General features: G+C 41.6%; 5 protein-coding genes across 9 annotated transcripts; 2 read left to right on the plus strand and 3 right to left on the minus strand.

The window, feature by feature from the left end:
- Positions 1-284: 284 nt before the first annotated feature.
- On the minus strand, positions 285-36,244 carry LOC149302975 (3'-5' RNA helicase YTHDC2-like). Its single transcript, XM_089481728.1, has 30 exons — positions 36,232-36,244; positions 28,340-28,462; positions 28,162-28,252; positions 26,729-26,925; positions 26,261-26,460; positions 25,880-26,046; positions 25,431-25,533; positions 23,876-24,032; positions 23,213-23,320; positions 22,604-22,752; positions 21,929-22,064; positions 15,994-16,120; positions 15,006-15,071; positions 14,561-14,739; positions 14,222-14,318; positions 12,925-13,012; positions 12,763-12,843; positions 12,063-12,145; positions 11,432-11,537; positions 10,905-11,024; positions 9,566-9,838; positions 8,442-8,568; positions 8,129-8,334; positions 7,388-7,583; positions 5,539-5,648; positions 3,153-3,445; positions 2,678-2,849; positions 1,858-2,061; positions 821-1,003; positions 285-365 (listed from the first exon to the last, which is right to left on the minus strand). Exons 2-30 carry the CDS (start codon positions 28,374-28,376, stop codon positions 285-287), a joined length of 4,137 nt encoding a protein of 1,378 aa, XP_089337854.1. The 5' UTR covers positions 28,377-28,462; positions 36,232-36,244.
- Positions 36,245-58,046: 21,802 nt separating this feature from the next.
- LOC149302976 (colorectal mutant cancer protein-like) lies at positions 58,047-191,287 on the plus strand. The gene is made up of 19 exons (XM_089481729.1): positions 58,047-58,180; positions 76,492-76,730; positions 77,317-77,525; positions 148,453-148,566; positions 150,756-150,898; positions 154,586-154,710; positions 159,906-160,069; positions 160,756-160,962; positions 169,145-169,291; positions 169,942-170,031; positions 170,568-170,716; positions 172,678-172,818; positions 175,287-175,387; positions 175,881-176,064; positions 180,383-180,617; positions 182,749-182,955; positions 183,880-183,971; positions 190,442-190,564; positions 191,107-191,287. Exons 1-19 carry the CDS (start codon positions 58,047-58,049, stop codon positions 191,285-191,287), a joined length of 2,985 nt encoding a protein of 994 aa, XP_089337855.1.
- Positions 191,288-200,652: 9,365 nt separating this feature from the next.
- On the minus strand, positions 200,653-206,586 carry LOC149302977 (m7GpppN-mRNA hydrolase-like). Of its 2 annotated transcripts, XM_089481888.1 has the most exons (11): positions 206,534-206,586; positions 205,533-205,684; positions 204,774-204,901; positions 204,062-204,160; positions 203,550-203,702; positions 202,945-203,057; positions 202,735-202,842; positions 202,177-202,312; positions 201,625-201,729; positions 201,026-201,077; positions 200,653-200,804 (listed from the first exon to the last, which is right to left on the minus strand). In XM_089481888.1, exons 1-11 carry the CDS (start codon positions 206,584-206,586, stop codon positions 200,653-200,655), a joined length of 1,251 nt encoding a protein of 416 aa, XP_089338014.1. The 2 variants fall into 2 exon arrangements, with proteins under 2 accessions (XP_089338014.1, XP_089338015.1); XM_089481889.1 differs by lacking the exon at positions 201,625-201,729.
- Positions 206,587-212,824: 6,238 nt separating this feature from the next.
- Positions 212,825-226,188, plus strand: LOC149302978 (receptor expression-enhancing protein 5-like). The gene is made up of 5 exons (XM_089481863.1): positions 212,825-212,942; positions 217,155-217,248; positions 223,462-223,600; positions 225,392-225,560; positions 226,139-226,188. The coding sequence occupies exons 1-5, from the start codon at positions 212,825-212,827 to the stop codon at positions 226,186-226,188; spliced, it is 570 nt and encodes a 189-aa protein (XP_089337989.1).
- Positions 226,189-231,242: 5,054 nt separating this feature from the next.
- On the minus strand, positions 231,243-247,942 carry LOC149302979 (adenomatous polyposis coli homolog). 4 transcript variants are annotated; one of them, XM_089481685.1, is made up of 15 exons: positions 247,808-247,942; positions 247,002-247,086; positions 246,127-246,331; positions 245,800-245,908; positions 245,365-245,478; positions 245,011-245,094; positions 243,679-243,786; positions 242,640-242,738; positions 241,759-241,834; positions 241,534-241,629; positions 241,031-241,170; positions 240,684-240,761; positions 239,406-239,522; positions 238,109-238,323; positions 231,243-237,747 (listed from the first exon to the last, which is right to left on the minus strand). In XM_089481685.1, exons 1-15 carry the CDS (start codon positions 247,940-247,942, stop codon positions 231,243-231,245), a joined length of 8,166 nt encoding a protein of 2,721 aa, XP_089337811.1. The 4 variants fall into 4 exon arrangements, with proteins under 4 accessions (XP_089337811.1, XP_089337808.1, XP_089337812.1 ...); XM_089481682.1 differs by having other exon boundaries at positions 241,759-242,137; XM_089481686.1 differs by lacking the exon at positions 245,011-245,094.
- Between the last annotated feature and the right edge of the window lie 40,416 nt (positions 247,943-288,358).

A 288,358-nucleotide genomic window follows, 5' to 3' on the forward strand; every position in this document is an offset into this window, starting at 1 on the left:
TAGGAATACAGATAAAAAAAAAAAAACAATGGAAGACTAGATTGGTCAAAGGGCTAGTTTACTGTCAAGTTTTACATTTTCATGTTTGTGAAACTTTTTAATTATTAAAAAATGTGTGATAAGATGAATGACGCTTCTTAACTAACTTCATTAACATAGCATGGTGCATTTTGATTCTCTTTGTGTCTTGATTAAGACACATACTTTTTACAAGATCTTCTCAACCAGATAAATTTACTTACAAGGTAAATGAAGTCATATGTAGTGCTAATCTTCAAGCTTTGTCAATAAGTGATACTTTTGTCTGCCAAAGGAACTCTGTCCCAAAGTAGAAGCAACTGTTCTCCGACCTGAGGTTCCAACTCCTAAAAAAAATTAAAAAAAAATTAACATACACAACAAAGCATCTAGTCCTAAAACATTAGACAGTACAAAATAGAGCAAAATGCCCAAAAAAGTCCTGCACAAAAACGGATGCAAAAAACTTACAAATAATTAATAAATTCTGAAACCTTTCTAACCATGATACTATTGTTTCTGTACTCAAAAAAAAAAAAGATGTGACCTGAATCAGAATAGATTATAAAAATAAGATAATGGAGGTTGCACAGTCGTTTTCCATCTTCATCCATGGTAGATTATGGTCATCTAAATTCTACCCTATAGTAACATCTATGCATAAATAAAATGATTTCCAATAAGTTACGCTGCAAATAGAACTGCTTTGCTATCGCAGTTTACTTGTGTGGCACTCTGTATCGTCAAGCCTCTATCTGCTAAAGACTGACTCACTGCATAATGTAGTAGTTGAGATGAGTACCTGGCCATCACGGCTAATCTGTACTTTTTTATTGTCGTTCCATGGGTTGAGCAAGTGATGTGCATACTGAAATGGAAGACTGTCTTTTCTTATCCACTCCACTCGAAACACTCCCCCGAGGCTGGTCGAGCCCCACTCTTGGCTTTTCTCACGGCCAATCTCAGAATACATTCTTGCAAAGCCCTGTAACAGAATTAGCTTCTATATTAGCATTATTGCAGGCATAACAATCATACAGTTACAAAGAAAAGTAAACTTAAACTATTATTTTTGGAAACTAGCAAAATATCACAAACACGTATTAGTAGACTATACTCTGTTTCAGTGCTCTGTACCAATACCACCAGCTAGGCACGTAATATGAATTAATAATAACTATGTCACTGTCCATTAATAACATTAATTATATACTATATGGACAAAAGTATTGGGACACCTGACCATTACACCAACAGGACTTTTATGACATCACATTTTAGACATACATAGACATTAATATGTAGTTAGTCCTTGCAGCTATAACTACTTCCATAGGATATTGCAGTTTTTCTGCCCATTTTGTGCCCATTCATCAAGTAGAACATTTGTGAGGTCAGGCACTGATGTTGGATGAGAAGGCCCCTCTCAAAATCTCTTTTCCAGTTCATCCCATAGGTGTTCAATGGGGTTGAGGTCTCTACAGACCCAGCAAGTCCCTGCCTCATCACAGAGAACAGAAGCATTTAAAACCCCCGTAAAATGTAACAGCACTCAATTAAGAGTGCTGTCACAGTCGATCTGACAGCTAATGGCCTCAAATTGTGGCTCCAACTTTTAAAGGGGAGGCTAAGCTGTAATTTTGACAGCCTGATCTACCTTTCTCTGGCAAGGATTTAACGGATTTAACTGTTAAAGGAACAGTTATATTACAGATTATCTGCTTCTCCTCCATACAGTGACCCATGGCCTACGGGGAGGTTCTGAGGTGCTAAAGTGTGCAGCGTTCTCCTTTCTCCTAATGTTTCACATTACTTTGAAGGGGGTTAAAAAGATTTCACCTGAAAGTGACCTGATCCTTGAACGGAAAACACCAGATATACTATATTGCTCTCCCAAAAGGCTCGGTTCAGCTTGCGCTCGTTACTTGGGGTTGTGGACCATATTCCTTTCTGTTGGGATATCTCGAGGTTTCGCAAGTTGCTGCTCTTCATTATAAAATAACGCACTGACATACTCGGACGTGGCGATGGAGATTTGGAGCTCTGTAAAAAGAAAAGCATTGAGGGAATGAACATCAGTCTCCAGGCAAATACTATAGTGTAGGTTTTCAGTATCTCCCGAAAGGAGGGTAGGAGCTCCATGAAGATGATGAGGAACTCTGGTTAATTACAATTACAATTTTACTTGAGCTTTATCAGTACAAAAGATGAAGAGTTTAATAGGACTGCATACATGCAAGATCAGGATCATCTTCTTCTATACCTATATGTCTTATGTGTAGTATGGTCAATTCTAATGGTATTGTTAGTTGTCCACTCTCCCTATTGTAATAGCTCACAATAATAACAAATGACAGATATTTTTACAGCCATTTCAATATATGCGTCCACGGGTTAAACTAAGGAATGGAAGTCGTGCTTTTTCTAACAGGCTGGTATATGCAGAGCCAAATGTCTCATGAATCCTTGCAGAGAAGACAAGTTTATAAAAATACATTTCTCGTAATGCTTTAAATTCTTGTCATAATCATCAAAACATAATGGTACGAGTGTACAGATAAAGGCACTCATCAGGCAAAAATAGGTATTAATTGTGCATGCGCCAAGTGTACACATGTTCACTTGTAACAGGGAAACATCTTCATTGTATTGAAGGTACCTTAGTAGACGGGGGAGATGGACTCTCGCAGAGGCTGAGATGCGCACTGTTTTCTGATGATTTCACAGGGGACTTGTCTGTTTTGTCATCTGAGTGCTTTGCATGTAAAATCCCTCTGTCTTTGCTTTTTGCCTGCTGATGGAAAGCTGAGGATGGAGTTTTTATTGCTGTTCTGCAATGAAAAGAATCACTTTATTCTGATGAAGTGTATCGGTCTCATTCCCAGACAATTACAATGGACAATGTTATATGTCTATTTGCTCAATCCCAATTGATTGGATGGCAGCAATCACATCAGATGTATCCATGTTTAACAAAGAAGAACGGATTACAAATGATCCAAGCCTGGAAATACATACATTAAATAACCATTGGGCTTCAGTACTATATTTTGGCAATGCACACAAGCTCAGTCGACATAAGTGAGTAGGGGAACAAAGTCACAGTATATGGAATGACAAACATGGACCAGTACCTTTCTGAGCCAAAAGGCTCTTCTGACACCTCTGTTTCTGCAGAAGTCTTCCGGCTATTGTTTGTCCTCCACGAGGAGGCTAGAGGAAGCTCCTCAGAAGACATTGGCCTTGGTCTCTGGCCGATTCCAGAAGGTTGCTGTAACCCTGCAGATTGCTCCTCTGTACTCAGCACAGCTATGATGGCCCTGATGGTAGCCTCATCTACTTGAGACCATGTTTTAGTTGGAGCACGCATTCGTCTCAAAAATAAACTGTGCCATTTCTGTCTAAGCTGAAGTAAAAGTCCAGCTGCCTAAAAATGAACAGGGGGAAAAAATGATGTTGTTGAGTATTTGATAAGCATCATTCTTAAAGGGGATCTCCTGCCATTTTTATTAATAGTATCAGACCAAGATATGTTTACAAAAATATTTTTTTAAAGAGCTCTAGATGTTGCATAATATAATGTCAACTGCATTTGAGAAACTTGTTATGTATTCTAGATGTGTTATCAGTGCCCAAAACACAAAATGGCTCATTGTTACTCATCAAGCCAGACAGGTTTATTCACAAAAGGGAGAGTTGTCAGGAGACCTTGCAGGAGAGTTGTGGTTTTAACTCATTTGATTCATTATTAAGGATCAACAGTTGCTGGTTACTCCAGCGTTAAGAGCTGTGCTGTCGCAGCATAATTTATAGTTTAATGTTTAACCCCTTAAGGACCGGGCTCATTTTTCGTTTTGTACCCTGTGGGACCGAGGCTGTTTTGACACTTTTGTGGTGCTTGTGTTCAGCTGTAATTTTCTCCTCACCCATTTAGTGTACCCACATAAGTTATATATTGTTTTTTTTCAGGACAAGATGGGCTTTCTTCAGATACCATTATTTTGATCGTATCATCTTATTTACTATAAAAAAAAAATAAAAAAAACATGGTGAAAAATTGAAAAAAAAACATTTTATGACTTATTTGAAAAATCTTTTACTCACCTAAAAAAGCAAGTAAAAAAACTAGCTAAATAGATTCTACTACTTGTCCTGAGTTTAGAAATACCCAATGTTTTTATGTTTTTTTGCTGTTTTTTGTCAGTTATAGGGCAATAAGTACAAGCAGCGTTTTATGATTTCCAAATCTTTTTTAACAAATCTGGTCAGTCTGCCTCCATCTCCTCTTTGGAATATCTTTGAAGCCGGTTAACTCAATTTAACCCATTCAAACCATATATTTTTGAAAACTAGACACCCCAGGGTATTCCAAATGCTGTTATTTTAACCCTTTCCATGCACCAATTATAGAACCACACTTTGTCAAACTTTGTAATAGTAATTTTTTTTATTATTAGATATACAGGTTCTGGTATATGTCACTGTCAAACAACACCCCAATGTGTGTTCAGGAACATCTCCTGAGTGCAGTGATACCCGACATGCATGGGTTTGTCGGGTTGTTTGAGATTTAAAATGCCACATTTGGGAAGTGCGCTTTTTTTCTCCATTTTGGTCAGTCTGTACTTATGCCCTATCTTTGAGCTCGGCCACTCCAATTTACCCCATCAGCCATTTTTTTTATATATTAGACACCCCTTGGGTATTTGAAGTGCTTTTATTTTAACTCTTTGTTGAGATTTTTGAGAAATTTTAGCACTTGCTCAAAATAATAAACTTTATTTTTTTATTTTATTTTATTTTTTTAATACTTTTTTTATATTTTTTTTACACATTTTGCTGGTACTGGATGGTTCATCAAGTGACATCCCTGCATAATTATTTTTAACTGTTTTTTTTAATTTTTTTTTTTTTACTAATCACATAGTGATTAGAAAGCTGGGTTCCATTGACTTGCTTGGTTGAATGCAGTACCTGTATTCAACCTGCAAGTGGAGCCAGAGTTCTCTAGAGGGTCTGGAGACCGTCTAGCGAACTTTTTCAACTTTATTATTTTTTTTCCCGGGCCGCCGCCATCTTGCCATCCGCAAGTCACAGCCCACCCTGGGGTAAGTATTTGGTGTCGCTGGATGCCTCCTGATCGAGGCATTCCAGCAACACCATTGAAGTTTAGGAGGTGATCATTGATCGCCTCCTAAATGCTTTTAAAACGGGCGTCCGCCCCGTGGAGGGGCCAGACATGGCCCATCATGCCGCTCTCGGTGTTGCTGAATGCCTCGACATCGAGGCATTACAGCAACACCGTTTAAGCTTAGTGTCAGGCACGTCATAGGTCGTTAAGTGACCGTTTTGCATGACGTGCCTGACCCGGCAATGGACGTTGCGCAGCTGTAGGATCAACCATGTTCCCCCACGCTGAGTGATGTCAGCAACATGAGGACCTCCACATGGACATAGTAACACAGTTTCTCTGGTACCCTCATAACATAAATTATAAGTGGCCAGTTAAAGCACAGTTACCTCTGGGTCCAGCTTGAAGTTTAGCCACTCATCTAACTTGAGTGTTGCCATCGTGGTTGCAGTCTTGTCCTCGGTTTCACTATCGCTACTGTCATTGGGGGCACTATCCACTGCTGTTCAGAAAGCAACATAGTTCATGAGTATTTAAAACAGGCAAACAGTACTATCATAAATCTATAGACTCTCGAGAAATACAACATTTTATTTTTGTTTACATTGAGAAAATTGAGCATTCACAGCTGCATTCTCTGTTTCCCAGACAGAGGCTCCATTCAAGTGTATTTAATAGACGCATCACATGGACACCTCGACACGCTTCTGCCGGGAGAAGGTAGGAGGAAGCAGCTGACTGACCGCTAAGCTGATCAGCTCCCTAATAACACTACAGAAACTCACGCTTACCAATCACTTATATCATATGTACAGTATGTTTTGTTAACATATCCCCGTACCGTGTATTTTGTTCCTATAACATGTGACTTGCCTGCCCATCCTGTTGATTGGTTTCTGTTCTAACTAAAAGTGCTACCCAACACTACTAGTGCCGGGTTGCCAAAGTGCCAGCCATGGCAAGTGGCAGCCCGAAGATGTAATAGGCCATTTTTACAAAGTAACAAGCAAGTAAAAAGTGAAATATGAAATCATAATGCTTGGAAGTGGGAGCGTCTGTGACAGTTTACTCTGCAACTGCCACCCAAATTCGCTGGATGGATAATATATGTTACTTTGTTATGCCCAAAGAGCACAGCAAATAGATTATCCATACACAGCACGTAAATCACATCACAGACCTGCGTCTAAGGCAGCAATCAATAAAACCCCCAGAACTAGAATTCATTTTGTGTAGTGTCATTCTAGTATAATTGATAGGCAGTTCCTTGTAAGCATCATTTCTCATATTCTTAACAGCCTTTCTTATTATTGATATCAAATGCAATAAAATAGGGAAATCGCGTCCCTGTCTGCAAAAATACCCAGACATGTGGGTAACAATACAGATGAGCTGTTAAATATATGCTATTAACCATAAGTCAGATCTTATTATCTATATGGTAATTGAAAATTGTATTATAAAAATTCCATGGCAACTCAATATAGGGAACGCAGAGATAGAAAAGGCTCACAGAAGCCTGCCTCAGCCATTGATGGATGAGGATGCATAGCTGCACACGGCATGGCTGCCCCCATAGATGAGAACACCATGTAATCACAGTACTGGATCAATGGCTTGTAACTACCACAGGGCTACAAAAAAAGGAGCCATTGGGTATTGTCTATAGGACTGTACTCGGTAAACAGCCGCAGTCTACAGATCTATTTGTATTTACTTACAGTATCTTTAAATGTTCTTGTTTGATGAGCCATTTGTATATTTGTGCTGATCAAACCATTTATACACATTCTTTAGCAGAAACATATAGCTATACTCTAGAAATAATAATCCAACAGACTGAATGTTATGTATGTTTAGAATATATTTCTTTTTTTGGTATAATATGGGTTAATTTATACCAGCTGTTTCATCCAGTTTAAACATGTACCTTCTAGTCAAATAGAAGGTTATCTGTGAATCTGCCATCTTTCTATATTGCCTTGGTATTATGTGAATTCACACTTGCACTAGAGGCATGATTTTCATCATTTCTACAAATATGCCTTTGGGATTTAAATTTGAATTTGTGGACTACGGGCCTCGATTTGCTTAATAAAAAAGTTACACATATTAGTAACACATTTCTGTCTTCCACGGCTTTCTTTTGACTAGGACTTTCCGTGTTGCATGAATATATTAACCCATAATACCTAGGTTGATCTAGCGGATTAGTGAAAATAACTTTGGATCTTTCACCTCGGAAGGCAGTCGGCTCGTGCAAGGCACTGCTTGGCAGTCGTGCAGGTCCCGCGAATATGACTGCTGTGACAGAAGAAACCACCGAGCAGCACCTGATATTGGCAATTCGGTGAGCGCGGCTCATCTCGTCATATATCAGCCAATCCGTGGGCAGCGCCTGAACAGCTGCAGCCTGGCCATTGGCAGGGGGAATCTGTAGGAGAATAAATACATTATGAATGGCATAATAAAAAAAATAACAAAAATAGAATAATATGGCAAAATAACAAAAATAGTCTAAAAAAAAAAAATCTAATTATCTGTTGTTGGTACATTCGGTTAAGATCCACATGGAAAATCAATTACATATTATTTAAGTTACAAAATACTAATATATGAGCTTTGCTGTCTCCATACATTATACACATGCAGGCAATGGTAACTGATCACCGAATAGGTCCCCAACAAGTTTAGGGAACAGTGCATATTGCACTTTCCCTTATTTACAGTTTCTCAATCAACTAAGTGATTCATATTTTAAAGAGTTTATGGAACCACAGATATAAATTAGTGTTTTACTTTTTTCAACTTTTATTTGTGAATAAAGAAATTGGCCTTGTATAAGGCCAGAACCGCCTTGGATTATGTTGGTGTGCAGAAGACACGGCAGATATCCGATGCGTGCCGAAGCTCTCAGTGTTGAGGGCTCTATGGAAGGAATGAGAATAGATGTATTTCGCTATCTAAGGTCAGATTTACCTTCTTGTACTGCGGCTGGCTTAAAACAGAAGTAGGGTGGAACCGGACACGCTTCTCTTTCGGCCCAGTCAGCACTATATTTTCCCTATCCACATGTATCAGGTTGGGATACATGCCAGCCACCAAGGCGGCTTTAACCACTGCCCAGTTTTCTGAGTTAGTGTTCACATCACGGATATCTCCACCACCACGAGCTCTAACAAAACCTAGAAAAAGAAGATGTGAATTCACGTAAAGGACTTTGCAGAACCGAGTGTGATCCTGCAGTAATTATAAATATATATATATCTTATATACACACGCCGATGTCTACCTGAAGCCCTGAGTTGGCCAAGCAGCTGCGCTCTCATTCCAATGATAGTTTCCATTGTAGCCTGAGAAAGGAAATTCTTCTCGCAAAATGCTCTTTCCCATCCATCACTCCGAGCCTTCTGCCAAGCCTGCAGAAGACAAGAACTTTTAAAAAAAATCTAAAAAACATCACAGACTTCTCTACTTCTCAAAAACCTCAAGTTTTAACCCAAATTATATGAATAGGTCAAACAGGCTCATCAAAAATACCACATTAAAATAAACAGAGAGAACCTCTATATTTGCAGTTATTCTGTGCTAAATGACCAACTATTTTACAACTGCTCTAGAAGGATTGAAGGAATGAACGCACAAGTGAATGCTTATAGACATCAAAAGACCCTTTTTTTTGCTTTGTAGTAGAGGGTGAAAAATGTATAATTAGGAGAAAAATATATGAGTTAGATAAACGTTCATATGAATATTTGCAGTTGGGGTATTTACAGACTGAACATGACACAAATGCTTCTATTTTGACAATGAACATTCAGTTCTTTGATATTGTGCTAGCAGCCATCCATTATATGTAGTATCACACACAGTAACTATAAAAGGTATATATAGTGTAAAAGCTTGGCACCCTGTAACATGATAGAAAGCCTAAATTGCGTGTGCACTACCATCATTATATATTAACATTTATTAGTATCATATTAAACTAACAAAAACGTTAAACCCAAAATGTTTAAACCTAAAGCAACCATTATTCTATGAAGAAGATGAGTAGGTGTGTGACTTTAAATATTTCCACTGATTGTAACAGCGCTACAGAACCTATTGGCGCTATATAAGTATATGTAATAATATTCGCCTTTTATGTATAAAACATCTATGGCTTTAGGTTTTAATGCTCACTAGTGACAACTACATGAACTACATGAAGGGGAGGGAGGTGTCACAAAGGGGTTACAAAGCACTTTAATGCTTGTGCTTCGTCTCCTGTGATGTCTATGCAGCACAGTGTGTTTTGGGACATGATGTTACCGGGACACTTACAATAATTTGTCCCCTGGGACTGCATCGTCCTAATTCTCCCCAGTTTCCCCATTAAGGGTGTGTAAGAACGTAACACCGTGGAGTCATTACCTGGAATGCCCTGAGAAGAGCCATATGATCACTGAACGTCCCGGCAGTGAAGCGCTTTCTGCAGAGCATGGCTGCACGCTTCTCTGACGCCTGAGTAGGTAGGACAAAAGGATCGCGATGTGCCAGCGTACATGCTATGGTGAGAATTGGATCCAGGCATTTCAAAACTACGGCACATAGGACCATCTTGCCAAGGTGGGGTTCAACCGGCAAATCAGCCAAATGATAACCGAGCTCAGTCAAATCCTCCCAAGTGTCCATGGCATCTATAGTCTAAATAATCAAAGCATGAGAAAATTAATTAAAATAACAGTGCTATGACATTACAGTGCATACAATGCTATTATGAGTATTACATGGATGTACAGGTTTAGAACGATAGTCAGATGTTTAGAACATTTACAATGAAATTAAGATAAGAATGTTAGAGCAGGGGAAGTAAGAACACCTTGTTAGAAATGTAATAATAGATATTTTTGTTAATTTTACACCTGGGTCAGTTTTTCCAGACACTAAACTCTGTGTCTATACAAAATCCTATAGGAGTTAGACAGACAGAATAAACTCTAGTGCTATTTTTATGTTAAATGCATACCGAAGTCCATTCTGCATGTAGCCTAAGGTAAGCAGGTATTTTTTTGTTACTTAGTTAAAAATAGACTTCTGTCTAATTTAAATCCCCCCACAGCCACCTCTGCTGGAAGAAGAAAGAATTCATGTGCACATTTCCTGCACATGCTCCGTAGAACTCCCATTCAATGAGGGCTAGGCTGAGCTCCCAATGACATAAATGGGAGTGCTACTGAAGTATGCTTCCTGCTTGGACTTCCTAGTTTCAGTGGAGGCAGCTGGGAGGAGTTAAAGGGGAGGGGCCTCATTTCCTATTGTTAACTAAAAAAAGCATGTACCAATTACCATGCACCAAAATACATTGGAATCCACGGAAGAAGGATTCCAGTATGTTTTGAATAATGTTACAAAAAATAGGACTAGACTGTTCCTTTAAAAAATATCAACAGTATTACATTTTTACATGCAAAGCGAAAAAAGACAAAATAAATCCTAAAACGATAACACTGCACTTGTACAGCTGAGTCTATCACATTAACAAAAAACAGAGACAATTTAAAGTTTTAATGGATTTATATAGCCAAATTATTACGCACCGACTATATTGTTCCCGATTAAAAGGTCATGTTTATTAACCAATTAATTAATAAATCTGACTTTTAGATTTTAGAACTCTAAATACAATGGTTGCAATGGTTTTAGCCCTTTATATAATAAACACCTTTTAAAATACAACCAGAGCAGCTTGAACTAATTTTTATTTGCTCACCTTCAACATCTGAACAGCATTTCGTACAATTAAGGCTGGTGGCGGTTCTGGGGCCTTCATCAGAAAATCCGCAATGGGACAGTTAATTGGTGCCAGCAGTTTTGTGTGTAAGCAAAGCTCCTGTGAATAGTAAAAGCAAGCATTTTCATTCATCAAACATTATAAAGAGATTTCCCACTCAATTCCCACTATATAATAAACAACAGTATTGTACTTTTTCCTAACTCATCACATTAAAGGAGAAAGTAATAAAGTTTAAGCTCCAGAAAAGATAATGGTGTAGAAATGAAACAAGTAAAACAAAAAAACAAATACTTCGAAGGCAGAAAAGAACCGTTCAGTCAATCTAATCTGTCCATTTTTAAAGATTCATCCCTTAATCAGTCCTTGGTCTTGTCTTGGATTCAGGATAGCTTACGGCTATCCCATGCATATTTAAATTCCCAGCATTAATAAATTACATTTTAATGTGTCAATTATGGTTCAGTAAGAGAGTCAACATCGGTGTAGAAGATGCTAATACTTACATGAAGAGGCATCCGCAGCAACTCAGGGGTCTGGAACTCTAACATATTCTGGAAGCGAAGCCTGCTGAACAAGCGGTAACAGACTCCGGGTCTGCAGCGTCCTGCCCTGAGAACCGCAAAACAGAAGAATCACTAGATGCATCGGAATTACAGACGGCAATTAAAAAGTTTAGACATTAAAAGATGTTCCTTTAAAGAACATGCGTGTCCATCTTGCAAACAAAAATTTTTTCTTGCACATTTACCAATATATGAGTTTTTCATTCTTTGATCGTTTTTAAAAGCTGCTTTTTAGGATGTGGCACAAAACAATTTTCCCCTTAACCACAAAATGTTGTAAGCAGGAGACTGCAAGAAACAATTCAATTCTTTTCATCTGCATTAAAACACACAGGTAGTGCTGCAGAAGAGTTTATTATTGATGGCACACCAGTAGATTCTGGGAAATCACAAACTAAAAATAACATTAATATTAACATTGACATGAATGTATATAAGACATACTGTTATAAGGGTGTGGAAAGGGCCACCTTGTGATTTTGCAATCTATTAGGGGTTGAGGGGATGAGACAGAAGATGTGCTCTTTATATGTTTTTTGGCATGAAAACCACGTGGGTGATCTAAAATTACCTTCCTTTCCTTTGAATAGCGCTGGCTTTTGATATCCACACCATTTTAAGCATGGAAACATGATTTAAGGCATCAAAGGATTTCTAAAGCATAAATAAAAAACGCATTAATGATCATTTAATCATCCTTTACAATAAAAATTGTAATAAATGCAAACTGCATTCACGATGGACTTCCAACATATTGCGTCATTTTAATGCAGAAACTGGTGCTTGAAGTAGTATGCATGCTTTGTGAAAGATCACGGGAAGAATGCTTATCACATCTACAGAGCACAAGAACAAGCTAAAAAATGCTTGGCTGTGTCAGTCCCAATTCTGTGCCCTTTCTTTCTATAAGCAGTAAACAGGACAGGCCCCCATTGAGTCGAATAAGGTTCCTACGGCATCATCCAACTAGTCATCAACAGCTTGAGTTTTCAGAGTTAGCGATGAATGAACCTCATCTATGGTTAGTGGAGGACCATCAGAGCTATAAGACATCTATGGCCAAAGAGCTGGATTTTGCCATACATATATATATATATATATATATATCTTGCGTAATCAAAGTTAGCGATGAATGAACCTCATCTATGGTTAGTGAAGGACCATCAGAGCTATAAGACATCTATGGCCAAAGAGCTGGATGTTGCCAAACACTTCTATGAAATATGTGGCCGCTTTCAATAAACACAGACATTTACAGAAACAAGTCTCACCTCCTTCACTTTTCCAGAGTCGATTACAAAGACGACATCGTTGATAGTGATACTCGTCTCTGCAATGTTTGTTGAGAGAATCTGCAAAAATAAACGTGGATTATTGATGCAAAATTTCCATTTACAATCTGAAATTTGGACTTCACCACATAATATACTAACTATTTTCCGTATGCCTGCTGGAGGCGTCTTTAAAACTTTCTTCTGGTCTGAAGTCTGCATGTTTGAATGCAATGTAAAGACTTGATATCTGATGGGAAAACATAGAAAAACACGATTAAACTACATATTAAATGCTGGGGGGGATGAATAATGCATTAAAGAACAATTCTCTGTACACCGTTTAACCAAATTATAGTTTCAAAAGTGTTACTTGTTCTCCTTTACATTTAATAAGCCACCATCCAGTAGCAATAATATTACTGTGAAATTATTTAGGGTGATTTTACATCACATATTGCAGATTCATAAAATATTTTTGGATCTTTCTTTGAACACAAAAATGATTATCGGATAACATTGGTATATTTAAAACTCATGTTCCACTTATTATGCCTAATAGGGTTTTTGCCCAATGCATATAGTATCGCATTGCAGTACATCTATATAGCGGCAGAAGATTCTGTAGCGCTGTTACAATCAGTGGAATAATTTTCACGGCCCTGCTCTCGTGAGCTTACAATCTAGTCGGAACTAGGATGATTATGCAGCATTAAAAGGGTCCGACCACATACCAGCAGAAAAAAAAATACTAGAGCACTTCAAACTCTTTGATAATGTATTGTCTAAATGGGACCACATCCTTAAGAGTTGTGAATTTGCTCATAAAATTGTTTTGGTAGATTTAATTGTTTTTACTTTTTACTTAAATAGTAGATGTAATTAAAACATTTTATGGTGGTTTAATTGCAAGAGTATTAGTAATAAAAATGACTTAAGCACTTAAAGGGACACTCCAGCCATCATATGCACTTTAAGGTATATGATAGCTTTATGGTCCCTTTACATTTTTGTGGTGTCCCTTTTATCTGCAGAATCCCCCATACGCTCATGTGTTCGTCTGTACATGGTATAATCACCAGTGGGCTCCAGAGCTGGCAATCAGTGGCAGGTACTCCCTCTTTTTGGAATCAATGGTAATGATTTCCACTCATGCACAGAGTTTGCCGAGCCAGCGCTAGAGGGGGACTATGCAGAATACACCATGCATTAGTAATAGGGACACTATGGAAATTTAAAGGGACCACACAGTTATCCTATGCATTAATGTCTATATGATGGCTGGAAAAAAAATGTTAGCAATTCCAAAAAGTATAAAAACAATTAAATAAAAATTCATTGTCTGCATCTATATGTAGGACTGCAGCACTGAAAAGAAAAGGTTTCAATTCCTTTGTTTGTTCTTAAAAATTTACAAAATAAACAATGTGTACATGAATGTTAAATGTACTATTACTACCTGTGAGTATTATCAGCAAATCTCTTGTCATCAAACAAGATACGATCCCTCAGTCCAACAATTTCATCATACCCCGGAAGAAATATCAATATAGCCCCTAAAGAAAGTAAAAGAAAAAAATGTAACACATGAGACTTACAAACAGGTAATCTAAACACAAAAGCACCTAATCTTCATATGCTAAGAGACTGGCAGGAAAGAAAATGGGCCAACAGGTTCTTATCTGCTCTCCAGTTCTATGTTTCCATGAAATAAGAAGACCCACTGCTGAAAACAGATTTATTATAAGAGTATTCTTATTCTGCCGTGCATGAAAGCAGAGGAAGGAGAACTGTATACCTGAATCACTGCTCTGGCAGATGTTGAAAAGAATATGCATTACTAGATCAAGATCCACTTTTTCATCATCAAAGCTATGGTGGTAAGCCTTTAAGAGCTCTCTGTCCTCCGCACTGAGGTTATTGCTGTCAGTCTGCACCAAAGAGCTTTCATCCAGATTTCCAATATCCAGGGAAGCGCTGAAACACCAAGAGAGAGCCCGTGCACATGAGCAACATACAGAACACCCAAAGGGTTCATACGTGTTACTTAGAACACAAGTTGGCTAGTTATGACGGACTGTTATTGTACTAGAGCTGCCAGGGCTACAATATCTACTACCACCACAGATAACTGTGCATAGTTATTTAAACACATGAGTAACATTATTAAGTGCCCTGGATCATGCATAAGGAACCCCTATAAGTGGAAATTAATGCTGGAACAGATTGACCAACGCAACTACCTGTAAGACTCCAACAGATCAACAACTTCATTCTGTCCAAAGCGTTTAGCCCAATCTAAAGCCGTCCTGTAAAGCAGAAGGGATAAGCAAAATGTGTATTTCTAAAACATGCTTTGACAGCGATATCCACAGCTCAATCCATCTGCAATAATACTACATGTCTTCGCCACTGAAACCAATTCCGTGTTTCTGTTTGCTGACCTATATATAGAACTTTGCAGCAGATTTTCCTTAAATATTTAATAGTACAAATTTAAGGAAACAGTGCACAATTACACAATGTTCATATGACCTGAAAAAATATCTATACTTTTGTGGCAAATATATTTTTAAATCACAAAATGTTATCAGTTTGTTAACCCTTTTAGGCAAGGGGCAATGTGAATGATGTATACTAGAACTTAAAAGTACAAACAAGCTCAGTAAAGCAATAGAAAACCTTCTGGTTTCTTTTTTTTTTTATTAATCTACAGTATAAATTACCCTCCTCCTGAAGAAGCTCAGTGAGAAGTAGTGTAGAATCTGTAGGATTTATAAAAGTTTGGCTACAGTTTTTTGTAGAAACATTTGGCTTATGGTTATTACTAAGCCCAATGTATTATTAAATAGCAACCATGAACTGTGACTTTTAAGGCAATCTACACAGATAATTAAAACAAAGCTGCTAAAATGTACAATGTGTTCCCTTGGTTTAACATGTCACCCCCAATTTAAAATACAATTAATGCCTGGATAAGTAAGAAAGTGATTTTTAAATTATAGTAATAAAAGCATCCTGTTATTTTTGTTATTTTACATTAAACGACGCACGATCAATAAAGCATATCCACCGAGCACATCATAATAAAATAGGCACCACATAGGAACCAACAAATTCATTATTGTGTGTATTTGTTTTCTTTTAAAGTAACATTAAAAGGCAAAGTGAAATATGTTATTTAATTACTGATGCAACACAAAAATTCAGGAATAAAGCAGTGAAGATTACCATCCATTGGAGGACTTGCTGAGGACATTGGCCCCCATGCTAATCAGCTGTTCTACCTGACTTAAAAATCCTCTACCCGCCGCCACCATTAAAGGTGATGCACTTGTTTCACTGTGTCTGTAGTCAACTGAAATAAATGACACATTAATGAAAGATTAGTGTTATGTGTGGGAAAAAAAGGAAAATAATGATTATATATATATATATATATATATATATATACACACACACACACACACACACACACACACCTTACCCCCTAGGGTTGCCCAGGAATAACCCTTCTTTACCATGACCCTTAGCACTTACTACTCTACTCACCATTATAATAGCTTTAATCATGTTGACATTAACAATATGGGGTGGTTCTTGTAATGATTCTTCACCCATTCATGCTTACACCTACTTCTACTTGCTGTAATTGTTCTGTACAAATTAACTTGCTGACTCAACATTTGATTTTCAAGGAAACAAAGACCATTTCAGTGTTTAATGCAAGACGCATTTGTGCATTTACTAAAACACTGCACCATCTTTATAGTATTTTCTCTGTATGCATGCAAAATCTTATACCAGTGTTTAACGTAGTTATATAGATTTAAATAACCATCTTGCAGCTATTGGTCAGTGTCATTCATTTCAGCGGCAGCTGGTGGCAAAACCTGCTATCTAATTACACCCCCCTCCTCATTCCTCCACACTCCTGCTTCTATGAATGCTGCAACCAGTCATCCTCCAACAAAGAGATAAATATTATGAAGAGAATGAATAATCACAATACAGCATACAAACTAGTAATATTTGTTTTCAGTGGTACACAGAAAAGATGGACTCCTATTCATTTTAAAGGAAGAGTTATTTCAGGTGTTACACCCGTCCCCATCACCGACCTGGGCACCGTGGCATGTTTCTCAGACCAGATGTCAATAGCACAGATAGGCTGACCCATGTCAATGGCTGTACCCAGTTGCAAGGAAATGCAGTCCCAGTTCCAATGCATGGTCTGGCTGCTTCCTAACAAAAAGGGTTCATTCACTGAACACGTGACTTAGGATCCAGCAGCCAAGTAAGGTCTATAAAGGGGGACACGTCCACTCTAGCACACATGTTATCATATAGCATTATTTCATCAATAGGCCCCAAAATCTCCTATGATTTAGATTCAGGGAATACATCCCATTTAAACAATTTTATTTTATTGGGTCAGCATAGAAGCTGGTGAAGAGTAACATAAAACTTTTTCAGCGGAAGAAGAAACTTCTGTTGTCCTGAAAGAGTACATGGCATTACATATCTGTCTCTATGGGACAATAAAAAGGCATCATGTACTAAAGACCATCTTCTCTAGGAACAATAAGGAAATATCCAATGCCCTTAACCCCTTAAGGACCGGGCTCGTTTTTTCTTTTTGTACCCTGTGGGACCGAGGCTGTTTTAATACTTTTGTGTTTTAATACTTGTGTTCAGCTGTAATTTTCTCCTCACCCATTTAGTGTACCCACATAAGTTATATATTGTTTTTTTCAGGACAAGATGGGCTTTCTTCAGATACCATTATTTTGATCGTATCATCTTATTTACTATAGAAAAAAATAAAAAAAAACATGGTGAAAAATTGAAAAAACACACATTTTATGACTTTTATTTGAAAAATCTTTTACTCACCTAAAAAAGCAAGTAAAAAAACTAGCTAAATAGATTCTACTACTTGTCCTGAGTTTAGAAATACTCAATGTTTTTATGTTTTTTTGCTGTTTTTTGTAAGTTATTGGGCAATAAGTACAAGCAGCGTTTTATGATTTCCAAACCTTTTTTAACAAATTTGGTCAGTCTGCCTCCATCTCCTCTTTGGAACATCTTTGAAGCCGGTTAACTCAATTTAACCCTGTCAAACTATATATTAGGGCTGAAACAACTAATCGATAAAATCGATAATAATCGATAATGAAAATCGTTGTCAACGATTTTCATTATCGATTAATCGAATCGATTTTTAGCGATTATAAAAATTATAATCCGACCTCAAACAGAGATCGGATTATAACACTAGAATCCTGATCCCCCGCAACGCTGCAGGGGACCTGGATTCCCCTCACTGTCGGCCGGTCTCTCACTTCCGTCTCTCTCCCCCTCCCATACACCCCTCTGACTCCTCCCCCCTCCCATACACCGCTCTGCCTCTCTACCCGGCTCCGTTACTGACAGGAACTTTCACTGCAGCCTCAGCGTAAGTGAAGGGCAGTAACGGAGGCTGGCTGTGCGCATCGTGCAGACCCCCACCGGCTGACAGAGAATCATCCTCTCTGTCAGCCGGTGGGGGTCAGCCTCCGTTACTCACCTTCACTTACGCTGAGGCTTCTATGAAGCTGCAGTGAAAGTCCCTGTCAGTAACGGAGCCGGGTAGAGAGGCAGAGCGGTGTATGGGAGGGGGGAGGAGTCAGAGGGGTGTATGGGAGCCACCCTCCTATACACCACTCTGGCTCCTCCCCCTCCCATACGGCACTCTGCCTCTCTACTCGGCTCCCTGGTGTCTTGTGAACCTCCGTTGCTGACCGGAGGCAGAGTGGAGTATGGGAGGGGGGAGGAGGCAGAGTGGAGTATGGGAGGGGGGAGGAGGCAGAGTGGAGTATGGGAGGGGGAGGAGGCAAAGTGATGTATGGGAGGGGAAGGAGGCAGATGGTGTATGGGAGGGGGAGGAGCCAGAGTCGAGTATGGGAGGGGGGGGGAAGAGGCAGAGTGGAGTTTGGGAGGGGGGAGGAGGCAAAGTGATGTATGGGAGGGGAAGGAGGCAGATGGTGTATGGGAGGGGGAGGAGCCAGAGTCGAGTATGGGAGGGGGAGGAAGCAAAGTGGTATATGGGAGGGGGAGGAGCCAGAGTGGTGTATGGGAGGGGGGAGGAGGCAGAGTGGTATATGGGAGGGGGAGGAGGCAAAGCGATGTATGGGAGGGGGAGGAGCCAGAGTGGTGTATGGGAGGGGGAGGAGCCAGAGTGGTGTATGGGTGAGTTATAGTGGTGTATGGGGGGTATTATGAATTTCAGGGCATATAGGGGGTATAAGGCATATCGATATTAGGCATATCAGGGGGGCATAAAACATATCTGGGGTAAAAGGTATATCAGGGGGCTCAGTGGCATATAGGGGGTATAAGGCATATCGATATTAGGCATATCAGGGGGGCATAAAACATATCTGGGGGTAAAAGGTATATCAGGGGGCTCAGTTGCATATCACTGGCATATAAGAGGTATAAGGCATATATGGGGGCAGAGTGGCAAGCTGGGGGTCAGATGTGCATAACCGGGGGCAATTTGGTAAATAAATAAAAAAATTTAAACAAGGCTTTTTTCTCATAGTTTTTATTAAATATGAAAAATAGTTAACATATGAATTAATATTTACTAATAACTTTGTATTAAAACTTAGTTTGAGAAACACTGTGTTTGGGTTCTTGTAGCTTTTATTATTATGTCAGTAAAATAAGAAGGTGAATAGAGAGAGGCCATTGCGATAAAGAGATGAAAGTGAAAATTGTATGTTTTTTATTACATTATTTTAAATTGAAAAAAAATTGAATTTTTTTATCCGATTAATCGATTAATCGACAAAATAATCGGCCAACTAATCGATTATTAAAATAATCGTTAGTTGCAGCCCTACTATATATTTTTGAAAACTAGACACCCCAGGGTATTTCAAATGCTGTTATTTTAACCCTTTTCATGTAACAGTTATACAACCACACTTTGTCAAACTTTGTAATAGTAATTTTTTTTTATTTTTTTTTCACACAAATTGTACTTTAGTTATAGATATACAGGTCCTGGTATATGTCACTGTCAAACAACCCCCCAATGTGTGTTCAGGAACATCTCCCGAGTACAGCGATACCCCACATGCATGGGTTTGCCAGATTGTTTGGCTGGTAAAGGGCTACTTTTGAGGCAACACAGACTTTTAGCATCTGGTCATTCTGCCTCCATCTCCTCTTTGGAATATCTTTGAATCTGGTTAACTCAATTTAACCCCGTCAAACTATATATTTTTGAAAACTAGACACCCCAGGGTATTCCAAATGCTGTTATTTTAACCCTTTCCATGCACCAATTATACAACTACACTTTGTCAAACTTTGTAATAGTAATTTTTTTTATTTTTTTTTTCACACAAATTGTACTTTAGTTATAGATATACAGGTTCTGGTATATGGCACTGTCAAACAACACCCCAATGTGTGTTCGGGAACATCTCCTGAGTGCTATGATACCCGACATGCATGGGTTTGTCGTGTTGTTTGAGATTTAAAATGCCACATTTGGGAAGTGCGCTTTTTTTCTCCATTTTGGTCAGTCTGTACCTATGCCCTATCTTTGAGCTCGGCCACTCCAATTTACCCCATCAGCCATTTTTTATATATTAGACACCCCTTGGGTATTTGAAGTGCTTTTATTTTAACTCTTTGTTGAGATTTTTGAGAAATTTTTGCACTTGCTCAAAATAATAAACTTTATTTTTTTTATTTTATTTTTTTAATACTTTTTTTAATATTTTTTTTACACATTTTGCTGGTACTGGATGGTTCAACTAGTGACATCACTGCATAATTATTTTTAAATGTTAGCACATTTTTTTTATTAATTTTTTTTCCTTTTTTTTTTTTAATTATTATTTTTTCAATATTTTACTAATCACATTGTGATTAGAAAGCTGGGCTCCATTGACTTGCATGGTTGAATGCAGTACCTGTATTCAACCTGCAAGTGGAGCCAGAGATCTCTAGAGGGTCTGGAGACCATCTAGCGAACTCTTTCATCTTTATTGGTTTTTTTCCCCAGGCCGCCGCCATCTTGCTGATGGCGAAGATCACCGGCAGCTGCGGCTGTGACCGCTCTCCGGAGCGGTCACAGCCCATCCAGAGGTAAGTGTTTGGTGTCGCTGGATGCCTCCTGATCGAGGCATTCCAGCGACACCGCTTTTAAAACGGGCGTCCGCTGCCATACAATGTATGGTGGCTGTTGACGCCCCGGGGAGGGGCAAGACATGGCCCCCGATGCTGATCTCGGCCTTTCTGAATGCCTCGACATCGAGGCATTACAGTAACGCCGTTTAAGCGCCGTTTAAGCGTATTTTATTTTTTGACGGTTCAGGACCGTCAAGGGTCATTAAGTGACCGTTTTTCCGTGACGGTCCTGAACCGGCAAAGGTCGTTAAGGGGTTAAACGTTGGCAAGTCAAAATAAAATCAATTATCTCAGACCTCAACTAATGTATTGTGAACAGGTCTGGGGGGCTAGTAAAATGGTAAATTTGCAGGATAGAAATTTTCAGGAAAGACTGAGAGATCATAATATGTGTATCTCGAGAAAGAATAGAGAGGGGATATGTGATAGAAACATTGAAATACTTAAGTCCAGGAGGAAAGTTTATTTCAAAGATGGAGAAACGTCAGAACAAGAGGTCATAATCTAAAACTAGAGGGTCAAAGATTTAGATGTCATGTAAGGAAGTTTTACTTGTCTGGGGTAAGGCACTGATTAAGGTCTAAATCTTTACATCAGGAAAATCGGACAGACTAGTTTGGCAGAATAGTTCTATTCATCAATATTCTTTCATGTTTTTTTTATTTTGCTCTAGCCATTAAAGCCTAGCATAAAACCAAATATTTGCGTCTGTTAATGCTGTAAAAAAAGTCATTTTGTTTTATGTATATAATAATAATAAATTGTTCCTGTTTCCTCCAACTAATTAAGTGAGATACATGCCTCCTCTCCCCTAACTTAATATATATTTGTTCTGGGGGCTCAAAGATTGGAACTGATAAATAAACTGCTGCAGTAATGATCACAAAGTGACAGACGTAGTCATTTGTTTTTCTCAAAATATTCCTGCAATACAAATAAACGTAAAATAACCAAAGCTAAAAGTCAGAAAACTTACCACTGACATTTTCAGTCAATATAAGATGAAAGAGCTGAGCAAAAGCATCTATATCTTGGCACAGCCAGATGTCAGACAGACATGCATCCATTTCTTTTATCAGCCAGGGCTCCAGGCAATTCACATCCTTTTCAGCCTTCGTGTAAGGAATAATTTAAAAAAATGTAGGGTGTAAGACACACAGAATTATTATAGAACCGTAGTACTAAACAGACAAAGGGAAACTATGCCATTGCATCAAATGCTATTGGCATGGATGGTATATACACATTTTTTTCACCGTGAAACTACTTCCTAAAAATCGCCTGTCCTCTATAGCATCACTCGCTACAGTTCCAAACCGGCTTTGAAATTTGTTTCCGAGGCCGAGCAGCTGCACACAACCTGAAGATCACTATGCGCAATGCCATCGCAAATCATGGGCATTCGGGCTCATATACTGCTATTTACTAAGAGCTAGATGTGTTATAGCCAACATGGAAACTGTGTGATTCATAACATACTCTGCAGCAATGGTCAGTTTCCTTGTTATTTTGTTGCTGTAACTTCTGGCTTTACCTATCCATATTGTTATGTTGGCTACACATCCATATTTATAATCAAACGAGAACGATTACAGAGTCACAGGTTGAAATTAAGTATAGAAGTACATTTAAGTGTATATAAAGACCATACCAGCTGACTGAATACAGTGTCTCCCCCATCATCCAGTAAGTCATTCTCCTGAGCAAAGTCAGGAGTACTTCTTTGCCTGTGAATTTCTGACTTTGCGCTATTCTCCTTCGCAGCGTACCACTCCGTCAGCGTCGTCTTCTGCTTCTCCTCTGATAATTAGATAAACAAAAAGGTCAAACACATTTAGAATCTTAGAACAATACCTGGAATGAAACACAGAGCGGATTTCAAAGTGGTTGGAACAAAACATACTGCAGTCTGTCATAAGGATAAAATCCAAGTCATGCGTAGGAATACTGAAAAATAGTTCTACAGACAGATTTCTTATTCATCCCTCAGCTCCTTTTACCAAACAAAACCACATTGAGCCTTGGGGTCTTGATCAACCCTCTCGAAAAAAATGTTTTGCACTGTTTTAAAGTGCAAATAAAAGGGATCAATATCTGCAGATAACTTAACTCAGCACTTAACTCAGCAAGAAGCGGCAACAATTTTACGAATGTACTGTCTGGAATAGCCCAAAGTGTGAATGCTCACGTACCCTTCATTTCTTCCTAAACATGAAGTCATTTCCAGGGATCAGTAAAAGAAACTGCAGATTGAACTTACCGCACTGCTGTTCTTTCTTGTATTTGCCCATTTCCTTATTGGTGTAACCAGTAGAGCGTAAAATATCTTCTAAAAACATTTCTTTTACTTCAAAGGGTCTTCCTTGAACTGGAATCGTAATCAAAAACAATAGTTATCAAAAATGGTATTGGAATCTTTCACTTGTAGAAATGTGAGATGTGTTTTTGTCCTAACTTTTATTACAGTTTGTAACACCATCAAATGATTAAATCTAAAAAACTGTAGACTACTAAATACCATAATTATCTACAACAATCTATTGCTCCAAACAGCCTCGCCATACATGAAAGCAGTAAGTAGCAGAAGAAAAAACCCAAATGGTTTACAGTTTGGTCTCACTTTGAAATCAACTGGAGCACCAAATAAGCATGTGTGTATGTATGGGGTCTTATTAAATCCCCTCCTCGTGCTGGAGTTGAGCACATGCGCGCTGCTAAGCAGGAGATGCATTCAGCCAAAGGCATCAACCTGCAAGGCAAAGCTGCTGGGGAGTGGGGAATGATCCAAGATAGGATTCCGATGAACCCCTCTATGCATACGGACTAAAAAGTAAGTAACACTCAGCCATCGTATGCATTAAAGTGATTATACACGTAAGGTCAATAATACTGGCCACTTATTAAAATTACAAAATGCACTTACTGTATATAACAGGACATCCTCCAAAGTACCTGAGGAACAAGTTAACATCTAATGCGGCACTGGAAAGAATCAGGTTTATAGAAGGCTGCTTCTGCATCACATCTCTCAGTTTGGTCAGTAGGAAGTCACTAAACCGATCTCTCTCGTGAACTTCATCCTGTTATTTATAAAACATATAAACTCATCCACGTGCAATAGTCACACAGCTCACTACGGCTGGCCCTTCATATTGTAAAGCGAAGTCAGTGAGACAAAACTGCAACTCTCCTGCCACCTCCCTCTTTAGTAAATGAACTTAATAGAAAGCTAATTGTGGCCACTATGAATTTAATGAGGAACAACAAAGCTTAAAAAGTTTTTCAGACAACTTACAAGAGCGCTTTACAGTCTATGTTCTACTTCAACATCACCAATGATGGAGTGCCGATTTATAATTGGGAGCTCGCTGCATTGTTCAATGGCCCAGTGTAGACGCAGGCAGGAATAATTTGTCTATTTTCTAGAAGGTCTGGTAAAACTGAATTTAATAGAACTCCCTGGCAGGTCCCGAGAGACAGAATTAATTGGTGTGTCACCATGCATGGCAGATTTGTTCTTTGCTTCCTGACACTCCCCATAGCAAATTTCAAACAGATTGCTGCTATTTGCGTATACGATATAAAAATGAGAGCAATAAACAACACTGATAAGGAGTCAGCCATGTGACATGAGAAAGTGACATTTTAATTATTAGATAGATGGCAATAGATTAAACTGTGGCAGGAAAAATCACCATACCATGAACCACAAATAAATAAAATTCCAAAGGTGCCCTTTCCTTTCACTTAGAATACATGCTCCGAGCTATGCTGGCTCACCATTCAATCCCACTTTACATATCATTTGTTACAACATGCCCTCTGGGTAAACTATTTAGGCAATCTATGCATTTAGGAAGAGCTGCACTAAGTGCTTGATGACCCTATGGGTACATGGGGAGAGAAGTCTTCATGACCATTAGGACAGAATAGTACAAGCTGCATTTTTCAAACCACCAAGAAAGATTTCACCGACACAGACAGTGCGAGCACAATTACACCAACAGTGTCTGAATGTCTGAATAGAAGTTTGGGGATTCCCTTTATGGGACAGTGGGAATATTAGAACAAAGAAATACAGACTGTGCCGGAGCTTTATGGGCTCTGTAACGACCTGGTCACTGAGAGGAGAATGATGGATTTAAATATAAATATATACTTGTTGACATATGCATATTATTACTTGGCACTTTGTAGTAGCCTGTCTTCCACAAGTGCTATACATTCATTTATGGCTAATGCTACATCTGAAGGACCAGTTACTTTTCTGCACATGTTTTACACGCACTAGTGTAACTAGTGACAGAAAAAAATGCATATGCAAACATTACTGTTGCTGTGGCAGACCTGAAAGCACAGAATGAATAATCAAATTTCTAAGTTTAAAAAAAAAAAAAAATTTACCAGCAACTAATTTTTATCACAAGACATGAGAAAACGATTGTGAGAAACAAAAATGACTACACATTCATACATACCACAATAACATGAGTCACAGTTGATAGTGTGCTGTCACCAGCCATCAAAGTGCGAAGGAGGACCCCATTAGTGCAAAAGGTAAGGAGCGTCTTGGGAGAAACACTAGTAAACAAAAGCAAGAAATACACAGGATTTAATGCAAGATCGTAAATTGTTTTTTTTTCCCCCAGTAGGGAAAGCATGATTCAGATCAGAAAGGGGAGAAGAAATCTAGTTAAGATCCCCTTTAATGATCTTGGTTAAAAGTAAGTCATGTAGCGGATAGCTGGGGACATTATAAATGTAACTTTGGCTTCTTAAGAGGAATACAAAGTTATTTTCAAACCTATAAAAGCAAACCCTTATAAAAAGTTTATCCACAAATGAGTATTTTGATCATTTTAAATGTGCAACTGACAAAAATAATAATGCCATATATATTATAATAGAACATAAATGTTGAAAATACCGGCTCTCCAGTCGGATCTGGTAGCCAATAGTCTGACCAATCTTCTCTCCTCTTTCAGCAGCTACCCTTTCAGCTACTGCAATAGCAGCCAATCGTCTCGGCTGGGTGCAGAATATGCGGCATGGGATGCAATTTTTGTAGCAATCATCAAGAAGGAACTGTGGTATCTATGGAGAAGAGAGACACGTGTATGGGTTACAATGGTCAGACACTAAATACAAAACTAATCCAATTAGCTACTAAAATAAAGACAGACATTTTCCTTTTTAAGTAAAGGTTGCAGTTCATTCCATTTATAAAGCTTCTCTCTGGATCAAAACATTAACAATCTGCAGCCAGATGTTACTAAAGAGCTCTGGCAGTAACAGTCAGAAAGTGTACCTGTGTGGTCTTTCCTGATCCCGTTTCTCCTACAATCAAAACCACTTTATTTTCCTTGATGATCCTGACAATCTCCTCCTGCTTTTCAAAAACTGGCAGAGAATTTCGGAAGGAATCAAACTCCGACTCTCCACGTTTTACAGGAACCTGTGGAATGCCGTTGTTCAGGCGCCCGCTGGCTTTGCTCATTTCACGGTTTTCTTTGGATAAGACAAGATAAAGATATTAGATTTTGTATGAAGGCTTTCCATATTAAAGTAAATTATTGACATGACTAAGTACGATATATAGTGGAGTCCTGGGTGAGTAAATATCTGTTAATCCAAAGCGGTGGGTGTGATACATATTTTGCAAAAAGATTATATGTACCCGTCACCGAATCATTCTAATTACAGATTTAAAGATATGATATAATTTTTCTCTATTGCCCATAAATCCCCAAACAATATATTTGCTAGTGGGACTCACCAGCTTCTACAGCAGACACATCGCCGCGTTCTGTCTTAGGAAGCAGCTCTGTCCTTTCCTTGTTAGTGACGGGAAACCTCTGCATGAGGGTCCTTACAGCAAGCTTTGTGCTGTGTGTAAGACTACATGACATCATCACCCTTGCCCCTTCAGAGCCATCCTTTTTCTTTAATGTCAAATACCTATTTGTACCTTTTCTGGAGAGAATCAAAAAAATACAACAGTATCAACACTGGCCTAGTTCAACTGACTGCATGTTCTATTTTGAGAAATGACATAAGATTACATCCATACATAAAAGCTACACTTGGTCAGGCTCCCCCGCAGGAAAGCATAGGGTGTCGGATTCCCAATGGCAGCAGCGTGGCTGGTCTCCATGAGGTGAGAGGGGGAGGAAGGGTATAGTGTCAGAGTCAGTGTGTTTGTGTGTATACAGTCGTGTGAAAAGAAAGTACACCCTCTTTGAATTCTATAGTTTTGCATATCAGGACATAATAACAATCATCTGTTCCTTAGTGAGTCTAAAGATTAGGTAACTACAACCTCAGATGAACAACAACATGTGACATACTACACCGTGTCATAATTTACGCAACAAAAATAAAGCCAAAATGGAGAAACCATGTGTGAAAAACTAAGCACACCCTTACTGCTTCTAAAGGAATTAAGATGCTAAGTAGCAGACAGGTGCTGCTTATCAAATGTCTGATTAACTGATCATCAGCAAAGTTTTAGCAGTTTACTGGTCTTGAACATTCAGGTGTGTGTTAACATAATGCCAAGGAGGAAGGACATCGGCAGTGATCTTAGAGAAGCAATTGTTGCCGCCCATAAATCTTGGTAGGGTTATAATGTATAAGGGTTATACGTGTAACCGTTTCATTGTTTAAGTTTAAAAGTACTTTAGGAAAGTTAAGGTGTGTGGTAGAAGTAGGTAGACGCACAACTGGCATTATCTAATCATTTTTTCCCCCAGACCCTCACCTCCCCATTACATAGGATTTCAAGCCACCAACATATAACTTTAAAAAAGTTAATGGGGAGAAATAATCACAGTGATCCAGAAAAAAACAAATGCATATTGTTTAGCTTACTCTGTGAAGACAATTTCATATATTTATTTATTGTGAAAACTTTAAGATTTAGGAAAAGAGACGGACCCACGATGAGGTTCCCTGTGTACCACTACCAGACCAACAAGTGTAGGCAACAATTTGGGCCACTGTTGCATTATGTAAGTGAAATATATAATAACCAATGTGCTCTTATTACAGGGCATTTGTATGTAATGTCTATATAATATAAAGGAAATACTGGAGCTTCACAAGTACAGAATAGTAACTAAGCACAACTCAAACTGACATCTTATGATGATCTGTACATAAAATAAGTTCTACCTGACTGATATAGAGAACGTAAGATTTGTATCTTACCCTTTACTTTTTGATATGAATCCAAGTGACTGGGCTAGGCGGTGAATAAATGCTCTCTCAGTGCTGGTCAACGACGAAGGAAACTCCATTTCTTCAATAAGAAAATAAAATATACACCAGTTTAAAGCAATGCCAGATATTCATCGCTGTCCACTTCCAGAAAGGGCCCGGAACGTACCTTTTTGATCACTATAGCGAAACCTCTCCAGTGCCATATTCACAGCTATTTTCACTTCTTCATCTATACGGATGTCTTTAAATCCCTTGGCACGGGCAGACTTTGATGGGCCTGACGCAGCAGTGGGACGCCCGGACATGATTTTAGGCTGGGACATCTTAGCTAAAAAGAAAAATAAATCATTTTAACGAATTGATTGAAGAAGTGTTTATACAGTAAATTTATAAAACAGTAAAAAAAGACATTTAGGAATCTTTCCGTGTGTAATTTATTTTAATTTTCTCTACTTTAACCCTTCAAGTACTTGAGGGGGGGCACAGCATTGCTTTTCAAGCTGGATTGAATTTGCTATATTATTTTTAAAGCAGACAAACCTTTTTTGTCTCACTATATGCAGAATATATGGCAAGTGTAGATTTAAAAGTGCAGTCACACAGCATGTGGGATTTATCATTGCTTTCCGTGGGTCTATACCATCCATTAACATACCTGGGAGCTCTCAGGGTTTGACCTGGAGTCTCACGGCGAACAGGCAAATTCTCAGGATCAGATAATCTGGAGCGGACTCCTTCCTATTCTACACTGCCGTGATCATATAGAAGGCTCCCAATTGGTGCTTTTGCTATCCATATGTCATGGTTGATATCCCTGCTTGAATGCAATTAAGTGTATCTTATATTTTATTTATATAGAGCCCACAATTTACTTACAATGAAAAAGTCAGGGTTTCCATTAAAAAGAATTCTATATAAGAGCCACTTTATGAACATGGTTGTCTTCATTAAAGGGTTAATATTTCAAGAGTTTCGGCAGCAGCTCATTAAATATGATATGCCCATTTAATTTAAATATGCTGGTCAGCAACATGTGGAATGTATACATGTGCTGCAATAATGGCCAATGTTCAAGCAATGATCTACTGAAAAGACTTCTATGCGTTTATATGAAATCATTGGTGATTAAAGTTGTTCAATATTTTTTTTTTAAATAAGTAAATAAAAATAGTAAATAAGGGCGCATCGGGCTCGAAGAAGCTGTTAATAGTGCAATAGAGAAGGAAAGTGTTGGGGAGGAAATAGTGAGAACTGTAGGGAAATGAAAGTGAAACTTTAAATGCACAATTGGCAAAATCAAAGAACTGAATGCGAAAAGGTCAAACAATAAAGGAAATGTAGTCAATATTTTGGCCATTATCAGTATTCACTAAAATCACCTAAGATCAACTAGTGATCTCAGTTAAAAAAAGGCCCATCAAGACCTGATTTCCAAGCAACTACGGAGCGCCCACATATAGTTATACTATAAACAATTACGCTCATACCTGCCAGCTATCCCTATTTAAGGGGAATGCCTGTTGTTTTAGATTATTGTCTACATTTTGCACATTATTGTCTACATTTTGCACATTATTATATGATTTCTTTATCCTATAGCCCAAGCTGATATATACATAATATCTGATTTTCACACTACAGTAAGCTTCGTAGGGGCCTTGATTATTCACAGGCATCCATCTATATTATCTATCTTTATATATATATATATATATATATATATATATATATATATATATATATATACTTCCTAAAGTAAGTAATGTTTAAAGAGGTGCACGTAAGGGTTACTGTATATTGTCTGAATGTAAGGGACAGCGGTACTCAGCTGTCAAGCACAAGTGTCGCAGTAAACAGCGAACCGAATAAGTGTCTTCCCGGCACAGGAATATTTACTTGCGCTACCCAAGCCAACTCAATATAATACGTGCGTTACGGAGCTTCAAGGATATTGTCTCATTCGCCTGCATTCATACATTAATGCTTACAATTACCACGTCTTTGTATTTCTCTCACCGCTAGTCCCTGCGCTCTGTGTTGCCTTCTGTCCTCAGCCGCTCTCCGTACTCCAGGCCCAGAGCCGGTGCTCCCCGGTCCAACCAGAGGGCGGGGTTAGGTTTGGTCACATGACAGAGGTCAACTAGCGAAGAGAAAGCTAAGGAGTTCTAAACACGCGAGAATGAATGCGCTTTCCGCTTCTCTCATGCTGTGTAAGTTGATAATGGGGGGGGGGATAAAATTAATGTTATTTGACGTTCGTCAGAGTCGGTCATAATTGAGAAAGTGGTGTTTATGTTTAGTGAGCTGTGAGGGGCTGGGTCTAAAATGTTACATTAGTATTATTGGTGTTCCTAACTTTCCAAATGGAATGTGAATCAGGGAGACCAGTGTTTCGGTTGGGGTTAGCTCACAGAGTCACATGTTTAGTTGTATGCATTAACATAAGCACACTGTATATTATCTCAAAGTATATTTGTTTCTGTCCATTTAAAAAAAAAAAGTTAGCCTTTCACTTATCCCATCTTCCTCCTAATTATTTTTGCCCTACCTCTGTTTCTGCCCCTTCATAGTGAGTTGCTGTATCCCCCACTTAGTGTCCCCATCCTCTCCGTAGAGACCATGTGTTATTTTCATAAGGCCTGACATGCTGATGATACACGTGCACATGTAACACGTAACACATGCACATCTAACACCAGTGTGCCTCTCGCAGGTTGTGTTAAATATTCTCGTTCCGAGATAGTGCCGTACTTTGTAACAGGATAGTATTGCCTGTGATAAGGGACGTGTCCTTCCAATCCAGGACTGCTCTTGGCAATCTTGGACACATGTTCAACCTCAACTCTTGAGGGTCTTAAAATGACAGCCCTCTAATATAGGGTGATTAGCTTCCCTTTTGTTAAAGAATCGCATGGTCATACATAAATGTCATATAATGCTGACCCGCATATATGTTTCCCTGTAATCCCAGGTCGTGCCTGAGAATTCAGCCTGATCACATGTCACAAGCGATGGATCAAGAGCCGGTACCATACGAAGACCCTGGTGCTGTGCCATATGGCAACTTTCCAAATTATTATAGCTTTAATCCACCAGAAAACCGCATTAGCCTCTTAACCCCAGGACTGCTTCGAAGGTTTCTCCATGCATCCAGCGAAGCCAAGAACCAGAAAGACCATAGTCATCCCATAGTGGCTTTTGACGTTGGCTGCAACTCAGGCCAACTAAGTTTAGCATTATATGATCATCTAACGCAGTCATCCAAGCCGTCTGATGGTCCGCCTGATGTTCACTTCTTATGCTGTGATATTGATGCAGACCTTATCAGCAAAGCTCAAGCTTCCAATCCCTTCCCCAACTCCATCACATACACGACTTTAGACATTATGGATTCTTCAATGGTAGAAGGCCCAATACACCGCTTCCTTGATGGTTTGGGTCAATCGACTTTCAATATAGGATTTTGCATGTCGGTGACCATGTGGATCCATTTAAATCATGGTGACGAGGGTCTGGTGGAGTTTCTTAGACGGCTTACAACCCTTTGTGACTACCTTTTGATTGAACCTCAGCCGTGGAAATGTTATCGGTCAGCTGCCCGCCGTATGCGCAAGCTTGGAAGACAGGACTTCGACCACTTTCATACTCTTTCTATCCGGGGGAACATGGCAAAGAAAATAACTTGTATACTCACCAGGGAGGGAAATGCTGAACTTGTTCACCGTTTTGGGAAAACTGTATGGGACAGAAGCCTCCTACTTTTTAAAATAAATAGAGCCACATAAGTATTAACATAGTATAATATTTAGGATTATTTTTTTGTTTGCATATTTTAATAAACATTATGGTTCTGAAAACATTTCAGCATTTATTCATATGGTTTAGATGTATATATTTGCAAGTACAAACTGCAATTTAAAACAAGATTAATAATTGCATCAAATGTATGGGCAATTGCAACAAAAGGTAACTATCATTTCTTTTTAAGTATATGTATATATACAAATTTGAATTTAAGTACTGGATTTCAGAATTGGAGATAATTGACTAAGGCAGAATATGTTTTAGTTACACATTTATAAATATTTTTGCTGATATGTACATATTACTTTGACAGAACACTGATACATCAATCATCTGATATGAAATGGTGGAAAGGGGACAGTTCCTCCTAAGGAGATACACTAGGGAGATGTGGAAATGAATCAATTAATTACAGAGGGGTTATCTTATAAGAATCTTACATTTATGGGGAAAAATGGCTCCCGTGGCAGCCCAGAGCTACCGGTTGTTATACAATATGTATGTGCAACACCGCTAAGCTCTTAAAGTGTGAAAGCTTCACATGGAGGTTCTGGATTTTAACCCCTCCAATCCCCTTTAGATGTACCGGGACCTCAAAAAAACGCCCACAAAGAAACCCCTATGGACGTCCCGGTACGTCCAGCCCTTCGTGCAGCGTCAGGGACACATCCCTGCCGCTGCACGGGAGACCAGGCTGTCGTTTGACAGCCTAGACTCCCCCTGGCAGCAGAAGCCGGCATCGCCGGCTTTCTGCTGCCCGATCTCTTGTAACAGCTTCCGGCATGAAAGCCGGAAAGCTGTTACGGTTGAAAGTGCCCGATCGGGCATTCCCTTCCGGGTTACGTCACTGCTGAGGCACAGACGAGGCACAGAGACGCTGCGATCTCTACGCAGGTCTGTGAGGACCTGCATAGAGATCGCAGGGGGATCGCGGGGAGGGTAGTGAGAAACCATCTCTCTCACTCCCCCTCCCGTCCTGAAAGAGAAAAGCAGAAAAAAAAAAAGTGAATTCATTTAAAAAATAATATTAAATAAATCATTAAAATAATAATATACATAATACAAAAAAAATTATAATGTGAGCTGTGATGTCATTGTGACATCACTGGCATGTTCAGGAGGTCCCTAGGAGGACCTCTAACCATTTCTGTGTAAAAATAATATATAAAAAATAAAAAAAAATGTAAAAAAATTAAAATTCAAAAAAAATATATAAAAAAAGATAATAAAAAAATTATTAAAAAACCTTACTTCCCATTGCCCTAGCATAACCTCTAGCCAGTATAACCCTTCTGCCCCCGTTCACAACCCCCAAACCCGTTAGGCATAAAAATTATACAAAATTCTACACCTTATAGTATGCTCCATGGTGCTGGGAAAGTCTGGAAAATCTATATAAATTAGGTATTTCTGAAATCAGGACACCTGAATTGATAAACTTGGAGGGGATTTTCCATCACTTTACCTAATTTTGTGAGGATTCAGAGGGAAAATGTAAAAAAAAATTAGTTTAATTTTCTAATCTTTGCTAGTTTTTACTAAATTACTCATTCTAAATTTTCAGCTAATCATCCAACTATGGTATCAAACGAAAGCTCTATCTCTTCTTGAAAAAACAATATATAGTTTATATGGGTACACTATTCACAGGAAAAGAGAATCATCGCTAAACCGACATACCCCAAAAATGGCAAAATTGCTCTGGGCTTTGAGGTACCAAAAACCCCTGGGATTGAAGAGGTTAAAGCCATCTGGCCATAGTCTTGTATCCAGAATAAATGGTACACTAAAGCTCGCATATGCATTTTAAAGGGGCTGTTTAGTCTCCCATACAGCCCCACAACAAAGTACGAATATTAAAGTATTTTTTTCTTTTAATGGGAGGAAATGGCTGCATCGAGAGGTAATGCACTGCAGGGTCTTGTAGGGTTGGGGGCAGGTAAAAACAAAGTTTTATTTGTGTGTGTGTGTGCGCACCTTCCCAGACTTACCACTAGATGGGGATATTATTTCTGATACAACTCCGAAAAACACTAAACATGGAAAATTTATATCTTTTATTTTGTTATGGATAGATCCCATTTGGATGCAAGGAGCTATAATGTTTGTTACACTTGCAATAGTAATTACCATATTGGCTCGGATATAGGCCGCCCCCGTGTATAGGCCGCACCCTAAAAGTTTGGTGCTTTTTTAACCCCTTCGTGACAAAGGCTGATTTTACTTTTTGTACCCTTCGTGACAATGGCCGTTTTAACATTTCTGCGCTGCTCGTGTCTAGCTGTAATTTTCTTCTTTCCCGTTTACTGAACCCACACACATTAGATATTGTTTTTTTCAGGACAAGAAGGGCTTTCTACCATCAGCCTTTGTCAAACTTTATGGTAGTAATTTTTTTGCATTTGTTTTTTCACACACATTTTATTTTAGGTATAAATAAACAGGTTCTGGTATATGTCACTATCAAAAAACACCCCAATATGTGTTTAGCAACATCTCCTGAGTACAGCGATACCTCACATGAATGATTTTGCCTGGCTGTTTGGGGGCAAAAGGGCCACATTTGGGGCATGCACATTTTTCAATGTTGAACTTTGGCATTTGGGGATCCACTGCCCATGCCCTATTTGGTACATCTTTGAGCCGGGCCATTTCAGTGTGCCCAATAAAGCTATATATTTTTGAAAACTAGACACCCCAGGGTATTTTAAATGCTGGTATTTTAACTCTTTCCATGCACCATATCTACCACCAGTCTTTGTCAAACTTTGTGATAGTCATTTTTTTGCATTTGTTTTGTCACACACATTTTACTTCAGGTATGAATTAAAAAGTTCTCGTATATGTCACTATCACAAAACACCCCAATATGTGTTCAGCAACATCTCCTGAGCGCAGTGATACCCCACATGAATGATTTTGCCTGGCTGTTCGGGGGCAAAAGGGCCACATTTGGGGCATGCACATTTTTCAATGCTGAACTTTGGCATTTGGGGATCCACTGCCCATCCCCTATTTGGTACATCTTTGAGCCGGGCCATTTCAGTGTGCCCAACAAAACCATATATTTTTGAAAACTAGACACCCCAGGGTATTTTAAATGCTGGTATTTTAACTCTTTGCATGCACACATTTTACCACCAGCATTTTTTCCAAGTTTGCAGTAGTATTTTTGTGTGTGTATTTTTCCCCCACACACCTATGTTATGTATGAATTTACAGCTCCTGGTATATGCCGCTGTCACACGACACCCCAATATGTGTTCAGCAACATCTCCTGAGTACAGTGATATCCCACATGCATAGGTTTGTCATTTTTTGGGGGAACTAAAAGGCCACATTTGGTACGTGTGCATTTTTCTAATTGGAAATTAGATGTGTGGCCATCCTTCCCCCCGTGTTAATTGGGACATTGTTGAACCTGGCCAATTCAATTTACCCCATCAAATCATACATTTTTTAAAAGTAGACACCCCATGGGCATTTAATATGCCAGTATTTTAACTCTTTCCATGCGAGAATTGTTTTAAGCTAATATGCTAATTTTAGGACTTGCTCACAAAAATATATTTTTTACATATATATTTTTTTTTTTGCCTTTTTTTAATTTTTTTAACATTTTTTTTCAACTTGAAGGTTCCCCTGATAGTGACATCAGTGGGAACTTATTTTTACATTTTACTGGTTTTTTACTATTTTTTTTCTAATTATTATTAATTTTATTTTATTTTTAATTTATTTTTTCCAATCACACTGTGATTAGAAAGCTGAGCTCCATTGACTTGCATGGTTGAATGCAGTACCTATATTCAACCTGCAAGTGGAGCCAGAGTTCTCTAGAGGGTCTGGCGTTAATGGCGTTGCTGAATGCCTCGAGGTCGAGGCATTACAGCAACGCCGTTTCGGTGCAGAAAGCGAAAATAGATCGCTTTCTGCACCCGTTTAATGACGTGCCGGTCCTGGCACGTCATTTGATGTTATCGACTTGAATTTCCGTGACGTGCCCGGACCGGCAATTGTCATCAAGGGGTTAAAGAAAAAAAAAATTTAATAGACATGCTGCCACTCTGTCCCCCCCCGAGATATGCTGCCACTCTCCCCCACCCGAGATATGCTGCCACTCTGTCCCCCCCGAGATATGCTGCCACTCTGTCCCCCCGAGATATGCTGCCACTGCCCCCCCCGAGATATGCTGCCACTGTCCCCCCCGAGATATGCTGCCACTGTCCTCCCCCCCCAAGATATGCTGCCACTGTCCTCCTCCTCCTCCCCCCGAGATATGCTGCCACTGTCCTCCTCCTCCTCCTCCTCCCCCCGAGATATGCTGCCACTATCCTCCTCCTCCCCCCGAGATATGCTGCCACTATCCTCCCCCCCCCCGAGATATGCTGCCACTCTGCCCCCCCCCCCTCGACTTACCAGAGCAGACTCCCGGGTGTCTTGCGGGGCCGGCGGGGGACATCTACGCAATACGCGTATACAACTTCCGGTGCCGGGACTCAGCAGATGTGCCGGCACCGGAAGTTGTATACGCGTATTGCGTAGATGTCCCCCGCCGGCCCCGCAAGACACCCGGGAGTCTGCTCTGGTAAGTCTTGGGGGCAGAGGTAAAACGCATCGTGCGGACGTTCACCACTGCCGGTAAACGTCTGCACGATGCGCTTAGACAATCTCCCGTGCCGGCATCCCCCTCCCCCCGTGGGAAGTGCTGGCAGGGGAGGCTGTCTGAGCGTATCAGAGAGTAGGATATGGGTCCCCTGCACCGCTGCGGGGGATCTGCATCCTAACCCTGCTGCCTGATCGGCGCCCGGGACATGCAGTCAGGCGCTAGACCCCGAATATAGGCCGCACCCCCAGTTTAAAGACTTAAAGTGGGGGGGGGGGAGTGTGGCCTATATTCGAGCCAATACGGTACTTTGTTGAGGGCAAGCAGACATCTGACATCTTCCTACTCCTGCTTTGATCTTATGGCTGAGATTTATGATCTGAACTTGTGAGAAAAGCCTCCTTCTGAGTGGTATGGAGAGCGCTATAGACAATATAAACATAGCCTTTAAAATGCTCTGTTCTCTGTAAAATTAAGGTTAAAAAACATATTAGATTAGATTACATATTGGAAAATGAACAGGCTTTCTCATTAAGACAAGCCAGTGTACCTGTTTTGGATGCTTTCCAATAAAGCCTTTCTTCAATTGTTGAACTGCTCCAAATTATATAAATATATGAATATAAATGTATGTGCACGGAGAGAGAAATAAGACACACGACACACTCTGGGTCAGGTCCAAAATCACTCTGCTTTATTTTGTTTATATTATAGATTATATAGTGTCCGGAAAGAGAGACGTCAGATTACGTAAAGTTTATTAATTGGTTAATCCTGAAACTATGCGGAAATAGGCAGAAAACCGTTAGAAGCAAATGTTAGATACTTTCCTGCAACTAGATATAGCCGGATGGCGCTTGTGGTTAGTAAAACATAGATAATTGAATACACTGCTACTTGCGTCTCCCACGTATCTGCGTGAGGTGTAAACCTTTATTGGTCGAGGCCAGCTTATATTCATTAAAGCAATAAGCGTTTCTTGCTGATATATAGTGCATCCATAACAGTCCCCCCTTGAATATATAATGGCCAACTGTCCCTAATCCTGACAGATCCTACCGGACATGATCCCGCATCCTCTTCACCTGCAGTGGCGACAAATTATCCCTACTGGATAAAATCCCGGTTTCAGGTCTTGGACATGTCCCTCGGATCTATATGTCCCTACACGGGGCGGGGATTACCGTCAGGGGGAACTATGGAACTGAATGGTGTTTCATAAGAAGGTGCAAGGCTTGGCATTGTATCATCGTACATGAGCATTAATGGGGTAGTCTCGCCTACTGCAAGCATCTTATCGCATAGGCGTCAAAGGCAAAGGACTATACATACTAGCATAAAAGCAACAATAATCACAATAATCAGTAAAATTATTCCCAGCTGGACCAGGGCTTGTTTCCATCCTTTGAGCCATCCACACCATTCGGCCCATGGATGATCGATTCCGGACTTGCACTTTAAATCGTCTCCTAGAGAATTTAACTTTTTAATAGCCACGGTCACTTTTCCGTCGGGGCCTGTATTATCTGTATTATACAACAAGTTTCTCCAATTATTTGACAGACTCCGCCTTTTTCTGCCAGAATCATATCTGTGCCATACGATTCTGAAAAGTCATCTGGGTTGCAGCCTCCAATTGATCCGAAAGTCTTTGGAGCGCATCTCGGGTGTAGTTGACAAATCTCTGCTGATTATAATAGATATAGTTAATCCAGTCAACATTTTTATTCACAGTAATAATTGGCCAAATAGATTCGAAACCAGCAGCAACTTGGTCTCGGGCTTTGTATTCATCTGGGACCCCCCTAGGGACTCCTATCGCATCTATATATACATGGGGGTCGAAACTTCCTTCGGGGGTCTTCGATGTACTGTGTCTTTTACGAGATAATGTGGACTGGACTTCAATAGTTTCTGGCTTTTCCGACATTATAAGTAGTGGCATTATAGCTTTGACCAGCGCACATTCGCCAGTCCAACTACCTTCTAACCTGGTGCGCAGTTTCATGTCCTCACATAGCCAATAGATATCTCCCAGGGAATACACTTGATTTTGTGTGAGGGAACCGGTCAGATTACTGTACTCGGCACAACTACCATCTGAGAAATTACCAAAAAATTTACCAGTTCCTTTTGTGTTTGAAATACAAATGTAAGTGCCAGAATATATAGTAATTCCTCCGTTGAGCTTGGGAGCCTCGATTAATAGAGGATATTCTCTTTTCCATTTCTCACATTCGGTGAATTTGTTACTGGTATTGGTATAAAGACTCAATAGACATAACAGTGACTGATAGGGCAACTGTAGGGGTACTGTACCCAGATGTGGACGGGCTCTACCACACACATAGCAATTGGACTTATTGTGCTTAATAGCAGAATATTGCATCAAATTCGAGCCATAGATCATTATATCCGGTTTCTATGGCCACGGTATCATCATAAGTGGGGTTTGCAATGGCTACCATACGTCTGATGGATGGACCAGCATTGGGAGCTAGGGGATTTGGTGGAGCCACGGGGTTTGAGGGATTACTTTAAAACTTTTTCCATTCTGAATTATTATACATATCTTTGAGATAGAAGGGGGCCTTGCCGCTGGTAGCTCCACCAGGTATGTAAATCCCGAAAATATATTTTCGAGCATCGGTTGGCCGTGGATTTTCTATTGTGAGGGTGTATCGTTGATTGCTACCTGTTCCGGTGGACAGAAGGGTCATCCGCGTGAGCAAAGATTTACCATACTGATCTTTGAGGGCTAGGGCTTCCGGGGGCTTATATCCCCATTCTGTACCTGAGTTGGTTATGACAGAACCCCAATACTCGCAGTTATCTCCCCATTGCCCTCCGACATAGCATATATACCCAATACATTCGCTATAGCCTCCTTGTTCAACATTACAGTATCCGGGGTCAAAATTATAGATCTTGATCCCTTCCTGTGTTTCTCTGCCCGTAAATATTTTGGAGTAGGTTCTAGAAACACAATCTATAATATGATAGTGTTGAAACGAAAATGTGGCTACTGATGTGCTACTGGAGTTGTACCAAAAAGTGGGAGGACCTGCCTGTCGTGCGTTTCTTGTAATGGCTACCCGACCCCCCTGGTGACTGGTAGCTTGAGCCGTAGAACCTGTGTGTAGAACCTGTGTCCTCACGTATACAGCAAAATGATTAATAGCAGCAATGGGATGCCCACCCTCTTGCAAAGGATATGCATTTTAGGAGTCAATTGCTGGAGGATTGTATCCTTTGACTCTCTTGCAGTGCGATGCGTGTATCCACGTGGGCTTCTCTTCAACTTTTACTGAGATAGAAATTGTTAGTAGCACTTGATAAGGGCCCTCGAATTGCGGTTCCAGAGTGGATCGGACGTGTTTCTTCACAACCACCCACTCCCCAGGCAATAGGGAATGGGTACTTTCGAGGGTATATATATATGAGCATATATATTAGATCACTGAGTAGTCAAAGCAATAACATATTTTGTAATTGTTTCATAATTTATTTGCAACTGCTGTGGGAAGTACTGTCCTAGCCTGGGACTACTTCCAAAAAATATTTCATGTGGAGTGAGCTTATGTGACGCTTTTGGCGTGTGTCTGATAGGAAAAAGCACGATGGGTAGGCATTGTACCCAATTTAGACCAGTTTCTTGAGTCATTTTTAACATTTTTGACTTGAGTGTACCGTTCAGTCTTTCCACTTTCCCACTACTTTGGGGTCGGTAGGGGGTGTGGAAGGCGAGATGTGAACCTATAATTTTCCACACTTCTTGGGTGATGTTTGCAGTGAATGCAGGTCCTTGGTCGCTTTCTATGACCTCAGGGACTCCAAAACAGCAAATAAGTTCTTGAATAAGTTTCTTTGCGGTAGTGGGTGTAGTTTGATTCGTACTGGATAGGCTTCTGGCCATCCGGAAAACACATCTACCACTATCAGTACATATTGAAATGTCTGACACATTGGCATTTGAATATGGTCAATCGGAATCCGCTGGAAAGGGTATTGAGCATTCAATAAACATTTAGACGGTGTAGGTTCTGTTCTTCCGGTATTACACTGAGCACAAATTAAACATGATTCGGTGGTTCGTGCTACTATTGGAGTGATTCCCGATACGATCCAGATTTTGTCGATAATTTCTTTCATAATGGTTTTAGACTGATGTGTAGGTCCGTGAGCTAACAATGCAACTAAAGGATATAATGTCCGGGGTAAACAAAGATATTGGCCTTTGGCCCAGGCTCCCCGCTCATCTTTAGCTGCTCCTTCTTGTATCCATTGGTTTTGTTCCTTGGTTGAAGCTTGTTGTTGTAATTGAATTAGAATATCCCAGTCTAATTCCATTGGTGCTTCCTTGGTCACCGTCATTTGAGGGACCGTTGAGTCTTCATTGAGGGCTGCTTGCTTGGCTGCACTGTCTGCTAAGGCGTTTCCTTTTGCTTCTATAGTGTCAGCCCGTGAATATGCCTTAATTTTGATTACTGCAACTTGTTTCGGGAGTAGGGCCGCAGTCATCAAAGCTTCAACTGCTTTCCCGTTCTTGATCGGGGTTCCTGCTGCAGTGATATAATCTCTTGCCTTTCAGACGACTCCAAAATCATGTACAACTCCGAAAGCGTACCTGGAATCCGTATAGATATTTGCGGTAGAATCTTTAGCCATAATGCAGGCCTCGGTGAGGGCAGCTAGTTCAGCCTCCTGGGCCGACTGATCCGGTCGTAAAGCTTTTGCACAGAGTACTGTGGTTTCAGTTGTAACCGCCATTCCCGTATGGAAGCGACCCTTGTCATCGGCATATTTGGAGCCGTCCACAAATAGGGTCCATTCTGGGTTCGAGAGTGGGGTATCCTGTATGCTCGGAGGCGAACCGACTTCCGCTTGCATCATGGTCAGACAATCATGTGGGTCGTCTTCGGGTGGTACATCTGGAAAATCGACATTTGATGACTGTGTATGCCACAGTAGCTGTTCCTGAAAATTCTCTTCTGTGGCTAGATCAATAAAATCCGTAGACGGAATATCAGTATACTCCTCCCTTGGAAGCGGAAGGAGGGCAGCCGGATTGAGAATATTGCAACGTTGAATAGAGACATTGTCAGGTAGGAGGAGACTTTCTTGGAGTGGGAGATGACGTTGAGCAGTGAGGTGTCTGGGTTGAGTCTGTTGCAAAATAGCTGAAATATCATATGGAACTAGAATCGTCAGAGAGTGTCCAAAAACAATATCTGAAGTGACGTCTAAGAGACAGCTGGCAGCATGAATAGCCCTTACACAGGAGGGTGCCGCACGAGCAACTGGATCTGAACGTTTGGAGTAAAATCCGAGGGGACGATGTCGACCACCGTGCATCTGGGTGAGAACACCTGTGGCATGGCCTTGTCGTTCCATTACAGGAGGCGTGGGTTATAGGCGGAACGGAAGAGAATAGTTCGGAATTCCCAAAGTCGGAGATGAGGCAATCATTTGTTGTAGAGCGTAGAAAAAGTCTAGGGCTTCTTGTGTGAGATAGAAAATTGCTGGGAGTTCTCGAGGAATACAGTTATATAGAGGCTGCATCAGAACAGAAGCGTCAGGAATCCAGGGACGACAGTATGAAATAAGACCCAGAAAAGTCTGTAATTGATATAGAGTTTCTGGTGGGGCCAACTCTAGGAGTCTTCTTTCGTGCCATCGTAAGATGTTTGCGGCCTTTGGTAATATAATGTCCCAGAAAAACAACTTTTTGAAGACATAACTGTAGCTTCGATTTGGAGACCTTACAGCCAGCCGAAGCTAGAAAATAGAGCAGATCCAAGGTAGTTTCTTGACACGTGGATGGGTCTGGAGTACAGAGAAGCAGGTTATCCACGTATTGCAGGAGTTCAACTCCCGGGTGAGCGTCCTGCCAGGAGGAGAGCATAGAAGACATAGCTTTGCTGAAACTGGATGGGCTGTTTTGGGCTTCTTGAGGCATCACAGTCCAGATATACTGTCGACCAGTGTGGGTGAATGCAAAAAGATATTGATACAAAGGATGCAGTGGAATGGAGAAAAAAGCATTAGCAAGATCAATTACAGTAAACCAGGAAGCCGCAGGCGGAATACTGGACAGAAGAGTATATGGATTCGGCACAATAGGGGTATCCAGAATCGTGGCTTCGTTAACAGCACGTAAATCTTGTACCATCCTGTACACTGGAGGTTGGCCTTTGATCTGCTTCTTTTTGACTGGATACAGCGGAGTATTGCAAGGAGAAGTAGTAGGTATTATTGCACCGGATTCTAGGAGTGCAACTACTTGAATAGATATTGCATCTAGTTGGGCCACTGATAAAGGATATTGGGCCTTATATGGAAGAATGTTAGAATTCTTAAACACAACTTGTACTGGTGGGACGTTGAGTCGTCCAATGTCCATAGGCCCAGAGGCCCACAAAGTAGCTGGAGATTGTCAAGCAATCTGTTCAAAGAGTCAGGGGGATCCTCTTGAGGTGGGTCATATATTACTGCCATAAGCATACAGGTTTCCTCAGGGGCAAGGGCAGTGTTGAGAGTGACAGTTCCATTGTCAGTAAAGGAGATGTTGGCTTGGATTTTGCTGAGGAAATCCGCTCCTAGAAGATTGAATGGGCAGGTGGCACTGACCACAAATTGAGCTAGAGGAGATGAAGGCAGATGTATCGAAGAGCTAGTGACGGGCAATGGGCGGGTAAGTGGATTGTGAACTACCCCTTCTAACCCGCTACATGGGAGTTGTATATCAGATAGCCAAGATGGGTGTGCATCCGTCTCACAAAGTACGCTACGGGCGGCGCCAGTGTCAACAAGAAATGTGCAAGGTTTTCCGGCTACATCGAGAGTGATCTTAGGGGAAGGGCCGGAAGGAGGGGCGGAGACGACCATGCAAATAGAGCCCCCCTCCTCTATTTGCTTGCCTATTTCCTATTGTGGAGGAGGAAGTGTAGGAGTGTTCTGGTTCTGGTTCTGGGCCTGGTGTTGGGTCGGAGGCATGGCAGCACTAGTAGATATATTTTCCCTTCCCGTTTCGTCACCATTCCCCATCACCATAATTGGAACCATATGTTTGGGTGCCACAATTTGGGTAGGTAATACAAATGTACCATCCGGATTAATTACTGGGTACAATGACACTGTGGGAATAGGCATAGGAGGCAACGGAGCCGGAGGTAGGCCAGAACTTTGGGCGTTGTTTGCTAACAAAGATGGCGCTGACGCCTGTACCGGATATAGCATAGAAGGCGGGGCAAGCAATTGGTGGGGATTTTCCACTAAAGACAGTTGGTGAAGTGCGTCACAAGATGGCGCTGGTGTCTGTGCCAGACACGACATGGTAGCCAGAGTAGACAGGGGGCTGGGGGCCTCACAGTACAGACAAGAGCAACGGCTCCCTGACGTCATTGCATTATAGGCTGTGCAGTTCCACCCCTTGTCCGACAACTCGGCGCCATTATAGGGCGGTGGCGTATGAGACACTGGAATTTTACACAGATATCTTGAGTGCTTTTCACCATACGTTTCTTCGCCATCTAACGATTTAAATTCTTTGCTACAATCTAGCCAGATTTTAACAGTATCTTTCAATCCGTCGTCATTTTATTTTTCCTGCCTTTTCATTTAGGAGGTTTTGCCAGGTGCAAATCGATAAGGTTCCTCCTTTGGGTATTTTGTATCGTTTTTCCAACTTAGATAACTGCTTAATGTACCTTTTCCCTCGTCTGTCGGCAACTAATTGGGAGGGCGTACAAGACCCACTTGGAACGCTGTTATCGTTCCCCATTCCGCAACGATATCGTAACCTTGTCCTTGTCCGCAACCGTCCGAAACCTTCTGATATGAGGCACACACACACACTGTAGTAATATAATATACTGGGGACAGGCGACTGGGCTGTCCAAATTAGTGTTAGTCTTACGGCACCATCTGGGGATCAGAGCAACTGGGTTGATCCGGTGTAGACTTGCAACACTTTACCGATTCCTTCCCACTACAGTGTACTGGGGACAGGCGACTGGGCTGTCCAAATTAGTGTTAGTCTTACGGCACCGTCTGGGGATCAGAGCAACTGGGTTGATCCGGTGTAGACTTGCAACACTTTACCGATTCCTTCCCACTACAGTGTGCTTGCCAGAAAAGGGAGGCACCACAGTTCAACAAGTGACTACGACAGTATATTTACATGGGGTTCTTTTATTGCCTCTCGTGGGTGCCTCAACCACCTGAGTTCCCTCCTCCGAATACACACGTGAGTAACGAGAGACACACAAGGTAGATAAGAAACGATCTTACCTTGTAACTGGGCTGCAGTCCCAGTCTACTCTTGAAGTAGAAGGTGTGATGACAGACATGATCGTTTTTGATAATAGCTTTTCCATTACATTAAAGGCTTCAAATTGTAAACTCAATATGAATCTTCAATAAAGACAAAGTGAACCTGATCTGTTGTGCTAATTTGAAAATATTATATGTGGCAGCCATCAGTTTCACAGACATTGACTACACGCTACAACACCCCAGTTCAGTGGGGACACATGATGATGGTTCCTGGGAACTCACCAGGAGGAAATTATGCTTCTCCAAGTCACATCTTTGTTTCTCCAGGCAAGGGAGAGGTGTTTAACCATGCCTACTGCCTGTCTATTTTTCCACCCGCTCAATACTCTTCGAGGTTAGCCCTACCACTATGCACAGCTAGTCCAGGTCCATGCAAAACTAGCCCTACATACCCAGCTTGGTGAACCACTCAAAAGATGGAGATCTGTGGGTAACCTGCCCAGGGACGATCCCAGTTATGTCTTAGAGGTGGAGAAAAAATTGTCATGGTGGGAAAAAAAATAATCTGGCAATTTTAAAATGCTTTCCTTTGTTGCGAAGTTTAATTTGATCCAAAATTTGAGATTCACAGAGTAACAGGAGAGTTTGTGAGACTATACATTATAAGGGGCCCAACCTAGTGAGCTTCTGCTGCAAGAAGAGCTTGGTTGGCCCTTAATCAGGGCCGGCCCAAGGCAAAATGCCGCCTGGGGCGAATTTTAAAATGCCCCCCCCCCCTTATCTACCCTTCCTCTCCCTCCGTACCTAACGCCCGCCTTGTATTTACCTTCCAGTCCTGCAGCGAGTCTCCCTGTTCGGTCTCGGTGCCGGCTTGTAATGCTGAGCACCGGAAATCTTCCGGCACTCAGCATTACAAGCCGGCACCGAGACCGAACAGGAAGACTCGCCGCAGAGGAGAGAGAGAGGGGCGCCGAGCGGGTACTGACAGCTTGGTAAGCGAAAACCACTCGGCGCCCCTTTCTCTCTCTTTCGCTTTAAAAAAAAAAAAAAAAAAAAGGGCTTGGGGCGGTTGCCCCACTCGGCTCCATTGTCGGGCCGGCCCTGCCCTTAATAATGTATAGTTAATCAGGAAGATTGCTTTAAAGTCTCAAATTTCTAATTATGTATTGTACACAGCCAGCTCAGCCGGTGTTATCCCTTCCCAATAAACAGTACTGGGAAGGCGTGTAAACCACAACTCTCCTGCCACCTTTACCATTAGTGAACAGACCTTCCTCATTTACTCATTACTGGATTACAAAAGTAAATACCATCAATATAAAAATTAAATATTGTCATGAAACCATAATGCATGTTACCCCAGGACTCAACTCATTCAAAAAGAATGTCCCTGTACACAAATCTACAAGGAGTGTATATAAAAGCAGATGCACAGTCATGAGCATATGAACAAGAGGCAAAGGCAATCCACAGGATTATGTCAGAACCACTAGCACTGAAATGCATGAAATGTATTATTAGATGAGCGTCAGTCTTTATTTAATGTAAAACATTTGGGTTTCCATTATTCATGTGAATATGTGCGAATAAGTATTTTCTGTGCTACACGTTTTATAGCCTGACTATGCCAAATGGCCATGTCATATGTGGTTTTGCAGCAGATGTTGGCAAAAATCAGATGTCCTGTATTTTCCAATGCAGATGCTTTAACCACAAAAAAAACATCTGTTAGTAAATTTGGGTAATGGCAATCAAATATCAAAACTTGAATTAGCTAGACAAACTAGATTCTCAAATGATCTGTTCTGAAATACATCGCAGTGATTCACTTAAAGTGCACCAGTGGTGAAAATGTCAGGGCTACACTTTGAAGAGCAGGTAGTTTTACATCGTGTCTACCCAATTACTAGCAAATGAATCAATCGAAGAGTAAGTGTATACCTGTAGGCCAGAAGCAATAAGTGTTAACTACTATTCTGCTGAGTTAGTGGCGTGCACACATCATTTGTTAAAGCAACTTTCTTTGTTTTGCAATTGCTTTCATTATCTAGGCAAAAATTGGTAAATAAAAGGTGTAGTATACCATCTCAAAAATATAACCACCTGCTCTTTGTGTGGTACACAGATAGATGCTTTTTCTGTGGCCTCTCCTTCTCTTCTTCTCCTGGTTTCAGCTTCCCATTTGGGGAAGTATGAGCGAAAATCTAAGGACTCCAAGGTCAATAAATAAAGGATCAATAAATTGTATAGATGAGCAATCAAACCTTTAGGCCAGTGATGGTTCTATAGTAATCATGCCATAACGGGCACTCCGGTCTGCAGTGGTCAGTAGCTTTCAAAACAGAGGAAGGAACAGCGGTGAACCAGCGACAGGGTCATGGGCGGCCAAGGCTGATTGATCCATGTGTAGGCATAGACCAGTCAGGGTGCCCATGCTGACCCCTGTCCACTGTCAAAAGCTCCTACAATAGGCACGTGAGCATAAGAACTGGACCACAAAGAAATGAAAGAAGGTGACCTGGTCTAATGAATCACATTTTCTTTTACATCACGTGGATGGTCGTGTGTGTGTCTCTTGCCTGGAGAACACATGGCACTAGGATGCATCCATGGAAGCCATATCTTGAAGCTTACAGGACTCAAAGGATCTGCTGCTAACGTCTTTCTGCCACATACCACACCACACCTTCAGAGGTCTAGTGGAGTCCATGCCTCGACAGGTCAGGGCTGTTTTGGTGGCAAAAGGGGGACCTACATAATATTAGGCAGGTGGTCATACTTACACACATTCTAACGTACACACACAGTAGCATACTTACACACATATAGATTATAAGCTTGTTTGTGCAGGGCCCTCCTCACATGTTGTTTCTGTAAGTCAAATTGTTATGTTATATACTACTTGTTATGTCCTGTCTACCCATTGTACAGCACTACAGAATAAGATGGCGCTATCTAAAACAATAAATAATAATATACTAACACGCACATACAGAAACATACTTACACAGGCTAACATCTTTATAAACACATACTGACATACATACATATAGTAACATACCCACAAACACAGTATAATACTCACACACCCACAGTAACATACTTATACACACTTACTAACATATATAAAAATACAATAATATATTTACACAGACTAATATTTATACATACTAATATAAATATAAACTAACAATACTTATTTACGCTTACACGCACAAAGCAGTATTCCCGGGTGGGGGAGGGGATTTGGTGGAGCTGGTATTGGGGCCCCTGGGAGCCTCTATTACACCAGTGTCTTTACTGGTGAGGGCTGCTTCAATTACAGTGCAACCCTGTGGCCAAGCAAAGGGGCCCAGCCTGTGTGTATGTGTGTGTGTGTACATTTGTGTGTGATATGTATGCATGAAAGTGTAAGTCTATGCTTCTGTGTGCACTAGACCAGAGGTAGGCACCAACATGCAGCATTTGACATTTGGGGTCTGCAACTTGGCTTCATGCAGAAAATTGGGCGCTCAGACCCAAAAACATTCACCATCTCTGCTTTAGGTAATTCCATTACAAGTGAAGTAAGTGGCCCAACTGCCAAAGCCTTGAAAGAAGGAGCTTGACCAAGACTACATAACTGCATAAAACTAAAAGTATCAGCTGAAGTGAGATAGTTAATTGCTGTTATACATTCACACCCGGCAAGCATTCTGAGCACCTTGAAAATACAGACACAGTTAGCAAAAAAAACAAAGCAAACTTTGGGGCAGTTTATGACTTCCTTATTATTTTAATAATTAATCTAAATAAGTGACTATATATATATATATATATATATATATATATATATATATATATACCTAATGTATATCTAAAACAATACACATATGGTTCTCAAGTGGCATCTGGCCAAGGGGTAAAAAAAGAAGTAATTTTACAACATGTAATTAATCAAATTGACACCTGGGGGAACAGACTGATGTGGTGAGAATACTCCGGCTGACAAGTAAGGACAACTACCAGAACATTCCACCGAACCCACAGATCAACAAAGTGTCATTTCAACGCTACGTGCAACGTGTGTGTGGCCTCCACCGACCACCGTGATCACCAAATCAACAAAATACATAGAATGTAAATCTGATCAGGATGCAGTGACTTCATTTTAAACATTTAATATGGTCATTGACATCATAACTAGACATATTTAACCTATTAAGTACCAAATGAGTAAATCACAAATCACTCATATAAGGTGTTTGTTTCAGGACACTTTTCATGGGCTGTAAGCAGTGGTAGAGATGATTTCTTTCTTGTTGTTTCTGTGGGTTTTTGTTTGTGTATTTGTTGGTTTTTGGGGTTTTTTGTTCTGTTTGTTAGGCAAAGTGAATCTAAACCCAGCAGGTTTGCTGTGAAATAATTGCCTCAGCAGAAGGTTGTGTTTATTGCTATTGTTTCAAACATTGCATGGTGCTTACTCAACGTACAAGCTTGGAAACAGTTAGACAGATGTTCCCCAAGAAAAAGTAGATAGAATGGCTATGTCAAAAAACAGTTTCTCTCATTTATCTCAGTCTCCCAGCTATTGTGTTACTGAGCAGAGCATCCAGATCATGAGTAATAACGCTCTAAAAAGACTTTGGCACAGAATATGAGGAACACAAGTCCAACTGCGACAAAGCTCGGATTACAAAAGGAGGTTGGCTTCATTTTCTGAGTTTAGGACAAATTTGGGCTGATTTTAGAAATACTATTTAGAAGAAAAATATCCCCTGGAAGAAAAAGAGGTTTTTGTCACAATTATTCATTTGTTATTTGATCTGGTACTTTAGACGCAGATGAACTCTACAACTTCAAGGATGGACAGATGGTGTTGTTACTTTTAAAGCAGATCTGTCACCCAAAAGATATTAACGTTCTGTTTAAAAGGGCAGCAAGTATGCATCAAACATTAACTTACGTATAATAAAACTTAACATTTTAATATAATAACACAGTTTCTTCCTTTTTTTTAATAGTTTTCTTTCTGGATAATTTGAGCTGCATCAGTTAAGGCTCCAGTGTTTCTGCGAAAAAAAAGGTTATTGTTGTTAAATTGAAAAAAGTTATTCTTTGAAGGCCTTCCAAACATGTCTATAGTACAGTACTTTTAAATGTATGAAAAGAAATCCAAACAAGATATGATCTTATTGGCATCTTAAAAAAAAAGGTTAGCTCTCATAGGGAATGTCATACTTAAAACAGGACACTTGGAATGTATGTTGAATTTTAGAATAATTATGTACTTCAGTTGTTTTATTATTATTAACAGTTTTTAATAGGTGACTCCAATGGATTACACAGTGGGTTAGGTTATACAGAAAATACCAAATACATGTAAATGGAAGTAGAAGTTGTGGTGGGCCCTCATCATTAGACCTCACAATCTAAAGGGAGGTGGGTTTGATACTCAATGTATATATCTTAGGCAAAGAAGCTTTATCTCCTTTCATTTACACTTTATTGATCCATTATGCCATTTATATACTTATCGGTTCCTTGGTGGGCTCCCCATGATTGCTTCTTAAGGGATGGTGGAGCCAGTTGTTCTATAGAGCATAGAGTTAGAACCCGTTCTTAAATTCTGGAAAAGGGTAAGGGAGTAGGTGAGAAGGAGTGGGGCCAAACACCACCCACCCTTACCTGAATATCACAGCTAATTACCTACATGTAGGTGATCAGCTGTGATTTCTGTACCCTCCAGGGCAAATCTGAAGAGTTCCCAGCGGGCCGCGGCAGGGCCGGATTGACTTAGGGGCTAATGGAGCTGCAGCTCCAGGCCCCTAACTTAAAATAGGCCCAGTCAGGACCGGACTGACTTGGCCTATGCGGCCGTCCTTAATGCAGGGCAAAAGGGGCACCTGCCCCTTAAGCCCGCAGCAACTGCGACCGGGCCCGCAACTCTAGCAGCGGGCCCGCTACTTACCTGGCAGACGCGCATGAGCAGCGTCTCATCTACCGCCAGGGGGACGCAGGAATCCAACGGAACCATGTGACGTACGTCACGTACGTCACATGACCCTGCTGCGCGTCTGCTTCCCCTGTGCAGATCTGCGGAAGTCTGCGGGCGGCGCGTACATTAGTTCAGGTAAGGGGGTGAGGGAGGCTGTATGGAGTATGTGAGATTGAATGAAAGAATGAATTAATGAGTATATGTGAAGGAGTGAGTGAATGAATGTTTGTGAATGAGTATATGTAAATGAGTATCTGAATGAGGGAATTAATGAGTATCAATGTATGAATGAATATCTGAATGAGTGAATGATTATCTGTGAATTAGTGAATAAATATTTGTGAAAGAGTGAATGAATATGTGTGTGTGATAGCATGGATGTGTAAGGGGGGGCAAAGATGCAACAGGCAGGCTGTTTTGGTGGCAAAGTTGCCACAGGCAAGCTGTTTTGGGGGCAAAGATGCCACAGGCAGGCTGAGTGAAACCGTCCGTGGAAACCCTCCGGATGCGGGTGTCAGTGTGGCAAAGCCTGTCCAGGTGTTTGTGATTGGGTTTCCGTGTGGCAGAGCCTGTCCTGTTGTCTGTGTGTTTGGGTGTCGGTGTGACAGAGCCTGTCCTGGTGTGTGTGTGTGTGTGGGTGTCAGTGTAGCAGAGCCTGTCCTGGTGTGTGTTTGTGTATAGGTGTTGGTGTGACAGAGCCTGTCCTGGTGTGTGTGTTTGGGTGTCGGTGTGCCTGTCCAGAGCCTGTCCTGGTGTGTGTGTCTGGGTGTCAGTGTGGCAGAGCATGTCCTGATGTGTGTGTCTGGGTGTCAGTGTGGCAGAGCCTGTCCTAGTGTGTGTGTTCGGGTGTCAGTGTGGCAGAGCCTGTCCTGGGGCGTGTTTTTGAACACAGAAAAGAACCCCAGCACTCCAATCAGCTTCCAATCCTTAGGTTACTTTATTCAAAGAAAGCAAAACAAAAAAGCAACGTTTCGGCCAAACGTTGCTATTTTTGTTATGCTTTCTGTTTTTGTTTTGCCCTTTTTTCCTGCTAGCTCCCAGCAGTCTTTTTTTAACTGTCCTGGTGTGTGTGTGTGTGTGTGTGTGTGTTTGGATGTCGGTGTGGCAGAGCCTGTCCTGGTGTGTGTGTGTTTTGATGTCGGTGTGGCAGAGCCTGTCCTGGTGTGTCTTTGGATGTCGGTGTGGCAGAGCCTGTCCTGGTGTGTGTGTGTTTTGATGTCGGTGTGGCAGAGCCTGTCCTGGTGTGTGTTTGGGTGTCGGTGTGGCAGAGCCTGTCCTGGTGTGTGTGTTTGGGTGTCGGTGTGGAAAAGCCTGTCCTGGTGTGTGTGTTTGCTTATCTGTTTCCTTAATTTACAGTAGGAACTATTTCATTTTTACTTATCCAGAGATAAAATGCCCTCCTGAATTTGTAGTGACTTCAGGGGAGAAAACATTTAAGGCCCTGAAATCATTTAGTGGAAAAGATAATGTATTGTGTGATTTACTCTATAATATTTTTTTAAAGGATTAGTTGTACTAAATTGTGGCTTCAGGCTTCCCATGTTGAATGACCAAGTATTATGTATATGTATGTACATATATGTTTTTTCATAAAAATGGGCTGCTCAGTCTGAAATGCCCGGGCCTATTTTTTGTCCCAGTCCGGGCCTGGTTCCCAGGCATGAACGTCTGTAGGCTGGGGTTCTTACAGAATACATAATTGTGAAAAATAAATAAGAAGGCAGGGCACACAGGAAAAATGATCAAGAGAGCCCCCATGTAGGAATCGTTGTAAATTTGATAGACATTATATTTATTGAATTGTACAGATTTTTTCATATTATTTTTCCTTCTTCTCTTTTTCTCAATGTGTTTCTTGGCACCACTTTTATATTATTATAACATATCTAGTTACAGTTTTGGGTCTCAATGGTGGTATTTGTCTGTTCCCTTCAACTTCAGTGCTCCTACTTATATATTTTCTTAAAATCACACAGACAGGGCTATGACAGGGATTCATTAAATACCCTTGTTTTATTTTTAGTGTTCCATCTACAGAATTAAATTTATTCAGAGACCAAGGTGTTGAAAAATTCAAATACTTGTCTAATATTGTTTTGGTGTGTTCTATGGACCGCATTGGTGGATCTGAGTTTAATGTACATATTGAATATAAAAAAAAATGAATGGCAAATTATGAATTTGACTACATTAAACTGTTTGAATTCATATATGCAGTTATTAATTCAAATAGAAAAGCTGTTGTCTAAGATCAGCACTCCAGTATACTAAAGCTTTAAAACTATATCAAGTGTACCTTTTGCAATTTATCACTGTAATGCTCTTTCTGATGCTTTCTGTGTGTGATTCTTATTATAAAAATAATTTAAAAACATCAGTTATTTTCTTATTGTTTTTGAAGTGCCAGAATAAATGCCATAGGCAATGCTTTGATGTTGGCATTCCAGGCTAGTATATAGGCTCCTATACCCTCAGCATATGCAGGGTGCCATCTGAATTGACTCTTTTGCCAAGTCAGTATCAAGAGATATTACAGCTCCAGGTTTCATGGAAATGCTAGAAACTTAAAATAATGGCTAGAAAACAACAATACTATAGCAACAGGCAGGGAAATAGGAAGCAATTATTCCCTGGGCTGCCATGATTAAAAAATTTTGGGGGCTACCTGAATTCTTTTTTTATTGTGCTTTAATTGCAGTTCCACGTGTAGCCACTGGGGGCTTAATAAAGCAATTACCCGGTATATCATGACCAGGTCCCTTCAAAAGCATCAATATCAATCAATATCAATATTCATTTTGATCTTCAGTGATTTAATTAAAAAAATTGGTAAGATCAGAAATAGCCTTTGAATTAGCAAAACATTTTACACTCTCGAAATCCCCCACTGATATAATGGTGTGGGGGTCATCTATACTGCCTGCACTAAAACTGCCACAATGATAATTCACCATATTCATTATTAACATTTTTTAATGAATTAAAACTCGCAACTATTTCATTGAGCTCTGAGCTGGGTATCAAAAGCCTCCATTGTACAGTGGGAAGCAGTTTTACGGAAAATGAATTGTGGTTGGTTTTCACTAGACCTAATCTGTGAGAACATTTGTCTAAAATGTTTATAGAAAGGTGTACTAAATGACTCACACGGTGAATTATTGATGGGGAATGTATGGGAAGAAATACGGAATACTCTGGCAAAACACTTCAAAATATTAATCACAAAAGGACGTCAGAAAATTCAATACATTTTACAAATCAGCTCTATCTAATGTGGAATGTCTGGACAAATACTGTAATGGAAGAACCATGAAACAGGTGGACAACGGTATATATTGAATATTTATGAATTTATTGTCCAGCAGAGGACAATTAAGGATCCAATGCGAAAAATAACTGATGAAAAAACTATTGGTAATTGTTGCCAGTTGGTATATAAGAAATTTATATGTATAAAGATGGAGGCAAAACACACAGGTACTCCTTGCTTCTGTGTCTTTATTGAAACATATTAACTGCTTCTCTTCCTGTTCAGGAGGAAGGAGGAGAAAACAACATAAACTTTATTTATACTTATCTTAACCATACAATGTATCACATAGGCTATAGCACTGTGAGAGCACTTTCAGACTATATCTCAACAGTAATAAATAGGAAGATAAAATAAGTAGTGAATGTAGGCAACTTATCTATCTCATGCTTTTATACAAACTCCAATACCTATCATCCAAGCTAAGGTTATTGGTGCTGGAGGATCATGGGAGTTGTGATTTCTCAATAGTCTCAAAGGAGCAGGTTACAACACTTGGAATTACCGCAAACATGAATTGCCTTTAGATAAACATTTCATTGACTTGGACAAGGCTATCTTCATCCTAAAGAAGGGTGAATATGTCAGCCATTTTTTCCCATACATGTGCTGGTCAGCAACACGTGAACTGTATCCTAATGGCCTATTCCACTATTCAATGGATGTCTTGTTCATATAGCACACTTGATATGTACCCTTTGTCCTTGCGTTATATTTAAATCCCCTTGAGATTCATGGCCTTGTCTTTTCTTTTTTTGGAAAGCAAAGGAAACCTACAGGTTTTGTTATCACACTAAAAAAGTGAGAAGCGCTGTAATTTAACAGATTGAAGCCACTTCGCGGTGTGATTTTGAAGGTGATTGGTTATATCTGAGACAATTTAAGGTTGTTATTAAGGCTTAATCTTTTACGGTAACAAGAGTTGGCAGGAGGGATAAAGAAGAATGTAGGGGAGGGAAAAAAAACCCCAGAATGATTCTACAAAAACAGAATGATTCTTCTTTTTGATATAAAAAAGCAAACTGTAAAACTGACCAATCGGTGAAGAGTTTTTGGAGAAAGGTCACTAAGTCAATGAACGCAACATATGGTGAAAGCATACCTCCAAGAGAGCGTAGTTATAATTGCGTGCTTATACACGTTTCCCATTCAGTGCCTTTCCCAAGGTTAGTAGCCTAGGGGAAAGATAATTGCCCATTATTTTACCAAGCAGTTCCTGCCCCTTCTATAACCTGTATACTTCAAACTCTGTGTAATATATTTGTATCGGTGCCAAGTTATTTTGGCAGCCTCCTTCATGCATTAGCTCTTCTTTCATTAAGGAGTTAGTTACATTCACCTGGAATACACCACACTCAAAAACAGAAGCAGACCAAGGTTTTTACTGAAGGTAAACTTGGACCCTGATACAGCACTTGCACAAACAAGCCTGTGACTTCAAGACTTTTACTAGTTTCATGTGGATTTGTACTTAAAATTGTATTCGCAAAAAAAAAACAACCTGGTGTCTTTTAACCAACCTGACCTATGGAATGCTATAAGTGCTACCCAGGGCCCGCTACTCGGAGCTGTTCCTCATCTGAAGGAGCGGCTTAGTGAATGTTGGGGCACAGCTACCTGTGTGCCCTTCATAACATTAAATGGGCTGGCAGTGTGGCTCAGCAGCAGGGGTACGCTCAAGTGCTGTGGCGCCCAACAGGGTCACATAATGTGCTTTACATGACCCCGCAGTACTGCAGCAGCAGAGCGGCAGCTCACACTGAGAGTACAAGCTGCACTGAAGACAGGGCTCCAAGTGTGGTGATGGAAGGTCGGGGAGATCTGTGTGAGCTGCATGGATGATGTCAGAGTGAGAGTGTGCGCATGTTCAGGTGTACGGCGCTACCGTGAGAATGTGTTAGTGTATGGTGTTGGAGTCAGTGGGTTACTGTATAGTTTTATGTGAGAGAGTGATGTAGCATGTGTGTGTAACTGTATGGTGTTAGAGTGTGTGTCTTAGTGAATAGTGTTAGTGTGTGTGTCAGCATGAGTGTGTGGTGGTTGGCACAATTGTTTTTTTTTCCATATCAGGTAAGGCATCACTATTGGTCACACAACTCTCCTGTTACCCTCTGATCCTGTTAACAAATCACATGACATGAGGGACTTCTCATGAATTCTCATGACACCTGCATACCATCCAACTGTCCTCTTTTAGCAGGACAGTCCTAATTTTCAAGCTCTGAAATGCTGGGGGATGTGCATTGGACCAGCCACCAATAAAGCTAAGCTTTCTATTAGTTATGTAAACTTAAAAAGTTGTGTAATAAATATATTTAAACTCACTTGGGTACCAGGGGTCCCGAGAAATTTTGAGGCCATTGTTCATGCCCTCCCTCAGTTACATACACATTAGCACACACATACTTACACCCACACTATAACACACACCAAAATGCATCCTGTAAACTAGCGTGAGCAATGGTGGGCCTGTACATCCGTGTCAAGCCGCACTCACAAGCTATGAGCCACGGAAGCAGAGCTACCACTAATACAGACCGTACCATCAGGGCCGTCACTGGGGCCGATCACTGGATTGGAGACGCAGGGCTTTTTTTGAATTAGAATGTGTGCTTAGAGCAGAGGTGTTTTTTTAGGTGAATTTGCGACCTGTGTAGAGTAAAGCATTGCAAAGAAGAATGTTTTTTATACCATTTGGTTCATACTGATGTTGTTTCCATGCACATTATTATGACTTTTATGGCACAGTCATACACTCATACCCGGCAATCCGAACGCATGGAATGTATGATGCGGCAGAACGGATGCTGCGGTGGAACGGATGCTGCGGTGGAACGGATGCTGCGGTGGAGCAGATGTTGCGGTGGAACGGATGATGTGGTGGAGGGGATGATGCGGTGGAGGGGATGTTGCGGTGGAGGGGATGTTGCGGTGGAGGGGATGATGCGGTGGAGGGGATGTTGCGGTGGAGGGGATGATGCGGTGGAGGGGATGCTGCGGTGGAGCAGATGTTGCGGTGGAGGGGATGATGCGGTGGAGGGGATGTTGCGGTGGAGCACATGCTTCGGTGGAACGGATGTTGCGGTGGAGCGGATGTTGCGGTGGAATGAATGCTGTGGTGGAGCGCATGCTGCGGTGGAATGGATGTTGCGGTGGAGCGCATGCTGCGGTGGGACGGATGCTGTTGTATATACGGGACGTTAAATGTTTTATCATATGTGTGTTTTGTTGACATTTGCGTAACTATTTTATGGACAGCGCACGTGTCTATGAAACCATTATTATGTCCCTGTATTTATACAAAGTTTGCAAAAAGCTTTGTCCCCGTAACAACACTGGACACGAGCTGAGGGGCAGTGGGGCATTCGTGATGTGTACAGAGCTCGTCCCTCTCCAGGGGAGGAGTGCTGGGAGTCGGAGACTTGCAGAGGGGAGGAGTGCTAGGGGAGGAGTGCTGGGAGTCAGAGTTTGCACGGGGAGGAGTGCTGGGAGTTGGAGACTTGCACAGGGGAGGAGTGCTAGGGGAGGAGTGCTGGGAGTTGGAGACTTGCACAGGGGAGGAGTGCTAGGGGAGGAGTGCTGGGAGTTAGAGTTTGCACGGGGAGGAGTGCTGGGAGTCGGAGACTTGCACAGGGGAGGAGTGCTGGGAGTCAGAGACTTGTACAGGGGAGGAGTGCTAGGGGAGGAGTGCTGGGAGTCAGGGTTTGCACGGGGGAGGAGTGCTGGGAGTCGTAGACTTGCACAGGGGAGGAGTGCTGGGAGTGAGTGCCTCGCAGAGGGAGGGGCAGCCCGAGAAAGAGGAGTGCTGCTGGGCGGGGGTCGGTGGTCGTGTCCGCCGCTGGCTTCGGGCTGCTCCTGCTCCCCACAGTGGGCAGTCTCTGGCAGCCCAGCCGTTCACCATGGCGGCTGCCGTGGAAGTGAACGGGAGCACTAGTTGCAGCGGGAGCAGCGACACCTCGAGCACCGGGGAGGAGGAGAGGATGAGGCGCCTTTTTCAGACCTGTGACGGGGACGGGGACGGTTATATCAGCAGGTAAGCGGCGGAGCCCCTGGGTGCGGGGATGGGCTGCAGAACTTCCCAAGTCCCGGATAAATAGTTTGCTGCGGGGGGTGAAGCGGGCCAGCCCTGGGGGTCCACCCTCCTTACAGCCCCCTTCACGCCACCTCCAGTGACCGGCTGCGGAGTAGGGGCCGAGGGCGTGCGGTGAGCGCCGTGTGTCACCCGCTGCTTGGTCACCCCACAGAGTGGCATCCAGTCTGCCCCAGCGGCTCCACTCCCCTGCAGTTACTCGAGATATGTGTGATGAGAGTTGGGCGCCTGTGACAGCTTGGAAGCCGCTTCCCCATTCAGTGTCCCCGGTGGCAAGTCCCCAAAAGGGGCCTATAACGCATTGTGGCAGGGCATAACCCCTCTGTTACTGCTGTTATCCCCCAGTAGAGATGGGGTAACAGCGAGGACACCATCGCCAAGAGGAAACCCTACGTGCACTCCTGCGGAGAAAGCACGTTACGTTTATTTATATAGCGCCAGCAGATTCCGTAGCGCTGTTACATTAAGGGTCAGCAAAAAAAAAAAAAGATAAACCAAAAAATGACAATAAAATACCATATATTGCATTTTATAAAGTGTTCCGTCTGTGCACAAAGAGTATTATTTTTGGTTTGTTGATAGGTTGCGGTCTATGTGCCGCACAGTCATCGCACTCCTACGGCTGGAATTTGGAGGGTTTTGCCTGAAAGTTTATTTATTCTGATTTGTTTATTTATAAGTTTCCATACATAGCCGGAAGCATAAAAAAGTCCGTTATTGAAAGTCTGTTTCATTTGTATGGCGGCTTTGGGACTCTGAACATGCATGTTCACTTAAAAAACAAAACAAAAAAAACAACCTGAAAGTCACCTTTCATCGGTTGCGTCAAGCTGTGAATTTATATTTTTAGTATTCTGTTTAATGAAAGATTCTGCGTGATCTAAAACCAAACTTTGTATTCGACAAATTCCATTGAATCTCTTCACTTTGGTCTGCTATGTCTTAATCTATTTCTCAGTGAGTTCCTTCCGATGTAATTAATACATGCTATATATTGTATATGTACAGTTGTATGTAAACCTTTTGGAAATGCCTGGATTTCTGCACCATGTAAACTGTGTAGGGTGGAAAAAAACATGTGAACCTGTAGGCTAATGACTTCTTCAAAGGCTGATTGGAGTCAGGAGTTGGCTAACATGGAGTCCAGTCAACGAGATGAGATTGGAGAGACATTGGTCAGAGCCACGGACAAAAGAGATCTCTAAAGACATAAGTTACAAAATTGTTGGGACTGTTCAGCACCGTTGCTACTCTCTTTAGGGTGACCTGCAAGAGCATGGCACAAAATGCTCTGTTAAGAAGTATCCTAGAGTGTCAGCTAAAGACATCACTGGTGACTAGTCAACCATACGTACACTAACGAACAAGAATGATGTTCATGGGAGGACACCATGGAGGAAGCCCATTGCTGGATGTTCTACAACCCTACTGGCATTATATTCTGTGGACAGATGAAACCTAACTTGAGTTGTTAGGCCCACACAACACTATGCGTGTGGAGGAGGCACAGTCTGACCGTTGTGCGGTTTTGATCCATAACTATAGGAAAGGGTTCACATACTTTTTCCCCACAACTATAATTTGCAAGGTAAACATTTAGATTTAAATTATGAGAATGATAAAAAAAAAACAACTTTTCTTGATGTTGGTCTTAGGGTACCACCAGTACTTGGAGCGTGATAGTTGGATCCATCACTCGAGAGAGAGAATTCATGATTTATAGCTTTCCAGTGTGCACCATACGCTGGATAAGGTCTGGTGCAGTAGAGCATTGTTCCTTTAGAAATATCATTGTTTCATTTTGTTTGTGACTGCCACAATCTAGGCTTTTGTCCCACATGGTGAAATAGTTTGGCTAAAGATACATTACATTTGGTACTTGCCACCAGAAGGGGTTTTGTAGCGTCACACGTGTGTGAAGTCCCTTGATGTCTTCTATTTACATCATTATATATTTTCTTGGCGTGTTTATAGGGTGTTCAGTTAATACGGCCTGTCACCTATTCCGCAGAAAACACCTGTAACTGTGTTGTGGAATAATAATGACCTTGGGTTATTTGTTTTGCCTTGCTGACCACGTCAGATGACTATTCCTCTCACCTTTACATCCCACATTTATAATCATAAGATGTTAAGATGCCAAAATAGGAAATATATATTTATTTAGCATCTTCACGTTAGAATTGGCAGCCTAGCACCCTATACCAGGGAAAACGCCACACAACTATTTAACTGCTTAAAACAGGAAAAACACACTGTAGACATTTCGAAGGAATTGTAGTGTCAAATATTTGACACCTTTTTATATTCGCCAAGATAAAGATGTGTAAAATATTTTATCTGAAAAAATCTGCATTACTGCTCTTTTAAATCATATTAGGGATTATGAAGGTGGTAAGGGGGGCAGAGCCGCTTTGACGTGAAGATTTAAGGAGGACAGTAGAAACATGACTGCATCAATAAGAAAAAATGTTCACTTGGGGGAATAGTGAAACACAGTAACTTTTCTTCTTTTTTTCAGTTAAATGCAAATTATTAGGTGTAGAAAAATACTAGTCTTTACTTTTTGTTACTTTTTTTCCAGCCTATTGAAGATTTACATCATAACATCCCTTAACAATTCAGACCATTGTGTTGTTTTTTTTTCTTTTATAAAGAATATGGAAAAGCAATCGAGCTTTGATTATATGTTGTCTTACCACACACAGTTTGCTTTTCTTTGTCTGAATTTTTATGTAGATAAGGAAGCTGTCAAGCATTTGTGCGTCTTGAAATTGCATGTCTTTTTTTTGTAATCGCTTGATAGATTTATATAGCATTCAAAATGTGAAGTAATAACTGGACTAGCCAAAGGTCTGCTTTGCTACATTTTTGCAAACCACTTGAGTTGTATGATCATCGTCCAAAGCTCTGTTTTATGTTATCCAGTACTAGGAATGTCCATCTGATGTAATGTCTTTGGCCTTCGCGAGCTGATAAGTGGATTCATCTCATGGAGTTTTCTTGATATATTTATGCTTTTGTATGCTGCAGACTTTTTTTTTTTTTGTTGAAGACACTTTACTGAAAAATATATATCCAAATATTCCAAAGCTTATGTTACTTAACAGTATGTGTATGCTTTAAACTGGGGCTATTCACTTTCACTTACCAGGTTTCCTTAGTATTATGAGGATCTTATTCTACAAGAGCTGAACTACTCTTGAAAGCTCGCTATGTTAAAGGGACAGTCTCTGCCACAAACAGCCTTACCAAACATGAATGCTGCTCCGTGCAGCCAACTGTTAAGGAAAGTCCTCTAGTTGATTTCAGTGCGCAGGAATCTTCTTTGACCCCCCTAGAAATTTTTCTCCAGTGTACTACAGCTATCCAAGAGTAAGTTAAAGGCTTTAGCATAAAAGTATTTTTCTGTTACACTCCCTCTGTGTATTTCTCTTGTATTTACAACAGGAAAATGTCCTATTATCTAATCCAGAACTGTTCATTCTTTTTTTACAATGTGTGAAGGTGTTGGTCTGAGGTGCGCGTTCAAAAGACCAATCCTTGCTGGCAGCATTGGGAGCCAGGTGTCCGTTCTCCATGGGTGTTGCTTACCTGGCTCAGGTATAAAATCTCTCCCAGTGGCCTCAGTAGGTTGCTCATTGATGTTGCTTGTTCCTGATCCGTTGATCTGACCTCCTCATATCTATCTTGGGCTGGTAACCGGTTATCCTTTAACGTTGGCATTGTAAGGCTACTACAGATTATCTGATTTGCTCTCAGCCTGTTTCTGATTTTTTTTGCTGTTTGATGTCTTGCTTGTTCCTAGCTACCCCGTTTGGTTATTGATTCAGTTTATCAGTCGTCTGATCCCCTGATTTGACCCACCCTGTTCCTGACTACTGATGTTCTCTTGTGGACTAGTCCCCTGGTTATAGTCCATTGTCGTTGGCTTCACCGTGCTCACGTCTTCCATTAACCAACACACCTTGAAAATTCCAATTGCTTTCAGACTGTTTCCAGTTACGTGTCTCAATGTTTTTTGAATTATATACTAAATTTGCCTACTGATGACCATGTACAGACTCTTTTCCCGTCCCTGCTTATGGTTGTTGTCTGTAGATGGTGTTGCAGGTTTTCATTGGCTGAAGCTGCCTCAATTGCAAATCTTTATTTTCCAGTTACAAAGTAACAGACTCCTTTGAGAACTTTTTGAGAAACGTGTATTCCGCACCGGTTGAATCTGTTTCTTTCACGTATTAGATAAATCCCGGCTGTAGTATGTGTTTCCTGCACAAATATCGCTAGTTACTGTAACAGCTGTGCAGTTGACTATTGGAATATTGAGTCACTGGCAAGGTGCCTTACTTCTGAACACATGCACGGTTCTTCAGTCTCTTCAAGTGAAGCTCTCATTGGTGACACATTAAATAAATAAGCTTAGAGCATGTAAAACGAGTTTCTATTTCAATCCATAATCATCCAGTGTCCTCTAGACGTTGTTTAAAGATGTCCATTTACAAGAGCATGAAGTTAGTGTTTTCCCTCCCTGATATTTATACATCTGTGGTGCCAGATTACGTGGTATGTATTTAGCATTTGGCACCGGTGATAGCAATCATCACAGGACGAACATTATTTGGTACCAGAAAAAAAAATAGCCAGCAAGATCTTGTGAAAGAATTAAGAAGTTTGTATGTCCTAAAAAAATTATGAAAAACTCCTCCTCCTCATACGTGATGTACACACATTCAAACATACATTCCAGGAAAATCACCGAGAAAACATCATTCGTTTTACTTTATGGCCTCTCAAACTTAGTGCCTTCAATGTTTGTTAAAGGTGCTGCTCGATTAACATCTCTAGTATGCGACGCAAGCAACATTTAGTGGGCCTGTCATTTTTGAATTTCTCTGAAGGTTTAGTATAGAAACACAAAGTTTTTAAGGTTCTATGGCAACAATCTATTAGTGTCTGTTTTTTAAGGCAAACTAGGCTGCCAGCGCTTTGAAAAAGGGGTCATAACTGCATTTTATTTTTCACACTATGCTTTGCTATGCAAAATGGTAAGTCGTTGCGGACAGGTGAGGCTGCAAGACGGTGTTGTGTTTGCATTTTTCACAGCCTAAAACAATGACCTTTTCAGTTCCAAAATTAAAGCTTCCATATTGGTGCAAATGTATATTTTCCAAAAGCTTGCTTGATATTCCTTAATAATTTCAAATTAAAAACATTAAAATTATATTAAAACCAGGAACAAGTGCCCATCACTTTTAAACTAGCTTGTGCATATTCAGTATTCCCCTGCGGAATAGAAACGAAGATACCTGATGGGAAAAAGCATCTGGGTCAAGTTTAATAGAATCATTTTTTGATCTGTGAAGTCTTAATCTGCTATTTAGCAGAAATGAATGCCCAAGGATATTCCATTTTTTTTGTTATGCACCAAGATTTCCCTGTGTACATTTTGATTAAATTCCTTTTGGAATGTGTGCCACATCAAAGAGTGCTTTCTAACTTCATTAAAATGCAGTTAGAGCTCTGTATCAAAAGGAATTCAAGAATGCTTATGATATGGATAAAACTAAGACTAGATGTGCCTATTGGTTTTATATTTGTTTCTTGCGCAATACCACCAATTCGTGACATCACCAATTACACTAGTTTCCTCCTCCTCCTCTGCCTTCTTCGGCGGAAGGTAATGTACCCAAGAATGCTTTCTCGCATGCCTTTGAAGTTAGTGGGAGTTTCACACTCATATTTTTATCGCAATTATAGTATATTGGGATATTTCAGACATTTCCTTTTAAATGAAAAGTTCTGTGATTTAGATCAATGCTTCTTAATAAACAATATTTCCTTTATCATACCACTTGTATTTCTGAACTTTCACAAAATGTCAACATTTTAGCAGAGGTAAAAGCCCACTATTTAAGTTCTAACCTCCATCTAGGGTGCACTAAAGGTTCTGTCTTCACCAATAAGTAAAACAAGGTTCAGCCTATGTTTTTGAGCTATACATTTCCATACAAATGCTATGTGACCTGTCCTTTACACATGACAGCTCTACTCTAAAACCAGACTGCTATTCATAATTCATGTTTTATCGAAGTAAATCTTTTCATGCTATTCAGTGCTCCTTTTCCCCAAAAGCAGTGTAACACCGCTGTGTTTTGTGCCTGCCCTTGTGTTCTTTTCAACCTGTTTGATGAAGTGTGATAGAAAAGGCTTTCATGTGCTACCCTCATGGCGCTCTGTTTGTTTGGGTTTGGATGGATTTTCGAGAGTTAAGGCTGGTTACTATTGCATGTATATAGGTGTGCAGTCAAGGGTACAATCAAGCAAGAAAGACAAAAAAATTATCTTTGTAACGTGGATTTCTGTTCTTTTGGAATGTTATTTTATTTTGTTACGCCCAGATTTTATTTTTTTCATTTATAGTTTTTCTTATATTTTAGCCATTTACTCTTTTGAATGCCAGAAGAAAGACCTCACCTTTTAAGTGCCCAATAAATCAATGGCTATACATTACTGCATAATGTTATTGAATATTTTATACATCTGAATAATCTTTTAGAATTTTAAAGAAACACAATGTGATTCGTTAATCCTTCGACGATACTGAAATTATAAAAAAAAAAAAAAATCTTGCTTGTAGATGTTGTCAAAGATCGTACATACTAGTGAGCCACAAACATAGGCTCGTTGGGTGGAGCAGAGCTTCTTTAAAATAACAGGATGTGCTGCTGCAGTAGAAGTGAAGCCAGGCCTAGCAGTTGGAAATCTTTAATCCTTGTCCCATATCGTGGAATTGTTAGAAAATTGGGGTCTTCATGGGTCGGCCCCAGGGAGTTATTTTGACAGCACTACACACGTTCTACAGGACAGGGTTTAACCATCGGTATGTGCAAACGGGGAAAAGAAAAAAAGTCGGAGCGCTAAGCTAGTCTCAGGCTCAAATAATACAAAAGTGTAAAATGAGGCCTACCAAACTGGTGTGAGCATGGTGCAAATACAGTGTATCAGCTGTACAATGTATACAGCGTATACAAAAAACAAAGGTTTTGGTAGCAGTATAAACTGCTTTGTGTGCCCACTATGTAGGAGGTGAGAGTAGGTTCTCACCAGTGTTCCCTCTAAGCTGTGCCCTTGTGCGCGCGCACATAGCTTTCAGAGAGAGCGCACACGAACAAAAATTGTGCGCACAAGCAGTAGCGTACCGAAGGGGGGGGGGGGGCGGTCCGCTACCGGTTGTGTGCACAGCACCCCTCCAGAGACGGACAGTAATGTCCACCGCTAGAGGAGCAAGCTCGGTTGGGGAGATCAAGGATCTCCCTCCAACCGGCTTAAAATCAATCAAGGGACCTCCGATCCTGCTCCCTTGCGATGCGGGCGGCAACTGATGCTGTGCGTCGGGATTTGATGTCACATCCCCGCGCACAGCACTGAAGCCACGCCCACCGTCTTTACTGCACCGGAAGGAGAGGACACAGAAGAGGAAGAACGAAGAGGAGGAAAAGTGACAGAGAAAACACTCTGTGAGAGTGAATTAGTAAGTGTGTGAGAGTGATGGGTGTTATGTTGTAGTTTAAACTGAATGTTTGTGAATGAGTGTGTGTGTGATAGCATGGATGTGTAAGTGTGTGTGGGAATAGCATGGCATAGGGAGGCTGTAATCATATTCCTATCATGCTCAGATTCCAGCATGTACTGGCTGCCTGGGCATGATAGGAGTGAGATTGCTGGTAGCAATTATATATTTTTTTTGTTAAATTTTGGTGTGTTAACCACACCTTTATTAAAAGTAAGTAACACACCAAAATTGGACAGAAAAATTCGATATATATATATATATATAATATATATATATATATATATATATATATTGTTATCGAATTTTTCTGTCCAATTTTGGTGCGTTAACCATACCTTTATTAAAAGTAAGTAACACACCAAAATTGGACAGAAAAATTCGATAACAATATATATATATATATATATATATATATATATATATATATATATATATATATATATATATATATATGATTAACAGCAATCCCACTCCTATCATGCCCAAGCAACCAGTACATGCTAGAACCTGGGCATGATGGGAGTGTGATTGCTGTTAATCATATATATATATATATATATATATATATATATGTGTGTATATATATATTGTTATTGATTTTTTTGTCTAATTTTGGTTTTACTTTTAATAAGTGTTTTTTTATTTTTGTTTTTAAAGGTGTGTGGGGGGGGTCATTTTCAGTTTCAGTCAAATGAATGCAAAATTTTCAGGTCCAGAATTTTCATTTCGGTGCATCCCTATATAGATATATATAGTGTATATATAATATATAATACATATATATATATATATGTGTGTATATATAGATACTAGGCCAGACACTAAAGTGGTAGGCCTACACCACATCAATGTCTGCCTCAGTATATAGTGATTGGGGTTATGTTGTACCACCGTCAATGTCTGCCTTAGTAAATAATGATAACAGTTATGCTGTACCCCTGTCATTGTTTGCCTAACGATAGAAGCTATGCAGTTTTAAAGTGTGTGTGTGGGGGTCCCACGTACAGGATCCGCCCCAGGTGCCAAATACTCTAGGTACGCCCCTGCGCACAACAGTTTTTCCCAATTTTTTTTTTATCCTTTATGCGGCCTGGAGCCTCCGCTCGTGATCCGCTCATAATTTACTTATGCAGTGAGAATTTCACCTTTAAAAAAACATTACAGTAAGTAATACTGTTGTGTAACTAATACTACATTATCACACAAAAATGTAGTATTATTAACCATGAGCGAGCTGTTCCAAAAATATAGAATAACAATTTAAATTTAACGTTTGCCGAAGCATATTGTGCGCACAAAATTTTGGCTCTGGGAAATTTTCTGCACACATCACCTAAGAAAAATTAGAGGGAACATTGGTTCTCACCCTATTGAGAGTGTGCCTTGATGTGGCGGGTGAGCTTAATTATGCTTTGGCCAATTCATTTAACCAAAACCTCTCATTTATATTATGTTAAATATTTGTTGCCAACTTTATTAGGGTGAGAAGCGCAGACAGTTTGTTTTTTGTTTAACCATCAGTATACCTGGGAATGATGGCCCCCAGAGCTTTTCCTTTCCTCCTCCTTTTAGGGGATGGGAGGGTGATGGTGAGGAACATATCCATTCATTCTGATAAAACCCAAATGTACAGATTATATTGTTTGCCAAGTTTTTTTTTCTTTAATTCTACTTTCTTTAATAATTATTGTTTACCTTCACGGCTCTGAAGGTTCCCATGTGTCAGGTGAGATTAAACTTACCTGCTTGTTTCCTATAACTCTGGTACTGGGACATGCCTTATCGGATAACATGTGTAAGGCTTCCCTGTAGGTAAACCACATTGAGTTGGCACCAGTCTCTAACTCAGGAGTTCTCATACTGCCTTACTAAGTGTCTTTGGTGGCCTTCACAACTAGGACTGGATACAGGGACAGCCTGGCTCTGGGAGCAATTGCCCCATGCTCTTCCAAAATTCTTCAAACAAGGCCGACTTGGACCGGCCCACTTGCCGAGGTAAGAGCATAATGGGATCACGTAACATGACCTTACAAAACACCGTGGTAAAAGCATGGTCGCTTGTACAAGCAGCCATAAGAAAGAGCTCCAGGCAAGGTATGTGCGTGATTGATAAAGTGATGGAGTATGTTTTACTGTGTGTATGTGATGGGCCCGGGTGGAGTATTCTGCTACCCTGGTTGTATGTTTTGGTGTGTAAAACACGGGTAGCTAGTGAGAGCTGCATTTAATTTACAGCTTCATAGCGGCTATTTAGCTTTGTTTTATTATTTTAGAGATCAGTGAGAAAGCGTTTTTCACTGTTCTCTCACAAGAGGAGATGATGTCCTAATTGATGATTGATCCATTAGTGGTAGTTATCTATAATTTGCAGTACATGTTGTGCTGGTGGGTGACATTTGGGCTTGCAACTCCATCATAAATCACGCCTTAAGTGCAAAGAGACAGAAATTTACACAACAGGGATAGACAAAGTGTCTGTCCAAGGACACCAGTGTCCATGGCAAGGTTTGTAAAGGTCCATAGTAGAACATCAGTAAATTGTCCACCATGAACAATGTTGGTGCCTACCCGTACAACCTACTAAACCTGTAGGACGTTCGTGCAGATTCAACAACAACAAAAGTTTTATTTTTTTTTATTGGTGATATTGCAAACTCGCCAGTATTGCTAATGGTCAGCATTGTGGGAGTGACTGCATTTTATGCATCTCCTTCTTAGTGTTTTTTGGTTGTACAGCAACCTTTTCATGACATTAATGATTGTAGCTAGCCTGGAACCTCTGTGATCCGTGTCTTCCCTGTTATGGCTGTGTATTCAAGCATTTGCACTTGAGCATACACTTTACAACCCACATCAAGCCATGTCTTTCTAAGCGGATTTACTGTTGATGAACCTTGTATTTTTTTATTTATTACTACAAGTAAATGCTGTCTGTTTTTTCATGTACTAAATTGTACCATCATACACACTGCAGTTATACACAGGATTTGGTATATGCCCTTCCATTAAGTTAACTGCACGTGGCCTCTCATGGAACCTTTACCTTGAGTTTGTTCTTCCACCAATCCTAGCAACTTTAAAATGTCAGGACCATGGGTCTCAACCTCCACCAATGCTGGATCTGTCCTGTACAATCCCAAGTTGTAATGTCCACGAACAAATGTGTTAATGTCAAGCCCAATTCAAAGAGCTCAACGCCACACCTGTGCAATCAGGATGTATCACTGATAACAGCTTGCATCATGATGCCTGTATTTTGCTTAGTTGTTCTCCTCCTCCAATGCTTGCAATTCTACTTTTCCCAGGGGTTTGGACCTACCGTACTTTCTCCTGTTCCTCTTGGTGTCTTCAACCAGATTATTGACCTTTTGCCTTTTTTCATCAGCCCCAAACTTTTGCTGTCAGTCCTGACCCTTGGACTGTGCTTGCCCTTGCATGTGGACTGTGTTTGCACTCGCATGTGGATTGCTTTAGATTTGCCCCTGTACGGTCATCTGCTACCCAAGAGGTTGTTTCCAATGTTGACTGGCTGTGCATGGAATAATGTAGATTGAATGAAGACTTTCCCATAAAAAAGAATACACAGAGCTCCCGGCATCAACTGTTACTAAAGAGGTGAAATGTACTTAGGCTGGAATTGGAATTCAGCTTTAAAGAGGCTTGTGGCAAGGCACTAAGTAAGATGACCTAGTTTGTCATGGTAGATTATGTTTAATGGGGAACTATATTTTATCTTTTCTCCCCAGAACCTCTTTGCAGGTACAGGGCATCTGGGATAGGAGATAATATAAATGCGACAAATCCACACCATTTCTAATAACTTTTTTGGCACTGACCTCATCCATAGTTATATTTAGCTTGTATGTACAGGGAACTAAGCGGCTTACTCTAGAGCAGTATTAGCACATCTGCTGTTTTTGGTTAAAGGGAGAACTGTTTTAGCTTTTAGCGCTACTAAATTTGCTTCTTAAAACTTCCTGTAACCGCTACTATTTGTTTTGTAATCCGTGTAATTGTTTTGGAAATATTTAGTCCAAATACACATGTTTATTTTACATAAGGAAAGCTGAGCAATGTGGCAAAGATAGCATATTTTGTAAACTTCTCCTCATTTTGTCACCCAAACCTCACATAAATGCCCAATAACGGCACGGTAGTTCACAGTATAGGGGATATACCGTATTTTTCGCTCCATAAGACGCAGTTTTTTTCCTCCCAAAGTAGGATGAAAAATCAGCCGCGTCTTATGGAGCGAAGATGCACGCACGCAGGGAGGGAGGGAGGGGGGGGGGCAACGATATACCGTATTTATCGGCGTATAACACGCACTTTTTTAACTAAAATCCGGAGCTTAAACCCTACCTGCGTGTTATACGCCGATAAATCCGGGGTCGCAACTGAGGCAGGCGGCGGCGGCCGCCAGCAGAGGAGTCCTGGATTTCTGCCAGTCAGGGGGGCCCAAGGGGTGCCGAGCGGTTGCTGAAGACAACCGCTCGGCAACTCTCGGGCCCCCCTGCCTGACAGATATACAGGAATCCTTTGCTGGCGGCGGCCGCCACCGCCGCCTGCCTCAGCGCTTCAACTCCTGTGTTGGAAGCGTTTGTCTCGGGTGCCGGCGCTTTACGCTGGGCGCCGGCATATGACGTCAGACGCCGGCGCTCAGCAGTGAAGCGCCGGCACCCGAGACAAACGCCTCACGCTTCCAACACAGGAGTTTAAGGTAAGTGACCGGGGCGGGGGGGGGATCCTGAGAAGGGGGGGGTTAGGGAGTTAGAGGGGAGATCCTGAGAAGGGGGGGTTAGGGAGTTAGAGGGGAGATCCTGAGAAGGGGGGGTTAGGGAGGGAGGTCTTACTGTGTGTGTCTTACTGTGTGTGTGTGTCTCACTGTGTCTGTGTGTGTCTTACTGTGTCTGTCTTACTGTGTGTGTCTTACTGTGTTCATAGCTTATTCAGTTATTGTAATAAATATTTTAGCCCATTTTTTAGCTCAAAATATTTTTTCCTTTTTTTTCTCCTCTAAAATCTAGGTGCGTCTTATCAGCAGGTGCGTCTTATAGAGCGAAAAATACGGTAACTTTAATGTGTGAGAATAATGATACACACAGATTGACCACAGCTGGAAAAGAACAGCGTATCCAATTCAATTCTTTAGGCACGCAGTAGTGTATTAGATCTCTATACCCTTCAGGTTAAGCTGCTATTATATGCAAACCATTAGAGACTCATTGAGGAGCTCCTCTTACATTTAGAACAGTAATACGGGTCATAAATTGCGCTTTTTTAAGAATAAAAGAACAGCCTCTTTTTACCTTGTATCCCTCTTTAAGGAACGCGCTTAATTTTAGCCTGATCTAGACGTATGTATTTGTGTGGTTGGATATTGTATTGGTTCTTTTAAAAATGTATATATGTTTTTAGTTAACAAGTTGAACTTGGTGGATGAACTTGTGTTGAACCAGTCCTCGGTTCTTTGCTACGACATGTTACGTTCTCTCAAAACTAATAAATAGTTGGCTAATTAAAAAAATAATGTAGGAGAGCTGTGTTTTTAAAGCCTATGTAATATAATTATTTGTGAAAAAGACCTGTCTGTACTAGTTTTGAGATGTAGGACCCTCATTGAAAAGCAGCTAGGCAACTTATTTTCATTTAAAAAAAAAAAAATTATTTTTTTTTTAAATGAAAGGAAGGACATAATGTAGATTGCATGTTTAGCTAAAATCAAAGCCAAATGTTTAACTGGTAAAAAGCTAAACACGGACTATTCTCTTGGATGACCATTATCTTGGGGGCATTGCTAATAAACATTCTCCATATGGCATGTTGAGTGCATCTGTAGATGTTTATCCTGGAATAGTGCTTCATATGACGTATAAGTAAAATTCTCTATCGATTTGTAGCTCGCTTTTACTCCACTGGAGACTGCAAAGTGGGTTACATTTGTGATACATGTACCCGGCTGCAGTAAGCATAGTATGTCATAGATGTCCTATACTTAAGCGCCTGCTCATTGGGTATATGTTAAAGAATATTTAAGGATACTCCTGCCATCACATGTATGTATGTATGCATGTGTGGTCCCTTAGTTTCAGCAGTGTCCCTCTTGCATAAGCTTTTGACCCTTTCCCACCCTCCAGCTATTTTCTGTTCAGCTATACAGATCTTGTGGCATGTGCTCCCATCAGCTCCCCGATACGTGCAGAAAGCTCTTATTGAGCTCAATATGAACATTTTCCTATGTAAAGCGCGGTCGTATAGAAGATATTGCGCTGCACCATGCTCCACGGTTCTGCCAGAGTAAAGTGCGTGCAGAGCATGGTTCAGTGCCATATCTTCTATACTATTGCACTTTACATCAACAGACCACATTAAACCTGCAAACGCCAGCATCTTCTATCCATGTGGAATCTACCTCATTGGGACCTCAGACAAAGCGCTATTTGCACATAAATCCAGTGTGCCATTTCTTTCTGTAAGTACTATTTGTATTCCTCTGCTTCTGTTTGCTGTCATACTGCACCATTGGAATCTCCTAGGTTTGATTTTTAGACAATTTGGAAGTGAAGAACCTGTTTTTACTGAGATGAGTCTGTCCTATCAACATTTCTCCAGTGCAATCTAATACTATATACATCCAGCTGGCCTCTATTTACTATACTATAAGGTGTTGTTTTTTTTGTGTGTCTTATTCTGTTTGCATAAACTACCCACTGCGTTTACTATTGGATCTTGAATTGGGCATTGGAGAGGGTCATTGTGGGTTGTATCTGTGCCATTATTGGTATTAATCGGTATTAATATTGGTCGGTGATTGTTTTCACTTATACACTATTGTTTCTGGTTGGAGCTTCTCCTTTTATAGTATAATTTTTTTTTTTATTTTTTTTTTTTTCTCAAGGTACTGTAATATGCATTCTTTATTGGCGAGGCTGTCTTGGACACTAAACTGGTTATTTAAGCAAATAACTCACAGGTATCTAACAAATTATCTTCCATTTAAATAGTGACCTATTGTGGATTTCAGTGGCTGTAGGTGAAAGTATAACAGTTTGTAACCTTCGATATGATTGAAACATAATAATTTGATTCATTTTTCAAAGTAGCTCATAACAGGCAGCTTTAAATCACTACAATTCTGCACGTGTCAACTGTAAGGCTGTTTCGATGCCGGTACAAGAGTGTAAACGTGATTATATAGGTAATTATGCAGTAAGGGCTATGCGGAGAAACATAACATGACTTTCGTGCTCTTGTGGATCAGGTGACTATGCTCCATGGTCATTGCTTCGGTGACGTCCGCACATCTCTTTACCAGCCGTGGAGCTGAAGGCCTCTAACGGTCCTGTCCAACGCAGGACTAACAATTCATTAGCTCCCAGTCTTTTCAGTGAAAATAAATGCAATCTTAACTGGGGGCTTGAGAGAGGCCATCTGTCAGGTGTTATGCACCAGGCGGGCATCCTAGTAACTATCTGCCATATTTCTTTGGTTAATAGCAAGTTTGTTATAATGTAACATTTACTACAACAGTAATTCTTGCTTTTTTTAATATGTGTCTAGAAGAATGTGATAGATACAAATGTTTCATATGTCTGGAATATTTAAGTCTAAATGTATATATAAGGCTCCCCCCCCATCTTAAACCTGTAATATTATTATGTATGTGTTCAATTCTGATTTAAGAGCATGTTGATGTCTGAAGTAATACAATAATCCATACGTTAGGAATGTACACAGAGTATGGGAAGTATTGAGCTTTGTGTGCAGTTGTTTTGAATGTTTTTGTTCACATCAAGATGCACAGTTACATAGGCTTTCTGAACTTAAGAGGCCACGGCGTGAAATTTAATGATTTTAATGATGGACCACTGAGGTCCCTAAAGCTTTGTGACTTCATATCACTTTTTTCTATGATGTCCCTAAAAAAGTATCAACTTTAACTAAAGACTCCATCCTAGCTAATATTGCTATATCCTTTTTCCCTGCTTGGATCACAACAGTAAAGAATAGTTGGTCATGAGCTATGAATAATAATAATTAATTGCAAATAGTTTGTCCCGGATTGTGGGGACCTTAAGCTAATATATACAGCAATTCACTATTAGATAGTGTCATATAACCCTAAACCCCTCCTGGCAGATGAGAGCACACGAAGATGATCAGTGGGGCTGCCTGGTCGTTAATCTGACACCCGTATGTGTGAACGCTCCGGATTTGAAACTGATTTATTTTTTTTATCTCAAGGTTAATTGGCAAATTCCCGGGGTCACACAATTAGGAGTGCTCAGTCTTCCCTCTTCTATTCCGATTTAACAATAGCAGTGCATCCTATTGGTATATCACATCATGTCATATCCAAAAGTTGTGCAACATTTGTAAAAACTGTTTCAAGGCAGTCTTTAACCAGATGTATATTAAATTATAGTAATATTTCATACCAAGTTGATAGCCTGCTCAACTGTACGTACCATCCATTTTTATACTTAAATGGGGAAATTGTTAGTTAGCCACTATAGGGGTTTCAGACTAATCTCCATTATTCATATTTGTTACCGTTTTGTGAGCGTTTGTATTTTATTAAATTAAAGAAACCCATTACGTGTGCTGGGCGTCACTGGAGGAGAGGTATGATGCCTCGTACTGGCAAACGGTGTTCTGAAATGGTGGGACAGTGCTGTATGGACATATATTTTCTTTACAATGTTTGAATAATTTGTTTGGGATGTGGTAGAGAACATATACTTTATAGATTACAACCATTGCAGTCTATTTCCATTTTTTTCTCGGATGGCCCACCTGCTCTCATAGGTATTAAACATGTTGTAATGTTCAATGGTTCCAAGGATTTTAGTGGTTGGGCTTCCCGGTGGGGCTGCATTATCTAAGTACCTTCATTCAGGTAATCGGCGCGGAAGTGTTAACACAGGTTCCCAGTGCTGTAGAACCCTAATCAGTGGGCTCTGCTTAGTCTGCCAGATGTATTTGAAGTGGCCGTTAAAGATAAAAGCTGTAGTTGGTTGTCACACACTTGCTAAAATTACTACTTACAAGAGTTTCACAAATAGCTTCCTGGGTTAAAGGCTGCATGAGAGAATTAATTATCTGTTTTCTGACTTTCCTCTTATCTTCTCTGTAGTACCCACAACTTACTCATGCTTCCACATTACAAGCAAGTCAAGCCTTCTTCTCCATCAGAGCTTCCCCAATGTGGACTAACCTTCCAGAAAATGTTTAATATCCCATAAATGAATCGCCGCTGCAATTATTCCTAATGTTTAGTTTTATTTCTATATCACTTTTTCTATTTGCTGTAAATATGAAATCTTGTAACTCCATTACATTAATCGTAAAAGCTCTTCTGGATGTACTCGAAAGCCAGAGAGATCTAAGTGCGTTCTTTCTGGTCAAATAATGAGTCATAATTATTAAGTGTATATGATAAAATATATATAATAAATTATGCTTTACTCCCCCTATTTGGGTATGTGTTCACAGGGCCTCTATCTTGTTTGATTCTGTGTGAATATTTAAAGCCACTTGGAAGTTTTTCTGTTTTTAATGGAGAAAGAAGTCTGATCTTCTAACTCTAGAAACTAAATAGTGCATGCTCTACTTTGCATGCATGAAAATACTTTGGAACTCATGAAGAATTGACTCCAACATATACAACAAGAATAGAAATGCAATCTTGGGGATAAGACTACAATTTGTTGCATGTTTGATTAAATTTTATAGAAACAAATTTTGACATCAGATACAAACCATTTGTCCATTTTTCCTGATGTCTTTGTCGGGTCTTAATCAGTCCCTGGTCTTGTCTTTGATTCAGGATAGCTTTATGCTTGTTCCATGCATGTTTAAATTCCATCTATGTTTTAGCCTCTATAATTTCTGTTAAGAGGCTGTTCCACTTATCCACCACCCTCTCGTTACTTTAAGACTTGCTTACGTCATATGTTTAGACATGTATTCCAATGAACCACTGAATAAAAATGGTTTTCTGTCTTGTATATACGAACATATGCTTATTGGGTACCTGCTGGGTGAGGTTTTTGTATTAAATGTCAAGGTATAAGGCATTTGGTCCTAAATTGCTAGTTGGGGAAGGAAGAATTATTTGCTTTTTGAAACTCCTTCATTTGGTTTTATGTCCACATGGAGCTAGATGGTTTATCTGATGAGGTGGGGACCGTGTGATAACTGGCGAGTCTGAGAATTTAATCACATTCAGGATTATTCTAATTTCAAAGCAATCAAAATGTTTTCCAGCTTCTGTTACCTTCTTTCCAAGGACAAGTAAATCCATACAGGGTCTGTTCTTGGATCATGTGCTCCGGTAAATGTGCAAGTCTTTAGCTGATGGGGAAGACCAAATATAATTATCCTGACTAGGACGCACATTCGGGTTCTCCTTCTAGGTGCCGGCTCTGTTGGGTAATTACAAAGAAAAAGACATTCTATGTGTGTAACTGATCTAAATGTATAAACTGTTCTATACATCTGTCAACAGAATTATTGTAGCGGAACTTATGTTTGGGTTGTATGCTAAAGAACATTTGTATATTTATGTAATTCCTGTCCTATGATTCCAGACATGATTAATGGCATTTAATTACAGACTTCTAAAGGATAAGTGTGCATTAGAGGGTCAGTAACAATGGTTCATTTAATCTCTTTCTAGGAATGATTTATTGATGGTTTGTCGCCAGCTGAACATGGAGGAGTCTGTGGCTGAGATTATGCATCAGCTCGGATCAGATGAGAGCGGCAAGATCTCCTTCCAAGACTTCACTAGGTGTCGAATGCAGCTTGTGCGTGAAATTCGAAAAGAGGAAGTGGAGTTGTGCGCCGATTCGTGCAAAAACAAAAAGTTTGCAGACCGAATCCTGTCCTGGCCGGCTGGAAGTGAAAACAGCCTAGGTGGGTGTTAACGTGTGTTAGTAACGTCCTCGTGTTCTGAGCAAGGTTTGGCAAACAGGGCTATACTCTAAAGGAGAGGTGGTCTGTGTGCTCCTGGGCTCCTGTTAGGTGGAGACCATATCAGACCATAGACTTTGTTTACGACTCTTAATTATTGGCATTCAATACACTCCAGCTATCAGATCACCTTATACCCAGTGTTGTATTTAATTTTAGTGCCGCCCTAGTCTTGGCCAAGGGCAGTGTCCCCAGCCGCCTCCACTTCCATGGTTGCCTCCACCTCCTAAAACAGGGGCGTCCAACCTGCGGCCCTCCAGCTGCTGCAGGACTACATCTCCCATACTCCTCAGCCAGCCCCTTAGCTGAATGAGCATTATGGGAGATGTAGTCCTGCAGCAGCTGGAGGGCCGCAGGTTGGACACCCCTGTCCTAAAACCTTCCAACATTAAAAAGTGTACCCTATAAAAATGTTATAGATTGCGTAATGCATATATATTTTACATAAATACATACATTAATCCACTGGTATCATGGGGCGATTCCCTGTGGTTATGGAAGCAAATAGTTTCTTTTGTTTTTGACACAGGTGCCTTATCTACAGCTAGAGAGAGTTGGGAGTATGACTCGGGAGCACGAGACCTCCAGAGCCCTGAGCCACCCAATCATTCAATCATGCAGAAATTTCTGGAATTCGGAGGCAAATCTAGCAGTCAAGCAGCACTTCAAAGGCTCCTTTCTCAAACCTCTTGTCTTACCAACAATGTCGGGGGAAGCTACCTAGAACTGGCAAATACAGTAAGTTTGGTTTTAATTTCCTTTGGGTCTTTCCCCTTTGCATCTGAAGCCTGCGTTCTGATGTCAGTGGGCGTTCCTGCTGACATCACGGAACACACTCCCATATAAGGGTGAAATGGGCTGGGAGTGGGGCAAGTCAGGACCCTGCAAGTCTTCTGGGTCTTCTCCTGGAGTCTTCAGGTTTTGCCTATACGGTTCCTGGGTATACTGAGATATGCTCTGGTATTACTTCCAAAACCAAATTATTTTCATGGTGGTTTAATGCATTCCCAGTTATTCCAGCTCTTATTACCCTATGTGCATAACAACCAAGTCTGGTCCTTCATCTGAGCACAGAGTGCATCAATATGTGCCTCATTGTTAACTTTGATGTGGCTCCTTGATTTAGAATGAATGATGATTCTCATTTTAGTAATACCCGGAAGCTTTCCATCTGTGCCCCGGTACTGGGAATCTAACACACATTGTAGGGTTTTTCCAATGTAATGGATTTTCGTTACAAAAAACCTCTGTTTAAATCACTAGGGATTTCAGCCTCAACGTGGCAGAAGTATAATTCTGAAAAAAAAAAACTGTTGGTAATTGGCACTTGTGAGATTGGGGGAAAAAAAATCTATGTATCGACCGTTATTATTTTGTGCTGGCTATTAAAATCTGAATATTTTTGTATAATCAAAAACAATGCTTGGTCTGTTTGTTTCGCCTAGTCATGACCAAAGTGCCCCGTGCGTGAAACACGAATGCTTTTTGTTGACCTCTTTAATAATTTGTTGCATCTAACAATAAATTAAGAGAAATTAAGATTTAGCATTGTCATTGTGTAAGTAGAAAACTTGTAGTTTAAGGATGTTTATTAAGGAAATAAACAAAAGTGTGTTTTAAGCTCTTTGACCAGGGCCCTCATTAGCTTTTGTTTCTGTAAGTCCAAATTAGAGTGTGATACACTACCTGTTATCGGCTGTTCTCCCATTGTACAGCGCTGCAGAATATGATGGCGCTATATAAATCACTAAATAATAACAACACCTGGATGGTTTAGCTTCCTCTTTCATGTGTCATCACTTCACTTTCAGTGTGTTCCTGTTATGTCAGCTGTTTTATTTCTGTGTATCTCGGACTGCTTTGAACTTGTGATTCTCTTTGAAATGCGCCCTGTTGGCAAATTTAATGAATGAATCGAGCACCGATTGGTTAATAACATCACTTTTTTTAGACAGTGTTTAATATTCAGAGTCCATCTGGCACTTGAAGTGTTAAAGCTGTGATTTGGTGACCTGTGTGATTTATTATATGTGTAAGGAATGTAAAAACATTTTGAAGGTGAACTCCTGCTATTTTTTTTATTGCTAGTATTGCATTAATAATAGTTTTCAAAAATATGTGGAATTGTTTTTGTTTTTTTTAATAATTGTTTTTGTTACGCAAGATTTTCAGACAGGTGCGTATAAGCTATGTGTATGTGTTCTAGCTCTGTTATTGTAGCCTACACCCCGATTCCTTACTACACCATGAAACGCAAGTCTGCGGAGGAATAGACTTCATTAGCATTGCCATAAAGAATCCGCTCAGTGTGGAGTCGGCAGGAAAATCACCCAAAATATCTCATGAATATCAACAATATCAGCCTCTAAATCCGCACATAAAGGAAGTTTATTAGAACAAAATTAGATAAAACTGGGTTTTCTTGAATTTTAAATTACATTACTCCATACAATACTGTATTCAACCCTCAAATTTTTTTATTTTTTTTTCTGTGGGCCCACAGTGGGGTTTGGTCAGCTTTCTTGCTAATACATATGACATGTTCCAGAAAATGAACAGTGGATAGTATGATAATTAAAATAAAGCTTTCGTGGTTCAGATGTGTCAGCAAGCTGGGTCTGAGTAATAAACCATAGTCCTCCGGCATAGTGAGATTTGTGGGAGTCTTGGCAGTATAATGGTTTTGGGTCACCAACTGTGCCATGCTGGATGAAGGGATGAGCTGACCCTGCATAATGCCTACAAGAAGCATCAATCATTAAACAAGGCATTATATGAGGCCGGTGAGTGGAAACTCCAATGAGTAAACCCCCTGTAGGTAAGTGTTGTTGTGTTACATCTAAAGCTCTGACCCTCTAGTTTTAGATTGACCTCTTATTCTAACATTTCTCTGAAATAAACTTCCCTTCTGTGCATTGTAAAACCCCATTAAGTATTTAACCCTTTCTGTCAGAACCTCCCCTCTCTCTTCTTTCCTCCAAGCTACACATATTAAGATCCCTTAGTCTTTCCTGATCATTTCTATCCTGCAAACCACTTACCATTTGTGTAGTCCTACTCTGAACTTTCTCCAATGTGTCGATATCCTTCTCCAGAACTGTGCACCATACTCTAGATGAGATCTGGCCAGAGATCTGTAACGTGGCAGAACCCTCATCCTGCTACTAATGCCTCTCGCTATACATCCCAGCACCCTGCTTCCTTGTTTTTATTGCCTGCTTGCCTTTAAATCCTCAGAAATATTTTCCCCCTAAATCCTTCTTTTCTGTTGTCGCTGACAGAACAGAGTCTGCCTAACAATTACTTCAAACTGTCTATGCCGATCGTAAGCTCTTCTTTTCATACATTGGCACCATAACCTGTCCTGCATGCCAGGTGCCAGCGGCAGAAAGGGGTGCCAGAGGCTTCAAATCAGAGCCTAGCCAGCAGGGTAGAAAACACTGCAACAGTCTGAATATGGATTCCTGGTGTGCATGCGCAAGGATCATGACATCAGGAGTAAAGTTGACATAGATATTCCCCCCCCCCCCAGGACACATCTAATCGACTACAATCTATTACGTGCTTCCCTGCAGTAGTATCTGGGACATTTTAAGTGATTGATTTCCTTCTGTGAGTTTATACGTCTCACCAGAGCCGGCCTTAGGTGTTCTGGCGCCCTGTGCGGACTACTCCTCTGGCGCCCCCCCATCCCAAAAAAAAGAAAGGAATAAAAACTTGTAACAAAACCCCAATCACCATATACTACGCCAAACATTGATGTGGTCTAGGCCTACCACTTAATTGTCTGGCTTAGTAGTAGGGATGCACCGAAACGAATTCTGGACTGAAACCGAAAATGCAGCATTTACCTGGCCAAAACCGAATATGACCCCCCCCAACACCATAAAAAAATCTAACACTTTTATTTAAAGTAAGTAACACACCAAAATAGGAGAAAACTATTAAATAATATATATATATATATATATATATATATATATATATATATATATATATATATATATATATATATAGTCCAAAAATAGTTACCGGCACTCCAGGGACTTTCCAGATAACCACACAAACAACTTCGGTTTTCAAGTCTATATATATCATATATATATGATTAACAGCAATCACATTCCTATCATGCCCAGGCATACCCAGATTCCAGGATTTACTCGCAGACTTGGCATGATAGGAGTATGATTGCCCTATCTACCCCTTCTCACTCTCTTCTGCCATATCTACCCCTTCTCACTCCCTTCTCCCTATCTACCCCCTCCTAACTATCTACCCTTTCCCTCTTTGAAGTTCACTTACCTTTCAGGAGTCCTCCGGTGGGGGTGCAAGGCCTCTGCCTCCCAGCTCTGCCACTGTATGGAACAGTATAGAGTGATGGGAGTTATGATGTACTTTTAGGGCATAATTAGATCATGAAAAAGACATTGGAAATGGTACAGCATAACACCCGTCACTCTCACACACTTACCAATCCACACATATACTAATCCACACGCATACCAATCCACACGCATACCAATCCACACGCATACCAATCCACACGCATACCAATCCACATGCATACCAATCCACACGCATACCAATCCACACATATATACCAATCCACACTTACCAATCCACACATATATACCAATCCACACACATACCAATCCAGACGTATACCAATCCAGACGTATACCAATCCACACGTATACCAATCCACACGTATACCAATCCACACATGTATACCAATCCACACATGTATACCAATCCACACATGTATACCAATCCACACATATATACACTAATCCACACATATATACACTAATCCACACATATATACACTAATCCACACACATACCAATCCACACACATACCAATCCACTCTCACTGAATGCTTTCCTACCTTTCCTCTTTTCTCCTTACAGCTCCTTTTCCTCCTCTTCGTTCTTCTTCTTCAGTTCTTCTGTCTTCTTCCGGGTCCGAGGGCACGGACAGCGGTGGGCGCGGCTTCAGTGTTGTGCGCCGGGATCTGACAACAAACCCCGGCGCACAGCAGCTGTTGCCGCGCGGATCACAAGGGAGCGGTATCGGAGGTCTTTAACAGACCTCCGGCTCCCTTGAGTGATGTTAAGCCGGGTTCAAGGGAGATCCTTGAACCGGCTTAAAATCACTCAAGGGAGCCGGAGGTCTGCTAAAGACCTCCGATACCGCTCCCTTGCGAGCCTGCTCCTCCAGCGGCGGACATTACTGTCCGTCTCTGGAGGGGTGCCGGGTGCCCCCCTGATGAGCGGCACCGGGTGCCGCTCGCCCCCCCCGCCGCTAGGTACGCTGCTGGCGGCAGCGGTACGCTACGGTGGCGGCGGCGCCCCCTGGAGTGTGGCGCCCTGTGCGGTCGCACAGGTCGCACACCCCAAAGGCCGGCCCTGCGTCTCACGTATTGCAGGTACCGCTATAGGCAGTCAGATATATAAATATATAAATATAGATATTAGGAAACCCTAATCAGAAAACATCTACTAAAAAAGCCATTAGGGCCCGTTTAATGGTGGCAATTGTGCCAGATGCCCCTCTCTTAGAAGTCAGTAAGAGGTCACTGCAGCTAGAGAGACAGTGACCTACCATGTCAGTGCAAAGACATCTTGGAGGTCAAAGGGTTAAAACCGTGGGCTTTTGTATGTGCCTATAACACTTAAACACGCAATACCTTGAAAAGGCTTTGTCGCCCTTCTAGTCGGTTTTCTCACCACCTGTTTGTTATTAAAGCGTTGAAGAAATTACAGCTTTAATTAGCCGAACGTGCTGTCCTGCCTCGTTATTGTTAGCAAGAAATAACTTGAGCCGCTTCATTTTTTTTATTCATTTTTTTATGGCTGGTAACGCTCTCTTTGGATCTGGAAATCATAAAAATCTCTCCTTTAATTACCAGGCTGATTAATATTGCATCGGGTGGCACAGAGCACCTTGTGTGCTCACTTCCAGTTTGGGGATTGCTGCTGAGGGTAAAATTTATATCCTACTGCAATGCAGCTGATTTTGGATCCTTGCCTAGTAGTAATACTAATAAGACATATAAAGTATTATCCAATATCCAATTTCCTTTTTTGCAGAAGCATGAAGCCATGAATGGCCCGGGGGTAAAAAAAAAAGCTTTTTAAACATTCGTGTCATGTGAAAATATTCTATCAAACCCTTACAACTTCTGCGTAATTCGCACATATGCACTCTGAAAAATCTATAAAACATTGGCGACATTGGAAGGTGATTTTTGTTCCTTCTAAAAAGTTTAAAGTAGAGTGCAGCCAAAAGAATTAAAATTCAATAAAAATAATAATATAGGAAATGGTTGAAATCTTGTGTTCTTCTAAAGCAACGCTGTATTCCGAAAGGACTCCAAATGGACTCTTACGCGGTACGCTATGATATTTCTCTTTAGCCCACCGAACATGTGCCTTTGCCTCTTGTTTGAAGCCTTTATACTACAAATTGTCGCTATTTTTTTCATTGTATATTTACTTAAGTACTACCTTTTGGATATGATTTTATAGTTGAATCAGCTGCAGTTCTCGGTTGTGAAGCATCAAATTATTTTGTCACTTTATAATTGCCATTGTTTTTGAAAGTTTAGATTTTTTGGAATTCTGGCGCAGGTACACTTTGGGGATAATATGGGGTTAATTCATTAATCACAGGATTTGACCCTTCAGGCTGCTAAATAGCCTAGAATTCCAGGTTATGGAGGAGGAAGGGGCAGGTGGATCTCCAGGGCTGCAGTGCAGACTCCTCAGTTGTCTGATTTTTCATGCTAGTTTTGGGAGCTTGAAGCAGCCCATCACTGGAAGGAAGCACTTTCAGCGCATGGGGGTCTCGTTAGACCTGCAAGCCAGCGCTGGAGCAGGTTGTGGGCGAGTGTAACAAGCGTGTGCAATGGCAGCTTGGCAAGTAGGAGATGTGTTCAGCCAAGAGCACCCCTGGCAAGCCAAGGAGCTAGGGGGCAGAAAAAATATGCAAACTGATGGGGGAGTGGGTTCTGCTGACTCCCTCCATACATCAAAGAGAGGAGAATTTAAAGGGGACGCAGTTGCCAATTGTGCAATTTTAATTTAGTGAAAGTTGAATGGACACTTTAAATGCATACGATAGCTGAAAGGTCCCCTTAAGTTTTCATAATGCTTTCCCCTGCAGAATCCCCCCTCTGCCCTATGCATTTTCCCCTTTGCCCTCCCCAGCTATTTTTCATGGACAGACCCCAGTGACTTATTTCTGGTTAAAATACTCATACTTTAGTATACATTTTTTTTAAGTGGGGCTGCTGGGCAGTTAGCTGTCCCTTTAAATACTAGATACTTGTTTATATTTACCCACTCATGTACCTATTGTACCTCTATAAGTTATGTGTGTGTATATATATATATATAATATAGGTATACACGCAGAAATATTTATATGGGTGTATGTAATTATTGTTTCCTAGGTAAGCAATTACCCTTTACATACCCTTTTAGCCATCAGTTTTAATAAGTGAAACTGGTTTCCTGGCTACTTAGTGGGATTTCCAGGAATTGCAGAGCTGTCCTTATCATGCATGTTCTAGATTAATTGCCCTAATGCAAGGGTACAGAGCTTAGTACGCGATGCTCGCCAAGTAGTTTGATACTTTAATTAAACGGTGTGTTTCCATGCCTCGTAAGGGAAAAGACTTTGATGGGGTCCTGCAAGGATAAGACTTGTGTGCCCCTGACCTAATTAATTTTTGCCGTTCAGCTATTAACCCATTATTAAGAGGAATATCACCACAATGAGTAAACGTTGGTTCCCAAGTGCAGGATAATTGTTGTGTTTGTCATGAGGTTTAAGAAACGGCAAATATGTATGAAAGTGGGGGTCTGCATCTTATGTATACAACATTACCGCTGTCTTATTGTTTGAAAAAAGAAAATTTATGCTTACCTTTTTGTTGCAAATTTATAAAACCCATTTAAAAAGTTACTAACTTGCAACATTATACATGATTATGATGAGGTTCTATAAATGAGCCCCATTGCTAAACAAAGGCTGAGGGATCCATTGTGAACACTAGGCACGGGCCTAGGGGCTACTCTAAGGAAAATTGGTCAGTTGGGAAGATGAAACATCTCCTTTGCAACTGGACCATTGTTCGGCAGGACCTTGGGGGGGGCTAGATCACCAATATGTTCCCCAGTTTTGTGCCTGGGCCTAGTCGGGATGCGACAACGGAGATTTTACATCCCAGTGCAAATGGATTTTGTTTTACTGACACTTTTTATATAACATAAAGCCACGTTCGGCATGTTATTTGCCTTTCCAATGTCCATCTCAAAACCCTTTTTAATATATAAACACAATATGTTATCTTAAGGTCACCATAGGTGGATTGGAACATTAAGAAGAGCCATACCAAGAGAGCTTCCCCTGAAAGAGGACCTTTATGGACTAATTTGTGTTATTTTTGTTTAAACTTATTCGGGGCCAGCTCACTCTTTAGTAGTAGTAGTAGTAGTAGAAATTTTGTTGGGAACAGTCCTAGGAGTGAATCTCATTAACCTCAAGTGATGTTCCTCGCTTGCTTGTATGGTATTCCTTTTCTGCTGTCATTCCTCTACTGGCCATTAGGGGAAGTTCTCAGTTAGATTAGAATGTGCGAAAAGTAATTCGAGTGCTTTAACATTTGTTCCCCTGGCTATCAGAGGACATGTAGCTGAGCTAAGTCCCTAAAGACACCCTTACTGTATTAAGGCACCGTCTGCTGTCAGGTATTACTGGGGTAGTAAAATATCAGGCATAAATTATTTTTACACACTAAGGTATTTTGTTAATGAAGAATTGTATTTAGGAATTTCTAAGCTGAAGCAGCTCATTCAAGAATATTTGATTTAAAATACAGTGTTCCTTTTATTTTCTTCCAGATGTATTAATGAAAATTGTGTGTGTGGATTCTATTTACATGTGTAACAAAATATAAGTGTCTATCATGCATAACCTTTTTATTAAAATTCAAAGCTGAAGGCTGTCCTTCCAGACACACAGGCACACACACGTGGCATCTTGTACACAAATAATTCCTTAACCTAGTAGATCATTTCTATGTGAGACCGCGTGGCGATGGCATCACAACCTGTATGCAAACATTTCATCAGTGTATAGTAGTTAATTTGATATGATGTCACAGACTGTCAGGAACCTTGAAATCCTAGTAGTCTGATATATCTGCAGTTGTATATTTAGCATGCTGCAGAATAATTCCAGGAGTGTAAAAAATGCCAGTTACAGTATAGACCCCCTGTGCTGCCAGACTAACCGGTACCCATCAATAAAAAAACCCCTTCTTAATCTGAAAATGACATTATGATGCAAAGTATACCCGTTATTAATGTTTAGACATTTTGGTATATTAATTATGAATATGCCACTGACCCCCCAGAGATTATAATATACTGAAAGCTGTATAGTAAGCACGGTTCTCTGTCAGGTTAAATGGGTTTGGCACACTGTAAAAGCACATCTGTGTTATGGGACAATTCATTATGTTTCTAATACATCATAGTGGTATTACTATGAGGAATCTATATGTTACCCTTCCATACACTCTGAGGGGGCTTCATAGATAATCGACCCGTAAGCGGCTTACATCACTTGCTTACACGGTAAAGCTATCTGTGACAATCATTGCTATTTAACGTGGTTACGAGGCTGTGTTATATTGTTTATTTTTATATTGCCGTAAGTAAGGTGATCAGAGTTTTAAGTCAAACGCGGGATGTAATGTAGATGCTTCTGTGTCGCGCTCTACATACATACTATACATATCTTAAGTTTCCTATTAATAATATGCAATATAACCTGACTCAATTAAGTAATGGAATTATTACAAAGGCCTTGCGTATAGTTGATAGATGTTTTAGAATAGAAGCAATTTAAAGGAAATTTCCGTGTTACTTTTGAAGTATTATTTACCCTCAGGCTTACATGAATGCTGCATGTCACGTATAGCCCCACCAATGTAGAAATCATATTAAAGTACCAGGAAAATAAATAAAAAGCACTTGCCATTGCACTCCCTCGGCTGTGCACCTTTCTTAAAGCCGCAAATCGCAGGCAGTAAAGTGCTCTGTTTGGGATCAGTGGGTGCGTTTTCTGTGCATGTCCACAGGGCTACTTGTTGGACACACAGGGAATCTCGCGCATGTCAGCACGGCTAGCGGGAAAGTGTGCGCTCTGAACAGCCAAATTTCCCGCAAGCCAATGAGCTTCTGATAAAATCTGGTTGAGATTGAATTTCTCACTCACGCCGTCATTATTGTTGCAATCGTTTTGTGTGTATTCTGTCAAACGCAGCTTTGTGACCTACTAAATTATTATTTCGTTTGTAATCCCTTTTTTAAAGGTTTTAATGCTTTTTTAGCAGTGGTTTTAATTGGACAGTCATTCCACGGTAAGTCTCAAAGTAAACGAGAACTGGCTGGAATGATACATTGTTTTGGGTGAATCTGTTTTATTTTACCAAATAAGCCTTGGACTAACACATCCATTTACAGAAAAAGACACGGTTTGTAACATGCTTGCCGTAAACACTTGTTTTTAAGTAAATGCATGAGCTGTGGCATTTTAGTGCTCGCATAACACCGGCCCATGGGTGCTTTATCATCAGATCTCATCCATGAATACAGTCAGCCCTTTATAAATACTTAAACCCGGCGACCGCAGAACAACTGTCCATGAGAATTCCAGAGGAAAAGAACGTGTAAATTGCTTTATTAAAAGAATGGTCAAGGTTTATTTTTTTTTCTAATTTGGGTCTTATTTTTATGTATAAAACAATTTACGGTAGTTGGTGATTTTTATACCATTTTTCTATACAATACATTATAAAATACAGTAGTCGTGCAAGTCGCCGCATGTGAAGCCTCTCATCAGTAACCTCACTGCATCTCTTTAATATTTTGCATTTTTATTGGGGCGATTAGTACCATACCGGCGAACTTCTTCTAAATGAGCTGCCCCTGACGCTCTTGACAAATGAACCCTTCGATAGCTGGCCATGCGGATTCTTTATGGTAACTTGTCAATTGTGTTACCCAAATGGCTCTAATAACCTTGACTTGTCATTATTTAAAGTTACACCTTAATATATGATCACAGCAGTCCGTGGGTCCTTCGCTCTGAGATTGGGGCAAACCCTGAGCTCCCAGGTGTGGTTATTACTCTATACTGAAAATACTTTAGAACTGCGGCACAGTCTAGGCTGGTATAGAATAGTCGTATAGCTTTTATTTGGCACGGACTAATCAGCCGCAGTTACTTTGGTACGCGGATAATATCTAATGCATTAAAACTGTGATCACTGCGTGTGTACTTTATTACCGACGTGGAATATGTCACACTGAATCAGGAATGGTTACTGCATATGTGCAAATGAACAGTATTCAATGGATGTTGCTGCCATCTTTGTGTATACCGCCCGCTTTGCATTATTTATTATTATTATTGATTTATATAGTGCCGTCATATTCCCGAGCACTTAGAATAGAAGCATGGCGACTGAGCTTTATATACAGAAGACAGGCACATTACCCTTTCAGCCGGTTATCGCATTAGCCGTGTTTCACTGTAACATGTAATGTTCAATGTTCTGTTAGCATTATTAGTTCCGATTGCACAGATTAGTTACTTTTCCTAGCTGCACATGTGTTTGCGTGAGAAAGTGTACTGTGTTTTTGGTTCTAACTTGATGGAATTTAATCTAATATAATCCCGCTGCCACGTGTATTGATTTTGCTCATGTTGTCTAGATTCTTGGCTTCTCGCTTTTCTTACGTTAATGTTGGGATTGAAGCCCAGATTTTTTATTTTTTTTTTAACTGGAGTCCAACATGATAAAATCATATAGAATGGTGAAACTGACCTGCGGGAAATCTGTCTGTGCAATTAGCAATTTCCCACATATACCGTAAAATCTCGGGTATAATACATACCTGTGTATAACATGCAACCATGACTCCAGCTTCACATGCGGCTTTACATACACACACCTTTACATATACCCTGTGGAAGGGTAGGTGGCCAATACATATGGAAGGGGAACCCCATGGTAATTTAAAGGGATCTCTCAGCTTCTGTATGCATTAAAATGCAGATGTTTTTTTAAAGTGCAACTAACCTTTAAAAATAAAAATCTTGCCAACTGAATTGATCTGGTTGCCAACAGTCTATCTACAGCAGAACTATTTATGATATGGCCTCAAGCGGCCAATCGGTGGTCTGTATCAGACTGCAACTTGGTGTTCTGGTGCAGCTTACCTTACAGGCAAGTAGTACGGTATTTTTTTTGTTTGTTTGTTTTTTTACATTTTATGTGGTGTGTGTTAAAGAACTTACAACAGACTAGTTTAATGTTCATTCTTTTTGGTGAGGCTGTCTAGGACATTAAACTGACCCTTTCATTCAGCTTGCGCATTCCTTGCTAAATGAAATGCTCCTCTTTTTGACCCTCTAAGTTTTAAAATAAATAAAGCATGCATTCAATAATTGGTTTTAAATGGAAAAGGTGTAAGCTGTTACAGGGCATTTACGTAGATGCGTTAAAAGGAATTTTGGGACTTCCCCGCTTACGTTTTTACCTGTTAGATGAATGATTATATCATTGCTAAACACAAAACAGTAACACTGCGTTGTGTCACATCCATCCGAAGCTGTAAATTTGTTTTTCTCAAGGTTTTGCGCAGTTTATACTGACACACTTGCCATTTAGTGACCGTGGGGACCTACTCAACAACGAGCTCCGGCTCTGCAGGAGGTAGACTGTACTTCATCAGACCCGTGGCTTTCTTACGCTACTACTTTTCTTATGAATCAAATACCGCTGGGTTAATCTATCTCCCCTGACATCCTCAAAATCTGTTGTGAATTCAGATTACGTTTGTGGTGAAGTCATTTTACCTTATCATCGCCCCTATTGTATTTTATATATATACCTTAGGTGTAGGCGTTACGGGAATAGTCTGCACTATGTACAGTTATCTAGATTTCAGATTTATTTTGTTTATATGACCTGGTAAGAGAATTCCCTGGTACTGTTATATAGTTTGCTGCCAAGAAAGTTATAAATGACATTGTTTGGTTTAATGTTTGCAAGTACCTCTAGAATTCTGGATACTTTATTACCCTTCCGGTAAAAGTAAGAGGGTGTTAGTGGTTGCAATAGTGGTCCGATACTTCACTGATCATGGGCTTGGAATTAACAGAGATATTAAAAATATTATCCAAGTTATTATCAAATTGAGAGAATTGCTGTGATGAAACCATTTCTAAACAAGCTCAGATGACTCTGTAGATGAAACAGGTGAACTTCTCGGTACAGGACTTAAAGGTAAGGTCTGAGATGAAGGAGATAAAGGAGACGTAAGCCTCTGTTTGTTTTCTTTATGACTTGCATTAAGGTGACTGCAAGTGGCCAAAGCTATTTTCTATACCAATTTGTTACTGTGCCTAGATGGATCCAGCAGAGGACTGGATCACAAGAACATCCAGGGGTCGCACTGTACTGGTTTACTAAAGACTCTCTAAAAGACTCTGCTGACTTTGGGACTTCACCTACTGTATTGTGGGACCGGACAAGACATATATGGATGTTATTTAACTATTTACCCACACCCCCTTTTAACAGAGATTTAACATTTTTGAATAGGGATAACTTACCTCATTATTAGAATCTTCATTTCTTGTTCTATATGGTTTACACATATGGAGGGATAGGCGGTGGTCTATCAAGTGTCTTCCTCTAATTTGTGGTTAAGGTTGGCTTTCAACATACGTACCTGGGTATATCCCCCCGCTATAAAACAGAGGGCACACATTTAGCAAAGAAAATGAAACATATGTGTCATGCTAATTGTACTTCAGTCATCCTTGTTTAAAAAAGGTATTTAAGGTGACAGATTAGTAGTCACTTAAAAACGTACTCTTGTTAGATTTATTACAGGGTTTGGGCTTTTATCATTATATTTCTCATATTATTTTGCCTTGTTAATAATTTTCCAGGAACACAAACCGTAGTCACCGATATGGTGTTGCTACATAAGCTGGAAAGGGTTTGTGCTGCTGTATGTGATTAAGCCTTTAGAGGAAAGAATGAAATCGGTTTATGTGCTTAAAATGCTGCAGAGCTCAAATAAAGTTTTGTCTAAGTGGGACAAAACCTTTAATTATAAAAGGAGTAGAAATGAGGAACTGTATTTTGATAAAGCTTTAAATAGACATTGACTTTTGGTAAACACATCTGTTATTTAATATCACATACTAGTGGGATGTGTTGGGAGGTATAGCTACGGAAGGGCTGTGTGGGTTCTGCATGCATCAACGTCATTCGGAACACTGATGGGTCTATTCACTATAGGGAGAGTTGTGGTTTTTAACACCTTCACGTCATCATACATTGCATACACAGTGAGCTTGGCTGGCCTGTAAAATGTATAGTTAATTGAGGAAGATTGCTTTGAAGTCTCCTCAGCCATTGAGTTACGCATTATGCAGGGCCAGCTCAACCCTTCTAGTTGGGGCAACTCGCCAGCGTTGGCACTTTTCTAATGAATAGTCCTGCCGTCTCTCTCTTCGGTTTATATACCTGAGAATCTGTGTTCTGATTGTGTAGAGCTTTGGTAGATATGTTGATCCATATCACACCCGACGTCAACCAGAAAAAGAAATTGGGCATAACCTATTAAACCCTTAACTTGTGGCTTCTGGGAAATACTCTAGTCAAGAGCATAAAGTCGGTGGGTAAAATATGCTTTAATCCATTGTGTTCTGCTTTCATGAAAAAGCAAGCAGTTTCTAATTTTTAAGCTCTTTTTTAACTTGAAATTGTGACAGGCACTCTATAAACCTTCCCGTCAAGAAGAGCCATATGATTCATATCAAATTTTATAGAATGACAAAATGTATTCATCAAATTGGATATTTGCTTAGAAGTAATATATATTCATAAGAAACTACTTAATTCTAGAGATAACATTCCATAGAACTGAGCAAGAAAGTGGTGTTTTATTTTTTTTTTTAAAACTGTTTTTTATTAAAACCGTGGAAAAAGGCACCTGGTTCAGGCAATGGTAATAACGCAAGGGAACCGCTGACTCCGTAGCATCGTAACTATATAATATCCTGCAAATAGAGTTCACCTAATGGGCTGGTATGAAAACATTTGTTTCCTTCATTTTGCTATTCTATTTTTCCTGCCTTTTCCCCCGGGAGGTCTTTGTACATTGTGACACATTGCTATCCAAAAGCAATGAAACATTTTATTCCTGCATGATTACTTGTGAGATTGAAATGCATTACGGAGTCACCAGGGTGTCATTTAGTACGTGTCACCTAGCATAAAAATGTAAGTAATTCCCGGCCCAGTGGGCTACACAGACCAGCTCCAAAGCTCAAATTAAGTCACATATTCAATATAACGGGTAATAGTTTGCATGTTGTTATGGCCGTTCGCCATTAATAAACTGTGCTACCTGCTTTAATATTCTTTGCATAGAATATAGAATGAAAGTCTCACACAGTATTCAGTAAACTGAAAATAAAGAGCAGCCGTAACCGTTTTGTTTTATGAAGTGGCGTAAACGGGCATAGTTAATACGGGGGGGATTTCTTAAAAATTATTTAATGGATTTGATGTTGAATTATGAGGACAAACCTCAGGGAGCCTGTCCTTGCTGGTTGTCTGTATAATGTATACATTATACCATCGTAAGCACCTTAATGCATATGATATGCATGTGATCTAAATGCTGGTACCGAACAGTATCTCACTCAAACGGGGCACTATACATCTTCTCAAAGATTGGAATGGGAAAGAGTATTCTAACACATTACTCAGCTTCCGACAAGAAGGAGTTTACTGGTGGGACCCTCAGACCTTCACCCAAGTCATACCCTCAAAGACCGAGCTAAGGTTGTTGGAAACCCTTTATGGGATGCGTAGCTCTCAAGGCCCGAAGGTAAAACCACTCTGTGGATAGAAAAAGAATATAGAGGGAGGATTTTATCGGTTATCTAGGTGGCTATGTAATGGCCTTGTGAAAAAAGGGCTTGGGTTTGCTTCCTCTATGCAGTGCTGCCTCAAGCCAGTCCATACAGAAGATGAACTTGAGCCGAGTCAGTACAATATGAAGAATTGGTGGGCTGGGCTGGATGCTAAGCGCTGATATGGTGAATAAGAGCGCTTTCTCCCTGGCAGCATACATCCAGGTGCTCGATGCGGGAACGATTCCAAAGAGGGTCCACTCTGCTGATAATTGGAATTGGAGACCTAACAGCCTGGAGATATATAGCTGGACTTCCCTTCAAAAAACCCCAAGACACGGGTAAGACCCGAGGCCATGAAACAGTTTGGGATTTGAGACGCTCTCTCCCCAACCCATGGCTGCATATAATTTTGGAGTTACACATTATTATTATCTTTTATTTATATAGCGCCAACAATTTACGCAGTGCTTAATACAATACACATATTCAAGGGGTATGACAAGACGAGAATTGTAGGGGAAAAGGCAGTTAGTATGGGATGAGTGGAGAGAGTGATGGTGGGTAGTGTAGGAGGGGGTTGCAAAGAAGAGAGGTTTTGTCTAATAGTTTCGATCTTTGTAGCAAGATCTTGGGCAGTGAGAGAGGTTTGTGGTGTGGGTATGCAGGGACAGAGAAGGGAGTTGAAGGTAGAAAAAAAGGCGTTGCGGGTTGGAAGAAGGGGAGCATATGAGAGTAGAGAAGTAGAGCTGTTTGGCAGGAGAGTCGTAGGTGCGAAGCATGAATTTGTAGTGAGTAAAGTCTTTGCTGCATTTGGATTTTCTGAAGTAGCGTTTTGTTTAATGTAGAACCTTTGGAAACATCTCACTATATGACTAGAGGCTAGATGTTTGGAATTTAAACCAGTAGTTTCAACAAGTTTATCCAACTCTATGTTAGGGAGATCCTTCTTCCAGGAGGGTAAGCCCTGTCTCAGAGAGTCCCAATTTAAAATGGGTCTAATTAGGCCATAGATAGATGTTTATTTTTAAACTTCTAGAAAATGCATGTTAAGTACTCATAAAGTACTTAAAATACATTCTTTCTTGGGAGGCTGTTAACTATTCCTTTTTAATTTAATAAAATAACATTTCAGATCAGTAATTTAATTATGCAGTATGCAGGGTTAGATGATCATGTCGCAGGAGAAGCTCTCTGGAGTTCATAATGCACAATGATATGTGGGACTTGAAGTGTTCCCAGGATAGTGAATTAACCACAGCCTGGAGGCGGATCATTGTATGTCTCTGAGTCTGTCTGTCCACCATGACACATTGGCAATCGTTTTAATGATCCATTTTTTATAGTCACCTAATCATTTTTAAAGCTTTTAAAAGCTGCGATTGATCAGTGTCCTTGGGAATCACACTCAAATAGCTTTACCCTTTTATGTAAGTGGGGGAAGCTGCTTGAACTCTGTGCAATTTAATCTAAGCACTGTGTGAACCATTTACCGTAAATTTTGTCAAAGCACCCTGATCTGGCAAAGTGTTTAGTTAATGGTGGCGGTTTCCTTCTAGGATTCAAGTGGATTTGTCTGTGTGGATAGGGAACTAAAAATGACAGATACAGATCGCTTTCTTTAATGTAATTTGTTGGCCTTGTGTCTGCATGCATCGTGGAAATGGGGTGTCCATAGTGAGGAGATACGAAACTCCATCAATCCCCCCCCCATCCTTTAGGTCACTTGGAAATTGGGGTGCATATAATACAACAGAAATGACATGATGTATGTAAAAGCTTCCTAAACTCTACGAGATAAGGAGCATGGTTTGTTTTTCTGTCCCAGTTTTCACTCCTTCTGCTTCATGTTAAGTTTATACTAAGCGTTCCGTGGCTGTTAGAGAATAATAGGTGATGCGATTTCTAAACGGCACTTGTTGCTTTCCGTAATTTACTCGATAGAGTTCTCTTTGTGTTTTTTGATGTGCCTCGTATACCTTTTCCCTTTGTTTACGTGAATATCCGTCACGACTTTACGACCATGTGCCTGGAGCTGCACATTTTAACTACACCAGATGAGTTCCCATATAGCGGTGATCCATCACTTAGAACATAAACACTGAATGTTTACTTCATGGAGGACTATCAAAGTATATCAGCCCACTAAATAAAATTGTGAACAGATTTGAGTCATTAAGTCATTCTGCCGCGTAGATAAACTTTGCACAGGTCTGTTTGAAGATTTACAGCAGCCTTAATGAACATTCCCTGCTGGTCCAGTTATTTCCTCTTCACAATTTTAATTCTATTCAAAATCTAGGTGGTCTTTCAGTAGTGTTTTTGGTTTGTTTTTTTGTAAATAGGTTTTGACAAGTATACTTGAAAGTGTACAAGGCTAAAATAAAATAGGTGAGGAAGAGGCACATAGTAGAAATAAATAATAATAAAAGAAAAAAACATACGAATGTAAACCTCAGCAAGCTGGTTAAGTAGGATGTAATGTGCAGCGAAAATGGGGAAAAAAGGAGAATCATATGAATTATTGTTTTCTCATCATCAGGGATTCAGTGCATTGCACTGCATGTGGTTGCATTAGCTGGCTACTGTGGCCCCTGAAGTCCTGAGGAGCCCAAAATGTGTGTGCTCCTTATTAATGTTTCAGTTTGTCTTTGAAGGTGACCTCCAGCCAGTAGACTAAGTGGACTATTAGTTCAGTCATTTGTTGGAGAAGATTACTTTTTCTGTGGAGGAATTTCTTAATTGCCATTACAAGATTTTTTTCCCTTTGGAATTTATGTAATTTTAAAATAAATGCAATGTTCCTTCTTCAAATGTTAAATGCGGTCTTCTTCCATAAATCACTGATTTGAGTTTGCAGGAAAGGCGGAGAGCTTGCTGAAAAAATCACAAATCCTTTTCGAGCCCATCTGTAGTATATACACCAAGTCACTGCTACACACTGGACAGATTGTGTAAATCTGAAAATAAACTATTATCGTGAATATAAATATAAAACATGTGAAAGGTCAGGCTGTGCGAGATTGGAAGAGGACTGGGCTGCAAGCCTTAAAGTAAAAGAGAGCTGGCAGAATCTGTGCTTCATTAATCAGTGCTATTTTACAGGTCTAATATCTGCTGGAATAATTGTCATTAACGTATGATGAGACATATAGGTATATGTTTCCCATTAAATGTATTGGCCTTGAAGAACTCTATTTTCTCAGTGGTCCTTCCTATCATTCTATCCTTAGATTTTGTTTGTGGCTGTTTCTTTGGTGTAAATACAACCGGTGGCTGGACCATGGCTCTCGGTAGGAGACGTTCATCATTTTTTATCTGCAGAGGTGAGGGACGGGTTTGCGCAGGTGCTGTGGCTGTCGACGCAGATAACATTTCCAGAGGTACACACAGCAGATGAAAATGATAGAACTCAGTAACCTGGCCCTAACCTCTCTGCAAACCTAAACATTGAAATGGTTCAGTAAACAGGGCATTCCACATTTCATAGGATGCATAAATAACACTTTCTGCATGGAATGGGAACGCCAACACGTTAATGGATTTAAGGATACACACTTGTGTGTTTTCTTCTTCTTGGCTATAGAAGTACCAGTATAACAATAAACATACATACACAAAATCGGGGGACTCCCGCATTTAGTAAGTATGAAGTAGAAAATGGCCAGTGTAGTGCGATGTTTAGCTGTTCCACTATTTGCAACAAATGCCTAGATTGCTGCTCAGCATTGTTAGTGCTATTTTAAAATCAAGCTCGTCTTCTGTTCCCAGTGAACTTGCCATGCACTTAGATAACGGCTCCCTTCTTTGAACAGTTTATGTATGGATGTTATTGCATCTCAGTTTCTGCCCCCTGGCCATTGTGTGGAAAAGATGGCAAGTAAATGTTGTTCTTTTGATGGATTGTCCTGCTGCACTGTCCATACATCATGCCGCCGTGACTCTTCCTCTATGTAGGGCACTGCGTTTTCTGACTCAGGAACACTTCCATATGTTAGTGCCTACGTTAGTCATAAATATCTCATTTTGATTCACTAACTTCAGAGGGAAGATATTTCTACCCAGACAGAGAGCTTTCCTTTCTATATTTTAAGAGACACAAAGTGATCACTACAACTAACAACTGCAGAACTTTGCCAACACTTGATTAGATGGGGCACAGCTGTTGCAATGACGTTTTTAGCGGCTTGTTACTGTCCTCCTCCTAAAAGTGTGCCTGGTTTATTACCAAGAAATATATGAAAGTCGAGGCAGCGGCCTCCTCTGAATAATTAAAAGATCTTCCATAGTGCTGCAAAACTAATTAAATTTTGTACTTAAAGGAACAGTTGTGCTGGTTTTTTTGTATTGTGAAAGTCCTTACTATTATATTGGCCAACGTCCTTTCTGTAATCTGGCATGTTAGTCCCTTTTCTTGCAGGCTGAGTATCTGTGCCCGTAAACAGAGTTCAGTCTCAGCTGGGTGACTGATGGCAGTGACTGGTGACGTGTATTGGGGTAAATGAGCAGATTTCCATGTTATCTTTTTATAGCGTGAACGACTTCCGCAGCTCTTCTTACAGTACATACATTGAAAGGATATGGCAAAAGTAAAAGTGGCAAGACAAATGCAAGCTCACAATCTAGTGTTTTATCCCCTTGCTGCAGGGTTCCGGATTGATCCATCTATCACAGTGGAACCACATCCCGATGAACGCAGTAATAAGTGACAAGGCGCAGAGCCATGCAGGCTTTGTAGACATGGGGCATGGGGTGACATAAAGATGATGAGTGAGATGACCTTTTTATTTATTTCTAAATCTAATCATATATCACCAATTTATCCTGCTGGCCATACAGGGTTCTAGGAAACTGTTTTACCCGTTAATTTCCCCATGAGTAATTGTTCGGGTAACCCAGTCACATAGTTCACTGAGTGTTTCATCTTACTGAATGGGATCTGACAAACCGGAATTTTGCCCTGATTGATTATTAAAATAAAAACTGATGTACAAAGAGTTGAGAACGCACATACATTCATTATGATTTAAAACTTTGTAAGCAGGATGTTCTGCATGTCAATGGGCCACTTCATTAGGGGCAGATTGTCCTATTGGGACCTAAAACCCTGTGTCCACTTTTCCTCCACCGATGCCCCTCCTTTTTAAGATTTCAGAATGTTTGTCAAACGGGTATTCTTCTTACGTGCGCTCGTAGAACGCTATTAGGTGTGTAATATTCCAAGGAATATGATGCTGCACTCATGGTATGTAATAAAAAGATACTTTCTAAGAATAGAATATTATATTTGTTTTCAATTCCCAGTTGAGAAAAGACAACGAGTTGAAAAATGTTGTATTGCCATCGCAGCACGCTGATTGAAATATATATGGCTCTTTACTGCGCCATCTGATCCCCTCTTGGGTTCCGTGAGTCACAGTCTACTAGATGTCATCCCCTTTGTGTCCCACAAGGGCAAGTGGGCGATTAGGTGGAGGAGCCCAGGCATGCAAGCATTCATCCCATCCCTGACAAATCAAGGTTTGGGAAGGGTAGCGTGATTGGCTGAGACTGATGGGAGCTAAGGTCAATAGCGCATGTGTGTCTGTATATATATATATATATATATATATATATATATATATATAAATATCCCATCTCTCTGCCCTGTCTATCTCTGCTGCATTCAAGCATTTATTTATTTATTTATGCTTTCCAGCACTAATCTATGAGAAATATTATGTATGTATACATACGTATGTATATTTATGTATGTATAACTATATATAATGCAGTTCGATAGTGGTGCTGTCCGGTATAAAAGAGTTCTCTAGCCTTTATCGTTAAGTACTGAAAATGAAGTAGGACACTAGCAGTAGCCATTTGTGGCACCGAGGCTGATTTGTGATGATTTAAGAATATGTCCTCAGAGAGTGTTGGTGGCTGTGAAGCTTGTGTTATAACATCGATTCTGATAAACTTCTAATATTAGGTGTCTTGGACTGTGAAGGAACAGCGCATATTATGTATACAGTGTGGTGACAATAGTTTGCCATTTGCTCAGTGCTGCCCCTAGAGGCCATGTATGGAGGTACAAGAAGATGATCATTCCCTGTCTGCTTGCACTGTGACTTGCCCTTGACAGGCATGCATTTCTACACCAGGGAGGAACGTAGAAAAACCAAAATCTAATCAATCCTCGCCGCTCTATTGCTGTGTAGCTCTGTGATTTCAGTGGATATGTGCTGGCAGAGTACTCGAGTCACTGATACGCCAAGCCGAGTGCTGTTTGAGATTGTATACAATACTCATTTACTATGTTACTTGCTACGTCTGTCGCGTTGGACTTTGGAATAGACATTGGTGTGTCCGTAAATCATACTTTACTAATATCCCCACTCGGAAGGTTTTTTGAGCAGCGTTCCTACAGTTTTACTGTAAAATGGCATTGATTAAGGTTAAAGGGCCACTCCAGCCATCCTATACACTTTAACGCATATGGTGGCTGCTCGGGCCCTTTATATTTGAGTGTTGTCTGTTTTGTAAATGGGGGGCTTTTCCATGCGCATGATATACTCACCTCCAGACTCGCTCAGCGAACGCAGCAAGCCGGGGTGTCTGTCTGGACCCCGTATGTGTGGAAAGTGCTGCCACTGAAATAAATTTCAGGTCACTGGCAAGCAATGCCAGACCATGGAAGAGGAGGAGGGCAGCAGCACTGAAACATCTCGGTGAGGCAGGTACTTGGTTGGTGTTGCATTACAGAACTCGTTACTGGTTTTTAGGAGCCGGGACATCCAATGGTTTGCAAAAGTTGCTTCAGTGTTTCCTCTCAATTTTTAACAAAAGTAAATGGAACCTTTTTGCATTTGGTATCGCACTGACTGGTTTTTAGTGGGGAGAGCTTTGAGTGTTACACCAGTCACTTCCTGTCATGCAGAGGCCTCAGTGCTCATCAAATGTTTGCAAACTCTGCAGCATTAGATCAGTAAGCAGACGAGTTAATGTGCAACCAGATTGTTGGGGCCACACAGTTATTTATACTAGTACAGCATGTCGTAGGTGAACAGGGCCGCCGTCTGGGGTATGGTCTCTGGAGAAGTCCTGTGGCCCCAAACAGTGTGGGGGGGTTAAAATTTAAGGAACTTTGGTGGGGGGGTACCATGATGGGCCAGTGGCTATAGGGTGGTGGCCCCTACGTGCAAGAAATATTTTGCTCTAGCTGGAGTGGTCCGCCATTGTAACCATTTGGTCCCCAAAGTTGGTGAATCTCTTTGCGGCTACTGAAATAGTAACAGGGCCGAGGAACCTGGGTCCGCCGGTCTAGAAACTTCCCCGGCATATGTATACATTATATGTATATCACAGCTCTGAATGAAAAGCTTTTACTGGAGCGCCATACTTAAGACGGTCATTGCTTAGTTAGGAAAGCATCTCCTGTCTGAATGATGCGATGGCAGCAGTTTTGGAACTGCAGCTACCATTATCCTCAGCCAGGGCACTTCTGCTTTGGATAGGAGCCTCTGACATCCCTGCTGCATGATGGGTATAGCCCTGTGAGCATCCTTACTTTTACACCACAACTCTCATCATGCTCAGCTGAGGATGTTGGGAGTTGCAGTTCATCGGTGACACTTCCCTGTATAATGTATGGCTGTATAACTCAACAGGTTGTGTGGATCGTCTGCTCACGCGTGGGGGCGGCCCCCCTGCCTTTACTACCCCACTCATGACCGGTCTGAAGCGAGATGCTTCCATGGCCAAGTGATGCATCCCCCTTCTCCCCCACTGGTGTGCGTGTCACGGCTCCGTACCGCCCTCTCTGCACAGACAGCTGTTTCTGATCACAGCCCCGTGGAAGTTGGAGGTGAAGCGCCGCGTCTATGCCCGAGGTGTGCGCCGGAGCTCCGGGCTGAGCCTTTAGGGGGAGGTGTCCTCAGCGCGAGCACCGGAGAGGCCGGGACACGGCTGCAGCCCCGGGCTTTGCGTGGTTTTCTCGGGACCGTAGAGCATCGTGCAGCCCCGTGCCTGCCAAGATCTCCCGTGACACACTTGGGAAAGTTGTGGCTGCAGATGGCCGGCGTGGGAGATGTGTGCAGAGCGGCAACGGGTACCGAGGCTTACCGGGAGTCGTGATATATGCGGGCAGGCTGGAGAACCGCGCGGAGAGCCTGCAGGCTGCGATCATGAACGCCGGGGTCGGGATCAAGTACGGGGAGGAATCCAGCGTGGAGCTCGGCGAGGTGAGCGCCTCTTACCCTGTCCCAGCCCGTCACCTCGCATTAAGTATAAGGCACGGGTGCCAGCATGCGTCCCATCCACATGCCGCCGTGCGATGAGTTAGAGGCTCGGCTGCCCGGTGTAGGTGTTCTGTCCGCACATGTCAGTGAGTGCCGGGAGAGGGTAGGACGGCCGCTGATCTCTGGCCCTCGGCGGCTTAACCAACACTATCTTAGGAAGGCTTCTGAGACTTGTATTAGATTGCAAGCTCGTGGGTCCACAGATCCGGTGCATAGTGCTGTCACTGGTATGCTCCCTGTATGATTACAGCCCCGGGCCATGTGCTGTCTATAAGTTGTTGATGGGGGCACTTAGTGCATTTACACCGCAGTTTAAGGCGAAGATTGACACCGCACCTATCTGCCCCACGATCTCCTTGTCCGTGTCACTCGATCCGCCAGTGGAGTGGATTCCTTCTCAGTGGTAACTTCATGGGGGAAGGGCAGAGGAAGCAAAAACCCCGGGGAACTTCTTTCTTCTTTTCTCTGCCCTCTTGAAACCCAACTACAACCACTATATACCGTGTGTGTGTGTGTGTGTGTGTATATATATATATATATATATATATATATATATGTATATTATACCCCACTGATGTCAGGACTCTTAGAAGCAATCCTAGCCTGTTAGGGGGGATTATTCGCTAAACGGGACGCGATTAAATATCAACAAACTCCATTTCAGCTGTTAATGCTTTGCCGATGAACAAAGACAGCCGGGCCCCTTTACAAAGAATGCTACATTGTAAATGCACAAGCTGTAAAATGCTGCGCTGCGGTATGTCATGGCGCTATATGAAACAATAATAATAATAACGCCCTGTGTGAGTGCGCATGGAAGCGCGTGCTGTACCTTTATGCCGAAAGGATTTCAACAGGTTCACACCGCGGTGTTAATAACACTATCATGGCGTGTTGTCTCCGTGTTACCCCAGCCCTTAATACATACGTCCCATAGAGCAGCATCTGTATGGTCCTCTGCCACATCCACGTTGACCCCGAAACACATTACAGCTTTAACCCTTTGATCGCCTCTCTTTATGTTTGATCGTCCCTTTCTTACACTGAATGTAAATGTTTCCGATGGAAAGGCTGCTGAGCACTTCGGTGTGAGGGGTGCTTGTGGCCCCCGGCGTGATCTGCTCTGTGTTGGGATTGTTTTTAAACGTCGGGCTGTAAGATAATGTCTGTGGCTCACCCAAGGAGTGTTGTGGGACTGTTGTGTAACCTTGAAGGTAGTCCACATTGACTTGGTGATAAGCTAAAAGGCATGCGCTCCGAGGTGAGCTGCGGCTCAGCATTGATTAGCCCATCTTCTGCGTTTGAGCCTGGCCAGTAGATAAGGACACAGTAGCCACATCGATATGAAATGTGGACACGGTGCGATATCGATTTTGGCTCATGGGGAATAGTTGCACGCTAAGGTCACGGATCACGGTGACATCCCTCGGTAACATGCGTGTTTAGTGAATGTCCCGAACGCACAGAGGTTGAGATGTTTTGTGAATGTGACCCCCGTTTACCCCACAGCTGCTGCGAGCAATCCGGCACTCGCTGGACGGGGACCCTGTGCTAATAAACAATGGCTTGGTTGCAGAGCTGGAAACATGATCGCGTATGTGGCGGCCGGCTGCCTTTTATTATATCCATATCGTGGTTTAAGGAAGTGCGCAGATAATCCCTGCATCGCACACGTTTGGCTAGTAAAGCTGCCTCAGCTGGCATGCCCTTGGTCTAGCGGACCAGCTTCCGGCCCCCAACATACTCTTTATTCCAGGCTGGAGTCTTTTTTCAGTACATAAAATTGTAGTTATACTTAAAAAAATAAATAAATAAAAATAGGGGCTTTTTGCACTAGTCTGCTGACTGGCTGAGGATGATGAGAGCTGTATACACACGTTGGTTGTGTGTGAGTAAACTACACCTCGGCAGCTTCTCCATCCTCAGCTCTTTTTGTTTTTAGACAGGAACCTCTGTATTTATTTACTAAAGAAAAGCCCCGGCCGGACTGCCCGCTATTGCTTCGTGAAGCTAGTGTAGGGCAAGAGTGCCACTCAAGATGCTCAGCCATCCATGGGCAGGGGAAGGAGGGCTCTCTTGCCCTCTTTTCCTGGGGTACTCTAGGGCAATCTGATCTATGATTCACAGACAGGGATCTGATGACTTTCATTACACTGGCTGGGTGTGATGGGAGTTAACTACAGTTCTACTAACAGATGTTTCAGGTGTGTTTTATTACCCCAATAATATATTTATAAAAAAGAATAGGGGGATTAGATGGGTCTGTTGCATTTTTGTGTTGCCAAAATTTGTTCAGAATCTGCAAAAAAATCAATAAAAAAAAAATAAATATACCACATAAATTTTTAGCCCTCTGTGCAACCTTACAGCGCCTAATGTGATGTTCACCGAAAGAGCGTCCGAGGGGAGCTGTCACGGCTTTTTTATTATCGTTATTTTTAATTTTATGTTTATCGCATATAAATATTAAAACTCCACATAGCTGGTGCTTTTTGTCAGTTGGAGTAATTAGATTAGCGATATTTGGTTCAAAAGATTTCCCTCGGGGAAACTGGGATTTGAGTCTGTGTGTCACAACTTGCCTGTCTAATCAATTCCGGCCCCCAAATCTTAGAGGCTGAGAAATAAATGATGATCCGTAACGTGCACTCCCATCACACCTATCCCAGTGTGCCACCCCTTCTCATTGGGTTGGGATGACAGAGTTATGTGTGACAAACAGAAGCCATCATGTTTGGTGAGGTGCCGTACTTTGATGTTGCTCTGCGATTTATACGGCCCCACACCAAAGGCTTTGGATCACTCCCATAAATCTGTGTCATTTTTGCGGGGCTAATTAATTCCATGCGCTGCTGTATCGTACCGATCCCCGATTACCTGCTTGTGTATTTTGAAGTATTCTTGAATTGGCCGCGTTTCCTGTCACAGGAAGCGAGCGCTGATTAAAATCACGCAGCATTATTTTCAAGAGCGAATCTCCTCTTTCCCCGATAAATAAGAATCGCAGCATTTCCTGTTTCTTGTTGAGTTCTCTCGACGTAAAGCCATGCGCGGTTTTCTGTAAATCACCCTACACCCGGCGTGTGTCATTATATTATACTGCATAGGGATGTGTGTTTCATGCATTTAAACCTCGCCCTGTCATATGGATATATATATAATAGCTCTTCACCTATACATTCGCTATCATGATGTATAGGCATACATTGACATATTGTCATTTTCTTTGCAGAGCATTGAGTATAAAGAAGCCACGCTGAGGGGCGCTAAATGGTCCCAAACCTTCTCTCTCATGCGCAGGACAGCATAGGCACTTGCTGAGGGCCTGGGCATGTAATATATCCAATATTTTAATGGTGGCTTGCGCGTTATCGTGTGTGTAAGGGGTCCGGCTGTGTGCCCCTCGTATTGGAAGCACTGGCTCCAGCCCAGTCTCACTGCGGCATAAATTGCCCCCTATATAAATCTATAGGAGGCTCCTGGAGTTTCACATGGCAGACTCAAATTCACCTGTGCTAAAGCAGCAGTATCACTTTCTTTGGACTCGTCAGCGGTGCTTGAGGCCCGGTCTAGGTTCTTACCTGTTTGTATAATCCGCCCCTTTCTCATAGCTGATGTGGAATTACAGTAATGAACTAAAACATAACCAGGAGGCGGGATAGTGTATAAACCATACATCTAAGCAAACCCCAGATGCGGGTATGTCCCGGCTGGCCCCTGCTTTGACGTTGGTGCTGTCTGCTGGAGTCCATTTGGCTCCCTGCTTGTTTTCATTGAAGTTTTTGGGAGAGGTTAGATCGGGAATGTGCCTGCACCACCCATACGCACGCAGGGTGGTCCCGGCTAATGTTGCCACTGGGCAAGGGAAGGATTTTATTTTACAGCTCCTACGTCCAAAGTCACACGAGGAGTGCAGTCCTGTTGTTCCAAGGCATCTTGGCCAGTATTGAAATTTATCCTTTGCCTCGTTTCTGTATTCAACAGCCTGTCAGCCAAAATAGAGAGGCTAGAGAGGAAAGCTGTGGCCGAAATAGAGAGGCTAGAGCCGAGAGGAAAGCTGTGTAGTGGGAGTGGGAGTCCATCCAGAGCTGGCAGGCTGCACCTGCTTTAATTCTGGTCTCCGTGAAAGATGTGGAATTCTGGCTGTCGCTGATGTTTCTGCCGTTTTATTTGTTTCAAATAATTCAGAATTTCTTTAACTCTATGAGCGCTGGAAAGCCCTGTTTCCCTGAGAGTTTCCTTTTTTTGTTGGTTTTGTTTTTTTTTTTCCCCCAGCGAAAGGATGAATAATGGTGCAGAAACCTGCCGAGGCACGCATAACAATCAGATGCTCGCGGTCTGGCCGAGTGTTTGCGGCGGTCTGTTATTTACAAACACTGGAGAGATCTGACATCATGCGACCCGCAGGAAACATACATTAACCCATATGAAGCATATGAAGCTGTGTTCAGCCGCGTGATACTATTTGACAGAAGGGGGTTCAAACTCTCCTCTTCTACTTCTGTAACCAGGCTTTCCATGTATTCTTTTAGCCCGGAGACTGGTTGCTGTGATCTCTCTGGCTGTGGGGGGGGGCATAGGAGCAGGCGGGTTATTGGGGGGCTGTATAGCGGGTTATCAGGGGTTGTATAGCGTGTGCTTCTGCTTAGGGCAGCTCTATCACCGTCCTACCGGATACTGTGGCTGATATTTATTTTGGAATTCCTTCTTGGAACTGAAGTAAGCAGCTGATTTAACCATACATTGTACAGGGCCAGCAGAGCTCTAATGGCTGGCTCGCCATGTATAAAGAAGTCAAGGAGCTGAAACACAAGCCCATTTATATAGGGGGACACATAAATGGCCTCCTGCTACCCACGCTGCAACTTATGCATCCAACAATGACTTTTGATTATGTAAGAGGAAAATGTGGCTATATATATATATATATATATATTTGGCAATCTCTCGGGGATGGCTCCTTATCCACCTGCCAGTGGAGTTCTGATTGTGATCTGCATTTAAAATTCTCTTCAGCGGCGCGGCGGAATATTTCTGCATAAAGAATTCTTCACGGCGAGATCGATTGCATCAGAATTAGATGAAACGTGGATAAGTTCCGTGGCTCAGACCGTGAGAACGTTGTCACTGCCTGAAATCTACGGCTACAATGGGATTTATTCGTTCCACCGGTCAACCTGGTGCTTATGCTGCAAATGTCCTTTAACACGTTAAATCCCAGTCTTCATTGTGTTTCCTCTTAAGAGGTGTAGCCCAGCAGTTAAGATGGGTTCGTTTCGACTAATATATTCCGTAACCGCTATGACCGCTGTTATGTAAAAATGTCTCCACGGCCGCCAGTGTTCAGGATGGAGCATTGTTCTTCCTCGTTTGTGACTAGAGGCCAAGACAAAAGCAGGGGCCGACGGCACAGAAATCTTTGGACGGGCAGTCGTATAAAACATGGCAGTGCTGGAGTTCTCCGCTTGAGAAGGACAATGTTCTGTACCCGTCGGAGAATTCAATTGTACTCGTAGTCTGGGATTTTATTTTTCTCACCCAGAGCGGCGATTGATTTTTGATGGTAGGATAGAGTTGTAGAAAGTTGGGGCCCCACCACCCAGCATCGACCAATGACCTCCACATTAGGTAGAATTGCTGCCATACTTTCCATTTTCTTGTGAATTCTCTTTTTTTTTTTTCACTTTTCAGTCAAGCTGTAGCGATCATAAAAGGAATTGTTCTTTGGGTTTGCATTTTTGTGGGATGAGGTCATTTAAAGAGAACATTCGTTTTTTTGGTTTTTTTTTTAGTTTTGTTTTTATCTTCAAGTTGTACAAATGAACCCCATGTTGTTGCATGATACCAGAACACTTGTATGAGTTCCTAGGTGTTGATAGGGCTCCCGTGTAAATGTCATGTTAGGGTTTCTCCGGTGTTTGTGAACCCGCATTCTTGATGTGAAGGATCATTGGTAATTATGTCACAGTGGTTATTTTTTTTGTGTTTTAATTTACATTTCAAATTACACAGGGTCCACAAAGCCAACACGCGCTGTGCCGTGGGCAAGATGTTGGAATGTAGCCACAAGCCATTGAACTCCTGAGATGTCAGAGAACTGGTCACATCATATAAATAACAGTCATATTGGCTAACAGCCTACATATAGAATAAAGAAAACATCAAGAGGAAATTATAGCCCCAAAATGCAGTCATTAACTGTAGAAAGCACGCAGTGTCCCGACCACTCACCCCTTTGATGTGAACCTTTGCAGTCTGTGGAGTTTATTCACTAACCTTGGAGCTTCAGGGTAAATACACACTTAAATATAGCCGTTCATGCAAGGTAGTTTTGAACTTCTTTAAATGAGCTCTTTATGTATGAACTTGGACTTTTTGTCTTTTTCCCTGCTGTCGTATGCCTCTAATCATAGGTTATAGCGTAACCAGCTTTGATTTCTATATACACTGGTAGCATGTTCTTTTCACATGATCCTCCCTTAATTAAATGGTAAGGGTTACTTAATAATTTAAAATAACATTTTATTAGTTTTGATAGTAGAAATTATATAAATAGCCTTTTGCAGGTTTTTAATATTTATTGCTATTATAAATGAAACGTCTATATCTCTGTACGTCTAAAGCTTTTGTCATTTTGGTAATTGATTGGACTTTCGCCATATAGGACGCCCAGCATCACCAAGAGTAGATAACAAAGGCGCTGTCGCATACTGTAGTCTGTGGGGAGAATTAGGCACTGCCTGTTCCCGTTGTGTACCGATGGGGGAAAACTGCTCAAAGATGGTATGTACGGGTGAGAGGGGGTGCTGCCACATAGCGTTTGCGTGTTGGGGAAGTAGCTGCCGCGTAGTGTTGTGTGACAGGACGGAGAGGCTGCCGCGTAGTGTTGTGTGACAGGGCGGAGGGGCTGCCGCGTAGCGTTGTGTGACAGGGCGGAGGGGCTGCCGCGTAGTGTTGTGTGACAGGGCGGAGGAGCTGCCGCGTAGTGTTGTGTGACAGGGCGGAGGGGCTGCCGCGTAGTGTTGTGTGACAGGGCGGAGGGGCTGCCGCGTAGTGTTGTGTGACAGGGCGGAGGAGCTGCCGCGTAGTGTTGTGTGACAGGGCGGAGGGGCTGCCGCGTAGTGTTGTGTGACAGGGCGGAGGGGCTGCCGCGTAGTGTTGTGTGACAGGGCGGAGGAGCTGCCGCGTAGTGTTGTGTGACAGGGCGGAGGGGCTGCCGCGTAGTGTTGTGTGACAGGGCGGAGGGGCTGCCGTGTAGTGTTGTGTGACAGGGCGGAGGGGCTCCCGCGTTGTGATGTGTGACAGGGCGGAGGGGCTCCCGCGTTGTGATGTGTGACCGGGCGGAGGGGCTCCCGCGTTGTGATGTGTGACCGGGCGGAGGGGCTCCCGCGTTGTGATGTGTGACCGGGCGGAGGGGCTCCCGCGTTGTGATGTGTGACCGGGCGGAGGGGCTCCCGCGTTGTGATGTGTGACCGGGCGGAGGGGCTCCCGCGTTGTGATGTGTGACAGGGCGGAGAGGCAGCCGCGTAGTGTTGTGTGACAGGGCGGTGAGGCAGCCGCGTAGTGTTGCGTGCAGGTGTTGCCGCGTAGTGGTGTATGCAGCAGGGTGGAGGGGTTGCCAGGTGTTGGTGTGCATCTTGTACAGTAGTATCATAGAGAGGGCTTATGATTTTTCCTTTTAATGGTATATTGTTTCGACGCCTCTTCTGGGATAATAATTAACTGTTTTCCGTTTCGTTTGGTCTTGTGTTTTAGGGTTTGTACAAATTAGAATTTGTAGGTGAGTTGAAATACCTGTCAGCTGCACTATGGAATTGGAGTTGGTCAATCCCATCCGAACCTGCATAGTTGCATGGTGAGATGATTATCAATAGACTAATGTGCTATTTGCTGCCAGCTGAAATCTCCCGCTCATGTTGTAGTTCTATGTGTAGGAATCACATTTTCTTGTTTTCAAAATACAGAACTCGTCTTTAATCTGCACAAGATCATTATCTGCTTTGGCAAAATTGAAATGCATGGTTACCATGGTCCCTGATTCACTAGACTGCTTCCAGTGGGAAGATCCTTTTTTTCCACAAAAATGTTAATTTACCATGTGTAAGAATGTTTGTTTTTATCTTACAGAAACGGTTGCCTGCGAAATTAGATTTGATATGTTTTAAAAGACAGATTTCAGAATAACTAAATTCAGATATTTGAACGTTAGGGACATTTTATCTGGCGATGGCTGAAATCACTCCTTGAAATGACCATTTGAATTCTTGGGTGGCGTCTTCCAAAAACTCTGTATGAGATAAACAAAAATAATGTTCTGATTGTACTTTCTTTAACACAAGTCAACGCTACCCTCATTTACTGTGGTTTACCTCTTGAGGTTGTTTGTTGGAAACCTTTGGATCTCTCTCACCACGTGGTGGATATATGTTCTACCTGGTTCTCTCGCCTTTCACCTATACACTTATTGTATGTCACGGGTGTTGTAGGGTCCACAAGTCCTTATCTAATGTGTACTTAATTCTCCTCACTGTATGAAACCAGTTCTGATGGAAGACTTTCATACCTGTCTGCCACCTTCTCACTGAGGAAATACTCTTAGCTTCTGACCCTCTAATTTTAGACATCTTAAGATTTCTCCTGACTTGAAATGTGTAACCCATGGCCACATTTGATTTTCTATTGGAATACTTTCAGTAAGCTGACAATTCTGGATAACATTCACAATTATAAACCATTTCTAAAGAATAATAATATTAAGATTTAATGTGATATTAAACATTTTGCTATGGGGAGTCTTAGTATCATCGTGTTGGCATGGATTTCTTAGGGTACATCTAAGTCATCGTATCATCAGGAGGAACAGCAGATGTAAACGTTGGAATGAATTTTGTGTGAGAGCTTTTGTATGGCGGTGTGGTTTGGCTTCTATCTACACAAGGTTATCATTTTAACAGCATGTGGCCTTTATCTGGAAGTTTATAGGGTTACAGAAAGCAGATATCAAAGCGATGCCTGCAGAGGATTAAGAAATTCCCCAACTTTCTTGTTGTGTCACCATTTGGCAACAGACCTTCATGTAAGAGCTGAGCCCTGCCTTGACGAATTAGCAAATCCACTGTCCCGGGTTCTAAAAGACAAGAAGGACCACACCTGTGGGACATGTTCAAGCTCATATCTTAATTACTTTAATACGATTAGATCTTTTTTTCATTTTTTCCTCTCGTCGATTTGTTAATTGTGGAGGTGGCATGGGAACAGCAGCGTAGTATTTAAGGGTTTGCAATAAGCATGGATGTAATGTTTCGTTATCTATGTGTGAATCGATGTATGCGATTATGTTTTATCATTACGAGCGATAGTAAGGAAAATCACTCGCTGCATGGTATAGCAGGTTAAGAAAGTAGGTTTCCAAGAAAGCTTATATTGTTTTGTTTTCTGTTTTATGCATTTTTTAGAAGTCGGTACAGTATGAGCTATGCATGGAGACAGTAATCTCGGACTAGTGTCATTTATTGAATTGGTCCAGGTCTGGGCTAATTCATTAGGTGAAGGAACATCTTCATTTCCAAATAGTTCATTTAACGTGCCAGGTGACCTAAATATAGGTAACGAGAGCAACTGTCCCAATAGTCTGTGATTTGCTGGATAAGGCGCTTGATAAACATCTCTGCTAGCGCTGACATTGATGCCTCCCAAATAATTTTCAAACTATACTCTTAAGGAGTCTTAGCCCAAAAGGCTCACAAAATCCCTGGTTAAAACGTCAAGGGTCCCTTAGTCAAGCTAATACCACCCTAAACCATTTCTAAAGGTGGGTAAGAATTAATTTCACAGGGATTGTGTATAAAGTACTGTCCTAAACACACATTGTAAAGGGGGACATTAGTCTGCTATGGTGCTTCTTCCTTCTTCCACCTTCATCACTTTGCACCTTAATTGAACTTTTTTATTATAATAAAAATAGCTATTTTATTCCCTCCATTAAGAGTCATCCAATGCAAATAATTAACAAATACGGTACTCCAGTGTGCTAAAGTTTATAATAAACACAATACAAATAATTCTACTGAGTTGGGTTGGCTACTTTAGCAGAGATTTGATTGATGGTTTAACCCCATGTTAACCCCATGGCCAAAGTCACAATGGCTTCTTGCATGTAGCTTTTATCTACGGGACCTGATGACAGTCGTGGGATAGACCTAAATCCAGGCATTTGGCCGGGCGGCCCAGGGCCGGATTGACATAGGGGCTGCTCCAGGCCCCTACCTTAAAATGGGCCCAATCAGGACCGGACTGACTGGGCCTATGCGGCCTCTAGGGCCGCATTAACGCAGGGCATAAGGGGCACCTGCCCCTTATGCCCGCAGCAACTGCGACCGGGTCCGCCACTCTAGGAAGCCGGACAGCACCCACCAGGGCCGGCCTTAGGGGTGCGCGACCGCATAGGGCTTAAATTAAAACATCGGGGGTTTTTTTAATTTATTTTTTACTTTATTTAACATACTCCATGTTAAATAGTTTTTTTTTTTTTTTACTTTATTTAACATGGAGGATGTTAAATAAAGTAAAAAAAAAAAAAAACAACAAAACCCCCCCCGATGTTTTAATTTAAACCCTGTGCGGCCGCGCACCCCTAAGGCCGGCCCTGGTGGGTGCTGCCCGGCCACCTAGAGTGGCGTACCCGGTCGCAGTTGCTGCTTACTCCGGCAACAAGGTTAGTAGGGTGAGGAAAGGGGGTGCAGTGAGAAGGGGCAGAGGGGAGAGAGGGGTAAGATAGTGAGAAAGGGGGAGAGGGGATAGATAGTGAGGGGGGGGACATAGTGATAGGGGGAACATAGAAGGGGAGGGGTAGAATGAATGAATAAATGTGTGGATGAATTGTGTGAATGCGTATGAGAATAAATGAATTTATGTATGGATGAATTGCTTGAATGATTTGTGAGACTGCATTAATGAATATGTGTTAATGATTTGTGTGAATGAGTGAGTAAGTGTTTGTGTCTATCATGAATGTTTAAGTGATTTGGGGAAATGCAAAGATGGTACATAAAGGGTGGGCTTTAACAATAAATAAATAAAATAAATAAATAAAAATGCCCGGGCCTATTTTTTGTCCCAGTTCGGGCCTGCCTAAATCTATCCTGAATCAAACACAAGAACTGATTAGGATCTGAGCCTCTACGTCGGGGAAAATGGGCAGACTAGGTGGCCGAATGGTTCTTATCTGCCAGCGAATTCTATTTCTATGTTATTGATGATTAAACTAGTTTCCTGTTGTATTCAGTGCCGTGGCATCTGCCAGCTACAAGTAACCTTTCCAGAAATGGGGTCCCAGGCTCGATGGTTTTCTTTTATATGTTTTTTCATTTTCTCGTGTTGCTTTATGTTTGAATTTACCGTGTATTCTGTTTACCGATAAGTTAAAGTGACCTTGAACTGAACTGTTCTTGTGTTATCCGTTGGATCTGTGTACCGGCCCAGGATGTTAGGAATTGTAATACAGCGTCTGTATGTTATAAAGAATTAGTTCAGGGCTTCTCTGGCCGGTAGGAGTGAGGGATCACTCGTCCTTTCAATGGACTCTTTGTGTTTTCTTTTGTGTAAAGAAAGTGTAGTTGAAGCACAAGCCATGCGACCGGAGCATGGTCGATGATTAACCCCTTGTTGACAATTGCCGGTCCGGGCACGTCACGGAAAAACAAGTCGTTTACGACAAATGACGTGCCAGGACCGTCATTTGTTAAAACGGGTGAAAAAAATCGATCCATGATCGATTTTTAAACCCAAACGGCGTTGCTGTAATGCCTCGACCTTGAGGCATTCAGCAACGCCACGATCGGCACTAGGGGCCATGTCTGGCCCCTCCCCGGGGCGTCAACATCCGCCATACATTGTATGGCGGCAGACGCCCGTTTTAAATTCGTTTAGGAGGCGATCAACGATCACCTCCTAAACTTAAATGATGTCGCTGGAATGCCTCGATCAGGAGGCATCCAGCGACACCAAACACTTACCTCAGGATGGACACAAGATGGCGGCGGCCCGGGAAAAAAAACAATAAAGAAGAAAAAGTTCGCTAGATGGTCTCCAGACCCTCTAGAGAACTCTGGCTCCACTTGCAGGTTGAATACAGGTACTGCATTCAACCATGCAAGTCAATGGAGCCCAGCTTTCTAATCACACTGTGTAAAAAAAAAAAAAAAACTTAAAAAATAAAATAAAATTAATAATAATTAGAAAAAAATAGCAAAAAAACCAGTAAAATTTAAAAATATTTTCCCACTGATGTCACTATCAAGGGAACCTTCAAGTTGAAAAAAAAATTTAAAAAAAAATTAAAGGGAAAAAAAAAATAAAATATATATTTTTGTGAGCAAGTCCTAAAATTAGCCCATTAGCTTAAAACAATTCTCGCATGGAAAGAGTTAAGATACTGGCATATTAAATGCCCATGGGGTGTCTAATTTTAAAAAATGTATGATTTGATGGGGTAAATTGAATTGGCCGGGTTCAACAATGTCCCAATTAACACGGGGGGAAGGATGGCCACACATCTAATTTCCAATTAGAAAAATGCACACGTACCAAATGTGGCCTTTTAGTTCCCCCCAAAAATGACAAACCCATGCATGTGGGATATCGCTGTACTCAGGAGATGTTGCTGAACACATATTGGGGTGTCGTGTGACAGCGGCATATACCAGGAGCTGTAAATTCATACATAACATAGGTGTGTGGGGGAAAAATACACACAAAAGAATACTACTGCAAACTTTGAAAAAATGCTGGTGGTAAAATGTGTGCATGCAAAGAGTTAAAATACCAGCATTTAAAATACCCTGGGGTGTCTAGTTTTCAAAAATATATGGTTTTGTTGGGCACACTGAAATGGCCCGGCTCAAAGATGTACCAAATAGGGCATGGGCAGTGGATCCCCAAATGCCAAAGTTCAACATTGAAAATGTGCATGCCCCAAATGTGGCCCTTTTGCCCCCAAACAGCCAGGCAAAATCATTCATGTGAGGTATCGCTGTACTCAGGAGATGTTGCTAAACACATATTGGGGTGTTTTATGATAGTGACATATACCAGAACCTGTTTATTCATACCTGAAGTAAAATGTGTGTGAAAAAACAAATGCAAAAAAAATTACTACCATAAAGTTTGACAAAGGCTGAACTTAGTGCTTGGAAAGGGTTAAAATACTAGCATTTGGAATACCCTTGGCTGTCTAGTTTTCAAAAATATATGACTTGATGGGGTAAATTGCATTGGCCGGGTTCAAAGATACCCGAAATGGCACATGGGGGGAAGAATTACCAGATTTGGAAAAAATGGCTTTGAAATAGCAAAACGCTACCTGTACTTATTGCCCCATAATGTGTAGAAAAAAGCAAAAAAACATAAAAACATTGGGTATTTCTAAACTCAGGACAAATAGTAGAATCTATTTAGCAGGTTTTTTCATTACCTTTTATAGATGAGTAAAAGATTTTTCAACTAAAAAATGTAATAGTAAATAATATGATACAATCAAAACAATGTCATCTAAAGAAAGCCCTTCTTGTCCTGAAAAAAAACAATATCTAATGTGTGTGGGTTCAGTAAACAGGAAAGAAGAAAATTACAGCTAAACACGAGCAGCGCAGAAATGTTTAAACGGCTATTGTCACGAAGGGTACAAAAAGTAAAATCAGCCTTTGTCACGAAGGGGTTAAACAAGCAATGTCTCGCGTGCAGCATGTGTCGCATTATAACGGGTCGCAGTCACTTGTTTACAGGGGTTTCCAACAGTGGGCTGTCCAGCTGGTGAGCAACTACAACTCCCTTGATGCTCGTGGCCTTTTCCATACTCCTGTGGCTCATGATGCCCTGGGGTGTTGGCTTTGCCGTACGACTGACTTTATGAAACATGGAATTGGACTTAGTCCTTGTTCATTTCAGATTCATGTTGTATGTTTATCCCATGCCTGTTTAACCCCTTAAGGACAATGGGCGGTCCCAAAACCCATTGAAAACAATGCAATTTGAGTCCATACATGTACAGGCTTTGTCATTAAGGGGTTAAATTCCCTCACTGTATTGGCTTCTACCACTTCTGCTGGGAGACTGCTCCACTTACCTACCAAGTAAAGTAAAATGAAGAGGCTAGTAAGAAACCTCAGTGAGTATATTTTCTCTGTAGAGGTGGCCTTACAGCCAGACTTTACTATTACGGGCAAGATGTTACTATTTTACTGGCCGGTTTGTAGTACATACGTATAAATAATTTATTTAATATTCAGTGCGTGTTTATCTGCATTTACCAATGTAACATCCGTGTGCCAGCCTGTCCCGTCCTCATCACTTGGCAGCAGGGTGCAGCCCAACTAGTAAATGAGCTAATTGGAAATCACTGAAAGAGACGAACGTTTAGCAATCATAGTTGTGAGTCATGGAAGCGGTTTTCCCACGAATGGGTATAAAAAAAATAAATAAATAAAACAAATAATAAATTAATAAAAAAAGACTACAGCTACCTGCCATAAATCTTATGGCTAGAATTTTCTTTGTGACCTGGCACTTCTAAATATACCCAACCAAAGGTCTGTAATAATTCAGACATTTTATATGCTGCTGTCCTTTTAACGTAAGTCCTAACCTTGCATAATATTTCCTCCCCATCTGATTGTGAGAAGGGTGCGTTAGACAATATCTTTTCTTCACTCTGTGGGCACGCTGGGCCTTTGCTACATTTTTCTTTTGAATGAATAGAGTTTTTACGTTTTATAAAAGTGGAACAACGTATACTTTGTGCTTATGTTGTGGGAACGGAAGCGTAATGTAAAGTTATTAGCATACAAATATCCCACGCTGTTTTATCGTGCAGGATTTGGTTTTCATTTTTAAACTTGCCTATTGAGAAATTATCTTCCTTATCTGTTAAGAACTATCAGTCGAGAAAAGAAATGACCTTGTAATTGTGGATTTAGACCGTGAGAAAGTGTTACGTTGAAGGAGATAAGCAGCCTAGGGCCTTCTGGTTGGGGCGAGAGGCAGATATTAGGAATTGTATTGATCTCCTAAGTGAGGCGTGTAAATACCCTTACGCCGGTGTCCTGGGGCTGATTATCCAAGTCGGTCAGTAGTATACTTACATAGATCGCTCACAGATGAATCCTTTCAATGCCACAATGCTGTCGGGTAACAATAACACATAATGTTACAAACCGAAACACCATTAATGGCTAAAACGTAATGTCATCAGACCTTGTGAACCAGAGGTGGATCCGTATTTTATTTTGTTCCAAAGATCATATGAGCCTATGAGTAAGTCCATCCTAATGGACGAACGTGTGAAGAATGTTTAATTATGGATTAAGAGTTACGTTTTATACAAGTACCCCATGGGTTTCAATTTTGTACAAAGAACCGCCTCTGAGCGTTTTTTTCCCTGAACTACTGGGCAGCAGGCGGCTTGGGGGAACCGAGCTCGGAGCGTCCTTGGCAGATGAGATGGTATTCAGGTACATTCCCCGTTTAGGTATTGCATTTGGAAGATCCTATGTCTTATATTTAAGGAAACCATACATGTGACCTGTTGACAGGGCCAGACTACCCATCAAGGATAGTTGCTCATCCTTTAGCCATCCCTCGTATACCTGCCCTGAAATTGGAAGTTTTGGAAATATGTTTTGTGGAAGCAGTAAACTCTTTGTAACGTTTTTGCTTAGGGCACCATGACATGTTAAACCACATCAGGCTACTGATACATGTAATGGGTGAGGTCCTGTAGTGAGGGACAGAAACGTTCACCTCTGAAGGCCATTTCATTTTTCTAAAAAAATAAAATAAAATAAACTGCGGTCTTTTCAGTTTTGTTTTTCTTTCAGATACTGAAGGGGGCATAAGCAAAAAGAAATGAATAATTGCTAAAATATACATCAAAAAACCATAAAAATCACAATGTGTGCAGATGCAGCCCACAGCAAATCATTCCCAACTACAAGCAACCCTCCTATTTCTACAGTGGAAATTTTAATTAAAACAATGCTGTGTTTTATAGCAATTTTGGTTCTTTATCCAGTCTGAGTTCAACTGAATGTTTCTTAGATCCTTCCTTTGACCCAGTAGGTTTGGCTTTAAAAGGGGTATGGTGATTAAAGATCTTTTATGTGAGAACAGGTAAGGGTTGTTACAAAGAGAACGGTTTTATTGATTTTTATCTTCCATGGATCTAATGTGGTGCCCCTTTCGAAAGACATTGTACAGTTCTCCATGCTAGAAGAGACCAGACATTACGTACTGGTACTACGCCAACTGGTTTGAGGACCAGGCATCCCCTGTTGCATTACAGTGTTGTTCAAGATGGATCGTTTCTTTTGCACAATTTGTGTGAATAGTTTAGTCCTTTTAGATGTGAAGATGAAAGGCCTTATAACAAAGTTTGCTAGATTGGCAGCTCCCCAAGGATTCGGGATAGCCTATTGTCTTCAAATGGGTATTTCAACGAAAGCTTTCGATGTTAAAGATCCACTGGTGGACTCTTTGGATTCTATGAACCGCTAAAGTTTCATTATCATTTCATGGTCAGTATAATCTGCATTCAAGATTCCTGCCGGATTGTACATGCAGGAGGGAGAAGGTACTTGGACTGAATCCATACAAGGGAGCCATTCAGCTCCTGTGGGGCTGCCCGGCAGAAGAAGGATTTCATTTTCCTGGAAGCAGTCACGCTAGATTGAATGGTTTTGGCTTCCTTTGCAGATTTGCTAGTCTATTAAAGTACAGATTCGTTTTTATTCATAAAACAACAAAAATTGCCATCGCACCAGGGACCTTGACATTAATGTTCAGTCTGGATTGGCAAAGCATTATTAACCCTTAAATGTCCAGGGGGCAGTGAATCGAATAGCAAAAGTAATCGCTTCGGAAAAAAATCAGTCGTCTTGTGGATTCATGTTTATTTATAATATATATCATTTATTTTTAAATCTACTCCTTAAAATGCACTTTTAAATTGCACCAGCAAATAATTTAGAATATTCCTTGTGATTAAAACAGAATGGGATTTTCTAAAGCCATCAAAGTTTGTGTTAGAACAAACGATCAAACATTCGGTGTTAAATCCATCCCTTTGTCTTTGTCATCACCATTTCATAATGTTAAACATTTTTTTTTCTCCCTTGTTGGTAAGTGAACCCACGTTTTCCATACCGAAAACGTGTGTTTTTTCTTAGATTGGTTTTCTAAGCTTCGGTTTCACAATGTTCGTGGGAACATGACTTCGAAATTATTGCATTCTAGATGCGATGTGGTATATTGAACAATCATGTATTTCCCCTAGTGTTCAATCAGAAATGTTTTGCTTTATTTATCTATTCATATTCACGTAATTTGGTAATAGTTTCCACTGTGCAGCAATCACCGTTGAAGGGTTTTATGAGAAGTTTGGATCTTTGGAGAACCCTAAAATTAATTAAAAAAAAAAAAAAAAAAATGAAATAAATTTGAAACTAGAAGATGCTACAGATTAAGTGTGGAACCTTCCAAACCAAAGGATTTCACTATTGAACTTTTAAAAAGTAAGCTTTTTGCCTGTTTCTGGAATGCTAGAGGTGTGTACTACTGAAGTTGATTTCCCCTTTGCTTAAAAATGAAGACATCACGCCATGGAACAAGATTTATACCGTATAGCAAATGACTCCTTGGGGACATGGAAGCAGCTTGGGTAACATTCATTGTCTTAAGTCTGGGGTTGACGAGTATTTGAAGAATTTTGGAGCCAGACAGATTCATTTTAAGAGCTCAGCTGAATATCTGGACCACACGGGAAAATCATCGTTAGTGTACATCGTTAGTGTTCTATATATTAAAAACTTATATTAAACATTACATTTTTCTGTCTTCTCAAGTAATTTGGCACCATTGGCCATTCTAAGTTCCACCAAAACGGCCTTAACTTCATGTACATGTACTGACCCTGTCTGTGTTTTGATCCAATATTATATAATAATAATAATAATAATATAACATAATTCTAGGGCTGAAACAACTAATCGATAAAATCGATAATGAAAATCGTTGTCAACGATTTTCATTATCGATTAATCGAATCGATTTTTATCGATTATAAAAAGAGGTTTTTTTCAGAGCAAATGCTCTGGAAAAACTCCTCTCCCTATATAATCCGCCCTCAAACAGAGATCGGATTATAACATGAATTCAGATCCCCCGCAACGCTGCAGGGGACCTGGATTCCCCTCACCGTCGGCCGGTCTCTCACTTCCGTCTCTCTCCCCCTCCCATACACCCCTCTGACTCCTCCCCCCTCCCATACATCACTCTGCCTCTCTACCCGGCTCCGTTACTGACTTCATAGAAGCCTCACCGGCTGACAGAGAATCATCCTCTCTGTCAGCCGGTGGGGGTCTGCATCGCACAGACAGCCTCCGTTACTAGTAGCACAAGTTCATGAGGATTTTCACAATATGTGTATGATTCAGCCGCTTCGAAAAAGACGCCATAGTGTAGCGTACCGTTTCAAACTTTGGAGTCACTTTCATAGAAAACAAGGACATTTCTAGCTGTGATAGCGCAATATAATATAATAGAAGCTTGGGTGCTGGAGTGTCGGCATAATGCTTAAACCTCTTTTGGTGTCAGAGTAAGAAGAAACACATTGGAGAATAAGGCTAACCCCCCATGCACTCAAAGGGTTAAAAGTGGGTCCTGCATTTAGTTGGTAATTAGCTTTGTTTTGCTTGTGATTATGCTGCCAAGATATTGAGATACTTTCACCGTCTGGAACGAAGTGGGGTGTATGACTTACGATTCCGATAATGCGTTTCCCATGTGATGTTGAAATGATCAGAGCCCCTCATGCTCACGCTCACGGCATCATAATGGATGATGGCTGCACAACTACATGTCGGCCAAATACGTTTTGGAAAGCATTTATTATTGTGTGCCATTGTCTGATCGAACGCAGAATATGTACAGTTTAGGTGGAAAAAAACCTTTTAAGTGTTTAGCGCGTCTAACTAGTTCTACATAATCTCCTAATGCCTCTGTACTCAAAGCTAGACACATCTTTATAATAAGAAACCAAAGGTTCCAGATCCTGACATCTCTGGATGTTTCATTAAATAGATGAATTTAATGATACCTATCGTTGGATCTCATATTAACCCGAGTTCTCCCACCGCTGTGTGTAGTAGTAATTGTGATGTTCTGCTGATCTATGGAAACTGGAATCTGTGTTTAAGGAGCATATACTAAATGTACTTAATGTGTTTTGCGTCTGAAACCTGATTCTCCTTGTACAGCGCTGTGGGATATAATGGAGCTGTATAAATCAATAAATAATACTAATAATAACCCATAATGTATTCTTCCCGGCTCGGGACCCATGAAGCGGTTCCACCGAGAGTTTGATTGGCGTGTTTACGGATCCCGCATAACTGTCCGTGATGAATGGCTTAAATTGGATATGATACTGACATTTGTGTGCAATCTTTTAATATATTATGATTTAATAAAAATATGAAAGCATAATCATGACTTTTTTTTCCCAACACTGTTCTTTCTAATATTTAAGTCCTCCCCATGTATTTTATCTAATTCTATTGCCTATTCGAAAGAACCCAAAGCTTATTCCATTTAGAGAAATCTTTTATTTGATTAAAGAGTTATTTCTGGAATGGTTTGGGGATTCAAGAGTGCGGTGAATGATAATTCCTCTAATAACCGATAAGACTGATTCCGCTCACTGGGTACACATTAGGTGGCTTTCTAATACGTATACCTTGATTATTTTAATCTCCAAATACCATTATTTGGTTTTATTCAGAGGATGGAACTTTAAAATGTACGAAATGTGACAGAAAAGATGTGTAATGACATAAGAGTAAAGCTAATGCTCGTTCCTGACTGCTCTTATGGTTAAAAGACAGATGCTGCGGTATAATAGGTGATGCCTTGGTATTATTCCTCTGCATTCTTTGGACTCCAGGGCTGCTAAGGAAGAGGAAAGTAAGCCGGGAAATTCCAAGAATACTGCTTCATCCTGACTCAAAATTGTAAAGGATTTTTTTGATTTGTGGCCAATTTTTTTTTAACTGTTGAATCCAAAGAGCAGTTTATGCCTGAACCCCACCTAAAAGAATGTGTAGCTGTTTTACAGTCAGTCTAGAGTTTTACATGATCGCCTGAGACCCCTGTTCTGTGGCATCAAGAAACCCAAGCCCATAGAAGCCCATCGTGATGCCCCAGAATGCTAATAAGTATAATTCAGTGATTGGGATCAATGAGACTAGTTGACTTGTTCATCCATTAATTCCCGTTCAGTTAAGGGGTAATTGAGAACCTAGAGTGTAACACGACCCACACAGTGTCTTAGGAAAAAAGAATCTGATGTCATGTCCATTAGTACGTAAAATAAGCACCCACCCTTCAGAGATCCCAAACGCAAGGAAACATTATATTACGCTTGATTAGTGTACATCAGTATTTACCCATTTTGCTTAAGTGCTGAATTAGGTTCAAGGAATGTGGGGCTTGAAGGTTCTTGCTCCCTGGCCATGTCATCACTATTTTCTCACTACTACAAGCGGGGATGGCTCAGTTTGGCTTCACATGTATAATTTGAGACTGGATGACGCTGTGTGTTGGAGAGGGAGCTCTAGCTGCTGACCCATCTGCCAGGCTGAAGAATACTCTGTAGTTAGTGAAGTGCTGGGTGGGAGCGTCTCGGGTTTCCTTTTAGGAAGTTGGCTGTAGGGTGGCTGGATTCTGAAATCTCAGGGCTTCCTCTGGCTTTATGTGGCTTACAGCGCGGGGAGCTGGCTGAGTACAGCCTCACACTATGATTTCTTACGTTAAATACCAGACGTTCTATAGCTTCTAAGCTGTGACTTAAAACCCTGTAGCTTGTTTGGCACAGTCTGAAGACCACGTCCTGATCCAAGGCCACAGCTGACCTACATGAAGCCCAAGGTAACAAAGGGGGATATTTGTGAAGCTGCTCTGTCGTCTTTGGAATGTAATTGTAAAGATTGTGGTCCCTGGCAGCCTTTACTCGGACGCCGTGTACTTCTATCACTTCAGCACATTAAATTGTATCTGCTGTTATCTATTGTCTGTCTCTCGATGGATAGAGGTTAAATCTATAATCTGATGTTCTCTTGCTGGTGAACCGCATTGTGCAGTCGTGTGTCTGCTGCAAAGTGATCAGGGGGCTGGCGGGGGCACTCTGTGTGCCTCAGTTGGCTCCTTTACAAAGCTATTTTTACTCCTCTGTCATAAAGCAGGCTGGTTGCGATTCATCTTCCCTTCTGCCTTCAGACGGAACACCACATTTCACATGAATTGTGTATCTGTTCCGTTCTCACTACCGTCCAAAGCAATTTTACGGTCATCCGTGGAGTCCAGGTCACTTTGTTATATGGCCGGGAAGAATTTGAGCTCGATTGTTGTAATTATTAGTGAAATCTATTATTGTTTTGTCTGCCTCAGCATCAGTGGAGCCTTTAGACAAATAGCACTGTCATACTTATTGTGTTATGATATGGGGCTCTGTTATTAAACGCTTCTCGTGCCGTTTTGGGGCCAACTGGCCCCCGTGCCGTTCATTGGCTAGTGGCTTGCAATCATTATGGTAGAGTTCATTACATTGAGGTTTCCCCTTATTTTCGTGGATCGAGCACTCTATTAGTCTCCATCCATCGTTTCTTCTGCCTGAACTGCAGACGTTATTGATCAGCTTTCAAGTTACTGCACTTGATGCAATTAATTGGAGTATTGTTCTGCAGAAACACCATTCATCATTTGCCCTGTTTCTGGTTGTTTATTTATGCATCCATTCATTTATTTTCCATGGAGAAAAAGCGAACGTGAAATCCCCTCCAAAGAGCCAACAATTTTCAGTAGTTTAACCCTTGAAGTTTGTATGTAAGCGGAAGCCTCCCATTATGTTTTGTTTATCTCTGCTGTATGTAAATGGTCTTATGACTAGTAGCCACACGTTATAAAGTGTCATAAATGTCAGGTTCCTGTACCCATCAAAGGTTGCCACTTTAGTAACGTATGCTGGTTAAGTGCGACAAGTCATCTGGGGGTTTTCAGGCCCCCCAACATGCAGCTGCTCCACGGGCCGGTTACAGGGAAATTATTTTTTTTAAGATAGTTACATTGGAGCGCTCATTACACCGTGTGACGATTCTGATTTAACTGGCTACCAATGCTCCACACTGCAATCACCAAGCAATTTATTTTGCAGCAGTCTATGCAATTATATATATTGGTGCAATTTACGGTCCCCGTAAATGTAACTGCCTTGTACATTCCTGGCCGGTTTATTGTCCTGTAAATATAATGGTATTGGATTTACCCGTGTGTGTATAGAGTATACGGGTTAGAAATGATACTCTCTGAGGCTTATTAAAGCAGTCATCCCTTTGCCGTTCCCAGTCTGATCACATACAGCGCCTGACTGTGAAGTCCTTTGACTGACATATTTAGGGAAGTGCTGCTTAAAACATGTTTATCCGGAAACCCTATTGTAATTTTGGAAATACTTTGCCATCTTGATGTTCGTGAAAGCAGAGCAGCTTTTTGGTTCTCAGCTCGCCGAGGGTTAAGACCTAAATATAGAGTGCTCGGTATACCCAGGTTGTAGAATAGTTAAAATAAAGCCGTGACCCCTTGTTTCCCTTGTTGGCATCAGGCCTGCCATTCTGCTTGTTCTTTAAATGTATAGCTCAAGAATGAGGAATATGTAGCAATCATTTATTTGGCTTGTTGTACTAGTAGAAGTATTACTACATCTTTGGATATTACATTATCCATGTTATGCTGTTATTTCATGAAAATGCTGCAATATTGAGACTTATCTCACAAAAGGGACACTCCAGCCATCATATGACCTGAAATGGATGTAATAGCTGTGTGGTCCTTTTAAAGTTTTGTGGGATTCCTTGAAAATGGGGGGGGGGGGGATTCTGCATTTGCCCCTTTCCCCGGACCCCTGCTGTGCAGGGAATATGTTGGAATAAATCTCTCTGCATGCCATGTACATACTGCCAGTCTTCTTCCGCATCTTGGTGACTGGTGTGGATGGGGGGTCTGTTCAGACAACCATGCTCATGGATGGAAAGTGCTCCTGTTGACTTAAAAAGGAATATTTTCCTGCCACTGATTGGTTGCTGGAAATAAGTATCATCGCACCACAGAGAAGGAGGGCAGTTGCAGGGCTGCAGCTTCTACCCATGGAAGACTGCATCACTGGGTACTTTCAATGCACTTTAAAAAAAGCCTCCTTGTTTAGCGGGGCTGCCCGGGGCAATAAGCTGTCCCTTTAAGATCTGGTGTTACAGCAATTCACATTGCTACATTTTATTAGATGTGCGGACTAATGGCATTATACATGAAATGTATCTAATATCTGAAAACAGGATGGATTCACTCAAAGGTTGCGGGTCTGGGAATTATTTGGGGTCTTTCTCGTATTGTACTCGTAGCTGGTATGTAACTTGCAGGGGCCGGTATGGTTAAATGACGATATAGAACTGTCAGTCCTGTTAATAATCTAAATTAAGTTAACCTTTATGAAGGTTCATAACTGATTCCACACAATGGCTCATTTAATGAATTTAATCCATGTCTGGATTTTTGTATTCATTATGATCATTTATTTGAAACATGTAAAAAAAAACTGCCTGTTACGTGTAAAAACATACAAAATTAATAAAATAATTTTCAAACCTTGTTTTATTGGAACAAAAAAATGCTCTGAACTGTTAAAATGAATATTTTGAGAAAAAAACTCAAACTTTTTATTTGGTCAATAACAATCTGAAAGTTTTCAGCACGCGTTCTGATAGAACTATGACTGTTGGGAGCCCCTCCTGGGTCTAATTAAATGAGATTTACACCTTTTCTGCTTTGATATGGATCTGGACGCTGTTTGTGGTGATTGCTGAAAGGCTCTTGTTATCTTTAATCTTAATGTAGTGGAGATAACTTAAGGAAAGTGCTGAATGGTGAAGGAGAATCTTTATCTTGGGCTGAAGAGCAGCTATTGCATCACTAATGAGCCGTTCAGAGAAAGAGACAGACGTGACCTGATGGTTCTAACAAAGCGTTTGATTCAATCATCAGACGCCGTCAATGCAGAATCGCTTCTATCCGAGGCATCCCTGTGTATATGAAGCAGTGAAGCACCTGAGAACGGATGTGATGCTTCGTTCTCCTGTGCTTTAAGATTCATTCGGGTACCCAAATCCAGCCTGGAATGACATATAACGCCGTCCCGTCCATCACACCTATAAATATAAATAACGTTTATGCAGATCATCTTTGCCAATTACACGTCCTTTCCAATTGTACAGCGTTGTGGGGATACGATAACGGGATATAAATCAATAAATAATAATGTCTGGGTTTTCCCAAGAAGTCGTCTCTCTGCAGGCGCAGGACATTTTTTTTTTTAAATCAAATCTCTTTTGCAACGAAACAAAAAACCCAATATATATATATATTTTGTAATGTAATAACTTTCACTTCAGTGAGAATGGCAAACAATATGTTTAGTTTTAGTGAATGTTTCATCTTATTACAGAAGCGGTTACAGTATATTTCTATAAGTGGATGCGCGCATTAACGTTACTGTATTAAGCCTTTATTGGGTCGTATTACAGTTCTCTTCCCGCTAACACCTGAAAGCCTGTTTATTAGGAAGCCGCTGGGTGTCTTTACTCTAACTATAGCCGTGGCGATATTAAATGCGTGGTCCTTGTTTATAGGCCTCTTGGAAGATGGCCACGCGAGATGCTTAAGTGTAACAACGGTGTTTTTACAGCTCGCTGTTATCGTTTGAGCGCGTGCGCGCGCCGTGTTAATGCGTTGACAATATGCCGTTGTTTGACCTGGATGGCAGAGATGTGAGCTTTATGACGCAGGACCGTCTGTCTGTCTCTCAATGCAGTGAAAAACAAAAAGTATGATGATGTCTAAAGAGATACAAATTTTAAAACATAAAATGGCTTCATCTCCGCATTAACCAGATAAGAGCCAAGAAGGAAACAACACTTAAGCTTGCTCTGCCCCCCACAAAGTGACTGCATCTCGAAACGCGCAGGCTGGGATCCGGAGTGTTTTTCCTATTTATCTTCTGCTTTCAGACATGTTTGTTTTATATGGATTCTCATCTCTGGCAGCCAGTGAACGTCTGCCCGATGCGCGCAGACAACCTGCACCGCTGCCGACACTTCCTCCCGGGCTTCTATGACGGAGCACCTGCGTGACATGACCTTCCGGTGCTCAGTCGTAGAAGCCCCGGCGGAAGTTTCGAGTAGCAGCAGAGGTTGTCTACACGCATCGCGCAGACGTCCACCGGCTGCCCCCACTTTACACCAGGGAGTCTGGAGCACAGGGACAAGTCTAGGGATGCATCAGTAAGTTGGGGGGGTACATATAGGAGGGTATAAGGCATATAGGGGGTATAAGGCATATCTGGGAGGCAGAGTGGCATATAGGAGGGTATAAGGCATATCATGAGGGAGGCAGAGTGGCAAACCATGGGGTCAGATGTGCATAACTGGTGGCAGGTTGGCAAATAAAAGGAAATAAAAACAAAAAATACATTTTTCTCAATCATAGTTTTTATTAAAAATGGAAAAATAGTTTACATGTGAATTAATATTTACTAATAAAACTTTTTTTCCTAAATTAATATTCAGATTTTGGGGGGTCGTCTTGTAATCGAGCAAATACAGTGTATTTATACATTGGCCGAATACATGTCCTGCTCAAAAGTGCGCAAGTGTAGCACCAGCGATGGTTCACATGAGATTTCCAGGGAGTCGGACAAGACCCCCCCCCCCAAAACTGTCTGAATTATAGATTGGAGGGGCGTTACATTATTGAAATACATACTGTGATAGGGACGAGTAGTTTAATATGAATTCTTCGTTGTTAGCAGTAGACTGTCCCTTTAACCCATGGAGGCTTAAGGTTTTTGTGACTTTGACTGCGTTATCGGTTTGTACTATTATCACTGAATTGCTCTCGGGACAATAATTCAGTATTTTAGCTCAATTATAGGGTGGGACACAACTAGTGTGCGTGTGAAAATCCTTTAATAGAGAGCGCATTAATGCAATCGAAAAGAAAATACTCCTGTTACCAAACGTGTATAGCAAACCTGAATGACACGGTTTGTTTCCCATGTTAGAGCGAATCATTGAGCATACCAAGCCCTTTTAAATAACAACAGAATTAGGAGACGTAATGATTTTATAAGGTGGGAACAGGAAATGGGCAAACCCCATTTAATTCGACATTTGGAAGTTCAGTAGGTGTGTGACAAATCTTGTTTTGCGTTTTAATAATTATATGGTTTCGTTCCCCATTAACTTAAAATAAAAATAACAATACTGTGGGACTCTTTGTTTTACTTTTCAGCTGTATGATGCCGGCTGTTGGAAATTGTTTTGAAGGAGCATATCGTAATCTTAAAGTGTCTGTCTAATGACCAAATGTTATACTGTAGACAGTTTGTAGAATGGATTTTACACCATCTTCGTGGAAAATGGACATCGTACCTGCATTGGGGTCTGATTACTGAACCACAGATGGGCATTCCTGTCATTGCGGGCCACTGGTAGAGCTGACGCTCCCTCTGGAGAGACGGATACTTGTGCATAATGACAGAATGGGAGCAAGAACTTGCACTACATGGACAAAAGTATTGGGACACCAATAGGGATTTTTTTGACATTGCATTCTAAATACATAGACATTAGTAGTTCTGGGAAGGATTTTTCATAAGATTCTGTGGGGATTTTTGCCCATTCATCCAGTAGAGCATTTGTGAGGTCAGGCACTGATGTTGGACAAGAAGGCCTGGCTCGCAATCTCCGTTCCAGTTTACAGTGTTTGATGGGGTTGAGGTCAGGGCTCTGTGTGGACAGTTAAATTCTTCCACACTTAACTCATCCAACCATGTCTGTATGGACCTTGCTTTGTGCGCTGGGGCGCAGTCATGCTGGAATAGAAAATGGCCTCCCCCCCCAAACTGTTCCCGCAAAGTTGGAAGCATAGCATTGTCCAAAATGTTTTGGTATGCTGAAGGGGAGGGACATACTTTTGTCCATATAGTGAATGTGAGACGTGAGACCTAGTAACCGCTGGTGGAACGCGGCAGAACCCTTCAGCTCCTAGGACACTACTGAGATGATCGGCCCATATTTCTTTATTTAAATGAAAGGGCTCTAACAAACCACAGAAATTATGGGATTTCTTTTCCCATTTGGGATGACATTACTGTCTCAGTGGGTCTTTTTGCCTTCTTCTGGATCAACTAATATTGGTTTGTGAAATAGTTGACCTTGATGGACTGTCATATTTCATGAGCTAATCGTGTCACGTAGTGTCTTATTAGGATCACACAGGAAATTCGGCTGTAAATAATACGTCCTTCACATGCTGCGCTGTGCTGGAGCGCTATCGCACCTCAATTGGTTTGTTCCTGTGATAGGGTTCTTCAGTCTGATAATTACACAGGAGAATAATCGGCATCACTTGGTCTGTTTTCTCAAGTGTATTCCTATTTTTTTATGATTAGTGTTCCCCAAAGCCAGACTTGCTTGTCTATCACAGATTCAGTCCTCCGATAATTCTGTGCATTAACCAACAAAGTAAATAACTCCATTATTGATAAGTAATGTATTATGCGAGTTTCTTACTGTAATGGCTGTCACTCAGACCTACTACCCTAAGTGGTTCTCCTCCTTATCTGCTGTGGCTCTTCTTTTGTGTAGAGCGCTGCGATATGATGTCATATCCCAGCACTCTGCCTTATGTCACACAGAAAATATACCATGGAGGTCGCACATACCTCTACGGGATAAATGGGTTGGTTTAAAGAGCCTATTGAAAACTGGGGTGAACGAGGGAGTTCAATCATCCAGTAGGGAGATCAGCCCCTGCTAACGCAACCAATGGTCCGCTAGACCTCCTAGCTAAGCCTCAACCTACTTGGCTTACGCCAAAATGCGCCACTGCCTGTAGTTGCCCCTTATTTTACAGCATGTATATTATTGGTGCATATTATACACATGTACTAAATGACACAACGTGTATGTAAAGTTTTGCTGCCTATGCATACATATTATACATTAACGTGTATTTTGTATTATGGGTCAGTTGGAGGGGATGTTCATAATTTCTTTTTAAAGATAAGAACGAGCAAAAGGGGTAGTACGGACTGTATAACGACTGGTGGAAGCCACAAGCGATGTGACGCAGAAAGTATTTAGAGAAATATTTTCATTTTTCCATTTCTGTATCCAGTCACGTATGATAATGCCAGTATTTGCAAACTATCCAGGATTTTATACAAATTTAAGGGACTTTTGGTTGATGGACACAATGTCTGGAGATGACTCCTTAACACTCTGCATCCCAATTATTGTTTTTTCTCAATGGCATAATGCTGTTGAGATCCCTGCTTGTACACAGATGGCTTAAATTCTTAATGAGCTTTCGACAAGACACTATAGGACTGCTTTTAGAAGGATTTGGTTGGCTCTATTAATGAGTCACTTCAAGAAATGTAGTGATGAGGTTTAAAAAGCTTAATATTTCAAGAGTTTATTTATACGAAGTTCTTAAGTACGATAATGTCTTGCGAAGGCGATCGGTAAGGAAACAGATTCAGGATTTTCACATGACTGCACCAGTGGCCATATATATATATTTTTTATTTAATGGCCCTTTTCTTTTACTAAATTGTACCTGATTTCCCGGACTCTGATTTGCGTAGTGTGTGTGTTTCTATATCCAAAAATAGCTCCTTAAAGAGTCCATTTAGAAAGTGTCTGTTTTTCTCGGATGTAGTCTGGGGAAGTTGGACGTTTAGAAGGTACGTCTGTGCTGTCATTTTTTTTTTTCTCACCTATTTTTATAGTCAATGACCATTATTTGAAAATATTAAGTAATTACGCTGTACTCTGCATTGCAAATAGGTGAGGTGAGTACGAAAATATTTCCAAAATAGACAAAAATAACACAAAATATATTTAAAGAAGAAAAATCTGAATCAAATCAATATTTGGTGTGTTGTGCAACTCTGGTACCTGAGAACTTTCTGATTAAGCTGACCCTGAGACTTTTGAAATATTAATGTTTCCTGAAGAAAACAAAAAAGAAGCATTCCCGCTTACATCTACAAATCAAATACTAATAATTCAAATTCAAAATCCATAGCTATGTCCCAGAGTCAAGTCAAAGATAAGGGCCCCTATTGCGCTATAATGGCTGCTCTACGTCCTTATGGAGGGGCTCCTAATAATAACTAGCAGGCGTTACTTAGTAAACCCAAATATAACCCCGATCAGTCCAAGCCATCTAGACTCTAGAAAAGGCCTTGAAATATTAACACTTTTTAATAGCCTGCCGTGACCCTGAGACTCGGGGTGAAATCCGCATTATTATGTATTCCTACAGAAGGAAGGGAGTGTTGACGCACTATTTTTTGAAAGTCTGATTTAAATTGAAAGTCGCCCCCCCCCCCCCCCCCCCCCCCGTGTAAGCCGTGTTCAGGAGCTGTCTGCACTGCCCTCGCTGTTATGGCTCCTGTTTTGTACAATGAACTTTTTGTTCTGTTTTCGTCACAGAATTTATTGCCCTAAATACAGGGATTAATATTAATCCAAGGCCCATGGGGCAGGCGGGGGATTATAGAGCGTTTGGATAGGGAGAGCGAAGGCTATGTTTATTTTATTAGCCTTATTTAAATACCATTTTAAGGAACTGATTAATGGATTATGTTCTGCCTCCTGCGCTGCCTTTTATAAGTCATATGATCGCTGACGTTATCATGGTATTCCTTACAAATGCGTGCTGGGATTCTGCATTACACCCTGTGATATACTTACCACCAATCAGCAAGTGCCGCTGAGGGGTCTAATGAGACCACCCTCTGCACGTGCCTGGAACACTCCCACTGATTAACAGCCAATCAGTGGCGAGTGATGAAAAGCGAAGCTTTGACTGCAGCTTCTCCCTAAGGTATGTTGTTTTTGTTTAGTTTTTTTTTTTTTTTACAATGTTATATGACACATTTGTATCTCCGACAAACCTGTTTGCGGATGTCGCACAGCACGCACAGTATGGTGCTTATTACATTTATTCCTTAGTGTTTCTATAACCTTGGATTTACAAAGAAAAATCTCACTACAAAATAATATGGTCTCGTACGAGCTGACGCCAGGTTTTTGTGTAATTATCGGCTCGTTCTGTTTGGCCCTGGTTCACAGAGATGCGGTGTTGTCGCAGAGTTTAGTGCGTGGCTTTTCGAGCCTCCGTGGCCTTGGGTTCGGCGGGAACCTGTCAGGTCCGGCGTTAGCCGCTTGCACCAGGCCATTTATTTCTTTTTTTGCGTAAATCCATTATTTGCTGTCTGTGGCAACAATGACAAATCATTATACCATTACCTATGGGAGTTTATACGGTTCCTGTCCCCAGACTCATCGCACAAAGTAATTACACCAAATAAAAGCCCATTTGTGGGTAATTCTTTTAACACTATGAAGAGTGTGTGTGTATGTGTGTATGTATGTATGTATGTATGTATAGGTGTGTTTGCTCGGTGAGGTCTCATCAAATATTGGTCTGCAGTCGGGAACAAATAAAAATGAGGTTTTATCTGCCAGTGGACACTCTAATTATTGCTAATCCCAGCAGAGCTGCTTGAGTTTATTTTGTGTAGGTTTTTTGGGGGTTTTTTTTGCCTTGGGTACACCTTATACAAGTTACAAAAGTTCTAAAAATATAATAATACATTTTTTATTTTTTTTTAAATATTGGAAATTAAATTGTAGTTCTTTCACTATATACGATAGCCACGTGTTGGCGTAGGACATAAGGATTACTATTTTTTGCATGTAGGAGCAAGTTTTCCTATGGTCATGAATTAATCATCCCTATATCCTACCCTGTGGCACTGAAACCGGTTAATGAGCCCTAATGCTTACACTACATTCATTCATGTTTTGGGGGGGTTCAGAGAGAGGCTGGATTTAGAACTATTACTCCACTTTTTCATCCCAATGATCAGCGAACCGTGTAAGAGATTATTGCAGCCTTGAAATGTAGAGTATTAGAAGTCTGGAGCAGAAAAGCAGGGCAAACGTTACTGCGCAGGGACATCATCCACGATGAGAGAGAACAGCCGCTGCTGCCGGTGAGTGATATTTTTATATGAGTCTCTAGCCACTGAATTTATTAATGGGGAGAGGCTTTACGATCACAATTTCACATAATCCATGTTGTGATTAAAAGATTTATTGAGACTTCAAGCCGGCAGGGAAGTGATCTGCCTGCTCTTTTAGGTTTCTGAAGTGTCCATGATTCAGACGCTAATCAAATCAGACATTTGTTTGGATCCTTGAAATATGGAACCCATATCGAATAATTCTGTCTTTTTTGCAAGTTGTAAATGGACAGTTTACTCTCCCCGACACTCCTGTAAAGAATACTTTAACGTTACAAAAAACAACTTACCTCACATAGTGTGCAGCTCTGTATCTTCCTCCTCCGTTGTCCAACTATTCTTGAAGATAATTGGCTGCTGTCCATGCGTGCACACAGGGATCAAAATGGCTGGGGGGGCCCCATGGAAATTTAAAGGGGGCAACGCTGCTATCGTATACATTTTTAATTTTTTTAGCTTTTTTAATTTATTTTATAATTCAGAAGCCGATATTCCTCTTATCTTCTCATCTCAGGATTTGGTTGCAATCATATTTTCAGTTTTGCTACATGTTGATATTTAAATCATTGCTTTGAGTTTTATATCTTTATTTTCGCTGTGTTGCTTATGGCATATTTAATAAAAGGCAGGCTAGAAATTGCCCATGTACATTGTACCGCGTGAAGGTCGTACACCTGAAAGCCCGCTGGCCCTGGAACCCGTTGGCCATTAAACTTCTTATGTCTGTTAATTACAAGCTGTTTTTTCTTTCTTGTTTATTACCTTGGATCCAAAACCAAATATTAACAAGAACAAATAAGCAATAAATGTTTAAAGGCGCTATCCCGCCTAGCCAAACACTATTATCACTCTGTAGTATGCCAAAGCAAACAAATCTTACACGATCTGCCATTTTATGGCCTCTGAAGGGTTAATCCCATAAAAAGTTCGGAAAAGTTTTTGTTTCTATGGCAACAGCCCATCAGTGCCTCATTTTGTGTGACATGACAATTAGTCTTTACGTTTTTTACTTAAATTATGATTGAGATTTGAGACCAAATGTTAAGAGGATTCTTTCTAGGAATGATATGGCAGTACGAGGAATTTATTGTTCTTATTTATAATAATAATAATAATAAATAGTTTAACCCCTTAAGGACCGGGCTCATTTTTTCTTTTTGTACCCTGTGGGACCGAGGCTGTTTTAACACTTTTGCGGTGCTTGTGTTCAGCTGTAATTTTCTCCTCACCCATTTAGTGTACCCACACATGTTATATATTGTTTTTTTCAGGGCAAGATGAGCTTTCTTCAGATACCATATGTTTTGATCATATCACCTTATTTACTATAAAAAAAAAATAAATAAAACATGGTAAAAATTTGAAAAAAACACCTTTTATGACTTTTTCTTTGAAAAATCTTTTACTCGCCTACAAAAGGAAGTAAAAAAACTAGCTAAATAGATTCTACTATTTGTCCTGAGTTTAGAAATACCCAATGTTTTTATGTTTTTTTGCTGTAAGTTATTGGACAATAAGTACAAGTAGCATTTTTATGATTTCCAAACCTTTTTTTCCAAATCTGGTAATTCTGCCTCCATCTCCTCTTTGGAACATCTTTGAAGCCGGTTAACTCAATTAATCCCCATCAAACCATATATTTTTGAAAACCAGACACCCCAGGGTATTTCAAATGCTGGTATTTTAACCCTTTCCATGCACTAATTATACAACCACACTTTGTCAAACTTTGTAATAGTAATTTTTTAACTTTTTTTTTTTTAAACGAATTGTAATTTAGTTATAAATATAAAGGTCCTGGTATATGTCACTGTCAAACACTCCAATATGTGTTCAGCAACATCTCATGAGTATGGTGATACCCCACATGCATAGGTTTGTCGGATTGTTTGGCTGGTAAAAGCCTACTTTTGGGACATGCGTAATTCAGGTAGTCATTTGGTCATTCTGCCTCTATATCTTCTTTGGAACATCTTTGAAGCCGACTACTTCAATTTACCCCATCAAACCATATATTTTTGAAAACTAGACACCACAAAGTATTTCAAATGCTGGTATTTTAACCCTTTATGCATGAGATTCTACCACCTGCCTTTCCCAAAAATTTTTTTTTTATTTTTTTTTCCCACACAAATTGTACTTCATGAATGAATTCATAGCTCCTGGTATGCGTCACTATCAAACAACCCCCCAATGTGTGTTCAGCAACATCTCCCGAGTGCAGTGATACCCTACATGCATGGGTTTGTCGGGTTGTTTGAGATTTAAAATCCCACATGTGAAGTGCGCTTTTTTTCTCTATTTTGGTCCGTCTGTACCTATGCCTTATCTTTGAGCCCGGCCACTCCAATTTACCCCATCAAGCCATTTTTTATTAAAATAAAAGCACTTCAAATAACCAAGGGGTGTCTAATTTAACTCTTTGTATGTTGAGATTTTTTTTTAGAAACTTTAGCACTTGCTCAAAATAATAAACTTTATTTAATTTTTTTTTTACATTTTTATTTATTTATTTATTTTACACATTTTGCTGGTACTGGATGGTTCCTCTGGTGACATCGCTGCATAATTATTTTTAAATGTTAGCACTTTTTTTTTTAAGCATTTTTTTCCATTTTTTTTTTTTTATATATTTTACTAATCACATTGTGATTAGAAAGCTGGGCTCCATTGACTTGCATGGTTGAATGCAGTACCTGTATTCAACCTGCAAGTGGAGCCAGAGTTCTCTAGAGGGCCTGGAGACCATCTAGTGAACTTTTTCAACTTTATTATTTTTTTACAGGGCGGCCGCCATCTTGCGGATGGTGAAGATCACAGTCCTGGGGTAAGTGTTTTGTGTCGATGAATACCTCCTGATCGAGGCATTCCAGCGACACCATTGAAGTTTAGCAGGTGATCGTTGATCGCCTCCTAAACGCTTTTAAAACGGTTGTCCGCCGCCATACAATGTATGGCGGATGTTGACGCCCCGTGGAGGGGCCAGACATGGCCCTTGATGCCGATCTCGGCGTTACTGAATGCCTCGACGTCGAGGCATTACAGTAACGCCGTTTAAGCAAAGAAAGTGATCGTTGATCACTTTCTAAGCTTATTCAATTTTTTGACGGTTCAGGACCGTCGAAGGTCATTAAGTGACCGTTTTGCGACGGTCCTGAACCGGCAAAGGTCGTTAAGGGGTTAAATGCAGCCCAATAAGTAGAACAGCGATATATTGTTTTTTTGTTCCTGGGCCCAGGTGCATCAGCTGGATCCTGTAGTGTTTCCCGTTCCGGCGGTTGTGCCGCTGTCTCGATGTCGGCGCTGGTAACATTGGCGTGATTGCTGCTTGTAATCAGTGCCCCGTAGGCATGAGCCGATCCGATGAGCGGAGACGTACTATGTGTGTATTGACTTGCAGCCCAGATGTTCATTGAAAGCAAAGTAGCGATTTAATCAGTACAGTGCGGCAAATAATTGGTTTGTGGCACAGTGTGCGGTGCGGCTTGGAACAACATTTGACTGCGTGTAAAATGATGAGGTGCTTGCCATTTTGTGACTGATTAGTTCCCCGTATCTCCCAGTTAGGCTATAACCAAAGACCATGTTTAGATTTAACTCTCAACGTCTCGAAACACTGCTTTTTGATCACTTGGCACTAAAATATAAGGAGAACAGATGTTCCCTGAGACCCTTATTACAATGATTCAAGTAGTATACCGTATATATTGTCCACCTATGTCCAATTTGGAAGAAGAGATCCTGAGATCTGTGGAAGTGATTCTAAAATGCTTGTTATTTATTCCAACAATTGTGGTATTGCAAACCTTGTATTTTATTTAGTTGCTTTCTGGACCCTTACAGGATCATATATCTTTACAGTATAGCATAGGTAGTGATACATGTCAAATCTTTATAGTATTATTCTTTTAAAGGGAATGTCATAAAAAGTAAGTTATTAAGGCAAACAAGAAAAATTATTACCTTTTTACTACACAAGGAGCCTGGAGAGCTTGCAGGGTGCAGAGACGCTCAAGTGCAGTCCTGTATCCTGACTCCGTAGCCAAGAAGGCAACCTTGTTAAAGGACCGTTCCTACTTTAATTCAGTGATTAAAGGGACCCCTAATCGAGTTTACACTGGGAGAATTGCACACTATCTATACCTTGCTGTATCTGAACTGTTAACAGATGAGTAGACAGAACATTATCAATAGACATTAATTGGTCATTTCTCACAATGTGCAAAGTATTATTCCTCATTACACTCGTTACACTTCTGTCTATAGATCGCTGTGTTTTGCCTGCACTGGTTAGGTAACAGGGTCCCTTTAAGAAAGCACAGATATGTGACTGTATAAATATACAGCGTTCGAAACCATCTTCACGTTTCTGCAGGACTAATTAGGTTTGTGCCTCCCCCTGTCTGTCACTCGGCAGCAGATAACCCCAAAGCCATACACTGCTGGCGCCGACAGAAAAAGACTCTCTTAGTTGTGTACCCCACCGGCAGCTCAGAAGCTTGGCTACTTCTGGCATGTTCCAGATGGTGCTGGACTGCGATGCTCCCGGTACGTGTTCTAGCTCAAGGGTTCATTCATCCAGCCAAGACATTTAAAGCACACGTGACGCTCTTTCTAAAATGTCATTGTTACTTTTGCCCGTATTCTTTGTTGGTGGAGGTTTTTGAAACCAAGATATTAGATGAATGTAATAGGATACAAAATATCTGTTGAGCCCCTTGCATTCTTATCCATTCACTGTAGTGGATTACATTCTGGCTTTTCCCTGAATTTGAAGGTGGAACTTTGGTAATAATAACATCAGAGGGTCTTATGGCATCTGGAATAATATAGATCCCTCATACGAAGGTGAGAAGCGGTACTGGTAAACTGTTGTAATTTCTAATCTGAATGCTAATCTTGGGCGAATGATTCCACTAGTTGTACGGAAAGGTAGTAAAAGGGAAAGGAGCAGACATGGGTTATGATACCAAATGGCAGTTAAAGGCTTACCCAGCAAATGTCAAATCATTTAAACCTAGAGGGAGCAAAGGAGCAACACAAAGTAACAAATCCTATAAAACTGGTGTTTCTCGAAGGGAAGAGGTTTAACGGATGTATACACCATAACTGCAAATGTGATAAACTGAACGAACCCAAACAACCTTCCTAATAACAAAAGTACACCAGTTCATATCGGTTGTCAACCAGTATGCCTGCTAACCTACTCAAAGGGCTAGAACCCAAATTATAATGCCATAGCATGGGGTACAGACATAAAAATAAGAACACATACTGAATGGATATGCCATTGTATGACACAACCTGCTCCCATCCAGCAGGAACCTCCAACGGTTAAAAGGCTACAAGTTACCCACACATGGTAACACATAGTTAAATTACCTTAAAATGCATCTGTGCCTCCAAAATGTGCAGCCTAGAAGATATTTTTTAATACTATGAATAAAACTATGTTTTAGAAAACATAACAGTTCTGCTATATCTATAAAAGCAAACGCAAGCCTTACCAATACAGGAACACGTACATTACCCGCAACAGCTTAGCAAGTATGGGGGAATGATTTTACTTGCGCACAAAATCTCTTGAGCGTGTTTTGAGCTTGAGGCAAAAGGAAGAAAAATATTTAGAAGTAAAATTATGATTACCGTATTTGCCCGATTATAAGACAAGGTTTTTCCCAGAGCAAATGCTCTGAAAAATACCCCTCGTCTTATAATCGGGGTCGTCTTATAATCAGACCTCAAATAAGGACCTGGATCTTCCTCCTGTGTTATCCCCCCCCCAACTTACCGGTGCTTCTAAGTCCCCGGTGCTTAGTCTGGGCAGCGCGTAGAGCTCTACGCGATTCACGTAGACAACTTCAGCTCTACATGCTGCCCGGACTAAGCACCAGGAACTCAGAAGCACCGGTAAGGGAGGAGGGAGAGGGAGGGAGTGTTAAATGGATGGATGGGGGGGTCATAAGGCATTTCTGGAGACAGAGTGCTCTGTGAAATGCCTTTTAACCCCCTTAATGCCACTCTGCCTCCAGAAATGCCTTTTAACCCTCTATGCGCCACTCTGCCTCCAGAAATGCCTTATACCTCCCTATATGCCACTCTGCCCCAAAATATGCCTTTTAACCCCCTAAATGCCAGAGTGGCCTATAGGGGTATAGGGCAATTCTGGAGGCAGAGTGGCACATAGGGGGGTCAAAAGGCATATCATGGGACACAGTGGCATATAGAAGGTTAAAAGGCGTATCATGGGGCACATTGGCATTTAGAGGGTATAAGGCATTTCTGGGGCAGAGTGGCAAGCCTGGGGGAAGATGTGCATAACTGGGGGGCAGGTTGAAAAAAAAGAAATAAAAACAAAAACAACATTTTTCTCAATCATAGCTTTTATTAACAAACAATTGTTCACATAGTTTACATGAATTAACTTTTACTGGTAAAACTTTTTTCCTATAGGGTCGTCTTATGTTCAGGCTTTTTCTTTTTTTCATTAATTAATCAGATTTTGGGGGGTCGTCTTATAATCAGGGTCGTCTTATAATCGAGCAAATACGGGACTTATAGGAGCAATCGTGTTTATATTTTTTACTTCTATTTTCATCTGCTAAAGTAACTAAAAAATTAGCCCTCATCCTTCCCTATAGCAAACGTGCTTGGTGCAGAGTTTATATACTGGTGTAAATGTAGTTGTAGTTGAATCTCATCCAGAGTGAAGACTTTTAGCTTTTTTCTCAACAGGATTGATGCTGGCCATGAAGAAGACATTGTTTAGTACCGTATTCAATACATACATGCCCTTATTACATGCCCCCATAGTCTGATTGTTAGCGCCAATACATTGGTTTCATTGCCGCCACTTTGATTGTGGATCAGCGCACTGCTATATTTAGACAGGTCTCCTTTCTGCATGATTTATCTCATCACATATCAGCCAAGCAGGTGCCTCTGTGTAAGGAGACAAGAACTTGTGACTTGTTTCAGGCAAAGGATTGGACCTGTACAAAGTTCCAGCTCAGCAGCTTGGGAGCTTATCATGTGTGTATATGTATGATGCTGTTTTACCCATAGCTGTGTGTTTCACCTTCTCCACGAGCGTTCAAAATGCATTCTCATAGTTCAGGACCGATCCCTACCTTTGCTAAGCTAACCACCTGGCCACCAGGGATTTTGGGGATGGGGCAGCCAGGTCTGCACAACAGAGCATGGACGACTTCAATAACAGTTGTCTAAGCACAGAATTTGACTGAGTCTTTGGAAGGGTAGTGTTTCCCTTAAAACAGCTCTGCAAAGAAGGATGGGAACTGCGGTCTTTCAAAGAGCTGCCATTGTAACCCAGAGCTAGTTTAACTCACATTTATGTTTCATCCCCATCCACCTAAATAACCTTAGCATGTGATGGAAGTAGGTAGTTGTCTGAATATCACTGTTCAGATCAAACCTTCAGCTTCAGTTACCCCTCCTCTGTAATGTATGAAGGCACGAGAACTTCAGTAAGATATAGTAAATACTGCTTGACACGTTGCCAGACCTATTAGCCTCTGTGCCGACTTGTTGAGATCCTGTTTCCCTATTAGTGCTGTCGCCATCACATTTATCATGGCTTGTTAATATAATTACGTTACAACTTTATTGTCAGTAAACATAATGGTGGTGTTTATGCCCATTTTTGTAAATGTAAACTGTAAATGTAACCTTGAGCATGGCAGACCGTGCACCTACTGGGATTCCTGTCACTCCTGTGTCCCTGTCCAGTTATCCCTGGTTCTTGACACACTTGAGGCCCGTCCGGCAATTAATGGCCTTTATGACCACGGTTGCTCCCAGGCTCCCTTGCATTGTACTTCCTGAACCCGATGTTATGAGAGTTCATTGCTTGAGCTGTGTATTCCTGGTTTTGACCCCCTGACCTTGGACCCTGACTACATTCCTGCTTTTGACCTTTGCACGTTTGTGATCATTAGGATTTCGACCTTTGGCTTGGACTGTGATTGTTATTTGGATTATCCTTCGGTACTGTGCTGCTGTTCCTTACCGCCTATGACCTTGTTTCGCCTGACCCAGTTTCCCCAGACTTACTTGGCTGCTGTTGGCCAGACGTTTCCTCAGTCCTATCCTCTGCCAGTTCCCTGCTCCATGCCTGTAGATTTTGACTAGGAAGAAGCCTAAAGATGCCACAGGCAGCCATCTGCATCCAGGTGCACCTACACCTGCCTGCCCTGATCCTGAACGTGTCCCTGCACAGAGACTCCTACCAGCCCCGGTACCTGCAATCATGACAATAAACAGTAAGATAGGTCTATCCTCACAGCAAGTTAAAATCTAGTACAAAATACAGTGTGTACAATGTTCACATGGAAACATTTATTATGTTCTGTAAGGAAAAAAAACTCTCAAAATGAAGATAAACTCGAAAGAATGATGAAAAAGGGCATTGCAATAAGGCAAAATAGAGCCAAACCGTAGGGTGAAACCTATGTGGACTATGAATCTTCACTGTTAGAATGGGTGCTTTGATGTTAGGTGCAACATTATGAGAACGGATGGCAGAGCCATGCTATAAGGTACAGCCTTATCGGGATGGTCAAAATCTACATTGTAAGACGAAACCTATTAGAGTAGGGAATACAGCCATCATATAAGATAAAAGCTATAGGAGTTGTCTCCTCATTTTACATACAAAAAATATTTAATGTAGCCTTTCTGTAACATACACCCTTTTAGAATATATGTAATATATATATTATATAAAATATAAGATTAGCGGGAACGGTAAAAACTCACTCTGCACGAGGTTCTTTGACTTTATGGGCAGATGATACGTAAAGTCCTGGGGCAATAGATCAGTTCTGAATTGACCCACATTGTGGCTGAGCAATTAACAAGAATGAAAGACTTGTTCTCCGAGTAGATAAAGGGACAAAGAGAAAATTATGTTATTGTGCCTTTCTTATAAGGATTAATAATCCTGTGGCAGTGGCCTGAGATTTATGTCAAACACACATTACATGGATTTAAGACCTTGTCAGATTGTGCTGAGTGATCCAAAGCACTGAATGCCCGTAAAGCTTTCTGCTCGTACAAGCAACGTGATTGAAGGTTATGTGAAGAACCTCGCAATAAGTCATGTCCTATATCTTTTACTTAACAGAGGCGCATGAAAGCTGACTGTGGTCTTAATATTATCCTCGTTGTAGACTTTTATACAGAAGGAAAGGATCGTATGAAGTAAACACCAGCAGAATCCACTACACTGTACAGTAACAAGTATCTCACCTTATTCTCAGGTGCTGTGCTGGGGGATAATGGCAGGGGTATCTGGGGTTTGCTTGCCTTCTGGACAGACTGTGGTATTGTGGAAGGGGAAGGAACAAAGCACCTCTATAGAGGCATCACGTAGAAACGCTCTGCAGATCCCAAGAGTGTTTCTTTGGCCAGAAGGAACAGATGCCCAAAATCTTCCTTTTCTCCTTGGTAATACTAGTGTACACATGGTTGATTATTTATTTTATGCATCTGCTAGGGTGTCATTTAGTGTAACCCGGTCAGGTTTTACCTATTAAATGTACGGTACTTTGCCTTCCAATAGCTGAGTATGTAACTTAGGCTCGCCAAACAAAAGAGAGTCAGACGCTATAACTGCAAACAGTAGTGTTTATTCACTAAAGGAAGAGTTGTCAACTTTACCATATATTATGAAGGTCCAAGCCCAGTGAGCCTCTGCTGCACAAAGAGCTTGGTCAGCCCTGTATAATGCATAGTTAAATCGGTAAGATTTCTTCTGTGTCTCCATATGCATTGAATTTTACATAATGCAAGGAGAGTTCAACCCTACTTGCTGTAGAAAATTGCTGGTGTTGGCAGTACTTAAACATGGGAGGGAGTTGAAACCACAATTCTCCTCCCAATTCTTCTTTTAGTAAATAAACCCAATCAGTTTCTCTTAGGGTTGGAGAATGCTGGTCATTCGTAGTTATAATATGCACCCATGTGTAATACACATGCACTATACTATACTTAGTATTGGGAGGAATATATATTTCATTAAAATTAGAAACAAAGAAAGTGACGACAGATAAGAACCATTTGGCCCATCCAGTCTGCCCAAATTACTAATGGTTATAACACCTCCATGTTCTGTAGAATCTTTACATTTTGATAAAAAGAAACGTTGTTAATAATCCCTTGATATAGAATAGCTTTGCATGTTTATATCAGTAGAAATCTACTTATTATAGATATATTTTACATCAAAAACCAAGGCCCAGTAACCTTACCGAAGGAAGAGATCACAGAAGCTCTTGAAGTAATTGAATGTCAGTATTATGAAGATGTAGATCTATGCAAATTAAAGTCTGATTAAATAAACCTCTTCAATAAGCTTTTTTTTTTTTTTTTTCTTGAAGCCATTAACCACATTTAAAGGATAAGCAGCAGACTTCAGATCAATAACTATACATGTAATGGAATGAATTGACTGAACATTGATTTCACGACAGAAATGGACGGCGATTTGTACTCTGTTTTATCCAGTCCAAAATATATTTTGCTACTTTTGCAAAAGCGTATCAATTGTGAAAGCTCTCTAGTTTTGTGATTGTGGCCCAACTGAGATAGGGCGTGTGGCCCTACTGATTATCGTCCACAGATATGCCCAAATACAGCTATTATTGAATTCTCAGGTTGAGTCAAGCAGGTTTGGTGAAATGATCACACAGTCTATACACAATGGCCTGTTTCATCCCAGTTGCATCTAAAAACCAACCTAGGTGGTCCTGTTGAGTCAACTCATGTTATCCCAGTCAATAGCGAGCTTGGCAGCTAGGTACGGGGCTCCTCTATGGCAGAATACCGAGGATGGTCTCTAGATGTTTAACGATGAATTTACCGTTGCAAATTACTGAGCATGCTATAATATTCATGAGCTGTATATTGTGTTCACTATTCTCAGTGTGAAAACCTAGAACTTAATCTAAAACACGGCCAGCCAGACGACCTTTGATCTGTAAGGCTGGCCACTGCCTAACGAAGCAAGTGTGGTTGGATATAACAGGCCGTATGTTGCGTTTTTATGCTCAGGGTCGGGCAAATTCAGCAGGTGGTGTACACATGGAGCAATGTGTGGGGCAGTGTGCCATATGTCTGGTCCTGCTGTAAAACATGTCCCTTCTTCTAGTACTGTTATTGGTCCTGTGTTTACTGTTTTTCTAAGTTTTGTTCCTGTAACAGTAGCAAACCCCCAACGTTTCAGATGCTTGAAGACTTTTAAAGTTGCTTGACCAACATTGTTGGATGTGGTTAGAGGAGGGGTCTTGGACATCAGCTAACTTTACACGTCCAGCCATTTGTTGATGTATTAAAGCTGAATGCTGGAATTTGGCCTCAAAAATCTGGACTATCCCACTTACCATGGGGCATGTGGGAGATGTACTGTAGACAAAGGGTCTATGGGAGTTATTTATAAAGACCATGTATGGTCCTATGTGGTAAAAGTAATGAACTTGCAACTAACTGTGGTGACTGACTGCTGTAGCACTTGTACACAATTGGCTGGTTGTCATCTTCTTTAAGATGTCTACCTAGCCCCCCACATCCATACCTTTTGTAGACTGATTTGACATATATATGTATGTTTTCCATGTGAAGATATGTCTTCTTCTCTGTGGAGTGCCACTTCTCTGGTATCTCCCAGACAGGGCTGGTGCAAGGATTTTTGCCACCCTAGGCAAAACATAATTTTGCTGCCCCCTGGCTCCACCCCCACAAGCCCCTACCCTTATATACCTACTTGGCGGGCGCCTACTTTGCCTATAGGTCTCCAGACAAAACCTACTCTATATCGGGTTCAGATCTTGTCTGTTTAGCATTTAGTCAACTCAATGTGCATGAGTAAGCAGGTAATGTGTTGGCTGAAAGGTTAGTGAGCTGGCTACCCAAGTGTTGGATCCTTTCGACATGCCTCTTTAGCCACCCTGAATGAAATTTCTGCAGAGGAATGCCACATCAGGACTGTGAGCTCAATAACTTGACCCGGATAGGGCCATAATCCAGTGCTTATTGACACCTGTTCTATACCGGAAATCTCACCACTTTTTGGTTTTATTTAACTGTAAATATGGTTAGATTTCATTTCGTGGTGAACCTTTATATTAGGGAGCATTTTCTGCTACTTTAGTTCTGTTCGTCACTTATTGCTTTATAAAAAAAAATAAAAAATAGCTATTGCATTTCTGGATGTGATGTAAAAGCAATTGAAACTCTTCATGTCCCTGAAATTGAACCGATCCTACCTTTTGTAACATCTAATTCATTCTCAATCTTCTGATCTGCTAGATGACTGCGATATTTGAGTTATTTTATTTCAGCGACTGTCGGTGAAATTCCCTGTACCTCTTCAATTCATCAGCTGCCCCATAAATCTTTAGATTTCAACTCTGGAATCATCCCTAACGGGTGACTGCGCGGTGCCTAGAATTTACATACTGATGTTACCCAATGCTACCTTAATGAGATAATAACAAAGAGCTAACCCAAAAATGAATGCAATTTATAGAAAAAAAAAAAAATTATATTGAAAGGTGTATTGTACAGACTCTCTTACATAATTGAAAAACTTTATTAGAATGATATGAGATACTTTGAGTAGTTTATATATATATATATATATATGTGTGTGTGTGTGTGTATATAATTCTATAATTTAGGCTATTGTGTTTGATTGAATCTGTTACTGTATATTTCTTTAATGAGAGTTAAAAAACCCACAAATGTCGAGTATTTCTGCTCTTTTGGGCTGATTGCTGTACCTGAAATCCACTATCGGTGGGGTGGGGGTCATCAGAGGTCACAAGGGACTATTGTTGAATCCCTTTACTTAAGTGTAACTGGTGCTTGAACCAAGTACTTAATCCGGCTTAGACAGATATATCTGTATTGTAGTGATGGAGGAACATCAGAGACCATAAGACAGGGGTGTCCAAGTTTTTTCTGCAGTGGGCCACTTCATCAGAATTGTATACGTGCGCGGGCTGCACTCATTTTTCACTAAGAGAATATATGGCCTTTAATAAGATATGCAGATTAAAATGAAGTAAATGACACAAAACCTTTACTTTTCCTCTCACTGATTTCTGGGCCTACAAATTCAGGATTCTGGATAAGTAAAAATAAAATAGTTCTATTTATTTTAGGGATGTACTAAAACGAAAATTCTGGACCAAAACCGAAAATTCAGGGTTCACTTAGCCGAAACTGAAAGTGACCCCCCCCCACACACACTTTTAATAAAAGTAAGTTACACACCAAAATTGTACAAAAAAATTATATATTATGATTGTTAACAGCAATCTCAGGCATACCCAGATTCCAGTATGTACTGGTTGGCTGGGCATTGTATTTTTTGTCCAATTTTAGTGTGTAACCACACTTTTATTAAAAGTGACACACCACAATTGGACAAAAAAAATCAACAATATGACTTGGCATGATAGGAGTGTGATTGCGAACAGCAAACACACTCTTTTCATACCCACGAAACCAGTAAATGCTGGAACCTAGGCATGATGGGACTGTGATTGCTGTTAGCAGATTGCTGTTAGCAAGCACACTCCTATCATCCCAAATCAGCCAGCACGTGCTGGTACAGGGTGGCTGTAAGTGCAGACCCTATACTGCTGGCAGCATCAATACACAAGGGGGGCAGCTAGTCAGGTTTCTGCATGTACTGGCTGACTTGGCATGATAGAAGTGTGATTGCTAACAGCAAACACAGTCCCATCATGCCTAGGTTCCAGCACTTACACATCCATGCTATCACACACACAAATTCATTCATTCAGATTCATTCCCTCAATCTGACATACTCATTCACACAACCTACCCCACCCCCTTACCTGCTCTACAGCTCTCGATGCCGCTCACAGACTTCAGCAGGGGGGCGCGGCCTCCCTCGGTCTCCCCACAGGGGAAGCAGGACTGGAGCAGAGAATAGACCCTCCCACAAGTAAGCAGCAGGGCTCTTGTGATCCTGGCTGCCGATCTCACGCGGGCCGCACCTCGAGGTTCCGCATGTTGGACGCCCCTGCCATAAGACGTACTATCATGTACTTTTGGTTACACAGCACACGATCATTAGAATATAATATGTCCTGTGGCCGTTAAGCTGTTAATAATATAACATTGTGGTGCGTTGCAGACTGTCCCAACATGATGCAGACAGGAAACGTAGTTGTTGAAATCATTGAATTTGTGGCTTTGTTGTGTAATTGACAATAGAAAAGGAAATGAACTAATTCTGTCGATTCATCCTCGGCTGTAGGAAATTCTTGCTGAATAATTGCCTGCGATATATAAGATGTATAATGAGCTTGCGAATGAAGACATTCTTTTTTTTTTTTTGGTATGTTTTGGTGTCATTTATGACTTTGTCTTCTTGTTATTTTTTCTTTCCCCCCTCTCGTCGTCCTCCGCTGCCATCTCCCTGCTGGTAATGGATTATAACAGAGCGGCTCCGGCCATCAGCATTTGATTTTGGAAATAAACCTGGATGGAAAAGGCATTTCAAATGCTTGCCAATGTTTTGAATGCGTGAAAAAGCACACTGGGTATGTCACAGGCCTGTGAACCGGGAAATGTGATGTCTGGGACAGCTCGGAGTCACCTTGAGTGCACACCAGTGTATACCAGTCCAGGAATAACACCTCCCAGCATGACGGCCTTTGCTGTGTTTTTCATACATAAGACTTTCCTAAACTCTAGATATTTGGTGTCCAGGCACGCAAAACACAGAGGGATCGGCTTAAAGGGCTATTCTACATTTGTTTTCCACGGAAGCAAGTAATGAACTTCCCACCTGCATGCATGGTTGTCCCTGTCCCTTCGTGTAACCCCCCCACCTCAAAGTGGGGGTCCGCATAGCGTACTCTGGAAATTTCTCACGTATGACCACAATGCGTTTATGCAGTAACGTGCCGTACTAATGCGACGTCTTCAGCAGAATGTCTTTACTAGGCTGGGATTCTCTTTCCTGCATAACTGATAAATCATTTTTGCATTAGCGGTTAAAGCACCTTAATAACCTGCAGCTTCATAATAAATATCTGATTGCTGCAAATGGCTACAGTAAGTGCCCGAGCTGGTCATTCCAGCAACAATACTTGAATTTGATATATGACCAGGAAAAAAAACGATTCCGTGGCTCTCAGGCCCCAGCGGGCCGTCAGAAATGATCCTGCTACCCAAGCAAAGCTTTCACCAGCTGTTTTTCAGCAAACGGGCGGATGGGCTCACATAGGATCAGGCGATTTATGTCTCGCGGTTCAGCAACACGTTAAAGCAGCACTAAAACATCTTATCCTTAACAGCATCTAATGTGCTATTATTTATCTATGGTAACCGTGAAAAAATGATCAATGAATTGTGGTTGAAATGCCCTAATGTGGACCTGTCAGTGGAAACGACCTGTTATACCAACAGCATACGCAGCCCTTCTTACCGTACATACTCGCAACCAAAGTACCAGACTATAGACGGCAATTATGAATTGCTTTATAAACCTTAAACCGTGACGGTGACCTTTTAATACCACTTCTAGAATGATTGTATAAACAGCAGTAGAGCGCTTGGTGGACCTCTGGTTTGGGACATTAGCTGCTCGCTCTGATGTTGCTTGTTGGGTGTGGAACTTCTTGAAGTTGCCGAGAAGGAAGGTACGGTTGGAGCCCTGTGCACACGAGGATGGGTTATACAGTTCGGTGAACTCGCATTGTTCTCGAATTAGAGGCCAAGCTGTGATGATGGCGCGCATGCTCTGAGCTGACACACCTATTCTGAATACATGCCTCTGGAATGTCCTCACTTTGGGAGTGAAAGTGTTGGAAAGCATGGCTTGCTTTCAGCGGGACAATCTGTTTTTATTAGATCGTTGGTTAAGATTAAATCAATGTTTGCCATGAAATCTTCAATAGCTATTAGGAACTCATGCTGCTTCGAAAGGCTAGCTTTCTCGATTCCCCTTTTGTGTCTCGTTCAATGTTGGTTTGCATCCTTGATGATTACGATGCTCATATGTTTCTGAAGTTTCTGGTTCCTGATGTGATGTCCATCTTTCTTTCAGCTCCATTTAGCAGCCCTGGCTTCTTTAAAAGGAGATATAGTGGAGCTAAACAAACGTCTTCAGCTGACAGAACGGGAGCGGGACGTTCTGGAGAAGAAGCTTGCCAAGTCACAGGTGGGAGAAATGATCACACGAGGGGGGCATTCCCACCTCGGAGTCAACCTGGAAACAATCTTCGATTAATCAGCTGATTATATTTTTGCTTTTTATTTAGTATTAACTATTAGTTGCTTTTTATTTCTTCTGGTTTGCTTTTGCTAACAGGTCCGGGTATGATGAGTAATGAAGCTCGTTCTGTTCTAGTTCCGAAATTCCCCTATGGTTCCCTAGGCAGGTTTTACGTGTATTTGAGGATTACACCTTGCAGCGTAGCAGTGAGTAGTAACGACACGCGAGCCCATTTAATTTATACCTCCGGAATCCGTTGGATATGAGGATGTTTTTATTGCGTATCATCATAGGCAGTAGCTTTTATTAGGGCCGTTTGTTCAAAAGTGCCGTTCCACCTGCTGTGCTTTCCCGAAAAATTTTTATTGTGTAAAATGTAGAGAACTTTTAATACCTACAGGGGTGCAGCTATATTGGTGAATGTAATATTTCTTTATCTTTGTTATCAATATGTAGAATCGGGAAACGCCCAAAGACGATGTTCTGCTATATAGAGCATTACTGTCATCATTTTCGTTATAAAGGTGGATTATAGTAATCATTTATAAACTCTTGGCTATAGAGGACTATAAGTCTGCAAAGCTTTTCTTCAATTTCTTCTCCAGTTTCAATCATTAACAACATAGAAACCGAATCACTGCAGATAAGCATTATTCAGCCCATCTGTTCCGCGCGTTTTCCCGGATGTAGACGCTCAGACCTTTATCAGTCCTTGGTCTTGGATTAGGCTCAGGATAGCTTTATGTCTATTGCATCCATGTTTAAATCCCCTCACTATATTAGCCTCTACCACTTCTGATGGAAGGCTGTTCTGTTTATCTACCACCGTACAATGCTTTTAATAATTGCTAAAAACTTTCTTGAAGTTACTCTAGGTCATCATGTCGAGTCCCTGTGTGATCTTTAGGTATGGATTTCCTAATGGATGTCTTTCGTTTTAAAGGGACGCCTGGTCCGTATGATGGCTGGAGAGTCGATCATTTCTTTCCAGGGAAAGTTTAGTGTGTGGCCGGGGATGAGAGCCGCGAGGCAGGTGTAGCCGTTTCTTTCGGCTCCATCTGATGAACGGCTGAACTTTCCTGTGCTTGCTGCCAGCTGGCCTTGGAAGGCTGAGTTATGATGTTGTTTTGGTGCTGCTGATTGAATACGTATACTCATGGAAAGGCACTTTGTGTCATTTATCCTGCTGCTTACAGCAGAAATGATGGCATTCCTGAATCGGTTCTCTCCGTTTTTTTCTGGATGCCCAATAATAAACGGATATTAAACTGTCTCTGTGCTTTTTATTGTTGCGGTCCCTCTTCAGACTAAACTGAGCCAGTCGAAAATATGAGAAAACTATATTCTTCTTCTGCGCCCGCTCCTGATGAATACACTCAGAAGCCCCCTAGGTCATCTTATTCATTTTCACTTGAATGCTGTGTGCTTAGAACATAAAATACACCAGAGTATAGCTGGCCACTTTATTTTGACCTATTGGTTTCCTTTTTTCGAAGGGCGAAATGGCTGCTACTTTGGGAGAACACCAGTATTATCTCTGAAATTAATTAGACTTTTATAATCAACAAATATATTCCACAGCTCTGCATACTGGGGCTTATTCACTAAAGAAGGGAGTTGGCAGGAGAGTTGCAGTTTCATCTTACTGACTTCATTTGTAAAGGACCTGATCCCTTAGGAGAGATCCGGGAGACATATAAGTTTTGTCTGTTATAAATTGATTAGAAAGCCTGATATAAGTCATCCCTACATAGCACACTGACCTGTCTGATGATAATTATGGAAACAATGTCATTATTAGTATTTAAGACAGGCTTTGGCGATCAACCGCTTTTATTGCCATATTTCTGGAGCTTGTCGTGATCAAACCGGAGCAGATTTTGGCTCAAATCTGATGTCTTGTAGGTCACACGTTGCACAGTAAGCTACCGTGGTAGAGCACTATGATTATATACAAATAAGCCATGAAAGGAGGTAAATGTGTTTTTAATTGCAGTAATTTTCAGCTTCAAGATGAAGTGTTTAAGTAATTTTGCTGGTTTAAGGGGGATTATGTTGCAGCACTGGAAGGAGGGTGAACACGAAAGTAATGAACCCCAGTTTGGTCGCTTTAACCTGTATTTGTCCTTCCATAGTGTGAACAGTCCCACCTGATGAGAGAGCATGAGGATGTTCAGGAAAGGACGACTCTCCGCTACGAGGAGCGGATCACAGAGCTACACAGCATCATAGCAGAATTAAACAAGAAGATTGACCGGCTGCAGGGGAGCACTATAAGGTGGGCGCGCTATAAGGTGGGCGCGCTCCGTGTAATAAAGCATATTCCGGGTATAACGATCTTGCGGTGCTGTACAGTACCGTGTTTTGATTAATCTGTAATTGTTACCTGGGCAGAAGCATCCAAACTAGTTGGAGTGACCGTGCTGTGATCCAAGCGCCTTGCAATGAGTTTACTGGGCAGAGAATAAAGCTGTTTGAATGAAGTGAGCTTATCGCAGACGTATTGGAAGGAATATTGATGTTCTCCGTGTGCTATTCGTTCCGTACTTACCTGCTACTATCACAAACACAATGTTCACAAATGACCCGACAAGTAATCATTGGCTGCAATTCAGTATACGGGGCCACGTGTTAAGAAAGGAGTCTCCATGTAAGGCAGATCCGGCTTTTTAATACCCAGACTATGCCTTTATACTATTTAGGAAAAGAAGTGCGGCGTACAAGGCGTTTATTGTAATGAGCCTAGTCATGTCATCGCTTATTAAGTCTTTTCACAACCGAGTATGATTAAATAATGTAAAACAGATGCAAATCCACAATGTATGGGGCTCTGTGAACCGGTTAATGTGTATTAATACAGACACCCTTGTTTATAAAAGGGGCAACACCCCAGTTAATAATGGTTAATGCCATGGGAACACAACTGTTCGGAACTTGTCCACGTTTTCTAATTTCTTCACAAACTGGGAACCAGTCATTATGTGCTCTTTAACATTGGGGCTTATTCACTAAGGAAAGAGTTGTGGTTTCACCCGCATTACTTCGCCATTCATTATGAATATAATTGGGGACTCTGGGTCACTATCCAATTTCTCCACGGCAGCGGCTTGGTTCATAGCCACGTCCACACCTGTGCCCAATTTTCAGCAGGGTAATTGTGTAATATCCGCCCCTGGCCAATCCATCCCTTCTGCTGCACTGCTTGGGGTCACGAGGCACCCTGGAGCTATCCCAGATGCGCCTACGTTGGTGAACATGTCTTCTGTCGTGAGTTTCCCAATATCCTTTTATTTAGAAAGTAAAAATAAAATAGGGGCTGTGTAAGCAGATCAGCGATTGCTGAACCTGCACGGCCATTGCTGAATTTCGTTCCATCCCAACCCAAATTTCAGCCCGTTGTTCAGCTGGGAACACGTTGGGTGCAGCAGCAGAGACTACACGCTAATATTTCAACAGTCATGAAAAAAGAGGTTAAAGAAAGCTTTTTAATGTGTTTCATTTATAGTCATATATTAGGATTTAGCTCCTGACCATTACCAGACCCCTGGGAATCCTGTATGTTCTTTGCCTCCTCCAATATGGTGGCTTCTCTGTTTTGATTGCTGTTTTGATTGTATTTTGCCCTTCTGCTTAATCTCATGTAGTAATTTCCAGCATTACTCTTGTCTTCAGCCTGCTTCTTTTATTATTTTGTCATTAAATTTCAATTATTTCAAAATGTAAAAAGCACGCAATTCTAAAACCAAAAGTATTTTCCTTTTTAAAGAATATGGTATTTAGAAAAATAATGCCTATAACACAATTTAATTTCTCGACATGTTCTGCTGTGTCACAGAGCTCTGTGATGGCCTAGTACCCAGCACATATTCAGGGCTCCTAGGAAAAAGTAGGAATGGAGGACAGAAGCCATTGGGTCGTTTGGCCATGCCTGGGAACTCTCCGACTTTCACCCACAGTCTCCTGGCCACGCCCACTTCCACCCAATTCTCATCCTACTCCCATACAATTGGATGATATCTGGGGCTGGCCCATCCCCCCTTTAAAGCTGCTGCCCTAGGAGAGGAGTCTAGGAGGCTGTTATAACCTCCTGCGTAGATTGACCGTAGGGTTCCCAAGAAGTCTTTACTAATGAGAGAAGGTGAATCAAAATTCATATGAATTGCTCCAGGAATTCCTTCAGCAAGTGTCACAACTGGAAAATATCAACATTTATCATGTAAAAGTAAATCAAAAATAGAATGAATGCATGTTATAGATTATTCTTAGTGCTGGATTCCATTATGGTTTTATATCGGACGTAAGAGGCTCAGGCACAAAATTGCATTATTCATAATAAAATGTCCCATTTCTCCAGTTCTGAACTGGTGGCTGAAGTAAAAGGATCCGGTAATTGCATAAAAACGCTGATGATTGTTGTAAACAATAGTGTGATTAAAACAAATCGCTGCCGTTACCCTCAATGTTTTGACGGCGGCTTTTATTTGGAACAGAACTCGTGTATGCTGTCTGCAGATGTTTGCTGCGCACGCACATGGTGTCAGCAACTCAGGGGCCACATCGGCATATCCAACAAATTCTTTCAGATCCCACAGGACCAGGCGCTATATACCGGGGACCACTGCCCTTAGAGTGAATTTATTCCTTCATTTTCATGGTATTATGTGTGGTTATAAAACCAATACAAAAAATAGTGTTTTCTTAGGTATTTTTGCAGATGGCCAGTCTGGTCCTGGTTATACCTTTTTTTTTTTTTTTTTTTTTAATGAAATATTTTGAAGTAAGACATCTTTACAAACCTAGTTGACTATAACGATAGCAAATAACTTTTGAGATTAAGTAAAGTTGCTGGTGCAGCATTGCAAAGATTATGCAGTTACCATAGGAACCAATAGAATGTTACCACTTTGCACCAGAACTGCACTTTATACTTGGATAAATCAAACGTTTTCTTTTAAGTTTCTGTGTTTCCTTGTTACTAGCAAGATTGGCTCTTCGTCTAGTATACCACCACCCAAGCCAGTAACAAGTTTAGCCAATAGTCTTCATTCTGTCTACAAAAAAAAAAAAGACCTCTGAGGTCTTAAATGCTTATGTGACATCTTTTTCTGCGTTGGCTCAATAAAACGTGTGACTAAAGACTCCAATGTCTTTGCTAATTCTTGCTTTTCACTTTGGCTTCCCTTGCCCTTGCGCATCGCCTTGATTGGGTTTAGTAGAATCACCGTTCTGTTGTGTGCTTTCTATGCCGATTCAATTTAATGGGCCATAAATTATTATGATTAGTATTGTTATTACAATACAAAGTGACTTTCCAAGTACAATAAATTGTGTTTTAATGCTTTGGTTAGTGCTCTTGGTTGACTAGTTTGGCAGATCGATTATTCCTGCGATGTGGATGATAATTCATTGAAACATGAATCAGTGGAAACGCACACTAGATTCGAGATTTCCTCCACAATATTTACAGTCACAATCTTCAATTTAAAAAATGTTTCCATTGCTCTTGGATGATTGCATGTTGTTGCATAGAGAAAGTTTGACATTGCTTTCCGCTGCTAATATTCGAACGCTAATTTGTGGCAGAATCCCACCGTAAACATTTGCCGCTTTCCCCATCTGCCCCCTGCCCTGCTGTTTGCTGCCAAGGAGATGTGTTGTATGGAGGGGAAGCTTGCATACCCAGAAGCATGAAATGCAATGATAGCATTATATTCATATCTGTTTAAATATCGATTCTGAATAATCTGGCCCCATGATATATTTCATACCTTTTTAGCACTCCAGTTGTATATTACATTTGATTGGCCAAGCCTAATAGGAGTTGAGGTTTGCCAGCACCTGTAGGGGCGTATGTTCCCCAGTCTTGTCTTAGACTGGTGACTACCAAGTGCCCTGGCCTACTGGTGTCAATGATTAACTAGTGTCCAGGAGAGAACGCTGTTCTCTAATATGTGTCTGTTTGCAGGGAGGAGGATGAATACTCGGAGCTGCCCTCAGAGCACAGTCACAGCCAGCTTGAAACCAACGATGACACCCGTAGCATTGACCAGGACCAAGAGAACCAGTCCACTATGGTCACGGTTGACATGGGTAAGTAGAACATTTGAAATTCTACTAGAGAGACGTCATAGAACGTTGTTGAGTTGGGTTCTGTTTGTTTGGAATTGTTGTGATGATTTACCCGACTACTTTTTGCATGTTACACTATGTGGAGCAACTAAGAGTGGTTTGGTTTGACTTGCAATCTGTTGACACTGTTAGTACATGCGTGCTACTTTGCATAAGTCACGATAGTACACATTTGTTTCACTCCAAACATGTCATCGCTTTGACTTGCTCAACTTCATTTGATCAAACGTAATGTAGTTGAAGTATTTTAAGATGAGCCGTCTTGCAAGGGCTAACTATGTTAAAAACACAAATCACCTGGTATTTGAATTGTCAGTTACTTTTTTCTCGTGGATTGCTTTCTCAGGCACTGACTCCTTTTCATAATAAGTTGTCTTCCACTGAGTGAGTTAAAGCCGTGGTTCTTTGGCCGCTACTGAAGAGCCGTGTTCCCGATGTCATCGATACTGCTTTGTATCTCTAGCTTTCCCGCAGAATACGTTTGTAATGAGCTACTGTTCCCTGATGGGTTTGAAATCATAAGGAAAATAACAGCAGGATTATATTTGCTTTTTTTTTTTACCAAAACCTTTTCAGGCCAACACCACAAGCTCACCATAAATTAGGCGCTGCCTTAATGTCTCAGCTGCCGAATAAGCAGATCTGCCAATCCAAAATCCATTCGTATTTATTCATTATAATCCCCAAACTACCCTCCAAATACAGGTTATAACTGCATTGAGTACTTCCAAAAACCACAAGCCCATAGAAAATAAGTGCTGTGCTTTCTTCAGGGTGAAAAGCTGTCTACGACGTGCATTACGTTTTTGACCATCAAGCAAAACCTGATACGTTACAATTTATTTAAACCATCAGGAAATCTTTCACATTAAAGCCCTGGTCTCTTGGGAGACTCTTGGCTGTAGTCAGTCAGACTGGAAGAAAATAAATGCTACCTGTAGCTGTACTTGAATGGAGCTACGCGTTTTTTTTATATATAAATCTGCACAGTGTGTTATAGGAACAGGCTATACCTCATTGCCATATTTCCCAGCGAAGACAGGGCTGTGGTATCTTTTATTAAATACAAATATTCATAGAACAACATATAGAGTGACCTTTAAAGGCCTCTGGGTGGTCTCTTTGGTTGTAAGGACATTAAATAAGCTCCCTTGGTCTGCAGATGTGCTGTCCCACCAAACAGTTTTATCATGAGATTAGGTGCATCTCTTATTTTCTGTGTCATTTTTTGGAGCATGTGGTTTAGAACAGTAGTAGAACTTTATATATGCCTCCTGAGGATCTGGGTATCACAGATGCTGTTCCTCCTGGGCAGACTTTTATATTTGAAGGGGGTGGCTTTTGTGCTTCCCCTTCCTGCCAATTAGACACAAGCCCTACCCATGCGCAAAGATAACCCCACCTCCCACTGCCTCCCACAAAGAGCAGGAAGAGCGCTGAGGAGATGGTCGGTATATGCTTGTTTTATATCAAGCTAACATACCTCATACCTCATGCTGGAAGGGGCAGAGCCAACTGGGGTCCTGTGATATTTAAATGAACGTGTGTGCCCTTAAATACTTAGCACTGTTCATTTTATTAGAAAAATATTTTAATAAAGTAACCTTTATTTTACTAATTCATTCATTTACTTAACATAGTAAGGCTCTCCTTTTTAAATTGTGTATTTGTTGCGGGGGGTATTCTCTGATTTTCACTCCATGAAATCGGCTTTCTTGCACTGAGGTTTTCCAAATGTCATTTGTTTGAGGGTTGATGCCCACCTCACTTGGCATTTGTTAAAAGACCTGCTTTTAATCTCTACTTAGCCTTTAAGTAAAGTAGTGTTTATAAGAACACAAGCCCCATCGTGTACGCGGCATTGTGTTTCTGCAGGCCAGTAAGTTCAGTGATGTTTGCGGGGGCCGCCCTGCCGTGGGTTAAAGAGGAGACACGTGCGTTATGAGGATACCGTGATGACAGGTTAATGAGACATGTGGATCTCTCCCTAATACCTGTTGAATGGGAAGAGCTGGTTTAGATCATTCATAATACCGCAATAATGTATATCACATTGTATATATTTTGGGGGATTTAAAAAAAAAAAAAACATAAGTAAAATTTGCTATCAAATATGAACGAATTGCTTTTCCACAAAGTAAAAAAAGAGCGAAGCTTGAGACATCACACGCTGTCTCGGTAAGATGTGATCGGTAGAGGAGGATCTGTGGGATGCAGCGTGTTCTTCAAGGTCAGTTTAACAACTTTTCCTGCCCGGGTGGATAGAATATCTGCAGTGGGAATCATCTTAAAGACCTTTATTGCCTTTTGTTCTTTCCAGCTCATAACCGCTGACTATTATATATAACGCGTGGATCCGCTGCTGTTACGCAGTTAAGCTAATCACTTTTTTTGGTAATAATATAAATCACTGAAAGGGCTTGAAAGTGACAGTGTGGATTTTTTTTATTAAAACGACTAGTGCAGGTATGATATAGTATCTACGCTGATAATTGCCAACTCTATGTCCTGCTTGTTTATGAAATTCAAGGACATTCCCAAGCCCATGCCTTCCGCAGCCCGAAGAACTAGCATTATATCCGTACAACAGGCAGTTAGAAAATGGTTTGCTGAGCTGCGGTTTGTGGTGTTGGCCACCATGACGTTATATTACCTGCGCCAGGTGTGTATAGGGGTTAGTATATTGAATGTGGTGACCCTGGTCTTTGCTATATTGTTTCAAATGATGTGGACTTTATAGGATTCTAATAATAATACCCCTCAGCAGAACGTGTAAAATGGTAACCGTGGTGTATTTGGCTACCGTTGTAAAGTAATTGTCTGCTTTCAGTGTCTTTATTAACGCTGCCCCCCCCCCCCCCCCCGGGGAAGCGGTGTCTGTGCATACGAATAATCTGCCGGTTAGTGCTGCAGGGGATAACTTGACAACATCACTTGTTTTCCTAGCCTTCTGTATTATCTGCTTCAAAAGGGGCGCTTTGCCTTTCCTGTGGATGCCTTGGATCTACTGTACGGTACATCGCGTAGCACGGATGTTCCTCCTGCTTGATTGTATTGAAAAAGTCAAACATGAAGCTGTCTGGATAGAGGAGGTTGAGGGTAAATCATTAAAGGAAATCATTGCATACGGATCATTTTCATTAGCTAGAGCACCTTTAACGTAAAGCATCGGACTCCATACACTGTAATCCCCATCATCTTGGTGTCTGTTCCTTGCGTTCTCCTCTGGTGTATCTATTATAATGTTGTGTTGTGCTTTCTGCCTTCGTGTGCCCAGGTGTGTGTTCAGTTGTCTATGGAGTAATCGGGTTCCACGTTTTTTGCCCCGAGCTCCGAGTAACCTTGCTGTGATGCTGAAGGAGAGGCGGTGTTGTGGTGTTTACTCTTGATTTCCAGCTCTCTGTGATGCTGCATGAATCCTCTCCGCAAGCTTTAACGCTGAAGAGGCTCGTTAAAAAGATAAGAGCGATATAGGTTGTCCCTCCCCCAAAAAGCAGGGTTAACGTCACAAAAGAAATTCAGACAAAAAGGAAGAGTAGTGTCTGTAATGCTCTATCTGTGTATGTGAAGCTTTGAATACAAATATATAAAAAATATACAATTCATAATATAATGTCTGTGGAACAAATGGTTAAATTCAATGACTAGCAACCTTAAGCTAAAGAACCCGACCTTCCGAGCCGAATCTACAGCCCCTCTGCTCCACATTGGATAATTCATCGGTCAGCTACATGGCTGTGACAGTGTTTGTGCTCGTAGATTTTCATAGTGGCTCTCAAAATGTTTATATTGAGTATTATGAATTTGGTAACAGATTGCAAGCTTTCGAGACTACCTCGTATCTTCTTGAGGGGCATGATGATAATATACCGGAAGAAGGGGGCTAGATAACACGCAGTCTGTTGTACTGTTTGTTAGCTGATAATCTCTTCCAAATTTGCTCTTTTTGCTAAACCGGTACAATTCTATTCCTTAATAATTAGCAGGTTTAGATTAAATTACATGAAAGTGGTTTATTCAAGAGGCCGTTGAGTTTTAGCTCATACGTTTCGAAGGCCCATCTTCAATGAGCTTCTGCTGCAGGACGAGAGTTGCGCTGTATAATGCATTGAGAGTTCTCCTAAGTCTCTTTACACATTGAATTACGCATCATACGCAGCCCTTCACACTTTGGGAGGAATGGAACTTTTGGCCCTTCATAATGAATAGCGAAGTGTTAAAACCGCAACTCTCTTGCCAACTCTTCCTTTAGTGAATAAACCCCCAAATCTCTTGCTGGGATCGTTGTTCTGGGAAGCCCATTGCTTGCCGCTATGTGTCATAAGTCTTCGCTGCCAGAATTCCATATATATATATTCCAAATAACACAGGACTGTTCACCTCGCAGCACAATATTATCGTTCCCCTTCCTCCCCAGTCCCTTCCATTGACTGAGCTGGCGTTGTCCCCTCTCCGATGCTTGGCCAGTGCCTTCACCGCTTCCAACAGTCCCCGCTGACAGCGATATGTTTAAGGATCGGTAATTATCATGGCCAACTTAATGCCAGTTAGCAGCTATTCTATTTAATTGGTATTTTAATGTTTTGTTATAGTGTTTATGTATTCAAGGTGGACCTCCATGAAAATTTTAAATCTGTAGGAGCCAGACGGACACATTTAGAAGCCAGCTATTTTTTGTAATAGAGCATGTGCATTCATTCAGCCCTGTGCAGAATATTTAGGGGTCAGCAGTCATGTGTTTAGGAGCCTAGGATTTGGTGAGCAGATCTATTATTTATTTTGACAGGTATTCTAATCAGATTAATTTAAAAAAAAAAAAAAAAAAAAAGGCAGAAGAAAGGTCGTGGCTGTGAGCGGCTTCCCAATTCCAACAGCCACATATACACCTTGCTGCCTTTTTGTAACCAGACTGAATGAAAACACTGGTGCAGAATTAATTAAAACTGCCAATTACCTTGACGTTTCAATTACTTAGGGCCATTATGCGTCACTGATTAGTTAGTAGAAAGTATATAAATAATGCATGCGCGGTACAACGGTTGAACCTTTCATGATTTGTACTCTCATCTTTATGACGTGCCTGTTTAAATATTTTGGATTGGGACTGATGTGAGCTCTGATGGGTACTCTCCCTCTTTTTGTGTAATTCGGTACAGACGCCTGCAGTGACCTGAACTCGGAGCTGCAGAGAGTGCTCACCGGCCTGGAGAACGTGGTGTGCGGGAGGAAGAAGAGCAGCTGCAGTCTGTCTGTAGCCGAGGTGGACAGACACATCGAGCAGCTCACCACGGCCAGTGAGCACTGCGACCTGGCCATTAAGGTATCTGGCTGAACGTACAGGGGCTTTTACCTAAATCACGGTCATATTCATTGACCGTGTACCAAAAACATTACCCAACATGGTCAACCTTAAACTCAGTGGTTAATTTTCTTAACAGTGAATTCAGACAATTTTCCAGAAGGCAATGGTCAGGGCAGTAGGGCATCTGTGAATAGAGGTACAAACACAAGATATATAGAGTGGCGCATCCTACGTATAAATATTTGTTATGCTGTTGGGTTCGAAGTGGGGACATCAGATTCATAACAGAATTATCTGTATAAAAGCTGCCTGTGCATATCATTATTCATCATCGCACCTCTCATGCCTTTATACACGCTGTATTTTGCTTAATTTCCTTGATGGACCTACTCTGTAATACCCCAGATCTAATATTGGCCTTGGGGTTATAGCATGTTTTGTTAAAATCATTTCCATAGAATAGTCTTGTTTAGACATCCATATAAATACACATTCTCTGTATTCTGAACATTTAGTGGGTAAAGCAAGATTTCTTTAATTTAGACCGTTTTGAGTAAAAAAATCCTGCATATGACTAAGTGTATGAATGTGGAAACCAGGCAATGCGTGTACCCTGACCACAGAGTTTCTTTAAAGTGGTTTGTTTATGTGGTTGTTGCTCCAAATTATTTGTTGCTAGTTTTGCGAACTGCTTTCTTTTGCAGACGGTAGAAGAAATTGAAGGAGTCTTGGGTCGGGAGCTCTACCCGAACCTTGCAGAAGAGCGGTCACGCTGGGAAAAAGAACTGGCGGGTCTGCGGGAAGAGAATGAGAGCCTCACCGCCATGCTGTGCAGTAAGGAGGAAGACCTTAACCGGGCCAAGTCCACCATGAACGCAATCCGTGAAGAGAGGGATAGACTACGCCGAAGGGTAACAGAGACAGCATTCTTCCTTATGCTAATTGGGTGTAGCTGTTAGTGGTTGTGTTTAGCTTTTAGCGGCTTACCATTGTCTGTAAGCCGTTTACCAGGATGGAAGGGCAGGGAGAGTATGGGTGGTTGGGTCCTGCCTTAAAGGAGATATAAAACAAATGAGACGAGGAGTGAATTCACTGATCTCGTGGACACAGACGTGCTGTGGGTGGCCAAGGCATTTATAAAGCTCTTTACAGAGCCTCCTACCTGTATAGTTATTGCCTGATGATTTTACAGTATACATCAGTAACTTGTTGGCATATATTGACAGATGAGAATGTATCTGTGTTTGTTACTGTATGCAGTGATAACCGCAGTCTAATCAGTGAGCTAAGGGCTTAGTTCTCCCTCCACTCCCATGTACAGATGTATTTTAAACAAACTAAAAGTTTTCATCCCTGCATTTCTCCACACAGTACAATACTTCATGGCGTTTGTACTTGGTATTCGGGTTTGTGTTGCTATTTGATTTCACGTTGAATAGGTTGGCGAAGAGCCCAATGCATGCTTTCCCTAGTGGTGGCTTCATATTTATGTAATTGAACTAGCAGACCCCAGATAAGTTAACAGTGTACGGGTTTATGATGTGAGAGCGTAAATCAGGGCGATGAGGGCGTTTAGCTCATAGAAACACCCCTGCCCTGAAATATTGAAGAATAACCGGCGAAAGACCAGCAGAAATTCTATCATTATTATTATCACCGATTCTTTGTCGCACCTTTGATTTGGAGTAAGCGCTCTACTCTCACATCCACAGCATTAACTACTTTGAAGTTTCATCACCTGATTTTATCATCATAATCTATATCACCTATGGCAATGATGGTTCTAGAAATGGTTACAGTTTGGCATTTATCATACTTATAATACCATGCATGCTCTTGTTTGAAACATCAAATACATTCTGTGTTGGAGTCATTCGGTTAAAATGTGTGCATGAATTTGATATTAGAGGAATTTCAACAGATGGATCGTCACGCAAATTCATAGTATCCATGGCAACGACCTGAGTACACTGTCTGGAAAAGTAAAAATGTTGTCATTGATAAAAGAGCAGCTAAAGTAATGTGTATCCTGGTTCATCCGTGACCCCATCTTTCTGTTAAAACTGTAACCTACCATTATTGGGGGCCTTTTTCTGCTCAAAGACTTTCCGTTGTTCTCTCTATTTCACTTCATGTAATTTAGACCCGTCAGGGATATATTCCAGTATATATTGTGAAGTACTAACAAAGTTTTTTTCAGTAAATTTTTCCCGTCAATAAGATACCATGGGTTTTTTTGTGATGTGTTTTTGCTTCAGGCTAATTAAAATTAGAAGATGAAAAAAGAAACTCCCTGTAGCCTCAAAACCATTCTAGAAGCGGAGTTACGGTATCTTCTAACATGTAGCGTTCTGCCCGTGATATTGATTGCCCCTCTGCAGCCGTCGGTTAATTTGCTGCCTGAATGTTTCATCACATTATGTGCCAGTAATTTGGATGTGTGCCGTTAGACAGAGACTTGTGACTGTCTGAAGTACAGCCGGTCGTATCTGTCTCGGCTCCGAGAACCGACCCTCCGTATCCTCCTCTTCTCCACGCTTCATTCCCTATGATGGCCAGGCACAGCCTCGTCCACTTCGATGCTTTACATTCCATACACCCTATGTTGTTGGTCTACTCTGAGGGCACTAAGTGAAGAATAATGGGGATGACGTTATAATTGTACTTGTATTGCATTTCTGAGTTTTGTTATTGACAGGTCTGCTTTGTTTGCCTTCCTTGTGTTACCCGCTAAGTGTGTGGGACCTTTAAAGCCAAGTGTTCTTTCCTAATGTTGAGCTGCTAGAATCCATATATATTTCTTATTGTTTTGCTTGGTTTTCTCTATATACACACACACCGGTAAAAAAACAAACAAAACAAAAAAAAAAATAAAACCTCTCATGGTATTTAGAAAACACATATATAAAAGACATGGCATGGATCCTCTAAATAATATACAGCTCATTATAAAAGGAGGTGGATGATCTGGGAGATTGACTTGTATGTGAAGTGGGCAGTGGTGTGATGTCATCCACGATACTCTGATACCCCAGTATGTCTACCAGTCTACCATCCATACCAGTGGCACCAGTCTCCCAGTAGCTGGTCCGACGCACACAGCAGTAGCACGCTGGCAATCATACAAGATGTCAGGTGGCAGCTGCCATTAGCCTGTATATTATAAACATAATGCTCTTCAGTTCAGGATTTAATGTAGTCTTGCATATTTTTATTTGTTTTGGAGGAGTTCAGAGCACCGGATGAGTTAATTATGTTTTACAGAGTTGCATTATTTATTTTGTGTTGTGGCTCTACAACGGTTTCATTGATTAAAGTCTTCCTCGCTGTAGCTTTGATTACCACGTCCTGCTGGGTAACATGGATAGAGTTGATTACCCCCCGATGCGTGACTGGCGCAGCTTGATTTGCTAGCCAGATCTCAATGGCAGACTAAAAAAACTAAAATAGCCACAAATCCAGGTTAGCGGGAAAAGCACAGCTCTAGAGGTGTACAGCTCCTTCTCAGCGGAAACTCCTAAAAACTACCCCTTTCTCTGGGTAGAAAGTCACATATACTGAAATGAACGGTTTGATGGCGTACTGGAGAAACCAGAGCCGGTTTGATCAATAGGTCTGTTCTTTTCAGCTCACGTCTGTAATCAAACAAAGTGCTCTCAATAGGTTTTTCTGTCCTGGCAGATTTAATTAAATTAGGTGTTTAATGCTTTCTGTTAACAGATTGTGCTGCTTTATGGAGCCGTCTCTGGGAAGCAGCATGCGTACGAGTTTCTTCGCGTTCTCACGGCTCATTAGTAAATGAGGTAATCTCGTGCTTCTGCGGGGTACCGGCAGCTTCAGGCCACTCAGGAAACACGCGCTTCAAGCTCTGGATCCAGAAACCTATTTGCCCCTAACCTCCCATGCTACAAATTCCTTGTACCTTAACCACCGGTTTCAATATTTACAATGTAGCCGGAGATAGTCCCACTAACTAAGCCGTGTCTGCTTCGGGGGGTATTTTTGAGGAATATTGTCCACATAATCGCTTACACAACGTGCCATTGGAACACAGGAGTGATGGGAGAGATAACACGTACAACCATCTCTAGGGTTTACAGAGAATGGTCCAAAAAAGAGAAAATATCCAGTGAGCGGTAGTTGTGTGGATGAAAATGTTGATGTCTGAGGAGAATGGGCAGGCTGGTTCGAGATGACAGAAAGGCATATATAGGCCTGACCCGGGGATGGGTAAACTACATATTGCACCATTCTCCGCTGGTCATTGTTAGCCAACATCTAGAATGACCCTACAAGAAGCAGCAGACACGTCCAGTGCTGTTTGTCTCATTCTAGATCTGCTATCGCAGTAATGAAGGACATCATCTCTGCTTCCGTGCACATGCTAAGGTGGTCTTTTCAGTTTGCCCCCTGTTTCTTATACATGTGATTTTCAGCTTGTCTGAAATATACTTTTATGGCAGCCAGAAGCCAACACAGCCATCATGTTAATGTCGTAGTGTTATTTTTTTAGTTTGGTCAAGGTATGAAGTCATGCCACATAGCAGAAGAGCTTGGTTTATTGAACCTACCTATTAACATTAGTTTTTAGAGGTCCCCCCTCCCCGTTTTATGGCTGTGATCCATTACTTATGAGATTAGAGTAAATTCAGCCTGTCATCAGTCACAGTACTCGGGCGGATTGCTGGATGCCTGCCAGTCTCTTATCACAAGGGTTCATGTGACTGATGAGAGATGGAGGTATACGCGCAAGTGCAAAGTCAGGACCAAACCAGGGATTAAGAGCTCTCCAATCGCTCCGAGATGTGTCCTCTCCTTATCTCTGTTATTTCAGAGGGTATCTGTAACCCAGCCGTTTCCAAAGTGTTTCCGTGTTTACTGACCCTGGCAAAAGCATTTGGACCTACCTCATTCTATTCATTTATTAATATGATCAAAAAATGGTGAATAGAAAGAATTGAACATTAGTTTAATGAGGGCTACAAAAGTGAAATATAAAAGTTAACCATCTGAGTGCTTAGAGGGGGCAGAATAAAAATCCAATGCAAGCAGTAAAGGACCCTTTTTGATTTGAAAATGCAGTGATATGTTTAATTTAGTAGTCTGGCTTTGGGGTATTAAGTCTGCCCCCCCTCAAACCTCACTGTATATGCAGAATAGTGATCTATATTAACTATAGTGCTTGTAACCAAACGCACCAACCGTATTTTATATCATGAAGGACCATCCCCAGTAGGTATCTCCTGTAAAAAGACTTAGCCCTGCATAAATTAAAATAGTTTTTGCATTCTGAAATTCTGCATCTGAATGTAGCTCACGGTTTAATAAATACACATATATGGTATACAATAATGTACATATAATATTTTGGAAGTTCTTTTTTTTTCCTTTTGCAGCAGTTTCCAATAAAGTATATTTACACACATAGACACATTCCAGCTTTCCCTGGAACACATCTGATCAGTAGTTGGCTCCTCTTTAAAAACCTCCGATATGTCTGTGTTTGGAAAACAAAATCTTCAGATAACAGTGGCCACTAAAAATGTCAAAATTGTTAGAATTATTGCTTTTCGTTACAAATTAAGTAGATCGGCTTTTCAAAATGCCTCTGGGAAAGGTTTTGCTGACTCGGGAGGAAAACTCAAATTTAAAACCTCATTATGGAGAGGGAAAATCTGCAATGTACCCTTCCCGTATATCACGTGTGATGATGACTGACGCTAGCCATTGATTAGACTTGTTTTGCTGTATAGTTGCTACTGTAGAAATGGCCCAGACTGGGAGAGCGTGCGTCCTGAAGGTCCCGGTATTTAGTGTTTAGAATCTCAAGTAGGGCTGCAACTAACGATTATTTTCATAATCGATTAGTTGGCCGATTATTTTTTTGATTAATCGGATTAAAAAAAATTACATTTTTCATTTATTTAAAATAATTTAATAAAGTAACATAGGATGTAAGAAACAAACAGCAGAATAAAAAAACTGATAACAATGCATTTCTTGTTTTTATTTCCCAACCTGCCCCCCCAGTTATGCACATTTGAGCCCAGGCTTGCCACGCTGCCCTCCCAGACATGCCACGCTGCCCTCCCAGACATGCCACGCTGCCCTCCCAGACATGCCACGCTGCCCTCCCAGACATGCCACGCTGCCCTCCCAGACATGCCACGCTGCCCTCCCAGACATGCCACGCTGCCCTCCCCACATATGCCTTATATACCGTATATGCCTTATACCCCCAGATATGTCACTCCGTCCTCCCAAGGTATGCCGTATACCCCCCTATGCCATAGTGCACTCATAGATTTGCAGACTCGTTCACAGACACTACTTTTATAAATAAATACAGGGTTAATCTTCACTGCCCCAGGATTTAGATTCCCCTCAGTTTGCCCCCCTTTACCTCTTACTGCACCTTAAATTAACTTTATTTAATAACAACTGCCCCTAAATTAACCCTAAACACCCCACCAGCCACAACTGCCCCTAAATTAACCCTAAACACCCCATTAACTATAACCGCCCCAAAATTAACCCTAAACACCCCATCAACCACAACTTCCCCTAAATTGACCCTGTAGACCCCATAAACCACAATTAACCCTAAACACCCCACTAACTATAACTGCCGCTAAATTAACCCTAAACCCCCTCACTAACTATAACTGACCCTAAATTAACCCTAAACACCCCACTAACTATAACTGCCCCTAAATTAACTCTAAAAACCCAACTATAACTGCCCATAACTTGCAGCAGCCCAAATATAAATTTTATACTCACCAGTGAGCAGTGGCGACTCTAGAAACAATATAGGGGGGGCACACAAGATACCACAGTCAAACTGGGGGGGCATTCATAATTTCCACCATTAAATCATACCACTGAGAAAATATATATATATATATATTGCCAAAAGTAATGTGCTATTTAATGATACTTTTGTTATTGGACTAACATAATACTCGGTCATTCAACATGGGAAGCCTGAAGCCACAATTTAGTACGACTAATCCGTGAAATAAATATTATAGCATAAATAACACAATACCTTAACTTTTCCACTAAATGATTTCAGGGCCTTGAATGTTTTGTCCCCTGAAGTCACTACAACTTCAGGAGGGCATTTTATCTGGATAAGTATAAATTAAATAATTCCAACTGCCAGGAAACAGATAACCACACACACACACCAGGACAGGCTCTGCCACACCGACACCCAAACACACACACCAGGACAGGCTGTGCCGCACCAACACCTATACGCACACACACCCCAGGACAGGCTCTGGTACACTGATAACCAAAAATACACAAACAGCAGGACACAATCTAGGTCACTGACATCTACATCAGGATGGATTTTTCACACTGCATTGTTGTTTATACCCCCTTAGTGTTTTTGACCCTTGTGTATTGATGCCCCAGCCAGCACCCCAGCATCCCTTAGGATAGATTAATGTGGTGCCCCCACACCCTTGTATAATCGCCTCCAACCACCACTATTTGTATTAATGCCCCCAGCAAGCCCCTCCTTTTATCATTGATTTATGTGATGGCCCATCACATATACGCATTAGACATGCATTTTTATCTACATAATGAGTACTTATCTCATTATTATGGGGTGTTTAGGGTTAACTTAGGGGCAGTTATAGTTAATGGGGTGTTTAGGGTTAACTTAGGGGCAGTTATAGTTAATGGGGTGTTTAGGGTTAACTTAGGGGCAGTTATAGTTAATGCGGTGTTTAGGGTTAATTTAGGGGCAGTTATAGTTAATGGGGTGTTTAGGGTTAACTTAGGGGCAGTTATAGTTAATGGGGTGTTTAGGGTTAATTTAGGGGCAGTTATAATTAATGGGGTCTTTAGGGTTAACTTAGGGGCAGTTATAGTTAATGGGGTGTTAAGGGTTAATTTAGGGGCAGTGGTGATTGATGGGGTGTTTAGGGTTAATTTAGGGGCAGTTGTGGTTGATGGGCTGTTTAGGGTTAATTTGGGGCGGTTATAGTTAATGGGTTAATTTAGGGGCAGTTGTGGTTGATGGGGTCTTCAGGGTTAATTTAGGGGGCAGTTTTGGTTAATGGGGTCTTCTCTTCAGGATTAATTTAATGCTGAGGACTGAGGGTTAATTTAATTAATTTAATAAGGTTAACTTAAGGTGCAGTTAGAGGTAAAGGGGGGCAAACTGAGGGGAATCTAAATCCTGGGGGCAGTGAAGATTAATCCTGTATTTATTTAAAAAAGTATTGTGTCTGTGAACGAGTCTGCAAATCCTATGAGGGCACTATGGCATATCAGGGGGGTATACGGCATACCTGAGGAGGACGGAGTGACATATCTGGGGGTATAAGGCATATAGGGTATATAAGGCATATGTGGGGAGGGCAGTGTGGCATGTCGGGGAGGGCAGTGTGGCAAGCCTGGGCTCAAATATGCATAACTTGGGGGCAGGTTGGGGAAATAAAAACAAGAAAAAAATTTTATTCTGCCGTTTGTTTTTAACATCCTATGTTACTTTATTAAATAATTTAAAATAAATGAAAAATTTATTTTTTTTTATTCGATTAATCGGATAAAAAAAATTAAATTAAATTAGGCCAACTAATCGATTATGAAAATAATCGTTAGTTGCAGCCTTAATATATATATATATATATATATATATATATATTTGGGGTGGTACGCTTACTGGCAATAAATGAACAGGGTATGCACGATATCACATATGGAGCTTCTTAATGGGCGAACGGGGTCTTTTTCTTTTTCTTTGGAGGTGCATTTTAAGTGGAAAGAAGATAAAAAAGTATAAATGCTACCAGTCTCGTTCCATCTGCAAGTCTATTAAAATGTGGGCCTCTTCTGTTGCCTGCTTTAAAGTGAATTATTCTCCTGCTTATTTGATTACTGTGAGTTATTTAATCTCCTGTTGCTAGTTTTCTTTATTGTGCTAATAAATGTAAAAGTAATGAGGTTGCATAATTTAGTTATAATTCCATGAATGCGAAATCACAGGTGACTTACTGCTTGCGTTTGCAAAGATCTCACCTAATTCTCTGTGTTAAGTCTAAGCTAAGAGATGTCTTATTATTGTAGGTGCGTGAATTGCAAACACGACTGCAAAGTGTCCAAGCGACGGGTCCTTCTAGTCCTGGTCGGCTCACTTCGGCCAGCCGGCCGGTCAACCCCAGTACAGGGGAGCTGAGTACCAGCAGCAGCAGCAATGACATTCCCATCGCTAAGGTGAGTATCTGTGCTAAGGGCACATGAAGGGGTCTATGGGTCGGTTACTGTATGGATATCGGCCCTTCCTTACCTACGGGGTCTACAACCCACTTCCCCAGGCCATATGTACCCCAAAAGTAGGTAGGGTATGAGTGTCGTTCATGTAACAGATGCTTTATTTGTATAGCTAGTGTTTGATATTCACACACATACATGTTACACAAAGTGTAACATGTAATCGTATGCACTAAATGAGCCTATGTGATGATGTTTACACGTTAAATTAAACAATATATGTATTAAAGAGTCATGTGTACCATGGGAGAAGCTAAACCCCCCTTTCCTTTAGATCTGCCTGATTAGTTCTCCCCGTTGTTATCTCTGCTCTCTTTTCAAGCAGCTGATTTTTTTTTCATCGGTTCAGACAGCCTTTGGGTGGGGAAGAGCAGAAGAGAGAGAACTTCTGGGAAGGAAATTGATTCCAAAAACCCAGACTATAGTGGTTTTTGATAAATGTTGTTGTTGGGATGGTGACAGCTCCCTTCGGAATGTAGAATAACATATCTTGACGTGCCATCAACTCCTTATTAAAACATAGGTTTTAATATACGCAGATTAGGTATAAGCTGAAAAGTCTGTTTTATTGACTTAATTTCAATGTCCTGTAGATTGCGGAACGGGTGAAACTGTCAAAGACTAGGTCTGAATCATCCTCGTCGGAGAGGCCTATCCTAGGATCCGAAATAAGCAGCATTGGGGTGAGTATCAAAAGTAATATAATATATCTGCATGTAGCTCATTTATATGGAATCCCGTGCCCCTTTTAACCATTTAAAGAACCTGTTTAAATAAGTAATACTGTAATAGTGCATAAATGGTCATTTTGAGCTCGTGTTATTGGAGCCGCTATCAAAGCGTCTGTTCTTTTATTGTGGATGGGTGATTGATGTGCTAGTGCTTATGACAGAGACAAAGCTGAAATAGACTGTTTACATCCCAGGGGCATGTCATGAAGAATTTACTATGGGTGGTATTTTATATCGATAATGACTCTATTAAAAGTCTGTTATTATACCTCTTTTGTTTTAAGTGTCAGTTTTGACTCTTATGCCATCGTGAGTTTGCTTTGGGCATAGGTTGAGATGCTTAGAACTATTTTGGTCCATATTTTTAATAGCAAAGCAACCACTGGAATGGTCCAACCAGCAGCAGGGTCTTCTATCAGCGACCCCCATTGTATTGTAGGACAGAAATAAACAGAGAAAGAACATCTAACTTTGTATGTATCTTGCAGGTGTCCAGCAGTGTGGCCGAGCATTTGGCACATTCCCTGCAAGACTGCTCCAACATTCAAGAGATTTTCCAAACTTTGTACTCTCATGGCTCGGCCATCTCAGAGAGCAAGATCCGAGAATTTGAGGTGGAGACAGAGAGATTAAACAGGTACGTGGTGATATTCTACAGCATCAGCCGCCATTCTGAAACGGTGCATTAGGAGTGTGCTTCCTTTATGGTGCAGGTATGTGCACTGGTTGTTTGGTGGAAGACTAGACATCTTTGACTTGACTCATTCATTATCTCAAAGCAATCCCATTAGGTTTTCAGAACAACGCTTAATGCCAGGCTCCTTAACGTGCTTTAATTATTTGCATCTTAATTAGAAAGATCTCAAAACAGGAGGTGTGATGGACTTATACCATAATAGTGTTATGTAAGGTTGATTGCTGCCCAGTTGATAATGTCTGTAACTAGTATTGTTTCTGATGCCCACACAATGTTCTCCTTCTGAAACAAAGAAGACAATGCCATTGGACAAAGTACATCAATGTCTGAGCGTACAGACCATGTTTTATTCACCTCGAAGCCCCAGCTGCCCAAACTCTTTATTATGTCCGTATTTTAAGGGACTACCTTATGGCTGTGCATGCTGTAGTCCGTGTAATAAGCTACCGTTGTCTGGGCCAAAACAATTGTATGTAATGAAAAACAGGCTTAGTCTAGCCAACAAATTTGTTGGCGTGTTTTTAAACTGGAGTAATATACAATGCACATTGTTGCAGATATCTGGGGACACCAGGTAATTTCATACTATGTTGTTGGCTTCTCTTCTTGGACATAGTGTTTTGTGTAAGACAATGTAGCTATATTCCCAGAGCACTTGTTCTTTGGAAACCACCGCACACATTCCAGATGTAGCAGTCTGCAGCGAGCCATTGTGTCTGACAATGGGTAATATACAGGTAAAGAACATCTGAACAGGTCTCCGGAGTCGCAATAAATCAACTCTTAATGTCAGAGAAGACACTGTGTCACCTGTACCATCTGGATCACAGGTTCACACAACAGAAGAGATTTATAGCAGTTATACACTAAAGACAAATTCTGGCACGTCACATTTTTGCTGCAGGGGATGTTTTGTGTTGTAAAGAAAAGGCAGGATCAGCGCATTTGACCCTTTTATTGCCGGTGGATTTTACTGCAAAAGAAACAAATCAGGTTTAGAGAGAAGATAAAGCTTCACCAGTTGGTTACAGTAAAAGTGGGAGACATGTTTACTACTCTTAGCAGTGGCCTGATTCCAAATATGTAAAATATGAAGGTTTTCTGAACTCGTGATGTAAGAAGTATGCATTGTGGAGCATTTGGAAAGTGGTGTTTGCAGAGAAATAAGAGTATTAAAGAGGGAACTTACAGCCGCTGTGTTTGGTTTGATGGTGAAACATATTCACAACATCTGATCTTTGTATTATGAGGAGTGTCCCGGTTTGAATATTTTTATCTACCACCAAGAGCATGTATTTACCGAACACTGTGTCTGGCAACAAGGACTTTAAACACACACACTCAAGACTTTTTGCACCCTTATCAATAAGAAGCCCTTATGTATGTATTATATGATAAATGATCAGAGCGCCAGTAGGACTTAAGCCATAACGTAAAGTGGAAATTATGCTTTTTATGAATTATGCTCATAAATACAGGGGGCGTCTGGGCACAACCGCTTTTGCACCATATATGTATCCAGAGAAGAAGACATCATTTAATAGACAGGTGTTCTATGTCCTCAGTCTTTTATAGAGAATGAGAAGCGAATGAGGCAGCTGTAGCTAAAGTGTTTGGAGTTGCCAGTAAAGACGTACACATAATTCACAATGTCTTCAAGAAGCAATAGGACACAGAAGTCAGAGACCTTTTATTATTTCTGTGCGCAATATAAGCAGTACATGAAGGAGTTCTAACAAACAGAATGTGCAAATTTATTGGGGACAGTACTCTTCAATAACGGTTCCCAAGTGCTATATCGATCTGAAGTTAAACCAGTATTTGTATTTCTATGCACTCCGCAGAAAAAAACAAGCAGTTCATATACAAGAGGGATCAAACTATTCATCTTTTCTCCACAGTCGAATTGAGCACTTAAAATCGCAGAATGATTTGTTGACGATAACCCTGGAGGAGTGTAAGAGCAACGCGGAGAGAATGAGCCTGCTGGTGGGGAAATATGAATCCAACGCTACGGCCCTCAGACTCGCCCTGCAGTACAGGTAAACACATGAAAGCCTTTTTCCCTGCTGTAAAGACCCTTAATCAGTCTTGTGCACGCAGCCCACTGCTGTCTTTTTCACATGGTGACATTTGAAAATACACGGTGTAAGAACATTTTAACTCTCTCATACTCTTTTGAGCTCCTGTAGGGAAGAAAAGGCATCTTCTTCTGAGATGATGGACTCAAAGGGGAATTGTGTTTTGACTCTAGCTAGGGTGGGCTTAAAAAGGTTGGAATTGATTGATTCTGGGTATCATAGTAGGGTTCAAACTCATGGAAACTTGCTTAGGATTTCACTAAGCACGTTACGGTACCACATAACTAGCAGCCTAGGCATATGTCTCCAGTTGCCAATCGAGATGTCCTCTACCTTACACTGTGCTGAGCACCAGGAGACGAGTACAATGATGGGCTCCTGTCTATACATGTGTTGAGCGGAAGATCACCATAGTGTAACTGGAGACTGTTAAGAGGGAAATACATGATCTCCCTAACCGGCCTATTGAGCAGTGGCAAACTGGAAAGCCCCTTTTGCGTAATAGGTCTGGCTGCCCGGCAGTAAGTCACAGGGGCTATCTTCCTAGGACCTTCTGACATAGTTGGCCTAAGCCAGAATACACCGCTGCATGTAGCTCCGTATACCGCAGGGTTACTGTACCCCATAAGCAGTGTAAACTCTTCCCCATCAATTGTTTAAGAAACCATTAATGGGGTGTGCCATATCAGGCCAGATGGAGTTAATGCACCTCCATGTTTATGGCTGCGTAGTTGTACAGCATCATATCTCTCACTGAGCGGCAGTGACAGCTCTTTCCTCCGTTTGCTGCGGCTGTTATTACCGAACAGTAAGGATGGCAGGGACATGAATGGGTTTCTTAATGCCACATGACAGGATATGTATTGCCGAGGCTGGTGCTCCATGCTTCAGGTGAGGCAGGAGTCATGAGGTGGCATGTCAGAGAGGTACGCTCCAGTGACTTCCTCGTGTAAACGCCATGGCATTTCCCTGAGGATAGAACTGATCATCTCTGTGACATGAATTCTTTTTGAATGCCGTAGCTTGCTTCAGAGAAGTCTGCAATGCATTGTGGGGGGGCTCTGTATTGAAAGGGTTAACCCTTTGAGTCGCACCCACGGTACAACCTCAGACCCCCCCCCCCCCCCCCCCCCCGACATGAAATTGCAGCGTGTGCACTTATTAGATCTGACTCATGTGAAAGTGAGCAACAACAGATTAGCTTATCTGTCTACATTCATCCATCTGGAATACAACTCCCAAAATCCTTAACAAGCCTTGGAAGTTCTCTGAGGGATCATGGGAGTTGTCGTGCACCTGGAGCATGAGAATTGTCCGCTTTTCATTGGTTGGGCAGCAGTCAGCCCTGTAGAGAACGGCGTTGGGCTTATTATGTATTTTGTCATTCCAAGGCTGCTCGAGAGATCCAAAATATATCTCTCCCCGGTTAACACACAGAAAGTCTGCCAGGATCATTAGGCGGCTGATTATTCAGTGTGACTTTTATTGCCGTGCCCAGGGGATGTGGAACAAATCCGGAGGTTAACAAAAAATATTTATGCCGCGCTCAAATGGCTAATCGTGGCACTTACCCGAAGAGCCATAAAAGTCACAGACTCTGAAATTGCACTGTTTACTGTGAAAAATAACAGCACCCGAGACAGACTATTTCATATTAAAAAAACCGGTTGCGTTCAATTGTAAATGGTAATCCACAAGCTCACAGACATCAGGGCTTGGGTCTCGTTTTTTCCTACATTTGCACAAGTTTTAGACTTTAACCTTTGCCAATTAACCTTTGACCCCTGCCTGTGGTTCCCATTGACCTCAAGATACTTTTCTTTAAACGCAGTTTCCCAGGCTCCAGCCATCTGACTCCGCTCGGCCTACGTTGCCCCCATACCTCGGGCTAAAAGGTGTTAACTACTCTGAACAAAACACTATTCTGCGGTTCCGATACGTACGAGCCGCATCCTCTCTGCACCAACGCCGGCTGCTTGTGCTCATTGCTGCCGTTCCCATACTGGGCCCAATTTAAAAAAACAAACAAAAAAAAAAACATTATTATTTATTATTATCTTTTATTTACATAGGGGCACCAATGTACGCAGCACTTCTAGTTGTGTCTAGGTATCAAACTACTAAATGCAGTGTTTGTTGTTTTTTTTTTCTTTCTATTGTGAGTTTATCGTGTTTTCCCTTCATCTGCAAGATCAAAACAGCGATGGAGACTCAATATTTGTAATCTTTTTACAATGGAATCGGTAGTAAAGGCTACAGTATAAAACATGGCATGTTGACACCAAGCGACCTTTTCTATTGTGCAAAGATTTCAAGTCACCTTCAGGTCACCGGCTTAAGTGCAGACTGTGAGATGCCAAGACTCAGTCCATCCAGTAACTGCTTTAAGGTATTGATTCCCTGTTATCCTTTGTTTTTCTCTGGCTTAGTGAGCAGTGTATAGAAGCATACGAATTACTGCTGGCTCTGGCGGAAAGCGAACAGTCCCTCATTCTTGGCCAGTTCCGAGCCGCGGGAGTTGGATCAGTAGGTGAGAACCCAATGACTCCTTTCCCAGAAAGACAATCTGGTTAGAACTTGACAGACACACAAAAGAACCATTGGTGGAAAAGACAAAATGCATACATTGCGCTCCAGGTGTCCTTATAGATTTTGGTATAATCCTGTGCATTGTGTAGCGTGGGACAGCGCGATGTACTTGAAAGGCTGCAAAAATATTTCACTGGATTTTCCATTGGCTGTTAACACAGGGTATAATGGTAGAAATGCATGTGCCCTTCTGTAGCTGTATAAGTGGCTCCAGTTAGTGGTGGTGGTGTTATTGTTTTATATAGCGCTATCATATTCCACGTCGCTGTACAATAGGATACCGGTACATTCTGTGGTGTGTTTTGTGCATTGCAACATGTGCAGCCCGTAGACGGGGGTCCACCTCCTAGTATATGCTCCTACATGTAGGTATGGTAAAGTTGTGCTACCTTATATATGTTTACCTGGTTTCCTTCTGTGGTTCTGGGATTTAGCCGAGCAATCAGGAGATGAAAACATCACTCAGATGTTGAAGCGGGCACACGACTGCCGGAAGACGGCAGAAAACGCGGCCAAGGCCTTGCTCATGAAACTGGAGGGCAGCTGTGGAGGAGCCTTTGCCGTCACGGGGTGCAGTGTCCAGCCCTGGGAGAGTCTGTCCTCCAACAGCCATACCAGGTAATCCACAAGATAAACAGTGTTCCATGTGCCGGGTATTATATGATCATATTGCCCCTCTAATTGTGCTCAATATTATTAATAATAAAAGGATTCGTCATAACGTTCCAACCCGTAAGCTGGTTGGCAGAGACCCATAGGCAACCCTGGTAATGAGTGTCATTCAGCAAGGGCTTAGATCGCTACCACTGCTGTTAGATACGAATTGAATGGCTTTTCTTACAAATGTGAAAGCAACCGAGGCTTTCAAGAAGCTGACATTTACTGTGTTCTGATATCTATATTGATGTAGATGTGTGATGTGCTATAAGTCAAACAGTGACTTTGAGTGTTTACCATCAGGCGCACACACGTTTCTAGCAGTTTTGTTAAAGAATAAAGTCTCGGTCATTGCATATACATGCTTTTGAAAATACTCTGACGTAAATGTTTAGTTTTTTTAGCTAGCGCTAACCTACATTGTAAGCCTAATGTATTTTTTGTATTTGACGCTACGTAAAAACCCTAAATTTCCCCACTTGCTCCTGATCTCTGGGTTACCCTAGGATGTACGTTTTGCGTGTGAAGCCGCGCATTCCCCGTGCTTTAGAATGTCATCAATAACCTGCATTTTAGCCGCACAATTGTACGTCTTTTGGTTTTATTAACACCTTTCCAAGTGTCCGTTTGCCCTTGGGAAACAAACAATAAAACACAGCCGGAGTGCTGCTAACGTCCTGATTCCACCTTGTTAAAGTTCTTTCACTGGCGGTGCTATAACAGACTTTATAAACCAATATTATAGCCTTTAAAACCCTCCTGGATGTTTATACACTGGAAAGGTTTATAGAGAGTTATATATGACCCAAACACTGTTAAGAATGGATTTTCAAAGAGAGAGAAGCCGCATGAATCGGTAACACGCAGCTTGGCAAGACAGGCAGACTCCTGCCGTTTCAGAGAGTAACGCAAACATCATTTATATTACATGCGCTAATGGAGAGACGGGTTGGGTACATGCGCATCTAATTGCAATGGTAATTGGCAGTGTGCACAGAAACATAATGTCTTCCACTCACGTGACATACAGGTGCACACCAGATTCATCTTATCCAACTGCAATTACGCCCGATCTGCAAAGTCGTCACTTTCCCCACCTCTAAATTTCATATGTTGTTATACTTCATAAATTCTGTGAGCCCGCATTAAAATAAACCACATAGAGTTAATGAGTGTGGATGTCAATAAGAGCTGCCATTTTAACAGCTTGTCTGGGATTTGCATGATTATTCATCATCATTAAGTTAATTACTTATTTAGCAAATCTAACCTGAAAAGTTCTTAATCCGTTACTAAACAGTCGTGAAAATTCTCTATGGAAACCGTGCTGCTAGATCGTCCGTTACAGACTAGACTCGCATGAAACCTATTTGCTTGTCTGTGTGTGGATAAAAATGTGAAGTTGTGACGAGTTTAACGGACCCCGTATTTAACATTTTAACAACCGTTACACTTTAACGCGTTACCTCACGGTGCGTGGCATTCCTTACTCCACCCAACAGACCAAGTTCACTGCCATGGCGTCGCTCAACTTCCGAGTCTGCACCCCATATAATCTCTGCTCCTAACTCCAAATACTCTCCTTAGAACCCTTTTTGACCCCATATTGTGATAGAGCTTTGGAATGTAAATAAATGTAAGAAAGTGGAGTCCATTTCAAATGTATAAACCCCGCATGCAATAGGGCAACAGCCTGTAAAAGGTACATTTCCGGAAAAATATGGCTGACGCGGCAAACGTAATATAAAGCCCTGGGGGAGCCCCCTTAGCAGTGACTAATTCTGGATCTTTTATCAGGATCTATCACAAACATACATATATAACTACATATTCCATGCTTTTCTTCTTGAAATTGAATTATGGAATTGATCGCTTTGTAACGATCCACGCTCAAGGCCAGGAAAAATGTCTCTACTTTGATTTTCTGAGCATCCAGTCATGGACAATTTGCCGTAACGAGTAGTCTTGTTTACAGAATGTAACGTGCAGCCTACCTGGGCTGCTGCTAATTAAACTAAATGGCGCGGCCCTTCTGGTTTCCAGCCCTGCCATTTCTTTTCAGCTAACAGACTGTGTGAGCGGCTGATCTCTTTAGCGTTCACATATGGGGGGTACATATTACCATATTTGTTGCTGGCAGAGCCCCTCGTTTATTGCATTAATGAGTTAATAGGCTTTCTTGGCAGTAAAACGGTTAACTGATTAAGATCGCTAGCGCCGCGGGTTTCATTTAATGTTAGTGTCCCAGACGGACAAATGGAAAATGTCTTTTTATTCAATTTTCATCTATAGCCCCTCTTTTTTCGGTGGAAACATTCCAAGGGATTGTTTCATTTCTCCTGCTCTGATGCATAAAAAACCAGCTTTTAGAGAGTTTCAGCAAACAAAAATAATCTTTTGTCAACAAGGCACAATGACTGGAGAGTAGACGTTTTCTGCACAGTTCCTTAGTGCAGGTTTATCCAGGGGGTAAAGCTTAAAAAAGAATACCCTGAGCACTGTATCCTATTCTCTTGGACAAAATCTTACTCAGTCCATTAAATGGCTTTAGATAACATTTCTAAACAGTTACAGATAAAGAAAGGTGATCATCTTAAATAGCACGAGGACATAGAAGACACAATACCGTGGACGTCGGAGTCGGTATGGTGACCATACTTGTTATGGGTAATGCATACTGTCCAGAAGTCATTGGCTCAGAGTGAAAATATTTCATAAGCCAGATCCATAGATGAGTAAAAGATTTCAGTTTTTTTCATTTTATTCTAGTATAATTTGAAAGTATTTAAAAGAAATAATTATTATTTTTATTGAACGGTCAAGAAGCCATCTAAAAAAATCCTTGTAATGGCGGTTCCTCTAAAATGCCCATAGCCACTCTGGGAAAAAAAACAATTGGTACTTCATAGCTGATAACGAGGGATAAAAGGGCAATTTTTTTTTTCAGAGCGGCTCTGGGTATTTTAGAGGAACCGCCATTACAAGGATTTTCTTTAGATGGCTTCTTGACCGTTCAATAAAAATAATTAAGAAGGCAATTCAGAATAAAGAGAACATAATCAATGCAAAGTCGAAAAATATTTACAGTACTTTGAAGACCTTGGACGTACGAACAAAATTGCAGATCAATGGCAAAAAAATGGGACAATAAACTAAGTTAAAAAAAAAACAAACAAAAAAAACCCACGTATTGTACAGAGCCTTATTGTAAATCCTCGCCTCAAGCACTGTTCATCTTGGCTGACGCTTCTAGAGGAGAGAAGCCGGCTTATTTATACCAATGTCATATTTTAGCATCGCTCTATAGCACGCAGACACGGCTATAAGATTAAGATCTGGAGCTGAGCCTACAGCTTTGGCCGGGTTTTTGACAACACTAAGTACAGACTGAGCGAGAAGTCTGCAGACACGACTCTGATCCCGCAGGAACTTTAACCGCTCTGATGATATTCCTAGCAATGAGCTGCTTAGCTGTGCAGCGCTCCATCCAGCAGTGAAAGGGTGCAGCAGTTAGGAGACCGCGTGATGAAGTCCTCTTCTGCGGCCAGGGCTTTCATTAAGTCTGTTCTCCTGGCTGTTCTTACTGACAGATTGAGAGCTGTTGGCCTAGCTTGGAGCCGAGCAGGGCTTTCTTCTTCCCAGCATTATGTCAGGAGGGCTTAAACGGCATCTGTGGGGAAGCCCGAGTCACTCTGCATGCCTTCGTAATTGGGAACATGTTACGTTTTGCATGATACCCGTTGGAGGTGTTAACTATTTCAGTGGCAGAATCCATGTAGCGGATGTTATTATTTTGTCTTGACCAACTTAAACTTGTATTTAAAAGCATGGTTATGTTATTTCTTTTCACCATTGCATCTGACGCTGACCTAGTTTCACAGCCTGACCGGTCCAGAGAGGAACGCTGACGCGCGGTGAACGCTCTCTGCCGTACTGCCGGGTATTCACAGCCATAAAAACTTCAACAGTTCATTTAGCATTCAGAGTAGTGAACACATTCAGCACTTCTCCAGCATTAAGCCATACAATGCCACGCTCCGAGCCTCTCGAGTGAGTGCTACGCCTGGAGTGCTGAGCAGCACTTTATATACATAAAGACACTGTTGCTCCTATAAGAAAAATCTGCTTTATTTACCGTACTTTTTGCAGGATAAACTTTGCTTCGCTGTTTCCAACAACGCCACCTCACAGCTGTATCATCTTCCACATAACACATCTGTCTTGATGTCAGCGTTAATAAACCCTTCTGCATTTTTGTCTGATTCCTTCTTTTGTGCAGTACGACAAGTTCCACGGCCAGCAGCTGTGACACAGAGTTTTCAAAAGAGGATGAGCAGAGGTTGAAGGATTATATCCAGCAGCTGAAGAATGACCGAGCAGCGGTTAAACTCACCATGCTGGAGCTGGAGAGCATCCATATTGACCCTCTGAGCTACGATGTCAAACCTCGTGGGGACAACCAGAGGCTAGACCTGGAGAATGCGGTCCTAATGCAAGAGCTGATGGCTATGAAGGTAGGAGCCCTGTCACTGCTGTGCTGTCACTTTACACGCGTGTTAGGACATGAAACCGCTTGTGATGCAGCAGCCAAGCATACATCCTAATGATGCACTCTTAACCCATGTGCTGCAAATGGGCCATTCACCTTGTTTTCATTTTAGAAGCACCTCTATACGTTGATATTAAGAACCCAGTCTTCATGGTTGCTTGGCAGGGGTCCCTGTTAGTTGCCAGCGTTACTAAAGCATGGCTTCCAGGGGCCCCTTTCACTGGTGGACCTCCATAGGAATATGGCTGCACCTTGTAGAGAAGTGCTCCATTATAAACATGCAGGTAAAGATGTTGCAGCTGCTCTCCGTGCTGTGTAGGCAGAAGAAAATAATTCTATTTAATGTTGCATTTAAAAAAGATACTCGTTTAAATGACCATTTTGCTCTATTTTACATACATTTGTAGATTTAAAAGCCTTGCATAGGAAGGTATGCTGGTCAGGCCCATAAGGCAGTATCCAGTAACATGATTCAATTATTTGTTTTTTTACTCAATATAAGAAGTCCTCTTTATGCTTCATATAATTCATACTTGTGGGTCCATCTTCATTATCCACCAACGATAATGGTTTTTAAATCTAGGAACACAATATCCCTATGATCCCAAGAATGTTTGAGAGAAAAAAGGAAACAATATAGTTTTATAAATATCTCTCGCTCCTCATACATCATCTGAAGGGGTCCCTTATACCAGTAGGGGCCCCTCACAGCTGCTTCATCTGCGTATGTGACAGCGCTGCCTCTGCCCATGTGGGGTCACGGCGCAGAACACTGAGTGCTGACAGCTCCTCTAACTTGGTACTTTGAGAACATCTAATTGTCATACCTGGGAACTCAGTGGATTTAATACATATACATCTGCAGATACATACCGATGGCACTTCATCCTTGACGTTTAGAAAAAGTAAGTAAGACAGAGGAATTAAGAGTATTCTCCATGTCATGTCTGGAGCGGTAACCATGGCCTGTCCGGTTCTCTTTTCGGCCATCTTCAGAGTCAGAAGTTAGAGCGCTGTGAATCTTGGTTTAATGTGAACCAGCAGCTCCTAAACACTTTGAGGCCATGCTCCCTATTTGCAAAATTCAAGTACCCCTTACTAAAAGGACAGAGCTTAGCATTATTGTTACGTTGCTGTTGATTGGTTCAAGCAACCTTTAAAACGGTGGGTGAGGAGAAAGAAGAAAACTTCAGGATAGGAGGTTGATTAGGTTACACTGGCTTTGCCACAGCCTGCCACCAGTGCCGACAGTAGTGTATTCGCAGCCTGCGGCTGATGTGTGTATGTGTGTATCCTCCACATATATGTAAAAATATACAGATGATTACACTTGGCTTTATTCTCACAAATCGCTGTCCGCTCTTTATATAATAGCGTTGAACTCTGCTAGGGCTTTGCACAGCGGGACGTTGCTGATCCTTTTCTTTAGCGGCGGATATAAATCACAGCAGTTGTGATCCACTTAAAAGCAGCTCTTTATCTTGTTTGTTTAGAGAGTTTTCCTTTTCCAATATATCTACGTTTTAAGCACATTCTGCCAGTGATGTTTGCTCAATGGTTTTGAATAAATGCCTCCTCTTCATCTTCTGAGAACGGCAAGTAATTCAGCGGGTAAAAACAATAAATAATACAAAACCCCAGAAAATGCTGACGTGTCCAGGGCAGGGGGATCCAGATGCTGCACCGAGAGTGATCCAGATGCACAAAATACTTGTGCTGCTTCTATGTAATGCTGAAGCATCAGTGTCACTCACCGTAAATAGAGAACATATTGTTAGGGACACCGACCATTAACTGTTAGCATCCACAACCACAGGAACATCGGTATAAGAATAAAAATAAGGCCGCTTTTCTGCAGGGGCTACCAGCCCAATCCCTTTGGCAAGGCTTACATTTAAAGGAAAAATGTCCGTCTCATACAAACATGTATGTATTTGTATTGGGCTCCTTCGCAATAATCATACCTTACTGCACAGGAGACCTTATACCTGCAAGTGAGGAGGTCATCAAGACTGACGTATTACAATTGTGACTGTTGGAGACACTTTTTGGGTTTTTTCCCTTAATGTATCAACACGACAATCTTTCTGTTTCAGGAGGAGATGGCTGAACTCAAGGCTCAGCTGTACCTTCTGGAGAAGGAGAAGAAAGCCCTTGAGCTGAAGCTGAGCACACGAGATGCCCAGGAACAGGCGTATCTGGTGCACATTGAGCACCTCAAGTCTGAAGTTGAAGAGCAGAAGGAGCAGCGCATGAGGTCCATCAGCTCCACCAGCAGTAGCGGCAAAGACAGGCTGGGAAAGGTTAGCAGCTTTTTATTTTGGCTGCTCTAAAGCATTTACCGATGTGCCAAAAGCTTACCCTATTACTTCTGCATACACGGGCCTGCTCAGTAACATGTAGCTGGTACCACGCAACGTTTCGTCTCACGTCTGCAGTAGCAGCAAACATCTCAGAGAAACCACAGCATGTAATGCATGTTTAGGTTTAATGAAAAAATACTGCTTCTAAAGTATTGTTATCCGACTTCAAGAGGAGGATTCATTTCCATAACTGATGTAAAAGCAGTCCGAGTGCTGGCCTGCCCTTTCTGTTCAGTCAAATTATCCACATTGATAATAGAGGACTTTTGAATTTTTTTTTTTTTTTATTCTCAGTTTTACATTATATATTCCCTTTGATATAATAAGCTGAATGATCAATCCCCTTTAATGTAAGATTTCTTTGTATTTGTTTGCATTTTATATTGAATGTATTACCACGTCTGCTTTGTTAGGACGGACCCATCATTTTCTTATGGTCTACATAATGTCATAGATATGGTAATGTGATTCGTGAAAGCAGTCTTTTCTGTCGCTAGCCATAAATCACGGCATTAGCACTATTACTATCCAGTGTCTATTCAGTCAAAATACGGAGCTAAAAGGGAATTTAACATCCGATTCCAGTAAAGCTGGAGAAAAAAAAGTTTTTAGGAGAAGCTGCAGTTCCAGAGCTCTGTTGTTGTGCACCAGCCAGTAGGGAGAAGGAAAGTACTTAATTAAGTTAATGGCAGTTCTTTCAGCGCATGCACACGGGTGATCCTACTCCCAGCTATTTCTGGATACTGGGGGGGGGGGGCTGGTGGCAGGGGAAAAGGGCAGATGAATTAATAGAATAAATGTTTGTGCTTACGACATATTTATGTTAAGACTTGTTGGGCTGATTGATCCCGTCTTGTATCGTAGGATTCTACTGAAGGATCAGCCTTGTCTTTGTCAGACCTAAGAACCTACAACGACAGTGAACTTGCCTCGGAACTCACTGGTGCACTCAGAAGGTGAGCACGCTTGTATTCATTGCACTTGGGGGGGAATTATTTAATGTTTTGGGCTAAAAGCTTTCCTTCTTCCACGTCTTCATGTCTGTGCTGAAGGCAGCTGTGTAATTAGACACCACGAGAAACAGACCGAAATCAGAAACCATCTTCACGGAGATATTATCTGTGTATTAAGTGCATGAGGTCATCTACTCAGCAAAAAATGACTGTCTCAAGTGAGATGCTGACATCTGATCCATTGGTTTTACTCTGCAGGAAGTCAAACATATATTTAAATTTAGGCTGATGATGTAATAGCTGTAAGATGTCACCAGTCTGTGGCCAGGCTTGGAATGCTTGGCTAGTTTCCATAAGTCCAGGTGGCAAGGAGTATAACTACGCCATTCATTATTCTGAGAAGACAGGATTCTTCTCGATCTGGATACGAGGATACGATCTGTCAACAGATAAGGGAAATGACTGCCTTGGTGCATTAGGTCACTACAGAAATATGCAACAATAGCCAGGAATTATGAAAAAAAATATTAATTTGCCCAATAAGATTTGGAAGTTCTTTTCTGCAAACGCAATATGTTCTTCGGTTACTACATTTCTGTAGATACGGCTGGAAGCTTCTCTTCCGCTATAGATCTTCAAAATCTATCTGATATTTCTGAAAGCTTGCAATATATACTGTGTATATGTGTATATATAATATATATATATATATTTTTTTTATATGGATCAGGCTGTCACACGTGTTAGTACCTGCTCGCTGTCGGGTGGGTTTGTCCAATATACAGATTCCCGGTATATGCTCCTCTCTCTTCACCTTGAGAGCTGTATATATAATATATGTAGATAAAGTCTACCTACAGTCTGATAAGGCACTAGGTGCCTGAAACCGTGTTGTGTTTTGTTTTTGGAGTCAGTCCCCATTTTTAGTGTTTGAATGCAGATTTCAATAAATCCTTTGGCACCTTTTGTATATGTTGGCGTTGGGCTGCGTTTTGATTTGTAATTTTATAGGACTCGCTCCTGATTCCTCCAGCGGCCTAAGTCGGACTTTCTTCATTTATTGCAACAGCAGAATGTTTTTCCCTTTCCTTCCACAAATTCATTAGGATTGTTTATTACGGAGCTTTGTGTATTTTTTTTTTTTTGTCTTCCTGGGCAGCCTGAGATAGCATGACATACCGGACCAATCACATGTGAAAAAAGAACTAAAATAATCCTAATTATCAGCGGGTCTGCTATTTTACACCTCCGTCATGTGGTTTTTTTTTTTAATTTACTTTTGATAAATAGCAGTAATATGCAATAATCCCCCCCCCCCCCGCAAACTGCTTAAAGGCTATGCTGGTGCATTATTAACTGAGGATATACTGCCACTTACTGGCCAAAGATATGAAGTACACCCTTCAACGTTACTATCTTTTCTAAAGCATCAACAATCTACACAGCGCCTCTTACAGTACATACACCAGGGCTTGACAAATTTGTTGTGAATCTAGGCGCCAGGTAAAAAAGTTAGGAGCCAGGATTTTTTTAAACTAACAGTTGGTTAGGAGTGATCTGATCATCATCAGCCCACTTACTAAACTCACAGCGTTTGACCTGGAAGCACCCTGGACTTTCAGGTCAGTGCTGTTTTTTTTTTTATTATTATTAATTATTTTTTTCTTTAACTCTTTCGATGCTGATGTTCCATTGGAGTACAGCATTGACTGATATTTAGTCCCCACAAGCTTGTGGGGAAAAATGTTAACCCCTGCAATGCCACGAATGTGTCATACACAAGTGTGGCATTGAAGGGGTTAACGCTGCAAGGTCGCTCTCATGGAGCGATCAGGCAGCAGGGGGGTGTTGGGGCTGGTGTCCACACTCATGTGGAGACCAAAGAACCTTCTCCCCTGTCCCTGAAGCTGCCTCTGGCAGCTGGGACTCAATTGCTGGTCTATAGACCAGCCATTGCAGGGAGGGGAGTCTTTGATGACTGCTGTAGCTTCCATGCCTACAGGAATCATCAAAGGGCTTGTGGGGGCTCGTTTTTGCTGTTGCTGGTCTGCCTGGGAATTAACCCCTAAATGCCGCGATCGCGTCATTGAAGGGGTTAACGCTGCACTGTCGCTCTCATGGAGCAATCAGGCAGCAGGGGGGTGTTGGGTCAGGTCCCCACACTTGTGTGGGGAACCAATCAACACACAACCCCCTTCCCGGAAGCTGCCTGTGGCAGCTGATAACACGATTGCTGGTTTTGCAGCAACCGCAGTTTCAGCCTACAGGCTCACTCCGTGGGAGGGATCTCAGGCTCGGGGGCGGGCTCTGAGTGGCTGTGCTGTCTGCCCAGACTCCTGGGCAGACAGCAACAGCAGCGCCCCCGTGTGGTTACTCAGCCTCTTACATCCACATTTTTTTATGGATGTAAGAGGCTGACAAAACCTAGGCGCCAGGACAAAATTCTCTGTCGCCATGGCAACCTGGCGCCTGGGATTTGTCGAGCCCTGACATACACTGTATGACCAAAGTATGTGGACACCTGACCATCACACTTGTTCACATTCCAAAGCCATGGGCATTAATATGAACCCCCCTACTTGGACCTATGATAGCCCCGCTCCCCTGGGAAGGCTTTCCACAAGAATTTAGAGTGTATTTGTGGGAATTTGTGTCTATTCAGTCATTGGTGAGGTCAGGCTCTGACTGTTGCACAAGAAGGTCTGGCTCACATTCTGCATTCTAATTCATCTAACCAACAGACCTGACAGAGTAACTAATGTGCAGGTCAGGGGGCATCTAGGAAATAGTGATCACAATATGATACATTATAACTTGTCCTTCAATAAGGGAACTCTTAGAGGAGCCACAAGAACTATGAACTTTAGGAAGGCAAAGTTTGATCAACTAAGAGAAGCCCTTAACACTGTAAATTGGGAAAATGTCCTCAAAAACAAGAGTACAGACACTCAATGGGAGATTTTTAAGGATATCTTAAATTCTCACTGTGAAAGGTACATACCGTATGGGAATAAAAGAGTCAGGAACAAGAGAAAACCAATGTGGATAAATAAAAATGTAAAGGGGCAATAAATGGCAAAAAAAGGCATTTAAGCTACTAAAACAGGAAGGCAGTGAGGAAGCACTAAAAAGCTATCGGGAAAAAAATAAAATATGTAAAAATCAGATAAAAGCAGCAAAAGTGGAGACAGAAAGACTCATTGCCAAAGAGAGTAAGACAAACCCCAAAATGTTCTTTAACTATATAAATAGTAAAAAGGTTAAAAATGAAAGCGTTGGCCCCTTAAAAAGTAATGAGGGAGAAGTTATAGACGGGGATCAGGAAAAAGCTAATCTATTAAATATATTTTTCTCTGCTGTATTCACAGAGGAAAATGAAATGCCAGGTAATATACAGCAGGATGAGATAAATGCCCCAGTACATGTCGCCTGTCTAACCCAGGAAGAAGTGCAGTGCCGCCTAAAAAAAATCAAAATAGACAAATCACCAGGTCCAGATGGCATTCACCCCCGCGTTCTAAGGGAGTTAAGTAATGTAATAGACAGACCCCTATTTCTAATATTCAAGGACTCTATAGTGACAGGGTCTGTTCCCCAGGACTGGCGCATAGCAAATGTTGTGCCAATATTCAAAAAGGGGACAAAAAGTGACCCGGGGAATTATAGGCCTGTTAGTTTAACTTCTGTTGTGTGTAAACTGTTTGAGGGGTTCCTAAGAGATGCTATTTTGGAGTATCTCAATGAAAATAAATGTATGACTCCATATCAGCATGGGTTTACAAGGGATCGGTCCTGTCAAACTAACCTGATCAGCTTTTATGAGGAGGTGAGCTCAAGACTGGATCGGGGTGAATCGCTGGATGTCGTATATCTTGATTTTTCCAAAGCATTTGATACGGTGCCACATAAAAGGCTCGTACATAAAATGAGAATGCTTGGGCTGGGGGAGAATGTGTGTATGTGGGTAAGTAACTGGCTCAGTGATAGGAAACAGAGGGTGGTTATTAATGGTACATACTCTGAGTGGGTGACTGTTGCTAGTGGGGTACCACAGGGGTCAGTTTTGGGTCCTATTCTTTTTAATATATTTATTAATGACCTTGTAGAGGGATTGTATAGTAAAGTATCAATCTTTGCAGACGATAATAAACTCTGTAACGTGGTTAACACAATAGAGGACAGCGCACGATTACAAATGGATCTGCATAGGTTGGAGGCTTGGGCTGGGATGTGGCAGATGAGCTTCAACACAGATAAATGTAAGGTTATGCACATGGGGAAGAAAAATCCAGGCTGGGAATATGTATTAAATGGGAAAACACTGGGGACGACTGACATGGAAAAGGACTTAGGAGTTTTAGTTAACAGTAAATTTACCTGTAGCGACCAGTGTCGGGCAGCTGCTGCTAAGGCAAATAAAATCATGGGGTGCATCAAAAGGGGCATAGATGCCCATGACAAGGAAATAATTCTACCACTGTACAAGTCACTAGTCAGACCACACATGGAATACTGTGTACAGTACTGGGCACCAGTGTACAAGAAAGATATAGTGGAGCTGGAGAGGGTTCAAAGACGGGCAACCAGAGTAATAAGGGGAATGGGAGGACTACAGTACCCAGAAAGATTATCAGAATTGGGGTTATTTAGTTTGGAAAAAAGACGGCTTAGGGGGGACTTAATAACTATGTATAAATATATAAGGGGGCAGTACAGAGATCACTCCCAGGACCTATTTATACCCAGGACTGTATCTATAACAAGGGGACATCCTCTACGGCTATACACCAGCACAGACGGGGGTTATTTACAGTAAGAGCGGTGAGATTATGGAACTCTCTGCCAGAGGAAGTGGTAATGGTAAACTCAATAAAAGAGTTCAAAAGGAGCCTGGACGTGTTTCTTGAAAGCAATAATATTACAAGTTATGGATATTAGATTAATAGGGACAGAACGTCGATCCAGGGATTTATTCTGATTCTGATTATTCTGCCATATTTGGAGTCGGGAAGGAATTTTCCCCCTGGTATGGGGCAATTGGCATCTGCTTCATAAGGGTTTTTTGCCTTCCTCTGGATCAACAGAGTAGGGACACAATATGTATATAGGTTGAACTTGATGGACTTTGGTCTTTTTTCAACCTTATGAACTATGTTACTATCTCAGTGGGGTTGAGGTCAGGGCTCTGCAGTCCACTCAAGTTCCTCCGCACCAAACTCATCAAACCATGTCTTTATGGACATTACTTTGTGGCCCGCAGGAAGGTCGTTCCCACAACTGGTGCTGGAAAGCTGAAAGCATAAAGTTGTCTTAAATGTCTTTGTATGCTGAAGCATTAACATTACCCGTCACTGGAACTGAGGGGCCCAAACCCGGGAAAACACCACAGACTGTTATCCCCCCTCCATCAAACTCTACAGTAGCCACTATGCAGTACGGTAGACAGAATTCTTCTGGAATCTGTGAAATCCGTATTGTTCCATCAGACTTTTAGTCCATCATTGAAGCATGATTAATCACTCCAGAGTCCAGTTGCGATGTGCTTTACACCACTGCAGCCAACGCTTGGCATTGCGCTTAGTGTTCTTCAACTTGCGTTCAGTTGCTCAGCCATGGAAACCCATTTCATGAAGCTCCGGACGCACAGCACTTGTGCTGATATTGCTTCCAGAGGCAGTTTGGAACTCTGTAGTGAGCGATCTTTACACTCTATATACACTCAGGAGCCCCACTGCGAGTGTGCGTGGTCTACCACTTCATGCCTGAGCTGTTACTCCTGAATGCTTCCACTTCACATGGAGCACGGCAGGAACTCCATGAACTGACTTGTGGTAAAGGTGGCATCCTATGACACCGCCAAGTGTTAAGTCACCGAGCTCTGCAGTATCACCCATTCTACCCATTCTACTGCCAATGTTTGCTATAGGGATGGCTGCCTATGTGCTTGGTTTATGCACCTGTTAGCAATGAGTGAGGTTGAACCACCTAAACTCAATAGTTACGAGGGGAGTCTGCATACTTTTGTTCATATAGTGTAAGTATATGACAAAACTAGAATGGGTGGATTAAGATTGAATAAATCTGCAAGTTTACGATATGCTATAGCACTGCATGGCAAGCTTTTTGTGGATGGTAACGAACACTCCGAGTGGAACTAAGAAAACTAGAAATGGTGTTTGTGTGTGTATTCATATATATGGTATGGTTTAAAAGTTTGGGGTCACTTGGAAATGTCCTTGTTTTTGAAAGACAAGCGAATTGTGCCCATGAAAACAACCTCAAATGGGCTAGAAATGGAGTGCAGATGTTAATGTTGTGAATGACAATTGTAGTTGGAGACAGCTAATTTTTACTGGAATATTTTCATATTTTATCACTCCCATCACTCCTGTGTTCCAATGGCGTGCGTGCGTGCGTGCGTGCGTGTGTGTGTGTGTGTGTGTGTACCCTGACCTCATCTGCTCTTGTTACAGGGAGAAGAAGCTTAAGTCTCGTGCTCAGGAGTTGGTGAGCGCCTTAGAAAGACTCACCAAGAGCAGTGAAGTGCGGCACCAACAATCTGCAGAGTTTGTCAATGATTTAAAACGAGCCAACAGGTAAAGGGGTAGTCCGTACCATTGCTTTTCTGTTCCCATATTGTGCATCGTGCTGTAGCGGAACTGCTCTGCTTTGTATATTATGTCCATCATGCATTCATTCAGTGGTTTATTTATGCCTGGATTTTTCGCTGTAAAAATTGATTTTTCACTTAAACCCAGGCTGAGCACCGTCAGCGTTCAGCACTACCTCATATGGGTATCTAGGGCCATAGCCCAGGAGAGACTATGCTGAATTTATATTATATTATATTAACCCTCTACTCTATGTATAACCGGCAAAGCTGGCACTGTCACCGTATATATACTTATTGACATCGGTCCTGTGTATTGATGAAATAAGTCACGTTACACTGCTGATGAGTCACATTGGGGGACCAGCTCACCGATCTGATAACCAGCCCACCTCTTACTGTCAAGGAATTGAAATCTTGTTCTGCTCCCATCACACTTAGCAGTCCATGGCTGCTGATGCCAGTCAGTATTAGGAAATATGCAAAGTGCTGGCGGTGTACTAATGATTATGCTTTATCTGTGGACAGTAACCTTGTTGCAGCCTATGAAAAAGCCAAGAAGAAGCACCAGAACAAGCTGAAGAAGCTAGAGTCCCAGATGATGGCCATGGTGGAGCGCCATGAGACACAAGTACGGATGCTGAAGCAGAGAATAGCTTTACTAGAGGAAGAGAACTCGAGGCCACACACCAATGAGACGTCACTGTGAACCCTGCAAACATATTATTTGTGCCATTGCAGGCATTCCTATGAAGTGAAGTCTGCACTACAGACATGTCCGCGACATAGACCAGCGGCTCGTCATGTCTTGTCTGGCCGCTCGCTCTAACTTGTGGTCAGATGGCTAGATGGTTCTCTCTATTCTTAGTACTGTAGAGGGAAGCAATATCTAACACGCGGGCTTCTCTAAGCAGAGGACTTCATCTAGGGCAGCATCCGCTTTACTTGCGCGAGACACTGGTATGTGCCAAACACTTGGATAACCCCTCGCGCCGGAGGCATCATGGAAACATGTTTGTGGCTCCAGGGGGAAGATGCATCTTTTTGCTTCGCATTTGTAAGAACTTTTCAAAGACTCTGAGGTGCGGTTCCAAAATGACTACCAGCAAAACACAAACTGGGGTGTTAATAATCTCCAGCGACCTGTACCAATACATCACAATGCCTTCTCTGCTCGCCAGATAGGTGCTCGCAAGACCCACACCGCTCAGCTTTAATAAGACACAGAAAGGGTTAACTGTTTCTGTTTAGTACACTGTGAGTAAAATTGCTTGGATTTTCCATTTTTAATGGGGATTGTCAAACTAAATAGCCTTTTTTTTTTATGTTTTCTTTTTCTAATGTGTATGCGTTGTACAGCATCTCGAGGTACACTTGGCTTCTGCTCTCACAGAACGTTCTTTCCTGCCGCTTTTTACTAAAAGGGAAAACATACAAACCAGCCTATGTGGTGATGTGGGCCGTGCCACACTTATAGCTTTATATGTGGGTACCATTGAGTGGATACAAAGTCTCTTAAGAAATATGTAGAGATCTTACCCTGATAACGCTCTGCCTCGGCTGGTCGGAGGGGTTGCAGGGGAGTCTTCTAGTAAGGCAAAGGCATTATGAAGACCTAAGTCCTTCTGCACGCTGAGCTGAGCTGGCCCCACTTACTTCGTAATCCATCACTCAACTCGGCCCTTATTGCAGGAGAAGCTTGCCAGTAATGCATACTAAACTCAATATTAAGAAACTAACAACTTTCTACCAAGCTCCCACTTTAGTGAATAAACCCAGCAGACATCAGAGGTGACGTTCATCACCAGTTATATTCTGCTAGCGTGTCGTGGCGGGCCGGACCGCAATACAATATTCTATGCAGAGTCTCCGGTGGGTATGTTACAGGGTATGTGGCAACACATCGCTATTCTTGGCTCACAAGCATAATCCTTGTATAATGTGATACGCAAAGCCCCGCTAGGTGTGCCGGATAAAACTGGATTCTCTTACCTTTAGAACAAGCTATTCGGGGCTGCATCCTGGTGGCAGAATAGTACTCATTCTCTGCTTTTTTAATACTGATTTATTCTGCCATGTGAGTGCCTGAGAGCCCTTTATTAATTCTCCAGCTTATGTTTCATTACAACAGCAAAATAAGGTATATATATATATTTATAGTTAAATACAATAAATACAAGACAAAAAAAACAACTATTGTAATTTAATGCTGCCAACCACTAGGACCTCTGTCCCTGACCATAACCGATAAAACTGGTGAGACCTTGGAGGCAGCCGAGGTTCTTCTGCAGACTTGCGATGGTCTGTATATCTCTGTGTCTGCGCTTTCCTAAATCGATGTTCAGAAACCTCGTCCAGTGTCCGTATTTTCCTGGTTAAAGGTGCACTTCCGATAAACGGTATGATCTAGAACTGTGCTGCTGGGCGTAGGATTTTTAATCTCCCCCAGACTAATAAATCTCTCTAAGAAATGAGATAACGTGCGCCAGGAGGTTTCTCGGAAGCTTCCTAGAAATATGCACCATTTATTAGCCTACTATTTCCATAAATGTGTAATAATCCCACGAGTAGCAATTTCATGGCATAATGTTGATTGCCCTTCCCTGTAAAACCTCTAATTTTATGCGGGGATTCTGTTCCAGGAATAAATTTTTTTATTTTTTTTTGAGAAAAAGAAATGTAATAGCTAAGATGAAGAGTTCTCCTTTCCATCCACGCCGCTAACAACCCTTACCAAGGCAGAAACATCTGAGACTCTGGCTGCTGAGGACTACAACTCCCATCACCATAAGATATCTAAACCTTTGCACCCTTTTCTGTCATTGCATACATTGGTGATTTGATTTCTTTACTGTTTGTATTAAATTAACTTATTGGTTATTAGCACCCTTGAATTGGGATGTTAAGGATGATGGATTAAATCAAAGATGGGATGACGAGGGGGTCTGTACATTTAAGAGGGAGTTATTATTGTTTTATATAGTGCCATCATATACTGTAGCGCTGTACAATGGGTAGACAGGATATAACAAGTAGTATATAGGGATGCACCGAAATGAAAATTTGGGACCAAAACTAAAATTTCAGAAAATGACCCGCAAACCTTTAAAAAAAAAAAAAAAATAGCCACTTTTAATAAAAGTAACACCAAAATGAGACCAAAAAAAAAAAAATCTATAACATTGATATATATATATATCAAACAGCATTTGCACTCCTGTCATGCCCAGGTATACCCAGATTCCAGCATGTACTGGCTGACTTGGCATGATAGGAGTGTGGTTGCTGTTAATTATTTATATATTTATATATATGTATGTTTTTTTTTCCGTCCAATTTTGGTGTGTTACTTACTTTTAATAAAAGTGTGGTTAACACACCAAAATTGGACCAAAAAAATCATATATATAATTGCTAACAGCAATCACACTCCTATCATGCCCAGAATGCATTGTTTTCCCTTTATCTATTATGTTACATACTTTTAGGTGTTTATTATTTGAAATTTTGGAGTGTGGGGGCTAATTTCCTGTAGAACTGCATGTGTTCAGCTGTTCATTCATGCACACCCTCCACTGCCGCAATGCATTGCGATATGCTTTGCTCAACTGAGGTGAACACCGCTGCCATCATTCTTTGGTTAGATATGAATTGTAGAACTCCGCAGCCATAAACACGTACGATGCTCCAGATGCTGGTCCCTGTATGAAGCAGGTCTTACAGGTCTCCTTTATGGGTTTAGACTTGGTTTGCTTAAAACATTTTATGGTGAAATTTTTTTCATGTACCGCTGGTGGAAAGTTAGGTTTTCCTATTTAACATATACCATGCGAATGGGTGCCAGCTGTCCTCAGATAACACACTGCAGTAACTGCTACAACTCTCTGCAGTGTGGGAATCAGAGCCTGCCTCACAGAACTTTGTCTTGTTACACACACACCCTTATATGAATGATGCATACTTATAATAATCCTAGGGCATTGATCATTCAGTTCTTCATGGGAAAGGGACCAGAAGTCTGATACTATTGATATTGACAGATATTGACACATATGTATGTGATTACTCTCTACAATGAAAAAAACCAGTTCAAATTCCACGTGTAGAGTTATAAAAATAATAATGAATACGCCTCAATCAAAAGCAGCTTCCAATAACACTCTTCCTCAGGGTGTTTAGCAACACAATAAAACAAACATGGAGCACATATATATGGGGAGAGAAAAAAACAACAACAATAATAGTGCAGTATGTACACACGATTGAAGAATGAATAGGGTATCAGATCCACTCACAAACAAGTTGGATAAAGCAGGCTCATCAAGGGTTCAGTAGAATATCAGCAGAATTTAATGGCTTCTAAAATAGTTGGAAGAGGCACAGCTATATATAGTGTGCAAAAACACAATGTAAACAAAGACAGAAATAGAATTTCTATTGAATACACACATCATTTGATTTTTTTCTCCTGAAGAAGCCAACGGACTATTGGCGAAACGCGTAGAGAGAGCTTCAACATCATCACAGCAGCTGACTCTGGACTGTCTTTGTTTACATTGTGTTTTTGCACACTATATATAGCTGTGCCTCTTCCAACTATTTTAGAAGCCGTTAAATTCTGCTGATATTCTACTGAACCCTTGATGAGCCTGCTTTATCAAACTTGTTTGTGAGTGGATCTGATACCCTATTCATTCTTCAATTGTGTGTACATATTGCACTATTATTGTTGTTGTTTTTTTCTCCCCATCTATATGCGCTCCATGGTTGTTGTATTGTGATTACTCTCTATCCTGACATAGAAAGGGTGGCAGCATGGTGTGCCTGGAAATACCTTTATTAAACAGAATGTCCCTTCTATAATATAATATTGTCACGTAAATTAGGCCAAATACTGTCCTGTGCATACCAGAGATCCATATGTACCAATACATTATTGCATCTTAAAGACTGCTTCAGAAAGATAATCAACTGGTTTTCATACCGAGGGACGGAACGCGTCGGCCTCGAGACCCATACATTCCTGAAACATAAACACACAAGTCTGAAAGCATTAATCTATGCCAGAGCTCCACGTTTATAGCGAAGCCCCTTTCAGATTTAGAGGACCATGCGTTTAAACACAGGCTATTGCGTTTAAACGGCACTGATGTCCCACTCAAAAACAAGGAGGCCTTGTTTGATGTTGGCTCCACTCATTCTGCCCCTATGCGAGCCACATAAATTGTACACCGTAGGCAAATTAAGACTTGTTAAGGTCTTGTTAAGGTTTTGGTTGTAACTTTAGTACACAAACTTTTGGTATTCTAGGAGGAAAGGGCTTTCATTAAACTGGTGCCTCAGTCAATGTTTTTTCTCCGTGAGAATCTTGTATTTCATCTCAATTGTGAGCTTTGGTTCTTTGTATTTTGGGGTACTGCATGGAAGCGCGTCTTTATTAATTTGCTATTTTTTATATCATTTCCCATGTCATGCTTAGTCTGAATGTATACATGTAATGGCAGACTTTACATGCCTTGTGTTGTCAATATTGTCTATTGAAATGGGGAATTGTTTCCCAGAACACAGCCTGTTAACACAATTGTGTAATATGTCTATGTTCCAATGCCTTCCTTAAAATTACCTGCTTCTGTCAAAAATGGTAACTTTGTTAATTTGATACAAAATGTAAAAAAAAACAAAAAACCCTGCATTTATTTATACAGAGCAATTTATAATTATTTTACAAATGTTCTTATATTCCAAATAAATAATAAACATGTGTAAATAGTTTGTATCCGGGAATATTCTTTGACTTTACTACGACTTCCTGGCATTGGGAAGATCCACAAAAAAAATTATCAGAATTACTGAGGATATGAAAATGAACAAAACCTCCAATATGCCGCTTTAAATGCTTCCAGGATTTTTTTTACGTCCTTATTTTTCTAAATATCCTTGTAAGGGAGACAAGATTTGTAAACAACTGAAATCCCCGAGATTGCGACCAATTTAATAGCTGTGTTCAGAAGGGAACTCACCTCATTGCCTGTTCCTGTTAATTACACATAAGATGGCAAATATGATTCTAAAAAAACAATTTAACCGAAAATCATACATCACATTAGCAGCCTGAACGACTCTGATCACTTCCAGGAGCGGACAGAAAAAAAAAAGCATAAGATTGTATTATGGTTTATTTGTGAAACTTAATAAAGACTGCAATTAAAGTTTAAGAGCACCTTTAAAACTAGGGGTGTTTGTGAATGAACACGTCTACATTTACATGTAAACAACCGTTTATTTACGACCGCTGCGGAATCAAACGAGGAGGGAATAGAGTTACGTTTATTTTTTCTCATTCAAATTCTACAATTACCACTTTGTGCCCTTTTATAAACCCCAAAAACATACAAGACTGAACTGCTTTTGGAAAGTTTTTTTATTGCAGTTTGATTATTATTGTAGGGATCGGTAAGAATGAGCAAAAACAAATAGTTCAGGGAATGAAGACTTCATCAGGTATGGATACAGATGAAAAGTTAAATACAGGGTGAAGGAAAAATAAAACGACTACAAACAGCGCACTCAGTAAAAGTGTAGGCACGAGTGATATATACACAATACATGTAATACTCAGATTTGTTTTTTCCATGCAAAGGGCACTTGAAGAACAGATCAAAAAGTACCTATAAAAACGACCCATTTGGGTTCCAAAAGTAATGTACATGCAAACAAAAAGAAAAGCCAGTCAATCGATTTGCGGCCAGTGTCATTATTGTATCAGTTATAGACAATAAAGGGAGGGCTGTGTTTTGTATCACAATGGATAACATGTTAGCGGTGAACTATGGATGCATGTAGTACACGTGGCACCAAAACCAGTGAATCCACGTTACACGTATTCCGATCCAGGAGGGAATGGTAAGCCTTGTAGAGTCAAGGCCAATGCCAGAAAGAGAAGAACGAGAGCTAAAGCGCTTCCTCCCCTTCTGCACATGAAGGTGATTACTTCTGAAACTGGCTCGGCCCAACCTCACCCGTTGCATCCACCTTCATAAAACCAGTGCAAAGCGAATGGTAGGTTTCTGGCATATTAACCCCTTCAAGACCGGCGTTCTCGTACTGCGTCATTCCTTGAAGACCGCAGTTTTAGTTAAATAATTTTTAATTCCGTGCTCGTGATTCACGCATCATCGATGATGTGCCTGGTACGTCCTGGTCTGTGGGTGACACCCAACCAGGAAGTTCCAGGTACGTCACCGGTACGGAAGGGGTTAAAAAAGGAAAGGGGGGGGGGAGAAAACAAAAAATAAGCGGAAGCTGAAGGCCTATCTACATGCATTCACAAAGAAGCTTCTCTGGAGAGATTCACATTAAAGACATTACTTGTGATGGATACAAACTGTTCACCATCCAAAGTAACCACGGAAGGTCTCTTTAAAGTTTGCTAAACAACACAAACTCCATTCATCGAGTCTGGCCGAGTGAAATGTGCACATTAGTGTAATGCGTTCACAGTATTCTCGATAAAGACAATTTACACATCACATCCAGAATTCCAGCTGCATCGACCTTACTTAGCATGATATGCAAGCCTGTTCTCACCACCATGAAGAGCAGTGTACAAAGACATCAGACATGTCTGGAGACTTTGTGCAAGAAGCAGTCGGTAAGATACCCGGAGTCAATCACCGAGGACCAAATCATGTACCTCACACGGTAAGCTGCCAACTATAGGACTCATCGATAGTCTGCACAGATCCTTCTCAGACACACAAAGTCATGCTTACTGCAGCGCTTCAGGACCTCTCGCTCATAAAGTATCAGAATTTGCAAATCCAATATGTTTATCAGATCTTCAGAATGTAACATCATCCATAATAGATTCATTTCATAAATTACAATAGCATCCATGGACTGGATTCTCCCAGATGTGCCCCGTGGGGTAAACGTACTACAGGTTGAGAGACTGCATCTGGAATCACTGACATAAAGGAAAACCTCAGGCTAGAGCCCTGCGCGGGACTACTTTTTTAATCCCGCTCCCGCGGTTTTTAATCCCGCTCCCGCCCGCTCCCGCAATGTGGGTGTGCCGCTCCCGCCCGCTCCCGCCACATTTGTGGCCAATCCCGCCCGCTCCCGCCACATTTGTGGCCAATCATGCCCGCCTCCTTACCTGATTTCCCGCGCGGCTGCCCTCGAGTTGTTCCCTCACGGCGTCTCTTCTCTTGCTCCGCCCAGGAACAAGGCGGAGTCACAGGAAGTGACGTCACATCACGTGACTCCGTTTTGTTCCTGGGCGGAGCAAGCTAGGAGACGCTGTAAGGGAGCAGCGAGAAGGCAGCCTTGCGGGACTGCCCGGGATTACCGGGACCCGCAGGTACAGTGCCTGACCGCCCGCTCCCCCCCGCAGCCCCAGCAAGACCGCCCGCGCCCGCCCGCAGCCCCAGCAAGACCGCCCGCAAGTTTTTTGGCGGGACCCGCGGGACCCGCCTCCCAGTGCAGTCCTCTACCTCAGGCCACATTCCTGCATCCAAACCAGAGCGGCACAACTCCGGTCCTAAAAGGCAGCAAACAGGACATCCCAGCAAAGGCATTGCAAATAAAAACTCGTTAGTAATACTAACAGGAACCATAGCTGTAAACTATACCGTATAGTGAAAGGCAGAGGGCTCGGACCCGCAGCTAAGTAAATGTAAAATCCTGGAGTAAGAAGGATATAAAAGGATTTCTGAATTGTACTGAAGGAAATGGAAGTGAACCTGCTGACCGAGTATCTCAGTGCTGGAGCGGAGGCACGTGGCGAGGAGTGGAATTAATATTAATAAATTCATATTGGTCAACAAGTGCAAAGAAAGACATTCATATCGCTACAGAAAACCCAGCACCGGTGACACCGCATGGAAAGGAGAAATCCGTGACATCAGCTGGAGTCTAATGTCTTCAATAAAGTAAAGGAGAAGTCTTACGACACACGTGCCAACGGACTCTCGGAAGCAGCGGGGTGGCGGGGAGACACTAGTTATGACTCTTACACTCTTCGGCAAGAATAAAGGATTCTAGTCCAGCCGAGAAGGTATGGTTCCAATAATTTAGTTTTTTTGTGGCTGCCACAGTTGCCACAGCCGTGGTCTGATGGGCACCCATACACACAGGCATTCAGTGTCACGCATAGTCACACACACACGCAGGCATACAGTCACACACACACACAGGCATACAGTCACACACACACAGGCATACAGTCACACACACGCACTCTCCCGCTACGTGATCCTAGTAAGAGGCTGCACAGGCTGACCTATCTACACCATCAGGCCAACGCAGGATGGGCCACACAAGAAGAAATCCTTATGTTGAGACTTCATTAGACCCCAACACCTTTTTGTTAGCGGCAGATTTAAAACACGAACATTTCCAGATGCTTGTTTCCGTTCACAGCTTTCACAATTGACGTGACTATAAAAAAATAAATCACCGAATAAAAATAAAAAAAACAGACAAGACCGAGAAGGTTCTATTAGCACGGTGACTGCATGCAGCCATCACAGCCTGCGGCACACGTCTGTCTATTCACATGCTTCGTGTATCCGAGAAGGCAAGTGCATACATGTTTGAAACAAGCAGTTCGAAAGAAAGCCTCAGGTTGCATAAAGGCGCAATTAAACAGGCCTGTCACATCTACATCAGGGAGTAGAAGAAAGAAGAGCCGGTTTCTTCAGAACAGAAATATCTATACATCTAGGCAATGCCCACTGAGTACCTACTTAACCCTTTGAGAGTCAGAGGTCACACACACACACACATCTATGCACATGTATATTGTTTAACTCTTCTCGCTCTCAAATCTAGAAGAGTCAAAACACTGAAAAGGTACTTGTGTATAAAAATAAAGATAATATTGCAAAATACAGTGCAAGAAGAGAGAGACAACAAATGGATTAGAACCATGTAGTAAGTGCTGCCCTCGGAACAGAACTTTTTCCAAACCACCAGTGAATCCCGGCATGTCCTTTAGAGATAAACAAGAACCTGAGGAGGGTAAGGCTTGATCTGAACCTGCTCATAGCAGCTGGGAGCCTTGCTAATATGTCAGAGGTCACACGATTTCATGATCGCATCCCGGTCAAACCTGAAGCCAAGGAAAGCTCTTGAGGAGAACGGGTACTGGCAAATATCCAGGACATCTTCCGAGGGATCGCTCTGCTGTTCTTCACCGGGGGAGAAGCTGTCAAACGCAGAGTCTGTAGCACAGGATAAAGGACAATTTCAGGCCGAAGAAGTCAAGAAGCACTGGGCTAAAGTGCAATAAACACAATCGATAAACACAACACTTCAGAGCCAGGGAAGACTCACCATTTAAGCTACAGATTTAGAGTTCCGAGAGCTCTCTAAAGTGTTGGCGGCTTATCATAGCTTTGAACGTTTAGACAAAACCAAGAAGCAATACCAGAGAGATGCTTACCGATATCAAACGTGTCATTAAGTCTTCTGGGGTTAAGTTTTTTCTCCAATTTCTAGGGGGCAAGAAAACCAAACATTATTTAAATACTGAAGAAGAAAACGCACAGCCTTCCATTTTACTTCCTTCTGGGCACATTGGAGAAGGACAATAACAATATACTGTTCACGACTCTCAGTGTTCTGACCCGACCCACGCAACATGTGCGGAATAAGGAATCTGGTTTCATTCTACAGCGAGCACGCAGGAACGGCAAGCAAGTCATACGGAAGGAAAATCTATGTCCGGAGGTCACTAACATACTGTGTGTGAACTCTATTAAGAGTTCCATAATAACTATGGCAAAAGAAAACATATTAGTACTCACGGACAAAATATGAAATCATAAATTTAAGAAGTTTTAATTTTAAACACATACACATGTAACACGGTAAGTTTCATTAAATGAACCAAGCTCTGGACTCATTCATTTATGTAACTTGGTCTCGGATTCACAGACTCGTTATAAGGGGAGATGTACAGAATATACACAGCATAAAGTACATCTCGGCACTGGAGGTGAACATGGATTTTCTTTTTAATTTAGAAAACCCGAAGCTTACTGCATTATTGTTTGGCTGTTTGCCGTGCTGACTGGGAACTCCGTTTGGTTTCTTCTTCTGGTTTGGTGAATCCTGGTGCAGCTTTTTGCCATTACTCTTGAGGTTCTAAGAAATAAGACGAGAAAAAAAAAGAATTATCCAAAAACATAAGGAAGAAGTAGAGGCACCATATGGAAAGTGTCGTGTTGTTTAAGCCATTGCTCATCCCTTCACAATCACCTGAGGGGTTGGAGCATGCCGAGGTCCCAACGCATGGTGGGCTGCTGGGAACCCGGAACACCTCCCTTTTATTGACCCCCTTATGTCTGCATCAGGGGAAAGTGGAGAGAAGAGAGGTTTTCTATCATCTCTCCAGATAGACTCAAGCGATAGAGGTGACTAAAGCAGCTATTATTTGAAATATAACGTAGCCAGGTGTTTGTGTGCAATTACAGGTGAGTGCTCACAATTAGCACTCGCTAAGGATGTGAGTACCACTGAAAATGGAAAACAGAACAACGATTTTCCTAATTACTGGAAAACAGTGAGCTTTTTTTTATCATAAAGTATTACCTTAATCTTTAGTAATTCTGACATTTCTACAGGATTAAAATTGCTGTGAGGCTTGTTGTTTTGTTGTTGCTTGGCCTTTGTCCATTGGTCTGCTGGAGAAAGCTCGGAAAACTGTGGAACACAACGCATCTTGGACCTGTAAACACAAAAGGTGCACCATTTATGCCATTATGTTTAAATATCTTTGGCTGGACGGACAGAAAGGAAGCAAAGCAGGACTTTCTTCATCCACAGTATTACTGGCTGAGGCCGTCAAAGATAATTGCAAGAAACATCTGCTATGAAAGATGAATATGAATAAAACATTTTTCTGGAAAACAGGAAAGACGATGTCTTTTGTCAGAGTGGATACATTTGATTGTGCCATTCTAAAAGCATCCCATCCTCATATGGATAGCATGACATCTGAGAAAGACTTCATCTTCTCTTAGGCTAATACAGCTATATCCATTTTCCTTGGAAATATGAAATTGACCAAAGTGAAGGAGAAATGATTCTAAACTGTTTTAGCCTGTTGTAAACTAGGTTGTTCTGGTTGGCCCTGGCGTGCTGGCTTACTTTGACTTCTCCCCGTTGGGTTTGGATGGAGTGCTCCCTGTAGACATGAATCCATTATCGCTGTCAGATGAATCCCCAAGCTTTTTGTGCAGCCAGTCCCGTAATGGCCTGAGGACAGAAATGTGTAAGATATGTCAGTCTTCTCAATGCCACATATCACAGAATTATTATTCTCAAAATAAATAGTAGGAAAGAGAAATATACGCCTACCTAATAAAGGGAATCACCATAAAAAACTTGTTGGGAGCCAAACCAAGCTTAGACTTTGGAGTCATGTCATTTTTATGGCAGGGCAATTTCTCAATCGGAAACCATTCAATATTCTAAAAAAAAAATAAAAAAATATTATATATATATATATATATATATATATATATATATATATATATATATAGTCATTTCTTTCATACATAACAAATTTTACTGACAAGTCTACATAAACAGAAATTGCCTCTAAACATTGCCTGTCGGTTCATGTCCTTCAAATGTATGGAAGTTGGGTTTGCAAAGAAGCTATTTAAATGGAGATTTGTTTGATCCCAAACAAGCCATATAATAGAATATTATATATTTAGAGAGTGAGAGTGAAAGCAGACCTACACTAAGACCCTGATTATTCTAAATAGAGACAGACTACAATAAATGGCAACGGACTGAAACACAATGGGGAAGGTGAAGTTGCCCATCACCAATGAATCCCTAAGAATAAAATGTGCAAATCCCGTGTGTAGAGTAATGAGAAGAAATGTGACTACAGAGATATATGAAAAATGAAAACAAGACAATGGAACTGCAGACTGCTAATATTAACTTACTCTGATTTCTCTCCTTGTTTTGGGGTTAAACTTGGTGTCTTTGGGAACTCCGGGAATTATATACAAGCGTGCAAGCTGATCATTAATTCTCAGCTCAATGTAGTCATCAACGCATATTCGATCCTTTATATCAAACCCCGTCTCCTCAAACACCTGAAAATATCAAACAGTCAGTGGCAGTCAGACTCAACGTGGCACTTAACGAAAGAGTATCGTTGGAAGCGATCCCCTTCTAAAGGCCAAATACAGTCTTCTGTGGGAGACGTTGTGATTCCAGAGACGATGCATCACCAATACTAACACCGCTAAAAAACAAAATCAACAAAATGAACAACTGCAAGGGTTAGATATGCACTGTCCAGCTTAAAAGGCACTACAGACATGTATGAAATCAGCTCCCGCTAATGCCGAAAGCCTGGTTGGTATCAGAAATGGAAATAAATAGGAATACGAGCCAAACAGTAACACGCGGTGGGGGAAACGTTGTGCGATGTGACTGATCGTTAGCACACCTCTCTGGCAGCGCAGTCGTGAGGAGCTTCTTCTTTATTAACTTTGCCTTTTGGAAATCCCCACCCAGACTTTGCTAGATAGCCTTGAACAAGCAGCACCTGGAGGTACGAAATAAAAATATGAATAAAAAACATTGATACAGGCCACGATCGCTGGCAGGAAGAACGGTGCTCTGCATCTTATGTGTGTGTTTGATTGTCGAAGCCTAGCCGTGCGTGAGTTTTACAACAAAGGCTTCTGTTTTTATTGAAAACATTAGCACTTCAACATTACTTACAAAAGATACTCTTATTGTGTGCGGCATGAAGATAGTCGCTTAAGGGACTAATTGCAGTTTACTTAATACCCCTCTGTCTCTTTTAATGCTAGGAATAGCGCATCGCATGCACTTTTATTCCCTAGGTTTGAACGATAGTGTATGCGACGCTCTATTCCTAGCATTAAAAGAGACAGAGGGGTATTAAGTAAACCGTAATTAGCCCCTTAAGCGACTATCTTTATGCTGCACACATACTTTTGTAAGTAATGTTGATGTGACTGTAAATAGGTTCCAGTAGCGGGTTAACAATCAAACCACATTTATAATATAATATTCCGTGACATTTAGAAACAACTCTTATTGGTTTTCACCAAGCCGATGAGAGAAGAGAAGTAACGTGTCCGGCTACGTCTGGTAAGGGCCGTCAGCTCCTGCAGAATAAGGTCGCTTACGTTTTCCAGGGTCTCATCGAGAATAATGGCACCATAGGTGGGAACCCCCATTTTATATTCCTTCCATTCATTCAGGACTCTCTGCACGTCTTCGCCGTTTGGAAGTAAAAAGGGACAATGCTGGAAAAGTACACGTTGTGTCAAGGAAACTGAACATAACATTTCTAAATATACAAGCAAAAAAAAAATAAAACGATAGGATTTTGCCCTTTAGTAAGATACCCAACTGTGACCTCCTGCAGCAAACATAAGAAAGCAGGCCAAAAGACAGCATGCTTTATAAAAGAAGGTTTTCTCCCCCTGTAAATAATGAAGGTACAGAAGAGAATTATTTACCTAAATCTACTAAGAAAACCTACTCCTTCCGCTGCTTATTAAAACAAACGTCCCCCTCAACCTACTAATAGATTGTAAGCTGCAACGGCTCCTTCTACGCCAGAGCGTCGTAACAGGTTTTAGTAATCGATCATTTTGTAATACTGCTAGAGAAACTGCTGCTGTTTGCCAAATAAACTATTATTTATTGTTTTATATAGCACCATCATTCTTTTATATTATTTATTTACTATTCTTCTATATAGCGCCATCATTGTTTTATATTATTTACTATTGTTTTATATAGCGCCATCAGTTTTATATATATATATATATATATATATTTTTTTTACTATTGTTTTATATAGCACCATCATATTCCGCAGTGCTGTACAATAGGTAACATCATGTAAGCTGTATTTCTGAAGGTGTGAGAAAGGATATCAGCTTTAGCGAAGTCTCTTATCCCGCAGGCAGGCAGGCCTGGAAAGTTCTGCATCCAGAAGTCTAAGTAAAACCAATGGGCCAGTTCAATCTGGAAGCAAACCCTGATAGCGTTGTCTCTCTCTTCGCTGGGAATGTGTAGAATAAATCGGCTGTCAAGAACAAACAAACATTATAATTATTTATTTATACAGCGCCAACAATCCACGCAGCGCTGCAAACAACACGTTAACATAACACAATCCGCACAATACTGCCTACTGCCCTGACGCATCGCCCTTACAAACCCCACCTGAACTATGACGGCCATCATTACGCTGCCTGACGGTGATGGGAGTTGTAGTTAACGCACTTTGTTAGAAATCAGTACATTTAATATGTATGCCCGTGTTTGCATCATTTATGTTTCATGGAGGGCTTACAGCGGCATCAGAGTTCCCGATAGCTGCATGCTGGCACAGATCAGCGATTATTCTCATGCCGCCCGCCCAGCCGATCTCACAGGCTGACACTTTTTTCTTTTCCCGTCTTGAAGAAATTCTGAGCGGAATTGCAGAAATGTTATTTTATATCCCGGTCGTTCCTTATATCTTAGCGATTACAAATATTCTTTTATATGGTGTATATGGGGTCTGACGATCCCCGCATTACCCCTTGACACAGGGGCCGGTAACAGAAGGCCCAGGGTCCCTGACGCACCCAATTTACATAACCCACAATGCCCCTTTGGGGTGTGCTGCTCTTGCCCCAAACTCGTTTTACCTGCAGGCCCAAGATGAGCCGCTTCGTACCCTGGAAAGACCTCTAAACAAGCAACTTACTGTCGCGGTTACAGTAAACGCGCCCCTCCGTGCTACACAGCGTTAACCTGGATTCTCACATCGCGGAAGCGACCAATGTAACCACACGACCGCAGAGCGCCCGTTCACCTATACTAGCGCCCCTCCCCCTCCGCTGCTATGTAACGGACATGGGGCGGGGTGCGCAGCGGCCGCTCTCACCTACACAGGTCGTCCAGCACTCCGTCAGGAACCTCCACGCGTTTACTTTCCATGTTGGCGACCGGCACATCCCGGAGACAGCGCGGTCCGGGTGCCTGGCGACTGGGAGACACAACACGGGAGGGAGGAGCGAAAGGAGGAAGCGAAACAACAACAAAAACAAAACTCGCCGTCACTCCCGCTGCGTCACATCCGCCTATAGCCGGGGGGCGGGGTCTATCGAGAGGAAGGAGGAAAACCATCGCAGAGTTCTCTGCTGGCCGGTGACCGGCAGGGGGCGGAGACATTGGGGTGCGCTTGCGCTAATTCATAAACGAAAATATGCAGGGAAGCAGATGTCGGTGTCAGAAAGAGCAGCTATTCTTACAAGTTTTACTTTTCTGAGGGAGTGATAGGTAAATTGAGCAGCCTCCCAGCAGAAGGGGTAAAGGCTGACACAGAGAGGAAATTTAAACTATACAGCTACCTTATATTACAGTTTTTGCATGACATTATTGTTATATTTTGTTTATATAGCGCAGCGCTTCTCTTGATATATATTCGGAGTGTATGATAAGACTAGAATTAAACGACTAAGGCAAACCGATACGTTAGGTGGAGACGTTTTCACACAGCTGTCTGTCACCCCTCTGTATGGCTCTAGCTCCATTATCGGAACCTAATCCATTAGACAGTTGATTCATCAAAGTTCTTGCTGCTTGTTGGAAACTATAGAATGGCTTAGCTTTGATCACCGGCCTGACACTCTGACTAATAAAAGTCTATGGAGAAAAGGACCTCAGTATCATTTCCATAATCATTAACCGCAGCGCATGTGCAGGAAACATCACATGACTGACAACAATGTGACCTTCATATAAATGCGGATAACGGGGCTTTATTGGAACAACATATATTCTATTATTTATATTTATTTTATTTGTATATATTATAGATTATATATATATATTATATTATTTATATATATATATATCTATACTATGCTCAAGTTGTTCATCGTTCACCAATGCCCCCCAAAGCTACGTGGGGTATTACTGTGGCATTAATTCTTCAGTTGACGCATCTATTCTGTGGAAGAAATTCTAAGAAAATTGCAAAGAAAATGTCACTTTTTGCCCTCTTATTAGTGGTTTATTTGGGGTATTTTATGATATGTAGGAATATAGTTTCAAAGGAAAGCCCCACATTATCAATATTTTTTCTTTTTACATTCTAATAATGCATAGCATAGCATAAGTGCGTACGTCTGACACCCTTGTCACGAAAAAACCCCCATTGGCTGGCATCCCAATGAGCAGCCAACCGTGCAGTGCAGCCCCCTACTGTCATTAATGTGTACTGCACAAAAGCACCGTCATTTGCCAGAAGACTAATAATATTATTATTTATATAGCGCCAACAATTCACACAGCGTTTTGTACAATACATATATTTAAAAAGGAACAACAAAGCTAGAAAGTTACAATGGGGATGAATATCATTTATTATTATTTATTGTTTTATATAGCACCGTAATAATCCACAGTGTAGTACAACGGGTGAAGAGGTCATACTAAATAGTATATAAAATAGTCAGGCTCCTTCAGGTAGATGGGAAATCATTTGGTCACAATGATCACAGCAAGGTTTATTTGTCTTGTTAACATACCGCATGTGCAGGGGGTCTCAACAGAACCCCACCCACAACATCCGCCGAACCAGCGCCGGGACTGCCTGTTGATAAGTACAGTCAGGTCCATAAATATTTGGACAGTGACATTATTTTAGCTCAGCTCCACCACAAGAGATTTGAAATGAAGCAATCAAGGTGGGATCAAGTGCAGACTTTCAGCTTTCATTCGAGGATCTGCACATCCAAACTGGGTGATAGGTTTAGGAAGCACAGCACTTGTCCAGTTACTTTGGAGCCCCTGAACACAGTGGGGCTATGTATGAAAATCTCACGCAGAATTAAAGTCTGTCACACCTCGGTTGCTTGATTTCAAATCCATTGCGATGGTGTTCAGAGCCCAAATCATGACAATCGTGTCACTGTCCAAATATTTATGTGCCCGACACTGTCGGCTAAGAAGTGTATGATAACTGGACTGTCCCTTTAAGGACCATTCTTTACATATTGTATAGAATGTTGTTCTGCGCAAACAGGTTAAAGGGACTCACACCCAGATTCTTCTGCGGGATCATCAAAACAAACAGGCATCCAACAAGTGGTGTGTCAATATAACACGCTGCACGATACTGCCGAGGGTCCACTAACAGGTAGGACTACCTGGTCTCTGCGCATGTTTATGTCTGAACAGGAATTCTGACCTTCGGGAAGGAGAAATGATGGCACCCGGGCTCATTATTCCAAAGCAAATGTGTGGTTTACGTTCAGAGCATTCGCAGTCGTATCATGTAATGGGCTCTGGTCAGTACGCCTTTGTTCCCCCGCAGTAAAGCTGATTGTGGTGGGCTGGAGAGATATGGTGTAAATACCGTAACCATGGCAATGTGTATACAGCAGTCAAACCGCAGACATGTATGCAGATTGTATTCTTGCATGAAACAGGAAGTTACAGAACACTCTCGAAGCTTTATCACCATAATACAAAAGATAAGATTACCATACAGCATACCTGCCAACAGTCCTGAATTTGCTGGGACAGTCTCTTTTTTTGACGGTGGTTCCTGTCCCACCAGATTCGGGTCTGTCTCAACTTGAAAATACTGCCTGCTCACAAAGCCTTACACCGTGCACAGCCAGCATTGTGTTTCATCTGTGTATGTGTAAGATGCACACAGCTTAAATGCTTCTAAATGAGCTCCAGAGACCCTGGGACCAAAAGGGTGTGGCCTGAAGTAGGTGGAGCCACACATCGCTACATAACTCTTAGGCTCCACCCCTTTGTATCCCGGGACACCGGGAGCGAACGTTGTTGAGGATGATGCTGCTGTTTCTAGGACCGAGTAATCCCTGATATCAGTCACCGGCCCCTAACACAAGCTATAGAACGAGGCACCGGCCCGCTCCTATTCTGCAGGGACGGGCTGAATGCCGGGCTTTAGAAGGGAATGTAATGACGGCGCTATAAGGTTGTAAGAAATTGCGGACACCTTGTAGTGGGAAAATATTAATAAAGTAGATAAGAGACCACATCAGCTTTCTAGACCTCATAAGTCTTTCTTTCACGTTACGTGTGAAGCTCCGTTTTGCGTCGCGGGCATAAGAAATTCAAGGGCGTCAATACATATTTCAAGACTCTCAAAAACTCTGCCGGGTGGATAAACGAGTACAACAGGTTAGAAGTGTCACACCGCAAAGCTTACAGGAAGAGGGAATAATAAGAAAACAGATGATTTGGAGAAAGCAGCCACCAAACGCAATGGCATATTTACTAATAAGAGCCGTCTTCTTAGCAGAGGCCACCAATTCTCAAAGACGCACCCGGCAAAGCGGGCAGGAAGTCCCACTGACGCCGCGGGACACGTCGCTGTTTAAGGGGAGTGGAGCGCCAGAGTTTTCCGGTGCGGTGCGGAGAGGCAGCAAAACCCACAGAGTCCCCAGGTGTGCTGGTAGCCAACATACCTGCAAACTTTCTGAATGAGCTGACACACTTGAAATATTAACCCTTTAATAGTCCATCGTGAAGAGCCTATGTATCGCCAACTAGGTTAACCAAATGGCTCGAATAACTGTCCTCGTTCAGGACACCTGAATTGATAAACTTGGAGGGGATTTTCCATCACTTTACCTAATTTTGTGAGGATTCAGAGGAAAAATGTAAAAAAAAATTAGTTTAATTTTCTAATCTTCACTAGTTTTTACTAAATTTCTCATTCTAAATAACTGTCCTCGTTGAAACCTTGACTTGTCACCTGTATTCAAGCAGGGATATGAGCCATAACATACTGGAAGCAAAAGCACCAATTGGAAGTATTATGTATGATCACAGCAGTGTAGAATAGGAAGGAGTTCTAGACGTGTGAACCTGGGGTTGGGGCAAAAACCCAGAGACTCCGGGTCCAACGCTGACAGTTCTCAGGCACGGTAGTCAGTGTACTCCTTTGCCAGGACAATAGAGAGCGATCGGCTTTAGGGCCAATATTTTGGGGGGGTTTTCGGGATTGAGCTGCAAATACTTATTTGTGCCTCACTACCAATATCCTTCCCCGAATCGCCCAGCTCAGATCTAAAGACGGGAGGCCGTAAACCGAGAGGTTTCTAGGATCCCTGTTGTTTTTTTTTTTGAGATTTAAAACTTTTATTCACCGGAATCATAACACAATACAGAAAAAGTAACAGCCGTGCACATAGTAAAAAGAAAATATAAAGGCACCCGCCTCGCAGGGCGGTACAGTAGCATCACAGACACGGTTTGGAAACATGAGACAGAGATACATGGAGATAACAAAAGACAAGATACACCACGGAGGCCAGAGAGGCACGAGCGTATGAAGTAGATGGAGGGTCGAAATCAGCCTGAAGTGGAGAACTTGCCGATCTAGTCGTATCCGGTGATATTTTTCCATTTAAATACAATGAAAGCAAATGTCACAAAAACGGGATTGCAAATTACAAACATACAGAACCAATGGCTACCAGAGCCAAACAAAAAACAAAGTAATAAAATTTTTATTTTGAAAACAAGTTACAGCGATGCACTAGAAACCACGTCTGCACAATTAGCAGTCCGAAAGGACCACGAGAGAGTGTACGACCTCCACAGACACAATAAAACCATCACACGCACAGATCAAGGCCGCCAAGAAAGGAACGCTGGTCAGGTGAGGTCAAGCCCACGCCAGCTCTATAGAGGAAAGACACGGGTCTCTAAGTCAACAGTATTCAGAAAGGAGCCGGCTCGTGAGCCAAGGGGTCCAAGTTTTCATGTATATGTGTGTGGTGCAGGAAGCGTCGTGGGACATTTGTTCAAGGATTCTATGTCGTTCAATAGTGGAAACAACATCGGTGGGGGAGGGGGGAGAAGGCGATTTCCACTGTCTGGCTATACACAATTTAGTAGCCAAGAGAACATGAATGAGCAGTTTACGAGATGGAGGGGGAATGGGGTCAGGAAACATATGGAGCAGCGCCAGTTCCGGAAGAAAATCAAAGGGGCAGCGAAAAAGTTGGCGCAACATATCAAACACTACCCTCCAGAGTGGCTGCAGCACCGGACAACCCCACCAAATATGAAGCATAGTGCCCATTTGACCACATCCTCTCCAGCAGAGCCTGGATTGGGTAGCCCACATGTGTGCGAGACGGACTGGGGTGAGGTGGATCCCTGTTGTTTTGTGAAATAATTCATCTACTCCACAGATCCACAGGGGATAAATAGATCAAAACAAGGAAACAACGAACCTTCCACCGGCGCCAACAACACTTATTAATTAATACAAAGGGAATACGACCAACTGTTCTGCTAATCACATGCTCCGGGTGCTCCAAGAAGCATATCCCTTCTACTCTTTGATGTCGACGAAGTCCTGGCAGTGATAGGGGTTATTGTAATACATTGTAATTGGGGTTGAGCCTTCATTAAACATTCTGGAATAACTAGTGCTAAAAATAAGTCATGCAGATAACACGAGGCCTCCGCGCCATGCCTCGATTCGCCTAGGGTGCGAGAGCCTCACAGCCATCTGTTCAGCTCCGGTTTGGTTTTGTTCTGTAACTCGCGGATGTTCTTTGAAGGGAGAACTGGCAGGAGATTTGTGATTCTAACTCGCACGTCACCAAGAAAGACCATTGCAAGCAAGTTACTCCAACTAGAAGGGCCCTGCACGGTGCATAATTTAATATTGAGGAGACTGCTGGACACTCACTGATTTAGCTATGCATAGTACAGCAGATGTTCACCAGGTTTGGGTCTTCATAATGTATAGTGAAGTCAAGGAGCTGAAACACAACCCTCCTGTCAACTCACTGTTTAGTGAATACACCCCTCCAGTGAGCGGCTTATCCCAGTGACAATGGCCCCGCCGCGCACTGCAGTGTGGTACGGGTGTGGTTGCAGTAATTCAGGGTAATGGAAACAGGAGGAGGGAAGGGTGGCAGCTGGCAGGTCCAGCTCTCTTTCCCCAGCCTTGGCGGTAATGCTGACTAGCAGCTCAGATATGCAGTGGCCCCTCCTCCTCCTCCTTCCCCTCCCTCTCTCTCCCCCCTCCCTTTCTCCCCCCTCCCTCTCATCTAGCTGGAGAGCAGTCTGCTTGCTTGTGTGTTCCAGACAAAATCAGCCATCACAGGCAGCAAGCAGACTGATCTCCTAAACAGCTGCCACTCTGCACAGAGAAGAAGGGGGTGAGATGGCTGCGGCATTGAAGGAAAGCTTCGAGAAGTTCTTACACCAGAAGAATTTCTGCACGGACATCTTGGAGAAGATCGAAGCTAAGACCGGGGTGAACAGACGCTACATAGCACTGGGTGAGATCCCGAGCCCTTGGCAGGGTGTCTGGGAGATCAGCTGATGCCCCTTGGGACTGGCACATGTTTACCTTTAAACATCAGGCAGGGTGGTGTGGCCGGCGCTTTAGGGAGGATGCTCCCGGTTATATAGCATTACTTTAATTAAGGTGTAAGATTGGCTAAATAATAAAGGTACAGAACCGGTTAATGAGCACTAGCCATATATCCCGTTATAGAGCGTGTATCCCCGTTATAGAGCGTGTATCCCCGTTATAGAGCGTGTATCGCCGTTATAGAGCGTGTATCGCCGTTATAGAGCGTGTATCGCCGTTATAGAGCGTGTATCGCCGTTATAGAGCGTGTATCCCGTTATAGAGCGTGTATCCCGTTATAGAGCGTGTATCCCGTTCTATCTATGCATCGAGCTGGGCTGATACAGTTGCAATTTGTATGTAATTAGGGCTCTATTATGGGTATTCGGGCTCGATGCTCACATGACACATATGGCAGAAGCGTGTAAGAACCGACCATGACAGCTTTGAGTCAAACTCCCCACTCGCTTCCTGAAGACAAAATGTCATTAGGATCGCTTTCTTTGACCGACAGGCTGAATTGCCAGATTCTAAATGAAATTAATTGCCACTGGGTGTGTGCGTCTGATCGCTCACGGATGGGCTACCATAGTAAGGCCTTTAATGGTCCGAATCGCTCTGTTTTACAACCTGCAAACTGGACCGTGTATTAATATTCGAAGAGGTGTGGAGCCCGACTGCGACTTAATGATGGCCATCTTGAGTTTTGACAGCAGGGCCTTAATAGGTAGTAATGATTACCGCCCGCAGAGGTAAAATTCTCCTATGTTATGATGTAAACAGGGTTATGGGCTATTATGATGGCTAGATATAGCCTAGAGGTTTTCATCTCAAGAAGAGACCTCGGATTCGGAGAGATGAAGTAACTGTACATATTTTTCTGCGAGGGTCAGAGCATCAGAAAAGGACAGGTTGTGTTTAACCCCTTGAAGACACACCTAAACGGTCTCTGGTGTGACTGTTGCTGTGGCGGCTGATGTTATTGTTCTTGCGCAAGCACTTCCTTTATCATCGCTCGCAGACCTCTGCTTATTGCCGTTTCATGAATTATTCAGGCAGGAGCCCTGCGCTGTTGGTCTCGCGTGGACGGGGTGTCTAGGGCTCTTAGGTTGCCTTGCAGTGTCCCGGCCAACAGTACTTTACACGTGCACCTTGTTTACTTGTATCACAGACCATTTAAGAGTTAGAATTCTTCCCAAATCTTCAGTGGCATAACTTCCTTTGTTCAGTGTGGCCAGACTTGGTATGATGAGGCGGCGCTGGCACTTTAAGGCTGGAGGCCATCGAATGATGTAATGCGACTGGGTATATCCATCTGGCAGCCCCGTGCTGCAGCTTCCGATCTGCCGCTGGAGAGTTCTACGGGGTGCTGTTGGCCAGATGGCCGGTCCGGGCCTGAATGTGACACCCGGCCGTCCTTACGAACGCGTGCTTTCTCTGAATGACTTCCACAAAATGAGGTTGGTGGAAGCAGCCATTTTGCTTTATGACAAACAGTAACACGAATAGCTATAGTGTTATTAGAAGAACTAACAAAGAAGCCATTTTTTCCCCCAAAATGTGTTTTCATAAAGGGTTCTAAGATGCATGGTGATACATAGAGGAAAATGAATTGGCTGCTTTGGTGTAGCGCTGGTAGGGGATTCCTCCATGATGTTTTCTCCTGTTAGCAGGTGGGGGCGCTAGAGACACCGGGGTCATGTATAAAGGAGTTGCAGGTGTAAAAAGAAATGCTCATTGAGGTTTTCATTTATTAAGTGTTTGTGAATGAAATCACTCTGTAAAATGTGGCGCCCCATATCCATACCTCCCAACCTCTACCCGCAATGAATCGGGATGCCGGGGGGGGGGGGGAGCATGGGAAGTAGCGTGTCACTTAAACTGGCAACTCTAAGTATGCGCTGTATGCATTCTTGGTTTATACCTTTTATATATATATTGTATCTATAATACAGATGCCTCCTCGTATACAGGAGCCCCGTTCTTAATTGTGTTCTGGACGGATGACTTCTCGTACCCTTTTGTTTGCTATCGGAAAATCTAGCTGGTGACTTAGCTTGTAAACGTGTGACTTAATAAGGAGCACCTTTTGAGATTTCTTTTCCCAAATATTGCATTTTGAACTAAACAAAGTAATTTAAAGATTGAAATTAGCAATATGTGAATGGATTGCACCGGAATTATATTTTATGGGATCACCCAACTCACTCGTTGGAAATGTCCTTCTTGTGTAGGTTTCTTTAAATAATTATATATTTATCTAAAATATGCTTTGTATATATTAACCGGATTAGATAGGAGGTCGCTGACCTATATTTTTTTTTTTTTTTTACATATTCAGGGTTCTGGGAGTTATATTTTACTAGCAGCTGGAAACTGCGATTAAGTACATGAGGCAAATGGGGTGTATGCAAACCCGCTTAAAAGTAATAGACAACAAAGAAACATTTCGTTACTACGAATTTGTATCATGGAAATAATTTGTATCATGGAAAGTAGCTGGTTACCTACAAGCTTGCGATTAAACCGGTTTTGGTGCACGTGGCACGTAGTGGCTGTCTGGGCTTTTTCCTTCCCTGGGTGTACTTCTTGAGTGGCTGTATAAATTATTCATTGATATTGGATACTTTTGGAATGTGGTGATTTCGCATTTTCTAAACACCATGTTTATGTCGCTCTCTGATCACACCGCCATTAGTCCTTTTTTTTGTTTGCTTTCTTAAGCGTGGATGGCTAAGGGTGATGGCAGTTAGTATTATCAGCCTTGGAGTATATTCTTGTCACTACCATTAATTGAAAACTATAAAAGCCTTCACGCTGCAGTACAAATGATAAATTATTATGCCTTCATAATAAATGTACCTGTTATCCAGAAGTGATGCGTTACCCTGTACATTATTATATGCAAATGACCTGCAAATGAATAGCTCAATGTATGTTTTGATCTGATTTTTTCCCTACCTGTGTATGTGTGATGTCATACTAAAGGAACAAGCTAAAATATACATGGTGTATAAGTATAGTATTCATCTTACAGTAGGGTTAAAGGTTTCTACTCTGGTACTATAATGAATTATGGAGGGTGAGCCCAACCCTTGCAGGAAAAGATCCCTGGGGTTGGACTTTTTATATCATGCCTCTGAAACATGGGTTAGTAAATATACCCCAAAGCTCTGCCCGCTTCCTATAAAAACCTTTTGCTTCAGCAAACGTACTCTTGGCCCATCCTACTGGATTCGGTCCACCTAATGTCCCCTTGGATTCAGTTTGACTCGGTTTTCGGCAGTGGCTTATTGCTACATCTACTGCGTGATGTTTTGCTGGATAGTCAAAGTGTAACAGTATACCATTTAGTTTATCGGTTCCTTAACTTGTTCATTCCCACAGAGGGCTCTTTATTTTTTGTAAACCGAGCCCAGGCTTGCGTTGGGATCCAGGTGGCCAAAGCACAACCAGACGCGCAGAACAGCTAAAGCTGCGAGTTTGGGACTGCGTGTCATTCTCCTGGTGTAGGAGGAGGAGGAGGAGGATGGTGGGGAGGAGGTTTTGGGAGTTCCTGGTGTGAACAACGGAGAGATCCAGCCCATTAGCCTCCAAGATGTTTCGGTTCCTTGCAGCAGGTAAGGAACTCGGCGAGGAGGTCTTAATCCCCGACACCTATGGAAACAAACCTTGGCAGTTGTAACGCGTTGAGTAAGGTAAAGAGCGTCCGCTTGGCAAGAACTCTACAGAGATGACAAATAAACCCTGGCACGGTGACCGCGATTCATGCAGAGCAGCTGTAATGCAGGAACTTCGGAGGGGTTGCGTGGCAGCCATCTCTTGTTCCAGATGGAAATGCAGACTTACAGGGAGACTCTCCAAACCTTTATGTTCCTTAATATTTGATATCTAAAGGGGTCAGTAATGCGTTTCTTGGACTTCAAAGGTTTAACCACCTCATTGGCTGAAGTTCCCGAGTTGTCTAAACGTGTGGCTGCGATCATTCTGGAGCCGCCGGACCTGAAGGTTTAAACTACAAACTTCCTGGTTTCTGATTTTTTTTTGTATTGTTAATGCTTTCATTGCTCCGTCTGAGAACGGCTGCATAGTATTTATACGCTACTAACGAGACATATTTTTCCCCCTCTTCCTACAGCAATTATTGGCATTGTTGCGATTTACCTGGTGATCGGTTATGGGGCATCTCTGCTTTGCAACTTAATTGGATTTGCTTACCCTGCTTATATCTCGTAAGTGTTTCCTATTTCCTATATGTGGCTTTTAGCAACAGAAATGTGTTTGGTTACATGTGGTGTGGCACGGAGGGGATCTGGGTCTTTTCATGCGTACACGTGTATGTTTGGGTGCGTTTCTGGTTAAGTTACACATCCACTTTTTTTTTTTTTTCTTACTTGCATCATTAAATATAGACTGAAAGTCATTGTTTTTAATTAGGTTTATGTAGTGTTGGTGACTTTATGCAGATCAATGTATTTGGTGTCCTTGTCTATGTATACGCCCTTTATCAGGTGGGAATTGAGTGCAGAGACATTATAGGGACTAGTCGATTCTGTCCTGAATAAATCCTACATCCGGCGGCCACCTGAACAGACGGAGTGCTCGGCGAATTAATAATTCAGTCCAGCATCGCCAGGTTCCTGGGTCGTTTTCTCAGTTGAGTTCTCTGATTTCAAGGGGTCACAACTGATGAGCAAAACGCATGGAAATGGAGTTGAGAGGCAAATACACAGGAATGGGTTTCAGTGAACTCATCGGGTCCGGAAAGGTAACCACAGTGAGCACCTCTTACTTTCTCTTGATTTAAACTCCTGAACGGAGTTTGGGGGAAATACTCCATTATTACGGTAGTATACTGTACGGGGGGGTTAAGATGCCGCTGTTTCTCCGGATTTCACAAACATAATGTGATAATTCTCTTGTGAAATCCTGAGAAATATTACTTTACTGCATTTCAACATTTTCACTGCAGAGGAGATGTGATAGAAACATTTGTAATACAAGGCATGTGACGAAGTACAGGAGGGACATTTATTTCAAATGGGGGGAAGATGTTAGAACAAGAGGTCCCAATCTAACGCTAGAGGGGCACAAGCTTCAATGTAAGATTTTTTTTTTCACTTTACTGAGAGGGTGGTAGATAAGGGGAACAGCCTCCCAGCAGAAATGGTAAAGGCTATTACAGACAGGGAATTTAAACATGTATGGGATAAGCATATTGCTCCTGAGAAAAGACAAAGGACTGATTTAAGGTTTGTACAGCATGGGCAGACAAGATGGGGTAACTTCTTATCTGTCCTCAAATGCCATGTTTCCTCAACATTGAATAAATAGCAGTTGTTTGCGCAAACCACGTATAGAGTGACTTGTTTTCCTTCCTTGGAAGGACCAGACAGTGTAAAAATATAACCCAAATGTCATCCTGGGACATATGTAAAGAAAAAAGCCCAGCGTCATATGATATGTTTACAGGAGCGCCGGGCGCGAGGATGATATTTCGGGTAAATAGGTGGAGATGATGTTTGTTGCATCACTGTTCTCCAGCTCTACATATGTTCATATATAAAGTATTTTATTTTTTTATGTATTAATCTAAACCTATGCTTAATGCTGGGATTTACATTTTATTAACCCTTTCAAGGGTTTCATGGAAAAATATAAACAAAAATGCCACTTACTCAAAGAACCAATAAGGATCAGAATTGGGCATTCTGGATGACTACTTATGGCGATCGGCATTGAAGTCCAAGTTAACAGAGTAGATCATAAAACCCTGAGCGCGCGTATATACATAAGTTCAGGAAAACGAGAGGAGGTTTCGTTTCAAAACTTTAAATAATCCATATTTCCTCCAAATGTCGGCAGTAAATTGAAGTGCTTTAAGGGAATGAAGTGTTATTAGGGAAACAATAGTTTCTGCCATAGGAGAAGAGAAAAAACAAATACAAAACATTATTGCACTTTTTAAAGAGTTTCCTTTTAGGCTGATTGCCATCTCTGACCTGGCATGGGCGTCCACAGGGATTTTTCCAGGGGGCAAAATATCCTCCCCACCTTTCCCCTGCCCTACCCCAATACTTCCTTTCCTTGTGCCCATACCTTCATTGACTCCTGGTGGGAGCAAATGTTATTTACCCATTAATATGATAACTGACATGACCGTGGTAGTAGTAGTTAACACACCAGCATGTATTCGTGCAACATGAGAACGTTCTTTACAATATCTGGGGTGGTAAAGATTACCCACAACTGCCCCTGTCTGCTATTCCTATGGCGTTCAGCAAGTAATGTGTATCATGGGAGCTGCAGATAACCACAAAAGTTGCAGTGCCCTCCACTAATATTGGCACGTTTGGGGTAAATATGAGCAAAGAAGGCTGTGCTTTCGTGGATATCAAACAATTTCCAACCCAACACAAGTGTGAGATATATATATATATATATATATATATATGTGTGTGTATGTATGTATGTGGCACAATGATTGGTATCCTTATAGTGAATACTTCTGCTCTGAATCTTCTTCTATAATGCCTGATGAGGTTGGAGAATACATGGCACAGGATCTGAGACCATTCTCTCCATACAGAATCTCTCCAGATCCTTCACATTGCGAGGTTAAGACTCTCGTCTTAGTTCACCCCACTGGTTTTTCTATGACGTTCAAGTCTGGGGACTGGGATGGCCATAGTAAGACCTTGATTTTGGGATTCGGAATTTGGTCCCCTCTTGCCCCCCCTCCGACGCCCCCATGTGTCCTGGATATATATACTATTCTACACCATTACCCAAAGCCAGAACATACTTTATACACACTAGTGCTATACTGTATCAACCATATCTTATTAAGCCTACAAAAAGTAGCATCTGTTTGACGTTTTTCTTAATTAAATAGATGAAACGATGTTTTAAGGCACACAGGCCTCGGGAATATGAAACTCTGTAAATACTAGACGTCTCCTGACCTAGAAAACAAATAGGGCACCTTTTTTTTCTGGCTGCAGTGAATCTGCTTCCAAAAGCCCAGCGAACGATTGATTACAGAGAATATGCTGTACCCGATACTGGAAATAGAACAAACTGGATTAAAAATGACTTTAACCCCTTAAAGTGGACCTGTCACCCGTAAAGATGTGGATGGCGGGGTCCATTACAGAATTGTAACACTTTATATGCTGCTTTATATGTAACTTTATCTCTACTCTGCATAGAGCTAACTGGGTTGGGAAAGGAAACATTTAAGCGTATTTTCTTTATACATTTCCTCTCCAATTGTCTAGCGTAAGGTATAGGTGACAATTTACTACATTTATAGTTTATAGGGATACTCCGAATTCTTGCCCTCGAGGACTGGAATTTTGCATCCAGGTATAATAAAATGAAGGGGGTAGCGGGGTCTTGTCTAAGGACCAGTTTATTATGGCAAATACTTTGCACTGGTCCTTGAAGGGTTAATTCCACATCTAATATAAACTCGTTTAATGTAATGAATTGGCTTACTGCAAAAATACTTGTTATAATAAATATGTGCAAGACTGGGCCGGATTAATTAGACTAAACAAAGTATTTTATTACCTTTTAAATAACTATGGAGCTCCTAGAATTAGCAGTGTGGCACAGGGAACCCACAAAATAATAGTGCCCCTTTATAATTTACAGTGAGGTACATGTGTGGGGCACATATGTATGTGTGTATATTGATGAATATGATGTCGTAGAATCTGATCAGAATGACCACAAAAGTGCCTATATATGTAGTCATGGCAGCAAGCATTTCCTTCCACTTGGATGCGTTTTTGTCATGCATTGTATAAAGCGGGGGGCAGAAGGGCCATCATACTGTATGGGCATATGGCCGAGCATGGTGGAAATGTTATTCCACTGCAGGTAGCTGATCTACTAACCTTATCAAGCTCAGCCACATGTTCTATGTCACAGCTGTTAACATAGGTAGGCTTTATTGCCACTAAAGTGATCGGGCAACTATAAACTCAGCCTGTGTATAATAGTTGTAGACCGCAGGGCTAGGTGCTGGTATGTCGCATGGCGGGCATCTTATTATCCTCTATGAGGGACCTTGGAGTAAACCTTCAATAGACACCATATGCTTCTTCATGCTATGTCACTGACACCCGTGGCCTCGTGAGGACACTCTGCTTATCCCTGCAACCACAGCTATTGTGTCAAATGTGGCATGGGTTACCAACCGCTCTGGCATTTGATACGACTTCATGTTCATCCAGCCCATGAGTCGGAATTTGTAGGGGGCAAAACATGAAACCCAGTGAGATACACTATCCTTTATTGCTTGTGATCTCTAGAGCACCTCCGTCACACTAGAAACCTGTGTGATGCGCTTCCCTCACAGGAGGCCCTTGACAATCCCTGCTTGTCTACAGGGGGGGGGGGTCTGTGCTGTGCCTTTTGCTTGCACAGACCTGCGTATTATAAACACCCCCCCCCCCCCCCCCATACACGGCTCACCCATGCAGGCTGCTTAAATGGAGGCCTCTGTCTTCTCAGCCTTCGCTGCCGCCTGCCACCTACTGGCATCTGTGTGCAATGCACGTTTACATGCACGTTTACATGCACCTCTCTCATGGACATATTAAAGAGATGTGAATCCAGCCCAGGTGCAAGAAGCAACATTTACTCACCACTTGACCATATAATTGTAAAGTGGATACTGAGTAGACAGTTGCTCTTCTGCCCTGGCGCATCATTTCTGGATAGGTGTATATAAATGCATGGCTTGCAGACACTTCCAACCATGCAGAGGGTTTATTGGTTCATCATGAGCATTTACTGCCTGCGAGCATTACATTGCTGTACACGTTTATATGCTTTGGTTTAATGCCTTTTTTTTTTTTTATTAGTTCTATTAGTCATGCTTTATGAGTAATTTATTATTGTAGCTCAGCTCCAGGGGAAAACCTCTGATGAGCACTCGCTCCAGCCCTAATTTAATGCTAGGTTTATTATGCCCTCCTTACTAGGAGTCACCTGTATTTCTGATCTGGGTTATTCCTCACACTAGAGGTAGGGGTTAGTGTGTACATCTGTATTAACTAGTGAGTGTGAGTATCCGTGTGCTACACACAGTCTCAATCTATCATGGAGTATTCATCTCTGCTACCATGTAGGAGAGGACAGCGGACATCGCTGTAACCCTAAAGAAGCAGGAATTTGGTATACCTGCAAATACCAGAAGGACCTTTTGGCTGTAAATACCTAGCACTTTTATTCTGCCATCACCCCAGTTGTTTAAATACATGTAAAACAAAGCAGCCAAATAACCGGCATTGGCTAGTTGTCTCTAACAAATAATCCCATAACCTCCCCTACTTATTTTCATAAAAGAATTTAAGCGGACAAGAACCCAACTGAGTACATTAAAGATGTGCTGTTGGCTGAAACGGCCAATCCTGTTGGTCAAAAATTACCGACCTGATGTAGTTGAATGTATGAACATACAAAGCCTGAAGCATCTTTGAACGTGTTAGATCTGTACAGACTGGATACATGTTAGTGCCGCTTTGGTCTTCTTAGTCTGCCAGTCCATCTGACGAAGTGATCTCTGAGGTCCAGGAAGCTTCTGTAACCAGGTCTTCCCACCGTGGGGTGTAAAGGTACAGAGCGCTCCTTTACAAGGGAATGTAATCTTGTGTGCAAAGATCACCATAGCTGCACCTCTTTAATTGGTTTTACATAAACACTATAGAAGTCAGACTTTAATAATATACCGGGATTTTATTAATGAAGCCGCTGATTGCCCTGCCTGGGTGTGTGTCCACAGAGAGGGGGCGAACTGGTTTTAGGTACTCCCAACATTTTCTTCACAATCGTTTTCTTATTCCTGCTTTTGTATTTCTTCTCACTTTCTCCGCTCTTCTCCATATTTTTCTTATTGAGGCTCTTTAATATATATTCACCTCTCTTTGGCAACCTGTTTCCTACAGCCTGTTTTAAAATATATATATATATATATATATATATATATATAATATATTAAACACTTTAACTAGCTTTCTACGCAAGGTCGGGGTTTTCATCCTTTGGCGTATAGCAAAGAAAATGCAGAGTTGCACTTTTGTGGTCATTCTGATGAGATCCTATGACATCATAGTCATCAATATGCGGGATTGCAGAGAGAGCTCTGCGTTGGTGAAGGCACCTTCCTCTTGTCTCAGTCGTGTTTACCAAGGATGATTCTGTATATACTGTGCACAGGATATCCATTCCCCTGCAATAAACAAATCATAAGGGCCGGGGGCACCTAGCAAAGAAAGCATTTGGGAAAAGTGTCAGTAATAAGAAAAATAATAAACGAGTAACGCCATCTTTTTTTCCCCGTCGTTCCATATTATTGTCATCTAGGGAGGAGCACACTTCTCACACACACGTTTGGGTTTCTGGGATAACATGCAATTGTTCCATTCTTTTAGAATCAAGGCGATTGAGAGTCCGAGTAAAGATGATGACACGCAGTGGCTCACTTATTGGGTGGTGTATGGCATCTTCAGCATCATTGAATTCTTCTCCGATATATTCCTTTCCTGGTTTCCTTTCTACTACATGATCAAGGTTAGTATGCGTGGCACTGTTTTTTTTTTTTGTTTGTTTTTTTTTCTTCCTTTCTATCTCACTTGTGTTGCGTTCCTTGAAAATGGAAATACGACAATGTATTCTGAAACAAATGTGGGATCTATTCACGAAAGAGCATCTGCTGCAAGAAGAGCTTAGTTGGCCCTGTATAATGCATGGTTACATCGGTGACATTTCTTCTGTCTCGTTGCCCATTATCCAGGACGAGCTCAGTCTTTCTTGCCGGATAAACCTTCCACTGTTGGCCCTTTTGTAATGAACATTAAAAAGACCGCCTTGTCACAAGGAAAATTTTAGCGTACTACCAAAAAATGTTTTGTTTTTTTATAGAAGAATTGATGAAAAGATCACACAATCTACACCAATAGTTTAACTGGGTATCTTTTCAGTTATCTTGTTAAAAACCTGCCAGGATGCAGTATCTGTACAAGTTCTACACTGGAGGACACATCCCTTGGTAAATGTCTGTAACAATAAAATAGGGTGAGATAACAGGTGGGTGTGCGCTGTGTTACAGCCTCTGTTTGCATAATCCAGCCGAGGGATCCAGGCTCTTGATAACATAAACCATGAAAGGAGGTAGGAGTGTAGCGCAAGTATGTGACCGCCTGTATGGATTTTATATAAATATATATAGAATCTAAAGAAAAAGAGATATTTGCTTTATTTTCTATAACTGGATTCAGTATTTAGTTAAAAAAATGATGCATTTTATTGTGGAAGAATAGAAAAGAAAACTAGTTTCTTAGGGTTTTGGGACCCCGGAGGCCTCTCCTTCAGACGGTGTCTTCCAGGGTGGCCCTGGCACTTTTAAGACCACTCATTCACCAGTGCGGCTGCCCACTGAAGGACACGATCTGCTGCTGGAGTGGGAGTCAATGTGCAGAGCCAATGGCAACTGGCCCACTCAGCATTTCCCTGGTTTGCCAGATGGTCGGTCCATGCAGTGTGTTTTCAGGGAAAAAAGTTTCTCCTTCACCTGTTTTTTGTCTTAGCTTTTTTTTTCTTCCAATGCTTGCTGTTAATCACACATTTTGTAGTACTCCGAATATGATCGCTTTTGCCGTTAATCTGTAACTGTGGATTTTCTATTTATTTCTGTAATCATAATCTGTAACTGTGGATTTTCTATTTATTTATTTACCATTGGCAGCTGTGACATTGTTGCCAAGATCCACTTCTTGTTTTAATCTTGATATTAACCACAAATTAGGTTAAATTCTACAAATTTGCATTTGCAGGAGGCATGTGATGTTGTGATTTCTGAAGGGGTGTGAAAATGTAACTAAAAGGGCGATGCCATATCCATTATTAAGAGACTGTATAACATCCCTGACAGCCTCACAAAATGCTTCTTAAAAGTACTTTTTTAAGAATGCACATAAAACTATAAAAAAAATAATAAATCTCTTGCCTTAGGAAGAAGCTGCAGCCCCCTCCTCCTGTAGTCTGATGATTCTCACCACCGATTGGCTGATTGAAGCATTGACATGTTTTTTTTTGCTGAACCATTAATTTTTAATAGTCATTAACCCTTTGTAGAAGCTTAAATCAGAAAAAGAAATATTCCTCTCTGAATTCATAGTTGTTGTTATTTAGCTTATTAACCGTGACCCATTTATCCGAAGGTGAGTGGCTGGCAAGATCTGTTTAGAAACTGATTTCCATTGTGCTATACAAAACCTTTAGTGTACATATAGATAAATAAGTGTATATACTTCTATCTGTATACTATTTCTTACCTATTGGGCTTTCGGTCTTGTTTTGTAGTGCGGGTTCCTGCTGTGGTGCATGTCTCCCAGCCCTTCCAACGGCTCTGTTCTGCTCTACAAAAAAATCATCCGTCCCTTTTTCCTAAAACACGAGGGGGAGATGGACCGCTTGGTGAAGGACATTAAAGACAAAGCTTCTGAAACTGCTGATACTATCGGCAAAGAAGGTGAGATACATCAAACTCTGGATATATATATATATATATATATATATGTCCCAGAGTCACAATTTACAATCCTCTTATCTGCCTTGGAGAAGAGATCCAGGTTTGGGAGAGGTTACTAAATTGGATGCGTAGGTTTACAGATACACTTACCTGGGAACTTTCTGAATGAGCCGACACTGAGACTCTTGCAATGGTCACCCTTTAATAGCCCACTGTGAAGATTCTACTTAGCGACTCGCCAAATGTGTTACCCAAAAGGCTCTAATAACGGTCCTAAAGGATACCTTCACTCACTGTTTAAATGTACACTTAATTGAGTCCCCTGTATTCAAGCAGGAATATTATACATAACCTACTGATGGCAATCCCTGTATAGAACATACTTCAGTAGGTAAGGCGACTTTGACGATTTAGTTACACAGTATACAAGGCCAGCCAAACTCTTCAGGCAACAGACGCTTGCTGGGGATGGCCCTTCACAAAGCATAGCGACGTGAGGGAGAGCAAAGACTCTGCTTGGTTAATAGACTCTATTGGCGTCCAATGGTGTTACTAATTAATACATTTATTTGTTTCAGCTAAAAAAGCTACTGTGAACCTTCTGGGTGACGAGAAGAAAAGCTCCTAAGCGGCCGCCATGAAGACACCCCTTATACGCTACTGTTATAAGGGGGCTATATGAGACAGACCCCCTGCCAGAGGGGCCTGAAACACACAGAGCATTGACTGACTGCAGAGTGCTGTATTTCAAGCCTCGCTTGCATTATGGGGGGGTCGATACTGTTGCCTTGGAAACCTGTTTTTTTGATATGAAGAACAAACGTGTTGAAGTAGTTATACTATTTTTGCTGTTGTCTGTAGTGAGGGGCTGGGGTAAGCGTTTTATTTAAAAGCAGTCTGCAGTGTCCAAAATGTATTCAAAAATCACTTTTTATTCTGTGAGGAAAAGGCTTTCCAAATGCATTGTCTTGTCCTGCAGTATGTGGACCTAAATAAAATGAAGTCAGTCTATACATCGCCGGAGCTTTGTGGTTTTTGGTTAAATCATGTAATTTATTTATGAGGGGATATTTATCCAAACCCCTGTGTGAAGCAATACATTCACGCTCCTTACTGAAGCAGTGAGGTCACGAGGAGCCTGGCAGGTAAGGGGTGTTTTTAACATTAATGCTGCAAATGGACAGTGTGTGTCTCTGTCTGACACACAGACACGGACGCCCCTTTCTTTGAAGAAAATAACTGTATAATGTATCAGCAGCAGCCTCTGCGGGCCAGACTGCAAATTACGGTATCTGAGGGAAGAAAACCTTTTCTGCCGCTGTTTAAGTGGAATATAACGTGTGTGTAATATATATTACACAAAGCTTGCAAAAATTTTATGTCTGAAATATGCAACCGTCTACCTGCTTTAGACTTCCCATTTTAACTTTATAATATGTAAATAAGGACTTGCCCCAGCATCCAGATTACACACACAATGTACCCAGCACCCGCAGTCAGGTCTCCTCTCCGTCTGTGCTCTTCTGGCTCATGTGTACCCTTTATTCGTTCTAAAGCTTTTAGGCCTAAAACAGTAACATTAATGGATAGACTGTCAAAATACACCCTTACAAATGCCTGCGCACGCGCACACGCACACACACACACACACACGCTTTCCCTTAGACATCCTTGCTCAAAAATACCTTCAAAATACATATTCCCCCTTTTCCTCAAATTCTTTCCCCAGATCTCACCCCTTTCTGTATATCTGCCCTTTTCTTTAGCTCTTTATTGCTCCCTACCTCTCTCTTATCCCCATTTTCTTTGATACCCCCTTCCTTCTCTCCTTTCTCTATTCACCCTCTTATCCATTATCATCCCACCTTTTCCCAATCTTATCTTTATTTCCCCCTATGTTTCCTCTTTGTTCCCGTCTCTATATCCATTTCCATTTCCATTTCCTCTATACTCCTCAGTATCTCTTTACCTATCTGTGGTGCGAGTGCATACAGACCTCTGTCTCACCGCTTCATCTCTTCATTTGTCAGTAGTAGGTTTAAAGAAAACTGGTCCCATTTGTAACTATTGTTCTATTGTACCAGCTCAGTGACACCTGACTTTAGCGCTGTGTGGTTTTTTTTATTTTTATACCATTCACAAAAGGATATCTCACTAAAGCTGCTCATGAAAGAGATGTGAACGGGGCAGTTTAACGTGTTGGGTGAATCTGAGCCAGCTACCGAAGTCCCACTGGCTGTGGATTTAGACAGCTACCGCTCTAGCAAAATCCAAGGCACCTGATCGCCATTTAAATCATTTTACTGAGCCTTCCACCTGCACCCAAATTTCTCCTCTCAGGAATTGAGCAGATTTTTCCATTTACTAAGAGAACTCAGGGGGGCTTATGTAAATACAACAGCACGTGTTCTAAATTGGGTTTATTTATTATACAATCAATAACGTGTAAGAGGGAATGAAGGTCTGCCCAGTGTCCCATGAGCATTAGCAATAAACATAATTGTACAATAAAAGACAGCTTTTATGGACTGCCAGAGATATATTACACTATAGTTTTTGTTAAGGTACATTTCACGCCAAAGAACATGACCTAAGGTTTGGATTTTATTCACTAAACCTGGATTTTACAGTCAAGTTCAAATGTTTCAACCTCCTTTCAAATTGTCACTATTTATTTTGAAAGCTCAATCCAGATGAGGGCTTCCTTCAAAAAGCCTGAGTTGGCCCTCCATAATGTACAGTTGAATCAGTGAATTGACACTTAGGAAATGCCCATATTAACTATAGATTCCTCCGTCGGAGAATCTCTTTCGGGTCAGCCCTTTGTTATATAGGTGGATTGGACATGTCTCAGTTAACAGCAACCCTATCTCTAGTGAATAAACCCTTGTTGGAGGAGGTTCTGAAAGACATCATGGTCCCATGTTCTACATGAGCCTGCTGCTGAGCTACCCTTGCATGTGGCAAGCAATTTTTTAAAATTTAAACACTAAAGTACAAAAGAAGTGTATTTACATTTTTTAAGAATAGTAATATATTCCTATTGGTTTGACTTATCCAGCAGTCATGTACAGTTGTATTAAAGTACATCCTCTTTGAATTATGTGGTTTTACGTATCAGGACATAATTGTTTCTTAGCAGATCTAAAATCTGGTAAATAAACACCCCCCCAGATGAACAACAACCCATGACATCTATCATGTCATGATTTAATAAAACAAGCCAAAAATCAAGGGCCCTAGGTCCTGTGGCTGCAAAACAAGCCGAATGTGAGATAAAACCCATTCGTAAATTGAAATCACAGATGAAAACCTGGTGTGTTATTAATATTCCATCTGTTCAGGATATTATTCATGTTCCGAACTTCTGTGTAACTGTCATTAAAAAAAGACTGCCAACGTGTTATCTGCTTGTTCTGGTTCTGCCCAAGTAGCCTTCTGCTCCTACCAATTAGATATACTGAATATAGCTCTTGTACCCGACGTCATGTATTCCCAGATATTTGACCTGTGTTTATCAGCCATGAAATGATGCAACGGTAACACATATTTGTCTAGAATTTGGATGGATAAACGGTTAGCTCTCAATCTATAAGCAAATCGCAATGCTTCCATATACCATACGTTTTGATACTACCGTATTTCCCCATGTATAAGACGCACCTTAATTTTGGGGCCCGAAATTTGAAAAAAATGCATCATAAAATTCGTACTCATCCTCATTACTTCCATCCACTAACTGCCCCTAAATTAACCCTAAACACCCCATCAACCATAACTGCCCCTAAATTAACCCCCACCTCCCCTAACTTTCAGCAGCCAATATTAATTTTATACTTACTGTTAGATGAGTTGCTGTCTGAGCAGTGTGAATGCTTTAAGGAAGGGGGCAGGGCCAATCGGCAGTAAGAAAGGGGCAGGGCCAATCGGCAGTGTGACTGCAGGGCGGTACTGGGAAGTACCGTAGTAACTGCAATCTACAACCACTGTATAAGACGCACCCAGTTTTTAGACCACACATTTTTCGAAAAAAGGTGCGTCTTATACATGGGGAAATACCATAAATACTTTGAGTATAAGCAATACAATACCTACTGAGATTATATGGATCGGATCCCCCCATTACATTTACATGCATTTTGAGTAAACAACCAGCAAACAGAAAACACACCACACACGGTATTGTATTTTTTTTTTTTTTAATTGTAAAACTCAATCATTTTATCCAGGCACAGATGAACTGCCTTGACAGAAAAAAACTGTTATTAAATGTCCCAGACCGTCTAGCTGAATTGATAATTGTCCTCTAGTTCCAATTTAGTTTGTCATGGGGTGCAGTAACTGTAACCCAGGCACCTTCTTGATGCTCTCCGACTGCAGTGTTACAGGATCGCTGGAATTAAAAATTACAATAAACACGTAGGCTCTCAGATTGCTAACATCTCTCAAATTAAACGGACAAAATTTTATTGTTAACGCTTTCAGTAACTTTAATTACGGTGTTAAACCAGCCAGCAAATAAAAATCGTTATTACCAAAGGTTTCTACAGCAAAGAAAGCTATATAATTGTACAAAGGATTTTTTGTTTTAAAAGTGCTCTCCCAGCTAGGTCACAGGAAAATATTTCCCAATTTTTAAACACTACACTTTGTTTAAGTGGACAGCAAATAATCAGTTTAATTTTGTAAATAGAAAAAATATAAATAAATTAAAATCCGACTCTCCAGCCCCAGGTTTATCCCTCTAACAACCCCACAAAAAACAAAAAAAAAATAAAAGCATGCCATATTTAAAATTTTACAGTTCACAATAACACATGACTTTACATACAGTAATAATTTATTCAGAAATATTCATTTAAGTTGGGTAGAGACAATGTCCCATTGATAGAAGAGCAGCCATCTCACCGCAAATACCAGAATATACAACATACAGCATATCTAACAAAAATAATCTAGCTACATCCTGACAGAACCCAATCCGGGTATGGAAACCTTGCACCAGCTACGATTGTTAACACGGACTTCAATTTGTTGCAGAACACAAGGTAGCGGAAAGTGTTACAGAACGGCTCTAGCACCTAAACACATCACAAGACCATATTAAGTAAGAAAATGAGTTGTTTCGTGTTCCGTAGAGTGGCGGATAAGTGTGAAGCAGGAACCACATTGCTGTTCAAACAGTGCAATTGGCAACATAGCTAAAATGCATTCACACTCGACTGAAACGATTCATTTTCCGCATGAACAAAGTGTTTCCCTGATGTGTCTAGGTCAGTCTGTTTACGCAGAACAAAACCGCCCATATCACATTATATAAAAAAATTTGTTGGAGCAGATTATTACCCCCCCTCCCCCCACCCCCGGAAGTCCATTGTATAAAAAAAAATTAACAAAAACCCCCCAGAAAACAGCAGTATTGTTTGCAACAGAAAGTTACGCAGTCCTCTACAAATATTTTTGCTTCTTCAGAATGATCCAAACTATTGTGCCAGTGACTTACAGAAAATGACCAGTGAACTATGTTTTGTGAATTATGGCTTTCCAAAAAACCTTCACCAGGATCAAATTTACAGCCTTTAATATATTTATATATATATATATATATATGATTTGTGTGTTCAAACATCACGCATGACAGTTAAAATACATCTTAAGTTCATTTAAATTCATTGTCTGTCTTTAAACAGATGTCACTAGATAAGAGCCAGAATGTCTTTTGGGGCTCTGAGAACCACTAGAATCTGGGGATTCAGCTTTTGAGTCTTTTTTCTTAGTACCTGCACTGGATGGCGTGGGTATCTGCGATGGCCGGGACGTGACGTTATCCGCATTGCTCTTTCTGGGGCTCGGGTTATAATTAAACGGGGTGACCCGCGCCGCCACCGTTCCACTCGGCGAGCTGTGTTTGCTTGAGCTGTTTGAGCTGAAAGGCGTACGTTCTGGAACACAGCTTTCAGCCGTCTCTAGCTCTGCAGGCTTATTTATTACAGGCTTTGAGTCGCTTCCCTTTGTTTCCTGACCTTCTGATTTAATAAATGATTTTTTTCTATTTTCAAGGATAGGCGTTTTCACATTCCCGGAATCGTGCCTTCCTTGGCAATCCTTTACAGATTCATCCTTCTCGCCCTTTTCCAAGATATTGTCAATGACTGGGGGATAATTTCCAGTAGGAGATCTTCCTGACCTAGGGTTGTTAATAGGACAGTCTTCGATTCTTACCCATACATCTTCTGTTTTGGACACAGCTGGTGCCATTTGATGTAATGTTTTGGATTCCACAGAACTGTTCGAGTCAGCTATGGTATTTGAGGATCCATTACTAGCAGTCTCCAATATTTCACTCTCCCTTATTTTTCTCCAGGTTCCCTTTGAAGATGGTTGAGATTCTGTATTGGATTTGGGCCCTGAAACAGAGCAAAAGTGCTGTTTTTCATCTTCACTCTTTGCTTTCTCACTGGATTCTGAAGACGCAGACAATATTGATGAGGAGCTACCAGTTCTCCTCCAAGTACTTACGCGAGGGAGAGATGACGAATGCTTACTGTGCTCACGTTTCCAGGTACCCGACCTTGTCACAGGAAGCCGGGATGGTGACTCTGAATGGGACCGTGTTACGTCATTACGCTTCCTGACATCACCGTGTTCCGCGGGCGGATTCGAGCTGGGAGGCATTTTTCTCCAGCCTCCAGCTTGCAGCGAATGAGTTGATAAAGACATGTCAGGGAGGGAAGGGCTTAAAACCGGGGTCTGCGTCTGGGACCTTGTAGGGGAATCTGCTCTAGAGGAGGAAGACAAGGACTCGAATGATGCAGACTCTTCTAATTTCCTCCTCAGGGTTGGACTAGGTGCTTCCTTAATAAAAGTAGACTGACGGACTAAGGCAGGTCTTTCTGATCTGTCGGATTCGCTTCCACTTGATTTTGTTGAAGACATTCTAGAGAGCTCTACTTTTTTGTTAGCTCCTGTGTTGGAGCCATATTGATTTAAGCCCTTTGATGCCGACTCGCTTCTTGGGATACCACTGGGTGTTTTGGGCACAGCAGCTGGCTTGTTCATATTCTGCTGGGTTACCTGCCTTCCTGGGGACGTGTACGACATTTTACTTGAACCAGATGACTTTGTAGATGTTGTGCTCGGGGATGACGTCCTTGGTAGCTGAGAAAGTTTGTTTGGTGTGCTCATTCCATTTCTTCCAGGTGAAATAGAGTTCCGACCTGGAGATTGCAATGGTCTACTTAATGGTTGTTGTGATGGCCTTGAAGGTGTGGATTCTCTCGATACTGACCTAGAGGGCCCTTTGGAGCCCCCTGTCGTAGATGTCGGTCTGTTATTGTAGAATGGCTCGGCCCTTAAAGGTTTTGGCCCTCTAGGTGAACTAGCAGAATTCAGATTTTCAATGGGACTTTTTGAAGGTGTGTTTTTCAAAACAGGCCCCCTTTTTGATACTGGACTTGTGCTGGGGGAACTGGCTCTGACACCAGGAATATGGATCATTGTTCTACCACGAGAGATTGATGGTATGCTTGTTTGTAACGATTGCTTACACTGACTTGAAAAATCTGAGCTTGAGCGAGACTTTCCTGTGATCATACTTCTATATACTTTTTTCCCACCTTTAATTGCTCTTGTTTCTTCCTCATTTTTCTTATTTTCCAGTGCGCTTCTCTCCCCTGGTTTTAATATTTTGGGACCTTTGCTACTGGTTACAGGTTTTTCTTCATTGTCTGGTGTAAGATGAAATGGAGATCCAAAAGAAATCCCCGATTTTAGTGAAAGTATCGAATCAGAGTCAGAAGATCCTTGACGGGATAACGAAACACCAGCAGCTGCTTGATGCAGACGACTAACAATCGAGTTGGCACCTTCTTGAATTGCTTTCCAGTCAAAGTTTTCAGAATCTGGAGAAAAGGCATTTTCAGAGTCTGAGGTTTGCAGATCTCTCAAGTCTAAAGACAGATCGGGCTCTTCGGCAAGTATACCACCTGTGTTATTTGAAAGACTCTTGTCCCTTTCACCCTTGCTTTTTGAAGGCTTTTTCGTCTTTGGCATTGCAGCATTTATACATTCCTGCAACAGATCATCCTCAGAATCGATGCTCAAAGAACTCAGAGAGCTGTTTCGAGAAAAACAAACGGGTGTATCTTCTACGTGGAATGACTTGGGCGCGTAACCGGACGTTTGAGGCCTACGCAACATCTGTGCATCAGAAGCTTCGGTTTCTTTTATACTTTTAATTTCTTTATTGTTGTTTTCTTGATCAATGTCACTTATTGAACTCAGAGAGGAATTCCGTGAGAAACAAACAGGTGTGTTTTCGATTGCAAAATTCTGCATCTTCTCATCTGTAGCACCCCCTCTGTCTTGGGCCTCCTTACAAGCAGGAGGAAACGCAGCTTGCTTGTGCAGAAGTGTATTTTGGCCAGGCTGTACAGTTGCATCGGTCTGGTTCGATACTAAACGTTCGTTATTCGTGTTCCTGGTATCTATATTCTTGTTTTCTTTTTCTTTTCGTAATTCTGCTTTTTCTTTGGAAAGGTCGGTATCATCCTCCTCGAAATCTAGAGAACTGAGAGAATCGTTTCTTGAAAAACAGTATGGCGTCCCTTCGATTGGTGTGTAATGATGGGGGGAATCAAATGCAAAGCTTCCTTTTACGTGTTCTTCGTTGTTAGGAACTTTATCATGCCCTGGTTGGTTTTTAATGCTTTGCTTCCTTGGATCACAAAAGGGCTTTTCACTCCCGAGGCTCATCTTTGTGTCTGCGTTTTTCTTTGAACGTGTTTTATACTCGGCTGCTTGTAGCATAGGTTTCACGGGGGAGGTCGGCGTTTTCTTTTCACTCTCTTGCTGGCTTTGGTTACTTGCAGACGGACCAGTAGTTGTGTGATGAATCTGATCCATTATCTTTTTGACTCTGTAAGGTTTGTGACTTTTCCCTTTAGGCAATGCTGAATTAATGCATTCAGCAAGAATGTCACCTTCGTCCGTGTTATCTTTAGCCAAACCATGTTGCGAAGCATCTGGAATTTTACCTGCCTCCGGATCATCCGTGCTTCGACCCTCTGTGGGAATAGTGTCTCTCCTCTCCAAGTCTCTTGACGCTGCAACAGCATTGGGCTGGTTATTCTCCAGCTCATTAGGGGGGGATTCAATTGTAAGATCACTTAAAGATGTTGCTGTAGAGAAATTTATTGGCGTGCCCTCCACACAGTACACTCTAGGCATGTCGTCTGAATGTGTGAAGCTAACATGTTTCTGGGGGTGCAGTCTGTTTTGTGGGTGAAGGATTTTATAAACCGGCAGCTGACTAGGCTTCCTTGCCACCGGAGGAGCAGGTTTGGGAGCACTTGGTTGTGCAGGCTTCTTATTCTTCCTTGCCGATTTTGTAGGCATTGCAGATATTATACATTCTTCTAATATATCAATATCATCATCTGTATCATCAAGCATATCCTTTTCTGGCTCTGTGTTTTTTGCCTCCTTATTCTCGTGAGGGTCCACCGAGTCCCTGGACTTTTCAGACTCTGCCTCATTTCCATGGTCATTTTCAAACACAGGAGGCATGATTTTCAGTTCTACATCTTTCTGAATGTACGGCTCATCCAAGCTTAGAGCGCTGAGACTAGAAGCACACGAGAATCCGTCTGGCGTGCTCTCTGTAGCAAAATGCAAAAAGCTATCAGTTTCTTGAAGCACTTGGACTCTCTGAACAGCTGTGTGCACTTCTGTCTCTTTTGTGGCAGCTTCCCGGTCATCATTACCTGCTGCTTTAGGTTTATTTATCTCTCTTTTGGGCTGTACTGGTTGAGCTGGTGGTGGAGTCTTACTTCTGCTTGGTGGCATTGTTTGTCCAGGACTGTCTGGAAGGTCACTCGGACTGATAATACCACTAACCATACCACTGCATGGCTCACTCTGCACAGAGCTGGCTATTGAATGACTATCAAAACTATCTAATGAGCTTACAGATGTGCACCTGCTGAACATTAGAGGTGTTTCCTGGAGGTAATGCTCTGGAGGACTCTTAGGCGTTTGCGCCCCACTTTTTGATGGCGACTTAGCACCTGAAGGAAGTTCAGCAGATTTCTGCTTGGATGAATCAGAAGGAGATAAATTAGAAGAATGTAGTCTACTAGTCTTTGCTCGTACAGGATGTGTAGTTGGCCTTGTTTCGTTGGATAGACTTTCTTTTGATGCCGTGCCCCTGCTGTCCTTTATTGCGGATATCTGAAGAGAGTTGTTAGAATCTGCACCCTGTTGACCTCTTTCACGTCCTTCCATTTCACCTTCAGCAGAAGACAACGATGACAAAGAGCTGCATCGTGAAAAGCATATCGGGGTATCTTCAACACAATATGTCTGCATGGTTTCTTGGTTAATAGAAGGGGGCTTACTTGAGGTTTGTTTTTGTCTATTCTGCCCGCTTCTGTTTTGAGCAGAGCTAGGATGAAGCTCATTCTGTCTGTTTGTGTTTGGTGAAGGGGTAGGGGTATTGCTGCTAGAAGATGAATGATCTTTTTTAAGGCGCGTTTTGGAGGCAGATTTTGAGAAAGAAAATGAAGGTTTCTGCTTGGTTGGTGCAGCCTCCGGAGGGTACTTTCGGCTGTAATCTATAGGCTGCTCCACATGGTGTTCCTCTTGGTTGTAGGCTGCAATGTTGAAATCGGCTTGCCTCTTGTCTTCCTCTTCATGTTGTTCCTCCTCAGAGTATCTCTCGCTAAAATTAGTAGTTTTATCATCATTGTAGTCCTCGACCTGACAAAGGTGTTTGTTAGGTTTCTGATTAATTCCAAGATTGGAGCTCGCTCTGGGCTGGTCTCCTTGATTATTTGCCCTCCTTGATCTATATGGTGATGTGTTTTCTGGTGGTGCGAAATGGGACGAGAATTTCTTTTGCTTCTCCTCCTTGTTCTCACTAAATCGTGGAAACTGTGTTTGAGGATTTCTAGACTGTCTCTGCTCATTTTGCTTTATCTCACTGTCAATTACATGTTTAGGTCTAGCCCATCTCTCATTCTGCGTGGGGCTCTGCCTGCCTGAATTCAGCTGTTCATCGGAATATTTTAGACTATAATTTATTGGAGTGTCGAGTTCAGTATCATTGTCGTCCATGTGATTAGCACTGTGTATTTTGTGTGCTAGGCCTGCAGGATATTGTCCATAATGGCACACTTTACCATCATCCTCTTCGGAATAGGCCTCCGCCGATGGTTTTACCTGTCCGCGTTTTCCATAGCCGTCGGTGCTACTAACGCTGTTCAGACTGTCGTTTGAAGCCATCTTGCATTCCATTTTCATATAGGATACTGGACACCCTCTGCTGGAATTATCGCCTTTACTGAAACTATAAGATGAATGAGGGTGGTTTGCAGAACTAATCTGCGAAGCAGTTCTTTCATCTGAAATACAGTGCATATCCGGCACTGAACCAGATTTTTTGTCTTCTTGGGAAAGCTGCATGTTTGAAACCTCATCCATAACTTTAGCAATCTGGGCAGTGGTAGTTAATTGTAATCCAATACGTTTTGAGGAGTTTCCAGTATTGTCAGTCGTAGAGTGGTAACTGTTTAGCCCTGCTGTCCTTTCTCTGTCTTTATCAGCCCGGTTGGCGTCTGCAGTTGATCTATTTGGCGAGGATCCTGGTAACACGGTAGCATTTAAGTATGGGGAAAGTACGGTTAAATTGCTGGGGCTGTAATTGTCTGACCGGCAAACCGATTCATCATGCCTACTGGAGTCCAGAACATAGTCGTTGTACAAACTCTGTTTATGTCTTGGTTTACTGCGGTGAGATGTTTTGGGGCTTAAGTTATCAATGTTGTCAAACGTCTCAGACAAATGTTGTGCATCCAGCTCGGCTTCTAATGCTTTCTGCTTCCGAACATGAAGCGATGGGACACTTGAGCCAGGGGACATAATATTGGCATCTTTATACTTGGCTGGTCTGTTAGCCATTAAATTCCTCAAAGCAGCAGCACTTCCCATGGCGATCATTTTGTGTTTTGAATGGATGAGGTTCTTGAGCATACTGACAGCACCCATATCCCACAGGGACTCTTGGTCTTTGGCGTTCCGCGCCGACAGATTCCACAAGGTCCCGCAGGCGTTGCTAACTATGGTTAAGCTGTGTGATTTCAAGTGCTGTAACAAGGTCTGCAAGCAGTTGTTCTCTCTCAATATTTCCCTGTAATGAGAAACGGAATAAAATACATCGCTAGATTAAAATTAAAAACTCATTTTTCACAAGGAAATAGCACTATAAAATGTAAAATTATAAATCTAATTCAGATGACAGGACATTTTACTAACCATCCTTTCAATGAGTTTGTAGAAGTCTTTTCAATAATATTTAAACAAGCTGAGAGTAGCATGAAATGTAACAAAGGAGTGCTTAGGAGTTCTTAGGTTGCATTAAAAAATAGTTTTTCGTAGTCAGAGTAACGAAACAAAGCATACAGATTGTCACATACTATGTATTTAAAAGAAACTTGTACAAAACCCCCCCCCCAAAAAAAACGACTGGTCACATATTGCTATAAACAAACCTGTGGTCCTCATTAGTTGCAATTAAACTGGACACATTGCGCAGGATTCCACCGCCGCTCTCTATGATTGCCAATGTATTGGTCTGACTTCGATAGGTTAAGGTGGCGACCAGGAAAGCCAAGGCCCCGTCCACAGAACATATATCTGCTTTGTTCTCTGTGCAGTGCGCAGATAAATTCCACAAGGCGCTTAACACGCTCTTCAATGTGGACTCCTAGAAGGATGAGAAGAAAATACAAGGAATCATCAATACGATAAATCAGAATGTAAACCAGCAATTGTTTTGGCATTTCTATTAAACGCACTTGTCACTTAGCGAGTTATGTATGAAATATAGCGGGAGCAGAAACAGGGGAAGCAAAATGAATGAGAACGGACTATGAAAACGGTGTTATTTGTCAGTCTTCTGGATTGCAACTAAAACCTAGATCTGTGAACTCGATGGCTCTAGCTCTCACCATAACATGTGGGCCGCAAGCTACTCTTGTAGGGTACAAAATTAACATCTGCATCCTAAGTAGCGGTTATTTCACTTGCAAAACCTTTACACCAGGGGTGTCCATGTTTTTTTCTAAAATTAAAATTAAGAAAAATGTAATCACTTGTGATTGTTTAGGCCACTGACATTGATCAGGAAGGCCGATTAATAAACATTGACCTAAAGTGTCTAACAATTAATGAGGTTGCAATAATTATGTATTTAAAAAAAAAAAGTTTGGATTTTCTTATTCATAATGTGTGTATTTTCTTTACTTTGGATGACCTCGCGCTGTGAAAGCTGTCACTTATGGCAGGGGGACATCAAGTCATAATGATGAGTTGGCTCTTATTTATCATCATCAGCAGTCTAACTGCAGAGTCTAACAGCAGCAATCGACCAGGAAGCACCACTGACTTCTGAGTGATTCCTGCTGAAGACTTTTTTTTCTCTTTCAATGCCGATGCTCCATGTGAGTACAGCATGGACTGATCTGACTGAAGGCACAAACATTAACCCCTAAAATGCCAGACGCAATTGCGGCATTGAAGGGGTTAAAACCGCACGATCTCTCCCTTGGATAGCGTTTGCCTTGAATCTCAAATGTTCAGGGCAGCATAAATCCATATTCTGATCTACCAAAAAAATGCCCATGCATTCAAACTCCTATTTAAACATTAGGTGTGGTTTTACATTGCCTCCATCCAGGTTGCCACAATTAGCTACACCAAAAGAAGAGTAGAAGGTAAAAGTTTACACACAAGTACTGTGAACTATGAAATGTAAATGCTGGGGCAGTGTATGAATGGACCACTTGCCTTTTTGACTTCCAGGGCACACTCCATTAGGGCCTTCACACTACCAACCTCACGGAGTGTTTTTTTGCTATTCACATCTGCTCGCCAGGATAAATTTCTAAGGACGCTTGCAATTACCTGTGGAGCAATAATAAAATAAAAAAAAGTGCAACGTTGGTACATGTTAAATTGTTTAATGGATAAACTTCACAGAGGAATCAGTAGACCTATATGATCTCCATTAGCGCAAACCAGAATGTCAGGGAAAGCTAAGTGGCCACAAGCAGAACAAATCCAATTGGCGAATTAATGTAAAGACACAATCAGACTATTTTGCTAAGGCAGCCTTGGGTGCGCAATATACATGCTAAATCATCTCAAAAAAGATGCTAAATCATTAGGATTTTTTTGTGTGTGTGGGGGGGTGAAATCGCACAGAAGGTGGTCTTGTGTAATACTCTCCTCTAAAACACTTTTAGGATCAGAGACCATAAGGATGGGAAAAACCTATAAAAAATGAGGCAATCAGGAAAAGCAAAACACAATACAGTCTACACCAGGAAGGAGAGAGAAGGAAAACACATCAAATAGCTGAAAATAGACTATGTACGCTGCTGAAAGCTGTTTCACCAGGTAGAAAATCAGGCCAAGAAGCCATTACAGAAACTGCTGTGGCCCTCTGTGCCAGCCTAGATAATAGCAGATTTCTGCAGGGAAGAGAATTCAGAGTGGCTTATAGCAGTGATAACTGCAATTTGTCTACGGCTGACGAGGTCTCCAGTACAGACCCCTTATCGTGTGGACTGTAGCATGCTGCGATGTAAAATAGGCTCTACTAGTGGGCCAAGAACCAGGAGAAATGTCCCATGGAGAATGGTTAAGATCCTCAAAAGTATCCCGGGAGTACTGGCGTTGCACAGTAGATGGCGCCATTGAGGGGATTTTTTTTTTTATTATTTTTTTCCAGGGACACAGAATAGCATTTTTTGAAAATAAAAACCTAGTTCTATAAAATATAAAAAAAGAAATCCCAAGACCTCTGGAGGACTGGTAGATTCCGTAACGCACTCATAACCGGGGTACAGTGAAAATTAACATTAAAATATATTTACTTATCTCGTTTGGCACCAGTCAGACAACAAAAACGGTTCAGAAGGTAGAGTGCAATAGTCTTAGCCCTGTACAAAGTGATTGAAGTCAGCTTTTTAAATTCTCTCAACCTACTGCTTTAATAACAGTGGACTACGTATAACGTGTACCCTAAAGAGATTGAACATACCATCTTGGCAAACACCTCACCTGTTGCAAGTCTTCGCTTTCAGATTTGAGCTGAGCTACTAGGGCTCGCATGCAGCTTTTCATGGAACACAACGTGGCCTGCATAACAAGAAACAAATGCCCCAGATCATGTTAGTTTAATGGAACATAGCACATTATTCCATGATCCTAAATCAGTACACTAAGGATGCATTCACATGAGATGCTACATGTTTATTAACCCCCTAAAAAGGACCAATGATGGCATCTGACTTCGTAACAATTTACACCAACATGCTTATAAATCAGGAGCAGTCCTGCCCAAGGCAAACAACGGGTTAAGCCCTTAATATGGCTTTTAAGGCTATTAAAAAGTAAACGACAACTACCTTGTTTGCCACATCACCGAAAGTCAAGTTTGTCAAAGCCATTCCAGCATAACGTCGTATAGTAATGCTATAGTGGTCATTAACCAGTCCATAGATCTCACAATCTACTTGTAAAATCTCAGCAATAGCCTGCAATCCACCTGTTGATAAGAAAAAGAAGCAAAATTTTCGAGAAATAGGAAAGGAATATTCAAAAATAAGAGAAATCTAAACCTTTAGATTAAGATGTTTTGCATAGAAATAAAATTCATGACAATCCCCTCTATGCATTCGCTCTCAGTCATTTACATTACATTTATTTATAAAGTGACGGCCGATTCCGCAGCGCTGTACATTGCAGTAGTGCTAGCCTACAGAAACCTTCCATGGGGTCTAAAGACCCCCTGTGCGCATGCACAGAAAGCGCCTCCATAGGCTTTCGTCATTTCATGTATAAACATAGCCCAAAAGACATTGAGTGTTTTTAACTAAAATCAGAGCACTTTATTATTCACATTTCTTACCAAGTTCATTCATCGCATGCCTATGTTCTTCATCAAAAGAAAGCTTCATTAGAACACACACTGCAGGGCAGATCTGATGTTCCACAGGTGAAGGCACTAACACAGGACATAAAAATGATACTTTTTACAACAGTGATAAGGATGCATAGTGTTAAATGGTATGTCAATTACAATTCTAGGTTGCAATAGGGTTCAACAAGCACCAACACTTTTAGTTCTACATACTTGGATTTTTGTCTCTGTCCATTCCTTGTTCATGTGCTTCCTGCCATTCCCAACACGTTTCGCAGTAGGCGCGGATCTGTTCCAGAAGGTGTAAGACACGGATCTCCCTCCTCCCTCGTTTATCATCAGGCTGGGAGTGAATGATGTTGTGAAGTGCGGCACTAGCTCTCGCACGGGCCTCCTTACTACCTCTGGAGTTACCCAGAAGCACCGAGTCTTTATCATTGCCATGCAGGAGCTGGATGAGAAGAGGCAAGCACCCCGACTGACGCATGGCAATGCAACTATCTTGGGAACTAGACATGGCTAGCAGGGTACGAGACATATCATCCTTGTCATGTGTACCGAGCATGGACAGGAGTGAATATACCATTTCCACCTGTTATAATAAACAAATACAAAAGAGAACCATAAGCCAAAAACATGGCATGCCACAAGTCCATATTTTGTCAATTTCTCTAGTTTACAGACATGCAAGGCAACTAAGAGGGGCTTTGTTTGGTCTCTTGTTTTTGATAGGTCCTTTACACCAAATATTGAAATCCCCCTTATCAATTCTCTTCTCAAAAACAATGTTTACAAACCCATGGCTCTGCCTTCTCTTAGCTTATGGGACGCTAGCTGATCAGCAGGATATCACGCCTCTAACATGGGAGTATCCTGGCATGTTTAAATCCCAAGGCCTATGTGAAATTGGACTCTGGGCTACCGTATGCACAATAGGTGCATTATAGCCGCACACTCCTTTAATAGCTTTACATGTACTACTTCACACAATTTCTCATATTTAGCTGATCATCTATAATCTTTACAGTACCAACTTGTGCACGTCATCAATAACATTGCAATTTAACCGCAGACGTATTGCGTTTTTAGCATACCTTCGTGCCCAGGTGACTTGTCAGCTTTCGTGGAACAGAGTAGGAACTGTTGGCGCTCATAACAGTAGCCGCTTCATGGTCCACTCTAGTGTTTGAACCCTGCATTTAAAACAAAGAACAAGCATAATAAATATAAAGGAGATGAATAAAATGAGAGCAGAATGAACAAAGGACCTACTATAACTTTCTTCTCAAACACACGCTGTTACATTAGCTGACAAATCAAAATATTTGCTCTACTACAAGATAGTAGGTAGCATTTCTTTCCATATGCTACAATAAATACTTCATAACATACTAAGGCTGGGTACTCGTCCAGTCCACAGCGGTACTCCAGTAAAGGAAGCATACTATAAAAACACCAAAACGGGCAACATTAAATATTCAGTACTCAAGAACACACAAACATATGGGTCCAGTCTCATGGGTGACAAAGGATTACAGTCTGGTCCATTAAGTCATCCTCTGATTAACCTTCTTCAATGCTCAGTAGTCAGAAACCAAGATACTCCCAGATGTCCCATGAAAGGCAGGGGACCTGCCAAGGCCATCTGGCTACAAAAATATAAAAAACAAAAGCCACGAATATCTGCTCCCCAGAAACTAGACAAACCATAAATTCTCGCATTGAAGGGAATGCTTTTCTAAGACCTAAACTAGTAAACTTTCACTTTACGAAAGAGCTCTGTAAAAAACGAAATCATTGTATAACACTACGCTTTAAGGATATTTATAAAATCAATAGCGCGTAGCAAAACCCTTCTACCTCCCTTCAAATTTGTATGTCAAAATGTATTACGCTAGCATAAAACTGTAGCTCCACTTCTGCCTTAATGCTCCATTTAGGGCACTCAAAAAGTACTATTAAAGTTCCATACTTCATTTCTAGCTCTTCTTTTAAAACAATTATGTTATAATTCTAAATAGTTTATATATCCTTATAAAAAATTTCAGAATTTTGCTTTACAAAAACTAATGAGATCATTCAGAACAAAAAAACAAAAACACACAAAAAGTAGCATCATCAATCTTCTTTTACCTGTGCGCTCCCAGCAGCGATACTCGGGGTAATCTCGGAGGCGCTCTGTCCATCTAGGTGCTTGTCGGCACTCGCACATCCAGCATCATGCTTGCTTTGTGGAATCCTCTGTTACGAGTAGAAAAGGGGTCGCATTGAAAAACAAGACAAAGTACGCGTCGGCATAAAGATGAGATTGCAGGATGCGAATTCTTCAGTTCACCTTGTTCTAGAAATCCCAGAGTGAGCGGTATAATATTCTACAAGCATACCCAAAATGAGCAGCCCAGACCGTGTGGCTGGAGCAGGAGGAGTGAGAAGCAGAACGTGTGTCGGCTGGGGATTAAAGCCCTGGAAGACAAAGGCTGTGCTGAAGAGACACGAGCCATCCTCCAGCAGCTGGGCTCCACAAACAAGCAATGGGATATCGAGCTAGCAGCATCATATGACATCTTTGAACGACCTAACATAATTAATAATGGCATTGGAAATTAACCATCATGCCTTATGTAATCCTATAAGGGATCATTAGTGACCATGCTTTCATTGTCTTTAGTCAAAAACATAACCCCCCCCCATCACCAGAAAAACCCACAATTGATATCAGTACATGAATGAAATAAATTACGTCCAGAATAATATTGTAAAGGTGTAATTATTGTTTTACTCAACATAATTCCACTACTAGCAAATCAGGCGCATGTACTATATTTAAGAGATTTCAGCAGACTCTAATTCACAAGAGCATTTGCAAAAATATTATAGGATTTAAGTAATCGAAATAGAACTAAAGTAGCCCCAAATGTCATACTAAGAAGAAAAAACTGGCCATTTGGTGCTGCAAAGCATTCTGCCGTTTGAGATCTCGGGAGTAGGATGTGTCTTCCCACAGGCAGCTTGATTTGTTACAGGCTTTAATAAAGCAATCATTATAGATCTTAATTTAGAAACACAATTACCATCATTAGAAATGTCGACGGCATTAAGCGGATGTAACCAAAACATATCAATGTAGTGTGCAGGAAGATGGATGATGTAGAATATGATGTAGAGTTGTTATTTTTGAACACTGGACCCTGACATTCCAAGCCTTTATTTCTATTTGGCTAATCGTAGCATATCATTTTGCTCAAAATACACTTATCCTTCAGGTTCGTAATTAGCAAGACTTTCTCCTTGAACACAGGGTAACATAGAAAAATCATGTTATGGTCATTTGAAAATGACCACAAATATTCTGAAATGCAGTTTTTGCAGTAGGCTAATTCTCCATTCAGTGTGACGGACACCATGGAAGTAGGATCTTCATCAGCGAAGAAAGAAAAAAAAAAATCACGACCGCACTAGACTTGCCTCTACTTCCACAGCTGGAGACTGCAGCAGCTGACGTATCCGAACAATATCTTTTTCGATTTGCTGAATCTTAGCAACTCGTGCCTGAAAAAGGGAAAATAAAAAAAATAAAATAAAAAGTTGGTAAAGGTGAAATCAAAGACAAAGCAAATAATGCTTTAAACAAGAGCACCTCTGCAAGCTGGGTAAACTGACGTCTACACGCCTAACAACTTAAAATTTTAGTTGCTCTGTACATTACTGCTGGAAACTCGAACGCATGGCGGAAAAGGTCTCCCCAAGGCAATCCTGGAGCCTGTTAGCGGCAAACGCGCCAAACGCAGCCCCCGTTATTTTTAAAGCAGTATTCTATACCTGTGCTCGCTTCTCCATGTCCTGACAGGTCCCTAGTTGTTCATCCATCGCTGCTCTGATTTGCCTGGCCTCAAACTCCAACTGTCTTCTAGTCATGTCAGTCTGAAGCGAAAACTAAAACACAAAAAGGGGGAAATGACTTGTAGGCCAGGCCTAGGCAATGATATCTTTAACAAGGGACAACACATAGGAACAACAAGGTAATGACCTTCAGTATTTCATGACAATACAGAGTAGATGAAAGAATTACAGGACATTCACATGTGCAGAAGAGTGGAAACAGTAAGCCAGGATGGTGAAAATGATTAGCCTGAACATAGAAGGAGAGCATATCTCAAGCTTATAGTTACAATGTTTACCCCGACCCAGGCGGCATCAGAGAAGCGAGAACTCTCATGCGCACACCTCGGGATAAGCAAAGCAGCTGACACTCACACTTTCCGTAAGAGGCAGGCTATCGATTCTCTTAGTCAGGTTCTGCAGCTGGGCATAGTACCAGTCCTTCTCCTTCTCTTCCTTTTCCAGCTCAGCGAGAAGTAATGCTCTAAAACGAGAGGAGTACATAAATATGTAATGACAAACTTAAAATACCTTTACGATTATGGCTTGTGAATATTGATCTTTAGTAAATAATCCCCCCCAATTTACATTCACCTCTGCACCAGTTTTTACACAATACCATATAAAACACCAGCGCTGGTTTTAAAGTTATACAGCGTATTATAGAGGGTATTCTTTATTTTTTGCAGTGCGGTAATATACCTTTCCTTCTCTAGTTCTTCCATATAACCAGCACCTTCCTTGTTCCCATTCATAATGCCTCTTCTTGGAAAGGAACCCATAGGGACTGGGCTGCATTCTCCTGAATTTCCGGAGAGCGAGCCATCCCCACTCCCATACGAGCGCAGTGATGGCATCTTTGACCTTATCTTAACACCAGAGGAATTGCCGCCATCTAAATTTAATTCTGTAAAACCAGAGGGAGAGCATAAGAAAAATATGAAGGTTTACATACAGATCAAAATATTTGGAAGCGCTATAATTAATCCCAGACAGATTTTTTACAGAATATATATTATATATATATTATTTTTTTTATTATTATTTTTTTTTACATAAATCTGCATAATATACAGAGACCTTTTTTAACCATAGATCGATAATGAAAAATGAATAGCTTTAAATTGATTCAACAAATGTTTCTTTCAGGTAACGATAGGCAGGATTGTTTAATCCATGCACAGTGCTTAGCAGGCTCTCTTAACCTGCGGTATGTGTATCACACAAGATCCCAGAGACAGTTTGTGATTTCTGACACATTATATGGGTAGGAAAAAGATGTTAGGGGTGCTTCGTAATAAAAAGTTAAGAAACCCTGCCATCAAGCAATCTAATATATGCATAATTCTAATACTGCAAATACCAAAGCCTTATAAAACGGGTTTCCCGAAGTAACTGCGTAACCAATAGTCTCAAATGTATAAAAAATGAATCATGACCTGAGCATATTTTAGGTTTTCTCATGGAATGAGAGGATCACTGTACACTGAGACGCACTGGATTAAGTAATGCATTTGCATGAACTAAATTTAGTTGCTAATGTTTTTTATATTTTATTTTATATGGTTTAAGGTTACCTTTAAGCCGTTCCAGCAGGTCAATCTGGCTGGAGGAAGACATGGTTTCATCCTCAATGGTTCCTTGCAACTGTTTGAGTACCTCCTGCAATAGTGAATAAACACAATAAGCAACCCAATAACGCCTATACCGTACATACGGCATCAGCCAAGCTACGAGCAGCTCTTAACGACAGACGTAACGACAAAGGGAGGACATCAGGCGGTCAGGACTGTCTGTGGAGGACTAGTACAAAGCCACAAGGTATTTTACCCAAGTACTGATATGAAGAGAAATGAATTAAAAACACCAGCCCCCACCGAACACACCAGCTCCTTCATAAACATTTTAAGCATTGGTCCTCAATGAAACTCATTCTTTAGAATGCAGAGGAATTTGGTAAATTACTTTAAATATTATTTCTCCTAAGAAGAACTTCAATAAAATTAAAGACAAATATAGGTACATTTATGCCAATATCAGCTAAACCATCCAAATACTACAGCTCTGCATGCCCCAACATATCATAAATATGCTAATGCAGCTTAATGCATCTCCTCGATCCAGAGCCCCCTACACCCCACTATCACGGACACAGACTACGCTCCTCCCTTCCCTCCATGAGCACGTGTATAAACAGATGCTATGGCAAAATACGGCTTTTGGGATAATTCTTTGATGAACGGACGATGAATGTGGTCTGTAAAGGAATGAAATCTGCTACAACGGGTGGCCGTTTTTATATTGATCAGCGGGCAAAAAATAAACAACCTCTGTTGCAATGCCACAGGAACAGAACGGTAGCAAGTATACACCCAGAACATACTTTCATGCTTGATGCCTCAGACTCCAGTTTTGTAAGATGATTTGAGTTGTCCTCGAGTTCTTGCCGAAGGCTTGTGTTCTCCATTTTAAGCGCCTCCACTTGCTCTAACAGCTGGTCGTATGAAGCTGAAGACATTCTGGGTGACTCCTTACGCTGCAATCAAATCAGATACATTAAATACACTCAGAAATATCATAGTACTTATTCACAGGTGGAGACCTAAGTAAGAGCGAGTATATTAACTAGTTAAGGTGCAGACTACGACCAGCTTTCAAGTCTAAGTGAAGTAAAACATTTTAATAAATGTGTCGGTACCAAAAATCCTATTAGAGAATCAGTCATACCCAAGACTATTTTTGTTGAGCCAGACACATCGCATTCACATTTTTTCAGCTCCACCATACTGAACTGAGTGGTTTGGTTAATAATTTAAAGCCTTACTTTAAATATCTAACCGTAAATAAGGTATTCCTAAATTCAAACATTTTAAATTAGCTACTGTTCAAGACCTCGGAGGTGCCTTCTTATCATTCAAAGGGACTCCCGAGGTCTTCAGAACTTGTGACCCCACACAGCTGGATCACTGATTATATATGAACACAAATTAACAAACACTAATTCAGTTTCGTGTTGCGTACCGAGTGGCAGGGTCATCGGCAAACGTAGTTTTATGCTAAATCATTCTCATAAGGGCACTGACCTATTTTAAGGCAGTACCGGCACGTCACTGAAAATTACCTGCTTCAAGACCGGTATTAAATATTGTAATTTGGAGGCACTGCGACAAATAATCCCTAAATCCTAGCTTTATCTGCATCTCACAATCCACTCAAAAATTAGGGCAGAGTGAAGTACAGGATCTCGGGGGATTTAGCAAAATGTATTGAGCATTACAGCAGAGCAGCTTTACATTAACCACTGATTCTGCTGAAGGAAACATGGAGTCAACAGAACAATGTATACGCTACAACATCTCCATCGACTGCCATTGTAAGGAGATCGTGGAAGCGAACCTATCTGCACATAATCCTATACAGAAAGACTTATCCAATGAAAGATCATTTAGGAAGCATTGAGGGCAATAGACTGCTTATTTTCACAGGCCCACTCGGCCCCTGCTCTTCCCACGTAAAGTCATGTTGGCAGATGCCCATGACATGATCTGGCTGAAGCAAAATAAGCATTGGAGGCAAAATACTAGAAATGATCAATAAAGCACATGATGTCAAGACGGGGGCAGAGAGCATACATTAGTTTAGTAGTCTGGCTAACGTTTCCGCTCTCGTCTCTTATAGCAGAATACAAGATGATGCCTTTAGTCCAAGGTGATACATTGAGCAAAGTTAGAAGAAGAAAAAACAAAAAGTAACGTCTCATAAGCTTTCAGGACCCTGGATGTCTCCTCTTCAGAATCCTTTCCTATGCTGATTCAATAAAAAGGTTTGGGTTTTTTACCAATGATTTCTCTTCTCTAGGACCAATATGGCTATAACCATCTCCTTACCCTCTTACTTCATAAATTGTATTAATGGGCAATCCTCCATAAATGATTAAGTGATCTAATCTGAAATGCCTTAGCCATTACATGGAACTATATAAAATGTTTTCCACTCTATGTATGTATATCCTTTCAAACATCTTAAGTATTTCTAACAAGACATTATCCATACATGCGCCAAAAATGTTAACCAGTCCTCTTCGTATATTTGAAGCTCTCCAACAATGTTAGCCCGCCACAAGAAAAGGATTGTGACACAAGGGAGTGCTGTGCATACTGCAGGACGCTCAAATTCTGTATTTTATCACAAGATCCCCTCCTCCGATCCAGCAGAGCAATGCTAGACAGAGCTCCCGAGAGCCTGGGGCTAAAATAGAAAGCCCAGCCTCAGCCCAACGCATCACTGCCAGAAATCATTACTCACGTCTGCGTGCGAGGCTTCCTCTGCCTGATTTACGTCTTAGCCGAACACTTTATTCCGCACGGGGAATGCATTCAGCAAAACGCCACGACTAATACCAGTGGATTTTTTTTTTTTACTGATATGTTAACCGAGTCTCGAGGATAGGTCTTGCAGCTCACATCATCTAGTAATGAAGTACAGATATCATAGATGAAGTAACCAAATTCTTAACTACATTACAAGCGATAAGAAAAACAAAAAACGAAGGATGTAAACAGCTTAGAAAAAAATCCATAATGGTAACGGCAAATCAATCATACCCTTGGATTTTGGTAGCAAATACTGTATCAGAAGGAGAGAGAGACAGACACACCTGGGCAGGTAAGGGCACGTTTGCGTTAATTATGGTGTACTCATTATTCCTAACACACACTGCCCCATGTCAGCACTGACTTTGACCTCACATTGGCACCTTTTTAAGATGCAGCTAAAGCTCATGCTCCTGCACTCACCACCCTTCTGGACTGCTGCAACTCAATCATTGCGCTACTCTACTAACACGTCTCCCCTCTGTCACTCTCTTTACTGGTCTTTCTAATTGAACCCTAAAGCGTACAAAGCTCTTCATAGTAGTTCCACTACCTGCACCTTCTTAATTATCATTTTATCCACAATAACTTAATCTATCTGCTCAGCGGATGACCTTTGCCCGTTCTCTGCTCTAATCTCTACCACCATTGCCCATATACAAAGTCTTCTCAAGGGCTTTCCCATCCTTTGGAATGCTCTACCTGTTCTTATACAACACAACCCTTGACAGCACTTAAAAACCCCAAACTAGTAGTAACAATATATAAACTCTAAAGATCCACTTCTTTTGAAGAGGAGACTGATAGATTGCTCCACTCCCTCCACCTTTCCTTACTTTTGCCGTCACATGTCTCCCATCAGTGAAGCTGTACATCAGTCTAGTAATATTATGTAATCTTCACACTAGTATACATGTATGTGATTGGTCCACCTCAAGCATCTGCACTTTCCCGTTGACCCATTGTCCAGTACTGGAGGATGACGCTATATCATATATAAACTAAGCCTGTAATATAATAGCATGTTTCTGAGAGCAGCAGAATTTTCAGCTTGGGTCAAATGCACCCAAATTTACTAAGAGGGGAGGGTGTAAACGTGTCCATATTTAAAGCGTGACCACGCAAATTTTCTATATCAATATTTTCATATTATTTTAGGGAATAAACATTGTACATTACGGTGCCTTGAAAGATCAGTAAGTGGTGACCGTCACTACCAACAAAATCTCTTACCCATAGAACAATAAAACGTCAAAGTCATGGGATTGTGTTGACCTGAAAATGGTTACCATGAAATGGCCATGGCTGTATCACGTACTCGAACGTACTCAAACCCCTTAAAAACAAACCACATATTGCTGCCCAGTTAGCTGGAAGAGCAAAGCCAGTGACCCTCAATAATCAGCAGCACTATTTTATAGAGATAGGAACAGTCTTCCTGTGTTCAACATGACAAGATCCTTTTGTGTGTTTTAACACACAACTTTCAAGAGAAAACCCTTTTGTTACAAGAAACTAAGTGACTAATAAACTTAAAAAAGGGAATTCATATCACTTGGGGCCAAGTAATAACCACAAGGAACTTCCACTGGGGAGAAATACGAGAAGAGAGAGAGAGAAAAGGCTCTCTGTTTTACACAAAACACCATACATTAACCAAAACCATGTGAAGAAGCCTATACATTGTGTTATATTGTTTTAACACATGACAGAGATGATATCAATATCTGTGAAGCTATAATTCCTGTCTCCTCTGTTGAGAAAGTGGAGTCTTTTCATCTAGACGACAGAGGAAATTAAAGCAATAGATTAAAACTTGAGCCTGAAAGACATTCAGACAAAACCATGATGAGATTCCTACTAAACCTACTTACAAAAAAAAAATCAAGTATTACTGTGTAGTTTTAGTGTTATTTTATAAATTACCGTCCACTTGCATCCCCATTCTGTCCCCAGGGAACATGTCCTCTCTGCAGCACAGCTTGCTGCCCTGCTTTGGACCTACTGTGACAATCCCAAAGCCTAGGCTTAAAGTCCCGCATGCTGAAGCCTGCCAGAGGAAGCCTAACCTCAACGAAGAACACAGGTCTCTGAGTAACAACTTTGTGACTATTATCAAGCAAATTATATGGTTTAGTTTTGATCTGAAACATAAAGGGTAGATTTTAAATTCAAGAAGTGCTTGATTTGGCACTTATGGCACAAAGAAGTTGATAATAAACATCAGAGGCTTGTTCTGGCATCATGTCCATTTCCCTACCACAGAGAGTACTTCCTACTTCTACTGACTCTATTCCCACCACCCCCAAACACATTCATACTAGAATTCCCCATATGTGTTCTAATCATTTTCCCCCCTGTCTCACTGGAAATATGAAGTAGTTACACAGTGTGGGTTTCAAGACGCCTACAAATCATAAAAGGGGAGGGAAACGAGGCTCATAATCTGTGGCATTAAACCTTCTAAAGTATATTACACACACATATATACATATATACACACACACACACACACACACACACACACATACATAGCTCTGAATTTGTTTTCCCCATAAAAAAATGTAAAGCCTAGATATTTCTTCCTGGCCCTGCCTGGGTTGGTGAATTACCCCATGTGGGAAAATAAAAATCATGAGGTCATGGAATCAACACCTCTAGAGGATACTGTGAACATGTTAAGTACATCAGCATGCACAACTTATCACAAGGGTTACTGCACAGAGAGGTAGCCACGCAGCACACGACTGGTAACTGCAAGAATGCTGTAAATGGTGATTTTAATGTTGTTATCTCCATTGAGGAAGCCCTTACAGGAGTTCCGAACGATCTCCACGCTGCAAACTAAAAGATCATTTTGCGTTACTCATCCTTCACCAGTGCGGCGAAGCCCATTGTGCTGCAACCCTTCATTCCTATGTTAGTTGTGGCACAGATCCGTCCCAGCTCAAGTCTTACCTCTATGACTATCTCTACTATGGCCCTTATTCGTCTCCCATAGTGCTCTTCATGACTTGGCTCCTCTCCACTGGCACCTAACTCGCTTGGTCAATTAACATCTTGCTTTGGATTCAAATACCACCTCACAGGGGTCACAACACAGTAACCAACCTTTCCTCCAATGGATGCCACATGGATTACAATCTGGGACAATTGGACTAATGTTGGCAATTCCACGTTGGGAGGGGCAAGCAGAACAACTGAACTTTATACATAGCATTGGCACTATAAGCGATGGAATCTATAAGCAACACTTCCCATCCAAAAGACTGGCAACCATTTCAGGATTGGAGCTGGATGAAAGTTGTTGCAGGAAATCTCAACATTGTTGGCTGTGCAATTGTGTTTGGGAGAAAGGAGTTAATGAGGATGGCTGGGTGCAGTTAATAAAAGCAAACCTAGTGCGAGAGGTCATCCGCATAGGGGACATTGCATGTTTAATAGGCCACACTGAATATAGGACAGTGGATGAAATATGTTTGGTGGAAGAAGGGTCCTGTATCACGGTAACCAATACTATACATGTAGGAACTCATACACTATTTCCATCAAGAAACCTTAGCACAGAACTCATAAATTTTACTGCAAATACAGATTGGACAAATTGGACAATGAAGCTCTTTCCTCCAATTCCAAAGCTTACCTTGGAACTTCACGAATTAGTAAAACGCACCAAACAACAGTTGCACCCCATAAGCTTATTACTGGAACAACAGCACAATGAAATAGAAATGACTAAAAAGGATGTTGAGCATCCCTGGTGGGGAATCCTTACAAATGTAGAGACACATCCAGTTATACGAACTCTGTCACTAGTACTCATGTTCATTCAAGTATTAACAACAGTTATAATACTATACTTTTGTGTGGCAATGAAACAGATGAGGAAGAAACTTACAAAGGGGATATATAACAATGGGTTTTAATGTTTTTATTCTCTCTCTCTCTTCCAAACATATACATCCTTCAATGAAGTTTGACACTGCAAAGCTTTATTCACATACAATCACCTAAGATCTATTAATATGTGAACTGACAGCCATAAGAAAGTACAGGAGAACTTATGTCGCTGAGGGAACTATTCCGGAAGGACGGTGGGTTGAATTTTTCCTGTACATCAGGTTTTCGCTCCCACTGGGTTTTCCTGTACTAGAGGGATAACTACAAAATTGAGCAACATAGAGGAAGAAAAGTGGGGGAATGTGGTAACTTGTCTTGTCCCCATAAACAAAGGGATTAGGTTAAGGTGGGCGTTCTTAGAATCCTTCCCTCCCACAGTTCACTAAAGGAAGTGATGAAACAGGATGTGATGTCAAATGAAGGGTATATAATATAATACCACACATGGACTCTTTCAGTTCTTTTTCCTTTTCCTCCATGGTGGATGTGGTGAGAGTCAGCTCCCAGCAGTGAGCTATTATCGGATCTGGAGGCTTAACATTGGGTGAGATCAAATTGTGTTGAAGGGAATTGTTATATGTATATAGAGAGAGATAAAAGGGGGTTGTTGTCCTGTGGGGTTTGGCTATGCGTGTATATGAGATAAATGTGTTTGCTGTGTTGTTACCTTATAATAAATACCTTTTAATGTAGACGAACCTTTGTGAGATATATTTTTTATATTTGGTTCAAACACCACACTGACCACCTAACCCCCTTGCTTTGCTCAAAACTCATATGCTACAAATTTGTATGTACCATATTTGCTCGATTATAAGAAAAGGTTTTTTCAGAGCAAATGCTCTGAAAAATACCCCTCGTCTTCTAATCGGGGTCGTCTTATAATCAGACCTCAAATAGCACCGCTGCAGGGGACCTGGATCCTTCTGTCTCCCCCCCCCCACACACACACACACTTACCGGTGCTTCCAATTTCCTGCTGTATACCGGGGCAGCGGGTTGACGTCCACACGATCCACGTAGACAATTTACGCTGCAGCCGGAAGGAGGTGTGGCTAGCAGCGGAGGTTGCCGCACCGGTGCGGGGAACTCTGATCTCTGACAGTCGGGGAAGGTCTGCGCGATGGACGCAGACAACCCCTGCTGCTAGCCACACCTCCTTCCGGCTGCAGCGTAAGTTGTCTACGCGGATCGCGTGGACGTCAACCCACTGCCCCGGTATACAGCAGGAAATTGGAAGCATCGGTAAGTGTGTGTGGGGTGGGGGAGTGTTAAATGGGGGCATAGGGCATTTCTGGAGGCAGAGTGCTCTATGAAATGCCTTTTAACCCCCTGAACGCCACTCTGCCTCCTGAAATGCCTTACACCTCCCTATATGCCACTCTGCCCCATATGCCTTTTAACCCCCTAAATGCCAGAGTGGCATATAGGGGTATAAGGCATTTCTGGAGGCAGAGTGGGACATAGGGGGTTAAAAGGCATATCATGGGGCACAGTGGCATATAGAGGGTTTAAAGGCATATCATGGGCCACAGTGCCATACTGGAGTGGCAAGCCTGGGGGCAGGTTGGAAAATACAAGGAAATAAAAACAAAAATTTTTCTCAATCATAGCTTTTATTAAAAAATGTAAAAAACTTACTGGTAAAACTTTTTCCTATAGGGTCATCTTATATTCAGGCTTTTTGTTTTTTTCCTAAATTAATATTCAGATTTTGGGGGGTCTTCTTATAATCAGGGTCGTCTTATAATCGAGCAAATACGGTATTTATTTTAACTAAGTTCTTATACACCTAGCGTCACTGATCCCGTAATGACAAATTGTGCGGGACATAGAAGGTACACTAATGCATGTTTCTATTTTTTGCACAGGATGTACAATTCATGACTCAGCCGACCAAATGATGTCACTAAGTCTTCCAAACATACCGGCTACCGATTCAAGCCGTGATTAGAACCATTCCTATTAAAAAGGTGCTCTTCCACTCACTCGGTTTATTTTAAATCACATAACCCCAACCCCACAGTTAAGAGTAAGCAACACCACCCCCGGAATTTTCCTCAAATTTAATTCATGATTTTTACTATTGAACTGACTGCACCCAATTAATTTTAATCTCGAGAAAAAATGAGCAAATATTACTTTTTATACAGTTAAAGTATGCTCATTGGTGTTGAGTGGGAACAAAAGTACAATGCAGCCAATACTATCACCAAATTCTGCCAGAAAAACCTAAACGTCTCGGGAAACAATTGTGTTATCTATGGAAATAACACAAAGGGGTCGAGGCATTAAACCCACAGAACGTGAAGCCAATTGGGCACGGTGAATCCCACAACCCCAGCTTTATAGAAGCCACGTTATAGCAGCTTCCACAGCAGGATTCGGTAGGCAAGGTGCACTAGATAAGACTTTGTGCAGATGGCACACAACATCCACGAACTTATTCAATCAACACAATTCTCACGATTGTAAGCTTGCGAGCCGGGCCCTCTCTACCAAATGCATGTTTGTCGTAGTGCGAGTTCTAGTCTTGTCATACACCCCAAATATATGTATTGTAAGAAGAGCTGCATAAATTGTTGTCTCTATATATAGATCATTTTCAAGAAGCGTGAAGAGTTCTTATAAAATATGCCTCAATAATATTGATAAAAAATAGTCAATATTTTACAACAGGATAGCATAGGACCAAGTGCCTACCGCCAATAACCTTCTTCAGAACAATATATAGTCACAGGTTAACAATTCTCGATTACTAATACACTAAAGCCAGTTCAAACGAAGCTCATTAAGGGCCAGAATGGCCACACAATGAGTCACAGAAACTAGATAGTAAGGCAAGGGTCCGATAAGCGCATAAGAACGCCATTCTCCTCTATGAGCAGGCAGTGCTAAGACGCCTTAGATCATTTCCTTTTCTTTCTAGACGATTCATCAGTTTCAGTTTGTGATAAACCACATTTAATTCAATGATTAGAAGCTTTTTGCATCTTAGACGTTCCATTTCACACAGGACCAGGGCCAAAAATACTGTATTGCTTCAAAACAAGCGAGGAAGATCTCACAACAGCCTTTCCGTGCAAAGCATCAAAAAGTTGACGTTAACAAAACAACTAGGAAAGTATAGAGAAAGATAAAAGGGAGACAAATGACATTTGCAGAAAATTACAGGCAGAATTTTAACTTGAAAGAACCGGGCGTGTTATAACAGAATGGATTACATGAAAGTAACAGCGGCGTCAGACGGAGGATCTCACGTGTACGTTACGAGTACTTTTAAATCAGATGGATATTTTATTTATTAAATTCACCACTTTTTTACTACGGGTAAATAGGAGATTTTACTACCATTACTGTATTTAAAGCACATTTTTGTAATATTTGTGGATTGAGAATTTCAGAATTTTCATTATTTGCTGTAATGATGAATAAAGTGGTAAATTCATTTTCAGGCATATTACCAGAAAAAAGGAAGAGGTGGGATATAAGCGTAAGCGCGTCATAGGAGTTATGTCCTATTATTTTGTTGGGTTTCTGGGAAGTATACTAATTTCCCTCAAACTACAACAGAATATGAGGACGCTGCCGTGTGGATTCAATCTGTCTGTACAATCTTTGTTTAGGACAATTTTTGTGGAATCCTAGGCGAGATCCTGACAATTTCTTTTTACCAAAAAGAAAAAAAAAAAAAAAGTTGAATTATAAAATGTTTGTTATCTTTTATACATTAAGCTCTTATTTAGCTGTGGAATATGATGGCACTGTACAAACCAAGAAATAATAATGAACATAGGACTGAAGGAAGGCCAAATGATTACTCTGCCCAACATGCAGCGTTCTAACTATAATGTTTGATAGTCTCTGCATCGGATTACCTTAATAAATAAGGCCCTTATAACACACACACACACACACACAGCACTGGCGACTTACATACACACTCCCCCCCCCCCACACGACTTACATACACACAGCACTGGCGACTTACATACACTCCCCCCCCCGCAACACACACACAGCACTGGCGACTTACATACACTACCCCCCCCCCGCAACACACACACACAGCACTGGCGACTTACATACACACTCCCACCCCCCGGCGAGACACACACACACACACACCACTGGCGGCTTCCCTTGCAGAAAGCACAATGTTCCAATGGGTGTTCCCACCACTCAGCGATTCTAAACGTCTCCCCATTCAGTCACCTTCACCGCGTTGTGTAAGATGCAATGCTACACCAGCAGAGCAAAATAAATAGAAGACAAAAACCCATTTACAGCAAATCTCCACTTTACCGACTGGCGGCAGAATGCGCTGCAGACCAGGCTGAGAAATACATGGAAGGGTCGGCGACCTGCTGCCGAACGCAGACACTCGTCCCATCGCTTGCATTTAGCGACCATTAAAGCTGTCAGGCGGCTGCAGTGCAGAAGGCGCCCCCTCATACAGCCCAAGCAGTGACATGGGTCAAGCCGCCCCTTCAATGTCTTTCCATCAAACATTTGTCGCCGGGCTACACGGGTGAGCAGGAAGGGAATGTGCTCTCGGTGACAGCTCTCCGCATCTCCCACACACCGTGAGACGGCCCCTTTTGTTCTGACAGCGGCATTCAACGCAACACAGCATCCCCTTTGTTGTCCAGATCAGAACGTAAATGAACATAACATTGTATGAAGCGACCCCCGACATGTCAATCCGCCGCATTAACGGCACGGTCCGCGAACACCGGATCACACCGAGCACGCCTCGCCCATCTCATTTGCACCAAGAGATGCTCAGAATGCGGCAGGCTGGATGCGAGCACCTGCTCGTGTGTGTGCACGGATCACCCGTATGCGCGTTACAACGTCCTCACGGTTCACACACCGGGCGCACGAGCTACATTACAAGGGCCATAGCGCACCTACCCCATCCTCACGACCATCACTTCCGAGCTCTCCATCCTGCCCGGGCTGCTGCACAGCAGGCGCGCTCCCAGCGCCAGGCGATCACGTGATCTATCACACCCAGCCGCTTCGGAACTGGAGCGCCGGACGCGCGCACGGGCTTCCAATATACAGTGTGCTGCTGCCGCCAGATCGGGGGGGGGCTGCTGTCTGCAACTCAATGACGGCAGCTCCAAAGGGGGCAGGACCGGCACACAAACGCCATCACCTCCCCCAAACAGACACGGGAGAGGTGACATTAATGGCGACACGGCCTGTGATCCCAGCGGCACACACAAGCCTTTCCATTCCCACAACCAGCACCGAAGGCTTATACATTTATTTATATACATGCAGGGTGTTATGCCAGTTACAATTAAACGCCAACACACAACAACAAGCTCCCTATGGTAATATTAGATTTTTCAACAAATTGTAGAAAGAAAAAAAAATGTTTTCCAGGAATCGATCACAGGATAACCTATTGACTGCATTGTCTGCGTTTATGCAATATATATATATATATATATATATATACATACACATACATACATATATCCATATCGCTGTATTTATTGTTGTATTGTTCCTGCCTTTCTCGCCTAAATGCATTTTCCTCGGTCTGTTATACAGGAGTTAAATTACTCGGAGGAGGTGATTTGTACTATATAAAATGAGGGGCCTTAGAGCTTTTTGGAAAATTTATAAATTTTGTGACATTATAATAATGTTATACAGAGGGTGGTAGATAAATGGAACAGCTTCCCATCAGAAGTGGTAGAGCCTAATACAGTAATGGAATTTAAACATGCAATGTATGAAGCTACCGTAATGTAAAATAATGCCGAGGACTGATTAGGGTCTGAGCCCTCACATCAGTGAAAACGGGCAGACTAGATGGGCCAAATTGTTCTTATCGGCCGTCAAATTCTACGTTTCCATGAAATACTTCCGAGAAACGGCAGTAACGGAATGCCGGAGCCTCTAGCTTGACGTTGTGTCGGCAGAGTTCAATTTTATTACAAAATCATCTTAAATCAGAGCTAAGCCTCAAAAAAGTACACCTGAGCAATAATAAATGCCTATTACACTATCGGACCATTCACAGCCATGGAGCTAGAGAACACTTTGGTATAGGGGAACGCAACTCCAACATTATGCCTTTTTAAAAACATTTCTGGATTTCGATAACGTTTTCAGGCAGCCGCGTATCAGCCGTATGTGTTTTAGCTCCTCGCACAACCTAATAGCACGGCAAATCCTACCATACAATGGCCCAGCCTCACCAACCCGGACGCACGCAGTCTAACGGAAGTCTATGAAAGGGTGACGCGAGCAGGAAAGTCACCCAAAATAATGGCAGATAAAGTTTATTTGAACCAAAATTGACAAAATCAGGTTATCCTGTAATATAGTATACAGCAGTGTGATGGTTAACAAGAAAAAACATGAGGTTTCAGTCTTGAATTAGTACTCTGCGATATAAGCATTAAAATGTATATAAAGAAAACATTTATCATACTGCAGCTAAACACACTGTGGGCAGCCTTATGGTGACAAAAGCAGAGCCAGACCCCAGTCACTGATCACCGGGCCTGCATAGGGCGAGCCGGTTGTAAATCCGTCCGGAGGACCCAGTGCCAGGGATAGGAAGCCAGTGTTGGCGCTGCCCTCCTAGCTTCCCGACACCTGGTACCGGGTTTAAAAAGCTCAGCAACAACCACCGGTTTTCTTGCACTAGGCAGGAAAGCGTTCTCAATAAAAACCAACGGTAGCAGCAAACGCCAACGCAAGATGGGATGTCTGGTCAGAACACCTGCACATCTCGCCAGCGGGCAGAAGGTAAGTCCCTGGCACTCTGGAGTAGGAGATCGCCTACTAGTTACCCATCCGGAATGGGAACAGACAGTATATGACACCGTACAACATATTGATGGGTAGACAAACAACATTTGCTTAATAAACACAATCAAGGGCTAAAATTAATTTTTACACAAGTATGATGCTGTCTCCAAGTCAATTTGTTATGTTACATACTACTTGTTTTGTCCTGTCCACCCATTGTACAGCGCTACGGAATTTGATGGCACCATATAAAACAAATAAATATAATTTGTGCCCCAGCTTGTATGAACTACAACTCCCATGACCATTATTTTTGACCAATGAACCTGGGAGGTGTAGTCCATAAAAGATCATATTTCACCGATCATCTGGCAGCCCCCCCATCAGAGGCTTTCTGTTCAATTGGGGATGACTACGAGCCAAGAGCTGTACAATTTCAGTTCTTGAGGTCCACAAACAAAAAGGTCGCCTGTCTTGGCTCGAGGACTGCAGTTGTGCACACCTATTATACACAAACACACAAGCCAAAGTCACGAAAACTGTGTCAAACCAACTGCCGTTCAATTATAAGACGACCCCCCAAAATTAGAATTTTAATTTAGAGGGGGGGGGGGGAAGCCTGAATATAAAAGACTACCCTATAAGAAAAATGCTTTACTAGTAAATAATTCACATGTAAACTATTTTTCATATTTAATAAAAACCACAATTGAGAAAAATGCATTTCTTGTTTTTATTTCCTTTTATTTGCCCCCTCCCAACTTACCAATGCATCCCCAAACTTGTCCCCTGTGGTTTAGACTCCCTGGTATTTAGTGGGGCAGCCGGTGGACATCTGCGCGATGCGTGTAGGCAACCTCCGCTGCTACCGGGGGTCATGTCACGCCAGCGCCCCGTCATAGAAGCCCCGGCAGCAACGGCGGTTGCCAGAGAGGAGAATCCGGGTCCCCTGCAGCGCTGTGGGGGATCTGGATCTTAGTCTCATAGTCAGATCTCCATTTGATGTCTCAATATAAGATGACCTCAAATATCGGAGCAAATCCGTTACTTAGCCTAAGCCCTACCGGCACACACTCATACTGACCACACTAAGGAGGAAGTATAAGAACAAAAAATCCGTAAAGGATGTAGGAATAACGCGGGGACACACAAGTTATTTTTAGGAGCAAGAAAAGAGACATGTAGCCTGATATATTAAACATTCAAATGAGTTGACGCACCAGCAGTAACATTCTAGGAGACTTAACAGAACCAACCATGCCAAGACCCATCTGGATCAGAAGACCAAGGATGCCTAGCGGTGCAGCTACATGCACTCAAAACAAGATGCTTGGCTCGTTTGCCGTTCTATGGGGATTCAATATTTAACGACATTGGCTTCCCTTTAGCCATTTCCTCAGTCTATGAACAGTGGCTCGATTCTTTACACAGCACAAAAAGGGTTTTGTAAATGTGGTAAGTAGAAGATTTATCTCCCTATTTTTATAGATATAAAACCTAGGAGTTGAGGGACTCGTACATATAGCTAATAAAGAAAGGCAACAGCATTTTTCATGGGAGGGTGACGGGGTGGGGGTTCCTGTGCTCAGATCACATTTGCCATTAGGATATATTTTACACAACTCACAGAAGCCAGGAACGGCATTGCTACTACTTTGGGGGTCACACGACCCTTCAGAGATTCATAGGAAGGAAATCGCTGTGCCGGGCCGGCTTGTAATCAGTAAGGGAAACCCTAGATTCCAGGATGCAATTCCTAGTTGTAGTGGAAACATGGATCCTGGGTTCAGTGAGGGTGTCGTTTTTTGCAGTCTACATTTTAATTTAAATTTCAAATACTTTTGCCTTTTAACAGTTACAAATAGTCATACTTACTGAAACAGCCTCCCTTTGTCTCTGTCTACGCAAATCCTAAGCAAGGTGTTCATCACACCCTAAGCGCTCTGTTCCAGACAAAGCAGTCCGTCGGCTTTCAACTGTTAGGATGGAATCACCATATTAATGGTTTGTGCACCGGCCTAAAGAAAACAGTAAAAAAACAAAGTCAGAACGTTCCTTTATTAATTACAAAAGTATATCCAGGACCCCTAAATTCCCAAAAAATACTATACAAAATTTAAAACAAAGCTGGTATTTCACAACACCCACGGCAGATTTAAAGCCGCTCCATGTACTTACTACTGGTTTACAATATCTGCCACGCAGCAACTAAACGGCTACATCGCATCTGCCAAGTATTACTCGTCAGCTCAGGCGTTTCATTGTATATCTGAATCCTACTGTCCTAATAATCACAATAATGTGTACTAAACCAGGAAAGGTGTGTTCCTAAACTATAACATTATACACTATACGGGCAAAAGTATCTGGACACCTGACCATTACACCTTTGATGACATTGCATTCTAAATACATACACATTAATGTTATAGCTCCAAGGGAGGGACCAACGTCATATTAGTGTCTATGTATTTAGAATGCAATGTCATCAAAGTCCCTGTTGGTGTAATGGTCAGGAGTCCCAATACTTTCGTCCATTTAGTGTATCTTAGTTACATTAATAGCCATCAATCTACCCCAGTGGCATAAAAAGACGCGGTATCGCCCTGCTTCCTAGCCACGGCTCCAACCATGCCCGCTAAACCCAAGGAGTTCCTTGTCGGCCATTTGAAATGTTGAGCGTCTGGACAAACACACAGCAGCTGATCGGAGAACACAAATAAACAGAGGTAGGCGTCCCGCACAGCATATTATCTATATAATATATATATAATATAATATCTCTCTGGAATCTACAGGAAAACGGATTCATGGAAGACTTAATCGAGATATTTGGATATGTAGTTACCCAAAATATCACATGAAAGAGAACAATGGCAGCCTCCAGATAAAGGAGGTTTATTAGAGACATGAAGCAGGTATTTATCAATATTAAATTATATTTCTGTAAAAGCTATATCTCCCACAGGCTTTCCCTTTAAGGGAAGCACACAATAGTCATTTATAAAATACTTAGCTGTAGGATCCGCAATTTACTTTCTACATTTTATAAGTGCCGATACCACTCGTAGTTTTACAAAAAATATAATTGTTGTTTGAGCCGTAGAACACAAAGAATTTGACCCCGAATATAATGTGCGGTTCCTTCCTGTGTTTAATGTCGTTATACCACATGAAAAGGCACGGCTGCGCTCATCGGGCCGCTCCTGACAAACGATTGCAGGAGTTACCTTTGAAGCACGGAGCAATAAAAGAGAAATTTAAAAAAGGCCTAGAATTTTTTTTTCATGACATTCAGCAAGATTAAAATGAAAGAGAGCAAAAAAATATAAGTATAGTAAACTCCCAGGAAACCGGCTGGCTTCCTCAAGCCATCGGGAAGGAAGTGACCTCACATCCCCATCTGCTGTATGAACACACAACACGCGTCGCAGGGAGCGTCGCAGGGAGCGTCGCAGGGAGCTTCACAGGGAGCTTCACAGACTCAACGCCACATGATGGGCTTTCCACTCTGGAATCCCTGCCGTACACAAGGAATAATTGTGAGTAACGATACACTCAGGAATGAAGAATAGTTTCTTCAACAAACACAATGCTTCGTTGTTCAGAAAACATGCAGATGATGCGGTGCTGTCCGGGTCAGCATCACGGTCTATTAAAGCCATAAATCTAAAAAGATAATCATGTGAGGGCAACGCTAGTCATCACAGGTAGTGTTTAATATTAGCTAGATCAAAGCCTCCTAACTGTCCCGCTTTGTGCAGGACAGTCCTGATTTAGCCACGCTTTCCTGAAATGTGGGACAGAGGTGGAGCGGGGGGGAGCCGCAATTCACTGCTGGGAGTAGTTGGGAGGTATTCAGGAATGGCACGAAGCCAATATACTTCACTTTATTTCCTAACACTCTTGTAAAATGGCACGGCAGGATGGTCTTTGGACATACGCCGCTCACTTGTTCAACCCCAACATAAGCAGATGTGTTAAAAACATCACATGAACACCGGAATTTAGGACATTTGACAAGTTTTCTTTTTATCTTTAAGGGGAAGTGTAAAAGATTTAACAAAAGCAAATGTATTAAAGCTACCGGTACCTATAATTAGTGGGGTTTTGGTAATCTGTGTAACCTTTGATTATGAACAAAATTATTTTACATGTATAGATTTAAAGGTATAGCCCTGAACAATTCACTGCTACAGAAAGAAAGCAACTCATCAAAAAAGCACAAATCACAGAACGCTGAAATCTAGAGAAGCAAAACAATAAAAATCAAAATAACAAATAATACACATGCTGGACACTTAAATATAGCAATAAAAATGGAAATTTTTTTACTTACCGTAAATTCCTTTTTCCTTAATACAGTGGCAGTACCAGTGGGTAATGTTCTTTCCTAGGGACAAGTAGAATCTAAAGAGAGTAAAGAGTTAAATTGCCCAGAGCCCCTCCTCCTTACCCATAAAACCCGGGACCTCTCGAAGAGAATCAGTAAGTAACAAGACACACACAGAAAGATGCTTGCCAAAATATAAGTTTATTCCACCAAAACAGGGGAGGGAAACCTGTACTGCCACTGTATTAAGGAAAAAGGAATTTACGGTAAGTAAAAAAATTTCCATTTTTCCTGGCATACAGTGGCAGTACCAGTGGGATGTAGCAAGATCCCGGAATTGGGAGGGAAAACGCATCAGGAAACCACCGCCTGGAGCACCTTACGCCCAAAATCCGCCGCAGAGGAGGAGAAGATGTCTAGCCGATAATGATGAACGAAGGTGGAGAATGAGGACCAGGTAGCAGCTTTACATATGTCCTCAGGGGAAGCTGCGGCCTTTTCTGCCCAGGAGGTTGCCATGGCCCTCGTGGAATGGGCCTTGATGGGCCATTGCAGAGTGAGGTTATTGGACTGGTATGCCATCCGGATGGCGTCCACCAACCACCTGGAAATGGATGATTTCGAAGCCGCTCTCCCGGCCGAGCGCCCGAAAAAATTCACAAACAGCTGGTCCGAGGTACGGATGGAGGAGGTACGAGCAATATAAATCTCTAAAGCCCATTTTACATCCAACGTGTGCCATGCAGACTCTTCAGGAGAGGAAGGAGACGGGAAAAAAGTGGGCAGAATCAAGGGCTGATTGAGACTGGACCTGGAAATCACCTTAGGGAGAAATGAGGGTTTGACATGTAGAACAACCTTATCCTCATGAAAAATGGTGAACTCAGGAGAGGAAGAAAGAGCTTGGATTTCTCCAATTCTCCTAGCCGAGGTAATAGCCACCAGAAAAATCGTCTTCAGCGAAAGCAGCTTAAGGGACACTTCCTCCAGAGGTTCGAAAGGCGCTGAACAGAGAGCATGAAGAACAAGGGAAAGATCCCATGATGGAAAAACAGACCTCCTAGGAGGACGACGAATAAGGGCGGCCTTGAAAAAACGTCTAATAAGCACGTGAGATGCCAAATCCGAGAGAAAAAAAATGACTAAGGGCCGAAATCTGCCCCTTAAGGGTCGAGACACTAAGGCCCAAAGCCAGACCCTCTTGCAAAAACTGAAGGATGGAGTTGATGGACAGAGGGAAAATCGAACGATTCTTGTCGGAGCACCACAGGAGGAACTTGGTCCACACCCGCAAATAAATTCTGGAAGTAGAAGACCTGACTGAAGACAGAAGAAAATTAGACATATCTTCGTCCAGACCCTGGTAACTCAAAATCAGCCTTGCAACAGCCAGGCTGTCAGACGGAAGACCTGAAGAAGATCCGGAAGGACGACGTTCTCCAGAAGCTGGGACGAAATCGGCAGTTCCCAATAGGAGACGGTCAACTGCCTGAGGAGGACAAACCAACTCCTGTTGGGCCAGTACGGAAGGATGGCCAAAACCCTGGCCTTGTCGAAACGAATCTTCTGCAGCACGCGAGGAATCAGAGCCACCGGCGGGAAGACGTAGGCCAACCGGAAATTCCACACCATGGACAGACCGTCCAGGACACGCGGCGAATCCCATCTGTTGAGAGACGCGAACACCGGAACCTTGCGGTTTAGACGAGTCGCCATCAAATCCACTTCCGGAAGACCGAAACGTGCCACCAACGTGCAGAATGTTTCTGGGGTCAAGGACCACTCCGTCTGAGACCATTTTGACCTGCTTAAATCGTCTGCGATTAAATTGTAGCGGCCTCTGATATGAGTCGCCGAAATATCCGACAAATGAAGTTGGGCCCATTCCATAATCACTGCACACAGAATCTGAAGACTCCGTATCCGCGTCCCACCTTGTTTGTTGACATAGGCGACGGCCGATGCGTTGTCCGATTGGATCTTTACCGCCTGCCCCTCTATGAAGGGCCTGAAGGCCAGGAGTGCCTGAAGAACAGCCTTCAGCTCTCGGAAATTTGAAGAGTGGGCCGCATCCACTGGAGCCCAATCTCCTCTTCGAAAAAGGGAACCTAAATGGGCTCCCCATCCGCGGCCGGAGGCATCTGTAGTGAGAATGATCCAACTTCTGGGACGGAAAGAGAGACCTCTTGTGAGATGGGTCGACTGTTTCCACCAATTTAAGTGGGACAGGACCTGGCCACTTATTGTGAAGGACGAATCCAGGTCCTCTTCTTGCTTGGACCAGCTTGAGAGAATCTGCCACTGCAAGGGATGAAGCTGACACCTTGCCCAAGGTACTGCCGGGATGGAAGCAGTTAGCAGACCCAAGACGCTCATAGCCTTCCTGACCGAGCAAGTTGGACACCTTTGAAGTGCTGCAATTTCCCGTCTTATCTTTATCTGCTTGGGACGTGGAAGATAGACGCAAAGGGACCTTGAGTCCACCAAAAAACCCAGGAACAGAATCTTGGAAGAAGGGATAAGGTAAGATTTTTGCTTGTTTATCAACCAGCCGTGTTGTTCCAAAAAGTTCATTGTTGTGGACAGATCTAGTAACAATTTTTCCCGGGAAGCTGCCATGATCAGCCAGTCGTCCAGGTAAGGAATGATGGAAATATTCTGTTCCCTGAGGTGCGAAGTCAACGGACAAAGAATCTTTGTAAAAACTCGTGGGGCAGATGCCAGACCGAATGGAAGGGCCTTGAATTGATAATGATGCACCCTCTGATTGACCCGTAGAGCAAATCTCAGAAACTTCCTGGATGCCTCGGCTATGGGGACATGAAGATAAGCGTCCTTTAGGTCTAAGGTGACCATCAAATCTCCCTCCTTTAAGACCTGAGTGACTGAGGCGATACTCTCCATCCGAAAATGCTGATAGGGAATGCAGCGGTTGACAGTCTTTAGGTCCAAAACCGGACGAAGGGAGCCGTCCGGCTTCGGCACCAGAAATAACCTGGAATAGACTCCTTGAAACCTGTGGAGAACAGGGACCTGCTCTATAACTCCCTTTTCCAAAAGCTTCATGCTTTCTGAGAACAGCGTCAAATTCTTTGTTACCAAGGGGTAAGATGAAATCTGCAAATGGCGGACCGGAGGACGAAAGAACTCTATCCTGTAACCATGAGAAATAATGCGTCGAATCCACGGATTTTGCGTGGTCTGTTCCCAGGAGAGACTGAAATGCTGCAGGCGACCTCCTACTTTGTCAGAATTTCCTTTTGTCCTGCTTTCTCGGCCGGTCTTGGAATTTCTTATCTCCAAAGGGCCCACGAAAATTCTGAGATCTAGCGGATTGGAAAAAGGGCCTTGGGTTCCTATATGGATATCTACGACTCCACCTAGGTCTTCTATCCTGTGGTAAGGCTCTCTTAGTATCAGAAATCTGTTTTATAAGGTCTTCCAAAGGTGCACCAAACAACTTCTTCTTTTCCAAAGGTAAGTCACAGAGAGCCGCTTTTGAGGCGGAATCAGCCGTCCAAGACCGTAACCACAGGGCTCTGCGCGACACAGAAGACAAAGCCATGTTCTTGGCTGATAACTTCAGAGATTCATGCGCCGAATCCACAAAAAAACTGTTAGAGAGCTTTAAGTTCTTTAAAAGCCTAGAAATCTCCGAGTCGGAATCATCCGCCAGACGATCCTGCAAAATCTGAATCCACATGTGCTGGGCTCTAGCCACCGCTGCACTGGATACCGCCACCTTACATTGAGCTCCTGCAGCCTGAAAAATACGCCTGCACGAAGTTTCCGCTCTCCTGTCCATGGGGTCTTTAAGCCCGGACGCCTCACCAATAGGGAGAGTAGTCTTTTTAGAGAGCTGGGCCACTTGTACGTCCACTTTGGGGGGCTCATCCCAGGAATATTCCCCTTGAAGCCTGAACAGCTGCTTAAACTGTTTTGAAATGAAAGCTCGCTTCCCAGGGTGCTTCCATTCCCTGGCAATAAGGTCATCCACTTTAGGCAGGACAGGGAAACCCTTAATTCTTCCTATATCATCCTCCAGGAGTAGGCGAGACACCTCCTTGGTGAACTTACGGAGGTCGTGGGGAGGAAAAACCATCTCATCCTCCGAACTGTCACTTGATGAGGACTTAGAGGACCGGGAGATCTCACCCAAGGAAAGGTCAGATGGAGAGGAAGACCTGGACCTCTTGCGCTTGTGAGCTGACCCACTCTTAACTTTCTCCTGGGTCTGAGCCGCGGAGAACTGAAACGCCTCAAATGTCTGCGCCAAACTTTCCTGGAACCACCCAAGGAACGATTGCAGGTCTTTACGCTTCTCAGAAGCAAGCTGTTCAGCAGAGCAGGAGTTACATAATTTTTTCCTGCAGCCATCGGGAAGCGGAGTAGCACATTCAGCACATGTAAAATGCTTAGCTTTAGCAGTGGCTTTTTTGGGAGCTGGAGCAGGTCTCTTATCCTTATCCGGATTTTCTGATGGCACCGGACTAGACATCTGATAAAACAAAAGCAAGTATAAAAGAAATTTTTTTTTTTTTTTTTTTTTTTTTGGAGGGAAGAGGAAAAGAAAGAGCAAAGATAAAAAAATATCTTACCCTAACCTCCTCTGAACCGTGTGGGGGGGCTGGTGACACGGTTGCACTGTACTGACGAAAGCTCCAGCAGTCAGACAGGCAAAGCGCATTATAAGCAATTTAAAATTGCCGCCCTCCGGAAGATCCGACTCGCGCATGCTCAGTAGCACGATCGGATCTTCGGTGGAACGCAACGACACCCGGGCGTGCGTTCCACCAAACTGCGCATGCTCCCGCTTCCTGAACATCAAAAGGAAGACTCACCACATCCTCCGTAACGCGAACCGCTACGGAGGGACGACCCCTCTCTGCTCACCACCCGGGGAGCAATCGGAGGCAACGAAACCCCCAGGCAGCAACCCGTGCGCCTCACCAGCTTGCCGAAAATGTCCGGACCTGACGATTCCACCTGTCCGTCCCTGAAAGGGACAAGAAAAGAACTGATTCTCTTCGAGAGGTCCCGGGTTTTATGGGTAAGGAGGAGGGGCTCTGGGCAATTTAACTCTTTACTCTCTTTAGATTCTACTTGTCCCTAGGAAAGAACATTACCCACTGGTACTGCCACTGTATGCCAGGAAAATATCAATGTCATTTTAATAATGTGTTCATTTATCTGGATAAGAGATCAAAACAATCCATAGTGAATAACGACTTTGGTTACTTGAGTAATGCACAATACGGCCAATATTGTTATGTAGTTTACCGCAATCCTTGACAAGTAAGCAAAGATGCAGCACGATGTGGCTTGATCCAGAACCCAAAGGGCCGGCTAGTGGAATCAGAGATGGAAATTCAGACCAGGCAGGCCAACAAACTACTTCTCTCGCGATCCCTGCCAACTCATCACAGACTCTGAAGGAAGGCGAGGGGATACTATATCACTCCGATATATAGGTTCCTCATCAGTAACTGCTTTGCGGCCAGTCCGGCTCCCTTCTTGTTGTGGAGGGATGGCATCGTAGGATGATAGTAAAATAATCAGGTATTATTCAGAAGAAGGAAGCGTTTTAGAAAAGTTTTCTTTTAAATTGTCATTTTAATAGACAGTTTCTGTTACGGTGCATTAGGCCAAGTGCCAGCGAAAATAAAATCATGTGAATGTCCCAAGAGTTATGAGATTCAGCTTTTCTATTCCGCTTACTCTGCTCTTTCATAAAATTTTTTATCTCTATTTGGCATCTTAAAATTATACTACGCCCAAGTAATGGATATCTGGTAAAATCTAATGGACATTTCCGATACCAACATATGAATGAAGTAGTCACTAATATAATTAACAGAATAAGGAACATCTGACATAAGTGCTGCTCAGTAATTATTAGGCAGAACCTGGAAAACAGACATGATTCTAAGCTCTAGAAAAAAAAATTATTTCTAGAATGTTCATGATTTGAATACATTCTTAACTACATAATCAATATACCGAAAAACGGAAATAGGAAAATATATATAATATAGCATTAAACGCGTGTGTTCGTGAAACTACAATCTATATTGATAAAAAGGCATTTAAAGTATCGATATCTAAAGCAAATTTTAGTCTACATAAAATCCCTGACAAACTCAACACCAATATCAGGCTTAAAGCAAGGATCTACTTTATCTTGTGCATGGAAGCGAAGGCAGCTGAAGCAGCGGGTTCCTGTGCGGATTATAGATAGGCAGGCTTGTCTGTAGCTGGGAGTAGAGCGAGCTGGAGCTCCGCATTTATATACGAATACATTTTAAGTCGGGTCACGACGGCACGCTAGATTGTTCTCATGCTTTAGATCCGTGGCCCAATTCAACACAGTATAAAAAGCCTACACATCTCGTAACGCTGTACAGTGATCTGGCCCGGTGTAATGACGTACAGGAATACTTTTTTTTTTTTCATGCAAATAACACAAGCTGGTTACTTCAAGGGAAACACAAGAGGCCTTTTCTCCTCTTTCACTTTATCCTTTTCACTTTCTGGCACTCCCAACGTATTTGGAAGGAGGCCTTACGAACGCAGCCCAGTTCTCAAGGTCCCAACAATGCACTTTAGACGTTTAATGAGCAAGCTGTCACTTTAGCGACCTTCTAACGCTTCCCCCACCGCAGCTTCCTCCATCCAAATCCAGAGAAACTTACGGGACGGCTACAAGGGGAAGAGCAGACTCTACAAAAGGTACCAGATTTATCTTCAGCGACGTCTCAGCAATACCACCATAGTACCCATCTATCCCGGAAGACGGTTCACTACATTTCATAAGTAACCATTTTACAGGGGGTTTTGATGTATGTAAAATGTCTTCCAATCAAGTATATCTATTGTCACAAATGAAACATCAGATCCGTCATACTATGCTTACATTATCTATGATACGGAGGAAAAATATCGCGGTAAGGATCATAAATACATGCGCAAGAAAAGAAAAAAATAGCAGACCGGAAGATTGCACAGGCTTTGCCAAGTTTACGAACTGATGACTGGTTAGATGACCTCATAGGTCCCGCCGGGGCATGAGATAAACAGGAGGTGCACGGCTAAGAAAAACACATAAAACTATTTAGAGCAGACCTGCCATCCATAATCCAATTGGTCTGCTTACAAACGAGATAACTATAAAAAGGTAGCTATTTGGGTGTCATGTGACTCGGTGGACTGTGACCTCCAACATGACCCTCTGTACCGCATGAGCTGGAAACCCATTTTTTACAGGATAACATTGCAGTCTATATTATTATCTTTTATTTATATAGCGCCAACAGCTTACACAGCGCTTAATGCAATACATACATTCAAGAGGTTTGACAAGACGAGAACAGACAGACTAAGACAAACCGATACATTAGGTGGAGAGAGCCCGGCTCGCATGTATATATGCACACAAATGTTGGAAAAATGAGATTTTCCTGAGCAGGTTATTGTGACACGCTGCTTTCTTTAATGTTTTGCTTATGATCCTCCACGTGTTTATTAGACTGTATCCAAGAGTCCCAAGTAACTATTTCAAAAGGAACGTCCCAAACGTAAAAGTGAAGCGCAGAGGGCTGCTAGACTGAGGCTCTGGAGATGCAGATAGAGATATAATATATATAATATTTATTTATTTATTTTTCTTCTTCTTACAGATAATGAATTTATATCACTTACAAAAGGACTAAAGTTTTCTCCATTGGTGGCGCTGGATGGGACACGAGCCATCCCTTTAATACAGAATTTACAATCTGGAAAAACAGCAGCTTCCCGGCTTTTCTAGAAGATGGTTGCTGTTCTATTTACAACGCAGTCACGTTAAATAACGCTCATGAAACATACGTGTTCGGACCAAGTAACAATGAAAAGTCGACATGAAGATTTAAAAACATTTGTTAAAATATTAACGATACCCCATCTGATCTCGACCCCTCAAGGCTCTGATGTGTGTGTAATGTGCACTGGCTTATTTCTTGGGTTGAAGTGGTTGGTTAACCAATTCTTTAGTGTTCTTTTATAAACCTTCCCAGGAAGTTACTCGGAATAATAAAAAAAAATAGTATTGTTTATAGCTAGAAGTGTGTATAAGAATATAGCTGTGACAAAGCAGTGGATTCTGTACTGTGTTAGGCTAAATTGCTGAAGCGTAATAAAACATTCCAACACGCTGCGCGGAACGAGCTCCCGGGTGGCAGAAACGCACCACACGTCACACACAGACGATAACACTAAAAATATTATTCAACATATCAAACGATAGTAATTGTTACGTACCCAGCGGAAGCGGTAGACGCTAACACAGAGAAGGAATTTAATATGAGATGGACATAAAGCCATCGGGAATCTAATATGATACCAGGGACTGATTAGGTCCTTACATCATCTCTTAAAAGTGAGTGGCATACTTTAATATAAATAAATGTAAAAGTGGCTACCTATATATTGAAAGGAAATTAGAACCAATAGGTTTAATTACACCATTCCCTTTGATTCTCACATTGAAAGCTTAAAGAGTTACATACAAAACGGGCCGAAGGGGACATGTTATTTATTGGCGAAAATGATGGGAGGATGAGCCAGGGGTTACGCCGGGTAACACCCCCGCAGAAAGCCAAATGCAAACATGTCTGGGAAAAGAAATGCTGGCCGAAGATAGATATTGAAACTATCATTAGTTGACACGGGAAATGGGGGGGGGCGCATGTATGGATTATTATACACACACCATGCAAAATTTTTAGATTACTTAGCTGTTTTCAACAAGGACATTTCTAGCGGTAACATAATTGCAAAAGGGGTTTCTGGAACACAGGAGTGATGGGAGTGATAAAGGGTCTCTGTACGCCTATGAAGATATTCCATTAAAAGTCAGCATTTACAGCTACAACAGTCATTAACAATACCTACACTGTATTTCCGATCCATTTCATATTTGCATAGACAACATTTTATTTTCTTCCACAACAAAGACTTTTCTAATTTACCCCAAACTTTTGGATACACACACACACAAATATATACAAAACAAAAATTTGGGTGAAAAAAAACAAACACTTATGACATTTTTTTTTCTTCTGAGATTTTTTCACATTGGATGTTGAAGCAGTTACCTCCATTCTCTACTTTTTTTGGGTTCAATAAGTTCACATTTACAAAAGAATAGAAAAGGAAACAAGGAATGAAGAGGAGGGCTAAAGCCTAATGTGACAGTACTAATTCAATCAATCCATATTGAACTTTGCTGTTCACATACATAATGTATATATTAAGCTATTTATAGACTTAATAGATGGAAGCCGTAGATTTAAAAATCCACAGAAAGGACATTTAAATTATGTTTATTGTTTGCAGATGCAGGTTTACACAACATCTTCCCAGTTTATACAACATAAAAACAGCGAAGCCCAATAAAAAAAAAAAAAAATAAATATATATATATATATATATAAAAAAATAAATTAAAAAAAAACAGCACAAAGTTTCCTCTGCGCCATTTGCCAGATCGTTCATATTTTAATAGTGTGTGTAACGTAAACCAACAAAATATAAGACAACATCATAACAATGTGACACATTCCTGCTCTAAACATTTATGTTTTTCAAACTCACTAAGGTTCCCAGCTGAAGTAATTGAATATAACAAGACATTATAGGAAGATAAAAGAAAAAAGGAAAGGGGGCCAAAGTTTACATTGTAGTTAATGTGTACCCAAGGGCATGTAATTGGTACACTTTAACCTCATTACGTACAGCAATTACGTCGCATCCTACACAAAGACAGCTGAATTTAGCCAATTAATTGCTGTAAAATGTGATTGACATACAAACAACCGTCTCTCCATACAGCACAAGCACAAGTATTCACTGCCTTTCCTACATCAGACCAACGCTACGTCTACACCCCGCAGTAACAGATGAACAAAGTCACGTCACTAAATAAAATCATTCTGGAAATTCAGCACTAGCTATAAGCAAATGTCACTAATAGGACTCGGCAAACCAGCCACCCCAATCGCGATCACCGGAGCAGCCGGAACCGCCAACACGAGCTGCTTTTATCGAAAGACGCTACTCCATCCAGCGTAACCAAACCTCTGCTGTATTTACACGTCAGTATATCACATTCTGTGATTCCGCCAAACTATTTATTCACAATCCATGTCCGGCTTACAGATACATAACATCCAAATACTTTACACAAAAAAATAAAATCTACAACAGAGGTACCCAATGTGTTATATGGGCTTAAATATTACTTATTATCATAATGATCCATAATTAATCAGCAACATATTTGTATTAATGGTGCTGGGGAATATATATCATTAAGTGGTTTATGGCTCCTTTAGCCATGGTTTGATTTAGTGCCCCCAGTTAAAAGGGCCATGTGGTCACTACCATACCCAACACCTAAAGGGTCCCTTCTCCACATGTAATACTGTATGGACCTCCAAACATCTGTCAGCCTTTACCTAGTCGAGGGGTGTCCAACCTGCAGCCCTCCAGCTGCTGCAGGTCTACATCTCCCATAATGCTCATTCAGCACAGGTTGGACACCCCTGGCCTAGTCATATAAAGGTGTAATTGGCAGCAGATGTGCTCTATTCCTATATACACAACAATGGATTTGGGCCGTCCCCTTAGCACAAAAGGGTAATGTGTTATATTACATGGCAGCGAGTCCCACAGCAACTTTTATTTATACAGCGCCAACAATTTACGCAATGCTTCTTACAATACATACATTCAAAGGGAATGACGGGACTAGGACTGACACACAGCAATACAGTAGGTAGAGAGGCCCTGCCCACAAGTTTACAATCTTTTGTAGTTACAACTATAAGATCTGCTGAATTAAAACCACCGGTCCCTGCCAGGGCAGCCAGCCTGGCAACCCGAGGTCCCTGCCTGGGCAGCCAGCCTGGCAACCCGAGGTCCCTGCCTGGGCAGCCAGCCTGGCAACCCGAGGTCCCTGCCTGGGCAGCCAGCCTGGCAACCCGAGGTCCCTGCCTGGGCAGCCAGCTTACAGCTCCATGTGCCTGCCAGGCTGAGGTCTGAACCAGGTTGCCAACCTGAGGCCCCATGTTTCTGAGGTGGACTATGGCAAGTTCATCCCTTCCGGTGTACAAGTTGCTTTGCTTGTGTCTTAGCGTGTTTCCGCCATTCTTAGATAAACGCCTTCATTCCACCAAGAGCTTTCACACTGTGTCTTTCTTTGCACTGGTTTTAAAAGAACTTACCTTCCTTTCTCTTTTCCTTCTATCGGTAACGTAGCTCATCCGCCATCTTTTATCCGACTAGCACAACGGGACTCACAGCGCATGCGCAGTGATCAGTCAACCAGTGAACCAGCTCACCAGACCACACCTCCGGAGTGACGCCGCACCGTCCCCCAAGCACGCTAGAAAATGATTTCCATCATGATTTCAGTGCCCGCCTTTTCCAATGATACAGGCGAATTATACACGCCCACAAGTTGTAACTCCGCCCCTTGGTGTGTTGTGCTTGTATGTTGGGGGAATTCGGGAAAGTTTTTCTATCCTCCAAACCCTGTTACTGTATAGACTGAGTGGGTCTTTGTGAATATGAATATCTATCTATCTATCTATCTATCTATCTATCTAACTATATATATATATATATATATATATTTATATATATATATATATATATATATATACCACACTCACACATACATGTTATGGTATATATTATTTAATACATATTGTATTCTTCATGTAAAAATGAAGTTTGCTAAAATAAAAGCAGAAGATTTATCTTTATCCGCAGCTGCTTTTCGACATACTTGTGGATTCTCTCCTAGTATGTAAGCAGCGCCATACGGGCAGCCTGCAGGAGTACTCGGGTGTTGGTGTGTCTGATGTGTTCTGTGAAATATGCCCCAACGGTTTTGTGACATTAGTTGTTCTAACACACACACTTACTCCAACACCCACACGCTCTAACACCATACACATGTACACGCACACAATCTCCCTAACTAATCCTAATCTAACCCTACAGCAGTGTTCTCAGGTCCTTACATTAGTCCATTCAGTTAATGGTAACAGATTACATATGAACCTAGAAGAGGGCCTACTGGTATGACACTGGCAAACCTCTAGATCAGGGGTGTCCAAGTTTTTTCTGCAGTGGGCCACTTCATCAGAATTGTATACGTGCGCGGGCCGCACTCATTTTTCACTGTGACAAAAAATATGGCCTTTAATAAAATATGCAGATTAAAATAAAGTAAAATGACACAAAACCTTTACTCTTCCTCTCACTGATTTCTGGGCCTTGAAAGTTTTGCGACTACAAATTCAGGATTCCCTAGATTTATTCTAGGGATGAACTAAAATGAAAATTCTGGACCAAAACATTCAGGGTTCACTTAGCCAAAACCGAAAATGACCCCCACCTTTAAAAATACTAATAAAAACTCACATGTTTAATAAAAGTAGGTAACACACAATTGGACAAAATTAGCAATATGACTTGGCATGATAGGAGTGTGATTGCTATCAGCAATCACACTCCTATCATACCCAGGCAACCAGTAAATGCTGGTACCTAGGCATGATGGGACTGTGCTCGCTGTGATTGCTGTTAGCAATCACACTCCTATCATGCCAAGTCAGCCAGTACATGCTGGTACAGGGTGGCTGTAAGTGATGTGCAGACCCCATACTGCTGGCAGCATCACTACACAAGGGGGGCAGCTAGCTAGGTTTCAGCATGTACTGGCTGACTTGGCATGATAGGAGTGTGATTGCTAACAGTAGTCACAGTCCCATCATGCCTAGGTTTCAGCACTTACACATCCATCCAGTAAATGCTGGAACCTAGGCATGATGGGACTCTGATTGCTGTTAGCAATCACACTCCTATCATGCCAAGTCAGCCAGTACATGCTGGTACAGGGTGGCTGTAAGTGCAGACCCCATACTGCTGGCAGCATCACTACACAAGGGGGGCAGCTGGCCAGGTTTCAGCATGTACTGGCTGACTTGGCATGATAGGAGTGTGATTGCTAACAGCAATCACAGTCCCATCATGCCTAGGTTCCAGCACTTACACATCCATGCTCACACACACACACACACACACTCATTTATTCATATAATCATTAATTCACAGATTAATTCCCTCAATCACACACATTTATTCAAACACCCTTCCCACCCCCTTACCTGCACTGCAGCTCCCTCGATGCCGCTCACAGACTTCAGCAGGGGGCGCGGCATCCCTCTGCCTTCTCTGCTAAAGCACAGAGGAAGTAGGATGTCACGTGAACTCCGCTTCCTCTGTGCTGTCCAGAAGACCCTCCCACAAGTAAGTAGCAGGGCTTGAGGTGCGGCTCGTGTAAGATGGGTTGCCCTGGCTGCCGATCTTACGCGGGCCGCACCTCGAGGTCTCGCGGGCCGCATTTGGCCCGCGGGCCGCATGTTGGACGCCCCTGCTCTAGATCCAGCCAAAGGGTCTCTTGCACATCTGGATCTGGTTAAAGGGCACTATATTGCAGGAACAAGGGTATCCGTTGGCCATGAGGACAACTAGCGTGCACCGTGCTTATTGCATCACTGGTAGTTGTACTACATTGCTGTACTGACATATTGTTACAGGGGTGAAACTAGGAGTGTGTCTATTCTTTAGTGAATATGCCCTCCTGCGGGGGTATGCATAGATAAACAGCGCTCCTCACCGTCTAATAGCAGGAGGTACACAACCAGCAAGTGATCATGCTGGTTCTCAAATACTTCATTTCACTAAATATGCTTGTATGCTGTTTACAGATTAAAAATAAATTATTTGTACTTTTATGATTATATTTAATAGTTTTACTTTTATTATTATATTTATTGTTTTATATAGCGCCATCATATTCCGTAGCGCTGTACAATGGGTTAAAGCCACCTTACGTGCATACCACTGGGTGAGGCATTTTCCTCTTCCCAGGAAGAGCTTACAATATTGAGGGAATGGGGTGACAAACATAAGGCACAGAGAAAGGGTGAGAGGTAGTGTGGGGGGTATAAGACAAAGAGAAATGGTGAGAGGTAGTGTGGGAGGTATAAGGCACAGAGAAATGGTGAGAGGTAGTGTGGGGGGTATAAGGCACAGAGAAAAGGTGAGAGGTAGTGTGGTGGGTATAAGACAAAGAGAAATGGTGAGAGGTAGTGTGGTGGGTATAAGACAAAGAGAAATGGTGAGAGGTAGTGTGGGAGGTATAAGGCACAGAGAAATGGTGAGAGGTAGTGTGGGGGGTATAAGGCACAGAGAAAGGGTGAGGGGTAGTGTGGGGGGGTATAAGGCACAGAGAAAAGGTGAGAGGTAGTGTGGGGGGTATAAGACAAAGAGAAATGGTGAGAGGTAGTGTGGGGGGGTATAAGGCACAGAGAAATGGTGAGAGGTAGTGTGGGGGGTATAAGGCACAGAGAAAAGGTGAGAGGTAGTGTGGTGGGTATAAGACAAAGAGAAATGGTGAGAGGTAGTGTGGTGGGTATAAGACAAAGAGAAATGGTGAGAGGTAGTGTGGGAGGTATAAGGCACAGAGAAATGGTGAGAGGTAGTGTGGGGGGTATAAGGCACAGAGAAAGGGTGAGGGGTAGTGTGGGGGGGTATAAGGCACAGAGAAATGGTGAGAGGTAGTGTGGGGGGTATAAGGCACAGAGAAAGGGTGAGAGGTAGTGTGATGGTCGTATCAATGACAAGGAAGTTCTAGCAGCTAAGATGGTGCGGCTTCTCTGAAGAAGTGAGTTTTGAGATGTTTCTTGAATGTTGGGAGGGTGATATGTTTCTAGATATGATTATTTATTTTATTATGTTATTGTGCCATTCCGGATTGTTGTTTATTGGTCGAGGCAGACTTGGTAAGATGGGTGAAGAAGAGTGCAGGAAATTCATTAGACAATGCTGCCTATGCAAGAGTCTGTCACCGTCCTCCATAAGCATAACTTTTACACCCAATGTCTCCAAAACAATCACACCCAATTACAAACAAAACAGTGCAAACTGTAGGTAATTTTACTTAACAAGTTTAGTTAGCGAACGGTGACTGTGTCCGTTTATGTCCATTAACTTAGAAAATGATGTTTACCATTGTTTTCTTTTTGTGTTTTGGATCAGTGGTTTGGACAGGGGAAGAAGTAAGTTTTCCGTGGTTACAGATGCAATCAGTTCAATTTAAGTCAGTTTCCGTTAGCAACATCATTATAATCACGCGCCGAATATCTGCTGATGTGCAGACAAATACACGATAGCAAAAAGTCCCCAACACTTACTGGAAGGGTTGGAGAAGACACTGGACTAGTCATTTTGCAATGACATACAGTAACTTTTGGTATAGTCTTCCTATGGTTTCGATGGAATGTCTTAGCTTACTCCTTGTTTTCAATTCTTAATTCAATCAATTCACTAATATCTCAAGGAAATGCCTCAACCACTGCCAGCTTCAGAAACAGGGGCCAACAGCTGTGTCATGCACAGAGAATCGAGTCAACTCTGGACTCTGGACAGAGTATTAAAGGGTTAATCAGAATATTACCATATTCAGAGCTGCTAAGCATCTCTTTTTTCTAATAGGCAAGCACGGTGTCAACACAAGAAGCAGCCACCAGTTTGTTTGCTATGAATAAAAGTGATAGGATGAAGTGAACGCATTCATAGACACCTGCGATAATACCAATCTGATATCCGATATTTACTGTCAGTGACACAGCATGATTGGGAAAAATAGAAATTACTATCATTTACGGGAGAGCCCTTTAGAGCAGACTGCAAGCTCACATGAGGCACTTATCTCATTCTATACTAGCATGTGTTATTTTTATGTTATTGTTAATTTGCTTATTGTTAATAATTTAATATTCTCCCGCCTTTGCACTAGCACTATGGAATCAGCTGGTAATCTAGCAATAATAATAACTGCAATGGAAGGACTAATCAGTGAGTGCTTGGAGAGGACTGCATTAATATTGACAGAATCTGGTAATACCACATATGGGAAAATGTGCCCCAGGCACCAGGGTAGTTGGATGGCAGCTTGCAGTGGAGACAGGGCTTAGAGCATGGTAAGGGGGAGGGGAGGTTAGGACAGAAAGAGAGTGGCTGTGTGTGTGTTTGTGAATAAATACATGTATGTATCCATGTGTAAGTATATAGTGTTAGTGTGTGTATCTATGTGTAAGCGTATTGTATTACAGTCTGTGTATGTATGTGTAGGTTTACTGTGTTAGATCGTGTGTATGTGTAATTGTATGGTGTTAGGGGGGGGTGTGTATGTATGTGTAAGTATATAGTGCTAAAGTGAGTGTGTGTTACTGTATGGCGGTATAGTTCTAATGTAAGTGTATGATGTTAGCATGTGTGTATGTGTTACTTTATGATGTTAGAGTGTGTGTTAGTGTATGACGTTACACCGGGGAATCACTAACCATAGGCTCTCCCCAGGGAAATTACAACTCACATTTTCCCATCTATCTAGAAGCCAGCAGTTGACCTTAACATAACCAGATTGTCACATAGTACACACTATCCTGTCACACAAACGCATCTCAGGTACACTAGCACCAAGCTATCCCTCAGATGTTTAGAGGACATATAAACTTTTGTCATTTTTGAGAGATCCAAAAATAAGAAAAATATCTCTCAGTTAAACAGTGTTTGGAGCATTTGAGTCAGAAAAAACACCTTCAGCTAGAAATATAGCAACAAATCATTTTATAAGTAGAATCTTCGGGAAGCCTACACCATACCTAATTGGGTTTTGGCTAATTGGTCTATGGGTTTTTGTTGCTGTTTTCCTAGCTTTCACATACAAAAATGACTGTTCATGGCTTTAAAAGACATCTGTACACACAGAAAAATGTAGATGATCTTTTATTTTATATCATATGTCTTGAAGACCTTCCTATCTGCCAGGATATATTGGTAATTGTTTTGTTCTGCATTCTCCTTTGTGTTATCGGAAGACTCATAGAGAAGAGTGCATGGTGCAAAGACTCATGGTGCAAAGACACGTTGAGTGTGTTACCACCATGCAGTGACTACTGTCAAGTATAGAAATACTCCTGTGTCCCTATTAATTGGTGTATGGAAGAGGACATGGCGGCCTTTACTCGATCAGAAAAGCAAATTAAAGGGTTCTATATTATTCCATGCTTCTAAAGACTGAAGAAACAGAATCACTGCAATATAAAGTATATTAGGGTCTTTTCCACACAGCCTGGTTAATAAAACAATATAGGTTGGGAGACCATTTGAAAATCTGTTACCAAGTATCTACCAAGTATACTATTCTTCTACTATTCTTCTACAGCTACTCATCACAGGATCTAAGTTGAGGAACCTGACCAGGCTGACAAGGCAGTTCCTGGTGTCAGAGTTGGACAGCCAGGCAAAGTTTAGCGTAAATGGCAGATAAATGAACAATACGCGTCACAATATAGGTGTCCTGTACTGTAAACAATTTCAAATCATTATAAAACCAAACCTTGCAACATTATATAAATCAAAGGACCTTGTATTATTATGCAATTTAAACTGTAAGGTGTACTTCTTTGATCATTATTGAATTATTTACATAAATGCTGATGCCTCCACCCCAAAATCAAGGGTGTGTTATGTCGTCATCACTGGGCACACAATGACAGAATAGTGTATATTAAAAACATTTATGCATTCTCAACTCCTGGTGTCTCTTTATGTATTAATGTATATTTGTTATGTATGTGTGAACCACTCCATTTAATTTGTACAGCGCTGCATAATTTGTTAATGCTTAACAAATAAAACATAATAATAATATGGGTTAATAAACGTTAATCCAGGTGTTCATCTGCTTCGTGGAAGGGTCTAGCCTCGTTTTCGTGGCTTTGTATGAATCGTCAAATTTTCAAAAATTCTGTAAAGTCACAATTTGTATGAATCTGAATACACAAGTCTAATATATATAGATATGCCCTCTGTGGCCGATATTCAATTCAGGGCTGAATGGGGGATCCAATGTAAGAACCATCAAGATAACTGCGGATGTCATGTTGAATAAAACTACTTATGGCAAGACTATATACAGAACCAGTGATGTTTGATGAGGTCACAATATATTTTCGATAATGTGACCTTTTGCTGCTCCTTCATCAGTATAAATTCCCATCTCTTCTACAGATTTGCTCCCTGGCTCCCCGTTCATTCTGGTCCATTGAGTCTGATTGATCCATGTAAGGGGCACCACAAGTACTTTGTTGCCTCCTTTGTCTCATTTCCTCTTTACTTTATTAAATAAGGTTTAATAAGCCCAATTAAAACTGGATATATTGTGGGAATGTTTCCAACATACCAGCTAGGGAAGCCGTAATGAATGAGCTCATTATAGAATAGTAAATAAACACCACAGGAAGCAATTTATTAGAAATTATACTTGGCAGAATGCCAGATGTGTGTGACCCGAGCGATCTTAAACCAAGCTAAAATATTTAATGAATAGATTTCCTTTACAATCCGATTTACTCTAGATAATAATCTATGTTGTATACAGTAAAGTGATATAATCCAATATTTTCAATTCTGATTATACGATTATATGGTACTATATGTTTTAATTGTGTGGCCTTCCACAATATACTGTAGTTATGTCTTAAACAATGTCAGCAGGACCGCCCACTGACATCTGCAGGACCACCCACTGACATCATCAGGACTGCCCACTGACATCAGCAGGACCACCCACTGACATCATCCGGACTGTCTACCTGTATCCTGCAAGGGAGGCTCCAGGTGGGTGAAGCCAAAAAGTTCCCAGGTATGATGGTCACTGTGTGTGTAGTTATGTATTCATGCGATTGTGTCATTACATGCGTGTTAATCTGTGTATTTGGCCATGTGTAGCAGTATGTGTACTTATAAGCATGTTAGTGAAGGTAAATGCAGAGAGTTTGTGTATCTATATACCGTATTTGCTCGATTATAAGACAAGGTTTTTTTCAGAGCAAATGCTCTGAAAAATACCCCTCGTCTTATAATCGAGGTCGTCTTCTAATCGGACCTCAAAAAAATGTCCGCTGGGGCCAGGCTGCTTACCGGTGCTTTGGTCGCGAGCAGCGTCTATTCTACTAGCAGCAGGAGAACAGGAAGCTAGCAGAGTGTCACATAACTCTGCCTCCCCACTCTGGCATATAGGGGGTTAAAAGGCATATCATGGGCAGAGTGGCATATAGGAGGGTATAAGACATTTCTGGAGGCAGAGTGGCAACCTTGGGGCAGATGAGCATAACTGGGGGGGCAGGGTGGCAAATAAAAGGAAATAAAAAAATATATATTTTTCTCAATCATAGCTTTTATTAAATATGAAAAAATTGTTTACATTAATTAATATTTACTAGTAAAACTTTTTTTCCTATAGGGTAGTCTTATATTCAGGCTTTTTGTTTTTTTCCTAAATTAATATTTAGATTTTGGGGGGTCGTCTTATAATCGAGCAAATACGGTATATAAATTTTTATAGATTTTGCACAAATAAGCAGCCAAAGTCTGGTCCTGGCTGCACTACTGGCCATTCTATCCACTGCCATTTGCCACAGTCACCTACTAAACACGCTAACCTTGTAGACTTAATCAAATTTTAAGGGCTGCAGACTAAAAAATGGCACTGATAAGATCTCGCATGTAAAAAGGTTTGTTAGTATTTCGAGTCAGTTCCTCCTTGCATTTCCAATGGGTTATGAGAAATAATTTGATTATTCTATTGCTTTCTATGCCTTGTTTATTTATAGAAGTTTTATCTACCTTGTAACCGGTGACAATATTTGGCTCGATATGGAAAACGTATGAAATGTTAAATTGGAAGTAAAGCCTGGCTTCCTTCAACTATTACATTTATTTTTTTCTAAGCCTGGGAGATTTAAAAAAAAAAATGATTTGCACACAAACAGCGTCCAGGTGTATCCTAACGGGTTTCCTTCCTTCCCTGTCTACATGGTGACCCATTCACCCTGGATCTTTTCCAAGGAATCGCAGTGCCTTACATTACAAACCTTGACAGTCCGTCTCCCATCCGTTAATTAAGAGAAAAAGGAGACAGGGACACAGAAGCTGTTGGCGGAGAAGGTTAGGAGACATTGCGACACAGCCCGAGAGAGAGTAAATAAGAGTGTGAGAGCGCGAGCGACGGCAAATTTTATTTCCGAATTGAAAAATGTGTTGTCTGTAAATGAATGGACCAAAAGCAAAATATCTCTGAATCGTTTTGGTCATTTTGCGCAAGTCTAGTGACCAACGTTTTACAGTAAAAGCAAACCATTAGTCACAACACAATTCCGGGGGTTTAGAATAAATGATCATCTCATTTGTTTTCTTTTTTAATTTACATCTTAATCTTTATATCAGGGTTTACTCTCCAAACTCAATCGGCAAAATATTCAACAAATATGTAAACAACGCATCTTGTGGTCTACTAGATTATAGTACATGGCTATCCGGCACTTCAGCCGAATCCCAGATATTTAAAAATGCCCCTTGTTTTTCAGAATAGTTTGCGATAGTTCTAACGTAATAGACGCCTCTTACTAATCCTCCGGCCAGCGGTAAAAATACACATTGCAGTCACCAAATAATACATCTTAAAATAACAGCACAGATGGTAAAACAATGATTCTTTATTTGATATGTGGCGGAGGTGATTTTTTTTATTTGATTAAAAAAGCTAAATTTAAATCCCTGAGAAAAATAAGTGGCTTCTGTTTTTTATGGACATACAAGCCTGACAGGTTCTAGAGCAATTGAAGAATCTATTTTCTTACTGGTTTATTACATCAGATCATACTGATTTTGAAAACAAAGGTTTAAAAACCAAAAATAGTTTTTTTGTTATTACTCCTGCCATCTGTACAATACCTATTTTTGTGTATTTTTGTTTCTGGTTATCTTTTACTTTAATGCAATAGACCTCATAGTAATGGATGCAATGTTAGGAGACAGCTGTCCCTCAGGATTTAAGATGTATCTTATTAACCTGTAATTACAGAGACAATAACAATTTAAATCAATGTTAACAAGATTTATAGTAGCCTGCAAGTCTGTGATTGGCAGTATTCAGTGAATGCAGAGAAACATGGAAAGTGACAGCCCATCCAGTCTGCCCAACTTCTGAATACTTTCCTTAGTCCCTGGCCTTATCCTATAACTATCTTAGCCTTATGGCCTTCACTGTAGGAAGGCTATTTCATGCATCCACTACCCTTTCAATAAAGTAAAATTTTCTGATGCTACTTTTAAACCTGCCCCTTCTAGCTTAAGCCTGTGTCCTCTTGTTGTGGTAGTATGCCTTCTTTTAAATAAACTCTCTTCCGTTATTATGTTGATTCCCTCTAAGTAATTAAATGTTTCTATCATATCCCGAATCATATCTTTCTTCCAGGCTATATAGGTTAAGATCCTTTAACTTTTCCTGATAAGGTTTTTTCTGTAATCCATGAACCATTTTAGTAGCCCATCTCAGGACTTTCTCCAACATATCTATATCCTTCTGGAGATACGGTCTCCAGTACTGTACACAATACTCCAAGTGAGGTCTCACCAGTGATCTGTACAACGGCATGAGCTCTTCCCTCTTTCTACTGCTAATACCTCTCCCTATACAACCAAGCATTCTGCTAGCGTTACCTGCTGCTCTACTGCATTGTCTACCTTTAAATCCTCTGAAGTAATTACCCCTAGATCCCTTTCCTCACACATTGAGGTTAGGACAGTATACAATATTCTATACTCTGCCCTTGGGTTTTTCGGATTAGATTTATGATTTAGATGCATTCGAATATTTGATATTGTCCTAACCTCAACGTGTTCTTGCAATGCAAGGTCTTTTTCAGTAACCTAGGACGTTTATTCTTTCAAATTGGTTTAAAGTTGTTGATTCCTGTTGATTAGTTCAGACAGGCTTTGTTGAGGAGAAGGGAGACAATCTCACAATAGGAAATTAATTAGATCTGATAGCTTCCGATCTCAGTTTTAAAGTGAACTTTAAATATGTAAAAACATACCGTATTTCCCCAAATATAAGACGCTTCCTTGTATAAGACGCACCCATATTTTTGGGGGCCAAAATAAAAAAAAATTACATTAAGTTATTGTACTGGCTGCCTGGGCATGATATGCAGGGCCGGCCCGACAATGGAGCCGAGTGGGGCAACCGCTCCAGGCGGCACTTTTGAAGGGGCGGCACTTTGCCAAGCCCTTTTTTTTTTTTTTTAAGCGAAAGAGAGAGAAAGGGGCGCCGAGTGGTTTTCGCTTACCAAGCTGTCAGTACCCGCTCAGCGCCCCTCTCTCTCTCCTCTGCGGCGAGTCTTCCTGTCCGGTCTCGGTGCCGGCTTGTAATGCTGAGTGCCGGAAGATTTCCGGCGCTCAGCATTACAAGCCGGCACCGAGACCGAACAGGGAGACTCGCCGCAGGACTGCTGAAAGGTGAGTACAAGGGGGGGGGAGGGGGGGCGGCAGGGGGGGAGGGAGAGGAAGGGTAGATAAGGGGGGGGCGGCATTTTAAAATTCGCCCCAGGCGGGATTTTGCCTTGGGCCGGTCCTGATGATATGAGTGTGATTGATGTTGGCTGCTAGCAACTGTTAGCAATTGCAATCCTATCATGCTCAGGCAGCCAGTACATCCACATCACTTTCAGCCTCCCTGTTCGCCCTCCCTGTGCCCCCTACACACGGATCCATGCTAACACACACATACATACACACATACATACATTTACTTCCCCACCTTACCTGAACTGTAGATCTTCTGCTGCCGCTCGCCAATTTCCGTGGGGGCCGCTGTTTCCGCCTGCGTTGCTCAAGCAGGAACAGGAACTGAGCGGAGTCATGTGATGCGATGTGCATTCACGTGACTCCACTAGGTTCCTGTGCAGCCCTGGCGGATCAAGGTAAGCAGCAGATCCCCTTTTTAGTTAAAAAAAATAAAAAATCTAGAACCACTGTATAAGACGCACCCAATTTTTAGAATGCAGTCATGCTGCGGTGTAAATTTGGGGCCAGTCAGATGCCCCCTGATGGAATGGAATGATGGATAAGTATCTTCCTGTACTTTTCAGCATTGAGGAGAACATTAATTCTGACCAAACTTACAAGGAACCTACACCACGCTTCACCATTGCTTGAAAACTCTCATTTTTGTACCACTTCAAAATAAATAAACTTTAATTAATTACCGTATTTGCTCGATTATAAGACAAGGTTTTTTCAGAGCAAATGCTCTGAAAAATACCCCTCGTCTTCTAATCGGGGTCGTCTTCTAATCAGACCTCAAATAGAGGTCTGATTATGAGACTAAGATCCAGATCCCCCGCACCGCTGCAGGGGACCTGGATCCTCCTGTCTCCCCCCCCATACACACTTACCAGTGCTTCCTGCTGTATTGCCGGGGCAGCGGGTTGACGTCTACGCGATCCGCGTAGACAACGTCCGCTGCGGCCGGAAATTGGAAGCACCGGTAAGTGTGTGTGTGTGTGTGTTAAATGGGGGCATAGGG

The sequence above is a fragment of the Sceloporus occidentalis genome, unplaced genomic scaffold (genome assembly GCF_023333645.1).
Source record: "Sceloporus occidentalis isolate IW3139 unplaced genomic scaffold, rSceOcc1.0.p SCAF_16, whole genome shotgun sequence".
NCBI classification, from domain to species: domain Eukaryota; kingdom Metazoa; phylum Chordata; class Lepidosauria; order Squamata; family Phrynosomatidae; genus Sceloporus; species Sceloporus occidentalis.

What these genes read in the sequence shown, in the direction of transcription:
- LOC149302975 (XM_089481728.1), bottom strand. Translation starts at nt 28,376, where the DNA reads ATGGCACTGGAGAGGTTTCGCTATAGTGATCAAAAAG. An exon ending in AGCAAGTCCTCCAATGGATG is followed by an intron (nt 15,072 to 15,993) that starts GTAATCTTCACT and finishes TCTGCTTTACAG; the next exon opens with GACGGCTTTAGATTGGGCTA. An exon ending in ACTTCAAGCTGGACCCAGAG is followed by an intron (nt 3,446 to 5,538) that starts GTAACTGTGCTT and finishes GTTCATTTTTAG; the next exon opens with GCAGCTGGACTTTTACTTCA.
- LOC149302976 (XM_089481729.1), top strand. Translation starts at nt 58,047, where the DNA reads ATGGCGGCTGCCGTGGAAGTGAACGGGAGCACTAGTTGCAGCGGGAGC. An exon ending in TATGGTCACGGTTGACATGG is followed by an intron (nt 154,711 to 159,905) that starts GTAAGTAGAACA and finishes AATTCGGTACAG; the next exon opens with ACGCCTGCAGTGACCTGAAC. An exon ending in GCAAAGACAGGCTGGGAAAG is followed by an intron (nt 182,956 to 183,879) that starts GTTAGCAGCTTT and finishes CTTGTATCGTAG; the next exon opens with GATTCTACTGAAGGATCAGC.
- LOC149302977 (XM_089481888.1), bottom strand. Translation starts at nt 206,586, where the DNA reads ATGGAAAGTAAACGCGTGGAGGTTCCTGACGGAGTGCTGGACGACCTG. An exon ending in AAGAGACTTCGCTAAAGCTG is followed by an intron (nt 204,902 to 205,532) that starts ATATCCTTTCTC and finishes CACAACGTGTAC; the next exon opens with TTTTCCAGCATTGTCCCTTT. An exon ending in TAATGACACGTTTGATATCG is followed by an intron (nt 200,805 to 201,025) that starts GTAAGCATCTCT and finishes CCTGTGCTACAG; the next exon opens with ACTCTGCGTTTGACAGCTTC.
- LOC149302978 (XM_089481863.1), top strand. Translation starts at nt 212,825, where the DNA reads ATGGCTGCGGCATTGAAGGAAAGCTTCGAGAAGTTCTTACACCAGAAG. An exon ending in CAGACGCTACATAGCACTGG is followed by an intron (nt 212,943 to 217,154) that starts GTGAGATCCCGA and finishes CTCTTCCTACAG; the next exon opens with CAATTATTGGCATTGTTGCG. An exon ending in TGATACTATCGGCAAAGAAG is followed by an intron (nt 225,561 to 226,138) that starts GTGAGATACATC and finishes TATTTGTTTCAG; the next exon opens with CTAAAAAAGCTACTGTGAAC.
- LOC149302979 (XM_089481682.1), bottom strand. Translation starts at nt 247,942, where the DNA reads ATGTCTTCAGCTTCATACGACCAGCTGTTAGAGCAAGTGGAGGCGCTT. An exon ending in CAAGTCACCTGGGCACGAAG is followed by an intron (nt 242,138 to 242,639) that starts GTATGCTAAAAA and finishes TTATTATAACAG; the next exon opens with GTGGAAATGGTATATTCACT. An exon ending in AAAGCGAAGACTTGCAACAG is followed by an intron (nt 239,523 to 240,683) that starts GTGAGGTGTTTG and finishes ATTGCTCCACAG; the next exon opens with GTAATTGCAAGCGTCCTTAG.